At 44.1% G+C, this 248,258-nt stretch overlaps 2 protein-coding genes and 59 non-coding genes across 64 annotated transcripts; 12 read left to right on the top strand and 49 right to left on the bottom strand.

Moving 5' to 3' along the window:
- The first annotated feature begins 186 nt into the window (after positions 1–186).
- trnat-ugu lies at positions 187–260 on the top strand. The gene has a single exon. It is a non-coding gene; the product is annotated as a tRNA-Thr (tRNA).
- A 1,584-nt stretch (positions 261–1,844) lies between these two features.
- trnat-ugu lies at positions 1,845–1,918 on the top strand. The gene has a single exon. It is a non-coding gene; the product is annotated as a tRNA-Thr (tRNA).
- A 1,595-nt stretch (positions 1,919–3,513) lies between these two features.
- On the top strand, positions 3,514–3,587 carry trnat-ugu. Its single transcript has one exon. It is a non-coding gene; the product is annotated as a tRNA-Thr (tRNA).
- Positions 3,588–5,184: 1,597 nt separating this feature from the next.
- trnat-ugu lies at positions 5,185–5,258 on the top strand. The gene has a single exon. It is a non-coding gene; the product is annotated as a tRNA-Thr (tRNA).
- A 1,594-nt stretch (positions 5,259–6,852) lies between these two features.
- trnat-ugu lies at positions 6,853–6,926 on the top strand. Its single transcript has one exon. It is a non-coding gene; the product is annotated as a tRNA-Thr (tRNA).
- A 1,594-nt stretch (positions 6,927–8,520) lies between these two features.
- Positions 8,521–8,594, top strand: trnat-agu. The gene has a single exon. It is a non-coding gene; the product is annotated as a tRNA-Thr (tRNA).
- A 1,596-nt stretch (positions 8,595–10,190) lies between these two features.
- Positions 10,191–10,264, top strand: trnat-ugu. Its single transcript has one exon. It is a non-coding gene; the product is annotated as a tRNA-Thr (tRNA).
- A 1,594-nt stretch (positions 10,265–11,858) lies between these two features.
- trnat-ugu lies at positions 11,859–11,932 on the top strand. The gene has a single exon. It is a non-coding gene; the product is annotated as a tRNA-Thr (tRNA).
- Positions 11,933–20,125: 8,193 nt separating this feature from the next.
- Positions 20,126–20,198, top strand: trnak-uuu. Its single transcript has one exon. It is a non-coding gene; the product is annotated as a tRNA-Lys (tRNA).
- A 1,872-nt stretch (positions 20,199–22,070) lies between these two features.
- trnak-uuu lies at positions 22,071–22,147 on the top strand. Its single transcript has one exon. It is a non-coding gene; the product is annotated as a tRNA-Lys (tRNA).
- A 42,100-nt stretch (positions 22,148–64,247) lies between these two features.
- LOC119967855 (probable G-protein coupled receptor 139) lies at positions 64,248–214,565 on the top strand. Of its 4 annotated transcripts, none has more exons than XR_005461089.1 (2): positions 64,248–64,642; positions 89,401–89,591. XR_005461089.1 is itself a non-coding variant. In XM_038800900.1 (2 exons), the coding sequence occupies exon 2, from the start codon at positions 213,176–213,178 to the stop codon at positions 214,031–214,033; it is 858 nt and encodes a 285-aa protein (XP_038656828.1). In that variant the 5' UTR covers positions 64,248–64,642; positions 213,099–213,175; the 3' UTR covers positions 214,034–214,565. The 4 variants fall into 4 exon arrangements, 1 of the variants encoding a protein (XP_038656828.1); XR_005461090.1 differs by lacking the exon at positions 89,401–89,591 and adding an exon at positions 83,596–83,864; XR_005461091.1 differs by lacking the exon at positions 89,401–89,591 and adding an exon at positions 71,097–71,362.
- trnak-uuu lies at positions 101,657–101,729 on the bottom strand. Its single transcript has one exon. It is a non-coding gene; the product is annotated as a tRNA-Lys (tRNA).
- On the bottom strand, positions 103,306–103,378 carry trnae-uuc. The gene has a single exon. It is a non-coding gene; the product is annotated as a tRNA-Glu (tRNA).
- On the bottom strand, positions 115,473–115,556 carry trnak-uuu. The gene has a single exon. It is a non-coding gene; the product is annotated as a tRNA-Lys (tRNA).
- trnat-agu lies at positions 117,904–117,977 on the bottom strand. The gene has a single exon. It is a non-coding gene; the product is annotated as a tRNA-Thr (tRNA).
- On the bottom strand, positions 118,421–118,493 carry trnak-uuu. Its single transcript has one exon. It is a non-coding gene; the product is annotated as a tRNA-Lys (tRNA).
- Positions 129,243–129,316, bottom strand: trnat-agu. Its single transcript has one exon. It is a non-coding gene; the product is annotated as a tRNA-Thr (tRNA).
- Positions 129,760–129,832, bottom strand: trnak-uuu. Its single transcript has one exon. It is a non-coding gene; the product is annotated as a tRNA-Lys (tRNA).
- Positions 131,402–131,474, bottom strand: trnak-uuu. The gene has a single exon. It is a non-coding gene; the product is annotated as a tRNA-Lys (tRNA).
- trnat-agu lies at positions 132,541–132,614 on the bottom strand. Its single transcript has one exon. It is a non-coding gene; the product is annotated as a tRNA-Thr (tRNA).
- Positions 145,568–149,231, top strand: LOC119968011 (probable G-protein coupled receptor 139). The gene is made up of 2 exons (XM_038801113.1): positions 145,568–145,742; positions 148,300–149,231. The coding sequence occupies exons 1-2, from the start codon at positions 145,568–145,570 to the stop codon at positions 149,229–149,231; spliced, it is 1,107 nt and encodes a 368-aa protein (XP_038657041.1).
- trnak-uuu lies at positions 170,497–170,569 on the bottom strand. Its single transcript has one exon. It is a non-coding gene; the product is annotated as a tRNA-Lys (tRNA).
- Positions 171,636–171,709, bottom strand: trnat-agu. The gene has a single exon. It is a non-coding gene; the product is annotated as a tRNA-Thr (tRNA).
- On the bottom strand, positions 172,153–172,225 carry trnak-uuu. The gene has a single exon. It is a non-coding gene; the product is annotated as a tRNA-Lys (tRNA).
- Positions 173,292–173,365, bottom strand: trnat-agu. The gene has a single exon. It is a non-coding gene; the product is annotated as a tRNA-Thr (tRNA).
- On the bottom strand, positions 173,809–173,881 carry trnak-uuu. Its single transcript has one exon. It is a non-coding gene; the product is annotated as a tRNA-Lys (tRNA).
- Positions 174,947–175,020, bottom strand: trnat-agu. Its single transcript has one exon. It is a non-coding gene; the product is annotated as a tRNA-Thr (tRNA).
- Positions 175,464–175,536, bottom strand: trnak-uuu. The gene has a single exon. It is a non-coding gene; the product is annotated as a tRNA-Lys (tRNA).
- On the bottom strand, positions 176,603–176,676 carry trnat-agu. Its single transcript has one exon. It is a non-coding gene; the product is annotated as a tRNA-Thr (tRNA).
- trnak-uuu lies at positions 177,119–177,191 on the bottom strand. Its single transcript has one exon. It is a non-coding gene; the product is annotated as a tRNA-Lys (tRNA).
- Positions 178,258–178,331, bottom strand: trnat-agu. The gene has a single exon. It is a non-coding gene; the product is annotated as a tRNA-Thr (tRNA).
- Positions 178,775–178,847, bottom strand: trnak-uuu. The gene has a single exon. It is a non-coding gene; the product is annotated as a tRNA-Lys (tRNA).
- Positions 179,914–179,987, bottom strand: trnat-agu. Its single transcript has one exon. It is a non-coding gene; the product is annotated as a tRNA-Thr (tRNA).
- trnak-uuu lies at positions 180,430–180,502 on the bottom strand. Its single transcript has one exon. It is a non-coding gene; the product is annotated as a tRNA-Lys (tRNA).
- Positions 181,569–181,643, bottom strand: trnat-agu. Its single transcript has one exon. It is a non-coding gene; the product is annotated as a tRNA-Thr (tRNA).
- On the bottom strand, positions 182,087–182,159 carry trnak-uuu. Its single transcript has one exon. It is a non-coding gene; the product is annotated as a tRNA-Lys (tRNA).
- trnat-agu lies at positions 183,224–183,297 on the bottom strand. The gene has a single exon. It is a non-coding gene; the product is annotated as a tRNA-Thr (tRNA).
- trnak-uuu lies at positions 183,741–183,813 on the bottom strand. Its single transcript has one exon. It is a non-coding gene; the product is annotated as a tRNA-Lys (tRNA).
- trnak-uuu lies at positions 185,396–185,468 on the bottom strand. Its single transcript has one exon. It is a non-coding gene; the product is annotated as a tRNA-Lys (tRNA).
- On the bottom strand, positions 186,528–186,601 carry trnat-agu. The gene has a single exon. It is a non-coding gene; the product is annotated as a tRNA-Thr (tRNA).
- Positions 187,045–187,118, bottom strand: trnak-uuu. Its single transcript has one exon. It is a non-coding gene; the product is annotated as a tRNA-Lys (tRNA).
- On the bottom strand, positions 190,167–190,239 carry trnak-uuu. Its single transcript has one exon. It is a non-coding gene; the product is annotated as a tRNA-Lys (tRNA).
- On the bottom strand, positions 191,306–191,379 carry trnat-agu. Its single transcript has one exon. It is a non-coding gene; the product is annotated as a tRNA-Thr (tRNA).
- On the bottom strand, positions 191,822–191,894 carry trnak-uuu. Its single transcript has one exon. It is a non-coding gene; the product is annotated as a tRNA-Lys (tRNA).
- Positions 199,274–199,346, bottom strand: trnak-uuu. Its single transcript has one exon. It is a non-coding gene; the product is annotated as a tRNA-Lys (tRNA).
- On the bottom strand, positions 200,413–200,486 carry trnat-agu. Its single transcript has one exon. It is a non-coding gene; the product is annotated as a tRNA-Thr (tRNA).
- On the bottom strand, positions 200,930–201,002 carry trnak-uuu. Its single transcript has one exon. It is a non-coding gene; the product is annotated as a tRNA-Lys (tRNA).
- trnat-ugu lies at positions 202,067–202,140 on the bottom strand. Its single transcript has one exon. It is a non-coding gene; the product is annotated as a tRNA-Thr (tRNA).
- trnak-uuu lies at positions 202,583–202,655 on the bottom strand. The gene has a single exon. It is a non-coding gene; the product is annotated as a tRNA-Lys (tRNA).
- A 21,366-nt stretch (positions 214,566–235,931) lies between the features above and the next one.
- Positions 235,932–236,004, bottom strand: trnak-uuu. Its single transcript has one exon. It is a non-coding gene; the product is annotated as a tRNA-Lys (tRNA).
- Positions 236,005–237,578: 1,574 nt separating this feature from the next.
- trnak-uuu lies at positions 237,579–237,651 on the bottom strand. Its single transcript has one exon. It is a non-coding gene; the product is annotated as a tRNA-Lys (tRNA).
- A 1,068-nt stretch (positions 237,652–238,719) lies between these two features.
- trnat-agu lies at positions 238,720–238,794 on the bottom strand. The gene has a single exon. It is a non-coding gene; the product is annotated as a tRNA-Thr (tRNA).
- A 430-nt stretch (positions 238,795–239,224) lies between these two features.
- Positions 239,225–239,297, bottom strand: trnak-uuu. Its single transcript has one exon. It is a non-coding gene; the product is annotated as a tRNA-Lys (tRNA).
- A 1,585-nt stretch (positions 239,298–240,882) lies between these two features.
- trnak-uuu lies at positions 240,883–240,955 on the bottom strand. Its single transcript has one exon. It is a non-coding gene; the product is annotated as a tRNA-Lys (tRNA).
- A 1,571-nt stretch (positions 240,956–242,526) lies between these two features.
- Positions 242,527–242,599, bottom strand: trnak-uuu. The gene has a single exon. It is a non-coding gene; the product is annotated as a tRNA-Lys (tRNA).
- Positions 242,600–243,665: 1,066 nt separating this feature from the next.
- trnat-agu lies at positions 243,666–243,739 on the bottom strand. Its single transcript has one exon. It is a non-coding gene; the product is annotated as a tRNA-Thr (tRNA).
- A 441-nt stretch (positions 243,740–244,180) lies between these two features.
- trnak-uuu lies at positions 244,181–244,253 on the bottom strand. The gene has a single exon. It is a non-coding gene; the product is annotated as a tRNA-Lys (tRNA).
- Positions 244,254–245,321: 1,068 nt separating this feature from the next.
- trnat-ugu lies at positions 245,322–245,395 on the bottom strand. Its single transcript has one exon. It is a non-coding gene; the product is annotated as a tRNA-Thr (tRNA).
- A 441-nt stretch (positions 245,396–245,836) lies between these two features.
- On the bottom strand, positions 245,837–245,909 carry trnak-uuu. Its single transcript has one exon. It is a non-coding gene; the product is annotated as a tRNA-Lys (tRNA).
- Positions 245,910–246,975: 1,066 nt separating this feature from the next.
- Positions 246,976–247,049, bottom strand: trnat-agu. Its single transcript has one exon. It is a non-coding gene; the product is annotated as a tRNA-Thr (tRNA).
- A 441-nt stretch (positions 247,050–247,490) lies between these two features.
- trnak-uuu lies at positions 247,491–247,563 on the bottom strand. The gene has a single exon. It is a non-coding gene; the product is annotated as a tRNA-Lys (tRNA).
- Between the last annotated feature and the right edge of the window lie 695 nt (positions 247,564–248,258).

Here is a 248,258-nt window from a genome sequence, read left to right as displayed (position 1 = left end):
TCCCTGCAGAACTGCTATAAATTAAGAGCTTCCAGAAATAACTGCAATCTTTACACTTTTAAAAGCCCTGTCATGATGAATATTGTAAATTGCACTCTCAAAGTCAGCATGAAAAAGTCAATAATACCGATGTTTTATCACAATAATTGAAATCTGTGCGAAACTTGCAAAACTAGTTTGCAGGTTGGTGCTGTGGCTTAGATGGTTAAAGCGCCTGTCTTGTAAACAGGAGATCCTGAGTTCAAATCTCAGCAGTGCCTGCATATCTTTAGGTCAAAGCCTGTGAAAAATGCTCACAATTTCATGGTGAATGCACAACACGGTGCAAAATCTCTGTGGCACCCATGTCGAAGTTTGCTAAACCCTCTTTTATGTCAAACTTTATTCAAACCTTCCACAGCTCCCATTTCTCATGGCAACTTCCATTTTCCTCATCTACTCCATTGCATGTAATCCTCGCTTCAGCTCTGAGTCAGGATCACACGGATTTCAAACATCAACCCTGTGTCTGATTTCCCCTTGTTTTCTCAACTTTCATCGAATCCTTTATAGCTTTTCACACAGATTCGCAGCATCCGCAGTATTTTCCTTTGAATGCACGACTGGATTTACCTCAGCAAATCCAGACAGAACATTTTGTCTGTTTGTCAGCGATATCTGTGAGCAACAATTAAAGATTAAATGATTTACTCTGATGAAGAGTGAACCAGCCTCGAAATGTTAGCTCGGTTCTCTCTTCACAGATGCTGCCAGACCCACTGAGATTTTCCATCATTTCCTCTTTTGTTTTCATATTTCACATCAACAGTAATTTGCTTTTGTAGTGAACTGTTTATGTTGCTGCATGTTAGCAAGAACAAGTCGTGCAGGATAAATGCTGTGGCGTTTTCCATGAAGATGTGCTGCTCACAGATCCAAATTACACCCTGAAACTTTGCGATTTGCATCATTTGCTACTTTACTAGATGACCTTAATTTCACTCACACTCTGCCACAACAAACACCAGATGACTCCCTTTATTCCCTCTCTAAAAATACAATCTGTGTCCCTGCAGCTTCCCACATATCTCACCAAATCAAACGTAACCTTCAATGTCTTGATGTCCCTGTGTAGGTCCCTGGGTAATAACAGTTGTCACATCACAGGTTACTGGTAAAAAGCGAGTACAAGCTGAAGAATTGGAGAACGGAAGCCAAAGGGAGGCTGCTGCTCTGCTTGCGAGGGAAATCAGCTGGAGAGGCTGACTTACCAATGAAGGAAATTCTAAAGATACAATATGATACTTTGAGGTGAGCTATGAGAACATTTTCTGAACGTTTCCTGGTAGCTTAGACGGTCGAGCATCAGACTTTTAATCTGAGGGACCAGATTTGAAGTCCTTATCAGGGCTTTGATTTTGGCTCAAGGCGTTTGCTTCCCAATGACCAGGAGGTTAAAAGACTAAAGAATGCAGGATGCTTATGGAAAGTGGAAGAAGCGTGACAACCTCATGTTTGCCAAATTGCAACAGCCGTCAAGAATTTTCAAGAATTTTTGCGAGATTTTCAGCAAATGTAAAAACTCTCTGCTGGTCTTGTCCTGCATGATACCACTATAGTTTTCTGGCCATGTTTCATCACTTCCCAAGTCGCAAAATATTTCCTGTTTGTTTACTTCTTCCCTGCAGAACTGCTATAAATTAATAGCTTCCAGAAATAACTGCAATCTTTACACCTTCAAAAGCCCAGTCATGATGAATATTGTAAATTGCACTCTCAAAGTCAGCATGAAAAAGTCAATAATCCCGATGTTTTATCAAAATAATTGAAATCTGTTCGAAACTTGCAAAACTAGTTTGCAGCTTGGTGCTGTGGCTTAGATGGTTAAAGTGCCTGTCTTGTAAACAGGAGATCCTGAGTTCAAATCTCAGCAGTGCCTGCATATCTTTAGGTCAAAGCCTGTGAAAAATGCTCACAATTTCATGGTGAATGCACAACACGTTGCAAAATCTCTGTGGCACCCATGTCGAAGTTTGCTTTACCCTCTTTTATGTCAAACTTTATTCAAACCTTCCATAGCTCCCATTTCTCATGGCAACTTCCATTTTCCTCATCTACTCCATTGCATGTAATCCTCGCTTCAGCTCTGAGTCAGGATCACACGGATTTCAAACATCAACCCTGTGTCTGGCTCCACACATTTCCTCTGATTTTCTCAGCTTTCATCGAATCCTTTATAGCTTTTCACACAGATTCGCAGCATCCGCAGTATTTTCCTTTGAATGCACGACTGGATTTACCTCAGCAAATCCAGACAGAACATTTTGTCTGTTTGTCAGCGATATCTGTGAGCAACAATTAAAGATTAAATGATTTACTCTGATGAAGAGTGAACCAGCCTCGAAATGTTAGCTCGGTTCTCTCTTCACAGATGCTGCCAGACCCACTGAGATTTTCCATCATTTCCTCTTTTGTTTTCATATTTCACATCCACAGTAATTTGCTTTTGTAGTGAACTGTTTATGTTGCTGCATGTTAGCAAGAACAAGTCGGGCGGGATAAATGCTGGGGCGTTTTCCATGAAGATGTGCTGCTCACAGATCCAAATTACACCCAGAAACTTTGCGATTTGCATCATTTGCTAATTTACTAGATGACCTTAATTGCGCTCACACTCTGCCACAACAAACACCAGGTGACACCCTTTATTCCCTCTCTAAAAATACAATCTGTGTCTCTGCAGCTTCCCACATATCTCACCAAACGAAACGTAATCTTCAATGTCTTGATGTCCCTGTGCAGATCCCTGGGTAATAACAGTTGTCACATCACAGGTCACTGGTAAGAAGCGAGTACAAGCTGAAGAATTTGAGAACGGAAGCCAAAGGGAGGGTGCTGCTCTGCTTGCGAGGGAAATCAGCTGGAGAGGCTGACTTACCAATGAAGGAAATTCTAAAGATACAATATGATACTTTGAGGTGAGCTATGAGAACATTTTCTGAACGTTTCCTGGTAGCTTAGACGGTCGAGCATCAGACTTTTAATCTGAGGGACCAGATTTGAAGTCCTTATCAGGGCTTTGATTTTGGCTCAAGGCGTTTGCTTCCCAATGACCAGGAGGTTAAAAGACGAAAGAATGCAGGATGCTTCATGGAAAGTGGAAGAAGCGTGACAACCTCATGTTTGCCAAATTGCAACAGCCGTCAAGAATTTTCAAGAATTGTTGCGAGATATTCAGCAAATGTAAAAACTCTCTGCTGGTCTTGTCCTGCATGATATCACTATAGTTTTCTGGCCATGTTTCATCACTTCCCAAGTCGCAAAATATTTCCTGTTTATTTACTTCTTCCCTGCAGAACTGCTATAAATTAATAGCTTCCAGAAATAACTGCAATCTTTACACCTTCAAAAGCCCAGTCATGATGAATATTGTAAATTGCACTCTCAAAGTCAGCATGAGAAAAATCAATAATCCCGATGTTTTATCAAAATAATTGAAATCTGTTCGAAACTTGCAAAACTAGTTTGCAGCTTGGTGCTGTGGCTTAGATGGTTAAAGCGCCTGTCTTGTAAACAGGAGATCCTGAGTTCAAATCTCAGCAGTGCCTGCTATATCTTTAGGTCAAAGCCTGTGAAAAATGCTCACAATTTCATGGTGAATGCACAACACGTTGCAAAATCTCTGTGGCACCCATGTCGAAGTTTGCTGTACCCTCTTTTATGTCAAACTTTATTCAAACCTTCCATAGCTCCCATTTCTCATGGCAACTTCCATTTTCCTCATCTACTCCATTGCATGTAATCCTCGCTTCAGCTCTGAGTCAGGATCACACGGATTTCAAACATCAACCCTGTGTCTGATTTCCTCTGATTTCCTCTGGTTTTCTCAGCTTTCATCGAATCCTTTATAGCTTTTCACACAGATTCGCAGCATCCGCAGTATTTTCCTTTGAATGCACGACTGGATTTACCTCAGCAAATCCAGACAGAACATTTTGTCTGTTTGTCAGCGATATCTGTGAGCAACAATTAAAGATTAAATGATTTACTCTGATGAGAAGTGAACCAGCCTCGAAATGTTAGCTCGGTTCTCTCTTCACAGATGCTGCCAGACCCACTGAGATTTTCCATCATTTCCTCTTTTGTTTTCATATTTCACATCCACAGTAATTTGCTTTTGTAGTGAACTGTTTATGTTGCTGCATGTTAGCAAGAACAAGTCGGGCGGGATAAATGCTGTGGCGTTTTCCATGAAGATGTGCTGCTCACAGATCCAAATTACACCCAGAAACTTTGCGATTTGCATCATTTGCTAATTTACTAGATGACCTTAATTGCGCTCACACTCTGCCACAACAAACACCAGATGACACCCTTTATTCCCTCTCTAAAAATACAATCTGTGTCTCTGCAGCTTCCCACATATCTCACCAAACGAAACGTAATCTTCAATGTCTTGATGTCCCTGTGCAGATCCCTGGGTAATAACAGTTGTCACATCACAGCTCACTGGTAAGAAGCGAGTACAAGCTGAAGAATTTGAGAACGGAAGCCAAAGGGAGGCTGCTGCTCTGCTTGCGAGGGAAATCAGCTGGAGAGGCTGACTTACCAATGAAGGAAATTCTAAAGATACAATATGATACTTTGAGGTGAGCTATGAGAACATTTTCTGAACGTTTCCTGGTAGCTTAGACGGTCGAGCATCAGACTTTTAATCTGAGGGACCAGAGTTGAAGTCCTTATCAGGGCTTTGATTTTTGCTCAAGGCGTTTGCTTCCCAATGACCAGGAGGTTAAAAGACTAAAGAATGCAGGATGCTTTATGGAAAGTGGAAGAAGCGTGACAACCTCATGTTTGCCAAATTGCAACAGCCGTCAAGAATTTTCAAGAATTTTTGCGAGATTTTCTGCAAATGTAAAAACTCTCTGCTGGTCTTGTCCTGCATGATATCACTATAGTTTTCTGGCCATGTTTCATCACTTCCCAAGTCGCAAAATATTTCCTGTTTGTTTACTTCTTCCCTGCAGAACTGCTATAAATTAATAGCTTCCAGAAATAACTGCAATCTTTACACCTTCAAAAGCCCAGTCATGATGAATATTGTAAATTGCACTCTCAAAGTCAGCATGAAAAAAATCAATAATCCCGATGTTTAATCAAAATAATTGAAATCTGTTTGAAACTTGCAAAACTAGTTTGCAGCTTGGTGCTGTGGCTTAGATGGTTAAAGTTCCTGTCTTGTAAACAGGAGATCCTGAGTTCAAATCTCAGCAGTGCCTGCATATCTTTAGGTCAAAGCCTGTGAAAAATGCTTACAATTTCATGGTGAATGCACAACACGTTGCAAAATCTCTGTGGCACCCATGTCGAAGTTTGCTTTACCCTCTTTTATGTCAAACGTTATTCAAACCTTCCATAGCTCCCATTTCTCATGGCAACTTCCATTTTCCTCATCTACTCCATTGCATGTAATCCTCGCTTCAGCTCTCAGTCAGGATCACACGGATTTCAAACATCAACCCTGTGTCTGATTTCCTCTGATTTCCTCTGGTTTTCTCAGCTTTCATCGAATCCTTTATAGCTTTTCACACAGATTCGCAGCATCCGCAGTATTTTCCTTTGAATGCACGACTGGATTTCCCTCAGCAAATCCAGACAGAACATTTTGTCTGGTTGTCAGCGATATCTGTGAGCAACAATTAAAGATTAAATGATTTGCTCTGATGAAGAGTGAACCAGCCTTGAAATGTTAGCTCGGTTCTCTCTTCACAGATGCTGCCAGACCCACTGCGATTTTCCATCATTTCCTCTTTTGTTTTCATATTTCACATCCACAGTAATTTGCTTTTGTAGTGAACTGTTTATGTTGCTGCATGTTAGCAAGAACAAGTCGGGCGGGATAAATGCTGGGGCGTTTTCCATGAAGATGTGCTGCTCACAGATCCAAATTACACCCAGAAACTTTGCGATTTGCATCATTTGCTAATTTACTAGATGACCTTAATTGCGCTCACACTCTGCCACAACAAACACCAGATGACACCCTTTATTCCCTCTCTAAAAATACAATCTGTGTCTCTGCAGCTTCCCTCATATCTCGCCAAACGAAAAGTAATCTTCAATGTCTTGATGTCCCTGTGCAGATCCCTGGGTAATAACAGTTGTCACATCACAGGTCACTGGTAAGAAGCGAGTACAAGCTGAAGAATTTGAGAACGGAAGCCAAAGGGAGGCTGCTGCTCTGCTTGCGAGGGAAATCAGCTGGAGAGGCTGACTTACCAATGAAGGAAATTCTAAAGATACAATATGATACTTTGAGGTGAGCTATGAGAACATTTTCTGAACGTTTCCTGGTAGCTTAGACGGTCGAGCATCAGACTTTTAATCTGAGGGACCAGAGTTGAAGTCCTTATCAGGGCTTTGATTTTGGCTCAAGGCGTTTGCTTCCCAATGACCAGGAGGTTAAAAGACTAAAGAATGCAGGATGCTTGATGGAACGTGGAAGAAGCGTGACAACCTCACGTTTGCCAAATTGCAACAGCCGTCAAGAATTTTCAAGAATTTTTGCGAGATTTTCAGCAAATGTAAAAACTCTCTGCTGGTCTTGTCCTGCATGATATCACTATAGTTTTCTGGCCATGTTTCATCACTTCCCAAGTCGCAAAATATTTCCTGTTTGTTTACTTCTTCCCTGCAGAACTGCTATAAATTAATAGCTTCCAGAAATAACTGCAATCTTTACACCTTCAAAAGCCCAGTCATGATGAATATTGTAAATTGCACTCTCAAAGTCAGCATGAAAAAATCAATAATCCCGATGTTTATCAAAATAATTGAAATCTGTTCGAAACTTGCAAAACTAGTTTGCAGCTTGGTGCTGTGGCTTAGATGGTTAAAGCGCCTGTCTTGTAAACAGGAGATCCTGAGTTCAAATCTCAGCAGTGCCTGCATATCTTTAGGTCAAAGCCTGTGAAAAATGCTCACAATTTCATGGTGAATGCACAACACGTTGCAAAATCTTTGTGGCACCCATGTCGAAGTTTGCTTTACCCTCTTTTATGTCAAACTTTATTCAAACCTTCCATAGCTCCCATTTCTCATGGCAACTTCCATTTTCCTCATCTACTCCATTGCATGTAATCCTCGCTTCAGCTCTGAGTCAGGATCACACGGATTTCAAACATCAACCCTGTGTCTGATTTCCTCTGATTTCCTCTGGTTTTCTCAGCTTTCATCGAATCCTTTTAGCTTTTCACACAGATTCGCAGCATCCGCAGTATTTTCCTTTGAATGCACGACTGGATTTACCTCAGCAAATCCAGACAGAACATTTTGTCTGTTTGTCAGCGATATCTGTGAGCAACAATTAAAGATTAAATGATTTACTCTGATCAAGAGTGAACCAGCCTCGAAATGTTAGCTCGGTTCTCTCTTCACAGATGCTGCCAGACCCACTGAGATTTTCCATCATTTCCTCTTTTGTTTTCATATTTCACATCCACAGTAATTTGCTTTTGTAGTGAACTGTTTATGTTGCTGCATGTTAGCAAGAACAAGTCGGGCGGGATAAATGCTGGGGCGTTTTCCATGAAGATGTGCTGCTCACAGATCCAAATTACACCCTGAAACTTTGCGATTTGCATCATTTGCTAATTTACTAGATGACCGTAATTGCGCTCACACTCTGCCACAACAAACACCAGATGACACCCTTTATTCCCTCTCTAAAAATACAATCTGTGTCTCTGCAGCTTCCCACATATCTCACCAAACGAAACGTAATCTTCAATGTCTTGATGTCCCTGTGCAGATCCCTGGGTAATAACAGTTGTCACATCACAGGTCACTGGTAAAAAGCGAGTACAAGCTGAAGAATTTGAGAACGGAAGCCAAAGGGAGGCTGCTGCTCTGCTTGCGAGGGAAATCAGCTGGAGAGGCTGACTTACCAATGAAGGAATATCGAAAGATACAATATGATACTTTGAGGTGAGCTATGAGAACATTTTCTGAACGTTTCCTGGTAGCTTAGACGGTCGAGCATCAGACTTTTAATCTGAGGGACCAGAGTTGAAGTCCTTATCAGGGCTTTGATTTTGGCTCAAGGCGTTTGTTTCCCAATGACCAGGAGGTTAAAAGACTAAAGAATGCAGGATGCTTCATGGAAAGTGGAAGAAGCGTGACAACCTCATGTTTGCCAAATTGCAACAGCCGTCAAGAATTTTCAAGAATTTTTGCGAGATTTTCAGCAAATGTAAAAACTCTCTGCTGGTCTTGTCCTGCATGATATCATTATAGTTTTCTGGCCATGTTTCATCACTTCCCAAGTCGCAAAATATTTCCTGTTTGTTTACTTCTTCCCTGCAGAACTGCTATAAATTAATAGCTTCCAGAAATAACTGCAATCTTTACACCTTCAAAAGCCCAGTCATGATGAATATTGTAAATTGCACTCTCAAAGTCAGCATGAAAAAAATCAATAATCCCGATGTTTATCAAAACAATTGAAATCTGTTCGAAACTTGCAAAACTAGTTTGCAGCTTGGTGCTGTGGCTTAGATGGTTAAAGTGCCTGTCTAGTAAACAGGAGATCCTGAGTTCAAATCTCAGCAGTGCCTGCATATCTTTAGGTCAAAGCCTGTGAAAAATGCTCACAATTTCATGGTGAATGCACAACACAGTGCAAAATCTCTGTGGCACCCATGTCGAAGTTTGCTTTACCCTCTTTTATGTCAAACTTTATTCAAACCTTCCATAGCTCCCATTTCTCATGGCAACTTCCATTTTCCTCATCTACTCCATTGCATGTAATCCTCGCTTCAGCTCTGAGTCAGGATCACACGGATTTCAAACATCAACCCTGTGTCTGATTTCCTCTGATTTCCTCTGGTTTTCTCAGCTTTCATCGAATCCTTTATAGCTTTTCACACAGATTCGCAGCATCCGCAGTATTTTCCTTTGAATGCACGACTGGATTTACCTCAGCAAATCCAGACAGAACATTTTGTCTGTTTGTCAGCGATATCTGTGAGCAACAATTAAAGATTAAATGATTTACTCTGATGAAGAGTGAACCAGCCTCGAAATGTTAGCTCGGTTCTCTCTTCACAGATGCTGCCAGACCCACTGAGATTTTCCATCATTTCCTCTTTTGTTTTCATATTTCACATCCACAGTAATTTGCTTTTGTAGTGAACTGTTTATGTTGCTGCATGTTAGCAAGAACAAGTCGGGCGGGATAAATGCTGGGGCGTTTTCCATGAAGATGTGCTGCTCACAGATCCAAATTACACCCAGAAACTTTGCGATTTGCATCATTTGCTAATTTACTAGATGACCTTAATTGCGCTCACACTCTGCCACAACAAACACCAGATGACACCCTTTATTCCCTCTCTAAAAATACAATCTGTGTCTCTGCAGCTTCCCACATATCTCACCAAACGAAACGTAATCTTCAATGTCTTGATGTCCCTGTGCAGCTCCCTGGGTAATAACAGTTGTCACATCACAGGTCACTGGTAAAAAGCGAGTACAAGCTGAAGAATTTGAGAACGGAAGCAAAAGGGAGGCTGCTGCTCTGCTTGCGAGGGAAATCAGCTGGAGAGGCTGACTTACCAATGAAGGAAATTCTAAAGATACAATATGATACTTTGAGGTGAGCTATGAGAACATTTTCTGAACGTTTCCTGGTAGCTTAGACGGTCGAGCATCAGACTTTTAATCTGAGGATCCAGAGTTGAAGTCCTTATCAGGGCTTTGATTTTGGCTCAAGGCGTTTGCTTCCCAATGACCAGGAGGTTAAAAGACTAAAGAATGCAGGATGCTTTATGGAAAGTGGAAGAAGCGTGACAACCTCATGTTTGCCAAATTGCAACAGCCGTCAAGAATTTTCAAGAATTTTTGCGAGATTTTCAGCAAATGTAAAAACTCTCTGCTGGTCTTGTCCTGCATGATATCACTATAGTTTTCTGGCCATGTTTCATCACTTCCCAAGTCGCAAAATATTTCCTGTTTGTTTACTTCTTCCCTGCAGAACTGCTATAAATTAATAGCTTCCAGAAATAACTGCAATCTTTACACCTTCAAAAGCCCAGTCATGATGAATATTGTAAATTGCACTCTCAAAGTCAGCATGAAAAATATCAATAATCCCGATGTTTAATCAAAATAATTGAAATCTGATCGAAACTTGCAAAACTAGCTTGCAGCTTGGTGCTGTGGCTTAGATGGTTAAAGCGCCTGTCTTGTAAACAGGAGATCCTGAGTTCAAATCTCAGCAGTACCTGCATATCTTTAGGTCAAAGCCTGTGAAAAATGCTCACAGTTTCATGATGAATGTATAACACGTTGTAAAATCTCTGTGGCACCAACGTCGAAGTTTGCTTTCCCCTCTTTTATGTCAAACTTTATTCAAACCTTCCATAGCTCCCATTTCTCATGGCAACTTCCATTTTCCTCATCTACTCCATTGCATGTAATCCTCGCTTCAGCTCTGAGTCAGGATCACACGGATTTCAAACATCAACCCTGTGTCTGATTCCTCTGATTTCCTCTGGTTTTCTCAGCTTTCATCGAATCCTTTATAGCTTTTCACACAGATTCGCAGCATCCGCAGTATTTTCCTTTGAATGCACGACTGGATTTACCTCAGCAAATCCAGACAGAACATTTTGTCTGTTTGTCAGCGATATCTGTGAGCAACAATTAAAGATTAAATGATTTACTCTGATGAAGAGTGAACCAGCCTCGAAATGTTAGCTCGGTTCTCTCTTCACAGATGCTGCCAGACCCACTGAGATTTTCCATCATTTCCTCTTTTGTTTTCATATTTCACATCCACAGTAATTTGCTTTTGTAGTGAACTGTTTATGTTGCTGCATGTTAGCAAGAACAAGTCGGGCGGGATAAATGCTGGGGCGTTTTCCATGAAGATGTGCTGCTCACAGATCCAAATTACACCCTGAAACTTTGCGATTTGCATCATTTGCTAATTTACTAGATGACCTTAATTGCGCTCACACTCTGCCACAACAAACACCAGATGACACCCTTTATTCCCTCTCTAAAAATACAATCTGTGTCTCTGCAGCTTCCCACATATCTCACCAAACGAAACGTAATCTTCAATGTCTTGATGTCCCTGTGCAGATCCCTGGGTAATAACAGTTGTCACATCACAGGTCACTGGTAAAAGCGAGTACAAGCTGAAGAATTTGAGAACGGAAGCCAAAGGGAGGCTGCTGCTCTGCTTGCGAGGGAAATCAGCTGGAGAGGCTGACTTACCAATGAAGGAAATTCTAAAGATACAATATGATACTTTGAGGTGAGCTATGAGAACATTTTCTGAACGTTTCCTGGTCGGTTAGACGGTCGAGCATCAGACTTTTAATCTGAGGGACCAGAGTTGAAGTCCTTATCAGGGCTTTGATTTTGGCTCAAGGCGTTTGTTTCCCAATGACCAGGAGGTTAAAAGACTAAAGAATGCAGGATGCTTTATGGAAAGTGGAAGAAGCGTGACAACCTCATGTTTGCCAAATTGCAACAGCCGTCAAGAATTTTCAAGAATTTTTGCGAGATTTTCAGCAAATGTAAAAACTCTCTGCTGGTCTTGTCCTGCATGATATCACTATAGTTTTCTGGCCATGTTTCATCACTTCCCAAGTCGCAAAATATTTCCTGTTTGTTTACTTCTTCCCTGCAGAACTGCTATAAATTAATAGCTTCCAGAAATAACTGCAATCTTTACACCTTCAAAAGCCCAGTCATGATGAATATTGTAAATTGCACTCTCAAAGTCAGCATGAAAAAAATCAATAATCCCGATGTTTAATCAAAATAATTGAAATCTGTTCGAAACTTGCAAAACTAGTTTGCAGCTTGGTGCTGTGGCTTAGATGGTTAAAGCGCCTGTCTTGTAAACAGGAGATCCTGAGTTCAAATCTCAGCAGTGCCTGCATATCTTTAGGTCAAAGCCTGTGAAAAATGCTCACAATTTCATGGTGAATGCACAACACGTTGCAAAATCTCTGTGGCACCCATGTCGAAGTTTGCTTTTCCCTCTTTTATGTCAAACTTTATTCAAACCTTCCATAGCTCCCATTTCTCATGGCAACTTCCATTTTCCTCATCTACTCCATTGCATGTAATCCTCGCTTCAGCTCTCAGTCAGGATCACACGGATTTCAAACATCAACCCTGTGTCTGATTTCCTCTGATTTCCTCTGGTTTTCTCAGCTTTCATCGAATCCTTTATAGCTTTTCACACAGATTCGCAGCATCCGCAGTATTTTCCTTTGAATGCACGACTGGATTTACCTCAGCAAATCCAGACAGAACATTTTGTCTGTTTGTCAGCGATATCTGTGAGCAACAATTAAAGATTAAATGATTTACTCTGATGAAGAGTGAACCAGCCTCGAAATGTTAGCTCGGTTCTCTCTTCACAGATGCTGCCAGACCCACTGAGATTTTCCATCATTTCCTCTTTTGTTTTCATATTTCACATCCACAGTAATTTGCTTTTGTAGTGAACTGTTTATGTTGCTGCATGTTAGCAAGAACAAGTCGGGCGGGATAAATGCTGGGGCGTTTTCCATGAAGATGTGCTGCTCACAGATCCAAATTACACCCTGAAACTTTGCGATTTGCATCATTTGCTAATTTACTAGATGACCTTAATTGCGCTCACACTCTGCCACAACAAACACCAGATGACACCCTTTATTCCCTCTCTAAAAATACAATCTGTGTCTCTGCAGCTTCCCACTTATATCTCACCGAACTAAACGTAATCTTCAATGTCTCGATGTCCCTGTGCAGGTCCCTGGGTAATAACAGTTGTCACATCACAGGTCACTGGTAAAAAGCGAGTACAAGCTGAAGAATTTGAGAACGGAAGCCAAAGGGAGGCTGCTGCTCTGCTTGCGAGGGAAATCAGCTGGAGAGGCTGACTTACCAATGAAGGAAATTCTAAAGATACAATATGATACTTTGAGGTGAGCTATGAGAACATTTCCTGAATGTTTCCTGGTAGCTCAGTCGGTCGAGCATCAGACTTTTAATCTGAGGGACCAGGGTTGAAGTCCTTATCAGGTAACATTAGCCAGTAACATTAGGAATTATAGTAAAAGTTTCTTTAAATACATTAAAAACAAACGGGAGGCAAAAGTAGACATTGGGCCGCTCCAAAATGAAGCTGGTAATCTAGTGATGGGAGACAAGGAAATAGCTGAGGAACTTAATAAGTACTTTGCGTCAGTCTTCACAGTAAAAGACATGAGTAATATCCCAACAATTCAGGAAAGTCAGGGGGCAGAGTTGAATAAGGTTGCCATCACAAAGGAGAAGGTGCTAGAGAAACTAAAAGGTCTGAAAATTGATAAATCTCCGGGCCCAGATGGGCTACATCCTAGAGTTCTAAAGGAGATAGCTGAAGAAATAGTGGAGGCGTTAGTTATGATCTTTCAAAAGTCACTGGAATCAGGGAAAGTCCCAGAGGATTGGAAAATCGCTGTTGTAACCCCCCTGTTCAAGAAGGGAACAAGAAAAACGATGGAAAATTATAGGCCAATTAGCCTAACCTCGGTTGTTGGCAAAATTCTAGAATCCATCGTTAAGGATGAGATTTCTAAATTCTTGGAAGTGCAGGGTCGGATTAGGACAAGTCAGCATGGATTTAGTAAGGGGAGGTCGTGCCTGACAAACCTGTTAGAGTTCTTTGAAGAGATAACAAATAGGTTAGACCAAGAAGAGCCAATGGATGTTATCTATCTTGACTTCCAAAAGGCCTTTGACAAGGTGCCTCACGGGAGACTGCTGAGTAAAATAACTTAAAAAAACTTGCATGGTATTCGAGACAAGGTACTAATATGGATTGACGATTGGCTGTCAGACAGAAGGCAGAGAGTTGGGATAAAAGGTTCTTTATCGGAATGGCAACCGGTGACAAGTGGTGTCCCGCAGGGATCAGTGTTGGGGCCACAGCTGTTCTCTTTATATATTAACGATCTAGATGACGGAACTGGGGGCATTCTGGCCAAATTTGCCGATGATACAAAGATAGGTGGAGGGGCAGGTAGTATTGAGGAGGTGGGGAGGCTGCAGAAAGATTTAGACAGTTGAGGAGAATGGTCCAAGAAGTGGCTGATGAAATTCAACGTGGGCAAGTGCGAGGTCTTGCACTTTGGAAAAAAGAATAGAGGCATGGACTATTTTCTAAACGGTGACAAAATTCATAATGCTAAAGTGCAAAGGGACTTGGGAGTCCTAGTCCAGGATTCTCTAAAGGTAAACTTGCAGGTTGAGTCCGTAATTAAGAAAGCAAATGTAATGTTGTCATTTATCTCAAGAGGCTTGGAATATAAAAGCAGGGATGTACTTCTGAGGCTTTATAAAGCACTAGTTAGGCCCCATTTAGAATACTGTGAGCAATTTTGGGCCCCACACCTCAGGAAGGACATACTGGCACTGGAGCGGGTCCAGCGGAGATTCACACGGATGATCCCAGGAATGGTAGACCTAACATACGATGAACGTCTGAGGATCGTGGGATTATATTCATTGGAGTTTAGGAGGTTGAGGGGAGATCTAATAGAAACGTACAAGATAATGAATGGCTTGGATAGGATGGACGTAGGGAAGTTGTTTCCATTAGCAGGGGAGACTAGGACGCGGGGGCACAGCCTTAGAATAAAAGGGAGTCACCTTAGAACAGAGATGAGGAGAAATTTCTTCAGCCAGAGAGTGGTAGGTCTGTGGAATTCATTGCCACAGGGGGCGGTGGAGGCCGGGACATTGAGTGTCTTTAAGACAGAAATTGATAAATTCTTGATTTCTCGAGGAATTAAGGGCAATGGGGAGAGAGCGGGTAAATGGAGTTGAAATCAACCATGATTGAATGGTGGAGTGGACTCGATGGGCCGAATGGCCTTACTTCCACTCCTGTGTCTTATGGTCTTAAATTCCTGCCCCTAATTTCCCTTTTCTATTCGAAGGATTAACTTGTACGTCCTTTTGGGCATTTGTAAAGTCTCCTTCCACTTAGTGGATCTGCTTTCCTCCTATGTATAATTTTTTTATAAGTCTCGTCTGTTCCCATTCATCTGCACTTTTACTTGGCACATTAGTTTGAAACCCTACTGTTTTTACTGTGCTATCTGATTCTAGGACTGATTCCTCGTCATTTTCCATTTCTAATGCTTAATTTTTCTGCAGTTGTTTTAGATATTTGTTTGCCACTTCAGAGTTACTTTTGTGTTCACTAGGGATCTGTATTATTTCTTTCATGTTTTCTTCGTCAATGATTTTAACCAGTTTGGAGGACACTTTGCCCACTTGAGCAGCTGCATGCTTCTGTCTGTGTCCGAACAAGATTAGTGATTCAGCTTGCTTTTCAAATGCAAATTTACAAAGTGCTTTAAGAATCCCGACTGGATCTGTATATTACAGGGCTTTAGGCACTCTAACAAAGAAGGAGATATCTCCGTCTGGATACATCTCTCTATTCCAGGATCTTTTTAGCTCTTTTAATTTCTTCCATTCTTGTTTCATTGCTACATCTCTCTTGACTGTATTCCAGGGCAAGAGAATTACCCTAATTGCCATTTTTCGGATTTTTAACTTCTGTTCCTGGTTGTCCCTTTCAGGTGCACTCTGAAATTAAGGATAAGTACCCTTTCTGGGCCCTATCCAAGGCTGACTAAGGCACTATCTTCCTGTTTTAGTTAAGGGTCGATTGGTTATTGGTTTCTGAAGATTCTAAGCGTCCCTATTTTCCAGAAAATGTCTGCACAATCTGCATTACTCTGAGGATGATTTATTCTTTGGCCTCTTTTACCAGTAATGGATGCAAGATTTTAGTGCTATCACCAAAATGTCTTGCAGACTTTTTCTCAGGGTCAGTATCTTCTAGTCTACTGATTTTTCACACCCAACCAGAGCTTCAGTCCCCTCGATCCACAGAATATCCTTACAAAAGCCAATCACAAATGACTTTCCAAACTAAACTAGGCAGGTAAAGTTTGACTCACACAGACTAGAAACTTCAAATATTCTAGCCTTTGTGCCGGTTAGAAACTTCTAATATTCCAACCGTTTCTTGGGAACTAGAAACTTCTAATATTCTAGCCCCTACTCTGCTTAACTAGAAACTTCTAATATTCTAGCCTCGCTTTACCTAGAAACTTCTAATATTCTAGGCCCCACGTTGGGCGCCAAGTATTTGAAAACCCACCACTATTCTTAGAATTCCCCCATACCAAAAAAAGGTCGATATTCTAAATGGTGAACAGGGATTCTCACTCCATGACTCCGATGCAGGCTTCGGTGGGTGCTATTTAGGTCAAACTATATTTTCAAGTTATCCCCCAGTATGACCCATACCTTCACCGAAGAATTTTACCTACTTACCCCTTAGCAGCATCGATGTCCTGGGTCCTGCGTTGTCAAGGAAGTAAAGTAGGCTGATAACCACTTTCTCAGGTTAAGTTAAGTTATTTTATTATTATATTTTTTCTTTTAAAAGCTGCAAACACTTTCTTCACTGAAAGGTAAAAAGATCTTGCTTCTGGATGCTGCTGGTTGGTTGTAGAGACCTTCAGGCCCACCTTGACACTCAATCTTCTTTAAATTCTGGTCTTCTTGAGTTGCATTCACTGGTGAACTCGGTTGCTGTGTCCTGTCCTTCCCATTCACCGAGCTGTGAGAGCTGGCTCTGCTGGCTGTCTCCTTTCTTCAGGTTTATATTCTCTTTCGAAGAGTCACCAAGTTTTAACGACTTTATTGTAAATGTGCTTGTTTCATTTTGATTTTTAAGAAGTACCCTTGATGCAAACATCCAAATTCAACCAACTATTCATTTTGCGCATAACGTCACCTCTCAGATCTGATTAAAAAACGCCCCGGTTTCAATAGGTGTTACTTCCACTTCCTGCTTTTGAATCGGTTAATTTTCCAATTGTCCCCAGCGCATAACTTTGCCTTTGATTTTGACTTCAAATTGTGTCTCCCGTAGACAGGTGGTCTCCAATTTTCTTTTAATTGCCTTGATGTCCATAGAATTTTAAACTTTTGAATTTACACCAAATTCGACTGAGCATCTTCCATCCTTTCCAGCTGTTTACTAAGAGTTTATTTCAATTAAGGTGTGAGACTTTGCTTTTAGCTGTATGCTAAAATTCAACTGAAAGACCTGCCTCTTTTAAACATTCGTCAATTGAAACTCTCATCCATGCCTTTCCAGATACTTCCTGAGATAGTTACATTCCATGAAGGTGTGAGCCATTGTTTTAGCTTACCACATGAAACCTGTGTGTTTGATAATCTGCATTTTACAATCCTGCTCATTGCAGCTGTTATTAACCTTTTGTGGGAACTTTCCCTGTATCCTCTCAGACCAAATATTGCCAGACTTCCATGTTTCAAATGACACATTTTTCTGCATTTTCAAGAACAACGGCTATAAATTAATAACTTTCAGAAATTACAGCAATTTTAACAGTTTCAAAAGCCCATTGCAGAATGAATATTTTAATTTGCACTCTCAAAGTCAGCATAAGAAATCAACAATACTGGTGTTTAATCAAAATAATTGAAGTTTGTTCTAAACTTGCAAACCCAGAATCAAGGTTGGCGCTGTGGCTTGGCTGGAAAAAGTGCCTGTGTTGGAGATGAGGAGTTCAAATCTCAGCAGTGCCTTTGGGTCAAAGTTAGGAACCTGTGAAAGAATGTTCCCAATGCAATGGTGAATGCAGAACATGTTAGCACAATATCTGTGGCACCAAGTTTCTAGTTTGCTTTACCTTGATTTTTGTCAAACTTTATTCAACCTTCCATAGCTCCCATATTTCATGCAAATTCCATTTTCCTCACCTACTCCATTGCATGTACTCCTCGCTTCAGCTCTGAGTAAAGATCACACGGATTTGAAACATTAACACTGTGTCTGGCTCCAATGATATCCTCTTATTTTCTGAGCCTCAATCCTATCATTGTTAGCTTCTCACGCAGAGTCGCAGCTTCCGCAATATTTTCCTTTGAATGCATGACAGGATTTACCAGAGGAATTCCAGAAGGATCATTGTGACTGTTTCTCAGCGATATCTGTGAGCAACGATTGAATGATTAAATCCTTTACTCTGATGAAGAGTGACCCAGCCTCGAAACATTAGCTCGGTTCTCGCTTCACAGAGGCTGCCAGACCCACTGATATTTTCCATCATTTCCTGGTTTTTTTTCAGATTTCACATCCACAGTAATTTGCTTTTATATTGAACGATTTATGTTGCTGAATGTTAGCAAGAACGAATCGGGCGGGATAAATGATGGGGCGTTTTCCATGAAGATGTGGTGCAGACACACTTTTACACCCTGAAACTTTGCAATTAGCATAATTTGCCCCTTCACTAGATGAGTTTACTTGCGTTCACGCTCTGCCACAACAAACATCCGATGACACCTTTTATTCTATCTCTAAAAATAGAATCTGTGTCTCTGTAGCTTCCCACTCATCTCTAACCAAACTAAATGTAATCTTCAATGTCTCGAAGTACCAGTGCAGGTCACTGGGTAGCAACAGTTGTCACATCACAAGTCACTGGTAAAAAGTAAGTACAAGCTGAAGAATTTGAGAAAGGGAGCCAAATGAAGGTTGCCGCCCTGCTTGTGAGGAAAATGAGCAGGAGAGGCTGAATTACCAAATACGAAAATTCTAAAGGTACAATATGAGAGTTTGAAGTGAGCAATGAGGAAGTGTTAAGAATGAGCCCTGGTAGCTCAGTTGGTAGAGTTTTAGACTTTTAATCTGAGGGCCCAGCGTTCAAGTCCGTGTCCAAACTTACATTTTGTCTCAAGGAGCTTGCTCCCCAATGAACAGAAGGAAAAATGAATAACAAATGTAGGATGATTTATGAAAAGTGGAAGAATCGTGACAATGTTGTGTTTGCCAAATTGCAACAGCCATCAAGACGTTTTGCTAGATTTTCGGTTAATGTAAAAACTCGCTCCTGGTCTTCTCCTGCATTATGCCACTGTAGTTTTCTGGTCTTGTCTAATCACTTCAAAATTCGTAAAATATTTCCTGTTAGTTTACTTCTTCCCTGCAGGACTGCTATAAATTAATAACTTTCAGAAATTACTGCAATTTTTACAATTTCAAAAGTCCATTGCAGATTAATATTTTAATTTGCACTCTCAAAGTCAGCATAAGAAATCAACAATCCTGGTGTTTAATCAAAATAATTGAAATCTGTTCTAAACTTGCAAATCTGTTATCAAGCTGTGGCTTAGATGGTTATGATGGTTATGTATATGAAACATTAACACTGTGTCTGGCTCCAAAGATATCCTCTCATTTTCTGAGCCTCAATCCTATCATTTTTAGACTCGCACGCAGAGTCGCAGCTTCCGCAGTATTTTCCTTTGAATGCATGACAGGATTTACCTGAGGAATTCCAGAATGAACATTTTGACTGTTTCTCAGCGATATCTGTGAGCAACGATTGAATGATTAAATCCTTTACTCTGATGAAGAGTGACCCAGCCTCGAAACATTAGCTCGGTTCTCTCTTCACAGATGCTGCCAGACCCACAGATATTTTCCATCATTTCCTGTTTTTTTTTCCAGATTTAGCATCCACAGTAATTTGCTTTTATATTGAACGATTTATGGTGCTGTACGTTAGCAAGAACGAATCGGTCTGGATAAATGATAATTGGCGTTTTCCATGAAGATGTGATGCAGACACACTTTTAAACCCAGAAACTTGCAATTTGCATAATTTGCTCCTTTACTAGATGAGTTTACTTGCATTCACGCTCTGCCACAACAAACATTAGATGACACCCTTTATTCCATCTCTAAAAATAGAATCTGTGTCTCTGTAGCTTCCCACTCATCTCTTACCAAACTAAATGTTATCTTCAATGTCTCGAAGTACCAGTGCTCGTCCCTGGGTAACAACAGTTGTCAACTCACAAGTCACTAGTAAAAAGCAAGTACAAGCTGAAGAATTTGAGAAAGGGAGCCAAAGGAAGGCTGCCGCTCTGCTTGTGAGGAAAATGAGCAGGAGAGGCAGAATTACCAATGAAGAAAATTCAAAAGGTACAATATGAGAGTTTGAATTGAGTAATGAGCGATTATTAAGAATGGGCCCTGGTAGCTCAGTCGATAGAACATCAGACTTTTAATCTGAGGGCCCAGGGTTCAAGTCCCTGTCAGGGCTTTCATTTTGTCTCAAGGAGGTTGCTCCCCAATGAGGTTGCTCGGCAAAAAGAATAAAAAATGCAGGATGATTGATGAAAAGTGGACGAATCGTGACAATGTTGTGTTTGCCAAATTGCAACAGACATCAAGAAGTTTTGCTAGATTTTCGGTTAATGTAAAAACTCGCTCCTGGTCTTGTCCTGCATTATACATAGAACATAGAACAAAGAACAGTACAGCACAGAACAGGCCCTTCGGCCTTCGTTGTTGTGCCGATCAAATGATCACCCTACTCAAACCCACGTATCCACCCTACACCCGTAACCCAACAACCACCCCCCCCCCCCCCCCCCCCCCCCCCCCCTTAACCTTACTTTTTTGGACACTACGGGCAATTTAGCATGACCAATCAACCTAACCCGCACAACTTTGGACTGTGGGAGGAAACCGGAGCACCCGGAGGAAAACCACGCACGCACGGGGAGGACGTGCAGACTCCACTCTAGTTTTCTGGTCATGTTTAATCACTTCAAAATTCGTAAAATATTTCCTGTTTGTTAACTTCTTCCCTGCAGGACTGCTATAAGTTAATAACTTTCAGAAATTACTGCAATTTTTACAGTTTCAAAAGCCCATTGCAGATGAATATTTTAATTTGCACTCTCAAAGTCAGCATAAGAAATCAACAATACCGGTGTTTAATCAAAATAATTGAAATCTCTTCTAAACTTGCAAACCTGCAATCAAGGTTGGCGATGTGGTTTAAATGGTTAAAGCCTGTGTCAAGTAAACTGGCAATACTGAGTTCAAATCTCAGCAGTTCCTTTGGGTCAAATCAGGGAACCTGTGAATAAATGTTCCCAATTCAATGGTGAATGTAGAACACGGAGGCAAAATGTCTGTGGCACTGAGATTCTAGTTTGCTTTAGCTTGATTTTTGTCAAACTTTATTCAACCTTCCACAGCTCCCATATTTCATGCAACTTCCATTTTCCTCACCTACTCCATTGCATGTACTCCTTCTTCAGCTCTGAGTAAAGATGACACGGATTTGAAACAGTAACTCTGTGTCTGGATCCAGAGATATCCTCTCATTTTCTGAGCCTCAATCCTATCATTTTTAGCTTCTCACGCAGAGTCGCAGCTTCCGCAGTATTTTCCTTTGAATGCATGACAGGATTTACCTGAGGAATTCCAGAAAGAACATTTTGACTGTTTCTCAGCGATATCTGTGAGCAACGAATGAATTTTTAAATGCTTTACTCTGATGAAGAGTGACCGAGCCTCGAAACATTAGCTCGGTTCTCTCTTCACAGATGCTGCCAGACCCACTGATATTTTCCATCATTTCCTGTTTTTTTTTTCAGATTTTGCATCCACAGTAATTTGCTTTTATATTGAACGATTCATATTGCTGTATGTTAGCAAGAACTAATCGGGCGGGATAACTGATGGGGCGTTTTCCATGAAGATGTGGTGCAGACACACTTTTACACCCTGAAACTTTGCAATTTGCATAATTTGCTCCTTTACTAGATGGGTTTATTTGCGTTCACGCTCTGCCACAACAAACATCAGATGACACCCTTTATTCTATCTCTCAAAATCGAATCTGTGTCTCTGTAGCTTCCCACTCATCTCTTATCAAACTAAATGTAATCTTCAATGTCTCGAAGTACCAGTGCAGGTCCCGGGGTAACAACAGTTGTCACATCACAAGTCACTGGTAAAAAGCAAGTACAAGCTGAAGAATTTGAGAAAGGGAGCCAAAGGAAGTCTGCCGCTCTGCTTGTGAAGAAAATGAGCAGGAGAGGCTGAATTACCAAATAAGAAAATTCAAAAGGTACAATATGAGAGTTTGAAGTAAGCAATGAGGAACTTTTGAGAATGGGCCTTGGTAGTTCAGTTGGTAAAACATCAGACTTTTAATCTGAGGGCCCAGGGTTCAAGTCCCTGTCAGGGATTTCATTTTGTCCAAAGCCGCTTGCTATCCAATGAACAGTAGGAAAAAAGATTTAAAAATGCAGGATGATTTATGAAAAGTGGAAGAATCGTGACAATGTTGTGTTTGCCAAATTGCAACAGCGATCAAGAAGTTTTGCTAGATTTTCGGTTAATGTAAAAACTCGCTGCTTGTCTTGTCCTGCATTATACCACTATAGTTTTCTGGTCATGTTTAATCACTTCAAAATTCATAAAATATTTCCTGTTTGGTTATTTCTTCCCTGCAGAACTGCTATAAATTAATAGCTTTCAGAAATAACTGCAATTTTTACACTTTCAAAAGCCCATTGCAGATGAATATTTTAATTTGCACTCTCAAAGTCAGCATAAGAAATCAACAACACTGGTGTTTAATCAAAATAATTGAAATCTCTTCTAAACTTGCAAGCCCATAATCGAGGTTGGTGCTCTGGCTTAGATGGTTAAAGCGCTTGTCTAGTAAACAGGCGATCGTGAGTTCAAATCTCAGCAGTCCCTTTGGGTCAATATTAGGAACATGTGAAGAAATGCTCCCAATTCAATTCAGATCGGTGGGGGCTGAAATTGTGCTGCCCACGTCGTTGGGCCCCCTGCGTTGCTCGGCGTGCTCCCCGTGCCCATTTACTGGCCTTGCCCACCAGCCGGAATCAAAACACCTCTGGTGCTGGTATGATAGGTGGCACGGGCGGACTGCAATTCCCTAGGAAGGGCCCTCTGACCCCAGTGGGTTTGCCCGAGGTGGCTGGCTGGCGATTGGGGCCCACTGAATGTGCCTGTGCCATGGGGGCACTCCTTTCCTTCTACCCTGCCGTGGCATTCACTGTGGTGGGGGCAGAGGAGACCTGCTCACTTGCGCATGCGCCGATATGACATCAGCAGTCGTGGATCCACGCGCATGCGTGGATTTCTGCCAGCCGGCGAAAGCCTTTCGGCCCCAGCTGGCGGAGCACCAAAGGCCATTCGTGCCGTTCGGCGGAGCGTCAACCACTCCGGTGCGGGCCTAGCCCCTCAATGTGAGGGCTTGGCCCCGAAAGGTACGGAGAATCCACACGTATGGTGGGGGTGGGGGTGGGGGGCGGCGCCGGAGTGGTTGATGCCACTATTATATGCCGGGTCCCCTCCCCCCTCCCCGCCGGGTACGGGAGAATCCAGGCCCTGTTTGGAAAGACTGGTGAAGTTGGTAGTAGAGGTAATCGAGAAACTATCTTGTCCAGGAATACAGTTTATCTTTGGTTATGATATACCAGCCTTCCCATACCAGCCTCCCCCGAACAGGCGCTGGAATGTGGTGACTAGGTGCGAATCTATAGGGGCTGGTTTAGCTCACTGGGCTAAATTGCTCACTTTTAAAGCAGACCAAGCAGGCCAGCAGCACGGTTTGATTCCCATACGAGCCTCCCCGGACAGGCGCCGGAATGTGGTGACAAGGTGCTTTTCACAGTAACTTCATTGAAGCCTACTCGTGACAATAAGCAATTTTCATTTTTCATTTTCATATTGCTGGATCGCAGGTGGAAGTGATGCCTACAGTGGTGAAAAATCAGAATCGATTTTTAATCAGATGTTCAAATAAGAGCAAGAACAAGTGCAGGATGAGGCGGATGTTTTTTGTTCAGAAAAATTGGCGGAGTAACAACAGAAAGTTTTAGAAATAAAATGGATGTATTCGAATCGTACACGGAAGAGGAATCTGCGTGTATTCAGGAATGTTATTACCGTAACAATAATGTCTTAATGATAAAATAGAAACCTTCAGATATGCAGGTGGATGAAATGTGGGCCGAAGTTCTTCAAGTGCTATTGCTGGTAGGGTAGAGAAAGGAGATGTTGCGAGTAGCACTCGAGGTACCAGTGGGACGTCATTTGGGAGTAAGGAAAACTCAAGCTGAAATCCAAAAACATTTTTATTAGCCTGTACTACATGCAGATGTAGTTAAATTTTGTCGATCAATTCACACATGTCAACTGATAAGGAAACTCAAGCAGTGATAAAACCAGCGCCCCTAATACCCATTCCAGCATTTGAGGAACTTTTTACAAGGGTCTTAATTGATTGCGTAGGACCGCTTCCTAAAACAAAAAGTGGGAATCAATATCTTTTGACTATAATGGGTGTGTCTACTAGGTTTCCAGATGCCATTCCAGTACGTAATAGCACAGCTAAATGGATTGTGGAGGAGTTACTTCAATTCTTTAATAGATATGAACTACCCACAGAAATTCAATCGGATCAAGGATCGGATTTTACTTCAAAGTTATTCAAAGAAGTTATGGATAGCTTAGGAATAAATCAACTTAAATCAACTGTGTACCATCCAGAATCACAGGGCGCATTAGAAAGGTGGCATTAGACACGAAGACAATGTTGAGGGCTTATTGTCAAGATTATTCAGAAGATTGGGATAAAGGAATTCCATTCATACTGTTTGCAATGAGGGATGCACCGAATGAGTCAACCAATTTCAGTCCTTTTGAACTAATTTTTGGTCATGAGTTAAGAGGACCACTTAAATTGATTCAGGGAAAATTGGTGAGTGAGACAACTGAACTTACATTATTGGATAACGTGTCAAATTTTAAGGCACGGGGCAGCACGGTGGCACAGTGGTTAGCACAACCGCCTCACGGCGCCGAGGTCCCAGGTTCGATCCCGGCTCTGGGTCACTGTCCGTGTGGAGTTTGCACATTCTCCCCGTGTCTGCGTGGGTTTCACCCCCACAACCCAAAGATGTGCAGGGTAGGTGGATTGGCCACGCTAAATTGCCCCTTAATTGGAAAAAATAATTGGCTAATCTAAATTAAAAAAAAAAAAATTTTAGGGCACGATTAAGTTGAACAGGTGAATTGGTGAGACAGCATTTAAAAAAATGCACAACATGTGATGAAACGGGTAGTGGACAAGAAATCCAAAGTTTGTAGTTTTTCCAGTGGAGATCAAGTTTTAATAATGTTACCAGTGGTATGTGAACCTTTAAAAGCAAGGTTTTGTGGATCTCATCAAATGGAAAGGAAATTAAATGAGGTAAACCATGTGGTAAAAACGGCAGATAGAAGGACAAATTACCGAGTGTGTCATGTAAATATGTTTAAAAGGTATTTTGAAAGCTAAAGCATGAGATTTTAATGATTCTAACAAACTGACGAACCAAATCCAGATGACTTTGATTTTGACATACCTCAAATTAAATTGGGAAACGAGGATGTTCTTAAAAATTGGGATAAATTGTTGAGGTACCTTCCAGACGAAAAACGGGCTGACCTGAAAGCATTATTGATGTCACATGAACAAGTTCGCAGAGATACGTTGGAAGCACGAAAATGGCTATCCATGATGTCGGTGTGGGAAATGCTGTTCCAATTAAACAACATCCATATGGACTTAACCATTTCAAACTGGGACAGGTTAACAAGGAAATTGAGAGTATGCTTACAATTGGCATAATTGAAGTGGGTTGTAGCCAATGGAGCTCACCCATAGTGATGGTACCTAAACCAGATGGTAACCAACGGTTGTGTGTGGACTATATAAAAGTTAATGCAGTTACAAGAACTGACTCTTATCCAATCCCACGTTTGGAGGATTGTATTGAGAAAGTGGGACAATCAGCTTATATTTCCAAACTGGATTTGCTTAAAGGTTACTGGCAGGTGACTTTATCCGAAAGGGCCAAGGGGATTGCAGCTTTTGTGACTCCAGATGATATATACTAATTCAAAGTTATGCCAGTTTGCTTGAAAAACACCCAGCCACATTTCAACGGTTAAATAACAGAGTTGTTTCAGTATTACCCAATTGTGCGAAATGCATCGACGATCTGGTAATTTTCAGCCAGACATGGAAAGAACATTTAAAATATCTGATGGAGCTATTTGATTGACTTCAGGAGGCGGGTTTGGAGATTAACCTCACCAAAAGTGAATTTGGAAAAGCCCAAGTCACTTTCTTGGGCCTGACAATCTGTCAGGTCAAATGGACCCACGGGATGTGAAAACAAAAGTTATTGGGGAGTTCCCAATACCATTGACACAAAGGAAAATAATGCAATTTCTTGGCATGAGTGGATTCTATTGGAAATTTGTGCCACATTTTAGCAGTGTGGTTGCTCCACTGACCGACTTGCTAAAGAAGGGTATTTAAGTGGACAGCGGAGTGTCAACAGGCATTTGATTGCCTGAAGGCTCTATTAACCACTACTCCTGTGTTAGCCATCCCAAATTATACCAAACCATTCAAACTGGCTGTTGATGTGAGTGACGTGCAGTGCTATTGGTTATTTTTCAAATAAACTGAATTCTGACCAGAAAAAGTTTTCAACGATTGAGAAGGAGACTTTGAGTTTGGTGCTGGCTTTGCAACATTTTCACATTTATGTGACCAGCAATCCGTCTGAAACAACTATATATACTGATCAAAATCCATTGATGTTATTGGAGCGTTTTCGGAAAACAATGCAAGACTGTTTCGATGGAGTTTATTGTAACAGTCATTTCATTCAAAAATAATATGTAGCAGAACGAGAAAACCTGATAGCCAATGCTTTGTCACGAATGTTATGACAAGAAGCAGGTTCGGTGCAGGAAGAAGAACTAAAATCGACAAATTTTAGAAGAACTTAAATGGATTAAATGTTTGCGTGTTTTATCTATTGGAAAAAATGTATATTCACTGTTAATGTTACTTAAAGGATAGTGAAAAGGTGAAAAATGAAACCATCTTGTAGTTGATGGTTTTTCTTTCTGGGGGAGGTGTCATGTGAGAGAACGTTTTAAGGTCTGGGTGCTTATGAAATTGCTGTAGTGGATGTACCTTTAAGAAATGGGTGTTTATCGAATAGCTGCAGTGATGTCAGAGAGTGGGTGGAGCTGGGCTGTCTGTCTGCTTTTCCTTTCGCTTTGGACTGTCTGCTACAGGGTGTGTTTAATTTCGTTTCGAGAGCTGGAGACCTACAGGAAAAGCAAGCAGCTGAATAAGAATCTCTCTGGAATCTGAAGACTGTCTCCAGATCATTTGCGTGATTTTATATCTATCATCGATTAATGTCACAATTAGGCTTCAATGAAGTTACTGTGAAGAGCCGCTAGTCGCCGCATTCCAGCGTCTGCTCAGGGAGGCCGGTATGGTAATTCAAAGTGATAACTGCTCTCAGTAGAGAATTCAACCCTGATCTCTGTGTTCAAAAAGGTATTTTGTCTTATGGATGTTGCAGGAAAAGTTTAAGGGTTACGTTTAGAATATTGTATCTGTGGGGATGATTGGTGTAGATAGTTGTTCAAATATTTTCTGTGGGTTTATAAAGTGTTCACTGATTTCATAAATAAACAGTGTTTTAATTTAAAAGTACTTTAACTGTGTTGCACCACCCCTCTAAAGTAGGCGCGTGTGCTCCCCATAACCACAATCTATTGAGTGTGGTGGGTCAGGTGAACTCCATGATACACTTTGGGGTTCTCTAAACCCTGGCCCATAACAGTATACAATGTCCCCAACAACCACCTCACAGCGGTCCCAGTCCCTTCTTTCCCATGAAGGCCTCTGTCAGTTCTGGCATATCTAGAAACTCATCTTTTAACTCCACCTTACTCTCACTCACGCCGGACACACCGCCCCAGACCGGACTCCTTTGCAGAAAAACACGCCTTCACCTTGTTAAGGGCCGCACGTCTCATTGTCAGTTAATGTACCGGTTCTTCCTATACTTCTGCAGTATTCCTACTATGTCTGGAAACAATGAAAGCGAATAATCACTGTATGTGGCAGCTTAATCAGCTGTGGCTTCTGCCGGAGTTCCCAATGGGTCCTCACCATCTCCGGAAAAGTAAACACCTCATCCCACGCCCCCACCCACGACCCGCCACAACCACCAGCCGAGAGACCATCTCCGAGAAGTATTCAGTTGTCATCGAGCCCTCCACTCTCTCCAGCAGTCCGGCCATCTTGTGGTTCAATCGCCTCGACCTGTCCTTCAGACCTTCCACTGTTGCCCTTAGGCCCTTGTTACTCTCCAGCGCAAACAGCAACTGTTCTTCCAACGAGGCAAACCACCCCTGATGCTACGACACAGGCTCCTCCAGGCCCTTCAACACCTTACCTTGCTCTTTAACAGCCTCCGATTTACCCAGCTGCTCCTTAATTGGGCCCAATTAATCCTTGAAAGCGGCATTAAAAGATACCTTTATCTCTTTACCTTGAAGCTCAAACTGTCTTTCCACCTGATTCCCAAATTCCTCCAGTTCCTGCACCATTACTGCAGCTAGCTCCACTGTAATGTTAAGGAATGCGTTAAGAAGCATTCCAATTAGATGTCTCGTTGATCCTAAGTATCCAATAATTGACACTGCTTATGTAAAGGGGTTGCAGGTGGCGCTTGTGACATGTGATGTGGTGATAGAGTTTTGTATAGAGTGCGTTCAAGGAAAATAAAGGTATTCGTGAAAAGGAGCAGAACTCTTGACTCTTTACTCAACAGCAGCCAGAAGCTAACATGTAATGGCCGCAGATACCTCCAGCACCTTTTCCCAATCAGATACCTTTGCGCGAGTACCAGCCATCGTTTCCTTCCCAGTGAGGTCTTTTGTAGTAATGTTCCCGACTTCAGCCAAGTGGGCGTGGGCACAGAAATCCCGAAAGACGGGCTAAAGGGATCAGGAAAGAAAGACCCTGGCATGTGCAACATTTACATAGAACATACAGTGCAAAAGGAGGCCATTCGGCCCATCGAATCTGCACCAACCCACTTAACGCCTCACTTCCACTCTATCCCCATAACCCACTTAACCCCTCACTTCCTCTCTATCCCCATAAACCACTAACCCCTCCTATCCTTTTTTGGACAATAAGGGCAATTTATCATGGCCAATCCACCTAACCTGCACATCTTTGGACTGTGGGAGGAAACCGGAGAACCCGGAGGAAACACACGCAAACATGGGGAAAACGTGCAGACTCCGCACAGACAGTGACCCAGCGGGGAATTGGACCTGGGACCTTGTGCTGTGAAGCCACAGTGCTAGACACTGTGCTACCGTGCAGCCGTCATGCCTTTCGTGCGACTTGCCTCACATGACGTCACCTGAATTCCAATCTATCCAGATTTGAACAGTTTTATCAAATATTCACTTTAAATTCAAGGTAACAACAACCTCAGATTTTCTATTCCTGCCCAAAGAGAGTAGAAATTCATATATCAGGCAATATTTCATCAAATATTATTCTCTGTTGTGGATGACAAAGAGTTTGAGAAGGATTTACCATAACTTTCTTGATTGTGGGTGTGTTTCCTCACCGTCTTCTCAACTTACCGTTCAATGAACAAAGAACAAAGGAAAGTACATTGCGCCAACATGCCATTCATCCTTCGAAGCCTGCGCCAGCAATGTTACCCTTCTCACCTAGAACCGTCTCCACATCGATGGTCCATATCCCTCTGTTCCCATCTATTCATGTATTTTTCAAGACGGTCCTGAAAGGTCCCTATCAACAACGTCAGGGGTCTTGAGGGGTCATCCCAAGGAGGAGAAAACATGTTCAGGGGAGAACATGGCAACCATGGCAGACAAGAGAAGTCGAGGACAGCATAAAAGCAAAGGGAAAAGCATACAATGTGGCGAGGATTTGTGGTAAACCAGAGAATTGGGATACCTTTAAAAACAAGCAGAGGACAACTAAGAAAGCAATTAGGCGGGGTGGGGGGGGGGGGGGGGGGGGCGGGGGAGAAGATAGAATATGAGTGCAATCTTCCTAGTATTATAAACAAATATTGCAAGAGTTTTTTTTATCAAAGGGTAGAAGGTAAGTGAAAGGAAGGAATGGACCACTGACAAATGAGGCTGGAGAGGTAGGAATAGGGAACAAAGGAACGGCAGAAGAACTGAATAGGCACTCTGAGTCAGTCTTAACAGCTGAAGACACCAGTGGCATATCTGAACTTCAAATGAGACAGTGGAAGAGTTGAGTAAAGCGGCATCACTTCGGAGAAAGTCCTCGGGATACTGAAAGGTGTGAGGTTGCATAAATCACCAGGGCTCTGGAGGCCATGGCTGAGGAGATTACTGAGACATTGCTGGTGGTCTTCTAGGAATCACCGGATGCAGGAAATTATCCAAATGAATATGGCTAATGTAACACCTCATTTAAAAACAGAGGCAGAAGAGAGGAAATTATAGACCATTTAGCCTGACTTCGGTTGTTTTAGGATTTTGAAGTCTATTATTAAAGTTGCGGTTGCGGATTACTTAGAAGTTCATGGTAAAATAGGTCTCAGTTAGCACGACTTCGTCAAAGGAAGGTCATGCCGGGCAATTCTATTAGATTTTTTAAGGAGGCAACGAGGAAGTTGGACAAAGGAGAACCAGTGGATGTTATCTATTTGGACTTCCAGAAGGCCTTTGTCAAGGTGCCATACAAGAGGCTGCTACATAATTTCAATTGCAGCAGCCAGCCATTGGATACCGGCAGGGGCTGAGCCTATCGGGAGGTGAGTGGTAAGTTTAAATTACTTACCTTTGCAGGGGTTGCAGTCAGTTGGATTTCGGCGGGAGCTGGGATACTTCAGCTGGTGAGTAGATTTGTCAATTTCAATTGCAGCAGCCAGCCATTGGATACCGGCAGGGGCTGAGCCTATCGGGAGGTGAGTGGTAAGTTTAAATTACTTACCTTTGCAGGGAACAGGAAGTTTGTCCCGTGGACTTCTGGGAAGGTTTACCCCTCCCTAGTTAATAAATTCTGGTGGAGAGGAAACCCGAGTCACTACACGTGTAGTGTCTCCCACCCGCCCTCCTCCTCTAACCTAATAATAAGACCCATTGGGGTGAGCAGGTGAGTGCCTTATTACATTATTATTTCTCTTTTTCTTATTTGTTAACCAGAACTAGGTTGGAAAAGACTATAGCAGAGGTCTCCAAGTTTTTTTAACTGAAATTTATACAAAGTAATAAATTAATTAACTAATCAGAGATGGCTGGGCAGGTGATGTGCTGTAGCTGTATGATGTGGGAGCTGGCTGTTCCCCTTGTGAATGGCAATGACCACATCTGCAGCAAGTGTTGGTTGCTGGAAGATCTCCGGCTCAGAATTGATGATCTGGAGTCTGAGCTTCAAACACTGCGGCACATCCGGGAGGGGGAGAGTTACCTGGACACTTTGTTTCAGGAGGCAGTCACACCTGGGAGATTAAGTAATTCACATTCAGTAACTGATCAGGGACATCAGAGTGTGACTGTAAGTGAGGCAGGCAGAGGGAACCTGAGTTCAGGAGTGCAGGAGCCTCAGCCCTTGACCTTGTCCAACAGGTATGAGACTCTTGCTCCCTGTATGGATGAGGAAAGGGGCTCTGGACAGGATGAGCCAACTGACCACGGTACCATGGTGCAGAAGGCCATTCAAGAGGGGGGAGTAAAAAGACAAGTAGTTGTTATAGGGGATTCTATAATTAGGGGGACAGATAGTATCCTATGCAAGCCGGATCGGGAGTCTCGCATGGTGTGTTGCCTGCCCGGTGCCAGGGTGCGGGACATCTCTGACCGGCTTGAAAGGATACTGGAGCGGGAGGGGGAGGATCCAGTTGTTGTGGTCCACGTTGGGACTAACAACATAGGTAAAGCTAGGGTGGAGGACCTGTTCGGGGACTATCAAGCACTAGGAAGAAAATTGAAGTACAGGTCCTCAAGGGTCATAATCTCTGGATTACTGCCCGAGCCACGTGCCAATTGGCATAGGGATAGGAAAATTAGGGAAGTAAACACGTGGCTAAGGGATTGGTGTGGGAAAGAGGGATTCCACTTCATGGGACATTGGCATCAGTTTTGGAACCGGGGGGATCTGTACCGTTGGGACGGTCTCCACCTGAACCGATCTGGAACCAGTGTTCTAGCGAAGAGGATAAATAGGGTGGTCAGTAGGACTTTAAACTTCTGAGTTGGGGGGAAGGGAAAGTGAAAGCGACAGGGAGCAGGGAGTTAAATGGCAAGATACGCAGGAGGATAACATGTAGGGAGGTGGATTTAAGCTTGAGGCAGACTAGGAATGCAACAAAAAGGAAGGATAACTTTGGACATCTTAGGACTTCCAATATCTGTACTGATAAGAAAGTTAACATTAAGGCACTTTACCTGAATGCTCGTAGCATTTGTAACAAAGTAGATGAACTAATGGCACAGATCATCGTGAATGATTATGATGTGGTAGGCATCACAGAGACATGGCTGCAGGGGGTTCAGGACTGGCAGTTAAACATCCAAGGATATACAACCTATCGAAAAGACAGGGAGGTGGGCCCAGGGGGTGGGGTTGCCTTGTTAGTTAAGAACAAAATTAAATCTATGGCACTAAACGACATAGGGTCGGATGATGTGGAGTCTGTGTGGGTAGAATTGAGGAACCACAAAGGCAAAAAAACCATAATGGGAGTTATGTACAGACCGCCTAACAGTGGTCAGGACCAGGGGCGCAACATGTACCGGGAAATAGAAAAGGCATGTCAGAAAGGCAAGGTCACAGTGATCATGGGGGACTTCAATATGCAGGTGGATTGGGTAAATAATGTAGCCAGTGGATCCAAAGAAAAGGAATTCATGGAATGCTTACAAGATGGCTTTTTGGAACAGCTTGTCATGGAGCCCACAAGGGAGCAGGCTATTCTGGACCTAGTGCTATGTAATGAACCAGACTTTATTAAAGATCTTAAAGTAAGGGAACACTTAGGAAGCAGCGATCATAATATGGTTGAGTTCAGTCTGCAGTTTGAAAGAGAGAAGGCAAAATCGGATGTAATGGTGTTACAGTTAAATAAAGGTAATTACGAGGGCATGAGAGAGGAACTGGTGAAAATCAACTGGAAGCAGACCCTAGCAGGGAAGACAGTAGAGCAAAAATGGCAGGAGTTTGTATGCATAATTGAGGACACTGTACAGAGGTTCATCCCCAAGAAAAGAAAGATTATCCAGGGAGGGATTAGACAGCCATGGCTGACAAAGGAGGTCAGGAAATGTATCAAAGAAAAAGAGAGATCCTATAAAGTGGCCAAAAGCACCGGGAAATCAGAAGATTGGGAAGGCTACAAAAACAAACAGAGGTTAACAAAGAGACAAATAAGGAAGGAGAGGATCAAATATGAAGGCAGGCTAGCCAGTAATATAAGAAATGATAGTAAAAGTTTCTTTCAATACATAAGAAACAAACGTCAGGCCAAAGTAGACATTGGGCCAATTCAAACTGATTCTGGAAGGCTAGTGATGGGAGATGAGGAAATGGCTGGAGAACTTAATAAGTACTTTGCGTCTGTCTTCACAGTGGAAGACGTTAGTAATATCCCAAAAATTATAAAGGGTCAGGGGGCTGAGTTGAGTATGGTTGCCAGTACAAAAGAGATGGTGCTAAAAAAGCTAAATGGTCTTAAAATTGACAAATCTCCTGGCCCCGATGGGCTACATCCTAGAGTTCTGAGGGAGGTGGCTGAAGAAATAGCGGAAGCGTTGGTTGAGATCTTTCAAAAATCACTGGAGTCAGGGAAAGTCCCGGACGATTGGAAGATCGCTGTTGTAACCCCCTTGTTCAAGAAAGGATCAAGACAAAAGATGGAAAATTATAGGCCAATTAGCCTAACCTCGGTTGTTGGTAAAATTCTAGAATCGATCGTTAAGGATGAGATTTCTAATTTCTTGGAAGAGCAGGGTCGGATTAGAACAAGTCAACATGGATTTAGTAAGGGGAGGTCGTGCCTGACGAACCTGTTAGAATTCTTTGAGGAGGTGACAAGTAGGTTAGACCAGGGAAACCCAGTGGATGTGGTCTATCTGGATTTCCAAAAGGCCTTTGATAAGGTGCCACACAGGAGGCTGCTGAGTAAGGTGAGGGCCCATGGTGTTCGAGGTGAGCTACTGGCATGGGTTGAGGATTGGCTGTCTGACAGAAGGCAGAGAGTTGGGATAAAAGGTTCTTTTTCGGAATGGCAGCCGGTGACCAGCGGTGTCCCACAGGGTTCAGTGTTGGGGCCGCAGCTGTTCACCATATATATTAATGATCTGGATGAAGGGACTGGGGGCATTCTAGCGAAGTTTGCTGATGATACGAAGTTAGGTGGTCAGGCAGGTAGTGCTGAGGAAGTGGGGAGGCTGCAGAAGGATCTAGACAGTTTGGGAGAGTGGTGCAGGAAATGGCTGATGCATTTCAACGTGAGAAAATGTGAGGTCTTGCACTTTGGAAAAAAGAATCCAAGCATAGACTACTTTCTAAACGGTGAGAAAATTCATAATGCCAAAGTACAAAGGGATCTGGGAGTGCTAGTCGAGGATTCCCTAAAGGTAAACATGCAGGTTGAATCCGTGATTAAGAAAGCGAATGCTATGTTGTCATTTATCTCAAGAGGGTTGGAATATAAAAGCAGCGATGTGCTACTGAGCCTTTATAAGGCTCTGGTTAGGCCCCATTTGGAGTACTGTGTCCAGTTTTGGGCCCCACATCTCAGGAAGGACATACTGGCACTGGAGCGTGTCCAGCGGAGATTCACACGGATGATCCCTGGAATGGTGGGTCTAGCATATGAGGAACGGCTGGCGTTCCTGGGATTGTATTCATTGGAGTTCAGAAGGTTAAGGGGAGATCTAATAGAAACTTACAAGATAATACATGGCTTAGAAAGGATGGACGCAAAGAAACTGTTTCCGTTAGGCGAGGAGTCGAGGACCCATGGGCACAGCCTTAGAATTAGAGGGGGTAAATTCAAAACAGAAATGCGGAGACATTTCTTCAGCCAGAGAGTGGTGGGCCTGTGGAATTCATTGCCGCAGAGTGCAGTGGAGGCCGGGACGCTAAATGGCTTCAAGGCAGAGATAGATAAATTCTTGATGTCGCGAGGAATTAAGGGCTATGGGGAGAATGCTGGGAGGTGGAGTTGAAATGCCCATCAGCCATGATTGAATGGCGGAGTGGACTTGATGGGCCGAATGGCCTTACTTCCACTCCTATGTCTTATGGTCTTATGGTCTTATAAGAAAAGAGCCCATGGTGTTAGGTGGAAGGTACGGGCATGGATAACAGATTTGCTGATTGACAGAACACAGAGACTTGGGATGAAGGGGTCCGGTTCAGGATGGCAGCCAGTGAATAGTTGTGTTCCGCAGGGGTCAGTGTTTAGACCACAGATTATCAGGAGATATATGAGTGATCTGGAAGAAGGAACTGAGGGTATTGTTGCAAAGTTTGAAGATGATTCAAAGATACGTAGAGGGACAGGTTGTTGATGAACCAGAGCTTTTGTATTCTTCCGTACAATTGACTACACCCCCCCCCCCCCCCACCCACCCACACACACACACACACACACACACACACCACCGCTATTTAGTTTAAAGCCTTATCTACAGCCCTAGTTATATGATTCGCCAGCAATCTTCAGAAGGACGTGTACAAGTCTGGGGACTGGGCAAAGAAGTGGAAGAGTGAATACAATATAGAAATGTGTGATGTGCACATTGTTCAGAACAATAGAAGCATCGACTGTTTTCTAAATTGCTTCTGCAATCAGAAGCACACTGGGACTTGGGCGTCCTAGTTCAGAATTCTCTTAAGATTGACATGCAGGTTCAGATGGCAGTTAGGAAGGCAAATGCAATGTTAGCCTTCATGCCACACGGGCTAGAATACAAGAGCAGTGATGTTCTATTGAGGCTATTTAGCCCTGGTCAGACCCTAACTGGAGTATTGTGAGCAGTTTCGAACCCGTATCAAAGGCTGTGCTGGCCTTGGAGAGGGTCCGGATGAGGTTCACTAGAATGATCCCCGGAATGAAGGACTTGTTATATGAGGAGCAGTTGTGGATTCCGGGTCTGTACTCGATGCAGTTTGGAAGGATGAGTGGCGATCTCATTGAAACTTACAGAAGACTGGGAGGCCGAGATAGAGTGAGGGTGTTGAGAGTTCACAGCTCTATTAAAAGTCCTCACAGCTTCAGAGACCCCAGTTCAATTCTGGCCTCTGCTGAGTGTCTGCTTTGAGTTTGCTCTTTCGCCCCGTGTCTGCGTGGGCTTCCTCAGGGTGCTCCGGTTTCCTCCCACGGCCCAAAGATGTACAGTTTAGATGGATTGTCAATGACAAATTATCCCTGTGTCCAAAAGAATAGGTGGCTTAAAAGGATAGCGTAGAGGCGTGGGCTTGAGTAGGGTGCTCTAACGAAGGGCCAGTGCAGCCTCGATGGGCCAGTTGGCATCCTTCTGCACTGTATGGATTCTATGGATTTATGACTGGCGGGACAGGCTCGATGGGCTGAATGGCTTAATTCTGCTTGCGTGTCTTTCGGTCTTATGGCCGAAGATAGCGTATTCAGGTGATTTACTATTCCTCGCCTGGACACACTTCAACAGACGGATGGAGGTCAAGGCGGTAAAAGATGACACATCATAATGGAGAAAGAAAGCCTATCCAGACAAAGTAATATAAGCAAGTGTCAACACAGTTGCAATGTTTTTGTAGCTGTCAGAAATTAGGGGGAAATGCCACACAGGTGGCTGAACAGAAAGATTTTGGCTGGTGGAGGATATATTTGGGTGCAATCAGATATCCTCAATGGGGGTCAGCCAACATAATCACACAGATGGATCTGCACAGCAAACATCCTAGCAGTGGGACATATAAGATCAAGGGCAGATTAGGGACTTGCAGATTTCAAAGATGCTGAGGAGATAAAAGGCCAGAGCGCACCAAAAAGCAGGCGGGGACATTTCCACTGCTGCCCCCGCGTAGGAAACAGGACAGGGTTGTGTCTGGCATCTGGGTAGGGGAGGGAAAGGTGTTGGACATATACCAGGAGCTGCAGGAGGCGGAGGAAGCCTCAGTGGAGGAGTTGAAGGGTAAGTGGGAGGAGGAGCTGGATGAGGGCTGATGCCCTGGGCAGGGTAAATTCCTCCTCATCATGTGCCAGGCTCAGCTTAATTCAGTTTAAGGTGGTGCATCGGGATCACATGACGACGGTGAGAATGAGTAAGTTCTTTGGGGTGTAGGACAGGTACGCGAGGTGGGCAGGGAGTCCGGCCTTGTGGTGTATTGCACTCATATGTTTTGGGCTTGCCCAGCGCTTAAAGAATTCTGACAGGGCTTTGCGAGGGCGATGTCTAGGATTTTGGACACTTGGGTGCAGGTGAGTCCAATAATAGCGATATTTGGGGTGGCAGAGGATCCCGGAGTGCAGGAAGCGATGAGGCCGAGGTATTGGCTTTTGCCTCCCTTGTAGCCCGGAGACGGAGCTTGTTAATGTGGAGAGACTCGAAACCCCCGAGTGTGGAATCTGGGTTAGCGATATGGTAGGGTTCCTCAGCCTGGAGCGAATAAAGTTGGCCTTGAGTGGGTCCTTGATGGGGTTCTCCCGGCGATGGCAACCTTTCCTTGACTTTCTAGGGGAGCAGTAAGTGTAGCAGCAGCATCCTGCGGGGAGGGGGCGATAGAAATTGTTGATATAATGTGAACTTCGTTTTGTATAAAAATAACACACACCCTGTTTTGTTTAATAATTCTCCTTTATTTTTGTTATGTAAAAACGTTGGTTGAAAAAACCTATAATAAAAACATTTATTTTTAAAAAATTGGCAAAGGGCGATATTCTGCCCGGTGACAGGTGATGATTGGGTCCTACCTGAGTGGGATTGTTTTCAGATCACCATAGAAAGGATATTCGGAGCCTGGACGCTGAGTTGAGCAGCTGTGAATGTCTTTCTCTTTCACACTCTCTCTCTCTCTCTCTTCCTCCATTAATGCTGCCTCATGCGGATTTCTGTACCTGCAGAGAGGTCCTTGAGACTTGGATGAATCTGTAGTGAAAACCATTATGGACTGAAAACAAAATCCTCGAACTGAAGGCCTAGACTGTAGAAAGGTTTATAAGAAGTCCAACGTATGAAAAAGCTGAACTATAATACAACCATTTGAAACAAAGACCCTTGTCCTTTTACTTCCATCATTATATTTACACCCTTTTCCCCCTCTGTGTTTGTCTGTCTTGCGTTTGTGTGTGCAGAGAGCGGGGCTGAATTAAAGAGGTGGGTTAGTAATTATATAATAGTTAACCACTTTTATCTACCGCATATTTAATTGTAGTTATTGTTATTAATTTTTCAAAATGTGTTTACATTTGCAAACCTGATGACTGTGGTCTTTTGTCAGCGAACGTCCAGAGACCTTGGATATTTTCTGAGAATTAATTATTAATTTAAATTGTGCTGTGATTCAGGGTAAAGTGAGGTTGGAATTGACCGCGCACGAGCCGAGGGTGGCGGAACACAGTGGAACAACCATCGTGGTGAAATGTGAGTTTTCTGCCGAAAGGAACACATGCCCAGAAATCTCAGAACATCTCTTCTCGTCAATGGTATTGTGAAGTGCCCAATCGCTTTAAGTTTCTCATTCCATGCGTTAATCTGACCATGAGCAACAATATGGCTTAATAATGTGGTTTTGTTTTGGAAACCAGACGTTGAGTCAGGTTTACCACCAAATCATCCCACTGTGGACAATAGAGCAAATCCTTTAGATGTTCCAAAAGCTCCTTTTGCAGTGAACTGAACACCACCAAATCTGCAGTGTGCACTGCAGAATTGTGTGGTCCAGTTAGTCTTTGCAATGTTGCTCACACATTATTCATTCCAAATGGCACAACTTTAAACTAATGCAGGCCATTTGGTGACACAAAAGCCAGAATCTCCTTTAGCCTTTCTGTTAAAGGTACTTGTCAGTATACTTTTAGTAAATAAACTTTGGTATTACACATTGCTTGTCCAACACACAATTATTTTGTTTCATCTGGTTTTAGTACTATCACAATAGTTGATCGCCAATCGTTGTAACTGACTTCAATGATATTCTGAGGCGTGCTTGCAATCTCCTTTTGTATCTGCGTGATATTTGTATCTGTAGCCATCTAAAATGGTAACCTGCAAAGGATCATGGGAATTGTGGTCAGCTTGGACACAGACATGTACACAGCTTCTGTGTTTTGTGCAAAGAAGCCAGGCCTGACTGAAACTTGTATCCATTAAGAGTCAATCACCATTTCCCCAGGACAATCAAGTTTGAATCAAGGAGTTACAACATTTGCAGACTAACCGGCGCCATTTCCTGTTATTTGGAAAGGCGTACGTGCCTATGACTATTGTAGCTAGGACCCGCCCAGCAACCGAGGTCCCCTCCCTAATTGGCCAGGATCAATGAGGGTGATCAAAACCCTATCGATCTATTGGATCTGGAGTTAGGACAGCCCCAAGGGCGCGAAAGCCCAGGGGGATAAAAAGAACTGCAAACCGAAAGATGGGCCTCTTTTGGGCCAGCCAGTGTGCGACCAATTGTAACTAGCCAAGTTCAAGGACCCGCGATCGTTACCTGAAGGACGAGCCCAGCTGAGACGAACCTGAAGACTTCCAACCGACCCATGTGGACACAAATAATGGCCGTATCTCTCGCACAGAGCCGGTCACCCCGAAGTTAAGTAAAGGTCATCTTAGTTATTAGGTCTAGTTTAGTGCGTAGTCACATGTATCATTGCATATAGAAATAAGTCTTGTGTTACTAATAAACTGTCTATGAACTAGTACACTAGTCGTGTGGTCATTCGGTCAATATCGGAAACAGCTTGTGGTTCACAGAGAAATAAAGAAGTCAACACACTCAATATGGATGTTGTCTTTAAAGTCTGATTCCACTTTTCAAATGCCACCTTTCTGAAGCTCCTTCTGATGCCGGATGATACACTTTATTCCTCAGCTATTCATAACTTCCCTGAAAAATGTTCCCATAAAATTGGATTCCTCATCCGACTTGATAAGGTTGGTGCTGTGGCTTAGATGGTTAATGTGCCCGTCTAGTAAACAGGAGATTCTGAGTTCAAATCTCAGCAGTGCCTTTGGGTCAAAGCAAGGAGCCTGTGAAGAAATGTTCCCAATTCAATGGTGAATGCAGAACACGTTGGCAAAATATCTGTGGCACCGAGCTTCTAATTTGGGGCAGCACGGTGGTTAGCATAACTGCTTCACAGCTCTAGGGTCCCAGGTTCGATTCCTGGCTGGGTCACTGTCTGTGTGGAGTCTGCACATCCTCCCCGTGTGTGCGTGGGTTTCCTCCGGTTTCCTCCCACAGTCCAAAGATGTGCGGGTTAGGTGGATTGGACATGCTAAATTGCCCTTAGTGTCTTAAAAAATAAGGTTAATGGGGGTTGTTGGGTTACTGGTATAGGGTGGATATATGGGCTTAGGTAGGGTGATCATTGCTTGGCACAACATCGAGGGCCGAAGGGCCTGTTCTGTGCTGTACTGTTCTATGTTTCTACTCAGAAATGACCCCCGACGGGAATTTCATGTGCTACCCACAGAACTTCATTTCTATAAGGCACTGTTAATATCATGTGATCAAGCTCTGACCTTTTATCATCAACCTGAGCATTTAAAGGGCTTATTAATATATCATTTATTGTGTAATAACACAGATTCTATCTCTGTGTATGCTTTCTGATCAACATCTCTGAATTCCTCTGTTGTAATTTTCCTAATTTTCTGGAACTAAAGATATGCGGAATTCTCCGGTCCACCAGCCACGTTTTCCTGCACGACTCACCCCTGTTGGCAGCAGGATTCCCCGTTCCCGTAGCTGGACAATGGAGTACCCGATTGTGGGCCAACCCTCACGTCGGCAAACGTGCGGCTTTGGGTGTGCTACCGGTGGACCGAAGGATCCGCTGACAGAGAATTCCACAGCTGAACTTCACCCTCCACTTGCTCTTGTTCTTTATCAGTCATCTGGTTAAAGGCTGTACCTGATAAATGAACCTCAATCTCACAATCTGTACTCCTTGTTTTCTCCGTCTCATGTCTCAACCTGTGACTTTGTGATTTCATGACCACACAATCTGGAAACACCACTCGGATAGGATTCTTGAAACACCTCAGTCATTTTTTTCCACTGCCTTTCAACCACACTAGGCATCACTCGCTATATAATTACCCACGAAGGACTGAACCTGCCTGTAAAAGATAATTAATCTGCAACCACTTCACCAGTTTTCAATGGATTGCCTAACCTTATTTTACATAATAGAATACGACATACTTCATTGTGATCCTACATTTTACCACGTTTTCGGGCAATTCTTAATCTGAACTACATAACTCCGTCTCTCACCCAATAAAGATTGACTTCCTCCTGTATGCCTGAAAATCTTAATCTCTTCACAGGCACCACCTTATAGACATGTGTAAACCCTACCCCACATCTAAAATATTTAAACAAACCTGACACGTTCCTAACATGCACCCTCTGAGCCGGTGTGCACTACTGTGCACCTCTTGAGTGGTAACCACATTTTCCCCCATTTTAATAAACCCTGTTAGTTTATCATGTTTGTCTTCCTAGTTCTTATCTCAAGACATCAACACTGTGACTATGTGAATCCAACCTTATTACAACGAAAACATTGAACTTTTCTTCAATTTCTTCCACACCCATACAATTCCTTTCTGACCTGAGGTAAAATGTCATCAATATCTCCGACAGGAACTGCTTTGCCTTCACTACCTGCAGTCTTCTCATTTCACCAGCTCCTGCCCTTCACAGTTTAAAATTGATGTTGAAATATAAACCTTGATTTATGAACCAATTCACAATGCTCTGCTGCCAGTCTAGCAGTTTTAACTCTTTGCTCTTTCACACAAGTTCTCACTACTATAGGAAGTGAATCTTCGCATTGGTCAACAAATAACGATGTCCCCATGGGTTTCATGCTGTAGTAATCCACGGGAGGCAGTTCTGTCACCACACAAATATTTATTAACAATAACGATATTACAGGAGCAGCTACAAACAATGCTACTAGCAGTCCAGTCAACTTAAGACTGCTCACAAAGCCTACACAGGTGATTATATGGGCCCCCTCAATGAGCTAACATTGAGGGAGCTCATACTCCAATTGGCCAACCAATAAAGCCAATTGGAGTTCATTACACCCCTCCCCCCACCAAGGTCTGAGGAATTCCTGGCAGCTGGCATTCCTCTGAGCTTCTTCCTGCTCCTCATGTCTGGGTCTGTCACCTCTGTGTCGTCCGCCGGGTCATTCTCCGAAGTGGGCGGGGTGTACCTTATAGGTGCCTGTCTTTTCCTTGACGACATCCTTGGAAGTTGTTCTTCCTCCTCCTCCTCAGGCAGAGGTGTCGCGTCGGTCTCGTCGAGTGTGTCCATCTCCGACTCTGATGACTGGATGACGGGGTCTGGAGAAATTGCTCGGGGCTGGGGTGTGGGTATCCTTTCCGTCTGGGCTATCCCAGCTTGAGGCGGTCCTGCTTCGCCTGCCTCCAGGTGTGGTTCCGCTGCCCTTATTTGGTCTAGGTGTTTCTTCAGCACCTTACCTACTATTGCAACCTCATAGGATATGGGCCCTGGTTGGGACTCTACCGTGCCTTTGACCCACGTTGGTCCATTCCCATAATTCTTGACCGAAACCGGTGCCCCCACCTGGAAATGTCTCTGCTGCCGACTATTATCATGCCCCCTGCATTGGGCCTCCTGTTGTTTCTCCACTTTCCCCGTTAAATTTGGGAAAAGGAGACTCAGCCTCGTTCACAGCCGCCTTCCCATTAAGAGTTCAGCTGGCGGTATGCCCGTTGTGGAATGCGGTGTGGTCCTGTAATTAAACAGCCAGCGGGAGAGCTTTGTGTCTATTGACGCTGCCGGCTGCTTCTTGAGTCCCGTTTTAAGAGTCTGGACCGCTCTCTCTGCCAGGCCGTTGGTCGCTGGATGGTAAGGGGCCGTTTTGATGTGGCAGACTCCGTTTTCCTTCAGGAATTTTCCAAATTCCCCACTTGTGAATGCCGTTCCGTTGTCCGACACCAATACCGACGGAAGTCCATGTGTTGCAAACGAGGCCCTGAGATTTTTAATTGTCAATGCTGTGCTTGCCGCATTTAGCCGGTGGATGTCCAACCATTTGGAGTGGGCGTCCACTCTCACCAAAAACATTGAGCCCATGAAAGGGCCGGCGTGGTCAATATGCAGGCGGGCCCACGGTCTGCCTGGCCATTCCCACGGGTGCAATGGCGCCGCTGGTGGCACTCTTTGCCCCTGTTGGCACTCCTGGCACTGACGTACCAAGGCTGCTATGTCTGTGTCCAAACCTGGCCACCAAACGTAGCTTCGAGCTAGCATCTTCATTTTAGACACCCCTGGGTGTCCGTGATGTAACTCAGTTAAGATTGCCTGATGGCCCTGAGCTGGGACAAATACCCGGGCTCCCCATAATAAGATACCGTCTTCTAGTTACTTTGTCCCTTCTGCTCCAGTATGGGTGCACCTGGGGCTCCACTGGTCTTTCCAGTTCCCCTGTTAGCAGTAAATGCTTCATCTTGGCTAAAATTGGGTCTTTTTGCGTCCACAACCGAATATGTTGTGCGTCTACTGGTAGGGTGCCCAAAAAATTTAGAGTCATTACTGTCTCCTCTACTTTTGGTATTTGCAGCGGAGTGTCCGGGAGGGGAAGTCTGCTCAGAGCATATGCATGTGCTACTCGCGTTCCCGTTCTGTGCTCCAGAACGTATCTATATGCCGCCAGTAGCAACGCCCAGCGTTGGATTCTAGCTGATGCAATCGGGGGTATTGACTTGTCTTCTTTTAATAACCCTAATAATGGCTTATGGTCTGTCACTATGGTGAATTTCCGCCCGTACAGATACTGGTGAAATTTTTTACTGCAAATATCACCGCCAGTCCTTCCTTCTCGATTTGGGCGTACTTCCTCTCAGCCAGCGCCAAGGTCCTCGAAGCATAGGCTATTGGCCGTTCTTCCCCATTCCCTCCTCTATGGGCTGAGACGGCTCCTACCCCGTAGGGGGATGCATCACAAGTGACCACCAACTCCTTCCTTGGGTCATAATGCTCTAGGTCATTTTCGGATGACAGCTGTTCCTTAATGTCTCTAAATGATCGGTTTTGGCCGGTGGACCATTTCCATTCTTGCCCCTTTTTTAGTAGCTGGTGGAGGGGTTCTAGGATGGACGCCCTATTTTCAATCAATTTTGCATAAAAGGTTACCAACCCTAGAAATGATCGTAACTCCTGGACCGTGGTGGGAGCTGGGGCTTCTTTTATTACCCTTACTCTGTCTTCTAATGGATGTAAGCCTGACTTGTCTACTTTATATCCCAGGTACGTCACTTGTGGGGCCAGAAAAACACATTTTTCCCTTTTTAGCCGTATGCCTGCCTTTGCGAAACGCCTGAGCACTTCCTCCAGGTTCCTTAAGTGTTCCCTGTTTGTCCTACCCGTAATTAAGACATCGACCAAATAAATTGCCACCTGCGGTGGCCCCTGCAGAATATTTTCCATTGTACGCTAGAATATAGCGCAGGCTGATGACACTCCAAAAGGTAGCCTAGTATAACGAAAAAGGCCCTTCAGGGTGTTGATCGTAGCGAACTTCAGGGAGCCCTTGTCCAGTTTTAACTGCAGGTAGGCGTGGCTCATGTCTAGTTTCGTGGACAAAAGCCCACCTGCCAATTTGGCGTCTAGGTCGTCTATTTTCGGGATTGGGTATTTGTCCAGCAGTGCGTATTTGTTTACTGTCTGTTTGAAATCTCCACAGAGACGTATCGAGCCATCTGGCTTCAAAATTGGTACCACCGGCGCTGCCCATTCCGAGAATTGTACTGGTCTGATAATACCGTCGCGCCGTAACCTTTCTATTTCGTCATCTACTTTCTTCTTTAATGCAAAATGTACCGGCCTGGCCTTACAAAATTTCGGAAGGGCTTCTGGGTCCACGTGCAAAGTTGCTTTGGCCCCTATGATTTCCCCCAAACTTTCCTGGAAGACCTCCGGGTATTTTTGGAGTACTCCACTCAACTACCCGCTTCCACTCTGGAAAATTTTCATCCAATCTAATTTTAGGTCTTTCAGCCAGTTCCGTCCAATTAAGCTCGGTCCGGAGCCCTCTACTATTGTCAGCGGTAATCTGAGCAATTGTTTCTCATATTCCACAGGTACATGAGTCGTGCCTAGAACTTCCAGGGGTTCCCCCGTGTAGGTTTTAAGTTTCGTCGATGTTTTTGTTGGGGTTAGTGGCTGGAGTTCATCTTTGATTTTTCTAAATGCTGCCACTCCCATTACTGATACGGCCGCACCCGTGTCTATTTCCATTATTGTCGGCCGCCCGTTCACCCGTGTGGAAATCCTAATGGGTTCTTCTTTCTTCGTTGTAATATTATATAATTGTTCCCCTTTGGAGGAGGATGGGGCGTCCAGGTTGTGTACTTCCCTGCGTCCCCACCTGCTAGTCTTCTTTTGCCACCTCCTGCTAGGGTTTCTGTCGTTGTTACCCCACTCTGTCTGGTGCCAGAAACGGTCCTTCTCTGTTGGGGGAAGCCTCAGCCGGTACTTCCCTCTGTCTCCAGTTAGTCCTAGCAGACTTGGGGGCAGTTCTGGGGTTTTCCTTTTCCCTCTATTCCTCAGGTTTTTCCTGAGAGCAGCTATCTGGTAGCAGGACCCATTGTGGTAGTCCCTCTCACAGGTATCTACCTCCATTGGCGTGCCCTGTAGTTCCTGCGCCCCACTTGCTGTATTTTCTAGGGACAGTGCAAGCTGTAACGCCTGCCTGCAGTCTAGCTCCGTTTCCGCCAACAGGCGTTTCTGTCTTGTGAGGTCGTTTAGACCACACACTAACCGGTCCCGAAGCATTTCATTTAGCGTCGGGCCGAACTCACGTTTTTTCCGCCAGCCTTCTCAGGCGGGTCAAGAAATTTGTGACTGACTCCCTGTCTTCCCGCTTCGCTGTGTAGAATCTGTACCTACGCAAAATGAGGGGTGGTTTTGGGTCGTAGTGCTCTTTCACCAATTCCGTTACTTCTTGGAAAGTTTTCATGTCCGGCGCATCGGGATAAGTCAGACTACGTATAATGGCAAAAGCGGAGGGTCCGCACGCCGACAGCAGGATAAGCCGTCTCCTTCTGTCCGTCAGTATATCATTTGCCCGGAAGAAATAACACATTCTCTCCACATACTGGGACCAGTCTTCAATAGCCGGGTCGAATGCCTCTAACCTCCCAAAAAAAAGGCATTTTTAAAATGGCAAGGCTTACCCTCCGAGTGCGGCAGCTGGTCTCCGTAAAATTCGTAGTTTATCTCGTCGCCACTGTAGTAATCCACGGGAGGCAGGAGTTCCGTCACCACACCAATATTTATTTACAATAACGATATTACAGGAGCAGCTACAAACAGTGTTGCTAGCAGTCCAGTCAACTTAAGACTGCTCACAAAGCCTACACAGGTGATTATATGGGCCCCCTCAATGAACTATCATTGAGGGTGCTCATACTCCAATTGGCCAACCAATAAAGCCAATTGGAGTTCATTACACATGCGTTAGGTCTATTTTTAATTCTCTTATCCATATATCAAAATTATTTTGTTTAATTCTTTCAAATTCCATACACGTCTGACATGATTCCTTCCATAGATTTCTAAACTTTCATCCATAGGAATCTGGCACTAGTCCATATGCATTTTAATCGGCTTTTATCACCTCATGATAATCCCCAGATAACTCCTCTGATAACAATGCAAACACTTCACTCGCTGCACCTAACAATTTTGTTTGAACCAACAATACCCACATGGTTTTTGGCTAATTCAATTATTCAGCTATTTTCTCAATGAGAAAAAAGACGTTTTTCAAAATCTTTCCCGTCAACCGTTGGAAGTTCATGAATATATTTAAACATTTTCACTCTAGGCTTTTGATTAAGAGGGGTCCTGCCTTCCTCTGAACTTCCCTCTGTAGTTTCACTAGTAACTAAATTTTAGCTAGTTCTAGTGATTCAAAATTATGCCTTTGGTGAATTTAAATGCTGAGCTATGGCTTTAATTATCTCCAACATCTGCACCCCTTCAGGTAAAGTCAATTGTAGTTTGACCGCCAAATCCAAAAGTTTTGTTTTAACCACTCTTTGGAAAACAACTGGAGTAACCTCTTCCACACCCAGGAAATTGTCCTCACTGAAAGAGTAATTTTACCAGTAAATTCCTACTTAAACTGAGTGATCACTCTGATTAATAAGTATCCTTTATTTCAAACAAACTTTAATTTAAGCACAGAATTACCCATATTTAGATCAATGAAGATAGCTTCACAACTATCAGTTAAAGAGCTCTTAAACAGAAGGGAAATCTTAAACTTCTGCCTTGCACCATCGCCATACATATTCCAACTAAGCAACCCAAGATGGTTCAAATGCCACTTAGAAGTAAAGTTAACACAACGGTTTACCTGCTTATGTGCAGACCATTGGAGAGGGTTCCCTTTCAGGCAGTCTGAAAATCCTTCTGTCTTATCAGACTCTTGTGCCCAGCCAGACTGCATTTGGCAAGCCTGCTATTCAACTAAAACCTTCTGGCAGACTGAAAAACTGCACACAGATCTGGCTCCTCCCATTGTTTATATCATCTGTATCCCACTAGGTTCCATGACCTGCTTAGCAAGGACTGACGACCACTCCTTGTAAAATTATCTGTACTCCAGTCAATCACCAGCAATCAAAACACATTTCCATTGGTTGCTTTATTTTTAAATAATTAAGTGGTTGTCATCAATAACGGCCTCACGTGGGCAGCACGGTGGCGCAATGGGTTAGCACTGTGGCCTCACGGTGCCGAGGTCCCAGGTTCAATTCCGGCTCTGGGTCACCCTCGTGTGGAGTTTGCACATTCTCCCCGTGTTTGCGTGGGTTTCACCCTCACAACCGTAAAATGTGCAAGCTAGGCCTCGATAAATTGCCCCTTAATTGGGAAAAAAAATGAATTGCATATTCTAAATTTATAAAAATAAATAAATAAATAATGGCCAAACCTTTTACACCAAAGCACAGCTCTAGCTGATATAGAGACTGGACACCTTAACATTGATTAGTTAATCACATTACTGCCACAAACATAAAATATATTATGTAACAATTTCTGCATTCAGCACGCAGACCAAAACCAAAAACCAGCTTTTAAGCAGTTTTCCAGGCACGTCATATCTTTCAAACAATTCAGTGCATCTCCTTATGGAAACAGTTCATCATGATCAAACTATTTGCAGTTTCTTTTTCATTAAGTAATTATCCTTTCTTTTAAAATGCTGTGATTCCCAGGAACAGCAACAGCCAGTGTCCTTGAATCAAACAATAATGTTCTTAATCATTAGTGATGAATGATTTTCTGTGACCAAAGCAGCCATGAGAAGGGGAATTCCAGAAACCAGCGCATGTGCAGAATTTCAGAACTTCATTTGTTATAGACCCTTAGCTGGAACACCAATTATAGCAGGTATCAAGTAGTATATTTTCCTGACCCTCTGAATTGGTCGATGCATTTTCTGTGTGGAGTGAATCTCTTCCTTTGAGAAGGAACCAATGTCTCTCAATGAAACTGCATTCATTTTATACTCTCCAGGATCTCTCCAGGGAAGCTGAGGTTAGAAAAGTGTTCAAGTTATTTTTTTGTAATTTTCCACAAACTGGTTACGACAGATGAATGAATTCCCTGTAGATTGAACATAGAAACTCTGTGATGTAATTGTACTCCATCCACCTCCTTACCCCAAGAGTCTACAAATCCCATCACATGTAATAAAAAACAATTGGCAGCTGTATTAACCAGCATTAGAATCGTTCCTGTAAACAGCATGAGTCCCATATTTAGATTTCATATAATTTCACCGAATGGCCTTTGTCTTTAATTTTTTTTAAATTATTTTATTCAAAATTTTTGTCAAAAACATAATCTTTGCATAACCGTGTGCAACCATTCACACACCAAAATGAAATGAAAGTTAACCAACCGTCTCACAAACTGAAAGGGGTTCCTCTCGATGAATGTGCAGCTTGTGTATGACCATGAGATGGGCATGATGCACCTCTTCAACTGAAACCTGGGCATTATGCACGTCTACACCGGAAAACCCGGGTAGTGTGCACGGTGCCTTTATCTTGGCGCACTTGACAGTTCATGAATTCTTGGAGGTGCCCAGACCAAAGTCGCAATGCTCGCGACCATGGAGGGCAGGGAGTGGAACACATCCCTCTAGGACTGCGCCATTTCACCCAGGGACTGGGCCACCACACTCCGGGTCTGTGGCACGGCGGCCAGTGACTGTGCCACCTCCCTCTGGGTCTGTGGCACGGCGGCCAGCACCTGGGCAATGCTGCCGAGGCCCTGAGTCATGGTCCGCTGTGACTGGGCCATACCCAGGATTGCTGCTGAAAAATCCAGGTGGCCCTGGCACATGGCTGCCTGGGAGAGGGTAGCCCTGTCCTGGGCCTTGGCCACTGCCAGCACGAGTGGCCCTGGCCTTGGACATCTTGACCCATGGCCGAAACCTTCACCCTCAAGGCCTCCGTTGCAAATACTGCACGTAAGGTGTTGACCTTAGTCGTACGCATGGTCGGCACCAACTCCTGCACCTACAGGTGGTTCACCAGCTCTAACTGCACCTTCAGGTGGTGGATGGTTGCCCACCCCCCTCATGTAGTCCGTGGCTCTGAGACTGCATCTCCACAATAGATGGGACCGCCCTTTCCTGAAGCACGAAACTTTCCCAGACGGCAGCTAGTCCCTGGGAAAGGGCCACCGTCCCCCGCTTCGGGGGATCCTAACTCCACCTGCTGTACTGCTCCACGTGTGTGATGTGCACCACATACTGCCACAAGAGCCTCTTCACTGAATTGCCCAACCGAGGTGAGTGTCTCTGGGATGGTGGAGGGTGTTGGAGACAGCTGTGATGGGAAGTCAATTTCATCCCAAGACTGGTGCTCTGGGGTACCTCTGGCTGCGGGTCGAAGGCTCCCATCCGTGCCCATGCCCGTGTCTTCATCCTCCTTGCTGCTCTCCTGGAATTGGGGTTGGGGACACCAGAAGGGCCCGCATCATCGCCAGGTGATCCTGCAAGACACAACTCATAACCCATGATTAGAGGGTGATGGTGAGGGGATGGTGTTGGGGTGGTGGGAGAGTGGTGTGGGGGTGTGGTGTGGGGCTCAGTGGCACAGTGGTTAGCACTGCTGCATCACAGTGCCAGGGATCTGGATTCAATTCGGGCCTTGGGTGGCTGTATGTGGGTAGTTGTCTGTGTGGAGTTTGCACTTTCTCCCTGTTTTCCCATGGGTTGCTTCCGAGTGCTCCAGTTTCCTCTCACAGTCCAAAGATGTGCAGTTTAGGTGGAGTGGCCATGCGAAATTGCCCCTTCATTTCCAAAAGGTTAGATTGGTTTACTGGGATAAGGTCAGAGCCTAGGTAGGGTGCTCTTTCCAGGGGTCGGTGCAGACTTGATGGGCCGAATGGTCTCCTTCTGCACTGATGGGATTTTATGATTCTATGATTCATTCTATGAACTGCACCGGGCATATGATGCCTGAATTCTCCATCTGGTCCAATTTAGCATCCACCTTGGATGTAAGGCATACAGGACAACCGGGTGCGAAAGTAGCACAGTTGAGCCATTGGGTCCATGCTTATTCATGTTAAGTAATCAGTTAAGAGACATTGCAATTAGTTGTCTCATTTATGTTAAGTGTTCAATGATTGTCTCATTTATGTTAAGTGTTCAATGATTGACACTGATATGTAAAGGGGCTTCAGGTAAACTCTGAAGCTTGTGATGATCTGTAGAGTTCTGTGCAGAGTGAGTTTGAACGATTAATGGTGTGTTGGTGGAAATGGAGCTGAACCCTTGCCTCTTCATACCACAGCATCTAGTAAATTTAACAATTCAGGCCACAGTCCCTTTAATGATGCCCAAGCCATCCTGGAATATCGATGGAAACGTTTTCAAAACTCCTTCAGTGCCATGTGGGTACATGCGAGACACCTGGTGCCAATCCAATCGCCAATGGCTTAACCAGTCATGCCCCAACAACTCTGGCAGCTCCCATGGATCATCACCAGAGGAAGGTTTGCAGATTTTAGACCGTACGCAACTGGAACTGTTGAAGTGCCAATGGTTCCCAATATAAGTGGCCAGCCTCGGGTCGGTGTCTGACAGGGACAGTTGGTCTTTCCCCATGTTCTAATTCCTAAAAAGATTACTAATTGTGGGAATAATAATTTTGTGCACTGGATGGGCACTTTCCACTGAGCCCAATCATATGGCTGCAAAGAAAGGTGGATATAAACAGTGGCCTGAATATTTTGCATGGACGAGGTTTCCCTTCCCACAAATCCCCTTGGACTCTGTCCACGCCGCAGGCATTTAAAGTTTGAGTGATGTTTCGCTGCCTCGCCCCTCATTCAGGAGGAAGTCCACCGTAGCTAGCTGCAAGTTACTCTGATTGGCCAACAGCTCACTCGCCTTTACAGTGGCAGGGAAGACTTGGGGGTGGGTATGAGGGAAATCCAGTGGCTACCGGTCCTTAAAAGAGGGAGGCAAATTCAGACGGAGGGGTACTGTCAGGGTGCCCGGCATTAAGTGCCGCGGTGCCCAAGTGGCATCGGGGTGTCAGGGTACCACCCTGCCCAGAGCACATCCACCCAGGGGGTCCCGATTGCCTGGGAGACACCGCCCAAGTGCTGTTATGCCTGGTCTATGTTTGTGGAAACCAGTGCTGAATGGCGCACGCTGAACAGCCGGTGTTGTTCTTCCAGTTTGCATTGGCATCACTGGAGTCATGTCGCAGGCAGGATTGAAATGTGGGCATGTAAGCAAGATGCTGACTTAAAATGACAAGCAACTGGAATGTTGGAGTCATGCCTGCAGACAGAGCGAAGGTTTCCCGCAAAATAGTCAGCAGTCTGCATTTAGTCTCCCCTATTGAAGAGACTGCATTGGGAGCAGTGAATACAGGAGACCAAATTGAAGGTGGTGAAAGTGAAAGGGGCACGTGTTGCACTTTTTATCGTTGAATGGGAAGACGGCAAGGGAAGGGGGCGGATGGTTGGGCTGATGGCGTGGCACCATGGAGTTTGCAACGGAGTGGCCCCTGTGGAATGATGCTCGGGGGTGAGGGAAAGATATGTTTAGTGGTGGCATCATGCTATAGTTGGAGGCAGAATTATAGAATAGTATTCATACAGTGCAGGAGTCCATTCGGCCCATTGAGTCTGCACCGGCCCTTGGAAAGAGCACCCGATTTAAGTCCACACCCCCACCCTATCTCCACCTAATGTTTTGGACACTTAAGGAGCAATTTAGCATGACCAATCCACCTAACCTGTGGACTATGGGAGGAAACCGGAGGAAACCCACAAAGACAGAGGCAAAAAGTACAAACTCCACAGTCACCCGAGGCTGGAATAGGACCTGGATTCCTGGCGCTGAGGCAGCAGTGCTAACCACTGTGCCACCGTGCAGAGAGGTCAAGGAAGGGAAGTGTCAGAGATAGGCCATGTGAAGGTAAAACAGTGGAGGAAATTGGTAGCAAAAATCGATATATTTTTCCAGCTCCAGGCGAGAGCACGAAGCAGCACTGACAGTCATTGATGTAAGGGAGAAAGAATTATACCATGTTCCTGAGTAAGACTGGAACAAGAACACACACCATTAAAAAACATACATAACTAGGGTCCATGGGGTTTTTATTTTATTGCAGGAATTGAGATAAGTTGAAGGGAAAATTGCTGAGTGGGAGAACAAGTTCAGATAGGCAGAGAAGATTAGTCAGAGAGGATTTCAAGGGGCAGGTGTTGCGCCTTCTGCCATTACATGGGAAGGTGCTGTGGGAAGGAAGTGAATAGCTGGGAGGGATGGAGTAGCACCATAGCATCAGCAATGGAGTGGTCCCTGTGGAATGGTGCTGGGGCGTCAGTGCATTATTTGGGCTTCCACTCAAGAAAGAAAAAAAGAGCCCCAAGATCCTCCTGGTGGGAGGAGGAGGTGTAGGTTTGGACGTCCATGGTGAAGAAGCAGTTCGGCCAGAAAGCTGGAAATCGTTGATATGACGTAGGGATCAGGGGAAATTGGTGGCAAAATCGATACATTTTCGCAGATGGGAAAGCACTGGACAAGAGAGTAAGAATGGAGTCATGGAGGAAGAAATGTGTTCATTGGGACAGGAACAGGCTGATAATGGGTCAGCCATGGCAGTCCTGTTTGTTGGCTTTGGGAAGGACGTAGAAGAGGGCATTGCAGTGTTGGCTATGCTGTGATAGTTGGAAGTCTTCAGAACTCTTTTTTTAAGTAAGCTTTTTTGTCAAAGATTGGAAATTTTTCATTTAATGAATCTGTGGAAGGAGTCACTTCACCTGCACCAGTTACAGTGGTCTGATCATCTTCCCTTTTACTGTGATCTTGAGTGAAGCTTTGTTCACTGGTACCAGTTCCTGTTCTGGCCATTAACTGTGGTTTTAATCCCGAATCATCCCTGTTACGCTGCAAACTTCCTCCCTGTTGTCTCTTTAATATTGGGGCTGACCAGTTGCTCTGTCCATAATAGAGCCGAGTTCACTCAGTAACGGAACCCCGCCCCTGTAACCAGGGTAACCAGACTCTTTATTGCATCACACACAGACAAGTCTGTTACTAGCAGGAAAACTGACCAATGGCTGGGACTCCTCAGCAGTGAGCCTCTGCGGGAGAGGCCGACTGCTCAGCCTTTCCTCATCTATCTCACTGGGGAACAGGATCGAGGGGATGAATGGGCTCCATTTGTTCCCATCTGTCTATGGCCATGTGCTATTTCGATCACGTGTAAATGATCGACAACCAATATTAACAGTAATTTACATAAAGTTTCACAACTGTTTTTAACTGCAGAACATGTTTTATTTGAACAGCTCGAGCAGATCCTCTGCCATCAGTAACAACAGCGAAAAGTTTCATTAGAAATGTGATATCTATGTGTAACAGGAAGTGAATGCCACAAGTTGTCGCAACAGCGAGTGTGAAAGTTAGAAATGTACATTTTAAATACGACTCTCAATCCATTGCAAGTCAACCTCGATCTTCTTGTGAATTTAAGACAGATAAACTGCGATGTTTCAAACTGTTTTTTGAGGAAGTGGCCAGACTAGCAGATGGAGAATTGGAAATGTTCACCGCAGTTCTGGCAGTTTTCGGAGGGATGAATAACCTGTGGAATCATATTGTCTCTAAAACAACTATTAAAATAGGGATCATTAATCAAAGAACAATTCCTGAAACAATTCCAGCTTGACATCATAGACCTTCCCCGGAAATCAGCAAAGGCCGATGGATGGAATAAGCAGGTTTGAGCCTGCCGACAGCAAGGGCAGATTTTACTGCCGTATCGTGCAGCACTTGGTGTCAGATATGTTCAGCCACGGGTTCCACGCTGTATCACTGGCAGACGGGCTCTGATTCACCCACCCTACCATCACCTCAGCATCACAATCTTCAGGGAGCCACATTTAAATGCTGCCCCGACACACACTCGCCACACTTCACAGATCGCCGGGAAGGGATGGCCGGCTGCCAAGCAATCTGCCCCCAAATTTTCCGATACACCCCTGGAAAGACTTCTGGATTTTGAGGTTCGTCGTGACATAATCTTCCCGTGCGCAGGACAGAAACCCAGCAGCAAGGTCACAAATCCAGCACGGGAGGCAGTGGCAACTGCCACGAGTGGCAATACTCTGCAGAAGAGGACAGCCATCCAGTGCCACAAAAGGATGAATGATGATCTCGGTTTTGCCAGGCTAAGTCACTTATTTCATTACTCTCCACTCACACACCCATTACACATCCAGAAGAATCGCACTCACTGCCAGCTCAAGGAACACCACCATTCACTGTGCACACGCATCTTCATTTGCCCCGTGGTTTGAGTCCTCATCACTTGGCTGGTCCCACCCAACATTCTCACATGCCAGGCATCCTTATCTGCCTGGTATGCATCCTGTTTACCCCTCCCCATTTGTTTTCTTGCAGGAGAGGCTGGCACACAAAAGGGCGAGATCCCAAGCAGGCACAGAGATGCCAAAACTCAATCTTCTCATGGGCTTTGTGACGGGTTTAAGTACTCTGGATCCGAAAGCGCTATCTTACTAACCTATTGTTAGGTTAAGCCACCAAAAGAAGGAAATCTGTTTTCCTCTTAAGACTCAGAATAGCTCTCACGAGGGGAGGTTGCCTTTCTGTGTCTCAAACATTCAAACAAGATTTCAGTTACTTTCTTGTGGAAGAAGTTCAGATACGTCACTCATAATTTAAAAACTCCGACCTCTGCCAGTCGTGGATCCTTCTCATTCAAGACCTCCTAAATGAGTGTCTAGGAACTAAAACTTCTTGAGTGTAAGACTGCACAGTTTAATTTCTAATAGTATTTTATTATAAAATACTCTCAGTTGATACATACAGAATTGCAGCAGTAAAAATATAAATCGGTTAACAGTCCTTTGTTATCTGTTAAGAAACTAACTTCACTCAGAGAAGGATACATCTAAACATGAAAAATCCTAAAGTATCTCTTATCAATTTCTAACACATTTCTAAGACGTTTTGTAGCAACATACTTACAAAAACCACTTGGTCTTTGTTGGACGAGGTAAGCTGAAGAACAGAACTTTGATCCACTCTGGCTGGAGCAAGTGTGAGATACCAGTTTGCAAAAATGCCCCTCTTTTTATACATAATTTCTCCTATTCAGTGAAGGGCTTTCCTGTTATCTTATCTCTTGATGCTGGTTAATTTCCTATAGCCAAATGGTCGTGTTTGTTGTTTTATCAACAGTATACGCTTTAATGATCTCATTAAATGTCTTGACTGTCAGGTGTCTAAGATATATGGTTGGACAGGGAGTTGTTTGAGACATCTTTCTATTTCTATTTTCAATGTGTCAAGTTTCTTCGATATATAGTTGTTCAGATAGACACTATTCCGAATGGTGTTATCTCAAGTGTCGAAGGTGATCCTGCTGAGGAAGAAATCTGTTAATTTATTTTTCTTGGCTATCTCAAAATATGCTTCCCGTGGTCTGGCTTTTGGTTATAATTGTAGGAATATAATTTAAAGAATTTACGGGCTGTAAATTCAAGGATCTTCCTCATTCCGCATTTGTCTGGAATGGCTTAATAATCCTTAGGGCCAGCTAAAGTTTCTTGCAGCAAATGGTGAATTTTGAAAGACCTTTCGCTGACGTGATTTCATTCCACTTTGAATTAAAATACTTGATGTATAAATTTTTGCTGCTTATACTCGTCCTTATTCTGAACAGAATTCTGTGGAGAGTGTGATCTCCATTACAGCTTCAGGTACAGAGCCATCCAGCTGGCTGGGGAGTAGGTTGCCTGCTCCTGTGCTGACAGCGAGGTCAGCAGTGATAAACCAAAAGAGGATCCAGCACTGCATCATCCATCAAACAACAATGCTGTGAATCATGTATTCTGTGTCTGCCCCTGCCATGTCCCAATTACCTCTCCAGTATTTCGGTGACAGAGAGAAAGCAGCCACATGTGCACCATCCAGGATCCCGACTCTAGCCTCAACAGTAGCACGGGATTCAATAAAGAAGGTCCATCACAGCATTCAACTACACCTTCCACCACTGTACAGACACACACCTTGGTTGGGCCTACATTTTAGACTAGCCCTCGGGACTTCAATTCGGTGAACAGATAACATTCTCAGAGTCACGGACATGCCAGATGCCAGCACTCGGAGGATTGCTGGAGACCAGGAATCTGCTCAGCTCCAGTCAGAAGATGTGCCTCTGGACTAAGTGATGCTTCAGACCATAGAGCCCCAACATCAAACTCAGGAAAATCAGGAAGAGATGTCTGGTTCACTCCTTCTGTCCTGCATTGCCGCAGGATATAGAATAGATTAAAATCCCCACAGTACAGTAGGAGGCCATTCGGCCAACAAGTCTGCACTCTGTAGTCCGAGCCCCCTCGTCCTGTCCCCGTAACGTCCACATTGATGATGGCCAATCCAACTCACCCCGCACATCTTTGGACATGCATTCCATGGTGTAGGCACATAGTGGGCTCAATCAATGCTAGAGGACAGCAGGGTTCTCAAACTCAATCTAGCTGCATTTCATTCCTGAGAAGGAGGCCAGGGACCCTCGGACAGCCATAGGGAGGTCAGTCAGCAGGTGCACACTATGGGGAAATTCACTCAGGTGACTCAGGCTGTTCCGTCCATCCAAATCCGCACTTCCTATAACCGCCTCAGTCCAACTCCACAGGCCGAGGAGGGTGGCACTGCCACACAGCAGGACCCCAAAAGCAGGTCCTCCAGGTCTCAGCCATCCAGAGGACCCCTGGCAAGGTCATCACATACAACGGCCTGGCAGACAGCAGGCTTCCCAAATGCTTCCTGCGGATGTTGGGGATATCATAAGAAATAACGGTGGGGTTATAATGGTTAAGAAGTTCTAGTTGTACAGTGTGGGAACAGGTGTTAAGCATTCGGAAATAATGTGTCACCAATTGCACCCTTTCTTTGTCTCTTTGTTCTGATGAGCAATGTTCCTCTCGCGCTGATGGTAAAACTGAACTCCACGCCAGAGAAAGACAGGATGCGGAGTCCAGGCCTTCCTTCATGTGCTTTGTGCAAGGCTGCCAGCATATTGCTGATCTCTCTTCGCATTGACTGAACACATCAGTCATGTCTGCATCTCATAGGGAATGAGGGGTGTCTCCCACATTGAATAGCGCTAGTGTCACTCATTCCAGTTATTGTTCATGTGTGCTCTGTACCTTTCAGGTGCAGCTGGCTCCCCATCCCATCAGCTTCTGTCTTCAGTGACAGCGAACCTCAAGGGTACAGCTCACGAAGGATGCCAGGTCAGGAGAGGTGATGCGTCTCTGTTGCTTTGCATGTCTTTCAGAAATTGTGGGAGGAAACCCAAGCAGGCACAGGGAGAACGTGACATTCTGAATTCTCCCCTGAACAGGCGCTGGAATGCAGTGACTCAGGGCTTTTTACAGTAACTTCATTGCAGTGTTAATGCAAACCTACTTGCGACAATAAAAATTATCCGGCGCTAGTATAAGGATCATCCTATTTCAACCCAATTCCCTATATTTGTTGTGTTATCTTGGCTGTTAGAAGTTTTGTATCTGGAATTTACTGAAACCACCCCCCTGGAAGATGTGCTGTTTGGAGACCTCTCGTACCAGTGCTATTTGATCTGGCCGAGTGATGATATTGCTAACAGCTAACTGGCTACTTTGATTTCCCAGGACTTAACTAGCTCTCGATGACGATTGTTGATGATGTTCCTGAATGTTCTGCTTAAGTCATTTTGTCGAGTTAAGCACACATTTGATTCAGACGCTTTAAGAGCCATAGGTCTCATTTTGTTCTCTCCTGAGGACTTCTCCAAGGACGAAGAAAAAGCCTTTCCCTCTCTCTCCACAGCTAGTTGAATCTGCAGGAGGTTCGAGACGAGCACCAGGCAGGCTGGGTATTTGAAAGCCTCCATTTAAATTCTGAAAATTAGAGAACTCTAATTTTACCTCAGTGAGGCTGAAAATGACTGAATTCTGACTGCATGCACATACCAGGTCCAATCCAACTGGTGCTTTTCAATACTCTGCATCCTGAGAAGATAGCAGACTGCAAAGACTTGAACATCAGCAATAAGAACACATCTCTCTGACTCCCATATTTTAATACCCATTTTACCCCTTTCCCTTACTCTGTGTGTGCCTGTCTTGTCTATGTTTCAGGTAGAGGGTGGAACAGTCAAACTGTAAACTAATAGTTCAGCAGGCAGTTATTCTATTTTAATTTATTGCATGCTTTAACTCTTTTCCTGTTGTAAATAAGCAGTTATTGTATTTTTTTACCTACAAATCTGATACTTGTAAATCACTGGAGCAATCGATGGCCACAGATCTCTAACATTTCTGAGAATTATTGGTTAATTTGCTAATGCTGCGACTCAGTGACACGGGAGGCTGGAATTGACCGCACGATAAGCCATGGTGCTGAAACACTCGTCATTGAGAGCTGCCATCAGCCACACAGGAGTCAGGCATTCAAAGAAGCTCTGGAAGGATCTATGCACTGTCCCACTGCAAGTCGCCATCGTCCCCCTGGAATGTCGGGACTAAGGGCAAACACTCCACATGTATCGTTTCACAGAGAATGTGCGCTGTCATCAGTCAAACATGAGCGTCATGCTCAGAGAAGCCATGTGAAAATAATGGGATGTCCACATCACTCTCCGTGAATCTAGCGGCAATGATTGGGCTAATATATTATGACGTTCCTGATGCTGAATGGTGGGAAACATGACCCACAACTGATGGGGTGAGGATGATCATCACAAGCTTTCAGGCCGACGTAAAATCCAACTGGAGAGATTTTCCGTTCCCATCTCCAAACCTGCCCAAAGCTGACAGAAACTCCCCGCCATATCCATTGTATTCATCCGAATAATCCGCTCTTCTGGGAAAAAAACAGCAAACTACCCTTCTTTGAACCATCTAGTTCTAACCCCGTTTCACAGGTATGGAAATTCCAGATGATGGTCCCACTCCCAGACCAGTTAATAGATAGACAGGAGTTTACACTGAATGTTTCACTGTCTTTCACGTATAAATTAAAACAACCTACTCTTGGACTAAGATCTCACAGGTTGTTCCCCTGGCAATGAAGGAAATTACAGGATAAATAACTGCAAATGGAAATAGTCAACTCCCACCATTCACGGGAATTCCACTCCCACTAGATCTCAAGGTGAAATTGCAAATGGTGAACACAGTTTATAATGGGACGGAATTGAAAAGGCTCAAGTCAAGTAAGCACAGGGTGGAGAAGCACGCAGTCAAGGGTAAGAGCAAATACCTTCAGATGGGAGGGGGATGGGAAGAGAGATGTGAAAGAGAGAATAAACAGGACTTCTTTCCTCAGTGAACTGGGTCGTGCACAAATCCAAGAGACAACCAACGTGCTTTGAATTTGCACAAAACCATTCCATTTAATTGTTCCCTGTTGCATTCTCCATGTCAAGTCACATTCTCACAATCCTGTTGCTCTTCGGTCTATAATTCCTGTTTACGAACCACCATGTGATTCCTCCGCACTCCATCATTCACTGATCTGATCATCGTAGCAGGGAAAAGGAGACAAATATTGACAGGATAAATTAGGTCACTTTCCTCTACTTCATGCCTGCAACTGCCTGACTCCAGGAAATATCCACAGTACACATCAAAATGTTATTATTACTGCATACTTTCGGCACATTTAATGTGAGTTACACATTATCTGACCTCACTGGCTCCATCCTCCCCGGGTTACACACTGTCTGATCTCACTGACTCCATCCTCCCCGGGTTACACACTGTCTGATCTCACTGGCTCCATCCTCCCCGGGTTACACACTGTCTGATCTCACTGGCTCCATCCTCCCCGGGTTACACGCTGTCTGATCTCACTGGCTCCATCTTCTTGATTGGATTGGATTTGTTTATTGTCACTTGTACCGAGGTACAGTTAAAAGTATTTATCTGCAAGAAGCTCAAACAGATAATTTAGTACGTGGATAGGAAAGAAAATACATAATCGGCAACACAAGGTTCACAATGTAGAATCATAGTGGGGTAGCTGTTTCTGAATCTGTTCTTGCATGTTCTCAGACCTTTCTATCTCCTGCCGGATGGAAGAAGTTGGATGAATGAGTAAGCCCGGTGGGAAGGTTATTTTCCAAGGCAGCGGGAGGTGTAGTCAATGGATGGGAGGCAGGTTTGTGTGATGGACTGGCCGGTGTTCACGACTCTCTGAAGTTTCTTGCCATCTTGGGCTGAGCAGTTGCCATACCAGGCTGTGATGCAGCCAGACAGGATGCTTTTTATGGTACATCTTAAAAGTTGATTTGAGTCAGTGTGGACATGGTGAATTTCCCTAGTTTCCTGACGAAATATAGGCGCTGTTGTGCCTTCTTGGTGTTAGCGTCGAAGTTGGTGGACCAGGAGAGATATTTGGTGATGTGCACACCGAGGAATTTGAAGCTGTCAACCATCTCCACCTCGGCCCCGTTGATACTGACAGGGGTGTGAACGGTACTTTGCTTCCTTAAGTCAATGACCAGCTCTTTAGTTTTGCTGGCATTGAGGGATAAACTGTTGTCGTCACACCACTCCACTAGATTCTCGAGCACCCTCCTGCATCCTGACTCGTCATTCGAGATCCGACCCACTATAGTTGTGTCGCCAGCAAACTTGTGGATGGAGTTGGAACCAAATTTTGTCACGCGTCGTGTGTGTATAAGGAGTATAGTAGGGGGCAAAGTCTGCAGCCATGCGAGGGCCTGGTGTTGAGGACTATCTTGGAGGAGGTGTTGTTATTTATTCTTACAGATTGTGATCTATGGGTCAGAAAGTCGAGGATCCAGTTGCAGAGCTTTGATATGAGCTAGCTTGGTATTATCGTGTTGAAGGTGGAGCTGTGGTCAATAAAGAGTCAGATGCAGAGATGTTGTCGAGATGCTCCAGGGAAGGGCCAGGGAGATGGCGTTTGCTGTGGACTGGTTGCGGGCGTCTGCTGTGGACTGGTTGCGGTGGTATGCGAATTGCAGTGGATCTAGGCATCCTGGGAGTATGGAGTTGATGTGCTTCATGACCAACCTCTCGAAGCACTTCATTACAACTGATGTCAGGGCCACCGGACAGTAGTCATTGAGGCACTGATATCAGTTGTCTCGATTCTAATTTATCCCCCCCCCATATGCGAAATACAAACATACAAAGTAGTGATGGAAGTGAGCCACCTGACTCCTGCATTTTGCTGTTCTATTGACAAGATCAAGGCTGACAAGCCCAAACTTTATTTGACTTTTTATCTCCACCTTCTCAGAAACCTTCAATCTTGTTTTCAGTCAAGAATCTCACCCAGCCTGGTCTTCTGGTGACGACGGGCAGGAGGTTGCCACATACTGGAGGGCTCCCGCTCGGAATAGAAATTGTGGGGTTCTAATGCCCAGTCCTGGGGGCAACCAAGGCTGAAAAAGCTGTAAGAAGGCGCAGAGAGGAGAAATGTCCAAGTTTGGAAAATAAAACGGTCGTGAAAAATGGGGTTAATGAATGTCCGCCGGTTAGTGGAAAAGTCAGCGCAGGAACTGAAATGAAAGCAGAGGCTGGGGCATCAAGGGAGGCCGCATTGCTCACAGCAGAAGCAATGACCAAGGTGATGGCTGTGGAACGTGAAAAACAGCTCACGAAGCACATGGAAGCGATGAACAAGGAGATGGGGCGGTATTTAAAGTGCTGGTGGAGGAGGCGATTGCCCCGGTGACGGCAGCAGTATCAAGCGCAGCGGCGGAGATGTGGGAGCAAGGTGAGACACTGAAGGAAGTGGAAGAGGCATTATCGCAACACAACACACATCAACACACCTCGATGGGGAAGGAGTTGCGGAAGTTGGCAGAGACCAACAAGGGTCTGAGGCAGAAAGACCTGGGAAACAGATCCAGGCGGCAGAATGTAATGATTGTGGGTCTGCCCGAATAGGTGGATGGCCCGAGGCCGACGGAGTATTTTTCCACGATGTTGGCGAAGCTATTGGGGGAGGGGGACAATCCCTCTCGATATGAACTGGATCGGGTTCGTCGGTCGTGGGGGCCTATACCAAAGGTGAGTGAACCGCCAAGAATAGTAACTTGTGTCTTTCCGTGGGTATAACGTGAAGGAGAAGGTCACCTTGCTCCCACATCTCTGCCGCTGAGATTGATACCGCTGCTGTCACCGGGGCAATCACCTCCTCCACCAGCACTTTAAATACCGCCTCATCTCCTTCTTCATCGCTTCCATTTGCTTTTTGAACTATTTTTCACATTCCATAGCCATCACCGTGGTCATTCCTTCTGCTGTGAGCAAGTGCTGGGCAAAGCAGAAGCAGGTGATGCAGTGGGTTGGAGATAGTATACGCATACACCAGGACTTTACTGTGGAGCTGGTGAGGAGGCAGGCTGCCTTCAGCCAGGTGAAAAAGGCACTGTACATCAGCAAGGTGCAGTGCAGCATAGAAAATTCAGCTAAGTTGAGGGTGATCTACAAATCTAAGGACTTATATTTTGGGACTGTGGAAGTGGCAGAGGAGTTTGCGAAGGCAGAAGGATTTTGGCAGAATTGAGAAATGGGACTGAGAGCAGGTTGTGTACCGATGTAGCCTCATGTAACTTTATTTTTGCACTGCATTTTGGTGTATGTACAAAATGAGTTGATGCTGTATATTTGGACAAGGGAAGAGTTGGGACTTTCATTTGTAATGGGTTCTTTGGGGCTTGGGTGTGTATGTGCGATAGTGTGCTCAAGGGGATTTCTTGGTTTTCCTGGGACCGGGCAAGGGGGAAGGAGACCCGGGCGGGGGCCTTCACACTGGCCAGTTTAAGCCGGCCAGTGAACAGGAGTGAGGTGGGGGAGTGGGGAAAGAGGGGCTGCGGCTCCCCCCTCCCAGGGAGAGTTTGGCTTATTTGATGCTTATATTGTTAGGCGGGCTGTTGTTTTGGGGGTTGGTGGGAGGATGGGATCTGTGTTGTTAATAATGGGATTGACATTGTATTCGTTACTGTTTGTTGGTGGGGTGTAAATTCTGCAGAAAAATGTGAAAATGGAGAATAAAAATATATTTCAAAAGAGAATCTCATTCAGCCTTAAAAATGATTGAGTTTCCACTGCTCTGGGGAAAGATTAACTTCTCTCCCTCTCTGCTCAGTGTTTTTATTTGGAAAGCGCGCCTTGAATTTCCTGGACCCAATCCCACTTTTGGGTTTGATTTCCGCATTTGAACAAACATTCCCCATTTTCCCTCATCTAGAGAACCCGATTATTATCGCCATGAAACTATTGAAAGGCAGTGTATGAATTGTATAAAATGCTGCAGAATATACTGTCCCAATCTGTGTGAATACTCTATTAGACTCCAGCTGTCATTGCTTCCTTACCGCTTTTACACAGCAGCTCGCTCCATCCACAATCCCCGGATTGGCGGCCGGCTGCAGCTACTGCGCCGGCGCAGTAACCGCTGCCGGCACAAGATGGCCGGCCAAAGCAGTTTGCGCATGCTCACTATCCCGTGGCCGCGCGCGGGAGCCGTTACCGTTGTTTGAAACTGAAATGCGGGAGGGCGGTTAGGATCGCGCGCCTCTGTGTTTATTGGTTCATTCAGTCCGTCAGCGCTGGGGGCGGGGCTCCAACCGCCAACCCCGCTGTCCTCGTGCCAGCCCCGGACGGTGTTAGACGCTCAGCCCCGCCCCCTCCCACCCATCCAAATTCAGACCTTGGCTGCTTTCATGCGCCCCACAGCACAAGGCTGTCCAGGTTGACAGGGCTGTGAGGCATCAAGGGGAAGGTGCTGCCAACCCCCAGACGCAGCACTGATCCAGCTCAGTGACTCAGGAGGGTCCATGGATCCAGAAGCACGGTGCTGCCCATGAAGACCAGCTTGGCACGGAGATTGAGGCATGAACCTGTCTGCACCATCAGGATGGCCAACAGCAAAGCACTATGGCAGCAAATGATGCTATCACCCCGAAACCTCTGGTGAACTGAGGACTGCCTTGTGCACACCGCCCATCAGCAAACAGGTTTGACACCAATGTAAATTCCCAGATAATTGGTCTGATATGGTGCCGGTGGGCAGCTGTTTGAATGGTAATTCATGAAATGCAAATGGCCTTTGCTCCACCCGTCAGCATGAAGAGTGACCCATAATTAACTCGAGAATTGCAATGGGATTTTACGCTGGCAGGTTTCTGGCTTTTTACTCCAGATTCACTGAGCCCCCTGGCACAAATACACCGCAGGCTGGTTTGGAGAATTCCGTCTTTTGTCTCTCTCTCTGTTCCCCAATTCCTCTCTCTGTCTCTGTCTCCATCAGTGTCTCCCATATCCATATCTCTCTCACCTCAGTCATATCTATCTCCCACACATCTGTCTCTATCACTATATCCATTCTCCATCTGTCCCTAATATCTGTGCCTCACTCTCCCCACATCTGCTCCCTCTTTCTCTAACTCTGCACTTCTCTCTGCCCTTTCCTCATTTCTGTATCCCTCTGAGATGGTACAGTGGCTAGCACTACTGCCTCACGGTCCCATGTTCAATCCCGGCCCTGGGTCACAGTCTGTGTTGAGTTTGCACATGCTCCCAGTGTCAACGGCTGTTTAGCCCCCACAAGCCAATGATGTGCAGCATAGATGGATTGGCCATGCTAAATTGTCCCTTAAATGGAAAAAAAAGAATTGGGTACTCTAAATTTATTATTTTTTTAAAATTTCTATAACCCTCTCATCACATTCATTCCTCACTCTGTACTTTCCTTTTCCATTTCTCTTTCAACTATACCCCCATCTTGCCTGGTTCTGTATATCCTCCATTTGTCTCCCCATCAAATGCTCTCCACCTCCATCCCCACTTTTCCGTTCATCCATCTCCCCCCCCCCCCCCCCCACCCCCTCTCATGCTAACCTCTTTGATTCCATCCATCCCTTTCACTTGATCCGATCCCACCATCTCCTCCCTCTCAGTATATCACACATGTCAGTCTCTCTCTCCTCTCTATCCCTCATCATAGCGAGAGGATTTGAGTTCAGGATTATGGATGTTTTTCTGCAATTGGAAAGGACATTGGTGAGACCACACCTGGAGTATGTGTACAGTTTTGGTATCCTTATCTAAGTAAGGATGCTCTTGCTATGGAGGGAATGCAGAGAAGGTTTACCAGGGACAGGACTGTCATGAGGAGAGACTAAGTTGGCTAGGATTTTATTCATTGGAGTTCAGTAGAGTGGGGGAGAGGGCGATCTCATAGAAAATTGTTAAATTCTAATAGGATTAGACAAGGTAGATTCGGAAAAAATGTTCCCAATGATAGGGGGTCCAGAACTTGCGGCCATAGTTTGAGGATAAGGGGTAAATCTTTTAGGACTGATGTGAGGATAAATTTCTTCACCCAGAGAGTGGTGAATCTGTAGAATTCGCTACCAAAGAAAATAGTTGAGGCCAAAATGTTGTGTAATTTCAAGAAGGAATTAGATATAGCTCTTGGGGCTAAATGAATCAAGGGATATTGACGGGTGAGAGAAGGCGGATCAGAGACTTGAATTTGATGATAAGCCATGATCATAATGAATGGCTTAGCATGCTTGAAGGGCCGAATGGCCTCCTCCTGCTTCAGTTTTCTATGTATGTTTCTATGTATCACTTCCAATTGCTGATAAATCACCTAATTCACTGAAAAAAACGTGAGAGCCGTATTCCCTGTACTCCTGCTTTAATTTTTAAAAATTAAAAGCATAATTCATAACAGACCATAAGACCATAAGACATAGGAGCAGAATTAGCCCACTTGGTTCATCTAGTCTGCTCCGCCATTCAATCATGGTTGATATTTTCTCATCCCCATTCTCCTGCCTTCTCCCCATAACCCCTGATCCCCATATTAATCAAGAACCTATCTATCTTGGTCTTAAAGACACTCAGTGAATTGGCATCAACAGACTTCTGCAGCAAAGAGTTCCACAGATTCACCACCCTCTGACTGAAAAAGTTCCTCCTCATCTCTGTTTTAAAGGATCATCCCTTTTTTTATATAAATTTAGAATACCCAATTTTTTCAAATTGGGGGCAATTTAGCGTGGCCAATTCACTACCCTGCACATCTTTGGGTTGTGGGGGCGAAACCCACTCAAACAGAGGGAGAATGTGCAAACTCCACACGGACAGTGACCTAGAGCCGGGATTGAACCTGGGACCTCGGCGCCGTGAGTCTCCCATGCGCTCATTAACCTGAAGAAAATCATGAACAAAAACTCCCAAGAACCTTTGTGCTTCCGCTTTCCGAAGCATTTCCCCATTTAGAAAATAGTCTATGCCTCGATTCCTCCTTCCAAAGTGCATAACCTCACACTTCCACATTGTATTTCATTTGCCACTTCATTGCCCACTCTCCTAGCTTGTCCAAGTCCTTCTGCAACCCTCTTGCTTCCCCAATACTACTATCCCTCTATAGATCTTTGTACAGTCTGCAAACTTAGCAACAGTGCCTTCAGTACCGTCTTCCAGATCATTAATGTGCATTGTAAAAATTCCCAGCACAGACCCCAGAGGCACACCACTAGTCACCTGCTGCCATCCTGAAAAAGACCCCTTTATCCCCACTCTTTCCCTTCTGCCAGTCAGCCAATCCTCTATCCATGCCTGGATCTTACCCTGCACACCATGGGCTTTTAACTTATTTTACAGTCTCCTCTGCGGCACCTTGTCCACTGATTCTCCTTTGTCTAACTTGCTTGTTACCTTCTCAAAGAACTCGAACAGATTTGTTAGACACAACCTCTCTTTGACAAAGTCGTGCTGACTCAGTCCTATTTTACCATGCACTTCCAAGTGCTTCGCGATCTCATCTTTAATAACAGACTCTAAAATCTTACCAATAATCAAAGTCAGGCTCACCGGCCTATAATTTCCCGTCTTGTGCCTCCTTCCCTTCTTAAAACGTGGTGTTACATTAGCCACCTTCCAGTCCTCTGGGATCCTTCCTGCCTCCAGTGATTCCTGAAATATCATTACTAATGCCTCCACAATTTCCTCAGCTATCTATTTAAGGGCCCTGGGGTGCAGTCCATCCGGTCCAGGTGACTTATCCATCTTCACACTTTTCAGTTTCTCCATAACCTTCTCCTTCGTAATGCTCACTGCACTCACCTCTGCCCCCTGGTTCTCCTGGAGCTCTGGCATACCACTGGTGTCTTCCACCGTGAAGAATGATGCAAAGTAAATATTCAGTTCGTCTGCCACTTCTTTGTTTCCTAGTATTACTCCTCTAGCCACGTTTTCTCGTGGTCCAATATGTATTTTTGCCTCTTCTTACCTGTTATATATTGAAAAAATCTCTTCCTATGTTCATTAATATTGCTAGCTAGCTTGCACTCGTACTTTATCTTCTCCCCCCTTATTGCTTTTTTAGTTGTCCTCTGCTCGCTTTTCAAGGATTCCTAATCCTCTGGTTTCCCACTAATCCTCACCACTTTGCATGTTTTTTCCTTAGCCTTTATGCTGTCCTTGACATCCCTCGTCAGCCATGGATGCCTTGTCCTCCCCTTAGCATGTTTCCTCCTCCTTGGGATGAATTCCTGCCATTGCTGTTCCACTGTCTTCCCTGCTAGGCTCCTTCTCCAATCAACTCTGGCCAGCTCCTCCCTCATGTCTTTGTAGTTACCCTTATTTAATTGTAATTCTGTTACATCTGATTGCAGCTTCTCCCTCTCAAACTGCAGGGTAAATTCTATCATATTGTGGTCACTGCTCCATCGGGGTTTCTTCACCTTAAGTTCCCTAATCAAGTCTGCCTCATCACCCATTACCAAATCCAGAATTGCTTGTTCCCTTGTGGGCACTGTCACAAGCGGCTCCAAAAAAACATCTCTTAGACGTTCCACAAATTCCCTTTCTTGGAATCCACTACCAACCTGATTTTCCCAGTCCACCTGCATATTGAAGTCCCCCATGATTATTGTAATATTGCTTTTTTTACATGCCTTTTCTATCTCCTGATTTATTTTCTGTCCCACATCCTGACTACTGCACGGGGGCCTGTCCATAACTCCCATCAGGGTCTTTTTACCTTTGCGATTCCTCAACTCGATCCACAGAGATTCTATGCCTTTTGATCCTACATCGGTCCGTGCTATTGACGTAACTTCATTCCTTACTCACAATGCAACCTCGCCCTCTTTGCCTGTCTGCCTGTCCTTTCGATAGGACATATATCATTGGATATTTAGATCCCAGCCCTGATCCCCTTGCAGCCAGGTCTCTGTGATGCCCACAACATCGTACCAACAAATTTCAATGTATGCAACAAGCTCATTTACCTTGTTCCGTATACTGCACGCATTTAGGTACAACACCCTCAATCCTGCATTGACCACCTCCCTTTTCACACTCTCCTCAGTTACTGTACCCTGTACTGTGATAGTTTTTTATTTTTGACTGTGGCTTCTCTGCCTTACACTCTCCCCTTTTTGTTTCTAGCCCCGTTTTACTTCCCTCCGACTTCCTATATTGGATCCCATCCCCTTGCCTCATCCTGTTTTCTACCTGTACCGTTTGTGCCTATGTGCACCATGACTGCTGGATGTTTACCACCCCCACCCCCCCCAGAATGTCCTGCAGCCACTCCGAGACATCCTTGACCCTTGCACCACGGACGCAACATACCACCCTGGAGACTCGATTGCGTACGCATTACAGCCTGTCTATTCCCCTTACAATTGAGTCACCTATCACTATCGCCCTGCCATTCTTCTTCCTGCCCTGCTGTGCAGCAGAGCCAGCCATGGTGCCATGAGCCTGGCTGGCGCTGCCTTCCCCTAGTGAGCCATCTCCCTCAACAGTATCCAAAGAGGATATCTGTTTCATAGATAGATGACCGCAGGGGACATCTGCACTGCCTTCCTACTCTTGCTCTGTCTTTTGGTCACCCATTTTCTATCTCACTCAGTAACGTTCACCTGTGGCGTGACCAACTCGCTAAGCGTGGTATCCATGATCTCCTCAGCATCGCGGATGCTCCAAAGTGAGTCCATCCGCATTTCCAGAGCCGTCAAGCGGTCTAACAGGAGCTACAACTGGACACACGTCTTGCACGTGAAGGAGCCAGGGACAGTGGCCAACCAGTTATGTGGGTGGGTGGGGCATCCCCTTGTTAACCTTCACTGCACAATTCTAGATTGATTTAAATTCCTGAAATTTGAAAAGGAACAGTCTTACCGATTTAATTCCCACCGAGCTTCAAATTCCCAAACTCACTCTTTGCTGTGTCTCACTCTGGCTGTGTCTTCTCTGGCTCACTGGGAGAACTCACTCTCCCCCACAGCCCATCTCCTGGCCACCCCTGCCCCCCTCCCCCGCCCTGGTAGTAGCCCCGCCCAGCCAACAGCACAACTGTCAACAAACTATGGCAATGTTCGGCACTTTCCGTACCCCCTCCCTTAACAGCCACAATACTGCTTTGATGATTTTCAAAAGCTCAAGTGAACTGTGACATTGGGAACTCGGCCCATTGGAGGCGGAGGCCCTGGAGAATACCGGGTTAGGCCTGCTGATGACATGCTAACGGTGTTTACTGTACATCTGTCGTGATGGAGAATTATGATTTCCCGTGAAATCGGCGCCCACCTCAAATTTAGTGTCGGACCCTCTTCTCCGCCCAATCGCTTTTCATGATTTCCCCGTCAGCCATCCTTTTCTGTGCCTGGGGTGCTGTGACCTCGTGGGCTATAGATCAGGAGCTGGATGGTGAAATCAGCCAGAGTAATTCTGAAAACATATGAACAAGGAGCAGGAGTAGGCAATTTAGCCTCTCGAGTCTGCTCCACCATTTAATACGATAATAGCCTCAACTCCACCATCCTGCCTGTTCTCCATAACCCTTCAACCCATTACCAATTAAAAATCTATCTAATTCCTTAAATTTACTCACTGACCCTGCATCCACCGCACTCTCGGAGCAAATTCCACAGATTCCTAACCCTTTGGGTGAAGTAGTTTCTCCTCATCTCTGTTTTACATTTGCTACCCCTAATTTGAGACTATGGCCTGTTGTTCTAGAATGTCCCACAAGAGGAAGCATTGGCTCCATGTGTACTTTATCAATACCGTTTATCATCTTGATCTGCCCTCATTCTTCTAAATGCTGGAGAGATATAGGCCTAAACTGTTCAATCTGTCTTCATACGATAAACCCCTCATCTCTAGAATTAATCTAGTTAACCTCCTCTGAACTGTCTCCAGTGCCGCCACATCTTTCCTCAAATAATTGGACCAAAACTGTGCACAAATCTATAACATATCATGTTACATATTTCAGTTTGAATGTTGAGTTACCAGTGCCATACCCGCGTGTAGTATTTTACAAAGGCAATCAAAGTGCGGTTGTATTTATACAATCAAAAGAAAAATTAAAAAGCCAGAAGTTGTACATACAAAAGAGGCTTGCTGTACATATTTACATTTGCCTGTTTTGTCTCCCTTCAGTGGCTGTTGGCTCAGTTGCCCTGCCTGTTGCCGGCCCTTATCTAACGGACATACGAATTCGAAGCAGGGATCGGACCCTCGAGCCTGCTCTGCCATTCAACAAGATCACAGCTGATCTTTTTGTGTTGAGTTACACATTCTCCATCTGACCCCGATTACCTTTAATCCTCTTGTTTTACAAAAATGTATCTAATTCTGTCTCGCAAATATTCAATGTGACCACTTCCATCACCTTCACAGAACCCCTTCAGTGAGAAGGAGGAGGCCATTCGGCCCATCAAATCTGCACTGATATTCTGAAAGCCCACACCCCCACCCATCCCCATAACCCAATAATCCCACCTAATCTTTTGGGCACGAAGGAGGAATTTAGCATGGCCAATCCACTTACCCTGCACATCTTTAGATTGTGGGAGGAAACCGGAGCACCGGGAGGAAACCAACTGAGACACGGAGAATGTGAAAACACCACATAGTCACCCAAGGCTGGAATGGAACTCGGGTCCCTCGTGATGTGATGCAGCAGTGCCAACCACTGTGCCACCGCGCCACCCATATGACCAGTCCATAATTATCCTCCTGGATTCGCCGAGTTCGCACCTCAATGGTAACCACCCCACCAAGTTCCAAGTCATCCACAAACTTCTTGATCATATGCCGAATATTTAAGTCCAGATCAGTAATGAACCTCAAACAGCAACTGTTCCAGCATGGAGCATGGTGGAACCCGCTCGACATCCAGTCACAGAAACAGCCTCTACCATTACACCTTTCTTACTGCACGTTAGCAAGAACGAGTCGGGCGGGATAAATGATTTTCTTCGTAGAGTCACAGCTCCGTAGTATTTTCCTTTGAATGCACAACAGGATTTACCTCGGGAAATCCAGAAGGAACATTTTGAATGTTTGTCGGCGATATCTGTGAGCAACGATTCAATGATTAAATGATTTACTCTGATGAAGAGTGACCCAGACTCAAAATGTTTGCTGGGTTCTCTCTTCACAGATGCTGCCAAACCCACTGAGATTTTCCATCATTTCCTGTTTTTTTTTTTCAGATTTCACATGCGCAGCAATTTGCTTTTATATTGAACGATTTACATGGCTGCACATTAGCAAGAACAAATCGGGCGGGATAAATGATGGGGCGTTTTCCATGAAGCTGTTGTGCTGCCAGATCTATTTACACCCTGAAACTTTTCAATTTGCATAATTTGCTACTTTACCAGATGAGTTTTCTTGAGTTCACACTCTACCAGAATAAACATCAGATGACACCTTTTATTCCCTCTCCCAAAATATTTATCTGTGTCACTGTAGCTTCCCACTCATATCTCACCGAACTAAAAGTAATCTTCAGAGTCTCGAAGTCCCAGTGCAAGTCCCTGGGTAATAACAGTTGTCACATCACAGGTCACTGGTAAGAAGCGAGTACAAGCTGAAGAATTTGAGAAAGGAAGCCAAAGGGAGGCTGCCGCTCTGCTTGGAAATGAGCTGGAGAGGCTGAATTACGAATGAAGGAAATTCAAAAGATACAATATGAGACTTTGAAGTGAGGTGTAAGAATGCTTTCTAAATGGACCCTAGTAGCTCAATCAGGAGAGGGTCAAACTTTTATTCTGAGGGTCTAGGGTTCATGACCCTGTCAGGGCTTTGATTTTGGCTCAAGGCGTTTACTTCCCAATGAACGATAGCAAAAATGAATAATGAATGCAGGATGCGTCAGGGAAAGTGGAACAACCATGACCACTCCTGTGTCCACTTGGGCCATTGTCTGCTCTGTCGTACCAGACACACTTTCCGTTCATGATCATGGTCCCCCTAATATTGTGCTCATTCACTCGGAGACACAACCAAATGACACGGGAGCTTCCTGTGTGTGGCTCTGGAGACATCACTTATCGATAGGCCGCGTCCCACCGATGCATAATCTGTCTTCAGCTATCCCTTGACTACCCGGCTCAGCGTTCCCTACTCCGTAAATTCCAACACTGTCTTTCCCCGACTCTTGTTGAAGCAGTTCATTTCCAGATCGTTTGTATCCATCAATAGCCTGATCGTGGAAAAAGACCCACTTTTAAGTCAGGCACACCCAACGGCGCCAATGTTGACCGAGACACCTGCTCCAGTGAATTGATAGACACGTTATCTTTCAATAAAATCACGTCTTTATTAAGAAAATTTTTAAAAACCCACCTGCGAATGTCACAACACTGATTCTCTTACATTGTTCTCTTCATGACCAAGACATGAAGATGACAGGATGTCACTGAGCAGCTTCAGGACCATGCTGAAGAGGGAGGGTAAAACAGCCAGATAGTGTGGCACACATTGTCACCAAAGATATAGGTAAAAAAAGTGAATGCAGAATTTAGGGGTCTAGGATGCAGCTTAAGAAAGGACCCAGAATCTCTGGATTACTTCCAGTGCCACGTGCTGGTGAGAATAGAAATAGGAGGTTATTCCAAATGAATGCGTAGCTGGAGAAATATTGCAGGAGGGAGGCCGTTAGATTTCTGGCACATTGGGACTGTTTTGGCAACAGTGGGACCAGTAAAGGCAGACAGTTTGCGCCTGAACTGAAATGAGTGTTCTTGCAGGGAGGTTTGCTCGTGCTGTTGGGAAGGTTTAAACTAACTTGAGAGAAGGTGCAGCAGGAATAGATGCACAAACAAAATTAGAGGATAAATCAGATGAGTCAGGAATGCATAGAATATCTAGACCAGTTAATTCACAAGGGAGTTTGGCAAGATTGGATGGTATTTATTTTAATGCAAGGAGTCTGACGAACAAGACAGAATTGAGGGTACAAACTGAAACATTCGGATATGATGTCATTGCTGTAACTGAGATGTGGTTAAGAGAGGTTCAGGATTGGCAGTTCAATATTCCAGGATAAAGGATCTTCAGGCAAAGATAGGGAAGGAGATAGGAGAGGAGGGGGTGTCACAATTATAATTAGGGAATCAATTACAGCAGTAAGGAGTGATGGCATACTTGAAAACTCTTCAACTGAAGGGATATGGATTGAATTTAAAAGCCATAAATGAACAATCACATTACTGGGAGTGTTCTGTAGGCCCCCAACAGTTGCAGGGAAATAAAAGAGCACATATGTGGATACATTTCAGAGGAATGTAAAAGTAAAAGGGTAGTGATAGTGGGGGATTTCAACTTGCCTAATATTAACTGGAGTATCCAAGCATTTAGAAGGAGCGGAATTCTTAAAATTCACACACACAACATTTTAAGTTGGTACAAAGAAGGACCGACAAGAGAGGAGGCGGTTATTTTCAGTAACAAAGCTGGGTAAGTGGTTAAATTATCAGTGGAGGAGCATTTTGCAGACAGTGATCATAGCTCCGTTAGATTCAAAGTTGTCAAGGATGGCCTGAGATCAAAGTTCTAAACTGAGGGAGAGCTGATTTTAATAAGATTATATATGTTTTGTCCAGAGTGGACTGAGTGCGGACACTTTTAGGTAAACCTGTGACAGAACAGTGGGTTGAATGCACAAACAAAAAGCAATGCAGCACAGGAACAGGTCCTTCGGCCCTCCAAGCCTGTACCAATCATGATACCAACCTTGGCCAAAACCCTCAGCAGTTCCTTGGCTGTATCCCTCTATACACATCCTATCTGTCAAGATGCCTTTTGAATGCCGTTAATGTATCTACTTCCACAACCTCCCCAGGCATTCACCACCCTCTGCATTAAAAAGCTGCTTCGCTCATCCCCTCTAAACTTTGCCCCTTGGACCTGAAACCTATGTACCCCTGGTGAGAGACCCCTCCACCCTGGGAAAGAGTGCCTGCCCATCCATTCTATCGATGACCCTCATAATCTTGTTGACCTCTATACGGTTGGTATAGCTAAGACCCTCCAGACCAGGCAATATCTTGGTAAACCTCCTCTGCACCCTCTCCAAAGCCTCCACATCCTTCTGGTAATGTGGCGAGCAGAATTATGCGCAATATTCCAAGTGCGGCCTTACTGAAGTTCTATTCAACTGTAGCATGACTTGCCAGTTTTTATACTCTGTGCCCCGTGCAATGAAGGCAAGCATTCCGTATGCTTTCTTGACTTCCTTGCCACTTTCAAAGATCTGTGAACCTGTACACCCAGATCTCTCTGACATGGTATATTCCTCAGAGTCTTGCCATTTACAGTATATTTCCCCTCTATGTTAGACCTACTAAAATGCATTACCCCACATTTGTCTATTGGAGGGACGTTATTGTTTGAGGTGTTCTATTGGGTCAAAGTGCTGTATGAATTTTAGCTGTTGCATTAGATTGAGATGTGGAATTGTTTCCTGGTGTCAAATTCATTCTAGATGTGTTAGAATTTGAATTCTGCAATTAAGTCATGATTTTCGCTCTTTCTTGACTCAACCGAATGTCCACAGTTGAAGAGGGGAGGTATCTTCCAGGGCGCAGGAGAACAGTGCTGAATGAGACATCTTCCAAAGAGGTGACCAAGTAAATAGATGAGGGAAATACATTTGGCGGAGTGTACTTGGACTTCAGCAAGGCTTTTGACAAGATCTGACATGGGAGACAGACAGCAAATGTAAGAGCCCAACAGATCCAAAGAAATTTGCCAAACTGGATCCAAAATTGGATGAGTGGCAGGAAGCAGAGGGTGATGGTCGAGGCGTGTTTTCCTGACTGGAAGCCTGTGTCCAGAGGGGTCCCGCAGGGATCAGTGTTGGGGCCCTTGCTGTTTGTTATTTATATAAATGATTTAGATATGAATGTGGGAGGGTTTAGATATGAATTGAGGGAAGGGAAGGAGGTTTAGAGGGGATGTCAGGAAATAATTTGTTACCCAGTGAGTATTGGCAGTTTGGAACTCGCTGCCTGAAAGGTTCGTGGAGGCAGAGACCCTGATAAAATTTCAGAAGTATTTAGATGTGCACTTGCGATGGCAGTGTTTACAAGGCTATGGGCAACGTGCTGGAAAATGGGATTAGAATAGGTAAGTAGCTGTTTTTGTCCGTCACAGATGCGATGGGTCGAAGGGCCTTTTCTGTACTCGATGACTCTATGTAACAATTTGAAGGTGCTTGTTACATGACAGAAAGAGAGAGGGATTAAGTGCCATACGGATGAAATTCCAGGGTTTTTCTCTTAAACAGTTGAAATGTACAGCTATTGAGTGATTGGAAAGGGAGAACTGCGATGGACCAGAATGGAACAAAGAACAAAGATTAGTGCAGCATATCGGCCCTCCAAGCCTGCGCGGATTATGATGCCTATCCATACGGGCAGCACGGTAGCATTGTGGATAGCACAATTGCTTCACAGCTCCAGGGTCCCAGGTTCGATTCCGGCTTGGGTCACTGTCTGTGCGGAGTCTGCACATCCTCCCCGTGTGTGCATGGGTTTCCTCCGGGAGCCCCGGTTTCCTCCCACACTCCAAAGATGTGCAGGTTAGATGGATTGGCCATGATAAATTGCCCTTGGTGTCCAAAAGTGCCCTTAGTGTGTTGGGTGGAGTTACTGGGTTATGGGGATAGGGTGGAGGTGTTGACCTTGGGTAGGGTGCTCTTTCCAAGAGCCGGTGCATATTCGATGGGCCGAATGGCCTCCTTCTGCACTGTAAATTCTACGATACTAAAACAATCTGCACTTCAGGGTCCGTATCCCTTTATTCCCATCCTATTGATGGATTTGTCAAGATGCCTCTTGAGTCACTACCATATCTAATTCCACCATCTCCTCCAGCAGTGTGTTCCAGACACTCACCACCCTCTGTATAAAACACTTGCCTCGCACATCTCCTCTAAATTTTACCACTCCCACCTTAAACCTATGTCCCCTAATAATTGACTTTTCTACCCGGGGAAAAGCGTCTAATAATCAACTTTGCCCATGCCACTGATAATTTTGTAAACCTCCATCAGATCGCTCCTCGACCTATCGTTCCAACCTCTCCCCATAGCTAATACCCTCCAGACCAGGCGACATCCTGGCAATCCTCTTCTCTGCCTTCTCCAAAACCTCCACATCCTTCTGGCAATGTGGCCACCAGAATTGAACACGATATTCCAAATTTGGCCTAACTACTGGTTCAGTCCAGCTGGAGGGAGAACAGATATCCTGGGGTGTTTGGGAAGTGAGGAAGATTATAAAGATAATGAGTGTCCCAGTTGTTTGAGGTGGTTGAAGAGACAGGGACCGTCTTGATGGGTCACGGAGCTGAAGGAGATAGGGAGCATTGTCCAGCTGAAGCAGTTTGCAGAGGTGGGCAGAATTTTTGGGCATGCAGTGGGCCAGAGTACTGGGAAGTACTGTTCTACCTCGAGGGGGTTACAGCTGGAAGTGGGAGTATAGATTCTGCGATAGATTTCAGAGATGGAGAAGGGCTGTGGGACTGGAGAACTTTAAAGAGATGGGGAGGGGTGAGGGCATGGAAGATTTTGAAAACAAGTATAAGGATTTTAAAATCGATATGCTGCTGGACGGGGAAACAATACAGCTCAGAAATTACAGGGAATATGTGATGAATGGGACTTTGTGTGCTTTTAAACACAGTGTTTGATGATGTTGAGGTTATGGGTGGAAGAGAGACGAGGCTGGGCAGAATTGTTTTGGGGTAGTCGAGTCTGCATTAAACACCGGAATGAATGCGAGCGAGAGCAGCGAATACTCAGAGACAGGGAGGCAGTCAGGCGACTGAATAGAGATGAGGAAAGATGACAGTGAGATTATGTTGTCAGACAGTCATCCCGGGGTCAAATCCCGGCAGCCTGCCGGCCAGTTAATCAGAAACAGTTTTTAGGGGCAGCACGTTAGCACGGTGGTTAGCACAGTTGTTTCACAGTGCCAGGGCACAGGTTCAATACTGGCTTGGGTCACTGTCTGTGCGGAGTCTGTACATTCTCCCTGTGTCTGCGTGGGTTTCCTCCGGTTGCTCCGGTTTCCTCCCACAGTACAAAGTTGTGCAGGTTAGGTGGATTGGACATTCCAAAATGGTTTCTGGAGTTACTGGGTTGCGGGGATAAGGTGGAGGGGTGGGCTTAAGTGAAGGGTTCTTTCTAAGGGCCGGTGCGGATTTGATCGGCAGGATGGCCCCCTTCTACACTAAATTCTAATGAATTAGGAAGAGGGGTGGAATTGACGAGCATCCAGCCCCCAAAGAGCTCCTCCCACCCAAACGCAAACTCCGCACCAGCTCTCAGCTGCCAAACCTATGGCCCTCAACTGGGCTTGTCCAGCCTCCTCACAAAGTCACCCAAACACGGCCTGCTTCTGGAGTGAGGGGGATGAGAAAGAGAGAGATTCCACTGATCAGGTGGGACAAACACAGAGGACACTGATCCACTAAATTGTTGCTATTAGTTATTAAATTGATTCACAAACATATATTAACAAACCATGATGTCCAGCATCTTCGACATTTTGCTTGTGTAAGAAGTTGTTTTACTTTATTTTTCAGAAGATTTGAGGAGATGGGAATAGAGAGGAGGTGTAAGAGAGGAAGTTTCTGCAGCTTCACTTCCCGTTCTTCTGGGGTTGTTCTGTCTCTGCTCCTGACTCCTTTAAATCCGCTCCTCCAGATGTCAGCTCTTGTCTTTTTTTCACTACTTTCCTGCCCGCATGGCTCATCCTGGGAATTTCCAGCTCATTCCACCTCTCGCCATTGTCCTGTTGCCTTTTGGCTCTATGACTCCGCCTGCATAGTTACTACAGCTCATCAGATACTGTCATCTATTCTTGTCCCACACCTTATTGTTCTGTCTGTTTGTTGCTGCTCATTTTTCCAGCTGCGCCGATGTCTGCCCCTTTTCCTGGCTCACTTCTCTTCTCGGTATAAGATATCTGCTGCTAATTTTCTCCCCATCCTCTCTCTTTCTCTCTCTGTTCCTTCCTACTCGTTGGTAACAGCTCTTCATTGTTTCCTACATCTCCATGCCTTTTCTTTCCCCTCCTCATGTTCTCCCCTCTTGTCCTGAACACGGGATATTTGAGCTGCGCCCAGTTCTTTTCGTTATTAATTTAATAATTGCTGTAAGCGGATATTTCACCGTGCACTTTAACTGCTCTCTGAACTTGGACTGAGTCGCCACATAAATCAGTGTGTTTGTGCAGCAGCTTAAATTCCGCAGCATGTATGCAACTTTTTCAAAGGTGTATTTAGCACTGTCATCCCAGTAATCATCAACATTAAAATAATACAAAATATACACAAACCACAGGAGTATGAAGCTGCCAGATATGGTGAAGAGTAAAATGACAGACTTCCTTCTGCTCTGAATTTCTGAGTCACTCTGACTCTCCCCCCTTCTCTGACCCCTTAATCCCTCACGGACACGACTGGCCACTAAAATGTGTCTGACTGTCAGAGCGTTGAGCAACAGAATTAATCCGAATGGTACCAATGGGGTTAAAATCTTTTCAAAATGTCTGAATCCAATCCATCTGGGGTCCCTAAAATAGCTCTGTTTATTACTACATCGCCAGGGTACATTGTCAATAATCCTTCTAGGTTCAAATCTAAAGTAAATGGGGATGTTTTTCAAACAGAGCAAAGTGCCGGTTGTTCCTAGGACCACGGACGCGGTTCTCTTGGTGCAATATTTAGATTTTAGCTTCTGACAACAAATGGCGACAAATCGATCAAAAGTGAAAGTGACGGTGAACCAGACAGAGCAGTCTGTGGCTATACGGAGCAGGACATAGCGGACACTGCACACAGGGGTGATTCTCAGGAAAGTTAATGGCAAATAATAATCCTCGATTCGGTTTAGTATAACCTCAGTAATAATTACCAGGAGATCTGCCGATGCCATAGCCACCAGGTAGTGAGTGGTGCAGATGGAGAGGTCACACTTTCCCCGAGACAGGATCGCAATGGCCACTACATTAACTGTAATAGACAGAAGGGGAAAAGAAACTGGACATTACTGATGGAAATCTCTTCATTAACCCAACAGTAAGGAAAACAGCATCACAAAAGTCTGAGTTGGGATCGGGTCACAGCATAAACCACCTCAACTACGCTCTCAACCTGCCTCCAGCTGGCTTAGGTGAGAGGGGGCAACTAGACCTTTCCTAGCAGGCAGATGGTAATGTAAAATATTTTCCCTGGAACTCAAAAAAGGGATAGTTTAGAGACTTATCCCTACTCCCTGACTAGTCCTTTGGTAGGAACCCATCGTGGACTTGCATTACATTCTGCAATAGGAGATCCTTCTCCCGCCACCGAGCCACTACATAGAAGAATTGGATTCAGTTCAGATCACTCCCTGTGGTTGTGTACCATGCTGCAGATGCACAAATGACGTTTCAGATGACAATGCAACAGTGACCAATATTGGGGCATTTTTACTCGAAGATCACTAAATGATGAGTGGCTCTTTTAACCTACAGTGAAAGCTAGGTCAAAGCTCACTGTGTTCAGCTCTGGTCTTCACATCACCAAAACAGCCTTTGTTGTGAGCATATTGACTGTAAAATAATTCTGAGTAACTCCAGTTAGTGACCATACTCAGCATTATTGTACATGGACAGATTATCCTTGTAAAACAGCAGCATGGTAGCATTGTTGATAGCACAATGGCTTCACAGCTCCAGGGTCCCAGGTTTGATTCCGGCTTGGGTCACTGTCTGTGCGGAGTCTGCACATCCTCCCCGTGTGTGCGTGGGTTTCCTCCGGGTGCTCCGGTTTCCTCCCATAGTCCAAAGATGTGCAGGTTAGGTGGATTGGCCATGATAAATTGCCCTTAGTGTACAAAATTGCTCTTAGTGTTGGGTGGGGTTACTGGGTTATTGGGATAAGGGGAGGTGTTGACCTTGGGTAGTGTGCTCTTTCCAAGAGCCGGTGCTGACTCGATGGGCCGAACGGCCTCCTTCTGCACTGTAAATTCTCTGAATTTAAAACCTTCCTCTCAGAGTGTTTCTTGCTTTAAGCTTTTTACTCAACAGGACAGATAATCAATGCAACACCTTTATATTACTGAGTGCTTCAGAAACAGTTGGAACAACAAAGTAGATAGTTCACCAAAAACTCAGGAAATGTAATATTAACATCATTATATTATTGAATAGGTGTCTGAACAACTGTGACCAATCTATCAAATGTAACGTTATCTTTCATAGTGTAAGCGCAGAAACCAAATCATACCGAGATTAACACAACCACATTGGCTTCAGATGCTTACCAGGAACACCAAGAACGGCAAGGATCATATAGAATATTTTCCTGACCCATTGAATTGGTCGATGCATTTTCTGTGTGAAGTGAATTTGTCCCGTTTGCAGAAGATGTCTCTGAATTATATCTGGCAGTTATATATTCCCCCTGCATTAATTTATACCCTCCTGGATTTGCACACGGATTAGAGATTGCAAAATTGTTCAAACTGTTTATCTCAATATTTGATAAACTACATTACAGCAGCTGTGTTAATTGCCTGTTGAGGGATTGTACGAAGCTCTAAGATTTACTTTGATGCACATTCCCTCCCACATGACATGAAAATTTTGATTCCATAGAATAACAAGTCAGAATTACAATCTGTGTTAAACAGCAATGAACATGTTCCTTCAAACATCGTGAGTCCGACCTCCAGATCTCACACCGTTTCAGTGATTGACTTCAACCTTCAGAACCATTCAGTAATTACATTTCTAACCTCAGAGTGCCCTCTCAAGCTTCTTCCCCTGAGATCTGGCTGCTCTCTTTATCTGGGACAATCCAGTCCAAGAATTCACAGAATTAAAGCTGCAGTTGTCCATTTGGACTGCTCTGTCAGTCTCTGTTCCTTGCCAGCTAATGGCACGCACCAATTTCCTCATCATTTCCCTCCAACACCTCTCCTCAGTTGCTCAGTCAGTTGACGGCTGAGTGAATCGGACCTACATGAGGTGCATTTGAGACCCGGACCACAGACTATGTAAAGTAAGTTTCCTCTCATCTCACGGTTGACCGGATTGCCAATCAGCTTTTACTTGTGTCCTTTAAGTTTCGATCTGCCTGGCAATGGGAACAATTTCTCTCCATCCTCTTTCTTTCATAAAATCACCCCAGGATTTTGATCACCTCCATCATATTTCCTATCAAACCTCTGTAAGGAGAGTAACCCCAGCTTCTCAATCTATCTGCGCAAGAGAAGACCTGTATCAATGGACCAATGAAAATCCTCTTCCCCCTTATCTGCATCCCAAAGTGCTCACCTCGTTCTGCGAGGATGGTGCCAAGACAAGTACACAATATGATTTGAAATCTCTGCCTCGCCCTCACAGGCTCTGAGCTATTCTGTTTCCCTGCTTCCTTTCTTTGTCCTATACATAGAGAATAGTCATTGTGCCAATTGCTTCTTCCTTTACAAACGTCACCATTTCATCAGTTTTGAATCAAATTCCTGCTCCTTCCCCTGCACACAATCCATAAGTAACTCTTCCCTTTGTTCCCAAGAATCATCTTCCAAACAAATTAACTTGTTCACATTCAGAAGTAAAAGCACATCCTTTCCTCAGAGGTAATCATATGGAATATATTGGGATGAGGGAAGCTCCAATGATACAAGCTGGGTGTCATTCTGGAACAGAAAGCTTCTTGGCATCACTTCCATCATCACAATAAACATTCACTCCACACCATCGACACACATTGACAGCAGTGTGGACCATGTACAAGGTGACAGCAACAACCCACCAAAGCGCCTTCAACAATCCCTTCAGAACCCCGATCTCTACGATCTAGAAGGAGAAGGGAAGCAATTGTATGTGGAAACCGCCACCTGTAAGTCCCTTCCGAGACACACATCATCCTGACTTGGAACTGTAAGACCAGTCCTTCCTGTTGCTCCTCTAAACAGCTAAACCACTTTTTTAACACTCTCTTTTCTCTTTTTCGTTTCCAATTAAGGCTGTGAGTTTTATCAGTTCCATTGTTATTTTTATCCCTGTATTCTCCTCTGTGTTTTTCTGTCTTGTGTGAGCAGAGGGTGGGGAAGGGGCAAGTTAAAGTGGGGGATTAGGAATGAATTAATAGTTAACCAGTTGTATATGCTGCATACTTAATAATAGTTCTTGTTATAAATGAAAGGTAATTATTTATATTTACAAACCTAGTGACGAAGTGCTAAAGACTTTGGGTATTTTTCTGTGAATTCAATTGTGTTGTGATTCTGGGTCAAAGGGCGGGTGGGGGGGGGGGGGGGAAGCTCGAATTGATGATGCTGTAGTCCAGAGTGTCACAACATTATTTTGGGTGTTGGTTCTGGGTTCTTTGTAACTGTAGATGACCAAGTTTGGTTTACAGTATGAATTAAGAAGAGACACCACGTTGATACCAATATAACAGAATGGCTCCGGGTGGAGGCTGCTGACATTTTTCTTCAAGTGGATGAATTGTCTTTGGTTTAATTGAAAGGGGCTTCGGAAAGACAAGCTGGTTGAATTGGCAGATGAACTTAAAATAGCGGTACCAGCTAAAGTTAGGAAGATAGAGATAACTGAAGTAATTGTTCAATATTTAAATTTCAAAGAAATACCAGAAACACAGCCTGGGCCATGGCAACCATCAGGATAATTAGCTAAAATCCAGTTACAAATGAAACAATTCGAAATGCAGCAAAAAGAGAAAGAGATTCAGCAAAAAGGAAAATAAATGGAGATGGAAATCAAGAGGTTGTAATTACAGAGAGAGAAAAAAGCAAGAGCGGGAGAGGAAAAATCACAAGAGAGGGAGTTCCAGGTAAGGCACTGGAAATTAGAGGAGAGCAGCTAGAAACTAGAGGGGAGCATAATCTTAGAACGGAATCCAGTGACGATATATTTGAATTCATACAGGTCGTCCGAAATTTCGAAAAGAAAGAAGTAGCAATCTTGTTGGCAGTGTCCAAAGAAAAGTGAACATTACCCATGCAAAGTAATTTAACGAAGCAGGCATAGGAAGGTTATGTTTCCCTGTTGGAGGAGGCATCTAACAGTTATGACGAGGTTCAAACAATTACTTTCTTAAATTGATTACTTATTCTGCGTGCCAGAACTCAGCGGCCAACCTAAGTGTGCCACCACCGTCACAGACTTCAACTGCAAGTGTGGAGAAAATTGCATGCCAAAGAATATAGTTGGTGTGTTCCCCAATTGGAAAGCATGGTTTAACTGGGAGATTCACTCCCTACTGAAGGCCAGGTCTGAGGCATTCAAGACAGGCGACCCTGACCTATACAAGAAATCTAGATACGACCTCCACAAACCATCAGTCATGCCAAGAGACAAGACAGACAAAGTTGGTGTCACAGACTAATTACATGGACTCTTGTCAGTTGTGGCAAGGCTTAAAAAGACATAACGGGCTACCAAGCAAAGACAAGTTAAATCTCCAACAACAACGCACCCCTCCCCATGAACTCAATGCATTCTATGCTCGTTTCGAGCAGGACATAAACAAACCGTTGTCAACTGCCCCAGCAGCCACGGGCATGCCCATACCTAACGCCACAGCCTCCGAACTCGGATTAGCCTCCTTGAAAGCAGGGGGTTCTGACGGACTCTCTGGTCATTCACTCAGATCCTGCATGGACCAACTGGTGGGTTTGTTTGTAGACATCTTTAACCTCTCCCTACTGCGTTCCAACATTCCCACTTGCATCATACCCGTGCCAAACAGGCAACGTGCCTCAACAACTAACATCCAGTGGCCTTGACATCGATCATTATGAATTGCCTTGAGAGGTTGGCCATGAGACAAATCAACTCAATACTCCCAGAATGCCTTGATCCACTGCAATTCGCAGACTACCACAACTGGTCCACAAAAGACACTATCTCCCGGGGCGCTCACTCATCCCTGGATTACCTCGAAAACAAGGACCTATTCATTGACTGCAACTCTATCTCCAACACCATAATCCCAACAAATTTAGATCAAAACTCCAAAACCTAGGACTTGGCTTCTCCCTCTCTAATTGGATCCTCAACGTCCTGATCCATAGACCACAATCATTAAGGATAAACAACAACACCTCCTGCGCGATAGTCCTCAATACTGAGGCCCCAAAAGGCTGTGTACTTAGCCCCCTACTATACCCCAAAACACACACGACTCTGGCTCCAACTCCATCGACAATTTTTCTGATGACACGACCGTAGTGGGTTGGACCTCGAACAATGATGAGTCAGAGTACAGGAGGGAGATAGAGAACCTAGTGGCAGGGTGTAACCATAACATTTTGAATATTTGTCAGCGATATCTGTGAGCAACGATTGAATGATTTACTCTGATGAAGAGTGACCCAGACTCGAAATGTTAACTCGGTTCTCTCTTCATAGATGCTGCCAGACCCACTGAGATTTTCCATAATTTCCTGTTTTTCTTTCAGATTTCACATCCGCAGTAATTTAGAAGTTACAATATGAGAGTTTGAAGTGAGCTTTGAGAATGTTTTCTGAATGGACCCTGGTAGCTCTGTTGGTAGAACTTCAGACTTTTAATCGGGGAGTCCTGGGTCCAAGTCCTTGTTAGGGTGTCAATTTTAGCTTAAGGTGTTTGCTTCCCACTGTTAGACAAGAATAAAGAATGTAGGATGCTTCAGGGAAAATGGAAGAACTGTAACAATGTTGTGTTTGCCAAATTGCAACAGCTGTCGAGACTTTTCAAGAATTTGTGCCAAAGTTTCAGTTAATGCAAATACTGTCTCCTGGTCTTGTCCTGCATTATCCCACAAAAGTTTTCTGGTCATGTTTAATCACTTACCAATTCGCATAATATTTGTTTACTTGTTTGTTTACTTCTTCCCTGCAGAACTGCTAGAAATGAATAACTTTCAGAAATAACTGCAATTTTTACAGTTTCTAAACCCCAGTGATGATGAATATTTTAATTTGCACTCTCAAAGTCAATATGAGAAATCAACAATATTGATATTCCCTGCTGGGTCACTGCCTGTGCGGAGCCTGCACATTCTCCCCGTGTCTGTGTGGGTTTCCTCTGGGTGCTCCGGTTTCTTCCTACAGTCCAAAGACGTGCAGGTTAGGTGGATTGGCCATGCCAAATTGCCCTTAGTGTCCAAAAAGGTTTGGGGGGCGGGGGGTTATTGGGTTACAGGGATAGGGTAGAAGTGAGGGCTTAATGTGGGCTGGTGCAGACTCGATGGGCCGAATGGCCTCCTTCTGCATTGTATGTTCTATGTTTAATCAAAATAATAGAAATCTGCTCTACACTTGCCAAGCTAGTATGCGGATAGGTGCTGTGGCTTAGATGGTTAACGCGCCTGTCTGGTGAACAGGGTGTCCTGAGTTCAAATCTTAGCAGTGCTTTAGTAATTTAGGTCAAAGCGAGTAACCTATGAAGAAATGGTGAATGCAGAAAACGTTGGCAAAATTTCTGTGGCACCGACCTTGAAGTTTGCTTTCCCTTGATTTATGTCAAACTTTATTCAAACCTTCCATAGCTCCCATTTTTCACGCAGCTTCCATTTTCCTCATCTACACCATTGCATTTACACCTCACTTCAGCTCTGAGTCAGGATCACACGGATTTGGAATGTTAACTGTCTGTCTGGGTCCATAGATATCCACTGATTTTCTGAGCTTTAATCCAATCATTTTTAGCTTTTCACGCAGATTCGCAGCATCCACATTATTTTTCTTTGAATGCACAACAGGATTTACCTCAGGAAATCCAGACGGAACATTTTGATTGTTTATCAGTGATATCCGGAGCAAAGATTGAATGATTAAATAATTGATTTTGATGAATAGTGACCCAGCCTCGAAACTATAGTACTGTTCTCTCTTCGCAGATGCTGCGAGACCCACTGAGATTTTCTATCATTTCCTGTTTAATTTCTATATTTCACATCCACAGTAATTTGCTTTTATATTGAACGATTTATGTTGCTGCATGTTAGCATGAACGATCCGGTGGGATAAATGATGGGGCGTTTTCCATGAAGATGTGGTGCTGACAGATCTATTTACACCCTGAAACTTTGCAATTTGCATAATTTGCTCCTTTACTAGATGAGCTTACTTGTGTTCACACTCTGCCACAACAAACACCAGATGACACCCTTTATTCTATCTCTAAAAATAAAATCTGTGTCTCTGTTGCTTCCCACTCATCTCTCACCATACAAAATGTAATCTTCAATGTCTCGAAGTACCAGTGCACAATCCTGGGTAACAACAGCTGTCACATCACAAGTCACTGGTAATAAGCAAGTACAAGCTGAATAATTTGAGAAAGGAAGCCAAAGGAAGGCTGCCGCTCTGCTTGTGAGGATAATGAGCAGGAGAGGCTGAATTCCCAAATAAGAAAATTCAAAAGGTACAATATGAGAGTTTGAAGTGAGCAATGAGGGATTTTTAAGAACGGGCCCTGGTAGCTCAGTCGGTACAGCATTAGAGTTTAAATCTAAAGGCCCAGGGTTCAAGTCCCTGTAAGGGCTTTCATTTCGTCTCAAGGAGCTTGCTCCCCAATGAACAGTAGGAAAAAAGAATAGAAAATGCAGGATGATTTATGAAAAGTGGAAGAATCGTGACAATGTTGTGTTTGCCAAATTGCAACAGCCATCAAGAAGTTTTGCTAGATTTTCTTTTAATGTAAAAACTCGCTCCTGGTCTTGTCCTGCATTATACCACTATAGTTTTCTGGTCATGTTTAATCACTTCAGGGTGTAAAAGTGTGTCTGCACCACATCTTCATGGAAAACGCCCCATCATTTATCCCGCCCGATTTTTTCTTGCTAACATACAGCAACATAAATCGTTCAATATAAAAGCAAATTACTGTGTATGTCAAATCTGAAAAAAAAACAGGAAATGAGGAAAATAGCAGTGGGTCTGGCAGTGAAGAAGTGTATCTCGCTAGGATTTGATCCAGTTTTATTTAATTTACGGTTGCCGGTTGTTGGTGAGACATTGCTGAAACTCAGTAGAAATTCAAGTTAAAAACTTGTCAGGTGCAAATAAGAATTGTTTTATTCAAGGTTCATTGGTTACAACTTGGAAATGTATTAAAAGGTAGTTTGTAGACAATTTGATTTTCTTCAAAGAATCACAGGAATTATCTTCTGAGACAATAGCCTGAACACAACTTTAAAAGTCAGAGGCTGAAGTCAAAGTATGAAAATGAAATAGGAATACAGAACTCTTTTCTAATTCTCTCTCTCTCTCTCTCTCTTTCTGTCTTTCTCTCTTTGTCTCTCTGACTTGTCTGTCTTCTTGCCTTTCTGACTTGTCTTTCTGTCGTCTCTCGTCTCTTCACTTCACCCCGTTTCTCTCGTCTCTTCACCTCACTTCACTTCACTTCACTTCACTTCCCTTCACTTCACTTCACTTCACTAAAAATGGTGGTCAAATCATCCATGGATATACTCTTTGATATCTGTATTAAGCGATCCGATCACACCCCAATATAATCCTAATTGGTTTAAGCTATATTCAAAACACATTTGATTTGATAAAAAGCCGTCCATCATGACAATGTAACGCCACTTCTAATTGTTGCTTATTGGTATGTTTCTCATGGGATATTGTGCTTTATCAAAACCAGCAAAAACTGGTCTAATGCTGACCTACCTATTGCCACCATGGAGACCTCATGTTATCTCATCTTGCTAGGCTAGGCATATTTCAGAACATACAACTCAAACTGTCTTTTATAAGATTGTTTCACTGAGAATGTTGGAATCAAATATATACATATATATATTATATTTGAGTCGATGTTTTAACTGTCCATTTATTAAAAACAAGGCAATATAGTTCAAGATATTTTTTTAGCTTGTATAATTTATGGGATATGATTCAACCTAATCTCGAGCGGCGTGAGAACCGTACAATACTTCATCCTTATCCCGCGTTGCTATGGATTCCGCCCTTGCCCTTGGAAAAATGTGATGTTTTTATCAGTGGTTCTGTGTTTTGCAAACTCATGACTGAGTTTGGAAATTGTATGGTTCTTTCATTTTAAAACTGGGAACTGATATTTCTGTCTTAAACAGTCTTCTTACCTATATTAAGTGTATTTAAAATACCTGACTTCTGCAGGCAGCATCTGTGAAGAGAGAACCGAGCTAATGTTTCGAGGCTGGGTCACTCTTCATCAGAGTAAAGCATTTAATCATTCAATCGTTGCTCACAGATATCGCAGAGAAACAGCCAAAATGTTCCTTCTGGAATTCCTCAGGTAAATCCTGTCATACATTCAAAGGAAAATACTGCGGAAGCTGCGACTCTGCGTAAGAAGCTAAAAATGATAGGATTGAGGCTCAGAAAATGAGAGGATATCTTTGGAGCCAGACACAGTGTTAATGTTTCAAATCCGTGTGATCTTTACTCAGAGCTGAACGAGCAGTACATGCAATGGAGTAGGTGAGGAAAATGGAAGTTGCATGAAATATGGGAGCTGTGGAAGGTTGAATAAAGTTTGACAAAAACCAAGGTAAAGCAAACTAGAAGCTCGGTGCCACAAATACTTTGCCAACTTGTTCAGCATTCACCATTGAATTGGGAACATTTCTTCTGTAGCCACCTAAAATGGACGCTGAGCTACAAAGTAAGCCAAGCGCTAAGACTGCAGGGAAACAGGCAGTTTAGCCAAAACAGCAGTCTGCAAAGAGAGCATTTTGCATTCTGCAAGTAGCAGAAACCAGTTTGGGCTCAGGTGAGAAGACCTTAGTTAGGTGCAAATGGCAAAACGCTTTGCATACTAATGAGGCAATCAGACCTGAACACCCACACAATGGAAACATTTGACTCTGAATGGACACATTCGAACCAAGGCCCAGACATCGAGGCACCAGAAACCTCCAAACAAAAGGGCATAAGAAACGCCCCCCCATCACGGAGACCCCCTCGCATTGGACAAACGGCACTGAGGACCCGCCCTGTCTGAGAACCAACCTTGGTCAGCCAAGCTCGGGTATGGCACAGCACGCCCTACCCGGGGATCCCATCCAACTCGTACCCGTCGCGGCCCATACGCAACTCATTCGGACGTTTCTTTCAAAATTTTGTTTTCATTTCAGTTAGGTAGCCCTTCGGCCGCCATCCCACATGCTATTCACATCCGGTAACATTCGGATGGTAAACTAGCAACGCCTGCGAGACGGCTCGCAGAAGGAAGGATTGTTAGGTGTATTCTGGTCTTCAAATTCGCTTTTGAAAAAAAAAAAATGAGGGAAGTCACAGGGTGTGACTTGGCCAGTCATTTTTAATGGGTCAATTGGAATTGAAAGACAGATACACTAACAAGTACTAATATTAAGCTGTATTGACAGATACTGTGCTTGATCCCATAGCTTTTGAAGGACGAGACAGGGATCGAAGCAAGGATTGTCCATACAGGAGGAAGAAAGAAGGAAGAACAAGTTGAAGATGATGGAAGCTCACCTATTGCTTTTAAATGTTGTATTTGCATGTGTGGAAGCAAGACACGTTTCCCCCACAACCCCCACAGTAAATGTTTCCCTTACAGCCACTCCCCAGTGCTCAGCTCTGATCAGTGAGGTTCAGACCTGGTGCACAAAATTTATGACATGGTACTCCATGTCATACGTAATCGAATCACTACTGGTGATTGCGATCCTCATTATACTGGTACAGACCCTCAGGTTGAGGAAGTGGAAGAGGAGAGCCTCCCGTTCCTGCCCCTCAACCGTCTATGGAGTTCAATCTCCCATCTTCGGATTTCACCAAGCCCCTCAGCCCCTCACTGATTAAAGCACTCTGTAAATAAAGTTCGACCCTGTATTATATTGTCCTATACTCGACTGCCGAGTTAGGAAGTGTGATGTTGTGGTGTGAATGGTTAAGGTTTTAGAGTGTGAGGAAATGTTTAAGTTAAGTTAAGGCTAATTGTGATAGGTAGAGGTTCCCAGTTTGGTAATGCATGTCCCCTTTGACATAGCGCCAAGTAGAGATGTAAGGTAAAAAAATTTTTTTCTTCCCATAGTTTAAGATAGAGTAGCCCAGGAACTGGCAAGAGGTCAGGGGACACAAAGAAGGCAACCCAGATGCACTCAAGGCGACGTACATAGGTGATCCTTCGCAATATTTGGATTGTGAGGATCACAAGGAGGGAATGTAGCCACCTAAAATGGACGCTGAGCTACAAAGTAAGCCAAGCGCTAAGACTGCAGGGAAACAGGCAGTTTAGCCAAAACAGCAGTCTGCAAAGAGAGCATTTTGCATTCTGCAAGTAGCAGAAACCAGTTTGGGCTCAGGTGAGAAGACCTTAGTTAGGTGCAAATGGCAAAACGCTTTGCATACTAATGAGGCAATCAGACCTGAACACCCACACAATGGAAACATTTGACTCTGAATGGACACATTCGAACCAAGGCCCAGACATCGAGGCACCAGAAACCTCCAAACAAAAGGGCATAAGAAACGCCCCCCCATCACGGAGACCCCCTCGCATTGGGGAATTCAAACAGTATCGATGAGGAATTGACCCAATAGATAACCAAAGGTTAAAGCCCGCCCAAGAAGAGGGAAGGACATTGGGATCCCTATAAAAGACAGGGACCTCGTGTTGTCCGGTCTGTTTTTTGCTCCGGCTTAACTTCGACCCAGGTCTGCCCCGGCTCCGCACTGTTGTTTCGTGCTCCGGCGCTGACCAAGACCTTGAAGCTACATCCTGACTCCAGCCGTTGAGCACCAGCCGCCGAACCGTAAGTGCCAGTACGACGCTCGCTACGCGAACTAAGCCCGCTAGAACCCCCAGTGACCAGAACGCTTGCTGAAGGTTGCAGCCCAAGACCAGGACGAAGGCCTCGCTCCCTGACCTTGCCTGTTCCTGTTAGATAAGTATTCTGATTACTTTAGTTTAGTCATAGCTTAGTCTCTTAGTGTGTGCATGAGTATTTATTATAACTGTATAATAAATATTGATCGTTTGGACCTTACTAATCGGTGTATCGTCTTTATTACTTTGAACTTGACCTTGGAATACTCGTGACGGTGTCTATACGGCACCTGGCGACTCCTAAGCTGAATAAATACATAGAACAGAGCCTAGTAGTGTTAAGCACACGACCTTACGGAGGCGTGTTAATACACTCCAATAAACGCGTTTTACACCCAAAGTAAAACGTGCAACATTTAGTGGCGACTTCCTGACGGGACACGGTTGTAAGTGGAAACCCCACACCGTCCAGGACCCTGAAATTTGAATTAGAACTCCAAATTACAGAGAAAGTAAGAAAGTAAAGAAAATCACAAGTATTCAAGGTGTTCAAACTAATAAGCGTAATTCGGAAGTGTGTTTAATGCATGCGTACTAACAGGGCTGTAAGGTAAAACTGAAAGCATTTTTGTTGCGACAAACTTTCGGTAGTTTTGTGAACGGAACATAGCGTAAGCCGTACCCGTTTCTTGAAACACAACCCCAGCAACCCCCTGTTCCAAATTAACTAAAAGAGAGTCAGAGGAAATGGCCATGCAGGCAATGGAACGTCTGATGGATCCAGAAAGGTTCGTGGTCGCAGCGACCAGCAGCAGTAGCAGAGTAGGTCAGTGTCCCACGTGGGAGCTGGAACTCCGCAAATATCTGCAAGGAAAGGGATGGCCCCTTTGGAAAGAGTTTTGTTTGAATGAGGAGACAGGTCCCGGAAGTATAGGACATACTTGGTGGGAGAACCTCTCTCAAATTCACAAAAAGAACCTTAGTAAAGCACGTAAGCCGATGGCGATTGTGTCCTGTTTGGCACAGTTGCGCGGCACAGAGGAGGTCGTCAGGACGCTCCGGGCAGATTTAGAAGAAAGGAACCGAATGAGTAAGGTCGATGTCAGGGACATTGAAAGGGAGAATATGGATCTTAGAGGGAAGTTGGCAGAGAAAGGTAGAGAGGTGGATGATGCCAAGAGGGCACACCAGTCTTGTCTAGCCCATCTCAGCAGTTCCCAGACCCAGTACGAAAAGGCCTATCAGGACGTGCAACGTGCCGTCCTGATAAGAGAAGAATCTGACAAGCAGGTAGAGGCTTTGCAGAGGCAATGCTCTGACCTTAAAGCAGCTTTGAGAGCACTCCATGCTGCAACCACAGAACAAAGGCAAAGTACAGTAGATCACGCGAAATGCAGGAAACAGATTGCAGAGCTGCAATCGCTGCTTTCGGTGCAAAATGGGTTTCAAAGCACCTTTGGAACCCAGTTAGATGGAGAAAATGCCCCAGATTGGCAAGAATTAAGTGAGACAGCGCAGCGTTACGTTCAGGGAACATGTGCGCCAGCAGCGCAACAGAAAAGGCAAGCACCCCAACCCCCTACAGATCAGATCATAACCGCACCCATGAATCCCGTAACCACGCAGAGAAAAGCTACAACAGAAGGCGCACCAGATATAACCTACACCACCCCCTTAACTGTAACCCAGCTCAGGGACGCATGTGAGATGATCACTCCGTTCCTCCCCACCGCAAACCCCAACCAGTTTTTCGCTAAAGTGAAACAGCAGGCGACCATGTACGGCCTGGATGAGAGAGAGCAGGTTAAGCTCACCGTGCTGAGCTTAGACCAGTCCGTGGTAGCAGCCCTCCCCGACCCACAGAACGTTGCCGGAGGCACCCTAGAGGAGATGCACACCTCCATTTTAGATGCCATAGGGTATAATCGAGGTGACCCCGTAGAAGGACTTAATAAGTGCCGGCAGAAAAGATCCGAACACCCCACAGCATTCGCAGGAAGGCTGTGGATTCATTTCAACGCAGTTTTCGGCGATTTAAATAGAGCGCATTTGAACCGGGAAAATATGGCTAAATGGACGCGCACCATAATCTCACACGCGACAGAGGCAGGACAGAGCGCTTGCAACAGTTATGACCCCTCAGAAGAGGCCCATAATGAGAAATGGGTCCTGAAAAGGTTGTCCCGCGCTTGGGAGCAATCAATTCAGGGAAAGAGTAAGGTTAAATCCCCAGAAGAGGCTCAGGCTGCAGCAGATATTCAGGCAGTGAGAGAGCACCAGAAACCCGCATGGGTAAATGAAGGGAAGAGCAGCCCTCAGCAGAAAGGACAGGAATGCTATAACTGTGGACAGTTAGGGCATTGGGCAAAGGAATGCAATGCACCCCAGCGATCTCAGAGAGGCCAGCAGACAGGCACTCTGAACCGCAGTAAGGCAAAACCCATCCACAATATAGCAATACAGTCAGGACCCACCAAGGTGGACGAGACGAACTGACGGTGTTCGGGCTCCCCCACTTGGGTCTGTGACACACTATGGGATCCATCAGGGAGACCCGTAGTCACAGCGAGAGTAAAAGGGAAGCCCATAGAGTTACTTTGGGACACAGGAGGGTCCCGCACCACAATAAACTCTACGACCACGGCACACGCAGACACGTGGCCGACCACCTCCACCATCACACTTAGCGGGTTCACAGGACACTCGCAGCAGGGACATATCACAGCACCCGTAGCGATCCAGCTAGGGAACATTTCCACAAAACACCCCGTTGTACTAGTAAATCTTCCCCGGACAGCAGAACACATCCTGGGGATAGATTTTATGAATGCCCATAGCCTGTCGTTCGACCCAGTGAACCAGTGTGTCTGGCGAATGGCTAGATCAGACAGAGCACCCGCCACCCTCACAGTTGGAGACTACGCTAATCGGATTAGCGCAGTGGGAGAGTACTCATTTGACCTGACTACACTCCACACCGACAGACAAATAAAAGCCCTACTGAACAAACACAGGACAGCATTTGCCAGTCACCGTCATGACTGCGGCAGAATGACTGGACCAGTTCACGTTACCGGACAGGACCCCCGACCACAGAAACAGTATAGATTTCCCCTGGAAGCAGAGGTGGAAATAGAAAAGGTGATAGGAAGCTTATTGGAGCAAGGTGTGCTCAGAACGGTAGCCTCGACCAATAATGCCCCTATTTGGCCAGTGAGGAAGCCCGATGGATCATGGCGTCTGACCATCGATTATCGGGAACTCAACAAAGTAACCCCCGCAGTAGCCCCAACGGTAGCTACTAGTCCCGAGACCATGCTCAAGCAGGGACTCAACTCCAAATATTTCACGGTATTGGACATCAGTAATGGATTCTGGTCAATACCATTGGCAAAAGCGTGCCAGTACAAATTTGCCTTCACCTTCAAATCACAGCAGTATACGTGGACATGCCTCCCACAAGGATTCCACAATTCCCCCTCCATTTTCCACCGACAGCTGGCAAGTGGTTTAGAGAAATTCTCCCGCCCCGAATGCCTGGTACAGTATGTAGACGACCTACTACTGCAGACAGACACAAAGGCAGAGCACATTACGCTTCTGGCCGAACTCCTGGAACTGTTGACTTCAATTGGATGTAAAGTTAACCCAAGAAAGGCCCAGATTTTGGAAAATAAAGTGATGTATTTGGGAACAGTCATCACACACGGCAAACGCGAGATCGAATTCAAAAGAATTGATTCGATCGTCAAATTGCCCCTTCCCCAAAATGTTTCGGCCCTCCGGTCGTTTATAGGACTGGTTGGCTATTGTCGGAACCACATCGACGGATTCGTGACAAAAGCCGCCCCACTCTCAGACCTCCTTAAGAAAGGAGCCCCCTGGGAATGGCTTCCACAGCACACGGAGGCTGTGGAGGAGTTAAAAAGAGCCCTTAGCGCAGCACCCGCGCTGCTAGTCCCAGACCCACTTTCCCCTTTCGCAATCGAGGTAGCGAGCACCGATCTGACCCTCTCGGCCGTGTTGCTTCAGGAACGGCACGAGCAGTTAAGACCAGTGGCTTATGCCTCCCGACTGTTAGACCCGGTAGAACAAGGATTCTCTGCCTGTGAGAGGCACCTCCTTGCTGTCTTCTGGGCACTACAATACTTCTCATACATTACCGGACTCAACCCCATTACTATTCTGACCGAACACACATCCACACAGCTACTCCTAGACGGTCGACTGAAGGACGGTTCAGTTAGCCAGATTAGGGCAGCTAGATGGACACTACTCTTACAAGGACGGGACATTACAGTTAAACGGACCCGCACACACACATATTTAGCAGACAACCTTCAATACCCAGGACAGCCACATGACTGTGAAATTGTAGCTCCCCTGCATAACACAGGACCCTTTATCGCAAAAACACCCCCCAGGAAGCTAGGGAACCCAACCCAAAGCACCCCACACACAGACACGTGTGGACCCCTGAAGATTTACGTGGACGGTTCATCCACAGTTTTAAATGGTGAGCGTATCACAGGATGCGGCATCTATGTCGAGGACGCGCAGGGTCGCGCACTCGAAGAAATAGCACTCAAATTGCCAGGTCACTTAGGCGCGCAGGCAGCAGAGCCCGCGGCCATAGCGTATATAGTGGACCACCCCGATTCTTTCCCCAGCCCAGCAGACATATATTCAGACAGCTTATATGTCTGTAATAGTTTAACCAATTTTCTGCCTCTGTGGAGGACACGAGGTTTTGTCTCCGCAGATGGGAAACCCCTTCCATCAGCCCCTCTACTCCAGCATATTTTAGAAAAAGCGAAGGACAGGACCTTCGGAATAATAAAAGTACGAAGTCACCATAGGTCATCCCCCCCTGGGAATGTAAAAGCCGACGCATTGGCTAAGGTAGGTTCCAGGCGAGGACACTTATGGACCCCCCCAGCTAGCGCACCAGCTAGCGCCCCTGTGAGCGCAGTCCAAATCTCACAGACAGATATTAAAGATCTTGTAGCAGCACAGAAGCAGGATGAGAATCTCAGGGAGGTTTTCAAAGGCAACTTTGTGCCAGAGTACGAGAGATTTAAACACGCACTGACCACACATGAGGGTGTGATCATAAAGGAACAACTTTATGTGGTCCCGCAGCAGGACAGGAATGCAATTATTGCTTTATTTCATGATAACCACGGGCACCAGGGAATTGATGCAACAACGAGGCACCTCAGACAACTCTGTTGGTGGCCTAATCTCAGGACTGATGTAACGCATTATATCGAGAATTGCCTTATTTGCGCTCAGAATAACCCGGAGAGGTATTCTAAAAAAGCCCAACTTCGGCATACTTGACCAGTTAACGGCCCCTGGACGAACCTCCAGATCGACTTTATAGGACCATTGCCCCCTTGTAGGAATGGCTATAAATACGTTCTGGTGGTGATCGACACTTTTACCAAGTGGGTAGAGGCATTTCCCTCTCGTACGAACACAGCTAAGACAGCTGCTAAAATTCTGACGCACCACATCTTCACAAGATGGGGTTTACCGCGTAGCATTGATTCGGACCAGGGATCTCATTTTACAGGACGTGTCATGAAGAGCGTCCTGACAATATTTGGCATCAAACAAAATTTCCACATTGCGTATCATCCACAGTCCAGCGGGATTGTGGAGCGCATGAATCGGACCCTAAAAACTACCCTTAGGAAAATGGTTCAAGAGAACAACTCCACATGGGATTCAGTGCTCCCATTTGCACTCATGTTCATAAGGAACACTGTCTCCACTTCCACAGATTACACACCACACGAACTCATGACCGGACGCCCTATGAAAGGTACAGAATTCCTTTTAGGACTGGACATGACTAGCCCCGAAGTAACGGCCCTCACCCATGAAAGAGCAGTTAAAGACCTAGTTGAGACTGTGAGGTCTGCACAGCTCGCAGCCGCAGTTCGACTAGGCAAACGACGTCAGCAAAGCACTGCGTGCTTTGACAAGACTGTTCACCCCACAGAATTCCAGGTTGGGCAACAGGTAATGTTATCTGTTTACAACCCCAGCAGTTTTTTGGCTCCAAAATATTCCGGTCCATACTCAATTTCGGATAAAATTAGCCCCTCAGTTTACAGGATAAAATATCCTAATGGGAAGACTGCGTGGTTTCACATCAACCAGCTTAAAGCATATGGAACACAGTCTAACCATGCTCATCATGTCCTGCTAGATGCAGCAGAACACTTCACCCCACCCACCAGAGACACCTTTCCACCATCCCCCTCACAGACCAGTTCATCAACGGACTCGCCTACGACTCCGCCCACTGACCACGACAGACCACGCCCCGAAACGCCCACAAGCTGCCACAGCAGAGACAGCAGGACAGACACTGACTCTGAGGACAGCGACAGCACACAGCCATACAGTCCACACTGCACCAACTACGACCCCGACTCCAGTGACCCCATGGAAGTCACTTACCTTAAAAACCCAGAACCACCACCCGACCCCGACAACACACTTGACACAACACTATGGCACAGGGACAATTCATACAGACTTGTCCGCAACGATGAAAGTGACCCCCGGTCACACAATTCAAAAATATCATGCCTGATCCACACAAGGGTGTGGGATCCGGGAGAGCAGGACGACACGGTGTCTGAATCCCGATACGGCAACCCCTTTGTGACCCTGTTCACAGAGACAGAGGAAAAGTGAGGTGTCCAGATGATGTAAAATAGGAATCGTTTGAGGGAAGCGATGTCCTTTCTGATGGAACCTGCACGTATGTTTGTTTGTCTTTCAGGAATGTAAATGGTTCAGTTGGAGGATGGACATCTTCTTTTCAGCTGAAAAGATTGTGACCACCTCACACACACGTTAGTTTGTCCACCGATACCTTTGAGAACTTCGGTTCCAAAAAAAAACCAGTTTGATTGGAGATCTTTTCAAAGTTGTAAGGCTTATGACCGCCTTACACACCCAATAGTTTGTCCGCAGATATCTCTGAGAACTTCAGTTCAGTCCTCAGTGGGAGCATCTTGGCTCCCTTGTTTTTATGTGCCCCTCTATTCGGTGAATAGAGGCTGCAAGTCACGGTTAACACATTCGTACCCGTTTTAATCCAGGTTACTCAGGCAGTGGACAAACGGCACTGAGGACCCGCCCTGTCTGAGAACCAACCTTGGTCAGCCAAGCTCGGGTATGGCACAGCACGCCCTACCCGGGGATCCCATCCAACTCGTACCCGTCGCAGCCCATACGCAACTCATTCGGACGTTTCTTTCAAAATTTTGTTTTCATTTCAGTTAGGTAGCCCTTCGGCCGCCATCCCACATGCTATTTACATCCGGTAACATTCGGATGGTAAACTAGCAACGCCTGCGAGACGGCTCGCAGAAGGAAGGATTGTTAGGTGTATTCTGGTCTTCAAATTCGCTTTTGAAAAAAAAAAAATGAGGGGAGTCACAGGGTGTGACTTGGCCAGTCATTTTTAATGGGTCAATTGGAATTGAAAGACAGATACACTAACAAGTACGGAAATTAAGCTGTATTGACAGATACTGTGCTTGATCCCATAGCTTTCGAAGGACGAGACAGGGATCGAAGCAAGGATTGTCCATACAGGAGGAAGAAAGAAGGAAGAACAAGTTGAAGATGATGGAAGCTCACCTATTGCTTTTAAATGTTGTATTTGCATGTGTGGAAACAAGACACGTTTCCCCCACAACCCCCACAGTAAATGTTTCCCTTACAGCCACTCCCCAGTGCTCAGCTCTGATCAGTGAGGTTCAGACCTGGTGCACAAAATTTATGACATGGTACTCCATGTCATACGTAATCGAATCACTACTGGTGATTGCGATCCTCATTATACTGGTACAGACCCTCAGGTTGAGGAAGTGGAAGAGGAGAGCCTCCCGTTCCTGCCCCTCAACCGTCTATGGAGTTCAATCTCCCATCTTCGGATTTCACCAAGCCCCTCAGCCCCTCACTGATTAAAGCACTCTGTAAATAAAGTTCGACCCTGTATTATATTGTCCTATACTCGACTGCCGAGTTAGGAAGTGTGATGTTGTGGTGTGAATGGTTAAGGTTTTAGAGTGTGAGGAAATGTTTAAGTTAAGTTAAGGCTAATTGTGATAGGTAGAGGTTCCCAGTTTGGTAATGCATGTCCCCTGTGACATAGCGCCAAGTAGAGATGTAAGGTAAAAAAAAAATTTTCTTCCCATAGTTTAAGATAGAGTAGCCCAGGAACTGGCAAGAGGTCAGGGGACACAAAGAAGGCAACCCAGATGCACTCAAGGCGACGTACATAGGTGATCCTTCGCAATATTTGGATTGTGAGGATCACAAGGAGGGAATGTAGCCACCTAAAATGGACGCTGAGCTACAAAGTAAGCCAAGCGCTAAGACTGCAGAGAAACAGGCAGTTTAGCCAAAACAGCAGTCTGCAAAGAGAGCATTTTGCATTCTGCAAGTAGCAGAAACCAGTTTGGGCTCAGGTGAGAAGACCTTAGTTAGGTGCAAATGGCAAAACGCTTTGCATACTAATGAGGCAATCAGACCTGAACACCCACACAATGGAAACATTTGACTCTGAATGGACACATTCGAACCAAGGCCCAGACATCGAGGCACCAGAAACCTCCAAACAAAAGGGCATAAGAAACGCCCCCCCATCACGGAGACCCCCTCGCATTGGGGAATTCAAACAGTATCGATGAGGAATTGACCCAATAGATAACCAAAGGTTAAAGCCCGCCCAAGAAGAGGGAAGGACATTGGGATCCCTATAAAAGACAGGGACCTCGTGTTGTCCGGTCTGTTTTTTGCTCCGGCTTAACTTCGACCCAGGTCTGCCCCGGCTCCGCACTGTTGTTTCGTGCTCCGGCCCTGACCAAGACCTTGAAGCTACATCCTGACTCCAGCCGCCGAACCGTAAGTGCCAGTACGACGCTCGCTACGCGAACTAAGCCCGCTAGAACCCCCAGTGACCAGAACGCTTGCTGAAGGTTGCAGCCCAAGACCAGGACGAAGGCCTCGCTCCCTGACCTTGCCTGTTCCTGTTAGATAAGTATTCTGATTACTTTAGTTTAGTCATAGCTTAGTCTCTTAGTGTGTGCATGAGTATTTATTATAACTGTATAATAAATATTGATCGTTTGGACCTTACTAATCGGTGTATCGTCTTTATTACTTTGAACTTGACCTTGGAATACTCGTGACGGTGTCTATACGGCACCTGGCGACTCCTAAGCTGAATAAATACATAGAACAGAGCCTAGTAGTGTTAAGCACACGACCTTACGGAGGCGTGTTAATACACTCCAATAAACGCGTTTTACACCCAAAGTAAAACGTGCAACACTTCACAGGCTCATAGCTTTGACCCAAAGGAACTACTGAGATTTGAACTCAGGATCACCTGTTTGCAAGACGGGCACTTTAACCATCTAAGCCAAAGCGCCAAAATTGAAAGCAGGTTTGCAAGTTTAGAACAGATTTCAATTATTTTGATTAAACACCAGTATTGTTGATTTCTTATGCTGACTTTGAGTGTTAATTAAAATATTCATCTGCAATGGGCTTTTGAAACTGTAAAAATTGCAGTAATTTTTGAAAGTTATTATTTTATAGCAGTTCTGCAGGGAAGAAGTAAACAAACAGGAAATATTTTACGAATTTTGAAATGATTAAACATGACCAGAAAACTATAGAGGTACAATGCACGACAAGACCAGGAGCAAGTATTTACATTAACTGAAAATCTAGCAAAACTTCTTGATGGCTGTTGCAATTTGGCAAACACAACATTGTCACGATTCTTCCACTGTTCATAAATCATCCTGCATTTTTTATTCTTTTTTCCGACTGTTCATTGGGGAGCAAGCGCCTTGAGACAAAATGAAAGCCTTGACAGGGACTTGAACCCTGGGCCTTCAGATTAAAAGTCTGATGCTCTGCCGACTGAGCTACCAGGGCCCATTCTTAAAATTCCTCATTGCTCACTTCAAACTCTCATATTGTACCTTTTGAATTTTCTTATTTGGTAATTCAGCCTCTCCTGCTCATTTTCCTCACAAGCAGATCGGCAGACTTCCTTTGGGTTCGTTTCGCAAATTCTTCAGCTTGTACTTGCTCTTTACCAGTGACTTGTGATGTGACACCTGTTGTTACCCAGGGACCTGCACTGGTACTTTGAGACATTGAAGATTACATTTAGTTTGGTAAGAGATGAGTGGGAAGCTACAGAGACACAGATTCTATTTTTAGAGATAGAATAAAGGGTGTCATCTGATGTTTGTTGTGGCAGAGCATGAACGCAAGTAAAAGAATCAAGTAAAGGAGCAAATTATGCAAATTGCAAAGTTTCAGGGAGTAAAAGTGTGTCTGCACCACATCTTCATGGAAAACGCCCCATCATTTATCCCGCCCGATTCGTTCTTGCTAACATGCAGCAACATAAATCGTTCAATATAAAAGCAAATTACTGTGGATGTGAAATCTGAAAAAAAAACAGGAAATGATGGAAAATATCAGTGGGTCTGGCAGCATCTGTGAAGAGAGAACCGAGCTAATGTTTCGAGGCTGGGTCACTCTTCATCAGAGTAAAGCATTTAATCATTCAATCGTTGCTCACAGATATCGCTGAGAAACAGTCAAAATGTTCCTTCTGGAATTCCTCAGGTAAATCCTGTCATGCATTCAAAGGAAAATACTGCGGAAGCTGCGACTCTGCGTGAGAAGCTAAAAAAGATAGGATTGAGGCTCAGAAAATGAGAGGATATCTTTGGAGCCAGACATAGTGTTAATGTTTCAAATCTGTGTGATCTTTACTCAGAGCTGAAGCGAAGAGTACATGCAATGGAGTAGGTGAGGAAAATGGACGTTGCATGAAATATGGGAGCTATGGAAGGTTGAATTAAGTTTGACAAAAATCAAGGTAAAGCAAACTAGAAGCTCGGTGCCACAGATATTTTGCCGACGTGTTCAGCATTCACCATTGAATTGGGAACATCTCTTCACAGGCTCCTAGCTTTGACCCAAAGGCACCTGCTGCAATTTGAACTCATGATCACCTGCTTACAAGACAGGCGCTTTAACCATCTAAGCCACAGCACCAACCTTGAAAGTGAGTTTGCAAGTTTAGAGCAGATATCAATTATTTTGATTAAACACCAGTATTGTTGATTTCTTATGCTGACTTTGAGAGTGCAAATTTATATATTCATCTGCAATGGGCTTTTGAAACTGTAAAAACTGCAGTAATTTCTGAAAGATATTAATTTATAGCAGTCCTGCAGGGATTAAGTAAACAAACAGAAAATATTTTACGAATTTTGAAGTGATTAAACATGACCAGAAAACGATAGTGGTATAATGCAGGACAAGACCAGGAGCGAGTTTTTACATTAACCGAAAATCTAGCAAAACTTCTTGATGGCTGTTGCAATTTGGTAAACCCAACATTGCCACGATTCTTCCACTTTTCATAAATCATCCTGTATTTTTTATTCCTACTGTTCATTGGGGAGCAAGCACCTTGAGACAAACTGAAAGCCCTGACAGGGACTTGAACCCTGGGCCCTCAGATTGAAAGTCTGATGCTCTACCGACTGAACTACCAGTGTGTTGTATTTTCAGATTTGTGAAGTTTTGTTCAGTTTACGGTTGCCGGTTGTTGTTGAGACATTGTTGAAACTAAGCAGAAATTCAAGTTAAAAACTTGTCAGGTGCAAATACGAATTGTTTTATTTGAAGTTCATTGGTTAGAACTTGAAAATGATTTAAAAGGTAGTTTGTAGACAATTTGATTTTCTTCAAAGAATCACAGGAATTATCTTCTGAGATAATAGCCTGAACACAACTTTAAGAGTCAAAGGCTGAAGTCAAAGTATGAAAATGAAATAGGAATACAGAACTCTTTTCTAATTCTCTTCCTTTACTTTCTCTCTCTCTCTCTCTTTCTGTCTTGTTCTCTTTGTCTCTTTCCTGTCTCTTTCTCTCTGTCTCTTTCTTTCTGTCTCTTTCTTTCTGTCCTTCTGTCCTTCTGTCTTTCTGTCTTTCTTTTTAAAATGGTGGCCAAATCATCCATGGATACGCTATTTCATATCTGTCTTAAGCGATCCGATCACACCCCAATATAATCCTAATTGGTTTAAGCTATATTCAAACACATTTGATTTGATAACAAGCCGTCCATCCTCACGATGCAACGCCACTTCCAATTGTTGCTTATCTGCAACAATTAAAGACGTTATGCCATCTCATCATAAACTGTTTTTTTGACACAGTCTAAAATGTTTCGGCTTGCATACGTTATGGAATGTGGTTCAGGCTGTTATCACAAGTGGCCTGAAATCAGAACAATGGAGCCTTTAATTATTCCACCTTACAGCCCATGGGATTTAGCCCCTGTCCTTGATAGAATGTGATGTTTTCATCAGTGGTTCTGTTTTTCCCAAACTCATGTCTGAGTTTGGAAGTTGTATGTTTCTTTCATTTTAAAACTGGGATTTAACTTACCTATATTAAGTGTATTTAAAATACCTGACTTCTACAGTCGCCCCTTTGATAAATCGAATGATCAAGTGAGATATATCAGAATAAGATAAAAGATATCATTAAAGCGATAGGATAGGTAAAAAGCGCAAAGAATAATTCATTCATATTGTCATTGCAGAAATTAAACAATAGAATGGAAACTTAGCATTGCAACAAGTATTTCAACAATAATCATTAAAATTCTTAAAGAATCATTATTACAAAATAACAATTAATGAATTAGTCAAATTTGATGCTACAGATTCAGTATTAATAGATTATACAAATAATTGATTGATAATATTACGGTTAACATTTCAACAAAAGTATTTCACCTCAAATTCATCAATTGGGGGTGCAGTAGGGTTAGTGTGAATCATTCTGACAGTTGGCCCCCTGCGCTTAGCGAATAGTTCTTTGATGCACGGAGCACATTGGTATGTCATATAAATGATGAATCCAGCTGCACAGGAGAATAGGATTATTCTCATTATGGACATTCCTGTGTGTCCAAACCACCCGCAAATTCTATCCCAGAGAGAGAGAACTTGGGATGGATCAAGTTTTTTGATTCCTTTTTGGATATGTAATACCAAATCTTTAACTTCTTCAGAGTTATCAGGAATGAAAGTGCAACATTCTGCACCAATCAGGGCGCACGTGCCACCGGTTTTGGCTAGCACATAGTCAAGTGCCATTCGATTTTGCAATACCACGGTTCGAATTGTTCGCATTTCGTCAGAGATTTTGTCTAGGGCAGTGGCAGTGTATTCTGCCACATTTTGTATGATGGTTGTTATTTTATTTAACTCATTCTCCATCCTTACTTCCCAATAGAAAGGAATGATTCTAGCAAAAATTGCATCTCTAAAGGTGATAGAACGTTTTTTTCTTTGAACAGTCATTTCTGAAATATGCAGGAGATTAGTCACATGACGAATGGCAGGTACCATGGATCCTAAATAGCAAGATCCTGACCAGGATCTTGGGAGCCAGGGATATGCTTTATCATCACAAATAAAATAAGTTCCATTATAAGCAGAATATGACTAAATATATTCTAAGAGCCATTGGTCTTCGAATGTTTTATTATTTCTGAGGTTAGGTATGCCTGTTATCCTTGAGGACCGCATAACTCTTTCTAAGCGGTCGTTAGTACATTTAAAAGCTGTGTTAACATCTACATAGTTAGTACAATTACTAATACCCATTGGTATCCCTTTAGGGTCCTTACTGATGAGGCAAATTGATCCTTTTTGTTTAATATTAGTTGGGAGGTTAAGATGTTGAGGTTTTTTGTCAGGGTTAAATTGAAGTTGGTGCCATCCTGAAAAGGTGTTTAGTGGATAGCCTGCAGATTTCCATAAGTTAATAGATTTTTGGATGTCAACCTGGTACCTCCCATTTTCACATGTATATGCTCCAGAACGGGTCACCACAGAGCGAGTGACACTTTGATAGATGTACCATTCTGCTGTTTCTGAAGCATTAAAGGGAATAGTTAGAAAGGGAATACCCTCCCCTGAGTTAGTAGGGGTTGCAATGCATACCCAACAATTAGAAATGTTAAAGTTTTCAGCATATATCTTAGCTGTGTAAAGGAATGTGTTCTTATTCATTTCTGATACAACATTCACAAAGTCAATCAAATAACTGAAAATTAAAATTGCGGCAAACATTTTACTTGGACGCGCGCTTCACGTGCGATGCGTGAATCCAACTTTTCTTTCCTTTTAACTTAACAGCGGATTGGGTGGTGAGAAGGATTACGAAAGGACCTTCCCACTTTGATCCCAAAGGTTCCTTTTGCAGCTTTTTGACGTACACTTCTTCACCGGGCACCAGGTCGTGTCCACCCTCCGGAGGATCGCCCCACGCAGCTAACACCTGTTGAGAAGCAAAGCTAACAGCATTTTTGTTAGATTTTGACAGTAAGACAGCAAAGCATCACTCATTAAATGACAGTCTGCTTTCCTCAAGTCAATAGTTCCTGGCAGAGACATTGGTCTGCCTGTGATGATTTCAAAAGGGCTCAGGCCTGTTGTTCTATTTGGTGTTGCTCTAATGCTGCATAATAATATTGGCAAAGCTTGGACCCAATTCATGCCTTCCTGGCTGTATTTAGGCAGTCTTTCTTTCAAAGTTCGATTCATACGTTCCACTTGTCCTGATGATTGTGGATGATAAGGACAGTGTAAATTCCAGTTAATGTTTAGTAGTTTACAGACTTCCCTACAAACAGCTCCTGTAAAGTGGGTTCCATTGTCTGAGTCAATGCTAGCTGGTACTCCCCATCCAGGAATAAAGTCTTTGCATAGCACTTTGGCTGTATGGGCAGCTGTCCCTCTTCTAGCTGGAGCAGCTTCCACCCATCTGGAGAATTTATCCACTATTACAAGGACGTCATTGTACTGTTGACATTTAGGAAGAGTGATGTAATCTACTTGTAAGTCCTGGAATGGACCTGCAGGAGCAGGAGCTCTTAATTGAGGCATTGATGTTATAGGACCCAAGTTATTCTTTTGGCAGGTTACACATCAGTTTGCTACCAATTGTGCATGTTTTTTGAATCCTTTACCACACCAACTTCTATGGAATCGATCCATCATTTGTTGAGGTGATATGTGTCCCCATGAATGAATTTGTTGAGCTAAGAAGGGCATTAGTGATTGCGGTGCGACTGGTTTACAAGTTTGAACTTCTCTCCAAATTTCATCATCATACGGTTGAATACCTGATTCTAACCATTTCCATTTTTCTTCCTTTGTACAATCATTCTGCATTTCACGTAAATCATGTAATAAGGTGGTTACTCCCAATTTGTAAATGTGACTGAATTCCTGATGCCAATGAGAGGCACAAAGTGTAGCCACCTAAAATGGACGCTGAGCTACAAAATAAGCCAAGCGCTAAGTCTGCAGGGAAACAGACAGTTTTGCCAGAACAGCAGTCTGCAAAGAGAGCATTTTGCATTCTGCAAGCAGCAGAAATCAGTTTGGGCTCAGGTGAGAAGACCTTAGCTAGGTGCAAATGGCAAAACGCTTTGCATGCTAATGAGGCAATCAGACCTGAACACCCACACAATAGATACATTTGATTCTGAATGGACACATTTGAATCAAGGCCCAGACATCGAGGCACCAGAAACCTCCAAACAAAAGGGCATAAGAAACGCCCCCCCCCCCATCACGGAGACCCCCTCGCATTGGGGAATTAAAACAGTATCGATGAGGAATTGACCCAATAGGTAAAGCCCGCCCAAGAAGAGGGAAGGACAATGGGATCCCTATAAAAGACAGGGACCTCGTGTTGTCCGGTCTGCTTTTCCGTGCTCCGGCTCTGACCAAGACCTTGAAGATCCAATCTGACTCCAGCCGTCGAGCACCAGCCGCCGAACCGTAAGTGCCAGTACGACGCTCGCTACGCGAACTAAGCCCGCTAGAACCCCCAGTGACCAGAACGCTTGCTGAAGGTTGCAGCCCAAGACCAGGACGAAGGCCTCGCTCCCTGACCTTGCCTGTTCCTGTTAGATAAGTATTCTGATTACTTTAGTTTAGTCATAGCTTAGTCTCTTAGTGTGTGCATGAATATTTATTATTACTGTATAATAAATATTATCGTTTGGACCTTACTAATCGGTGTATCGTCTTTATTACTTTGAACTTGACCTTGGAATACTCGTGACGTTGTCTATACGGCAACTGGCGACTCCTAAAGCTGAATAAATACATAAGACAGAGCCTAGTGGTGTTAAGCACTTGGAAGTTAATACCCCCCAATAAACGCGTTTTACGCCCATAGCAAAACGTGCAACAAAAGGGAGGCAGCTTCCCTTGCTGCTTGGTCCGCAAGAGCATTTCCTCTTGCTTCCATAGTGTCCTCATGAGTATGGGCTTTACATTTTAGAACTGATACTTCTTTGGGCAAGGTCATAGCTTCTAGAAGATCTCGTACTTCCTTTCCATTTCGGATAGGTGTACCTGCTGTTGTGAGAAATCCTCTTTTTCTCCACAGTTGGCCAACATCATGTGCTACTCCAAAACCATATCTGGAGTCAGTATAGATGTTAGCAGTTTTATCTCTTGCCACATGACATGCTTCTGTAAGTGCCTTTAATTCGGCCTGCTGAGCTGATGTAGCTGGGGGCAAACCTCCTTCAGCTAATACTTCGTATGGGCTTGTGACTGCCCACCCAGCTTTCCTGATACCCTTGTCAATAAAAGAGGAACCATCTGTGAATACGATTAAATCTGGGTTCTGTAGTGGCTCTTCTTCTACTAAGCGTACTTCTCCCATTTCCTCTATTATTTTCACACAGTCATGTACTTCTCTCTCTCCCTTCCCTTGTTCCTCGGGAAGCGGGAGCAAGGACGATGGGTTTACAGGACTGGCTTTGTGAAAATATAGGTTGGGAGCTTCCAAAACTGCTGTCCATCTAGTCCATCTAGCTGATGTAACTTGTGACACTCTGTTCATGGATAGTAGAGAATGGACTGAATGTGGACATTTAATGATTAACTTTTGGTCTAGAACAAGTCCAGATGTAATCATTACAGCTCGACATGTAGCTTCCATGGCTCGTAAGCAACTGCCAAATGCTAGTGCCACATTGTCAAGTTTAAGGGAATAGTACCCAACTGGTCTTAACTGATCACCATGTTCTTGAGCTAGTACTGCAGTCATGTAACCATCTCTTTCATGAACAAACATGGTAAAAGGTTTTCCGTTGTTTGGAATACCTAAGGCTGGCGCTGAACACAGGACCTTTTTCAAATTCAGAAATGATTGTTTTGTTCAGAATTGAGTTTAACTCAATCTTTTGATTTTCTGTTTCCTTTTAGAAGATCATTCAATGGCTGGCATAACTGAGTATAAGAATCAATCAAATTTCTGTTAAAATTACAGAGTCCCAAGAAAGATCAGACTTCCTGTACAGTTGAGGGTTCTTTAGCTGCTTTGATGGCAGCTGTTCTGTTCTGAGTAAGTTCCCTTTTGCCTTTGGAAATTTTCTGTCCCAAGTAAACAACTTCTTCCTGGGTAATTTGTGCTTTTGCAAAGCTAGCTTTGTGACCATTTGCACTGAGGTGGTTCAAGACCACCCGTAAGTCCTTTTCATGGCCATCTTTATTGATGGAGGCTAACAGAACATCATCTACATACTGAATAATGGTTGAAGGCAGATCAGGCAGTTGCCTGATGTGATTCTGCAGAGCCATGTGGTAAACAGTTGGGCTATTGTGAAAACCTTGCGGTAGTCTAGTCCATGTGTACTGTTGTTGATTGACTGTAAAAGCAAACCATGGTTGTACTTGATTAGCTAATGGTACTGACCAGAAGCCATTTGCCATATCAATGACTGAAAACCACTGAAGGTCAGGAGTTAAAGAGTTAAAAATTGTAGACGGATCTGCCACTAAAGGAGCTTTTCTGACAATGAATTGATTTGCCTTTCTGTAGTCAATAGTAAGGCGCCATGTACCATTAGCCTTTTTCACAGGCCATACAGGGCTGTTTGATGAACTGTGAATACGCACTAAAATATCCCTTTCTTCAAGTTGTTTTATTATAGGTAGAATACCTTGAATTGACGTTTTGCTAATGGGGTATTGTTTGGTACAAGGTGGAGCTGATCCCATGAAAGTAACTGGGTCCATTTTCAAAAGACCACAATCATTTTTGTCAATTGCCCAAATTGGATGATGTTGTATTTCATCTTTTTTTATGTGTCTAATGGACCAGGTAATTTTCCCATTATTGAAATTGAGTGAAGAATTTAGTTGTGATAAGATGTCCATACCTAGAAGTGCTTGTGTTACCGGACCTACCCATATTGACGCTATCAGTTGATGTGGTCCAAATTCTAAGAGCAGTGGTATAGTCTTCCGAAGAGGGACAGAGTCTCCTCCTGCAGCCAAAGCTTCAATTTTCTCTGAAGTCAGGGGAAAGAAAGCAGCATTCTGTTCAGTAACACAGGTAAGTTCAGCTCCAGTATCAAATAGAAAATCGATATCAATACCTTCCACTCTTAATGAAATATATAATCCATCATTTTTCTGCTGCAAAAGTGCATGTAGAGAGAAATGGAGAGAATCATCAAGAGTGGGGTCTAGTAGTTTTTTGAATTATCACACAGAGAACGTCTTTGAGCTGGAGGACAGCTGTTTAACATTTAATTCATAGCATTGTTATCATCGTGTAGACTCCTACGTGGGTACGGTTCGTCCCCATGTGGGTAAGATTTCTCCCTACATGGGTAAGATTCCTCCCTACGTGGGTAAGGTTCCTCCCTACGTGGGTAAGGTTCCTCCCTACGTGGGTAAGGTTCCTCCCTACGTGGATAAGGTTGGGAGGTTTTAGAATCCCTGTACGTAAGTCTGTGTCTGTCTTGTTGGAACGTTACCCTAGGTGCATCTTGTTTGTGTGCATTACGTGGTTGACCACAAGGTGGAAATGTATTGTAGTGAAAATTGTCTACCTCATTATCATCACTCGAATCCATCCGTGGTTTAAGATAGCATTTTGCCATCCAGTGTCCTACTTTACCGCAGTAAAGACATTGTGGTATATTTTCCTTACGTGATTTTAATGGAGCCAGGGTACATGTTTGCCCTGAATCTTGTGGTGGTGTTTTAGTCACTGCTAATGAGCTTGTCCGATTGCGTAAACCACGATCTATCTGAATGCACCGGTCAACTATGTCTCGGTATGTGCCAGTTTTGGCCCAAGATGGTAAAACCAAATTCAAGGCATCAGAAACTTCAGGTTTAATACCGGCTACAAAACCCGTTTTTAATGGATTTAAATTGCTTGCATCCCGTGTGTCAGTTTCGTCTGTAAGTGTCATTCCCGAATATTCCATCCAAGTCTGTAAAAATCGGTCCTCAAAATCCTGAATATCTTCATTACTTTTTTGAATGCAAGATGTGATCTTAGACCAATCGGTCCTCGGGGGGCGATATGTTAATAGCCAATCCCTGATTGCTAGCCAACCAGCGTCTAAATTTTGCAAATCGTCTCCAAGGGCATATTCCACCTCAGTTCTAAGGGTTGAAATTACGCGAGTACCAAGCATGATAGTTAGAACATGTACTCCATCAAATGGGTGGAGACTGTAAATGGATTTTAATCTGTTAATTCCATTCCATGTGGACATACCACCCTTTTTAGGATGTGGGAGATTTTTGGACCATTCGTCAATTTGTGCAGGCTCTGCTGGTTCCTGAGTCCATTGATGATCAAATATGTTTCTAGAGATAGTTTCACCTTCTTCCTCTATTTTTTTGCTTCCAACTCTAACCCGTTTGCGTTTTAAAGGGGCTAGTTGAATTAATTTAGTATTACGCTTTGTAGGAACACTATCTTCGTCTGATTCATTTGGCAGAGGAATTAATTTATTCATGACACTTGATCTCGGCTGTGCATTTGCCAATTGTGCCACTAGGTGGGCTGCTTGTTGAGTTTGTGTTACTTCAGCTGCTATTTGAATCCAGTCTTTTAGGACCTTGCCGCTTTAGTGGCAGTGTTTAAATCATTTTTAAAAACATATCTTTTTTCGATTAACTTGCAATTATCATATTCAATTCGCTCAGTTTTTGATTGCAACCTTTGATATCTTGACTCTACTTCAAAAATTTGATCTTGTAATTCTGCTGTTTGAATAGATAACTTCTGGAGTTTAGAGGTTTTGTTTTGCAATTCAGTTCCAATTTCATCATAATGTTCAAGTTTAGATTCTGCAGCTTGCAAGTCTCTTTCTAAAACACATTTTTGTTCCATTACCTTGTACTTTTCAAGTTCAATTCTCTCAGTTTTTGATTGCAACTTTTGGTATTTTGACTCCACTTCAAAAATTTGATTTTGTAATTCTGCTATTTGAGAAGATAACTGCTGGAGTTTAGAAGTTTTGTTTTGCAATTCTGTTCCAATTTCATCATAATGTTCAAGTTTTGCTGTTGTATCTTGCAATTCTTTTTCTAAAACACATTTTTCTTCAATTAACTTGGAATTTTCAAGTTCAGTTTGATCAGTTTTTGATTGCAACTGTTTGTATTTTGACTCTACTTCAAAAATTTGATCTTGGAACTCTATTTGAACAGATAACTGCTGGAGTTTAGAAGTTTTGTTTTGCAATTCTGTTCTAAGTTCATCGTCCTGTTCAAATTTGGATTTTACATCTCGCAATTCTCTTTCTAAAACACAGTTTTCTTCAATTAACTTGGACTTTTCAAGTTCAATTTGCTCAGTTTTTGCTTGCAGCTTTTGGTTTTTTGATTCCACTTCAAAAATTTGATTTTGTAATTCTGCTAATAGAACAGATAACTGTTGGAATTTGGCATCATCCTGTTCAAAACTGAATTCTGCATCTCGCAATTCTTTTTCTAAAACACATTTTTCTTCAATTAACTTGTACTTTTCAAGTTCAATTTGCTCAGTTTTTGATTGCAGCTGTTGGTTTTTTGATTCCACTTCAAAAATTTGATTTTGTACTTCTGCTATTTGAACAGGCAACTGCTGGAGTTCAGAGATTTTGTTTTCCAAATCAGTTCTAATTTCATCGTCAGATTCAAGTTTTGCTTTTGCATCTTGCAATTCTTCAACAACTGCAATTAGTTGGACTTTAGTGGTCCTATATTCATGATCAGTTTTATTTTTACTAATTATCTCTTGCTGTCTGCGTAATTGTCCCATAATTGCCAGGGACCATTTAACACGTTCTGCACTGTGCAATCGTGTGCTTTTTCCCCATGCTCTCTTGATATTATCAAAGGACCACTGTCCTCTGCGGATATTATACTTTGATTCAATTTTTCTTGAGGGTTCACATAGGTCAAATTGTTTACGAAAGAAAGACCCAAAATCCCCCAACATATCTTCAATGGAAACATCTGGTATCCCAGTTCCTCCTTTTACCGTCGTAGGGAGTAAATTTCTGCCTTCCAAAGGGTCTAAATCTATACTTTCAACTGGATCAGCCATAAATTCAACCTTTCACTTAACTTTTTGTGTGTAGGCTGCGTTAGTCTCAACAACCATTGATTTAATACAGTCTATAAAAATGTCCTTTTCAGGGGTCGAAGCACTGATTGATGCGGCCTTAAGACTTTGAATGGGTGAAAAAGATATTTCTTACCCCAGTCTAGCCGTGGATTCCGACAGTCTTCCGATCTCTTCCGATTATTCCCGAAGCTTCCGTTATCGCCTGGTCCTCCTCCGATTTCTCACGAAGCTTTCCGAACTCTCCGAAGGTCGTATCAGAACTCCTCCCCCGCTGCCTGACTACGCCAAGTGTTGAATCTTCGGATTTGTGAAGTTTTGTTCAGTTTACGGTTGCCGGTTGTTGTTGAGACATTGTTGAAACTCAGTAGAAATTCAAGTTAAAAACTTGTCAGGTGCAAATAAGAATTGTTTTATTTGAAGTTCATTGGTTACAACTTGAAAATGATTTAAAAGGAAGTTTGTCGACAATTTGATTTTCTTCAAAGAATCACAGGAATTATCTTCTGAGATAATAGCCTGAACACAACTTTAAAAGTCAAAGGCTGAAGTCAAAGTATGAAAATTAAATAGGAATACAGAACTCTTTTCTAATTCTCTTCCTTTACTTTCTCTCTCTCTCTCTTTCTGTCTTGTTCTCTCTGTCTCTTTCTTTCTGTCTCTTTCTTTCTGTCCTTCTGTCTTTCTGTCTTTCTGACTTTCTTTTTAAAATGGTGGCCAAATCATCCATGGATATGCTATTTCATATCTGTCTTAAGCGATCCGATCACACCCCAATATGATCCTAATTGGTTTAAGCTATATTCAAACACATTTGATTTGATAACAAGCCGTCCATCCTCACGATGCAACGCCACTTCCAATTGTTGCTTATCTGCAACAATTAAAGACGTTATGTCATCTCATCATAAACTGTTTTTTTGACACAGTCTAAAATGTTTCGGCTTGCATACGTTATGGAATGTGGTTCAGGCTGTTATCACAAGTGGACTGAAATCAGAACAATGGAGCCTTTAATTATTCCACCTTACAGCCCATGGGATTTAGCCCCTGTCCTTGAAAGAATGTGATGTTTTTATCAGTGGTTCTGTTTTTCCCAAACTCATGTCTGAGTTTGGAAGTTGTATGTTTCTTTCATTTTAAAACTGGGATTTAACTTACCTATATTAAGTGTATTTAAAATACCTGACTTCTACACAGGGCCCATTCTTAAAAGTTCCTCATTGCTCACTTCAAACTCTCATATTGTACCTTTTGAATTTTCTTCATTGGTAATTCAGCCTCTCCTGCTCATTTTCCTCACAAGCAGAGCGGCAGCCTTCCTTTGGCTCCCTTTCTCAAATTCTTCAGCTTGTACTTGCTTTTTACCAGTGACTTGTGATGTGACAACTGTTGTTACCCAGGGACCTGCACTGGTACATCGAGACATTGAAGATGACATTTTGATTGGTGAGAGATGAGTGGGAAGCAACAGAGACACAGATTTTATTTTTAGAGATAGAATAAAGGGTGTCATCTGATGTTTGTTGTGGCAGAGCGTGAACGCAAGTAAACCCATCTAGTAAAGGAGCAAATTATGCAAATTGCAAAGTTACAGGTTGCAAAAGTGTGTCTGCACCACATCTTCATGGAAAACGCCCTATCATTTATCCCACCCGATTCGTTCTTGCTAACATGCAGCAACATAAATCGTTCAATATAAAATCAAATTACTGTGGATGTGAAATCTGAAAAAAAAACAGGAAATGATGGAAAATATCAGTGGGTCTGGCAGCATCTGTGAAGAGAGAACCGAGCTAATATTTCGAAGCTGGGTCACTCTTCATCAGAGTAAAGCATTTAATTATTCAATCGTTGCTCACAGATATCGCTGAGAAACAGCCAAAATGTTCCTTCTGGACTTCCTCAGGTAAATCCTGTCATGCATTCAAAGGAAAATACTGCGGAAGCTGCGACTCTGCGTGCGAGTCTAAAAATGATAGGATTGTGGGTCAGAAAATGAGAGGATATCTTTGGAGCCAGACACAGTGTTAATGTTTCAAATACGTGTGATCTTTACTCAGAGCTGAAGCGAGGAGTACATGCAATGGAGTAGGTGAGGAAAATGGAAGTTGCATGAAATATGGGAGCTATGGAAGGTTGAATAAAGTTTGACAAAAATCAAGGTAAAGCAAACTAGAAGTTCGATGCCACAGATATTGTTACCCAGGGACTTGAACCCTGGGCCCTCAGATTAAAAGTCTTATGCTCTACCGACTGAGCTACCAGGGCCCATTCTTAAAAGATCCTCATTGCTCACTTCAAACTCTCATATTGTACCTTTTGAATTTTCATTCTTGGTAATTCAGCCTCTCCTGCTCATTTTCCTCACAAGCAGAGCGGCAGCCTTCCTTTGGCTCCCTTTCTCAAATTCTTCAGCTTGTACTTGCTTTTTACCAGTGACTTGTGATGTGAACTGTTGTTACCCAGGGACCTGCACTGGTACTTCGAGACATTGAAGATTACATTTTGATTGGTGAGAGATGAGTGGGAAGCAACAGAGACACAGATTTTATTTTTAGAGATAGAATAAAGGGTGTCATCTGATGTTTGTTGTGGCAGAGCGTGAACGCAAGTAAACCCATCTAGTAAAGGAGCAAATTATGCAAATTGCAAAGTTTCAGGGTGTAAAAGTGTGTCTGCACCACATCTTCATGGAAAACGCTGAAAACTCAGAGCTGAATCGAGGAGTACATGCAATGGAGTAGGTGAGGAAAATGGAAGTTGCATGAAATATGGAAGCTATGGAAGGTTGAATAAAGTTTGACAAAAATCAAGGTAAAGCAAACTAGAAGTTCGATGCCACAGATATTCTGCCAACGTGTTCTGCATTCGCCATTGAATTATGAACATTTCTTCACAGGCTCCAAGCTTTGACCCAAAAGTACTGCAGAGATTTGAACTCACAGTCTCCTGTTCACTAGACAGGCACTTTAACCATCTCAGCCACAGCACCAACCTTGATTGTAGGCTTGCAAGTTTAGAACAGATTTCAATTATTTTGATTAAACACCAGTATTGTTGATTTCTTATGCTGACTTTGAGAGTGCAAATTATAATATTCATCTGCAATGGGCTTTTGAAAGTGTAAAAATTGCAGTAATTTCTGAAAGTTATTAATTTATAGCAGTCCTGCAGGGAAGAAGTAAACAAACAGGAAATATTTTACGAATTTTGAAGTGATTAAACATGACCAGAAAACTATAGTGGCATAATGCAGGACAAGACCAGGAGCGAGTTTTTACATTAACCGAAAATGTAGCAAAACTACTTGATGGCTGTTACAATTTGGCAAACCCAACATTGTCACGATTCTTCCACTTTTCATAAATCATCCTGCATTTTCTATTCTTTTTTCCTACTGTTCATTGGGGAGCAAGCGCCTTGAGACAAACTGAAAGCCCTGACAAGGACTTGAACCCTGGGCTCTCAGATTAAAAGTCTGATGCTCTACCGACTGAGCTACCTTTTGAATTTTCTTTATTGGTAATTCAGCCTCTCCTGCTCATTTTCCTCACAAGCAGAGCGGCAGCCTTCCTTTGGATCCCTTTCTCAAATTCTTCAGCTCGTACTTGCTTTTTACCAGTGACTTGTGATGTGACAACTGTTGTTACCCAGGGACCTGCACTGGTACTTCGAGACATTGAAGGTTACATTTTGATTGGTGAGAGATGAGTGGGAAGCAACAGAGACACAGATTTTATTTTTAGAGATAGAAGAAAGGGTGTCATCTGATGTTTGTTGTGGCAGAGCGTGAACGCAAGTAAGCCCATCTAGTAAAGGAGAAAATTATGCAAATTGCAAAGTTTCAGGGTGTAAAAGTGTGTCTGCACCACATCTTCATGGAAAACGCCCCATCATTTATCCCGCCCGATTCCTTCTTGCTAACATGCAGCAACATAAATCGTTCAATATAAAAGCAAATTACTGTGGATGTGAAATCTGAAAAAAACCCAGTAAATGATGGAAAATGTCAGTGGGTCTGGCAGCATCTGTGAAGAGAGAACCGAGCTAATATTTCGAGGCTGGGTCACTCTTCATCAGAGTAAAGCATTTAATCATTCAATCGTTGCTCACAGATATCGCTGAGAAACAGCCAAAATGTTCCTTCTGGAATTCCTCAGGTAAATCCTGTCATGCATCCAAAGGAAAATACTGCGCAAGTTGCGACTCTGCGTGCGAGTCTAAAAATGATAGGATTGAGGCTCAGAAAATGAGAGGATATCTTTGGAGCCAGACACAGTGTTAATGTTTAAAATCCGTGTGATCCCCGTACCAGCCTCCCCGGACAGGCGCCGTAATGTGGCGACTAGGGGCTTTTCACAGTAACTTCATTGAAGCCTACTCGTGACAATAAGCGATTTTCATTTTCATTTCTTTACTCAGAGCTGAAGCGAGGAGTACATGCAATGGAGTAGGTGAGGAAAATGGAAGTTGCATGAAATATGGGAGCTATGGAAGGTTGAATAAAGTTTGACAAAAATCAAGGTAAAGCAAACTAGAAGTTCGGTGCCACAGATATTCTGCATTCACCATTGAATTGGGAACATTTCTTCACAGGCTCCAAGCTTTGACCCAAAGGCACTGCTGAGATTTGAACTCAGGACCTCCTGTTTACTAGACAGGTGCTTTCACCATCTAAGCCACAGCACCAACCTTGATTGTGGGCTTGCAAGTTTAGAACAGATTTCAATTATTTTGATTAAATACCAGTATTGTTGATTTCTTATGCTGACTTTGAGAGTGCAAATTAAAATATACATCTGCAATGGGCTTTTGAAAGTGTAACAATTGCAGTAATTTCTGAAAGTTATTAATTTATAGCAGTCCTGCAGGGAAGAAGTAAACAAACAGGAAATATTTTACGAATTTTGAAGTGATTAAACATGACCAGAAAACTATAGTGGGATAATGCAGGACAAGACCAGGAGCGAGTTTTTACATTAACCGAAAATCTAGCAAAACTACTTGATGGCTGTTGCAATTTGGCAAACCTAACATTGTCACGATTCTTCCACTTTTCATAAATCATCCTGCATTTTTTATTCTTTTTTCCTACTGTTCATTAGGGAGCAAGCGCCTTGTGACAAACTGAAAGCCCTGACAGGGTCTTGAACCCTGGGCCCTCAGATTAAAAGGCTGATGCTCTACCGACTGAGCTACCAGGGCCCATTCTTAAAAATTCCTCATTGCTCACTTCAAACTCTCATATTGTACCTTTTGAATTTTCTTCATTGGTAACACAGCCTCTCCTGCTCATTTTCCCCACAAGCAGAGCGACAGCCTTCCTTTGGCTCCCTTTCTCAAATTCTTCAGCTTGTACTTGCTTTTTACCAGTGGCTTGTGATGTGACAACTGTTGTTACCCAGGGACGTGCACTGGTACTTCGAGACATTGAAGATTACATTTTGATTGGTGAGAGATGAGTGGGAAGCAATAGAGACACAGATTTTATTTTTAGCGATAGAATAAAGGGTGTCATCTGATGTTTGTTGTGGCAGAGCGTGAACGCATGTAAACTCATCTAGTAAAGGAGCAAATTATGCAAATTGCAAAGTTTTGTTGCTCATTCTACTGTTAGTGTGATTAACACGCCTCCATTTAAAGGACATGTGCTTGACACTGGTTTGGCTCTGTACCTGAATCTATGCTCAGGCATTACCAGGTGCCGTCAGAGACACCGTCACAAGTTAACAAGGTCAAGTTCAAAGCAATAAGTCTTAACACCGATCAATAAGTCTAAACAATTAGTGTTTATTATAACAGATATAATAAATACTCATTCACACGCTAAAGGACTAGTACTTATTTCTACTATTAAACGACTAAATACTTATCTAAGTAGGAACCAGCAAGGTCAGGGGACAAGGCCTTTGTTCCTTTCAGGACTGCACCTTCTGTTCACTAATAGTCGGCAAGAGTATAAGCAATGCCTGGGTCACATAGCGATCGCTGTTTGGCACTTACTGAAAGATCGCTGATGCTCAACGGCCGGTGATGAAAGACAGGATCTGGAGGCTGGGGTCGGAGTCAGAATGCAATTGATCTGGGCCGGAGTCTGGAAGCAACAGACCGAATCATGTGCTTGACCTTCTTTTTATAGGTCCTAGAGGTCCGTGCCCCTTGGGGCCGGCTCTTTCACTTGCTAGGTATCGATTGGATCTTTCCCAATCGATATCATTCGAATTCCCCTATCCTGGAGTCGTTTCTCGATGGCGGGGGCGGTTCCTAGGGGTCATTGACCTGGGTTCTCTGGCGCCATTCTGGCTGGGTAGCTTATAGAAAGTATCAATCGATACTTAAAATGTTTCTATTGTATCTGGGACTGGGCCGGTATCATCTCATTAGTATGCAGATCGCTTTCCTATTTGCACCTTTGGCTGGGTTTCTGCAACTGCCTTGAAACCGGTTTTGTACGTGCAAAATGCTACTGCAAGCTGTGTGTCTTTGCTATGGCTGTTTTTCCCTGCAGTCTTAGCAGTTCTCCATTTTGTAGACTGGTGTCCATTTTAGAGGGCTACATTCCCTCCTTGTGATCCTCACGAGAAATTGTGAAGGCTCACCTATGTATGGTTCTTCTATGTTACTTCGATTTCCTTTGGGTTCCTTTTTGGGTTCCCTGACCTTAGCAAGTTCCTGGGCGTCTATTCTGTCCTTAACTATGGCAAGAAAATTTTAACTCCCATTTTCAACTTGGCGCTATGTCAAAGGGGACATGCATTACCAATATTCGGGAACCTCGACCTATCACAATTCCTATTCTCATCTTACTTTAAACATTTCATCACATTCTAAAGTCTTATCCATTCACACCACATTACATGTCGCTTTCTGACTCGGCAATCGAGTTCAGAACCATATAATACATCAGTGTCTCATTTTTATTTACATATCGCTATCAATACATTTCCTATGCATCAAGGGGTTGGGGGGATTGGTGAAAACCGAAAATAGGGGATTGAACTCCGTAAATGGTTGAGGGGCAGGAATGGGAGGCTCTCCTTTTCCATTTCCTCTACCTGAGGGTCTGTACTATGATGCAGAGAATTGCAATCACCAGCAGTGATTCAATCACATACGACATTGAGTACCAGGTCATGAATTTCGTGCACCAGGTCTGAACCTCACTGATCAGTGCTGAGCACGGAGAAGTCGGTGTGTGGGAAACATTAATGGCGGGGGTCGTGGGGGAAACATGATTTGCTTCTACATGCAAAAATACAACATTTAATAGTAATAGGTAGGCTTCCATCATGGTCTTCTTTGTTCTCTTCCTTCTCTTCCTTTGTATGGCCGATCCTTGCCGTGAACCCTGCTTCGACTTTTTGAAAGCTATGGGATCAAGCACAGTATCTGTCAATACACAGTTTAATATCTGTACTGTTAGTGTATATGTCCTCTCATTCCAATTGACCCTTAAATGACTGGCCAAGTCAAACCCTGTGACTCCCCTCATTTTTATTTCAAATGCGAATTTAGGAGCAGATGTACACCTAACAACTTTACCTCTGCGAGCCGTCTCGCAGGCTTTGCAATTTACCATCCGAATGTTCCTGGATGTAAATAGCATGTGGGATGGCTGCCGAAGGGCTACCTAAAGAAAAATGAAACAATGTTTGGAACAAAAAGGTCGAATGAGTTGCGTATGGGCCGCTACGGGTAAGATTTGAATGGGGTCCCCGGGTAAGGCGTGCCGTGCCGTACCCGAGCTTGGCTGACCAAAGGGGGGTTCTCAGACAGGGCGGGTCCTCAATGCCGTTTCTCCACTGCCTGAGCAACCTGTTATGAACGGGTAGGAATGTATTCATCGTGGGATTGCAGCCTCTATTCACAGAATAGAGGGGCACCTGAAAAACAAGGGAGGAGCCAAGATGCTCCAACATCTGAAAACAGGGGACAAGTCGTGAACTTTGTCGGTTCACCAGAGGATACCTAACAGAAGTTCTCAGAAGTTTCTGCAGACAAGCTAACGTGCATGCGAGGCGGTCACAAGCTTTTCAGCTGAAAACAAGATGGCCAACCTCCAATCAAACCTTTAGCAAACAACAAAGTGATCTGCTCTCCAATCAAACCCTTAATATGATCAAAAACAAACAAACACAAATAAACAAACATACGTGCAGGTTCCATCAGAAAGGATATCGCTTCCCTCAAGCGGTTCCTCTTTTACATCATCTGGACACCTCACTTCTCCTCTCTCTATGCGAACAGGGTCACAAAGGGGTTGCCGTATCGGGAGTCAGACATCACATCTTCCTCTTCTCCCGGATCCCACACTCTTGTGTGGATCAGGCATGCGATCTGTGCGTTATGTGACCGGGGGTCACTCTCATTATTGCGGACAAGTCTCCATGAATTGTCCCTGTGCCAAAGTGTGGTATCTGAGTTTGAAGGGGTATTGTCGGTGTCGTCGGGGTCGGGTGGTGGGTCTGGGTATTTAACGTAGGTGACCTCCATGGGGTCACTGGAGTCGGGGTCGTAGTCGCTAAAGTGGGGGATGTAGGGTTGAGTACTGTGGCTGTCTTCATTGTCAGAGTCAGTGTCACTGTCACTGCTGTGGCAGCTTGTGGGCGTTTCGGGACGTGGTCTGAAGTCAGTGGGCGGAGTCGTGGGCGAGTCCGATGAGGAACTGGTCTGTGAGGAGGATGGTGGAAATGTGTCTCTTGTGGGCGGAGTGAGATGTTCTGCTGCCTCTAGCAGGACATGGTGTGCGTGGTTAGACTGTGTTCCATAAGCCTTTAGCTGGTTAATATGGAACCACGCAGTCTTACCGTTGGGGTATTTTATTCTGTAAACGGAGGGGCTAATTTTGTACGAAATTGAATACGGGCCGGAAAATTTAGGTGCCAAAAAGCTGCTGGGGTTATAAACAGATAACATTACCTGTTGTCCAACCTGAAACTCTGTGGGGTGTACATTCTTATTAAAGCAAGCTGTGCTTTGTTTTCGTCTTTTTCCTAATTTTACTGCGGCTGCTAACTGTGCAGACCTCACAGTCTCAACTAGGTCTTTGACTGCCTTTTCATGTGTGAGGGCCGTCACTTCGGGGCTAGTCATGTCCAGTCCTAAAAGGAATTCTGTACCTTTCATAGGGTGTCCGGTCATGAGTGTGTGTGGGTGAATCCTGTGGATGATGAAACCGTGTTGCAGATGAACATGAGTGCAAATGGGAGTACTGAATCCCATGTTGAATTGTTCTCCTGAACCATTTTTCTAAGGGTCGATTTTAGGGTCCGATTCATGCGTTCAACTATCCCGCTTGACTGGGGGTGATACGCAATGTGGAAATTTTGTTTAATGCCAAATATTGTCAGGACGTTCTTCATGACCCATCCTGTAAAGTGAGATCCCTGATCTGACTCAATACTTCTCGGTAGACCCCATCTCGTGAAGATGTGGTGGGTCAGGATCTTTGCAGCTGTCTTAGCTGTATTCGTTCGTGAGGGGAATGCCTCTACCCATTTGGTAAAGGTGTCTATAACGACCAGAACATAATTATAGCCATTCCTACAAGGGGGCAATGGTCCTATAAAATCGATCTGGAGGTTAGTCCAGGGGCCATTAACTGGTCGAGTATGTCTAAGTTGTGCCTTTTTCAAGTACCTCTCTGGTTTATTTTGTGCACAAATTAGGCAATTCACGATGTAATGGGTCACATCGTTTCTTAAATTTGGCCACCAACAGAGTTGCCTGAGGTGCCTTGTGGTCGGGTCGATCCCTTGGTGTCCATGACTGTCATGGAACAAGGCAATCATCTGATTCCTATCCTGTTCCGGAAAGTTTATCCTTAATGATCACACCCTCATGTGTGGCCAGAGCGTGTCTGAACTTATCGTATTGGTGCACAAAATTTCCTTTAAAAATCTCCCTGAGATCTCTATCCTGTTTCTGTGCCTCAACTAAATCTTTAATTTCCGTCTTTGAGACCTGAACTGCACTCACAGGGGCGCTAGGTGGTGCGCTAGCTGGGGGTGTCCAAGAGTGTCCTCGCCTGGAACCTGCTTTTGCCAATGCGTCGGCTTTTACATTTCCAAGGGGGGATGATCTATGGTGACTTCTAACTTTGATAATGCCATACGTCCTATCCTTTGCCTTGTCTAAGATATGGTGGAGTAATGGGGCTGATGGAAGGGGCTTCCCATCTGCGGAGACAAAACCTCGTGTCCTCCACAGGGGTAGAAAATCTGTTAAACTGTTACAGACATACAAACTGTCCGAATATATGTCTGCCGGGCTGGGAAAACAATCTGGGTGGTCCACTATGTATGCGATGGCCGCGAGCTCAGCTGCCTGCGCGCCTAAGTGACCTGGTAATTTTAAAGAGATTTATTCTAATGCGCGACCCTGCGCATCCTCAACATAGGTCCCGCACCCAGTGATGCGTTCTCCATCTAAAACTGTGGATGAACCGTCCACATATATTTTCAGTGGGGCACACGTGTCGGTGTGCTGGGGGCTCTGGCTTGAATTCCCTATCTTTCTGGGGGGTGTCTTCGCTATGAAGGGTCCTGTGTTGTGTAGGGGTGCTACAATCTCGCATTCATGGGGTTGTCCTGGATATTGGAGGTTGTCCGCTAAAACTGTGTGTGTCCTGGTCCGTTTAACTGTGATGTCCCGTCCTTGTAAAAGTAACGTCAATCTAGCTGCTCTAATCTGGCTAACTGAACCGTCCTTCAGTCGACCGTCTAGAAGTAACTGTGTGGGAGTGTGCTCGGTCAAAATGGTGATGGGATTGAGTCCGGTAATGTACGCGAAGTACTGTACTGCCCAAAAAACTGCTAGGAGGTGCCTCTCGCAGGCTGAAAATCCTTGCTCTACAGGGTCTAAAAGTCTGGAGGCATAAGCCACGGGTCGTAGCTGCTCGTGCCGTTCCTGGAGTAACACGGCCGAGAGGGTCAGATCTGTGCTCGCTACCTCTATTGCATAGGGGGAGAGTTGGTCTGGGACTTGTAGCGCGGGTGCTGCGCTAAGGGCTTTCTTTAAATCTTCCACAGTCTCTGTATGCTGCGGAAGCCATTCCCATGGGGCTCCTTTCTTAAGGAGGTCTGAGAGTGGGGCTGCCTTTGTCGCAAAGCCATCGATATGGTTCCGCCAGTAACCAACCAGCCCTAAAAACGAGCAGAGAGCTGAAACATTCTAGGGAAGGGGCAATTTGACAATCGAATCAATCCTTTTGAATTCAATCTCGCTTTTGCCGTGCGTGATGACTGTACCCAAATACATCACTTTGCTTTCTAATATCTTGGCCTTTCTGGGGTTAACTTTACATCCAATCGAGGTTAAAAGTTCCAGGAGCTTGGCCAGAAGCGGAATGTGCTCTGCCTTTGTGTCTGTCTGCAGTAATAGGTCGTCCACATACTGTACCAGACATTCGGGGCGGGAAAATTTTACTAAACCATTTGCCAGCTGTCGGTGGAAAATGGAGGGGGAATTGTGGAATCCTTGTGGGAGGCATGTCCACGTATACTGCTGTCCTTTGAATGTGAAGGCAAATTTGTACTGGTACGCCTTTGCCAATGGGATTGACCAGAAGCCATTGCTAATGTCCAATACCGTGAAATATTTGGAGTGGAGTCCCTGTTTGAGCATGGTTTCGGGACTTGTTGCTACCGTGGGGGCTACTGCTGGGGTTACTTTGTTGAGCTCCCGATAATCAATGGTCAGACGCCATGATCCGTCGGGCTTTCTCACTGGCCAAATAGGAGCATTATTGGTCGAGGCTACTGTCCTAAGTACACCTTGCTCCAATAAGCTATCTATTACTTTTCCTATTTCTCCCTCTGCTTCTGGGGGAAATCGGTATTGTCTCTGTGGTCGGGAGTCAGGTCCGGTAACGTGAACGTGTCCAGTCATTCTGCCGCAGTCATGCCGTTGACTGGCAAATGCTGTCCTGTGTTTATTTAAAACGACTCTCACTTGTCTGTCCGTACTAAGCGTGGTCGGGTCGAAACAAAAGTCGCCTACTGCGCTAATCCTATTCGCATACTCTCCTACTGTGAGAGTAGCGGGTGCTCTGTCTGATTTTGCCATTCGCCAGACACACTGGTTTACTGGATCGAACGACAGGCTATGGGCATTCATGAAATCTATACCCAGTATGTGTTCTGCTGTACGGGGTAGATTAACTAATACAACGGGGTGTCTGGTGGAGATGTTCCCTAGCTGAATTGCTACGGGGGCTGTGATGTGTCCCTGCCGTGAGTGTCCTGTAAAACCGCTGAGTGTAATGGTGGATGTGGTTGGCCACGTGTCTGCCTGTGCCGTGGTGGTGGAATTAATTGTGGTGCGGGACCCTCCTGTGTCCCAAAGTAACTCTATGGGCTTCCCTCGAACCTTTGCTGTGACTACCGGTCTCCCGGATTGGTCCCAGAGGGTGTCACAGACCCAAGTGGGGGAGCCCGAACACCGTCAGTCCGTTCCGTCCACATTGGTCTGTCCTGACTGTATTCCTATACTGTGAATAGGCTTCGCTCTATTTCTGTTCAGAGTGCCTGTCTGCTGGCCTCACTGTGATCTTTGGGGTGCATTGCATTCCTTTGCAAAATGTCCTAACTGGCCACAGTTGTAGCATTCCTGCGACTTCTGTGGAGGGCTGGTCTTCCCTTCATTTACCCATGTGGGGTTTTGGTGAGCTCTCACTGCCTGAATGTCCGCTGCAGCCTGAGCTTCATCTGGGGTCTTTATTTTAAATTTTGCCCTGAACCGATTGTTCCCAAGCGCGGGACAATCTTTTCAGAACCCATTTCTCGTTATGGGCCTCCTCTGAGGGATCGTAACTATTGCAAGCACTCTGTCCTGCATCTGTGGCATGGGAGATTATGGTGCGGGTCCATTTAACCATGTTGTCACGGTTCAAATGCGCTCGGTTTAATTCGCCGAAAACTGCCGTGAAATGGATCCACAGCCTTCCTGCAAATGCTGTGGGGTGCTCTGTTCTCTTTTGTCTGCATTTATTTAGTCCTTCAACTGGGTCTCCTCTGTTATAACCAATTGCATCTAAAATGGAGGTGTGCATTTCCTCTAGTGTCCCTCCTCCAAAGTTCTGTGGGTCGGGGAGGGCTGCTACTACGGAGGGGTCTAAGCTCAGAACCGTGAGCTTAACCTGCTCTCTATCGTCCAGGCCGTACATGGTAGCCTGCTGTTTAACATTTGCGAAAAATTGGTGGGGGTCTGCGGTGGGGAGAAACGGAGTGATTTTCTCACACGCGTCCCTGTGTTGCGTTACAGTTAAGGGGGTGGTGTAGGTGATATCGGGTGCGCCGTCTGTGGTTGCCTTTCTTTGGGTGGTGACTGGATTCATGGGTGCGGGTGCTATCTGATCTGTGGGGGGTTGGGGTGCTTTCCTTTTCTGCTGCGCTGCTGGCGCACATGTTCCTTGAACATAGCGCTGCGCTGTCTCACTCAGTTCCTGCCAGTCTGGGGCATTCTCCTCATCTAACTGCGTTCCAAAGGTGCTTTGGAACCCATTCTGCACTGAAAGCAGCGATTGCAGCTCCGCAATCTGCTTCCTGCATTTTGCATGGTCTACTGTACTCTGTCTTTGCTCAGTAGTGGCATCGTGGAGTGCTCTTAAAGCTGCCTATAGGTCAGAGCATTGCCTCTGCAATGCCTCTACCTGCTTTTCTGACTTCTCTTATCAGGACTGCACGCTGCATATCTTGATAGGCTGTTTCATATTGTGTCTGGGAACTGCTCAGATGGGCTAGACAGGACTGATGTGCCCTCTTGGCATCATCCACCTCTCTACCCTTCTCTGCCAGCTTCCCTCTTAGTTCTAAATTTTCATTCTCGATGTCCCTGACATCCACTTTGCTCATTCTATTGCGTTCTTCCAATTCTGCTCGGAGCGTCCGAACGACCTCCTCAGTGCCTCGCAACTGTGCCAAACAGGGCACGATTGCCATCGGCTTGCGTGCTTTACTCGGATTTTTCTTATGAATTTGAGAGAGGTTCTCCCACCAAGTATGTCCTATACTCCCGGGACCTGTCTCCTTATTCATACAGAAATAATTCCAAAGGGGCCATCACTTTCCTTTCAGATACTTGCGGAGTTCCAGCGCCCACACGGGACACTGACCTACTCTGCTACTGCTGGTCGCTGCGACCAAGAACTGCTCTGGGTTCATGAGGCGTTCCATTGCCTACATGGCCATTTTCTCTTTCTTACTTAAATTTGGAACAGGGAGTGTTGAGGTAATGTTTCAAAAAGACGGGTAAGGCTTTCGCTATGTTCCGCTTACAAAACTCCCGACACTTCGTCGCAACAAAAAGCTCTCAGGTTAACTTTACAACCCTGTTAGTACACATGCACAAAACACACTTCCGAATTATTATTATTGGTTTGAACACCTCGATCACTTGTGATATTTCCTTTTTTACAATCTGATTTCTAATTCAAATTTCTGGGGTTCTCACGGAGTGGGGGTGCCACTTCTAATCGCGTCCCGTCAGGAGGTCACCACTAAATGTTGCTCGTTCTACTGTTAGTGTGATTAACACGCCTCCATTTAAAGGACATGTGCATAACACTGGTTTGGCTCTGTATCTGTATCTATGCTCTTGAGTCGCCAGGTGCTGTTATAGACACCGTCACAAGTTATCAAGGTCAAGTTCAAAGCAATAAGTCTTAACACCGATCAGTAAGTCTAAACAATTAGTGTTTATTATAACAGATATAATAAATACTCATGCACACGCTAAAAGACTAATACTTATTTCTACTATTAAACGACTAAATACTTATCTAAGTAGGAATCAGCAATGTCAGGGGACAAGGCCTTTGTTCCTTTCAGGACTGCACCTTCTGTTCACTAATAGTCGGCAAGAGTATAAGCAATGCCTGGGTCACGTAGCAATCGTTGTTTGGCACTTACTGAAAGATGGCTCATGCTCAACGGCCGGTGATGAAAGAAAGGATCTGGAGGCTGGGGTCGGAGTCAGGATGCAACAGATCTGGGCCGGATTCTGGAAGCAACAGACCGAATCATGTGCTTGACCTTCTCTATATAGGTCCTGGAGGTCCGTGCCCCTTGGGGCGGGCTCTTTCACCTGCTAGGTATCGATTGGGTCTTTCCCAATCGACATCATTCGAATTCCCCTATCCTGGAGTCGTTCCTTGATGGCGGGGGGCGGTTCCTAGGGATCAATGACCTGGGTTCTCTGGCGCAATTCTGGCTGGGTAGCTATAGAAAATATCAATCGATACTTAAAATGTTTCTATTGTATCTGGGACTGGGCCGGTATCATCTCATTAATATGCAGATCGCTTTCCTATTTGCACCTTTGGCTGGGTTTCTACACCTGTCTTGAAACTGGTTTTGTACGTGCAAAATGCTAACTGCTTCTGCAAGCTGTGTGTCCGTACTATGGCTGTTTTTCCCTGCAGTCTTAGCAGTTCTCCATTTTGTAGACTAGTGTCCATTGTAGAGGGCAACAGAAGAGAGAACCGAGCTAATGTTTCGAGGCTGGGTCACTCTTCATCAGAGAAAAGCATTTAATCGTTCAATCGTTGCTCACAGATATCGCTGAGAAACAGTCAAAATGTTCCTTCTGGAATTCCTCAGGTAAATCCTGTCATGCATTCAAAGGAAAATACTGCTGAAGCTGCGACTCTGCGTGAGAAGCTAAAAATGATAGGATTGAGGGTCAGAAAATAAGAGGATATCTTTGGAGCCAAACACAGGGTTAATCTTTCAAATCCGTGTGATCTTTACTCAGAGCTGAAGCGAGGAGTACATGCAATGGAGGAGGTGAGGAAAATGGAAGTTGCATGATGGGAGCTATGGAAGGTTGAATAAATTTGACAAAAATCAATGTACAGCAAACGAGAATCTCAGTACCACACGCATTTTGCCAACATGTTCTGCATTCACCATTGAATTGGGAACATTTCTTCACAGGCTCCAAGCTTTGGCCCAAAGGCACTGCTGAGATTTGAACTCAGAATCTCCTGCTTACTAGACAGGTGCTTTAACCATCTAAGCCACAGCACCAACCTTGATTGTGGGCTTGCAAGTTTAGAACAGATTTCAATTATTTTGATTAAACACCAGTATTGTTGATTTCTTATGCTGACTTTGAGAGTGCAAATTAAAATATTCATCTGCAATGGGCTTTTGAAAGTGTAAAAATTGCAGTAATTTCTGAAAGTTATTAATTTATAGCAGTCCTGCAGGGGAGAAGTAAACAAACAGGAAATATTTTACGAATTTTGAAGTGATTAAACATGACCAGAAAACTATAGTGGCATAATGCAGGACAAGACCAGGAGCGAGTTTTTACATTAACCGAAAATCTAGCAAAACTTCTTGATGGCTGTTGAAATTTGGCAAACCCAACATTGCCACAATTCTTCCACTTTTCAGATAATCAACCTGCATTTTCTATTTTTTTTCCTACTGTTCATTGGGGAGCAAGCGCCTTGAGACAAACTGAAAGCCCTGACAGGGACTTGAACCCTGGGCCCTCAGATTAAAAGTCTGATGCTCTACCGACTGAGCTACCAGGGCCCATTCTTAAACATTCCTCATTGCTCACTTCAAACTCTCATATTGTACCTTTTGAATTTTCTTCATTGGTAATTCAGCCTCTCCTGCTCATTTTCCTCACAAGCAGAGCGGCAGCCTTCCTTTGGCTCCCTTTCTCAAATTCTTCAGCTTGTACTTGCTTTTACCAGTGACTTGTGATGTGACAACTGTTGTTACCCTGGGACCTATACTGGTACTTCGAGACATTGAAGATTACATTTTGATTGGTGAGATATGAGTGGGAAGCAACAGAGACACAGATTTTATTTTTAGAGATAGAATAAAGGGTGTCATCTGATGTTTGTTGTGGCAGAACGTGAACGCAAGTAAACCCATCTAGTAAAGGAGCAAATTATGCAAATTGCAAAGTTTCAGGGTGTAAAAGTGTGTCTGCACCACATCTTCATGGAAAACGCCCCATCATTTATCCCGCCCGATTCGTTCTTGCTAACATGCAGCAACATAAATCGTTCAATATAAAAGCAAATTAATGTGGATGTGAAATCTGAAAAAAAAATAGGAAATGATGGAAAATATCAGTGGGTCTGGCAGCATCTGTGAAGAGAGAACCGAGCTAATATTTCGAGGCTGGGTCACTCTTCATCAGAGTAAAGCATTTAATCATTCAATCGTTGCTCACAGATATCGCTGAGAAACAGCCAAAATGTTCCTTCTGGAATTCCTCAGGTAAATCCTGTCATACATCCAAAGGAAAATACTGCGGAAGCTGCGACTCTGCGTGCGAGTCTAAAAATGATAGGATTGAGGCTCAGAAAATGAGAGGATATCTTTGGAGCCAGACACAGTGTTAATGTTTAAAATCCGTGTGATCTTTACTCAGAGCTGAAGCGAGGAGTACATGCAATGGAGTAGGTGAGGAAAATGGAATTTGCATGAAATATGGGAGCTATGGAAGGTTGAATAAAGTTTGACAAAAATCAAGGTAAAGCAAACTAGAAGTTCGGTGCCACAGATATTCTGCATTCACCATTGAATTGGGAACATTTCTTCACAGGCTCCAAGCTTTGACCCAAAGGCACTGCTGAGATTTGAATTCAGGATCTCTTGTTTACTAGACAGGGACTTTAACCATCTAAGCCACAGCACCAACCATGATTGTGGTCTTGCAAGTTTAGAACAGATTTCAATTATTTTGATTAAACACCAGTATTGTTGATTTCTTATGCTGACTTTGAGAGTGCAAATTAAAATATTCATCTGCAATGGGCTTTTGAAAGTGTAAAAATTGCAGTAATTTCTGAAAGTTATTAATTTATTGCAGTCCTGCAAGGAAGAAGTAAACAAACAGGAAATATTTTACGAATTTTGAAGTGATTAAACATGACCAGAAAACTATAGTGGCATAATGCAGGACAAGACCAGGAGCGAGTTTTTACATTAACCGAAAATCTAGCAAAACTTCTTGATGGCTGTTGCAATTTGGAAAACCCAACATTGCCACGATTCTTCCACTTTTCATAAATCATCCTGCATTTTATATTCTTTTTTCCTACTGTTCATTGGGGAGCAAGCGCCTTGAGACCAACTGAAAGCCCTGACAGGGACTTGAACCCTGGACCCTCAGATAAAAAGTCGGATGCTCGACCGACTGAGCTACCAGGGCCCATTCTTAAACATTCCTCAATGCTCACTTCAAACTCTCATATTGTACCTTTTGAATTTTCTTCATTGGTAATTCAGCCTCTCCTGCTCATTTTCCTCACAAGCAGAGCGGCAGCCTTCCTTTGGCTCCCTTTCTCAAATTCTTCAGCTTGTACATGCTTTTTACCAGTGACTTGTGATGTGACAACTGTTGTTACCCAGGGACGTGCACTGGTACTTCGAGACATTGAAGATTACATTTTGATTGGTGAGAGATGAGTGGGAAGCAACAGAGACACAGATTTTATTTTTAGAGAAAGAATAAAGGGTGTCATCTGATGTTTGTTGTGGCAGAGCGTGAACGCAAGTAAACCCATCTAGTAAAGGAGCAAATTATGCAAATTGCAAAGTTTCAGGGTGTAAAAGTGTGTCTGCACCACATCTTCATGGAAAACGCCCCATCATTTATCCCGCCCGATTCGTTCTTGCTAACATGCAGCAACATAAATCGTTCAATATAAAAGCAAATTACTGTGGATGTGAAATCTGAAAAAAAAATCGGAAATGATGGAAAATATCAGTGGGTCTGGCAGCATCTGTGAAGAGAGAACCGAGCTAATATTTCGAGGCTGGGTCACTCTTCATCAGAGTAAAGCATTTAATCATTCAATCGTTGCTCACAGATATCGCTGAGAAACAGCCAAAATGTTCCTTCTGGAATTCCTCAGGTAAATCCTGTCATGTATCCAAAGGAAAATACTGCGGAAGCTGCGACTCTGCGTGCGAGTCTAAAAATGATAGGATTGAGGCTCAGAAAATGAGAGGAAATCTTTTGAGCCAGACACAGTGTTAATGTTTAAAATCTGTGTGATCTTTACTCAGAGCTGAAGCGAGGAGTACATGCAATGGAGTAGGTGAGGAAAATGGAATTTGCATGAAATATGGGAGCTATGGAAGGTTGAATAAAGTTTGACAAAAATCAAGGTAAAGCAAACTAGAAGTTCAGTGCCACAGATATTCTGCCAACGTGTTCTGCATTCACCATTGAATTGGGAACATTTCTTCACAGGCTCTAAGCTTTGACTCAAAGGCACTGCTGAGATTTGAACTCCAGATCTCCTGTTTACTAGACAGGCGCTTTAACCATCTAAGCCACAGCACCAACCTTGGATGTGGGCTTGCAAGTTTAGAACTGATTTCAAGTATTTTGATTAAGCACCAGTATTGTTGATTTCTTATGCTAACTTTGAGAGTGCAAATTAAAATATTCATCTGCAATGGGCTTTTGAAAGTGGAAAAATTGCAGTAATTTCTGAAAGTTATTAATTTATTGCAGTCCTGCAGGGAAGAAGTAAACAAACAGAAAATATTTTACGAATTTTGAAGTGATTAAACATGACCAGAAAACTATCGTGGTATAATGCAGGACAAGACCAGGAGCGAGTTTATACATTAACCGAAAATCTAGCAAAACTTCTTGATGGCTGTTGCAATTTGGCAAACCCAACATTGCCACGATTCTTGCACTTTTCATAAATCATCTTCCATTTTCTATAATGCAAATTGCAAAGTTTCAGAGTGTAAAAGTGTGTCTGCACCACATCTTCATGGAAAACGCCCCATCATTTATCCCGCCCGATTCATTCTTGCTAACATTCAGCAACATAAATCGTTCAATATAAATGCAAATTACGGTGGATGCGAAATCTGAAAAAAAAAACAGGAAATGTTGGAAAATATCAGTGGGTCTGGCAGCATCTGTGAAGAGAGAACCGAGCTAATGTTTCGAGGCTGGGTCACTCTTCATCAGAGTAAAGCATTTAATCATTCAGTCGTTGCTCACAGATATCGCTGCGAAACAGTCAAAATGTTCCTCCTGGAATTCCTCAGGTAAATCCTGTCATGCATTCAAAGGAAAATACTGCAGAAGCTGCGACTGCGTGAGAAGCTAAAAATGATGGGATTGAGGCTCAGAAAAGGAGAGGATATCTTTGGAGCCAGACACAGTGTTAATGTTTCAAATCCGTGTGATCTTTACTCAGAGCTGAAGCGAGGAGTACATGCAATGGAGTAGGTGAGAAAAATGGTAGTTGCATGAAATATGGGAGCTATGGAAGGTTGAATAAAGTTTGAAAAAAATCAAGGTAAAGCAAACTAGAATCTCAGTGCCACAGATATTTTGCCAACATGTTCTGTATTCACTATTGAATTGGGAACATTTCTGCACAGGCTCCTAGCTTTGACCCAAAAGCACTGCTGAGATTTGAACTCAGGATCCTCTGTTTACTACACAGGTGCTTTAACCATCTAAGCCACAGCACCAACCAAGAAATTGTGAAGGATCACCTATGCACGTTTCTTCGAGTGCCTTTGGGTGCCCTCTTTGTGTTCCCTGACCTTAGCAAGTTCCTGGGCGTCTACTCTGTCTTTAACTATGGGAAAAAAAATTATCTGACATTCTACTTGGCGCTATGTCAAAGGGGACATGCATTACCAAAACCGGGAACCTCTACCTATCACAACTATTATCCTTATCTGTAAACATTTTATTACAATCTAAAAACCTTATCCATTCACACCACATTACATATCACTTTCTGACTCGGCAGTCGAGTTCAGAACAATATAATACATTGGTATCCTTTATTAACATAGTGCTTTATTCATTAAGGGGCTGGGGGGATTGGTGAAAACCGAAAATAGGGGATTGAACTCCGTAAATGGTTGAGGGGCAGGAACGGGAAGCTCTCCTTTTCCATTTCCTCAACTTGAGGGTCTGAACAATTACGCAGAGGATTGCAATCACCAACAGTGATTCAATCACGTACGACATTGAATACCATGTCATAACCTTTGTGCACCAGGTCTGAACTTCGCTGATCAGAGCTGAGCACGGGGGAGTTGGTGTGAGGGAAACATTGACGGCGGGGGTTGTGGGGGAAACGTGACTTGCTTCCACATATACAAATACAACATTTAACAGTAATAGGTAGGCTTCCATCATGGTCTTCTCTTCGTTCTCTTTGTTCTCTTCCTCCTGTATGGCCGATCCTTGCCGTGAACCGTCTTTCGTCCTTCGAAAGCTATGGGATCAAGCACAGTATCTGTCAATACACAGTTTAATATCCGTACTTGTTAGTGTATCTGTCCTCTCATTCCAATTGACCCATTAAATGACTGGCCAAGTCACACCCTGTGACTCCCCTCATTTTATTTTTTAAAAGCGAATTTTAGGAACAGAATACACCTAACAACTTTCCTCCTGCGAGCCGTCTCGCAGGCTTTGCAAATTTACCATCCGTATGTTCCTGGATGTAAATAGCATGTGGGATGGCGGCCGAAGGGCTACCTAACGAAAAATGAAAACAAATTTTGAAACAAAAGGTCGAAAGGGTTGCGTATGGGCCGCTACTGGTAAGATTTGGATGGGATCACCGGGTAAGGCGTGCTGTGCCGTACCCGAGCTTGGCTGACCAAAGTGGGTTCTCAGACAGGGCGGGTCCTCAGTTCCGTTTGTCCACTGCCTGAGTAACCTGGAATGAACGGGCAAGAATGTGTTTACCGTGGGTTTGCAGCCTCTATTCACCGAATAGAGGGGCACCTAAAACAAGGGAGGAGCCAAGATGCTCCAACATCTAAAAACAGGGAACAAGTCGTGAACCGTGTCGGTTCACCAGAGGACACAACTGAAGTTCTCAGAGGTATCTGCAGATAAACTAGTGTGCGTGTGAGGTAGTCACAATCAAACCATTGGATTGGGAACTGAAGTTCTCAAAGGTTTCAGCGGAGAAACTTAAAGTGCGTGCGAGGTGGTCACAATCTTTTCAGCTGAGAAGAAGGTGGCGAACCTCCAACTGAACCATTAACATTACAAACAAACAAACATAAACTTACAAACAAAACATCCGTGCAGGTTCCATCAGAAAGGATATTGCTTCCCTCAAGCGGTTCCTATTTTACATAATCTGGACACCTCACTTTTCCTCTGCCTCTGTGAACAGGGTCACAAAGGGGTTGCCGTATCGGGAGTCAAACACCGTGTCGTCCTGCTCTCCCGGATCCCACACCTTTGTGTGGATAAGGCATGCAATTTTTGAATTATGTGACCGGGGGTCACTTTCATCGTTACGGAGAAGTCTGTATGAATTGTCCCTGTGCCAAAGTGTTGGGTTTAAACCTGAAGGGGTATTGTCCGGGTAGTCGGGGTCGGGTGGTGGGCCTGGATATTTAATGTAGGAGACTTCCATGGGGTCACTGGAGTTGTGGTCGTAGTCGCTACATTGTGGGCTGTGGGGTTGTGTGCTGTGGCTGTCCTCAAAGTCAGTGTCAGTATCGCTGTCTCTGCTGTGGCAGCTTGTGGGCGTTTCGGGGCGTGGTCTGTTGTGGTCAGTGGGCGGAGTCGTGGGCGAGTCCGATGATGAACTGGTCTGTGAGGGGGATGGTGGAAATGTGTCTCTCGTGGGCGGGGCGAGATGTTCTGCTGCGTCCAGTGAGATATGGTGTGCATTGTTAGACTGTGTTCCATATGCCTTCAGTTGGTTAATATGGAACCATGCAGTCTTTCCACTGGGGGTATTTTATCCTGTAAACTGAGGGGCTAATTTTGTCCGAAATTGAACATGGGCCTGAAAATTTTGGTGCCAAAAAACTGCTGGGGTTATAAACAGATAGCATTACCTGGTGCCCAACCTGAAATTCTGTGGGGTGTACGTTCTTATTAAAGCGGGCTGTGCTTTGTTTGCGTCGTTTTCCTAGTTGAACTGCGGCTGCGATCTGTGCAGACCTCACAGTCTCAACTAGGTCTTTAACTGCCTTTTCATGTGTGAGGGCCGTCACTTCGGGGCTAGTCATGTCCAGTCCTAAAAGGAATTCTGTACCTTTCATAGGGCGTCCGGTCATGAGTGTGTCTGGGGTAAATCCTGTTGATGTGGAAACCGTATTTCGGATAAACTTTAGTGCAAATGGGAGTACCGAATCCCATGTTGAGTTGTTTTCCTGAACCATTTTTCTAAGGGTAGATTTTAGGGTCCGATTCATGCGCTCTACAATCCCGCTGGACTGTGGGTGATACGCAATGTGAAAATTTTGTTTAATGCCGAATATGGTCAGGACGTTCTTCATGACACGTCCTGTGAAGTGAGATCCCTGGTCCGAATCTATACTTCTGGGTAAACCCCATCTCGTGAAGATGTGGTGGGTCAGGATTTTTGCAGCTGTCTTAGCTGTATTAGTTCGTGAGGGGAATGCCTCTACCCATTTGGTAAAGGTATCAATTACAACCAGCACGTATTTATAGCCATTCCTACAAGGGGGCAATGGTCCTATAAAGTCGATCTGGAGGTTTGTCCAGGGGCCATTAACTGGTCGAGTATGCCGAAGCTGTGCCTTTTTGGAATACCTCTCCGGGTTATTCTGGGCGCAAATAAGGCAATTCTCAATGTAATGGGTTACATCGGTCCTTAAGTTAGGCCACCAACAGAATTGCCTGAGGTGCCTCGTGGTTGGGTCGATCCCTTGATGTCCGTGTCCGTCATGGAACAAAGCAATCATTTGGGTTCTGTACTGCTGCGGGACCACATAAAGCTGGTCCTTGATGATCACACCCTCATGTGTGGTCAGAGCGTGTCTAAACTTATCATACTGAGGCACAAAGTTGCCTTTAAAAATCTCCCTGAGATCTTCATCCTGCTTCTGTGCCTCGGCTAAATCCTTAATGTCTGTCTGTGAGACTTGAACTGCACTCACAGGGGCGCTAGCTGGTGCGCTAGCTGGGGGTGTCCAAAGGTGTCCTCGCCTGGAACCTGCTTTTGCCAGTGCGTCGGCTTTTACATTCCCAGGGGGGGATGACCTATGGTGGCTTCTAACTTTTATAATGCCTAAGGTCCTATCCTTCGCTTTGTCTAGAATGTGGCGGAGTAAAGGGGCTGATGGAAAGGGTTTCCCGTCTGCGGAGACAAAACCTTGTGTCCTCCACAGGGGTAGAAAATCCGTTAAGCTGTTGCAGACATATAGACTGTCCGAATATATGTCCGTTGGGCTGGGGAAAGAATCTGGGTGGTCCACTATGTAAGCTATGGCCGTGCGCTCTGCTGCCTGCGCGCCTAAGTGACCTGGCAATTTTAGTGCTATTTCTTCGAGTGCGTGACCCTGCGCGTCCTCGACATAGATGCCGCATCCAGTGATACGCTCACCTTCTAAAACCGTGGATGAACCGTCCACGTACATCCTCAGTGGGCCACACGTGTCTGTGTGTTGTGGGCTTTGTCTTGGGTTCCCTATCTTCCTGGGGGGTGTCTTGGCTATGATGGGTCCTGTGTTGTGTAGGGGTGCTACAATTTCACATTCATGGGGCTGTCCTGGATATTGGAGGTTGTCGGCTAAAAATGTGTGTGTGCGGGTCCATTTTACCGTAATGTCGCGTCCTTGTAAAAGTAGTGTCCACCTAGCTGCCCTAATCTGGCTAACTGAACCGTCCTTCATGCGACCGTCGAGGAGTAACTGTGTGGGGGTGTGCTCGGTCAAAATGGTGATGGGGTTGAGTCCGGTAATGTAGGAAAAGTATTGCACTGCCCAGAAAACTGCAAGGAGGTGCCTCTCGCAGGCTGAGAATCCTTGTTCTACTGGGTCTAAAAGTCGGGAGGCATAAGCCACTGGTCTTAGCTGCTCGTGCCGTTCCAGAAGTAACACGGCCGAGAGGGTATAGGCACTCATAAAATCTATCCCCAATATGTGTTCTGCTGAACGGGGAAGATTTACTAAAACAACTGGGTGTCTGGTGGAAATGTTCCCTCGCTGGATTGCTACGGGTGCTGTAATGTGTCCCTGCTGCGAGTGTCCTGTGAAACCGCTAAGTGTGATGGTGGAGGTGGTCGGCCACGTGTCTGCCTGTGCCGTGGTGGTGGAATTAATTGTGGTGCGGGACCCTCCTGTGTCCCAAAGTAACTCTATGGGCTTCCCTCTAACCTTAACTGTGACTACCGGTCTTCCGGATTGATCCCAACGAGTGTCACAGACCCAAGTGGGGGAGCCCGAACACCGTCAGTCCATCCCGTCCACATTGGTCTGTCCTGACTGTATCCCTATACTATGAATCGGCTTTCCTCGATTTCTATTCAGAGCGACTGTCTGCTGGCCTCTCTGTGATCTTTGGGGTGCATTGCATTCCTTAGCCCAATGTCCTAACTGGCCACAGTTGTAGCATTCGAGCGACTTCCGTGGAGGGCTGTTCTTTCCTTCATTTACCCATGCGGGGCTTTGGTGTGCTCTCACTGCCTGAATGTCCGCTGCAGCCTGAGCTTCCTCTGGGGACTTTACTTTGCCTTTGCCCTGAAGTGATTGCTCCCAAGCGCGGGACAATCCTTTCAGGACCCATTTCTCATTGTGGGCCTCTTCTGAGGGGTCATAACTGTTGCAAGCACTCTGTCCTGCATCTGTGGCATGGGCAATTATGGTGCGCGTCCATTTAACCATGTTTTCACGGTTCAAATGGGCTCTATTTAAATCGCCGAAAACTGCGTTAAAATGGATCCACAGCCTTCCTGCAAATGCTGTGGGATGCTCTGTTTTCTTTTGTCGGCACTTGTTTAGTCCTTCGACTGGGTCACCTCGGTTATACCCTATGGCATCTAAAATGGAGGTGTGCATTTCCTCTAGGGTGCCTCCGCCAACGTTCTGTGGGTCGGGGAGGGCTGCTATAACAGACTGGTCTAAGCTCAGAACCGTGAGCTTAACCTGCTCTCTCTCATCCAGGCCGTACATGGTTGCCTGCTGTTAAACTTTCGCGAAAAATTGGTGGGGGTCTGCGGTGGGGAGAAACGGAGTGATCTTCTCACACGCGTCCCTGAGTTGGGTTACAGTTAAGGGGGTGGTGTAGGTAATATCGGGTGCACCTTCTGTGGTCGCTTTCCTTTGGGTGGTGACTGGATTCATGGGTGCGGTAGCTATTTGATCTGTGGGGGGTTGGGGTGCTTGTCTTTTCTGCTGCGCTGCTGGTGCACATGTTCCTTGAACATAGCGCTGCGCTGTCTCACTTAATTCCTGCCAGTCTGGGGCATTCTCCTCATCTAGCTGTGTTCCAAAAGTACTTTGGAACCCATTTTCTGCACTGAAAGCAGCGTTTGTAGCTCCGCAATCTGCTTTCTACACTTCGCATGATCCACTGTACTTTGCCTTTGTTCTGTGGTGGCAGCATGGAGTGCTCTTAAAGCTGCCTTAAGGTCAGAGCATTGCCTCTGCAATACCTCTACCTGCTTCTCTGATTCTTCTCTTATCAGGACGGCACGTTGCACGTCCTGATAGGCCTTTTCGTACTGGGTCTGGGAACTGCTCAGATGGGCTAGACAAGACTGATGTGCCCTCTTGGCATCATCCACCTCTCTACCCTTCTCTGCCAGCTTCCCGCTAAGTTCCATGTTTTCTTTCTCGATGTCCCTGACATCAACTTTGCTCATCCTATTTCTCTCTTCTAATTCTGCCCGGAGCGTCTGAACGACCTCCTCTGTGCCTCGCAACTGTGCCAAACAGGACACGATTGCCATCGGCTTGCGTGCTTTACTGAGGTTTATCTTATGAATTTGAGAGAGGTTCTCCCACCACGTATGTCCTATACTTCCGGGACCTGTCTCCTCATTCATACAGAACTCTTTCCAAAGGGGCCATCCCTTTCCTTGCAGATACTTGCGGAGTTCCAGCTCCCACACGGGACACTGACCTACTCGGCTACTGCTGGTCGCTGCGACCACAAACCGTTCTGGGTTCATGAGGCGTTCCATTGCCTGCATGGCCATTTTCTCTTACTCACTTAAATTTGGAACAGGGGGTGTTGAGGTTATGTTTTACGAGACAGGTAAGGCTTACGCTATGTTCCGTTCACAAAACTCCCGATAGTTCGTCGCAACAAAAGCTCTCAGGTTTTCCTTACAACCCTGTTAGTACGCATGCACAAAACACACTTCCGAATTATCTTTATTCGTTTGAACACCTTGATTACTTGTGACTTTTCTTTTTCTTTACTCAGATTTCTAATTCAAATTTCTGGGTCCTCGACGGAGTGGGGGTGCCACTTGTAACCGCATCCCATCAGGATGTCGCCACTAAATGTTGCTCGTTTTACTGGAGTGTATTAACACGCCTCCGTTTAAAGGCCATGTGCTTAACACTACTATGGCCCTGTGTATGTGATTATGCTCAGGAGTCGCAAGGTGCCGTATTTAGATGCCTCACAAGTACATCAAGGTCAGGTTCAAAGTAATAAATCTGTACACCGATTAGTAAGTCCAAACGATTGTGTTTATTATAACAAATATAATAAATACACATGCATACGCTAAAAAGACTAACTTACTTCTAATACTAAACAACTAAAATACTTATCTAGACAGGAACAGGCAAGGTCAGGGAGCAAGGCCTTCGTCCCGTTCTTGGTCTGCAACTCTCAGGTATTTAAAGTCGTCAGGGTCTAGCAAAGTCTGGATCACGTAGCGATCGTTGTGGTGGCACTTACAGTTCGATGGCTGATGCTCAACGGCCGGTGCTGAAACTGGAGTCAGGATGCGATGTAACAAGTCTGGGCCGGAGTCTGGAAGCAACAGACCGAACCATGTGCGGGGTCTACTTTTATAGATCCCCCAAAGTCCGTGCCCCTTCGGGGCGGTCTTTTACCTGCCATGTATCAATTGGGCCTTTTCCCAATCGATATCTTCCAAACCCCCCCCCCCAATCTGAGGGTCGCTTCTCGATGGGTGGGGCGGTACCTATGGTTCTTTGTGTTGGATACTATGGTGCCATTCTGTCTGGGCGTCTACTCAAAAGTATCAATTCATACTTAAATGTTTCTATTGTGTGGGGTCTGGATCTGGATCACCTCATTACTACGTAGATCTTGTTGCCATTTACACCTTTGGCTGATACTCTGCACCTGGCCACAAACTGGTTTCTGTACGTGCAGAATGCTAATTAGTCTTCTGCAAACTGCTTGTCCTTGCTAAGACTGTTTTTCCCTGTAGCCTTAGCAGTTAGAACATAGAACAGTACAGCACAGAACAGGCCCTTCGGCCCTCAATGTTGTGCCGAGCCATGATCACCCTACTCAAACCCACGTATCCACACTATACCCGTAACCCAACAACCCCCCCTTAACCTTACTTTTTATTAGGACACTACGGGCAATTTAGCATGGCCAATCCACCTAACCCGCACATCTTTGGACTGTGGGAGGAAACCGGAGCACCCGGAGGAAACCCACGCACACAGGGGGAGGACGTGCAGACTCCACACAGACAGTGACCCAGCCGGGAATCGAACCTGGGACCCTGGAGCTGTGAAGCATTTATGCTAACCACCATGCTACCCTGCTGCCCCTCCATTTTGTAGCCCAGTGTCCATTTTAGATGGCTACCAGTGAGATCAGACAGTGTGTAACCCGGGGAGGAGGGAGCCACTGAGATCAGACAGTGTGTAACCCAGGGAAGATGGAGTCAGTGAGATCAGACTGTGTGTAACCCGGGGTAGGATGGAGCCAGTGAGATCAGACAGTGTGTAACCCGGGGAGGATGGAGTCAGTGAGATCAGACAGTGTGTAACCCGGGGAGGATGGAGCCAGTGAGATCAGACAGTGTGTAACCCGGGGAGGATGGAGCCAGTGAGATCAGACAGTGTGTAACCCGGGGAGGTTGGAGCCAGTGAGATCAGACAGTGTGTAACCCGGGGAGGATGGAGTCAGTGAGATCAGACAGTGTGTAACCAGGGGAGGATGGAGCCAGTGAGATCGGACAGTGTGTAACCCGGGAAGGATGTAGCCAGTGAGATCAGACAGTGTGTAACCCGGGAGGATGGAGTCAGTGAGACCAGACAGTGTGTAACCCGGGAAGAATGGAGCCAGTGAGATCAGACAGTGTGTAACCCGGGGAGGATGGAGTCAGTGAGATCAGACAGTGTGTAACCCAGGGAAGATGGAGTCAGTGAGATCAGACTGTGTGTAACCCGGGGTAGGATGGAGCCAGTGAGATCAGACAGTGTGTAACCCGGGGTGGATGGAGCCAGTGAGATCAGACAGTGTGTAACCAGGGGAGGATGGAGCCAGTGAGATCGGACAGTGTGTAACCCGGGAAGGATGGAGCCAGTGAGTTCAGACAGTGTGTAACCCGGGAGGATGGAGTCAGTGTGATCAGACAGTGTGTAACCCGGGAAGAATGGAGCCAGTGTGATCAGACAGTGTGTAACCCGGGGAGGATGGAGCCAGTGTGATCAGACAGTGTGTAACCCGGGAAGAATGGAGCCAGTGTGATCAGACAGTGTGTAACCCGGGGAGGATGGAGCCAGTGTGATCAGACAGTGTGTAACCCGGGGAGGATGGAGTCAGTGAAATCAGACAGTGTGTAACCCGGGGAGGATGGAGCCAGTGAGATCAGACAGTGTGTAACCCGGTGAGGATGGAGTCAGTGAGATCAGACAGTGTGTAACCCAGGGAGGATGGAGCCAGTGAGATCAGACAGTGTGTAACCCGGGGAGGATGGAGTCAGTGAGATCAGACAGTGTGTAACCCAGGGAGGATGGAGCCAGTGAGATCAGACAGTGTGTAACCCGGGGAGGATGGAGCCAGTGTGATCAGACAGTGTGTAACCCGGGGAGGATGGAGTCAGTGAGATCAGACAGTGTGTAACCCGGGGAGGATGGAGCCAGTGAGATCAGACAGTGTGTAACCCGGGGAGGATGGAGCCAGTGAGATCAGACAGTGTGTAACCCGGGGAGGATGGAGCCATTGAGATCAGACAGTGTGTAACCCGGGGAGGATAGAGCCAGTGATATCAGACAGTGTGTAACCCAGGGAAGATGGAGTCAGTGAGATCAGACTGTGTGTAACCCGGGGTAGGATGGAGCCAGTGAGATCAGACAGTGTGTAACCCGGGGTGGATGGAGCCAGTGTGATCAGACAGTGTGTAACCCGGGGAGGATGGAGCCAGTGTGATCAGACAGTGTGTAACCCGGGGAGGATGGAGTCAGTGAGATCAGACTGTGTGTAACCCGGGGAGGATGGAGCCAGTGAGATCAGACAGTGTGTAACCCGGGGAGGATGGAGTCAGTGAGATCAGACAGTGTGTAACCCGGGGAGGATGGAGTCAGTGAGATCAGACAGTGTGTAACCCGGGGAGGATGGAGCCAGTGAGATCAGACAGTGTGTAACCCGGGAAGGATGGAGCCAGTGAGATCAGACAGTGTGTAACCCGGGGAGGATGGAGTCAGTGAGATCAGACAGTGTGTAACCCGGGGAGGATGGAGTCAGTGAGATCAGACAGTGTGTAACCCGGGGAGGATGGAGCCAGTGAGATCAGACAGTGTGTAACCCGGGGAGGATGGAGTCAGTGAGATCAGACAGTGTGTAACCCGGGAGGATGGAGTCAGTGAGATCAAACAGTGTGTACCCCGGGGAGGATGGAGTCAGTGAGATCAGATAGTGTGTAACCCGGGGAGGATGGAGCCAGTGAGATCAGACAGTGTGTAACCCGGGGAGCATGGAACCAGTGATATTGGACAGTGTGCAAACTGCCAAAGGTGGACCCATAGAAATTGGATAGTGTGTCTCCCATGGAGCAACGGCGGACCTTCAATTAAACACACAGCGGTGGCGGCACTGTGGAGCAGGATTAGCTGTGCTGCCTCACAACGCTATGGATTCGGGTTCAACCCGGGCCTCGGGTCACTCTCCGTGTGGAGTTTGCACATTCTTCCCGTACCCCGCGTCTGCATGGGTCTCATCACCACAAAGCCAAAGGGTGGGTAGATTGGCCACACTCAATTGCCCATTCTTTGCAAAAAAAATAATTGGGTACCCTAATTTTAGAGGGAAAAAAGAAGCACAGAGCCTTGCAGCGTGGGGCCCAGGCCATTATGTGTATGTTGGAAGGGTGGGGGCTGGAGAGAGAGAGAGATGCGGGGCACACTGAGAAGCTAATGTGTGGGAAGACCATGAGAATACCCTAACGTTATTGTCAGTCTGAAATGTATGAATGTTTACGTTATCCATACTCAGTTAGTGATCTCCCACAGCCCTCTGGGGTGGGGGGGGGGGGGGGGGGGGGGGGAGACAATTTCAAAGATTAACAGTCTTCTATCTGAAGAAATTCCGACTCACCTTGTTCCAATGTGCCATTCATTATATTGTGAAATTGTGCCCCTCGACTCAACAAACTTGGGAAACGTCGTACCTGCATCTCCCCTGTCCTTTGATCTAAGGACTCTTTTGGTTTCAATGTTGTTACCTCCGATTCTTCGAAACTCGAGAGAATAGAAGCCGAGGTTGCCCAACCTGTCTCCCTAAAACAGTGATCTCCGGAATAAGTTTGCTGAACCATTATTACACGCCTTCTCTGGTGGCTTTACAAGGTGCATAGTTAGAATTTAAAATGAACGGCCTGAGAATGTGGCGAAGCCATATTCAATCAGAATTAAATTGAAAAAGCAACAATTCACAAAACAGCGATGAGGAGGTTGGAAAGTGAGTTGAGCTGAGTTGGTTTTGCAGGGAGCCGACGTTGACAAATGGACAGAATGGCCAACAGCAGAGTTACAAACATGATGCCATTTGTTTCCATTCAAATAATAATTGAAATGAATTGGGCCAGGTAAATAGAACAGCCACATTTCCGAATACAGAGTGTCTGAAAAGAGACTCTGATGTTAGGGATTTAATTACAGAATGGTCAATCAGAATGAATGCCACCTCTGAAACAGTATACGTTCTCCAGGTATCGGCGTGGATCTCACCCTCAAAACACAAAGGTGCAGGGATAGGCCAGGCTACATTTCCCCTTAATTGAAAACAATTTGGGAGCATTAACTTTATATTTATATGAATTTTAAATTTATATGAAAAATCTCTGAGACAGTATGAGATCAAGCGATGGAAGTCATGATGTTTACTGGAAATTCCCATCGCTGTTTAACACACCTTCCAATTATTAGAATGTGTCTAGTCAATGAGGAATAATGTGGTTCAATTAAATCCCGATGCCTCAACGTACATTACCTCAACAGAGAATTGTCACAGATGTCGTAATCTGTGTGTTAAACGTTTCAGAAAAAAAACAATTTGAATAATTTTGCAATGTCAGTATCTCCATGGAGATCCTGGAGTGTATAAAGTTAGAGCAAAGGGAATATATCACCCAGACTTTAATACAAAACACAGTCGACTGCTCAAAGGGACAGATTCAATTGGCGCAAAAAATGCATCGACCAATTCAATGGGTCAGAAAAATATTTTATACGATTCTTGCAATTGTTGGTGTGCCTGGTAAGTACCACATACACACTTTGTTAAGTAAGCCCGTGTATGCGGTGTTTGTGCTATTATTCTGCGGATGAATTCTTATTATGGTAACTTTGGTCGAATTATTACAGTTATACACTCACACTTCAATAATATGAATACAATACATTTTGGGAATTCTCCGTGTGGTTATATTCTGCTGCATCTACTGCTCCAGGTTACAATTGCTGCATTCAGTTTAATGTTATGTCCCGTTGAATCAAATAGCGAAGCAGGAAACCAATGAGAAGAACATCGTAGCTATGTGAAGAAGGCATTAGTAGGTTTCCTGTCGCTGTAGAATTCTACTGAATGAGGTGACTAAATGTAGCGGATCACCTAACCACAGTGCCTATGTCTTATTTTGTATCAGTGTTTGTCAATCTAAAATTTCACCCAGATTACTAACTTGGACTCAGCACATGAAAACAATGATATGCGTTTCATTGGATATCTGACATTGTACAATTGTATTCAGTGTTTGACACCGTCTTGCACTTACTCCAAGTAGAGTTAATTACAGCACTTTCTGGTCCTGATCAATATCGTTCCGAAAGGTAGTGTTGAGCGCATTGGGTTATGTGCAGTCTTTTTATAAATAATCAATCAGAATATCACAAACATACACTGATAACTATAATTAATTAAAACTCAAGTTACAGGTTTCACAGTAGGGAAATACGTCCGGAAATGGTTTCAATGTGTCTTCAGGATCGATCCGAGCTCCTCTGACCTCCATTCCATTCTCACACAAGTAAAAACTTTGCTTCTTATAGAACATAGAACAGTACAGCACAGAACAGGCCCTTCAGCCCTCAGTGTTGTGCCGAGCCATGATCACCCTACTCAAACCCACGTATCCACCCTATACCCGTAACCCAACAACCCCCCCCCCCCCCCTTAACCTTACTTTAATTATGATGTGGAGATGCCGGCGTTGGACTGGGGTGAGCACAGTAAGAAGTCTTACAACACCAGGTTAAAGTCCAACAGGTTTGTTTCAAACACGAGCTTTCGGAGCACGGCTCCTTCTTCAGGTGAATGGAAAGGCTTGTTCCAGAAATGTTTATATAGACACAGTCAGAGATGCCCCGGAATGCGAGCACCTGCAGGCAATCAAATCATCAAAGATGCAGAGAGAGAGGTAACTCCAGGTTAAAGAGGTGTGAATTGTCCCAAGCCAGTTCAGTCGGTAGGCCTCTGCAAGTCCAGGCTTGTTGGTGGGGGCCGAATGTAATGCGACATGAATCCCAGATCCCGGTTGAGTCCGCATTCATGCGTGCGGAACTTAGCTATAAGTTTTTGCTCAGCAATTTTGCGTTGTCGCGTCTCCTGAAGGCCTCCTTGTAGAATGCTGACCCGGAGATCAGAGGCTGAATGTCCTTGACTGCTGAAGTGTTCCCCAACTGGAAGGGAACAGTCCTGCCTGTTGATAGTCGCACGATGCCCGTTTATTCGTTGTCGCATTGACACCGCAAACTGCCGGCTCAAAGTGGAGAGGATCTCCAGGAAGATCGCGCATATAGACACTGACATTCAGTTTCTACAAAGATGAAAAAAAGCAGACTTTAATTAGTACACTATGGGCAATTTTGCATGGCCAATCCACCTAACCCGCACATCTTTGGACTGTGGGAGGAAACCGGAGCACCCGGAGAAAACCCACGCACACAGGGGGAGGACGTGCAGACTCCACACAGACAGTGACCCAGCCTGGGACCTTGGAGCTGTGAAGCATTTATGCTAACCACCATGCTACCCTGCTGCCCCTAATGTTTTTCTGAGATGTTTTTCATTCCCAACTACCCCAATCAGTAGCATATCCACATTCTCACCACTTTCGGAATAAAACATTCTCTCTTGATCTATTTTGTGGATTTATGTGGATTTTAGCCTCATATTTCTGTAATTCAGAATTGGACACATGCGCACAGTCTCAGGTAACCTCTCCATATTTCCATTCTCAAACCTCTTTGGAATTGTAAAGACCACCATTAGCTCTCACATCAGCCTTCTCTATGCAAGGCGCATATTTCCCGTTAATTCTCGCCTCATCGTTCTGTTATTTTGTTCAGACAGACGATGTGTACGTGTGTCACATTCTCAACAATTTGTATTGTGATGGGGAGCACGTTGAGTGGCTTTAATTGCAGGTCCGTAAAAATAATTCAGTCTGTCTTCTTGTGAACCAGCAGCAATGAACTCCGGTGCTTTGAAAACATTTACATTTACAGCGATAAGTTTGCAGGCGTAGTTCTTTCGAAGTGTAATAACTAATGCATCTGTTACCACGTACCACTGTCACTCTCAATGATCCGAGATGAATGTAATCTCTCTGTCTAATGAACTGCCACTGATCTGGGGGTTGGTGTCCGAGTCGAGGGAGGGATTTAAAGGTGAATTTGAATGCCAACTGAAATCATTGTTGAAATTTGTTAACCTCTGACATTTATAACTCACCATTATTGAATACCAAATTCCACGCTGTGTATACTCAGAAAATGATTTTTTTCTCATGAAATTTGCTTGCCTTTCCATACAGTTAACGGAGTCGCAATCGTGACCCTGTTCCATGGAAATATTGGCCTCTCCACCTGCACCACTCGATACTTGGTGGCAATGGCGATGGCGGATCTACTGGTCATTATCACTCAGGTTATTTTCAACCGAATCATTATTTATTATTTTCCAATAAGTCTCCTCAGCATCACCCCTGTGTGCAGTGTTATCTCTGTCCTGAGCCGTGGGGCCATAGACTGTTCTGTTTGGTTTACCGTCGCATTCACTTTTGATCGATTTGTGGCCATTTGCTGGCTGAAACTGAAATCGAAATATTGCACCAAGAGAACAGCGGCGGTGATACTGGCAACAACCGGCATTTTGCTCTGTTTAAAAAATATTCCCATCTATTTCAGATTTAAGCACACGTTTATCGTCTACAATGTACCATTCTACTGTTCTAACAAACCAAGCTATTTTACTGACCCGAGATGGATTGGTTTTCGCAAGTTTGAGAAGATACTAACCCCATTGATACCATTCGGGTTAATTCTGTTGCTTAATGCTTTGACAATCAATCACATTTTAGTGACCAGTCGAGTCCGTAAAACACTGAGGAGTCAGAGCAAGGCAGAGAATCACCGTGACCCAGAGATGGAGAGCAGAAAGAAGTCTATTGTTTTACTCTTCAGCATATCCGGCAGCTTCATACTCCTGTGGTTGGTGTACATTTTATATATTTTTGATGCAGCAAGCGGATTAGACGATGATTTTTATACCTTTGAGAACATCGCTTATATGCTGCGGGATTTAAATTGCTGCACAAACACATTTATTTATGTGACAACTCAGTCCAAATTCAGAGAGTATTTGAAGAAGGCGGTGAAATATCCGTTTGCATCAATTATTAAATTAATTAATAGAGGCAAAAATGGAAAGCAGCTCAAAGATCCAGAGTTGTGGAGCAAGAGGTGACTGCTGAAGGACTAAAAGAAACGGTCAGTAGGATTAAAAACATCAAAGTGTGTTCAGGGGAAGAGGAACAGAGTGACAGAGGATCAGTAAAAGATTAGCAGCAGGTATGTCAAACACCGAGCAGCAGTGAGTCCGGAGGAAGTCAGACACTCAGGGGACCTGAAATAAAGGAGCCAAAGTGATCTGACACAGTGTTGAGCAGTGGTCCAAACACAAAGGAAGATTTCAGATCACCTGCAGTGACCCTGCAGCGGAGTCACAGACAGCAGAGGGCAGAGGGACGATGCCGACAGATGACATGTGGATTCCCGGTTATACGTTAACAGGAGTATCCAGGGGGGCGAGGAAGCAGGAACAAAGGATGAGAGATGATCTTTGGGATAGTGTACATAATGGGGCCAGGAGGATAATCAGAAAACTCCCCAAACGGACAGGAGGTAAAACAGCGAACACGGTCTCCCCAACTCCTCCTCTGGCTCCATTCCATCTCCTGATACCTTCGCAACATAAAAGAAAAATCGTTCGTACAAAGACAAAAGTGTGAAACTGAATGAAGCTTGCTTGGGCAAAATATTACTTTCATTTTTTGTCTCCGTCCTTCTGCCCACCCGTCTGTCCGTCCATCTCTTCATCCTTCCGCCCCTCCCTCTTTCTGCCCATTCCACCCTCCGTCCATTTCTCCCACCCCCCTCTCTCCCTCCCTCTGCGTGTCCCTCCCAGTCATGCAGGACATCGATGAGACCACCTCTGGGCTGGATGGCATTGGTCTCATTATCTAAGGAACCATGCAAATGTATCAGAAACAGTTTGGAGACATTTCACTGTCAGAATAACAGGATTGGGCGAATTGTCTGATGAGGAAAACTGGGCGAAGTTAGGTTTGCATCCAGTAGAGTTTAAAAGACTGAAGGACGAATGATGGAATATTTTAAGATCCTGAGGGGTATTTACAGGGTGGATTTGGAAAGGATGTTTCCTCTTGTGGGAGAATCTGGAACTAGAGGCCAATGTTTAAAATAAGTGAGTCGGACTGTTCTATCCTTCCAGTGAATCATGGATCAACTGGTTTGAACCTGACCCTACATTCTTGCCATTCCCCTTGAAAATCAAGATGTATCCAGCTCAGCCTTAAAAACACTCAAAGACCACCTTTATTGCCTTTCGAGGATGAGAGTTGAAAGACTCAAATCCAAATGAGCTACACCTTAGATTTAAACAGTAACCCGAGATCCACATTCTCTGACAAGAGGAAACATCCATTCTCTATATCCACACTGTCAACAAACCTCTGGATCTTAAAAATATTTGATCAAGGCGGCTCTTACTCTTCTGAACTCTAATCGGTAGAAACCTAACAACTCAAAGCTTTCCTCATCAGACACCCACTCATTCCTGTTATGTCCAGTAAAGCTTCCCTGAACTGCAGCTAATGAATTTTCATTTTTCCTGAAATACGGAGCCATATACCGTGCACTCCAAAGTCAGTCTCACCGATGCCTTCCGCAAGTGGAGTATTACATCCTGGCTTTTGGAAATAACTGCCTCCCAACAGGCAATCGCATTCTGTTACAGTCCTCATAACTTCCTGCATACATATACTAATCTTTTGTGATTCATGCACTAGGACACCCAGCTCCCTCCGCATCTCAGTGTTCTGCAATCTCTGACCAATTAGATGATTAGCTTAATTTTTATTTGTCTTCAAAAATGGAACACTGATTTTCTACCACATTGCACCCATCTGCCAGATCTTTGCCCACTCACTTTAACCAACCATGACTGTCTGCAGCCTCCTTATGTCCTCTTCTGAAATTACTTCCTTACCTACATTTCTGTGGTTAGCTAACTTCACAAAAGTACCTTCAGTCCCTTCATTGGATTGGATTGGATTGGATTTGTTTATTGTCACGTGTACCGAGGTACAGTGAAGTCCGTTAAAAGAAATTCTAAAAATTATCAGCACTGATCCCTGTGCACATTGCCCGTCACATTTTGCCAACCAGAAAATGATCCATTTATGTAAAATCTCTATTTCCTGTTGGGCAATCAATCTTCTATCCACGATGAAAGGTTACTTCGTCATGAGTTTCTATTTTCCACAATAACCTTTGAAGAACACCTCATCAAATTTCTCCCAAGAATCTCAGTGCAGTACAGTTCCTCCCTATCCACAGCACATTGTTCCATAAAAGAAGCAATAAGCTGTTTAAATGCGATTTCTCTTTCACAAAACCGTACTGATGGTGCCTGACTGTCTCGATTATTTCTAGGTGCCATGCGATAACATATCAAACAATAGTTTAGAGTCTGTTCCCTCTGATTTCTTTTGAGTTACCTGATCTGCAGTTTCCTGTCTTCTGTCTCCCGACATTTCTGAATAGAGGCGTTATATTTTTTATCTTCCAATCTGATGGAAACTTTCCCTAATTTAAGGGATTTTGTAAAATTAAAAGCAATGCATCAACTATCTCACTGGTCACTTTTCTCTAACATTTCGTATGTGGTGCATTTGGGTCCCAGGATGTGTCTGCCCGCAGACACAACAATGTTCTCAATTCCACTTCCCTGGTGAGAGTTCTTTTTCTGGGTCCCCAATCTATGGACTGAATTAGTCAATTGATTTGTTAGTGTTGGGGCAGATTTTAGAACAGTACAGGCCCTTCGGCCCTCGATGTTGTGCCGAGCAATGATCACTGACTCAAACTCACATATCCACCCTATACCCGTAACCCAACAACTCCCCCTTAACCTACTTTTTTGGACACTACGGGCAATTTATCATGGCCAATTCACCTAACCCGCACATTTTTGGACTGTGGGAGGAAACCAGAGCACCCAGAGAAATCCCACGCACACACGGGGAGGGTGTGCAAACTCCGCACAAACAGTGACCCAGCCGGGAACCGAACCTGAGACCCTGGAGCTGTAAAACATTGATGCTAACCACTATGCTACCGTGCTGCCCTGGAGTATTACAAAACAAGATCTGGTGTATTACTAAACAAATAAAGACAGCGGAAGGTTTTTGTCATCAGGACCTTTCACAACAATACCTGTAAGGACAAAACAACAATTTGTACAGAAAAAGATAATACTGATTGGTTGCGCAGTTTTCTTATGGCACTCCGTCACCAATGCTCAAGAAACTAGAATCAAAGCTTTGCCCCTCCTAAATCTCGAATCTCTTTGCTGCCCACCTCCTAACGCAGCCCCCCTCCCCCCTGGACTACAGTTCCAATTACGCTGTGCGTAAATCCTCCCTATCTCTTTCACGTTCCGGAAACCTACAGAAATGAATAGCGTTGGAGGGTCTTCCCGACCACATAATTCTAACAAGTTGTATTAACTCCTCTAGGCCCCACTGCCCTGCCTACCTCCGCAACACCGTCCAGCACCTATAACCCTACATTTATTTGCAATCTCCTCCTGATGCTATCACACTCCATTCCTTTGTAACCTACTGCATTCCCGACAATTTCCTCGTCTCTGCAAACTGCTGGATCCCTAAAGATCCGATCTTATTTTTAGCGTCGTCCCAACCACTTCTATCTCTGTGATATCTTCCAACTCCTCCAACTCTCCCTGTATCTGTAAAGTCGTCAAGGCCCTACCACTCTCCCTGAATCTGCATAACCTCCTGCAACCCCTTCAAATCTTCCTTTATCTGTAGGCCCTCCTCTAGCCTCTCCACTCTTTCTGTATCTTTCTAACCTCCGCTGCTCACCACAACTCTCACACTCTCTGTACCCTTCCGAGTCCTGACAACCATCCAGGATATATGTGCATCGCCATTATGCCTCCCCATATCTCCATCACTAATCGCTCCACCATTGGAGGACATTCCTGCAGCAGTTTGACAGACAAGCCCTGGGATTCCATCTGCAACAACCTCAACCCCTTCCTTGCTGTCATATAGTGAGCATCATAACATCATTCTCTCCACCATAACACGTCCTTACAATCGGTATAAAGATTATACTGTTTATAATTTTCCTGAGGAGTCTTAAAATGTTTTACTGCAAGAAATTAGTCCAATCAATATTCGCTGTTTTCAACTGAAACCGTCTGGACCTCTTATCTCTCTCTCTCTCTTCCTGTCTCCCATTATCTCTGACACTTGTGTATCTCTCTGACGCGTTCATTCTCCCGCTATCATTCACTTCCCATCTCTTTCTCACCTGTCCATTTTGTGTCTCACATTCCACACGATTCTTTCCATCTGTTTTCCATGCAGCCACATTTCCACTCGTCTTGCCTTCAGGTTTCACTGCCTGCTTTTTAAAACACATTTTCTCTCTTTCTCTTTCTCGTATATCTTTCTTTTCTCTGATTCTTCACCTCTGTCCGTCTGCCCATATCTCGATTCTCTTTCTCTACTTCTCTGTTCTGTTTTCTCTCCCTTCATTTCTCTCCTCCCCCTCCCTGTTTACTCCCTCTCTTTCTCTCCTCTGACTCCTCTCTCAATCTGTCTCGATCACACATTTCCTTTCAGTTTGTATCCGTCCCTCTTCAGTTCTACCTTTGCTATTGACTGTATTTCTCGTTTACTCATTGCTGACAACTTCCCACCTCTTCCATCCCCCCCCCCCCCCCCACCCCTCCATCATCCTGCACTGCTCCCTATCCTTTCCAAATTCACTCAGCTTTCTCCTCTGCCCTGCGGGCGCTCTTTTGTCTCTGTCTCGCAACTCTCTCTTCTCACATTTCTTCCCCTTCTCCCAATAACGTCTATAGCTATATTTATCACTCCACACCTCTCAGTCACTCACCGCTACATCGCTCCCTTATATTTATCTCTTTCCTCTTGCTATTTTATCCCTTTCTCTTGTTTTCTCTCTCTCCACCTTAGTCTGTGTTCGGATCCTAATGATAATAATGTTTTGGAGGGCATGTCTCCGTGCCGTGGGTTCCATGAATCTATTAAAAGGCATTTGGCCAGATACGTGGATAGGAAAGGTTAAGAGGTCTCCGGGCCAAATGTAGGGACATAGGGTTAGCTTAGATGGACGTTTTGATTGTCATGGACCAGTTTCGGCCGAAGGGCCTGGATCCATGTCGTAGATTCTATGATTCGGACTCGCCAGTCCACTCAAGAGGAAGCTGTCAATACTCATCACAAATATGCCTAAGACTTTATGGCACTGCTGGGAAAAAAGCAGAAACTACTTTCAGCTGGAGAAACCTCAGCATTCACAAATTGCTCGAAATAAATCATACTCTGGACACACCGTCGAATCAATGGGTACATTTACTATCTTCCAAGGCGTTCATTCCTCTTTCAAAGGTTTGAGAACCTCTTCCCTCTTGGAGGTGATCGTCCTTCAGTAATGCAGTGCCTATGTCTACTTACTTTCACTCCCAAGAAAACAAGAAAATATTCAACATTACTACTCATACTGTGGGCATTTGCGCTCTGGCCTTTTATCTCCTCAGCATCTTTGAAATCTGCAAGTCCCTAATCTGCCCTTGACTTATATGTCCCACTGCTAGGATGTTTGCTGTGCAGATCCATCTGTGTGATGATGTTGGCTGACCCCCATTGGGGGTATCTGACTACACCCAAAAATATCCTCCACCAGCCAAAATCTTTCTGTTTAGCCACCTGTGTGGCATTTCCCCCTAATTTCTGATAGCTACAAAAACATTGCAACTGTGTTGACTCTTGCTTATATTACTTTGTCAGGATAGGCTTTCTTTCTCCATTATGATGTGTCGTCTTTTACCGCCTTGACCTCCATCCGTTTGTTGAAGTGTGTCCAGGCGAGGAATAGTAAATCACCTGAATACGCTATCTTAGGCCATAAGACCGAAAGACACGCAAGCAGAATTAAGCCATTCAGCCCATCGAGCCTGTCCCGCCAGTTATAAATCCATAGAATCCATACAGTGCAGAAGGATGCCAACTGGCAAATCGAGGCTGCACTGGCCCTTCGTTAGAGCACCCTACTCAAGCCCACGCCTCTACGCTATCCTTTTAAGCCACCTATTCTTTTGGACACAGGTATAATTTGTCATTGCCAATCCATCTAACCTGCACATCTTTGGGCCGTGGGAGGAAACCGGAGCACCCTGAGGAAGCCCACGCAGACACGGGGCGAAAGAGCAAACTCAAAGCAGACACTCAGCAGAGGCCAGAATTGAACTGGGGTCTCTGAAGCTGTGAGGCCTTTTAATAGAGTTGTGAACTCTCAACACCTTCACTCTATCTCGGCCTCCCAGTCTTCTGTAAGTTTCAATGAGATCGCCCCTCATCCTTCCAAACTGCATCGAGTACAGACCCGGAATCCACAACTGCTCCTCATATAACAAGTCCTTCATTCCGGGGATCATTCTTGTGAACCTCATCCGGACCCTCTCCAAGGCCAGCACAGCCTTAGATACGGGTCCGAAACTGCTGACAATATGGAACATAGAACACTACAGCGCAGTACGGGCCCTTCGGCCCTCGATGTTGCGCCGACCTGTGAAACCATCTGAAGCCTATCTGACCTACACTATTCCATTTTCATCCATATGTCTATCCAGTGACCACTTAAATGCCCTTAAAGTTGGCGAGTCTACTACTGTTGCAGGCAGGGCGTTCCACACCCCTACTACTCTCTGAGTAAAGAAACTGCCTCTGATATCTGTCCTATATCTATCACCCCTCAATTTAAAGCTATGTCCCCTCGTGTTGGTCATCACCATCCGAGGAAAAAGACTCTCACTGTCCACCCTATCTAACCCTCTGACTATCTTATATGTCTCTATTAAGTCACCTCTCAGCCTTCTCCTCTCTATCGAAAACAACCTCAATTCCCTGAGCCTTTCCTCATAAGACCTTCCCTCCATACCAGGCAACATCCCAGTAAATCTCCTCTGAACCCTTTCCAAAGCTTCCACATCCTTCCTATAATGTGGTGACCAGAACTGCACGCAGTACTCCAGGTGCGGCCGCACCAGAGTTATGTACAGCTGCAGCATGACCGTGTGGTTCCGAAACTCAATCCCCCTGCTTATAAAGGCTAGCACACCATATGCCTTCTTAACAGCCCTATTAACCTGGGTGGTAACTTTCAGGGATTTATGTACCTGGATGCCGAGATCTCTCTGTTCATCTACACTACCAAGAATCTTGCCATTAGCCCAGTACTCTGCATTCCTGTTACTCCTTCCAAAGTGAACCACCTCACACTTTTCCGCATTAAACTCCATCTGCCACCTCTCAGCACAGCTCTGCAGCTTATCTATGTCCCTCTGTATCCTATAACATTTTTCAGCACTATCCACAACTCCACCGACCTTCGTGTCATCTGCAAATTTACTAACCCATCCTTCTACACCCTTTTCCAGGTCATTTATAAAAATGACAAACAGCAGTGCCCCAAAACAGATCCTTGCGGTACACCACTAGTAACTGAACTCCAGGATGAACATTTGCCATCAACCACCACCCTCTGTCTTCTTTCAGCTAGCCAATTACTGATCCAAACCGCTAAATCACCTTCAATTCCACACTTCCTTATTTTCTGCAATAGCCTACCGTGGGGAACCTTATCAAACGCCTTACTGAAATCCATATACACCACATCAACAGCTTTACCCTCATCCACCTGTTTGGTCACCTTCTCAAAAAACTCAATAAGGTTTGTGAGGCATGACCTACCCTTCACAAAACCGTGTTGACTATCGCTAATCAACTTGTTCTTTTCAAGATGATTATAAACCCTATCTCTTATAACCTTTTCCAACATTTTACCCACAACCGAAGTAAGGCTCACAGGTCTATAATTACCAGGGTTGTCTCTGAACAAGGGGACAACATTTGCTATCCTCCAGTCTTCCGGCACTATTCCTGTCGACAAAGATGACATAAAGATCAAGGACAAAGGCTCTGCAATCTCCTCCCTGGCTTCCCAGAGAATCCTAGGATAAATCCCATCTGGCCCAGGGGACTTATCTATTTTGACATTTTCCAAAATTGCTAACACCTCCTCCTTTTGAACCTCAATTCCATCTAGCCTGGTCGACTGAACCTGAGTGTTCTCCTCGACAACATTGTCTTTCTCCAGTGTAAACACTGATGAAAAATATCCATTTAACGCTTCCCCTATCTAGAACATAGAACGATACAGCGCAGTACAGGCCCTTCGGCCCTCGATGTTGCACCGACATGGAAAAAAAACTAAAGGCCATCTAACCTACACTATGCCCTCATCATCCATATGCTGATCCAATAAACTTTTAAATGCCCTCAATGTTGGCGAGTTCACTACTGTTGCAGGTAGGGCATTCCACGGCCTCACCACTCTTTGCGTAAAAAACCCACCTCTGACCTCTGTCCTATATCTATTACCCCTCAATTTAAGGCTATGTCCCCTCGTGCTAGCCACCTCCATCCGCGGGAGTAGGCTCTCGCTGTCCACCCTATCTAACCCTCTGATCATTTTGTATGCCTCTATTAAGTCACCTCTTAACCTTCTTCTCTCTAATGAAAACAACCTCAAGTCCATCAGCCTTTCCTCATAAGATTTTCCCTCCATACCAGGCAACATCCTGTTAAATCTCCTCTGCACCCGTTCCAAGGCTTCCACGTCCTTCCTATAATGAGGCGACCAGAACTGTACGCAATACTCCAAATGCGGCCGTACTAGAGTTTTGTACAAATGCAACATGACCTCATGGCTCCGGAACTCAATCCCTCTACCAATAAAGGCCAACACACCATAGGCCTTCTTCACAACCCTATCAACCTGGGTGGCAACTTTCAGGGATCTATGTACATGGACACCGAGATCCCTCTGCTCATCCACACTACCAAGAATTTTACCATTAGCCAAATATTCCGCATTCCTGTTATTCTTTCCAAAGTGAATCACCTCACACTTCTCCACATTAAACTCCATTTGCCACCTCTCAGCCCAGCTCTGCAGCTTATCTATGTCACTCTGTAACCTGCAACATCCTTCTACACTGTCTACAACTCCACCGACTTTAGTGTCGTCTGCAAATTTACTCACCCATCCTTCTGCGCCCTCCTCTAGGTCATTTATAAAAATGACAAACAGCAACGGCCCCAGAACAGATCCTTGTGGTACGCCACTCGTATCTCCTCTGATTCCACACACAACTTTCCACTACTATCCTTGATTGGCCCTAATCTTACTCGAGTCATTCTTTTGTTCCTGATATACCTATAGAAAGCCTTAGGGTTTTCCTTGATCCTCTCCGCCAACGACTTTTCGTGTCCTCTCCTCGCTCTTCTTAACTCTCCCTTTAGGTCCTTCCTGGCTAACTTGTAACTCTCAAGTGCCCTAACTGAGCCTTCATGTCTCATCCAAAAATAAGCCTTCTTCTTCCTCTTGACAAGTGCTTCAACTTCCTTAGTAAACCACGGTTCCCTTGCTCGACAACTTCCTCCCTGCCTGACAGGTACATACTTATCAAGGACACGCAGTAGCTGTTCCTTGAAAAAGCTCCACATTTCGATTGTACCCATCCCCTGCAGTTTCCTTCCCCATCCTATACATCCTAAATCTTGCCGAATAGCATCATAATTGCCTTTCCCCCAGCTATAATTCTTGCCTTGCGGGATATACCCATCCCTGCCCATTGCTAAAGTAAACATAACCGAGTTGTGATCACTATCACCAAAGTGCTCACCTACATCTAAATCTAACACCTGGCCGGGTTCATTACCCAGTACCAAATCCCATGTGGCCTCGCCCCTTGTTGGCCTGTCTACATACTGTGTCAGAAAACCCTCCTGCACACACTGCACAAAAACTGACCCATCTATAGTACTCGAACTATAGTATTTCCAGTCAATATTTGGAAAGTTAAAGTCCCCCATAACAACTACCCTGTTACTCTCGCTCCTGTCGAGAATCATCTTTGCAATCCTTTCCTCTACATCTCTGGAACTATTCGGAGGTCTATAGACAACTCCCAACAGGGTGACCTCTCCTCTACTGTTCCTAACCTCGGCCCATACTACCTCAGTAGATGAGTCCTCAAGCGTCCTTTCTACCACCGTAATACTTTCCTTGATTAACAATGCCACACCGCCCCCTCTTTTACCATCTTCTCTGTTCTTACAGAAACATCTAAATCCTGGAACCTGCAACAACCATTCCTGACCCTGCTCTACCCATGACTCCAAAATCGCCACAACATCGAGATCCCAGGTACCAACCCATGCTGCAAGCTCACCCACCTTATTCCAGATGCTCCTGTCGTTGAAGTAGACACACTTCAAACCAGCGTCCTGCTTGCTGGTGCCCTCTTTCGAACTTTTAACCCTATCCTTGACCTCACTACTCTCAACATCCTGTACACTGGGACTACAATTTAGGTTCCCATCCCCCTGCTGAATTAGTTTAAACCCCCCCCCCCCCCCCCGAAGAGCACTAGCAAATCTCCCCCCCAGGATATTGGTACCCCTCTGGTTCAGGTGAAGACCATCCTGTTTGTAGAGGTCCCACCTACCCCAGAATGAGCCCCAATTATCCAGGAAACCAAAACCCTCCCTCCTACACCATCCCTGTAGCCACGTGTTCAAATCCTTTCTCCCCTTATTTCTCACTTCACTAGCACGAGGCACGGGTAACAACCCAGAGATAAAAACTCTGTTTGTTCTAGCTCTCAGCTTCCACCCTAGCTCCCTGAATTTCTGTCTCAAATCCCCATCTCTCTTCCTACCTATGTCGTTGGTACCGATGTGGACCAGGACTTGGGGCTGCTCCCCCTCCCCCTTAAGGATCCAAAAAACACGATCAGAGACATCACGAACCCTGGCACCTGGGAGGCAACACACCAACCGTGAGTCTCTTTCGTTCCCACAGAACCTCCTGTCTGTTCCTCTAACAATGGAGTCCCCAATGACAAGTGCTCTGTTCCTCTTCTCCCTTCCCTTCTGAGCAACAGGGACAGACTCTGTCCCAGAGACCTGTGCCCTATTGCTTACCCCTGGTAAGTCGTCCCCCGCAACAGTATCCAAAACGGTATACTTGTTATAGAGGAGAACGACCACAGGGGACCCCTGCACTGCCTGCCGGTTCCCTCTCCCTCCCCTGACGGTAACCCATCTACCTTCTTCTTTTACCTGAGCTGTGACTACCTCCCTATAACTCCTCTCAATAACCTCCTCCCCCTCCCGAATGATCCGAAGTTCATCCAGCTCCAGGTCCCTAACGCGGCTCTCGAGGAGCTGGAGTTGGGTGCACTTCCCGCAGATGTAGTCAGAAGGGACACTAGAGGTGACCCTTTCCTCTCACATTCTGCAGTACGAACATTCAACTGCCTTAGCCTCCATTCCCACTGAACTAACTTCCCAACTACTGAAAAATAAAAATAAAAAACTTGTTACTTTAGTAATCCAACTGACAGAACTTTTTTTTTGGTTAGAGAGTAGAATGGGTGGGAGACACTACGTAAGTACTGTTTCAGGTAAAACTGTCACTCGAGAACAGCCCCTTCACAAACCACCTTCAACATACGCTGACCGCACTGCACGTATGCAAATCTCCCCGGAAGAGCCAATCAGAACCTCTGCTCTGCTGCCCCCTGCTGGATGCTTGACTTCCGTCGAACTCCTCGGGTCACTGATGCAGGTGCACCTTCAACTTACGCTGACCGCAATGCATGTATGCAAATCTCCCTGGAACAGCCAATCAGAAGCTCTGCTCTACTGCCCCCTGCTGGATGCTTGACTTCCGTCGAACTCCTCGAGTCACTGATGCAGGTGCACCTTCAACTTACGCTGACCGCACTGCACGTATGCAAATCGCCCCGGAACAACCAATCAGAAGCTGTACTCTGCTGCCCCCTGCTGGATGCTTGACTTCCGTCGAACTCCTCGGGTCACTGATGCAGGTGCACCTTCAACTTACGCTGACCGCACTGCACGTATGCAAATCTCCCCGGAACAGCCAATCACAAGCTCTGCTCTGCTACCCCCTTCTGGATGCTTGACTTCCGTCGAACTCCTCGGGTCACTGATGCAGGTGCACCTTCAACTTACGCTGACCGCACTGCATGTATGCAAATCTTCCCGGAACAGCCAATCAGAAGCTCTGCTCTGCTGCCCCCTGCTGGATGCGTGACTTCCGTCGAACTCCTCGGGTCACTGATGCAGGTGCACCCTCAATTTACGCTGACCGCACTGCACGTATGCAAATCTCCCCGGAACAGCCAATCAGAAGCTCTGCTCTGCTGCCCCCTGCTGGATCTAATACTCCAGTTGGGGTCTGATCAGGGCTAAATAGCTTCAATAGAACATCACTGCTCGTGTATTCTAGCCCGAGTGGCATGAAGGCTAACATTGCATTTGCCTTCCTAACTGCCATCTGAACCTGCATGTCAATCTTAAGAGAATTCTGAACTAGGACGCCCAAGTCCCAGTGCGCTTCTGATTGCAGAAGCCATTTAGAAAACAGTTGATGCTTCTATTGTTCTGAACAATGTGCACATCACACATTTCTATATTGTATTCACTCTTCCACTTCTTTGCCCAGTCCCGAGACTTGTACACGTTGTTCTGAAGATTCCTGGCGAATCATATAACTCGGGCTGTCGATAAGGCTTCAAACTAAATAGCGGTGGTGTGTGTGTGTGTGTGTGTGTGGGTGGGTGTGGGGGAGTGGGGGGGGGGAGGGGGTAGTCAATTGAACGGAAGAATACAAAAGCTCTGCTTCATCAACAACCTGTCCCTCTATGTATCTTTGAATCATCTTCAAACTTTGCAAGAATACCCTCAGTTCCTTCTTCCAGATCATTCAAATATCTCCTGATAATCTGTGGTCTCAACACTGACCCCTGCGGAACACAACTATTCACTGGCTGCCATCCTGAAACGGACCCCTTCATCCCAAGTCTCTGTGTTTTGTCAATCAGCCAATCTGTTATCCATGCCCGTACCTTCCACCTAACACCATGGGCTCTTTTCTTATGTAGCAGCCTCTTGTATGGCACCTTGTCAAAGGCCTTCTGGAAGTCCAAATAGATAACATCCACTGGTTCTCCTTTGTCCAACTTCCTCGTTGCCTCCTTAAAAAATCTAATAGAATTGTCAGGCATGACCTTCCTTTGACGAAGCCGTGCTGACTGAGTCCTATTTTACCATGAACTTCTAAGTAATCCGCAACCGCAACTTTAATAATAGACTTCAAAATCCTAAAAAAACTGAAGTCAGGCTAAATGGTCTATAATTTCCTCTCTTCTGCCTGTGTTTAAATGAGGTGTTGCATTAGCCATATTCATTTGGATACCTTCCTGCATCCGGTGATTCCTAGAAGACCACCAGCAATGTCTCAGTAATCTCCTCAGCCGTGGCCGCCAGAGCCCTGCGGTGATTTATGCAACCTCACACCTTTCAGTATCCCGAGGACTTTCTCCGAAGTTATGCCGCTTTACTCAACTCTTCCACTGACTCATTTGAAGTTCAGATATGCCACTGGTGTCTTCAGCTGTTAAGACTGACTCAGAGTGCCTATTCAGTTCTTCTGCAGTTCCTTTGTTCCCTATTCCTACCTCTCCAGCCTCATTTGTCAGTGGTCCATACTTTCCTTTCTCTTACCTTCTACCCTTTGATAAAAAAAACTCTTGCAATATTTGTTTATAACACTAGGAAGATTACACTCATATTCTATCTTCTCCCCCCGCCCCCCCCCCCACCCCGCCTTATTGCTTTCTTAGTTGTCCTCTGCTTGTTTTTAAAGGTATCCCAATTCTCTGGTTTACCACAAATCCTCGCCACATTGTATGCTTTTTCCTTTGCTTTTATGCTGTCCTCGACTTCTCTTGTCTGCCATGGTTGCCATGTTCTCCCCTGAACATGTTTTCTCCTCCTTGGGATGACCCCTCAAGACCCTGACGTTGTTGATAGGGACCTTTCAGGACCATCTTGAAAAATACATGAATAGATGGGAACAGAGGGATATGGACCATAGATGTGGAGACGGTTCTAGGTTAGAAGTGTAACATTGCTGGTGCAGGCTTCGAAGGATGAATGGCATGTTGGCGCAATGTACTTTCCTTTGTTCTTTGTTCATTGAACGGTAAGTTGAGAAGACGGTGAGGAAACACACCCACAATCAAGAAAGTTATGGTAAATCCTTCTCAAACTCTTTGTCATCCACAACAGAGAATAATATTTGATGAAATATTGCCTGATATATGAATTTCTACTCTCTTTGGGCAGGAATAGAAAATCTGAGGTTGTTGTTACCTTGAATTTAAAGTGAATATTTGATAAAACTGTTCAAATCTGGATAGATTGGACTTCAGGTGACGTCATGTGAGGCAAGTCGCACGAAAGGCACGACGGCTGCATGGTAGCACAGTGTCTAGCACTGTGGCTTCACAGCACAAGGTCCCAGGTCCAATTCCCCGCTGGGTCACTGTCTGTGCGGAGTCTGCACGTTCTCCCCATGTTTGCGTGGGTTTCCTCCGGGTTCTCCGGTTTCCTCCCACAGTCCAAAGATGTGCAGGTTAGGTGGATTGGCCATGATAAATTGCCCTTATTGTCCAAAAAAGGATAGGAGGGGTTAGTGGATTATGGGGATAGAGTGGAACTGAGGGGTTAAGTGGGTTATGGGGATAGAGTGGAAGTGAGGGGTTAAGTGGGTTGGTGCAGATTCGATGGGCCGAATGGCCTCCTTTTGCACTGTATGTTCTATGTAAATGTTGCACCTGCCAGGGTCTTTCTTTCCTGATCCCTTTTGCCCATCTTTCGGGATTTCTGTGCCCACGCCCACTTGGCTGAAGTCGGGAACATTACTACGAAAGACCTCACTGGGAAGGAAACGATGGCTGGTACTCGAGCAAAGGTATCTGATTGGGAAAAGGTGCTGGAGGTATCTGCGGCCATTACATGTTAGCTTCTGGCTGCTGTTGAGTAAAGAGTCAAGAGTTCTGCTCCTTTTCACGAATACCTTTATTTTCCTTGAACGCACTCAAACAAAACTCTATCACCACATCACATGTCACAAGCGCCACCTGCAACCCCTTTACATAATCAGTGTCAATTATTGGATACTTAGCATCAACGAGACATCTAATTGGAATGCTTCTTAACGCATTCCATAACATTGTAGTGGAGCTAGCTGCAGTAATGGTGCAGGAACTGGAGGAATTTGGGAATCAGGTGGACAGACAGTTTGAGCTTCAAGGTAAAGAGATAAAGGTATCTTTTAATGCTGCTTTCAAGGAGTAATTGGGCCCAATTGAGGAGCAGCTGGGTAAGACATCGGAGGCTGTTAAAGAGCAAGGTAAGGTGTTGAAGGGCCTGGAGGAGCCTGTGTCGTAGCATCATGGGTGGTTTGCCTCGTTGGAAGAACAGTGGCTGTTTGCGCTGGAGAGTAACAAGGGCCTAAGGGCAACAGTGGAAGATCTGAAGAACAGGTCGAGGCGATTGAACCACAGGATGGCCGGACTGCTGGAGAGAGTGGAGGGCTCGATGACAACCGAATACTTCTCGGAGATGGTCTCTCGGCTGGTGGTTGTAGCGGGTCGGGGGTGGGGGCGTGGGATGAGGTGTTTACTTTTCCGGAGATGGTGAGAACCCATTGGGAACTCCGGCAGAAGCCACAGCTGATTAAGCTGCCACATACAGTGATTATCCGCTTTCATTGTTTCCAGACATAGGAGGAATACTGCAGAAGGATAGGAAGAACCGGTACATTAACTGACAAAGAGACGTGCGGCCCTTAACAAGGTGAAGGCATGTTTTTCTGCAAAGGAGTCCGGTCTGGGGTGGTGTGTCCGGCGTGAGTGAGAGTAAGGTGGAGTTAAAAGATCAGTTTCTAGATATGCCAGAACTGATAGAGGCCTTCATGGGAAAGAAGGGACTGGGACCGCTGTGAGGGGGTTGTTGGGGGACATTGTATACTGTTATGGGCCAGGGTTTAGAGAACCCCAAAGTGTATCATGGTGTTCACCTGACCCACCACATTCAATAGATTGTGGTTATGGGGAGCACACGCACCTACTTTATAGATGTGGTGCAACAGAGTTAAAGTACTTTCAAATTAAAACACTGTTTATTTATGAAATCAGTGAACACTTTATAAACCCACAGAAAACATTTGAACAACTATCTACACCAATCATCCCCACAGATACAATATTCTAAACATAACCCGTAAACTTTTCCTGCAACATCCATAAGACAAAATACCTTTTTTAACACAGAGATCAGGGTTGAATTCTCTACTGAGAGCAGTTATCACTTTGAATTACCATACCGGCCTCCCTGAGCAGACGCTGGAATGTGGCGACTAGCGGCTCTTCACAGTAACTTCATTGAAGCCTAATTGTGACATTAATCGATGATAGATATAAAATCACGCAAATGATCTGGAGACAGTCTTTAGATTCCAGAGAGATTCTTGTGCAGCTGCTTGCATTTCCTGTAGGTCTCCAGCTCTCGAAACGAAATTAAACACACCCTGTAGCAGACAGTACAAAGCGAAAGGAAAAGCAGACAGACAGCCCAGCTCCACCCACTCTCTGACATCACTGCAGCTATTCGATAAACACCCATTTCTTAAAGGTACATCCACTACAGCAATTTCATAAGCACCCAGACCTTAAAACGTTCTCTCACATGACACCTCCCCCTAGAAAGAAAAACCATCAACTACAAGATGGTTTCATTTTTCACCTTTTCACTATCCTTTAAGTAACATTAACAGTGAATATACATTTTTTTCAAAAGATAAAACACGCAAACATTTAATCCATTTAATCCATTTAAGTTCTTCTAAAATTTGTCGATTTTAGTTCTTCTTCCTGCACCGAACCTGCTTCTTGTCATAACATTCGTGACAAAGCATTGGCTATCACGTTTTCTCGTTCTGCTACATATTATTTTTGAATGAAATGACTGTTACAATAAACTCCATCGAAACAGTCTTGCATTGTTTTCCGAAATCGCTCCAAAAACATCAATGGATTTTGATCAGTATATATAGTTGTGTCAGACGGATTGCTGGTCACATAAATGTGAAAATGTTGCAAAGCCAGCACCAAACTCAAAGTCTCCTTCTCAATCGTTGAAAACTTTTTCTGGTCAGAATTCAATTTATTTGAAAAATAACCAATAGCACTGCACGTCCGCCCACATCACTCACATCAACAGCCACTTTGAATGGTTTGGTATAATTTGGGATGGCTAACACAGGAGTAGTGGTTAATAGAGCCTTCAGGCAATCAAATGCCTGTTGACACTCCGCTGTCCACTTAAATATGCTACCCTTCTTTAGCAAGTCGGTCAGTGGAGCAACCACACTGCTAAAATGTGGCACAAATTTCCAATAGAATCCACTCATGCCAAGAAATCGCATTATTTCCCTTTGTGTCAATGGTATTGGGAACTCCCCAATAACTTTTGTTTTCACATCCCGTGGGTCCATTTGACCTGACAGATTGTAAGGACCAAGAAAGTGACTTGGGCTTTTCCAAATTCACTTTTGGTGAGGTTAATCTCCAAACCCGCCTCCTGAAGTCAATCAAATAGCTCCATCAGATATTTTAAATGTTCTTTCCATGTCTGGCTAAAAATTACCAGATCGTCGATGTATTTCGCACAATTGGGTAATACTGAAACAAATCTGTTATTTAACCGTTGAAATGTGGCTGGGCGTTTTTCAAGCAAACTGGCATAACTTTGAATTGGTATATATCATCTGGAGTCACAAAAGCTGCAATCCCCTTGGCCCTTTCGGATAAAGGCACCTGCCAGTAATCTTTAAGCAAATCCAGTTTGGAAATATAAGCTGATTGTCCCACTTTCTCAATGCAATCCTCCAAAAGTGGGATTGGATAAGAGTCCGTTCTTGTAACTGCATTAACTTTTATATAGTCCACACACAACCGTTGGTTACCATCTGGTTTAGGTACCATCACTATGGGTGAGCTCCATTGGCTACAACCCACTTCAATTATGCCAATTGTAAGCATACTCACAATTTCCTTGTTAACCTGTCCCAGTTTGAAATGGTTAAGTCCATATGGATGTTGTTTAATTGGAACAGCATTTCCCACACCTACATCATGGATAGCCATTTTCGTGCTTCCAACGTATCTCCGCGAACTTGTTCATGTGACATCATTAATGCTTTCAGGTCAGCCCGTTTTTCATCTGGAAGGTACCTCAACAATTTATCCCAATTTTTAAGAACATCCTCGTTTCCCAATTTAATTTGAGGTATGTCAAAATCAAAGTCATCTGGATTTGGTTCGTCAGTTTGTTAGAATCATTAAAATCTCATGCTTTAGCTTTCAAAGTACCTTTTAAACATATTTACATGACACACTCGGTAATTTTCCCTTCTGTCTGCCGTTTTTACCACATGGTTCACCTCATTTAATTTCCTTTCCATTTCATGAGATCCACAAAACCTTGCTTTTAAAGGTTCACATACCACTGGTAACATTATTAAAACTTGATCTCCACTGGAAAAACTACAAACTTTGGATTTCTTGTCCACTACCCGTTTCATCACATGTTGTGCATTTTTTAAAATGCTGTCTCACCAATTCACCTGTTCAACTTAATCGTGCCCTAAAATTTGACACGTAATCCAATAATGTAAGTTCAGTTGTCTCACTCACCAATTTTCCCTGAATCAATTTAAGTGGTCCTCTTACCTCATGACCAAAAATTAGTTCAAAAGGACTGAAATTGGTTGACTCATTCGGTGCATCCCTCATTGCAAACAGTATGAATGGAATTCCTTTATCCCAATCCTCTGAATAATCTTGACAATAAGCCCTCAACATTGTCTTCGTGTCTGATGCCACCTTTGTAATGCGCCCTGTGATTCTGGATGGTACACAGTTGATTTAAGTTGATTTATTCCTAAGCTATCCATAACTTCTTTGAATAACTTTGAAGTAAAATCCGATCCTTGATCCGATTGAATTTCTGTGGGTAGTTCCTATCTATTAAAGAATTGAAGTAACTCCTCCACAATCCATTTAGCTGTGCTATTTCGTACTGGAATGGCATCTGGAAACCTAGTAGACACACCCATTATAGTCAAAAGATATTGATTCCCACTTTTTGTTTTAGGAAGCGGTCCTACGCAATCAATTAAGACCCTTGTAAAAAGTTCCTCAAATGCTGGAATGGGTATTAGGGGCGCTGGTTTTATCACTGCTTGAGTTTCCCTATCAGTTGACATGTGTGAATTGATTGACAAAATTTAACTACATCTGTATGTAGTCCAGGCTAATAAAAATGTTTTTGGATTTCAGCTTGAGTTTTCCTGACTCCCAAATGACGTCCCACTGGTACCTCAAGTACTACTCGCAACATCTCCTTTCTCTACCCTACCGGCAATAGCACTTGAAGAACTTCGGCCCACATTTCATCCACCTGCATATCTGAAGGTTTCTATTTTATCATTAAGACATGATTGTTACGGTAATAACATTCCTGTATACACGCAGATTCCTCTTCCGTGTACGATTCGAATACATCCATTTTATTTCTAAAACTTTCTGTTGTTACTCCGCCAATTTTTCTGAACAAAAAACATCCGCCTCATCCTGCACTTGTTCTTGCTCTTATTTGAACATCTGATTAAAAATCGATTCTGATAATGGCACTTCAACTTTACCTTCATTCTCTGATTTCTCCTCTTGTCTGAAACTGTGACTTTGCAACCTTGTTACTATACAATCCGGAAAAATCCCAGGATACTCGTTCTTCAACACTTCAGTTGTTTGATTTTCCACTGGCTTATATACCACAGTAGGCATCACTTCCACCTGCGATCCAGCAATATGAAAATGAAAAATGAAAATTGCTTATTGTCACGAGTAGGCTTCAATGAAGTTACTGTGAAAAGCACCTAGTCACCACATTTCGGCGCCTGTCCGGGGAGGCTCGTACGGGAATCGAACCGTGCTGCTGGCCTGCTTGGTCTGCTTTAAAAGCGAGCAATTTAGCCCAGTGAGCTAAACCAGCCCCTATAGATTCACACCTAGTCACCACATTCCAGCGCCTGTTCGGGGAGTCTGGTATGGGAAGGCTGGTATATCATAACCCAAGATAAACTGTATTCCTGGACAAGATAGTTTCTCGATTACCACTACTACCAACTTCACCAGTCTTCACTGGACTTTCCTAACAGGGCCTGGATTCTCCCCTACACGGCGGTGGGGGGGGGGGGGGGGGTCCCGGCGTATAGGAGTGGCATCAACCACTCCGGCGTCGGTCCGCCATACGTGTGGATTCTCCGTACCTTTAGGGGCCAAGCCCTCACATTGAGGGGCTAGGCCCGCACCGGAGTGGTTGACGCTCCGCCGAACGGCACGAATGGCCTTTGGTGCCCCGCCAGCTGGGGCCGAAAGGCCTTTGCCAGCTGGCAGAAATCCGCGCATGCGCCGGTGCGTCAGAGACTGCTGATGTCATACCCATGCGCAAGTGAGTGGGTCTCTTCTGCCCCCACCACGGTGAATGCCACGGCAGGGCAGAAGAAAAAGAGTTCCCCCACGGCACAGGCCCGTTGGCCGATCAATGGGCCCCAATCGCGGGCCAGGCCACCGCGGGGGAACCCCCTGGGGTTAAGCAGCCCCACGCCCCCCCGCGCCGCCAATCCCGCCAGCACCAGATGTGTTTTGATTCCTGCCAGCGGGAGAGGCCTGTCAGCGACTGGACTTCGGCCCATCACAGGCCGGAAAATCGCCGCGGGGAGCCCGCCAACCGGGGCGGCGCAATTCCAGCACCCCTTAAATCCATTGAATTGAATTGGGAGCATTTCTTCACAGGCTCCTAATTTTGAACTCAGGATCTCCTGTTTACTCGACAGGCACTTTAACCATTTAACAGCACCAACCTTGATTGTCGGCTTGCAAGTTTAGAACAGATTTCAATTATTTTGATTAAACACCAGTATTGTTGATTTCTTATGCTGACTTTGAGAGTGCAAATTAAAATATTCATCTGCAATGGGCTTTTGAAAGTGTAAAAACTGCAGTAATTTCTGAATGTTATTAATTTATACCAGTTCTGCAGGGAAGAAGTAAACAAACAGGAAATATTTTACGAATTTTGAAGTGATTAAACATGACCAGAAAACTATAGTGGTATAATGCAGGACAAGACTAGGAGCGAGTTTTTACATTAACCGAAAATCTAGCAAAACTTCTTGATGGCTGTTGCAATTTGGCAAACCCAACATTGTCACGATTCTTCCACTTTTCATAAATCATCCTGCATTTTCTATTCTTTTTTCCTACTGTTCATTGGGGAGCAAGCGCCTTGAGACAAACTGAAAGCCCTGACAGGGACTTGAACCCTGGGCCCTCAGATTAAAAGTCTGATGCTCTACCGACTGAGCTACCAGGGCCCATTCTTAAACAGTCCTCATTGCTCACTTCAAACTCTCATATTGTACCTTTTGAATTTTCTTCATTGGTAATTCAGCCTCTCCTGCTCATTTTCCTCACAAGCAGAGCGGCAGCCTTCCTTTGGCTCCCTTTCTCAAATTCTTCAGCTTGTACTTGCTTTTTACCAGTGACTTGTGATGTGACAACTGTTGTTACCCAGGGACCTGCACTGGTACTTCGAGACATTGAAGATTACATTTTGATTGGTGAGAGATGAGTGGGAAGCAACAGAGACACAGATTTTATTTTTAGAGATAGAATAAAGGGTGTCATCTGATGTTTGTTGTGGCAGAGCGTGAACGCAAGTAAACCCATCTAGTAAAGGAGCAAATTATGCAAATTGCAAAGTTTCAGGGTGTAAAAGTGTGTCTGCACCACATCTTCATGGAAAACGCCCCATCATTTATCCCGCCCGATTCGTTCTTGCTAACATGCAGCAACATAAATCGTTCAATATAAAAGCAAATTAATGTGGATGTGAAATCTGAAAAAAAAACAGGAAATGATGGAAAATATCAGTGGGTCTGGCAGCATCTGTGAAGAGAGAACCGAGCTAATATTTCGAGGCTGGGTCACTCTTCATCAGAGTAAAGCATTTAATCATTCAATCGTTGCTTACAGATATCGCTGAGAAACAGCCAAAATGTTCCTTCTGGAATTCCTCAGGTAAATCCTGTCATGCATCCAAAGGAAAATACTGCGGAAGCTGCGACTCTGCGTGCGAGTCTAAAAATGATAGGATTGAGGCTCAGAAAATGAGAGGATATCTTTGGAGCCAGACACAGTGTTAATGTTTAAAATCCGTGTGATCTTTACTCAGAGCTGAAGCGAGGAGTACATGCAATGGAGTAGGTGAGGAAAATGGAATTTGCATGAAATATGGGAGCTATGGAAGGTTGAATAAAGTTTGACAAAAATCAAGGTAAAGCAAACTAGAAGTTCGGTGCCACAGATATTCTGCCAACGTGTTCTGCATTCACCATTGAATTGGGAACATTTCTTCACAGGCTCCAAGCTTTGACCCAAAGGCACTGCTGAGATTTGAACTCAGGATCTCCTGTTTACTAGACAGGCGCTTTAACCATCTAAGCCACAGCACCAACCTTGATTTTGGGCTTGCAAGTTTAGAACAGATTTCAATTATTTTGATTAAACACCAGTATTGTTGATTTCTTATGCTGACTTTGAGAGTGCAAATTAAAATATTCATCTGCAATGGGCTTTTGAAAGTGTAAAAATTGCAGTAATTTCTGAAAGTTATTAATTTATAGCAGTCCTGCAGGGAAGAAGTAAACAAACAGGAAATATTTTACGAATTTTGAAGTGATTAAACATGACCAGAAAACTATAGTGGTATAATGCAGGACAAGACCAGGAGCGAGTTTTTACATTAACCGAAAATCTAGCAAAACTTCTTGATGGCTGTTGCAATTTGGCAAACCCAACATTGTCACGATTCTTCCACTTTTCATAAATCATCCTGCATTTTCTATTCTTTTTTCCTACTGTTCATTGGGGAGCAAGCGCCTTGAGACAAACTGAAAGCCCTGACAGGGACTTGAACCCTGGACCCTCAGATTAAAAGTCTGATGCTCTACCGACTGAGCTACCAGGGCCCATTCTTAAACATTCCTCATTGCTCACTTCAAACTCTCATATTGTACCTTTTGAATTTTCTTCATTGGTAATTCAGCCTCTCCTGCTCATTTTCCTCACAAGCAGAGCGGCAGCCTTCCTTTGGCTCCCTTTCTCAAATTCTTCAGCTTGTACTTGCTTTTTACCAGTGACTTGTGATGTGACAACTGTTGTTACCCAGGGACGTGCACTGGTACTTCGAGACATTGAAGATTACATTTTGATTGGTGAGAGATGAGTGGGAAGCAACAGAGACACAGATTTTATTTTTAGAGAAAGAATAAAGGGTGTCATCTGATGTTTGTTGTGGCAGAGCGTGAACGCAAGTAAACCCATCTAGTAAAGGAGTAAATTATGCAAATTGCAAAGTTTCAGGGTGTAAAAGTGTGTCTGCACCACATCTTCATGGAAAACGCCCCATCATTTATCCCGCCCGATTCGTTCTTGCTAACATGCAGCAACATAAATCGTTCAATATAAAAGCAAATTACTGTGGATGTGAAATCTGAAAAAAAAACAGGAAATGATGGAAAATATCAGTGGGTCTGGCAGCATCTGTGAAGAGAGAACCGAGCTAATATTTCGAGGCTGGGTCACTCTTCATCAGAGTAAAGCATTTAATCATTCAATCGTTGCTCACAGATATCGCTGAGAAACAGCCAAAATGTTCCTTCTGGAATTCCTCAGGTAAATCCTGTCATGCATCCAAAGGAAAATACTGCGGAAGCTGCGACTCTGCGTGCGAGTCTAAAAATGATAGGATTGAGGCTCAGAAAATGAGAGGATATCTTTGGAGCCAGACACAGTGTTAATGTTTAAAATCCGTGTGATCTTTACTCAGAGCTGAAGCGAGGAGTACATGCAATGGAGTAGGTGAGGAAAATGGAATTTGCATGAAATATGGGAGCTATGGAAGGTTGAATAAAGTTTGACAAAAATCAAGGTAAAGCAAACTAGAAGTTCGGTGCCACAGATATTCTGCCAACGTGTTCTGCATTCACCATTGAATTGGGAACATTTCTTCACAGGCTCCAAGCTTTGACCCAAAGGCACTGCTGAGATTTGAACTCAGGATCTCCTGTTTACTAGACAGGCGCTTTAACCATCTAAGCCACAGCACCAACCTTGATTGTGGGCTTGCAAGTTTAGAACAGATTTCAATTATTTTGATTAAACACCAGTATTGTTGATTTCTTATGCTGACTTTGAGAGTGCAAATTAAAATATTCATCTGCAATGGGCTTTTGAAAGTGTAAAAATTGCAGTAATTTCTGAAAGTTATTAATTTATAGCAGTCCTGCAGGGAAGAAGTAAACAAACAGGAAATATTTTACGAATTTTGAAGTGATTAAACATGACGAGAAAACTATAGTGGTAAAATGCAGGACAAGACCAGGAGCGAGTTTTTACATTAACCGAAAATCTAGCAAAACTTCTTGATGTCTGTTGCAATTTGGCAAACCCAACATTGTCACGATTCTTCCACTTTTCATAAATCATCCTGCATTTTCTATTCTTTTTTCCTACTGTTCATTGGGGAGCAAGCGCCTTGAGACAAACTGAAAGCCCTGACAGGGACTTGAACCCTGGGCCCTCAGATTAAAAGTCTGATGCTCTACCGACTGAGCTACCAGGGCCCATTCTTAAACATTCCTCATTGCTCACTTCAAACTCTCATATTGTACCTTTTGAATTTTCTTCATTGGTAATTCAGCCTCTCCTGCTCATTTTCCTCACAAGCAGAGCGGCAGCCTTCCTTTGGCTCCCTTTCTCAAATTCTTCAGCTTGTACTTGCTTTTTACCAGTGACTTGTGATGTGACAACTGTTGTTACCCAGGGACCTGCACTGGTACTTCGAGACATTGAAGATTACATTTTGATTGGTGAGAGATGAGTGGGAAGCAACAGAGACACAGATTTTATTTTTAGAGATAGAATAAAGGGTGTCATCTGATGTTTGTTGTGGCAGAGCGTGAACGCAAGTAAACCCATCTAGTAAAGGAGCAAATTATGCAAATTGCAAAGTTTCAGGGTGTAAAAGTGTGTCTGCACCACATCTTCATGGAAAACGCCCCATCATTTATCCCGCCCGATTCGTTCTTGCTAACATGCAGCAACATAAATCGTTCAATATAAAAGCAAATTACTGTGGATGTGAAATCTGAAAAAAAAACAGGAAATGATGGAAATATCAGTGGGTCTGGCAGCATCTGTGAAGAGAGAACCGAGCTAATATTTCGAGGCTGGGTCACTCTTCATCAGAGTAAAGCATTTAATCATTCAATCGTTGCTCACAGATATCGCTGAGAAACAGCCAAAATGTTCCTTCTGGAATTCCTCAGGTAAATCCTGTCATGCATCCAAAGGAAAATACTGCGGAAGCTGCGACTCTGCGTGCGAGTCTAAAAATGATAGGATTGAGGCTCAGAAAATGAGAGGATATCTTTGGAGCCAGACACAGTGTTAATGTTTAAAATCCGTGTGATCTTTACTCAGAGCTGAAGCGAGGAGTACATGCAATGGAGTAGGTGAGGAAAATGGAATTTGCATGAAATATGGGAGCTATGGAAGGTTGAATAAAGTTTGACAAAAATCAAGGTAAAGCAAACTAGAAGTTCGGTGCCACAGATATTCTGCCAACGTGTTCTGCATTCACCATTGAATTGGGAACATTTCTTCACAGGCTCCAAGCTTTGACCCAAAGGCACTGCTGAGATTTGAACTCAGGATCTCCTGTTTACTAGACAGGCGCTTTAACCATCTAAGCCACAGCACCAACCTTGATTGTGGGCTTGCAAGTTTAGAACAGATTTCAATTATTTTGATTAAACACCAGTATTGTTGATTTCTTCTGCTGACTTTGAGAGTGCAAATTAAAATATTCATCTGCAATGGGCTTTTGAAAGTGTAAAAATTGCAGTAATTTCTGAAAGTTATTAATTTATAGCAGTCCTGCAGGGAAGAAGTAAACAAACAGGAAATATTTTACGAATTTTGAAGTGATTAAACATGACCAGAAAACTATAGTGGTATAATGCAGGACAAGACCAGGAGCGAGTTTTTACATTAACCGAAAATCTAGCAAAACTTCTTGATGGCTGTTGCAATTTGGCAAACCCAACATTGTCACGATTCTTCCACTTTTCATAAATCATCCTGCATTTTCTATTCTTTTTTCCTACTGTTCATTGGGGAGCAAGCGCCTTGAGACAAACTGAAAGCCCTGACAGGGACTTGAACCCTGGGCCCTCAGATTAAAAGTCTGATGCTCTACCGACTGAGCTACCAGGGCCCATTCTTAAACATTCCTCATTGCTCACTTCAAACTCTCATATTGTACCTTTTGAATTTTCTTCATTGGTAATTCAGCCTCTCCTGCTCATTTTCCTCACAAGCAGAGCGGCAGCCTTCCTTTGGCTCCCTTTCTCAAATTCTTCAGCTTGTACTTGCTTTTTACCAGTGACTTGTGATGTGACAACTGTTGTTACCCAGGGACCTGCACTGGTACTTCGAGACATTGAAGATTACATTTTGATTGGTGAGAGATGAGTGGGAAGCAACAGAGACACAGATTTTATTTTTAGAGATAGAATAAAGGGTGTCATCTGATGTTTGATGTGGCAGTGCGTGAACGCAAGTAAACCCATCTAGTAAAGGAGCAAATTATGCAAATTGCAAAGTTTCAGGGTGTAAAAGTGTGTCTGCACCACATCTTCATGGAAAACGCCCCATCATTTATCCCGCCCGATTCGTTCTTGCTAACATGCAGCAACATAAATCGTTCAATATAAAAGCAAATTACTGTGGATGTGAAATCTGAAAAAAAAACAGGAAATGATGGAAAGTATCAGTGGGCCTGGCAGCATCTGTGAAGAGAGAACCGAGCTAATATTTCGAGGCTGGGTCACTCTTCATCAGAGTAAAGCATTTAATCATTCAATCGTTGCTCACAGATATCGCTGAGAAACAGCCAAAATGTTCCTTCTGGAATTCCTCAGGTAAATCCTGTCATGCATCCAAAGGAAAATACTGCGGAAGCTGCGACTCTGCGTGCGAGTCTAAAAATGATAGGATTGAGGCTCAGAAAATGAGAGGATATCTTTGGAGCCAGACACAGTGTTAATGTTTAAAATCCGTGTGATCTTTACTCAGAGCTGAAGCGAGGAGTACATGCAATGGAGTAGGTGAGGAAAATGGAATTTGCATGAAATATGGGAGCTATGGAAGGTTGAATAAAGTTTGACAAAAATCAAGGTAAAGCAAACTAGAAGTTGGGTGCCACAGATATTCTGCCAACGTGTTCTGCATTCACCATTGAATTGGGAACATTTCTTCACAGGCTCCAAGCTTTGACCCAAAGGCACTGCTGAGATTTGAACTCAGGATCTCCTGTTTACTAGACAGGCGCTTTAACCATCTAAGCCACAGCACCAACCTTGATTGTGGGCTTGCAAGTTTAGAACAAATTTCAATTATTTTGATTAAACACCAGTATTGTTGATTTCTTATGCTGCCTTTGAGAGTGCAAATTTAAATATTCATCTGCAATGGGCTTTTGAAAGTGTAAAAATTGCAGTAATTCTGAAAGTTATTAATTTATAGCAGTCCTGCAGGGAAGAAGTAAACAAACAGGAAATATTTTACGAATTTTGAAGTGATTAAACATGACCAGAAAACTATAGTGGTATAATGCAGGACAAGACCAGGAGCGAGTTTTTACATTAACCGAAAATCTAGCAAAACTTCTTGATGGCTGTTGCAATTTGGCAAACCCAACATTGTCACGATTCTTCCACTTTTCATAAATCATCCTGCATTTTCTATTCTTTTTTCCTACTGTTCATTGGGGAGCAAGCGCCTTGAGACAAACTGAAAGCCCTGACAGGGACTTGAACCCTGGGCCCTCAGATTAAAAGTCTGATGCTCTACCGACTGAGCTACCAGGGCCCATTCTTAAACATTCCTCATTGCTCACTTCAAACTCTCATATTGTACCTTTTGAATTTTCTTCATTGGTAATTCAGCCTCTCCTGCTCATTTTCCTCACAAGCAGAGCGGCAGCCTTCCTTTGGCTCCCTTTCTCAAATTCTTCAGCTTGTACTTGCTTTTTACCAGTGACTTGTGATGTGACAACTGTTGTTACCCAGGGACGTGCACTGGTACTTCGAGACATTGAAGATTACATTTTGATTGGTGAGAGATGAGTGGGAAGCAACAGAGACACAGATTTTATTTTTAGAGATAGAATAAAGGGTGTCATCTGATGTTTGTTGTGGCAGAGCGTGAACGCAAGTAAACCCATCTAGTAAAGGAGCAAATTATGCAAATTGCAAAGTTTCAGGGTGTAAAAGTGTGTCTGCACCACATCTTCATGGAAAACGCCCCATCATTTATCCCGCCCGATTCGTTCTTGCTAACATGCAGCAACATAAATCGTTCAATATAAAAGCAAATTACTGTGGATGTGAAATCTGAAAAAAAAACAGGAAATGATGGAAAGTATCAGTGGGTCTGGCAGCATCTGTGAAGAGAGAACCGAGCTAATATTTCGAGGCTGGGTCACTCTTCATCAGAGTAAAGCATTTAATCATTCAATCGTTGCTCACAGATATCGCTGAGAAACAGCCAAAATGTTCCTTCTGGAATTCCTCAGGTAAATCCTGTCATGCATCCAAAGGAAAATACTGCGGAAGCTGCGACTCTGCGTGCGAGTCTAAAAATGATAGGATTGAGGCTCAGAAAATGAGAGGATATCTTTGGAGCCAGACACAGTGTTAATGTTTAAAATCCGTGTGATCTTTACTCAGAGCTGAAGCGAGGAGTACATGCAATGGAGTAGGTGAGGAAAATGGAATTTGCATGAAATATGGGAGCTATGGAAGGTTGAATAAAGTTTGACAAAAATCAAGGTAAAGCAAACTAGAAGTTCAGTGCCACAGATATTCTGCCAACGTGTTCTGCATTCACCATTGAATTGGGAACATTTCTTCACAGGCTCCAAGCTTTGACCCAAAGGCACTGCTGAGATTTGAACTCAGGATCTCCTGTTTACTAGACAGGCGCTTTAACCATCTAAGCCACAGCACCAACCTTGATTGTGGGCTTGCAAGTTTAGAACAGATTTCAATTATTTTGATTAAACACCAGTATTGTTGATTTCTTATGCTGACTTTGAGAGTGCAAATTAAAATATTCATCTGCAATGGGCTTTTGAAAGTGTAAAAATTGCAGTAATTTCTGAAAGTTATTAATTTATAGCAGTCCTGCAGGGAAGAAGTAAACAAACAGGAAATATTTTATGAATTTTGAAGTGATTAAACATGACCAGAAAACTATAGTGGTATAATGCAGGACAAGACCAGGAGCGAGTTTTTACATTAACCGAAAATCTAGCAAAACTTCTTGATGGCTGTTGCAATTTGGCAAACCCAACATTGTCACGATTCTTCCACTTTTCATAAATCATCCTGCATTTTCTATTCTTTTTTCCTACTGTTCATTGGGGAGCAAGCACCTTGAGACAAACTGAAAGCCCTGACAGGGACTTGAACCCTGGGCCCTCAGATTAAAAGTCTGATGCTCTACCGACTGAGCTACCAGGGCCCATTCTTAAACATTCCTCATTGCTCACTTCAAACTCTCATATTGTACCTTTTGAATTTTCTTCATTGGTAATTCAGCCTCTCCTGCTCATTTTCCTCACAAGCAGAGCGGCAGCCTTCCTTTGGCTCCCTTTCTCAAATTCTTCAGCTTGTACTTGCTTTTTACCAGTGACTTGTGATGTGACAACTGTTGTTACCCAGGGACGTGCACTGGTACTTCGAGACATTGAAGATTACATTTTGATTGGTGAGAGATGAGTGGGAAGCAACAGAGACACAGATTTTATTTTTAGAGAAAGAATAAAGGGTGTCATCTGATGTTTGTTGTGGCAGAGCGTGAAGGCAAGTAAACCCATCTAGTAAAGGAGCAAATTATGCAAATTGCAAAGTTTCAGGGTGTAAAAGTGTGTCTGCACCACATCTTCATGGAAAACGCCCCATCATTTATCCCGCCCGATTGGTTCTTGCTAACATGCAGCAACATAAATCGTTCAATATAAAAGCAAATTACTGTGGATGTGAAATCTGAAAAAAAAACAGGAAATGATGGAAAGTATCAGTGGGCCTGGCAGCATCTGTGAAGAGAGAACCGAGCTAATATTTCGAGGCTGGGTCACTCTTCATCAGAGTAAAGCATTTAATCATTCAATCGTTGCTCACAGATATCGCTGAGAAACAGCCAAAATGTTCCTTCTGGAATTCCTCAGGTAAATCCTATCATGCATCCAAAGGAAAATACTGCGGAAGCTGCGACTCTGCGTGCGAGTCTAAAAATGATAGGATTGAGGCTCAGAAAATGAGAGGATATCTTTGGAGCCAGACACAGTGTTAATGTTTAAAATCCGTGTGATCTTTACTCAGAGCTGAAGCGAGGAGTACATGCAATGGAGTAGGTGAGGAAAATGGAATTTGCATGAAATATGGGAGCTATGGAAGGTTGAATAAAGTTTGACAAAAATCAAGGTAAAGCAAACTAGAAGTTCGGTGCCACAGATATTCTGCCAACGTGTTCTGCATTCACCATTGAATTGGGAACATTTCTTCACAGGCTCCAAGCTTTGACCCAAAGGCACTGCTGAGATTTGAACTCAGGATCTCCTGTTTACTAGACAGGCGCTTTAACCATCTAAGCCACAGCACCAACCTTGATTGTGGGCTTGCAAGTTTAGAACAGATTTCAATTATTTTGATTAAACACCAGTATTGTTGATTTCTTATGCTGACTTTGAGAGTGCAAATTAAAATATTCATCTGCAATGGGCTTTTGAAAATGTAAAAATTGCAGTAATTTCTGAAAGTTATTAATTTATAGCAGTCCTGCAGGAAGAAGTAAACAAACAGGAAATATTTTACGAATTTTGAAGTGATTAAACATGACCAGAAAACTATAGTGGTATAATGCAGGACAAGACCAGGAGCGAGTTTTTACATTAACCGAAAATCTAGCAAAACTTCTTGATGGCTGTTGCAATTTGGCAAACCCAACATTGTCACGATTCTTCCACTTTTCATAAATCATCCTGCATTTTCTATTCTTTTTTCCTACTGTTCATTGGGGAGCAAGCGCCTTGAGACAAACTGAAAGCCCTGACAGGGACTTGAACCCTGGGCCCTCAGATTAAAAGTCTGATGCTCTACCGACTGAGCTACCAGGGCCCATTCTTAAACATTCCTCATTGCTCACTTCAAACTCTCATATTGTACCTTTTGAATTTTCTTCATTGGTAATTCAGCCTCTCCTGCTCATTTTCCTCACAAGCAGAGCGGCAGCCTTCCTTTGGCTCCCTTTCTCAAATTCTTCAGCTTGTACTTGCTTTTTACCAGTGACTTGTGATGTGACAACTGTTGTTACCCAGGGACGTGCACTGGTACTTCGAGACATTGAAGATTACATTTTGATTGGTGAGAGATGAGTGGGAAGCAACAGAGACACAGATTTTATTTTTAGAGAAAGAATAAAGGGTGTCATCTGATGTTTGTTGTGGCAGAGCGTGAACGCAAGTAAACCCATCTAGTAAAGGAGCAAATTATGCAAATTGCAAAGTTTCAGGGTGTAAAAGTGTGTCTGCACCACATCTTCATGGAAAACGCCCCATCATTTATCCCGCCCGATTGGTTCTTGCTAACATGCAGCAACATAAATCGTTCAATATAAAAGCAAATTACTGTGGATGTGAAATCTGAAAAAAAAACAGGAAATGATGGAAAATATCAGTGGGTCTGGCAGCATCTGTGAAGAGAGAACCGAGCTAATATTTCGAGGCTGGGTCACTCTTCATCAGAGTAAAGCATTTAATCATTCAATCGTTGCTCACAGATATCGCTGAGAAACAGCCAAAATGTTCCTTCTGGAATTCCTCAGGTAAATCCTGTCATGCATCCAAAGGAAAATACTGCGGAAGCTGCGACTCTGCGTGCGAGTCTAAAAATGATAGGATTGAGGCTCAGAAAATGAGAGGATATCTTTGGAGCCAGACACAGTGTTAATGTTTAAAATCCGTGTGATCTTTACTCAGAGCTGAAGCGAGGAGTACATGCAATGGAGTAGGTGAGGAAAATGGAATTTGCATGAAATATGGGAGCTATGGAAGGTTGAATAAAGTTTGACAAAAATCAAGGTAAAGCAAACTAGAAGTTCGGTGCCACAGATATTCTGCCGACATGTTCTGCATTCACCATTGAATTGGGAACATTCCTCTACAGGCTCCAAGCTTCGACCCAAAGGCACTGCTGAGATTTGAACTCAGGATCTCCTGTTTACTAGACAGGCAGCTTTAACCATCTAAGCCACAGCACCAACCTTGATTGTGGGCTTGCAAGTTTAGAACAGATTTCAATTATTTTGATTAAACACCAGTATTGTTGATTTCTTATGCTGACTTTGAGAGTGCAAATTAAAATATTCATCTGCAATGGGCTTTTGAAAGTGTAAAAATTGCAGTAATTTCTGAAAGTTATTAATTTATAGCAGTCCTGCAGGGAAGAAGTAAACAAACAGGAAATATTTTACGAATTTTGAAGTGATTAAACATGACCAGAAAACTATAGTGGCATAATGCAGGACAAGACCAGGAGCGAGTTTTTACATTAACCGAAAATCTAGCAAAACTTCTTGATGGCTGTTGCAATTTGGCAAACCCAACATTGTCACGATTCTTCCACTTTTCATAAATCATCCTGCATTTTCTATTCTTTTTTCCTACTGTTCATTGGGGAGCAAGCGCCTTGAGACAAACTGAAAGCCCTGACAGGGACTTGAACCCTGGGCCCTCAGATTAAAAGTCTGATGCTCTACCGACTGAGCTACCAGGGCCCATTCTTAAACATTCCTCATTGCTCACTTCAAACTTTCATATTGTACCTTTTGAATTTTCTTCATTGGTAATTCAGCCTCTCCTGCTCATTTTCCTCACAAGCAGAGCGGCAGCCTTCCTTTGGCTCCCTTTCTCAAATTCTTCAGCTTGTACTTGCTTTTTACCAGTGACTTGTGATGTGACAACTGTTGTTACCCAGGGACCTGCACTGGTACTTCGAGACATTGAAGATTACATTTTGATTGGTGAGAGATGAGTGGGAAGCAACAGAGACACAGATTTTATTTTAGAGATAGAATAAAGGGTGTCATCTGATGTTTGTTGTGGCAGAGCGTGAACGCAAGTAAACCCATCTAGTAAAGGAGCAAATTATGCAAATTGCAAAGTTTCAGGGTGTAAAAGTGTGTCTGCACCACATCTTCATGGAAAACGCCCCATCATTTATCCCGCCCGATTCGTTCTTGCTAACATGCAGCAACATAAATCGTTCAATATAAAAGCAAATTACTGTGGATGTGAAATCTGAAAAAAAAACAGGAAATGATGGAAAATATCAGTGGGTCTGGCAGCATCTGTGAAGAGAGAACCGAGCTAATATTTCGAGGCTGGGTCACTCTTCATCAGAGTAAAGCATTTAATCATTCAATCGTTGCTCACAGATATCGCTGAGAAACAGTCAAAATGTTCCTTCTGGAATTCCTCAGGTAAATCCTGTCATGCATCCAAAGGAAAATACTGCGGAAGCTGCGACTCTGCGTGCGAGTCTAAAAATGATAGGATTGAGGGTCAGAAAATGAGAGGATATCTTTGGAGCCAGACACAGTGTTAATGTTTAAAATCCGTGTGATCTTTACTCAGAGCTGAAGCGAGGAGTACATGCAATGGAGTAGGTGAGGAAAATGGAATTTGCATGAAATATGGGAGCTATGGAAGGTTGAATAAAGTTTGACAAAAATCAAGGTAAAGCAAACTAGAAGTTCGGTGCCACAGATATTCTGCCAACGTGTTCTGCATTCACCATTGAATTGGGAACATTCTTCACAGGCTCCAAGCTTTGACCCAAAGGCACTGCTGAGATTTGAACTCAGGATCTCCTGTTTACTAGACAGGCACTTTAACCATCTAAGCCACAGCACCAACCTTGGTTGCAGGCTTGCAAGTTTAGAACAGATTTCAATTATTTTGATTAAACACCAGTATTGTTGATTTCTTATGCTGACTTTGAGAGTGCAAATTAAAATATTCATCTGCAATGGGCCTTTGAAAGTGTAAAAATTGCAGTAATTTCTGAAAGTTATTAATTTATAGCAGTCCTGCAAGGAAGAAGTAAACAAACAGGAAATATTTTACGAATTTTGAAGTGATTAAACATGACCAGAAAACTATAGTGGCATAATGCAGGACAAGACCAGGAGCGAGTTTTTACATTAACCGAAAATCTAGCAAAACTTCTTGATGGCTGTTGCAATTTGGCAAACCCAACATTGTCACGATTCTTCCACTTTTCATAAATCATCCTGCATTTTCTATTCTTTTTTCCTACTGTTCATTGGGGAGCAAGCACCTTGAGACAAACTGAAAGCCCTGACAGGGACTTGAACCCTGGGCCCTCAGATTAAAAGTCTGATGCTCTACCGACTGAGCTACCAGGGCTCATTCTTAAAAATTCCTCATTGCTCACTTCAAACTCTCATATTGTACCTTTTGAATTTTCTTCATTGGTAATTCAGCCTCTCCTGCTCATTTTCCTCACAAGCAGAGCGGCAGCCTTCCTTTGGCTCCCTTTCTCAAATTCTTCAGCTTGTACTTGCTTTTTACCAGTGACTTGTGATGTGACAACTGTTGTTACCCAGGGACCTGCACTGGTACTTCGAGACATTGAAGATTACATTTTGATTGGTGAGAGATGAGTGGGAAGCAACAGAGACACAGATTTTATTTTTAGAGATAGAATAAGGGTGTCATCTGATGTTTGTTGTGGCAGAGCGTGAACGCAAGTAAGCCCATCTAGTAAAGGAGCAAATTATGCAAATTGCAAAGTTTCAGGGTGTAAAAGTGTGTCTGCACCACATCTTCATGGAAAATGCCCCATCATTTATCCCGCCCGATTCGTTCTTGCTAACATGCAGCAACATAAATCGTTCAATATAAAAGCAAATTACTGTGGATGTGAAATCTGGAAAAAAAACAGGAAATGATGGAAAATATCAGTGGGTCTGGCAGCATCTGTGAAGAGAGAACCGAGCTAATATTTCGAGGCTGGGTCACTCTTCATCAGAGTAAAGCATTTAATCATTCAATCGTTGCTCACAGATATCGCTGAGAAACAGCCAAAATGTTCCTTCTGGAATTCCTCAGGTAAATCCTATCATGCATCCAAAGGAAAATACTGCGGAAGCTGCGACTCTGCGTGCGAGTCTAAAAATGATAGGATTGAGGCTCAGAAAATGAGAGGATATCTTTGGAGCCAGACACAGAGTTAATGTTTAAAATCCGTGTGATCTTTACTCAGAGCTGAAGCGAGGAGTACATGCAATGGAGTAGGTGAGGAAAATGGAATTTGCATGACATATGGGAGCTATGGAAGGTTGAATAAAGTTTGACAAAAATCAAGGTAAAGCAAACTAGAAGTTCGGTGCCACACATATTCTGCCAATGTGTTCTGCATTCACCATTGAATTGGGAACATTTCTTCACAGGCTCCAAGCTTTGACCCAAATGCACTGCTGAGATTTGAACTCAGGATCTGCTGTTTACTATGTAGGCACTTTAACCATCTAAGCCACAGCACCAACCTTTATTGTGGGCTTGCAAGTTTAGAACAGATTTCAATTATTTTGATTAAACACCAGTCTTGTTGATTTCTTATGCTGACTTTGAGAGTGCAAATTAAAATATTCATCTGCAATGGGCTTTTGAAAGTGTAAAAATTGCAGTAATTTCTGAAAGTTATTAATTTATAGCAGTCCTGCAGGGAAGAAGTAAACAAACAGGAAATATTTTACGAATTTTGAAGTGATTAAACATGACCAGAAAACTATAGTGGCAGAATGCAGGACAATACCAGGAGCGAGTTTTTACATGAACCGAAAATCTAGCAAAACTTATTGATGGGTGTTGCAATTTGGCTAACCCAACATTGTCACGATTCTTCCACTTTTCATAAATCATCCTGCATTTTCTATTCTTTTTTCCTACTGTTCATTGGGGAGCAAGTGCCTTGAGACAAACTGGAAGCCCTGACAGGGACTTGAACCCTGGGCCCTCAGATTAAAAGTCTGAAGCTCTACCGACTGAGCTACCAGGGCTCATTCTTAAAAATTCCTCATTGCTCACTTCAAACTCTCATATTGTACCTTTTGAATTTTCTTCATTGGTAATTCAGCCTCTCCTGCTCATTTTCCTCACAAGCAGAGCGGCAGCCTTCCTTTGGCTCCCTTTCTCAAATTCTTCAGCTTGTACTTGCTTTTTACCAGTGACTTGTGATGTGACAACTGTTGTTATCCAGGGACCTGCACTGGTACTTCGAGACATTGAAGATTACAGTTTTGTTGGTGAGAGATGAGTGGGAAGCAACAGAGACACATATTTTATTTTAAGAGATAGAATAAGGGTGTCATCTGATGTTTGTTGTGGCAGAGCGTGAACGCAAGTAAACCCATCTAGTAAAGGAGCAAATTATGCAAATTGCAAAGTTTCAGGGTGTAAAAGTGTGTCTGCACCACATCTTCATGGAAAATGCCCCATCATTTATCCCGCCCGATTCGTTCTTGCTAACATGCTGCAACATAAATCGTTCAATATAAAAGCAAATTACTGTGGATGTGAAATCTGGAAAAAAAACAGGAAATGATGGAAAATATCAGTGGGTCTGGCAGCATCTGTGAAGAGAGAACCGAGCTAATATTTCGAGGCTGGGTCACTCTTCATCAGAGTAAAGCATTTAATCATTCAATCGTTGCTCACAGATATCGCTGAGAAACAGCCAAACTGTTCCTTCTGGAATTCCTCAGGTAAATCCTGTCATGCATCCAAAGGAAAATACTGCGGAAGCTGCGACTCTGCGTGCGAGTCTAAAAATGATAGGATTGAGGCTCAGAAAATGAGAGGATATCTTTGGAGCCAGACACAGAGTTAATGTTTAAAATCCGTGTGATCTTTACTCAGAGCTGAAGCGAGGAGTACATGCAATGGAGTAGGTGAGAAAAATGGAATTTGCATGACATATGGGAGTTACGGAAGGTTGAATAAAGTTTGACAAAAATCAAGGTAAAGCAAACTAGAAGTTCGGTGCCACAGATATTTTGCCAACGTGTTCTGCAATTAAATTGGGAACATTCCCTCAGAGGCTCCAAGCTTTGACCCAAAGGCACTGCTGAGATTTGAAATCAGGATCTCCTGTTTACTAGACAGGCACTTTAACCATCTAAGCCACAGCACCAACCTTGATTGTGGGCTTGCAAGTTTAGAACAGATTTCAATTATTTTGATTAAACACCAGTATTGATGATTTCTTATGCTGACTTTGAGAGTGCAAATTAAAATATTCATCTGCAATGGGCTTTTGAAAGTGTAAAAATTGCAGTAATTTCTGAAAGTTATTAATTTATAGCAGTCCTGTAGGGAAGAAGTCAACAAACCTGAAATATTTTACGAATTTTGAAGTGATTAAACATGACCAGAAAACTATAGTGGCATAATGAAGGACAAGACCAGGAGCGAGTTTTTACATTAACCAAAAATCTAGCAAAACTTCTTGATGGCTGTTGCAATTTGGCAAACCCAACATTGTCACGATTCTTCCACTTTTCATAAATCATCCTGCATTTTCTATTCTTTTTTCCTACTGTTCATTGGGGAGCAAGTACCTTGAGACAAACTGAAAGGTCTGACAGGGACTTAAACCCTGGGCCCTCAGATTAAAAGTCTGATGCTCTACCGACTGAGCTACCAGGGCCCATTCTTAAAAAATCCTCATTGCTCACTTCAAACTCTCAAATTGTACCTTTTGAATTTTCTTATTTGGTAATTCAGCCTCTCCTGCTCATTTTCCTCACAAGCAGAGCGGCAGCCTTCCTTTGGCTCCCTTTCTCAAATTCTTCAGCTTGTACTTGCTTTTTACCAGTGACTTGTGATGTGACAACTGTTGTTACCCAGGGACCTGCACTGGTACTTCGAGACATTGAAGATTACATTTTGATTGGTGAGAGATGAGTGGGAAGCAACAGAGACACAGATTTTATACTTAGAGATAGAATAAAGGGTGTCATCTGATGTTTGTTGTGGCAGAGCGTGAACGCAAGTAAACCCATCTAATAAAGGAGAAAATTATGCAAATTGCAAAGTTTCAGGGTATAAAAGTGTGTCTGCACCACATCTTCATGGAAAACGCCCCATCATTTATCCCGCACGATTCGTTCTTGCTAACATGCAGCAACATAAATCGTTCAATATAAAAGAAAATTACTGTGGATGTGAAATCTAAAATAAAAACAGGAAATGATGGAAAATATCAGTGGGTCTGGCAGCATCTGTGAAGAGAGAACCGAGCAAATATTTCGAGGTTGGGTCACTCTTCATCAGAGTAAAGCATTTAATCATTCAATCGTTGCTCACAGATATCGCTGAGAAACAGTCAAAATGATCCTTCAGGAATTCCTCAGGTAAATCCTGTCATGCATCCAAAGGAAAATACTGCGGAAGCTGCGACTCTGCGTGAGAAGCTAAAAATGATAGGATTGAGGGTCAGAAAATGAGGGGATATCTTTGGAGCCAGACACAGTGTTAATGTTTCAAATCCATGTGATCTTTACTCAGAGCTGAAGCGAGGAGTACATGCAATGGAGTAGGTGAGGAAAATGGAGGTTGCATGAAATATGGGAGCTATAGAAGGTTGAATAAAGTTTGACAAAAATTAAGTTAAAGCAAACTAGAAGTTCGGTGCCACAGATATTCTGCCAATGTGTTCTGCATTCACCATTGAATTGGGAACATTTCTTCACAGACTCCAAGCTTTGACCCAAATGCACTGCTGAGAATTGAACTCAGAATCTCCTGTTTACTAGACAGGCACTTTAACCATCTAAGCCACAGCACCAACCTTGATTGCGGGCTTGCAAGTTTAGAACAGATTTCAATTATTTTGATTAAACACCAGTATTGTTGATTTCTTGTGCTGACTTTGAGAGTGCAAATTAAAATATTCATCTGCAATGGGCTTTTGAAAGTGTAAAAATTGCAGTAATTTCTGAAAGTTATTAATTTATAGCAGTCCTGCAAGGAAGAAGTAAACAAACAGGAAATATTTTACGAATTTTGAAGTGATTAAACATGACCAGAAAACTATAGTGGCATAATCATTGGCTACAGGAATAGTGCCAGAGGACTGGAGGATAGCAAATGTGGTCCCTTTGTTCAAGAAGGGGAGTAGAGATAACCCCGGTAACTATAGGCCGGTGAGCCTAACGTCTGTGGTGGGTAAAGTCTTGGAGAGGATTATAAAAGATACAATTTATAATCATCTAGAGAGGAATAATATCATTAGGGACAGTCAGCATGGTTTTGTGAAGGGTAGGTCATGCCTCACAAACCTTATCGAGTTCTTTGAGAAGGTGACTGAACAGGTAGACGAGGGTAGAGCAGTTGATGTGGTGTATATGGATTTCAGTAAAGCGTTTGATAAGGTTCCCCACGGTCGTCTATTGCAGAAAATACGGAGGCTGGGGATTGAGGGTGATTTAGAGATGTGGATCAGAAATTGGCTAGTTGAAAGAAGACAGAGAGTGGTAGTTGATGGGAAATGTTCAGAATGGAGTTCAGTTACGAGTGGCGTACCACAAGGATCTGTTCTGGGGCCGTTGCTGTTTGTCATTTTTATAAATGACCTAGAGGAGGGCGCAGAAGGATGGGTGAGTAAATTTGCAGACGACACTAAAGTCGGTGGAGTTGTAGACAGTGCAGAAGGATGTTGCAGGTTACAGAGGGACATAGATAAGCGGCAGAGCTGGGCTGAGAGGTGGCAAATGGAGTTTAATGTGGAGAAGTGTGAGGTGATTCACTTTGGAAAGAATAACAGAAATGCGGAATATTTGGCTAATGGTAAAATTCTTGGTAGTGTGGATGAGCAGAGGGATCTCGGTGTCCATGTACATAGATCCCTGAAAGTTGCCACCCAGGTTGATAGGGTTGTGAAGAAGGCCTATGGTGTGTTGGCCTTTATTGGTAGAGGGATTGAGTTCCGGAGCCATGAGGTCATGTTGCAGTTGTACAAAACTCTAGTACGGCCGCATTTGGAGTATTGCGTACAGTTCTGGTCGCCTCATTATAGGAAGGACGTGGAAGCTTTGGAACGGGTGCAGAGGAGATTTACCAGGATGTTGCCTGGTATGGAGGGAAAATCTTATGAGGAAAGGCTGATGGACTTGAGGTTGTTTTCGTTAGAGAGAAGAAGGTTAAGAGGTGACTTAATAGAGGCATACAAAATGATCAGAGGGTTAGATAGGGTGGACAGCGAGAGCCTTCTCCCGCGGATGGAGGTGGCTAGCACGAGGGGACATAGCCTTAAATTGAGGGGTAATAGATATAGGACAGAGGTCAGAGGTGGGTTTTTTACGCAAAGAGTGGTGAGGCCGTGGAATGCCCTACCTGCAACAGTAGTGAACTCGCCAACATTGAGGGCATTTAAAAATTTATTGGATAAGCATATGGATGATAAGGGCATAGTGTAGGTTAGATGGCCTTTAGATTTTTTCCATGTCGGTGCAACATCGAGGGCCGAAGGGCCTGTACTGCGCTGTATCGTTCTATGTTCTATGTTCTATAATGCAGGACAAGACCAGGAGCGAGTTTTTACATTAACCGAAAATCTAGCAAAACTTCTTGATGGCTGTTGCAATTTGGCAAACCCAACATTGTCACGATTCTTCCACTTTTCATAAATCATCCTGCATTTTCTAATCTTTTTTCCTACTGTTCTTTGGGGAGCAAGCACCTTGAGACAAACTGAAAGCCCTGACAAGGACTTGAACCCTGGGCCCTCAGATTAAAAGTCTGAAGCTCTACCGACTGAGTTACCAGGGCTCATTCTTAAAAATTCCTCATTGCTCACTTCAAACTCTCATATTGTACCTTTTGAATTTTCTTCATTGGTAATTCAGCCTCTCCTGCTCATTTTCCTCACAAGCAGAGCGGCAGCCTTCCTTTGGCTCCCTTTCTCAAATTCTTCAGCTTGTACTTGCTTTTTACCAGTGACTTGTGATGGGACAACTGTTGTTACCCAGGGACGTGCACTGGTACTTCGAGACATTGAAGATTACATTTTGTTTGGTGAGAGATGAGTGGGAAGCAACAAAGACACATATTTTATTTTTAGAGATAGAATAAGGGGTGTCATCTGATGTTTGTTGTGGCAGAGCGTGAACGCAAGTAAACCCATCTAGTAAAGGAGCAAATTATGCAAATTGCAAAGTTTCAGGGTGTAAAAGTGTGTCTGCACCACATCTTCATGGAAAATGCCCCATCATTTATCCCGCCCGATTCGTTCTTGCTAACATGCTGCAACATAAATCGTTCAATATAAAAGCAAATTACTGTGGATGTGAAATCTGAAAAAAAAACGGAAAATGATGGAAAATATCAGTGGGTCTGGCAGCATCTGTGAAGAGAGAACCGAGCTAATATTTCGAGGCTGGGTCACTCTTCATCAGAGTAAAGCATTTAATCATTCAATCGTTGCTCACAGATATCGCTGAGAAACAGCCAAACTGTTCCTTCTGGAATTCCTCAGGTAAATCCTGTCATGCATCCAAAGGAAAATACTGCGGAAGCTGCGACTCTGCGTGCGAGTCTAAAAATGATAGGATTGAGGCTCAGAAAATGAGAGGATATCTTTGGAGCCAGACACAGAGTTAATGTTTAAAATCCGTGTGATCTTTACTCAGAGCTGAAGCGAGGAGTACATGCAATGGAGTAGGTGAGAAAAATGGAATTTGCATGACATATGGGAGCTATGGAAGGTTGAATAAAGTTTGACAAAAATCAAGGTAAAGCAAACTAGAAGTTCGGTGCCACAGATATTCTGCCAATGTGTTCTGCATTCACCATTGAATTGGGAACATTTCTTCACAGGCTCCAAGCTTTGACCCAAAGGCACTGCTGAGATTTGAACTCAGCATCTCCTGTTTACTAGACAGGCACTTTAACCATCTAAGCCACAGCACCAACCTTTATTGTGGGCTTGCAAGTTTAGAACAGATTTCAATTATTTTGATTAAACACCAGTCTTGTTGATTTCTTATGCTGACTTTGAGAGTGCAAATTAAAATATTCATCTGCAATGGGCTTTTGAAAGTGTAAAAATTGCAGTAATTTCTGAAAGTTATTAATTATAGCAGTCCTGCAGGGAAGAAGTAAACAAACAGGAAATATTTTACGAATTTTGAAGTGATTAAACGTGACCAGAAAACTATAGTGGCAGAATGCAGGACAAGACCAGGAGCGAGTTTTTACATTAACCGAAAATCTAGCAAAACTTCTTGATGGGTGTTGCAATTTGGCAAACCCAACATTGTCACGATTCTTCCACTTTTCATAAATCATCCTGCATTTTCTATTCTTTTTTCCTACTGTTCATTGGGGAGCAAGCGCCTTGAGACAAACTGAAAGCCTTGACAGGGACTTGAACCCTGGGCCCTCAGATTAAAAGTCTGAAGCTCTACCGACTGAGCTACCAGGGCTCATTCTTAAAAATTCCTCATTGCTCACTTCAAACTCTCATATTGTACCTTTTGAATTTTCTTCATTGGTAATTCAGCCTCTCCTGCTCATTTTCCACACAAGCAGAGCGGCAGCCTTCCTTTGGCTCCCTTTCTCAAATTCTTCAGCTTGTACTTGCTTTTTACCAGTGACTTGTGATGGGACAACTGTTGTTACCCACGGGACCTGCACTGGTACTTCGAGACATTGAAGATTACATTTTGTTTGGAGAGATGAGTGGGAAGCAACAAAGAAACATATTTTATTTTTAGAGATAGAATAAGGGGTGTCATCTGATGTTTGTTGTGGCAGAGCGTGAACGCAAGTAAACCCATCTAGTAAAGGAGCAAATTATGCAAATTGCAAAGTTTCAGGGTGTAAAAGTGTGTCTGCACCACATCTTCATGGAAAACGCCCCATCATTTATCCCGCCCGATTCGTTCTTGCTAACATGCAGCAACATAAATCGTTCAATATAAAAGCAAATTACTGTGGATGTGAAATCTGAAAAAAAAAACAGGAAATGATGGAAAATAACAGTGGGTCTGGCAGCATCTGTGAAGAGAGAACCGAGCTAATATTTCGAGGCTGGGTCACTCTTCATCACAGATATCGCTGGGAAACAGCCAAAATGTTCCTTCTGGAATTCCTCAGGTAAATCCTGTCATGCATCCAAAGGAAAATACTGCGGAAGCTGCGACTCTGCGTGCGAGTCTAAAAATGATAGGATTGAGGCTCAGAAAATGAGAGGATATCTTTGGAGCCAGACACAGAGTTAATGTTTAAAATCCGTGTGATCGGGGCTTCCGGTGGCGGCGATGTCCGGGTGAGCCGCACATTCGGTGGGCTCTCACTCCGGCCGGCTGGAACAGCTGTTTCCCCGCGATAGCGGGACTACGGAGGCGGCAGAAAGGCTGCCTGGAACAGAGGAGGAGAGCGGGCTGCAGATGATGTAAGTGTGGGAGGCCAGCAGGTGAGGAAGAAGGAGAGAGAGAGAGAAGGAGGAAGCTGACCTGGAGGGTAAGATGGCGGACCCACGGACCTTCCTTCCTCCAGGACAAAGGGAAAAAAAGTTTGGAGTTGCTGAGGAGGGACAGCTTGGACCCACTTCAGATGCCCAGGAGGTAAAATTGAAGGAGCTGGGCGAAGGAAAGCGGCAGCGGAGGCGCTGAGGAGCGGGCTGCGGCACATGGAACAGCGGGATTCCAGAAGGCAGAAGAAGAAGGAGAAAAAGGGACAGAGACAAGGACCGGAAGAAAATTACCTGGGACCTAAGATGGCGGACACACGGACCCCGGACTCAGCAATCCAGTTGGCGCTGGATAACATGCTCCAGGTAATGAAGTCCAGTTTTGAAGCGCTGAAGCGGGACAGCTTGGACCCAATCCAGAAAGCGGTGGATCAGCTGAACCAGAGGCTGGACGCCCAGGATGTTAAAGTTAAGGAGCTGGGAGAGGCGGTGGAGGAGCAGGCGGATGCGCAAACGGTTGCAGCGCTAGAAGTGGACGGCCTGAAAGAGCGGCAGAGAAGACTGCTGGACAGAGTGGAGGAGCTGGAGAATAGAGTCCGCAGGAACAATCTGAGGATGGTCGGCCTCCCGGAGGGGGCGGAGGGAGCTGATGCTGCAGCGTTTGTAGCAGACCTGCTGAAGCAGCTGATGGGGGCCAAAGCCTTTCCGCGACCGCTGGAGCTGGAGGGGGCACACAGGGTGCAGGCAAGGCAGGGGCGGCTGGGCGGACCCCCCCGCCCAATGGTGATTAGGTTCCACAGGTTCGTGGACAAGGAGCGGGTGCTACAGTGGGCAAAGAGCGCCAGGAGCAGCACGTGGAATAACAGTGTTCTCCGCATCTATCAGGACCTAAGCCAGGAGGTGGCTCGGCGGCGAGCAGCCTTTAAGAATGTCAAGGAGGTGCTGTTCAAGAAGCACGTGAAGTTTGGTCTGCTGTTCCCAGCTCGGCTATGGGTCACGCACCAGGGTCAACACCACTACTTTTCCAAGCCCAAAGAAGCGATGGATTTTGTGAGGGACCTGGGGCTGGTCCCGAAAGGAGGCCCCAAGGAAGCGAGTTAGGGCCCGAGGATTTCTGTGGGGAGGAACGCCGAATGTGCCTGGACTGCTGCTCAACGGTTTGCTGGGCCAATGGGGCCAAGCGGAACATTTGAGACTCTTTCCTTTGTTCATGGACATTTATGTGCTTTTTCTCTTTTTTCTATGTTTTTTCCCTTTTTTTTTTCTGTTTGGGCTTTTTGTGCAGCTCGCGGAAGACACTGGAGCCGGCTTGCCCCAGTGGGTGGGGAGGAGGGCGGGGAAACAAGGGGAATGGGACAGGAAGGCGCCGGAGTGTTGAGTCACCGGGCTAGCAGATTGGCTAGTCAAGGAAGTCAGATGGGGGGGGGAAGCTACAGCCAGTAGATGGCAGGGGTGGGGGTATCGGGGGATGGGGTTAGGGGAGGGGGGGTTGTTCTGCTGACGGGAGAGGGGCTTGAAATAGGCACTGGAAAGGAGGTCGAGGGTGGAGGCAGCTATAGGGCGGGCCAGGAAGGGCGCGACGCACGGGTCAGGGGCTGGCCCGAGAAAGGCTATGGCTGACCGGCGGGGTGGGGGGGGTGGGATGTGCCCCCCGACCAGGCTGATCACCTGGAACGTCAAGGGACTGAATGGGCCGGTTAAGAGGGCGCGGGTGTTCGCGCACTTGCGGGCCCTGAGGGCGGACGTAATTATGTTGCAGGAGACACATCTGAAAGTGTCAGACCAGACCAGGCTAAGGAAGGGCTGGATTAGCCAGGTCTTCCACTCGGACTTGGACTCGAAGTCCAGAGGGATGGCAATCATGATCAACAAGCGCGTGCAATTTGAGGCAGAGGGCATATCCGCAGACAGGGGGGGCAGATACCTGATGGTACGGGGGAGGCTGGAGGGGAGAAGAGTGGTGCTGGTGAATATATATGCCCCGAACTGGGATGACGTGGACTTCATTAAAAGAGTGCTGGGGAAGATCCCGGACTTGGATTCTCGCAGGCTAATAATGGGAGGGGACTTTAACATGGTCCTTGACCCGACTTTGGATCGGTCGTGTCCCAGAACGCGTAGACTCTCAGCAATGGCAAGGGAGCTGAAAGGGTTTATGGAGCAAATGGGGGCAGTGGACCCCTGGAGAGAGGGACAGCCAACAGGAAGGGGCTACTCGTTTTACTCGCACGTCCACAAAGTATATTCCAGGATAGATTTCTTTGTGCTAAGCAGGGACTGTAGGGGGGAGGTAAAGAACACGGAATACTCAGCAATTACCATTTCAGACCATGCCCCGCATTGGGTGGACCTGCAGTTCGGGGGAGCGAGCTATCAAAGCCCGCAATGGAGGCTAGATGTGGGACTGCTGTCGGAGGAGGGGATCTGAGAGAGGCTTCGGAAATGTATAAAAAATTACCTGCAGGTGAATGACACTGGGGAGGTCTCAGCGGCGACCATGTGGGAGGCGCTAAAGGCAGTAGTGCGGGGGGAGCTGATTTCAATTGGGGCCCATAGAGCCAAGGCAGACCGGGCAGAGATGGATAGATTGGTCAGGGAAATGGGCCGGATAGATGAAGAGCACGCGGAGTCCCCGGGGGAGGTTTTACTCAGGGAGAGGCAGAGGCTACAGGCGGAACTGGGGGCACTATCCACGAGCAGGGCAGTGGAACAGCTTAGGAAGGCGAGGGGAGTGGTGTACGAGTATGGGGAAAAGGCTAGCAGACTGTTAGCGCAGCAACTTAGGAGGAGGGAGGCGGCCAGGGAAATAGGTAGAGTGAGGGACGAGGGGGGGCACAAAGTGGAGGATCCGGCAGAATTGAATAGGGTATTCCGGGACTTCTATCGTAAGCTGTATACTTCGGAGCCGCCAGAAGAACCGGAGGGGATGAAAAGGTTTCTGGATGGGTTAACATTCCCAACAGTTGGGGGGGGGGGGGCGAGTGGAAGAGCTGGGGGCCCCGATTAGAGTAGAGGAGGTATTGGGTGGCCTAAAGGCCATGCAGTCGGGGAAGTCCCCGGGGCCGGATGGATACCCAGTAGAGTTTTATAGGAAGTTCTCGGAGCTGGTGGGCCCAGTCTTGGCGAGGGTTTTCAATGAGGCAAGGGACAGAGGGACCCTGCCGCCGACGATGTCACAAGCCACCATATCTTTGATATTAAAGCGGGGTAAAGACCCGGAGGTGTGCGGGTCCTACAGGCCAATCTCCCTGATTAATGTAGATGCCAAGCTCCTGGCAAAGGTACTGGCGGGTAGAATGGAGGACTGTGTACCGGAGGTGATTGGGGAGGATCAAACGGGGTTTGTGAAAGGTAGGCAGCTGGCGGCCAATCTGAGGAGATTGCTCAATGTGATAATGATGCCCCCGGCGGGTAGAGAGGTGGAGGTAGTGGTGGCTATGGACGCCGAGAAGGCCTTTGACCGGGTGGAGTGGGAATATCTATGGGAGGTGCTCGGACGGTTTGGGTTCGGGGAGGGATTGGTGGATTGGATCAAATTATTATATCAGGCCCCGAGGGCCAGCGTCAGGACCAACAGAGAAGTGTCGGAGTACTTTAGGTTGTACCGAGGGACCAGGCAGGGCTGCCCGCTCTCCCCGCTGCTGTTTGCGCTGGCCATAGAGCCGCTGGCGATTGCGCTGAGAGCCGCAGAGGGTTGGAAGGGGATGGTGAGGGGCGGGGTTGAACACAGGGTTTCTCTTTATGCAGACGACCTGCTCCTGTACGTGTCGGACCCAGTGGCCGGGATGGGAACTATACTGGGAATGCTGAGGGAGTTCGGCCAGTTCTCCGGATACAAATTAAATACGGTCAAGAGTGAAATGTTTGTGGTACAGGCAAGGGGCCAGGAGAACAGATTGAGAGGGCTACCGTTTAGGTTAGTTGAGGAAAATTTCCGGTATTTAGGAATCCAGGTGGCACGAGACTGGGGCAGGCTGCATAAGTTAAATTTGGCCAGGGTGGTGGAGCAAATGAAGGGAGAGTTTCGGAGATGGGATGCACTCCCGCTGTCGCTGGCAGGGAGGGTGCAGACTGTAAAGATGACAATCCTCCCTCGATTTTTGTTTATTTTTCAGTGCCTCCCGATCTTTATCCCACAGTCCTTCTTCAAAAGAGTTAACGGGCTGATCATGAGCTTTGTCTGGGCGGGAAAGTCTCCGCGGGTGAAGAAGGCGATGTTGGAGAGGAACCGCAGCGAGTGGGGGCTGGCGTTGCCGAGTCTGGTCAATTATTACTGGGCGGCCAACATCGCTATGATAAGGAAGTGGATGGTGGGTACGGGGTCTATTTGGGAGCGGGTGGAGGCGGCTTCGTGCAGGGGCTCCAGTTTGGAAGCCCTGGTCACGGCTCCTCTACCACTGCCGCCGGCCAAGTACACCACCAGCCTAGTAGTGGTGGCGACCCTGCGGATATGGGGCCAGTGGAGGAGGCATGTGGGGGAGATGGGGGCGTCTGTCTGGGTGCCAATCTGCGACAACCATCGGTTTGCCCCCGGCAGTATGGATGGGGGGTTCCGAGTATGGCGGCGAGCAGGGGCGGGAAGGGTGGGTGATATGTTCCTGGAAGGGAGCTTCGCGAGTTTGAGGAGCTTGGAGGAGAAATTTGGGTTGGTAAGGGGAAATGATTTTAGATACCTACAGTTGCGGGACTTTGTTTGTAGACAGGTCCCATCTTTCCCGCGCCTCCCGCCAATGGGGATCCTAGACAGAATAGTCTCTGGGAGGGACGAAGGGGAGGGTAGAATCTCGGGTATTTATCAGGTGCTCATGAGGGAGGAAAGGTCCCAGACAGAGGAACTGAAACTTAAATGGGAGGAGGAGCTAGGCGGGGAAATGGAGGATGGGCTGTGGGCAGAGGCCCTGAGTAGGGTAAACTCGACCGCGACATGTGCTAGGCTCGGGCTGATCCAATTTAAGGTCGTTCACCGGGCCCATATGACGGTGGCTCGGATGAGCAAATTTTTCGGGATAGAGGACAAATGCGCTAGGTGCGCGGGAGGACCAGCGAACCATGTGCACATGTTTTGGGCATGCCCTGAGCTGAGGGGGTACTGGGAGGGATTTGCGGGGGTCATGTCCCAGGTGCTAAAAACAAGGGTGGTGATGAGTCCAGGGGTGGCAATTTTTGGGGTTTCGGAAGACCCGGGCGTCCAGGGGGAGAAAGCGGCCGATGTGCTGGCCTTTGCTTCCCTGATAGCCCGGCGACGAATATTATTGGCGTGGAGGGACTCAAAGCCCCCGAAGACTGAGTGGTGGCTTGCGGACATGTCAAGTTTCCTGGGGATGGAAAAAATTAAGTTCGCCTTGAGGGGATCTGTGCAGGGGTTCACCCGAAGGTGGCAACCATTTATTGACTTCTTTGCGGGAGAGTGAGCGTCAGCCGGGGGGGTGGGGGGGGGGGGGGGGGGTAGAGTAGAGTAGGCGGGAAAATATGGCGGGTAGTACGGGTGGGAGGGGAGCGGGCTTGTGCAATACGGTACGATGGAAGTATTGAAAGTACGTGGATGTTTGCACATTTTTGCCTTTTTTGCTTCCTTTCTGATGATGTCTGTAACTGTTTATAAAGCCAAAAACTACCTCAATAAAATTGTTTATTTAAAAAAAAAAAATCCGTGTGATCTTTACTCAGAGCTGAAGCGAGGAGTACATGCAATGGAGTAGGTGAGGAAAATGGAATTTGCATGAAATATGGGAGCTATGGAAGGTTGAATAAAGTTTGACAAAAATCAAGGTAAAGCAAACTAGAAGTTCGGTGCCACAGATATTCTGCCAATGTGTTCTGCATTCACCATTGAATTGGGAACATTTCTTCACAGGCTCCAAGCTTTGATCCAAAGGCACTGCTGAGATTTGAACTCAGGATCTCCTGTTTACTCGACAGGCACTTTAACCATCTAAGCAACAGCACCAACCTTGATTGTGAGCTTGCAAGTTTAGAACAGATTTCAATTATTTTGATTAAACACCAGTATTGTTGATTTCTTATGCTGACTTTGAGAGTGCAAATTAAAATATTCATCTGCAATGGGCTTTTGAAAGTGTAAAAATTGCAGTAATTTCTGAAAGTTATTAATTTATAGCAGTCCTGCAGGGAAGAAGTAAACAAACAGGAAATATTTTACGAATTTTGAAGTGATTAAACATGACCAGAAAACTATAGTGGTATAATGCAGGACAAGACCAGGAGCGAGTTTTTACATTAACCGAAAATCTAGCAAAACTTCTTGATGGCTGTTGCAATTTGGCAAACCCAACATTGTCACGATTCTTCCACTTTACATAAATCATCCTGCATTTTCTATTCTTTTTTCCTACTGTTCATTGGGGAGCAAGCGCCTTGAGACAAACTGAAAGCCCTGACAGGGACTTGAACCCTGGGCCCTCAGATTAAAAGTCTGATGCTCTACCGACTGAGCTACCAGGGCCCATTCTTAAACATTCCTCATTGCTCACTTCAAACTCTCATATTGTACCTTTTGAATTTTCTTCATTGGTAATTCAGCCTCTCCTGCTCATTTTCCTCACAAGCAGAGCGGCAGCCTTCCTTTGGCTCCCTTTCTCAAATTCTTCAGCTTGTACTTGCTTTTTACCAGTGACTTGTGATGTGACAACTGTTGTTACCCAGGGACCTGCACTGGTACTTCGAGACATTGAAGATTACATTTTGATTGGTGAGAGATGAGTGGGAAGCAACAGAGACACAGATTTTATTTTTAGAGATAGAATAAAGGGTGTCATCTGATGTTTGTTGTGGCAGAGCGTGAACGCAAGTAAACCCATCTAGTAAAGGAGCAAATTATGCAAATTGCAAAGTTTCAGGGTGTAAAAGTGTGTCTGCACCACATCTTCATGGAAAACGCCCCATCATTTATCCCGCCCGATTCGTTCTTGCTAACATGCAGCAACATAAATCGTTCAATATAAAAGCAAATTACTGTGGATGTGAAATCTGAAAAAAAAACAGGAAATGATGGAAAATATCAGTGGGTCTGGCAGCATCTGTGAAGAGAGAACCGAGCTAATATTTCGAGGCTGGGTCACTCTTCATCAGAGTAAAGCATTTAATCATTCAATCGTTGCTCACAGATATCGCTGAGAAACAGCCAAAATGTTCCTTCTGGAATTCCTCAGGTAAATCCTGTCATGCATCCAAAGGAAAATACTGCGGAAGCTGCGACTCTGCGTGCGAGTCTAAAAATGATAGGATTGAGGGTCAGAAAATGAGAGGATATCTTTGGAGCCAGACACAGTGTTAATGTTTAAAATCCGTGTGATCTTTACTCAGAGCTGAAGCGAGGAGTACATGCAATGGAGTAGGTGAGGAAAATGGAATTTGCATGAAATATGGGAGCTATGGAAGGTTGAATAAAGTTTGACAAAAATCAAGGTAAAGCAAACTAGAAGTTCGGTGCCACAGATATTCTGCCAACGTGTTCTGCATTCACCATTGAATTGGGAACATTTCTTCACAGGCTCCAAGCTTTGACCCAAAGGCACTGCTGAGATTTGAACTCAGGATCTCCTGTTTACTAGACAGGCACTTTAACCATCTAAGCCACAGCACCAACCTTGATTGTGGGCTTGCAAGTTTAGAACAGATTTCAATTATTTTGATTAAACACCAGTATTGTTGATTTCTTATGCTGACTTTGAGAGTGCAAATTAAAATATTCATCTGCAATGGGCTTTTGAAAGTGTAAAAATTGCAGTAATTTCTGAAAGTTATTAATTTATAGCAGTCCTGCAGGGAAGAAGTAAACAAACAGGAAATATTTTACGAATTTTGAAGTGATTAAACATGACCAGAAAACTATAGTGGTATAATGCAGGACAAGACCAGGAGCGAGTTTTTACATTAACCGAAAATCTGGCAAAACTTCTTGATGGCTGTTGCAATTTGGCAAACCCAACATTGTCACGATTCTTCCACTTTACATAAATCATCCTGCATTTTCTATTCTTTTTTCCTACTGTTCATTGGGGAGCAAGCACCTTGAGACAAACTGAAAGCCCTGACAGGGACTTGAACCCTGGGCCCTCAGATTAAAAGTCTGATGCTCTACCGACTGAGCTACCAGAGCCCATTCTTAAACAGTCCTCATTGCTCACTTCAAACTCTCATATTGTACCTTTTGAATTTTCTTCATTGGTAATTCAGCCTCTCCTGCTCATTTTCCTCACAAGCAGAGCGGCAGCCTTCCTTTGGCTCCCTTCTCAAATTCTTCAGCTTGTACTTGCTTTTTACCAGTGACTTGTGATGTGACAACTGTTGTTACCCAGGGACCTGCACTGGTACTTCGAGACATTGAAGATTACATTTTGATTGGTGAGAGATGAGTGGGAAGCAACAGAGACACAGATTTTATTTTAGAGAAAGAATAAAGGGTGTCATCTGATGTTTGTTGTGGCAGAGCGTGAACGCAAGTAAACCCATCTAGTAAAGGAGCAAATTATGCAAATTGCAAAGTTTCAGGGTGTAAAAGTGTGTCTGCACCACATCTTCATGGAAAACGCCCCATCATTTATCCCGCCCGATTCGTTCTTGCTAACATGCAGCAACATAAATCGTTCAATATAAAAGCAAATTACTGTGGATGTGAAATCTGAAAAAAAAAACAGGAAATGATGGAAAATATCAGTGGGTCTGGCAGCATCTGTGATGAGAGAACCGAGCTAATATTTCGAGGCTGGGTCACTCTTCATCAGAGTAAAGCATTTAATCATTCAATCGTTGCTCACAGATATTGCTGAGAAACAGTCAAAATGTTCCTTCTGGAATTCCTCAGGTAAATCCTGTCATGCATCCAAAGGAAAATACTGTGGAAGCTGCGACTCTGCGTGCGAGTCTTAAAATGATAGGATTGAGGGTCAGAAAATGAGAGGATATCTTTGGAGCCAGACACAGTGTTAATGTTTAAAATCCGTGTGATCTTTACTCAGAGCTGAAGCGAGGAGTACATGCAATGGAGTAGGTGAGGAAAATGGAATTGCATGAAATATGGGAGCTATGGAAGGTTGAATAAAGTTTGACAAAAATCAAGGTAAAGCAAACTAGAAGTTCGGTGCCACAGATATTCTGCCAACGTGTTCTGCATTCACCATTGAATTGGGAACAATTCTTCACAGGCTCCAAGCTTTGACCCAAAGGCACTGCTGAGATTTGAACTCAGGATCTCCTGTTTACAAGACAGGCACTTTAACCATCTAAGCCACAGCACCAACCTTGATTGTGGGCTTGCAAGTTTAGAACAGATTTCAATTATTTTGATTAAACACCAGTATTGTTGATTTCTTATGCTGACTTTGAGAGTGCAAATTAAAATATTCATCTGCAATGGGCTTTTGAAAGTGTAAAAATTGCAGTAATATCTGAAAGTTATTAATTTATAGCAGTCCTGCAAGGAAAGAAGTAAACAAACAGGAAATATTTATGAATTTTGAAGTGATTAAACATGACCAGAAAACTATAGTGATATAATGCAGGACAAGACCAGGATCGAGTTTTTACATTAACTGAGAATCTAGCAAAACTTCTTGATGGCTGTTGCAATTTGGCAAACACAACATTGTCACGATTCTTCCACTTTTCATAAATCATCCTGCATTTTCTATTCTTTTTTCCTACTGTTCATTGGGGGACAGCGCCTTGAGACAAACTGAAAGCCCTGACAAGGACTTGAACCCTGGGCCCTCAGATTAAAAGTCTGATGCTCTATCGACTGAGCTACCAGGACCCATTCTTAAAAATTTCTCATTGCTCACTTCAAACTCTCATATTGTACCTTTTGAATTTCCTTATTTGGTAATTCAGCCTCTCCTGCACATTTTCCTCACAAGCAGAACGGCAGCCTTCCTTTCTCAAATTCTTCAGCTTGTACTTGCTTTTTACCAACATTGTCACGATTCTTCCACTTTTCATCAATCATCCTGCATTTTTAATTCTTTTTTCCTCCTGTTCATTGGGGAGCAAACGCCTTGAGACAAAATGAAAGCTGTGATAGGGACCTAAACCCTGGGCCCTCAGATTAAAAGTTTAATGTTCTACCGACTGAGCTACGAGGGCCCATTTGGAAACGTACCTCATTGCTCACTTCAAACTCTCATATTGCATCTTTTGATTTTTCTTATATGGTAATTCAGCCTCTCCTGCTCATTTTCCTCACAAGCAGAGCGGCAGCCTTCCTTTGGCTTCCTTTCTCAAATTCTTCAGCTTGTACTTGCGTTGCACCAGTGACTTGTGATGTGACAACTGTTGTTACCCAGGGACCTGCACTGGTACTTCGAGACATTGAAGATTACATTTAGTTTGGTAAGAAATGAGTGGGAAGCTACAGAGACACAGATTCTATTTTTAGAGATAGAATAAGGGGTGTCATCTGATGTTTGTTGTGGCAGAGCATGAACGCAAGTAAACCCATCTAGTAAAGGAGCAAATTATGCAAATTGCAAAGTTTCAGGGTGTAAAAGTGTGTCTGCACCACATCTTCATGGAAAACGCCCCATCATTTATCCCGCCCGATTCGTTCTTGCTAACATGCAGCAACATAAATCGTTCAATATAAAAGCAAATTACTGTGGATGTGAAATCTGAAAAAAAAACAGGAAATGATGGAAAATATCAGTGGGTCTGGCAGCATCTGTGAAGAGAGAACCGAGCTAATATTTCGAGGCTGGGTCACTCTTCATCAGAGTAAAGCATTTAATCATTCAATCGTTGCTCACAGATATCGCTGAGAAACAGCCAAAATGTTCCTTCTGGAATTCCTCAGGTAAATCCTGTCATGCATCCAAAGGAAAATACTGCGGAAGCTGCGACTCTGCGTGCGAGTCTAAAAATGATAGGATTGAGGCTCAGAAAATGAGAGGATATCTTTGGAGCCAGACACAGTGTTAATGTTTAAAATCCGTGTGATCTTTACTCAGAGCTGAAGCGAGGAGTACAAGCAATGGAGTAGGTGAGGAAAATGGAAGTTGCATGAAATATGGGAGCTGTGGAATGTTGAATAAAGTTTGACAAAAATCAAGGTAAAGCAAACTACAAGGTCGGTCCCATAGATATTTTACCAATGTGTCCTGCATTCACCATTGAATTGTGAGCATTTCTTCACAGGCTTCTTGCTTTGACCCAAAGGCACTGCTGAACTCAGGATCTCCTGTTTACTCGACAGGCGCTATAACCATCTAAGCCACAGCACCAACCTTGAAAGTGGGTTGACAAGTTTAGAACAGATTTCAATTATTTTGATTAAACATCAGTGTTGTTGATTTCTCATGCTGACTTTGAGCGTTCAAACTAAAATATTCATCTGCAATGGGCTTTTGAAACTGTAAAAAGTGCAGTTATTTCTGAAAGTTATTAATTTATAGCAGTTCTGCAGGAAGAAGTAAACAAACAGGAAATATTTTACGAATTTTGAAGTGATTAAACATGACCAGAAAACTATAGTGGCATAATGCAGGACATGACCAGGAGCGAGTTTTTACATTAACCGAAAATCTAGCAAAACTTCTTGATGGCTGTTGCAATTGGGCAAACACAACATTGTCACGATTCTTCCACTTTACATAAATAATCCTGCATTTTAAATGTTTTTTCCGACTGAGCTACCAGGGCCCATTCATAAAAATACCTGATTGCTCACTTCAAACTCTCATATTGTATCTTTTGAATTTTCTTCATTGGAAATTCGTCCTCTCCAGCTCATTTTCCTCACAAGCAGAGATCAGACAGTGTGTAACCCGGGAGGATGGAACCAGTGAGATCAGACCGTGTGTAACCCGGGGATGATGCAGGCAGTGAGATCAGACAGTGTGTAACCCGGGGAGAATGCAGGCAGTGAGATCAGACAGTGTGGAACCCGGGGAGGATGGAGCCAGTGAGATCAGACAGTGTGTAACCCGGGGAGGATGGAGCCAGTGAGATCAGACAGTGTGTAACCCGGGGAGGATGGAGTCAGTGAGATCAGACAGTGTGTAACCCGGGGAGGATCGGGCCAGTGAGATCAGACAGTGTGTAACTCAGGGAGGATGGAGCCAGTGAGATCAGACAGTGTGTAACCCGGGGAGGATCGGGCCAGTGAGATCAGACAGTGTGCAACCCGCGGAGGCTGGAGCCAGTGAGATCAGACATTGTGTAACCCGGCGAGGATGGAGTCAGTGAGATTAGACAGTGTGTTACCCAGGGAGGATGGAGCCAGTGAGATCAGACAGTGTGTAACCAGGGGAGGATGGAGACAGTGAGATCAGACAGTGTGTAACCCGGGGAGGATGGTGCCAGTGAGATCAGACAGTGTGTAACCCGGGGAGGATGGAGCCAGTGAGATCAGACAGTGTGTAACCCGGGGAGGAAGGAGCCAGTGAGATCAGTCAGTGTGCAACCCAGGGAGGATGGGGCCAGTGAGTTCAGACAGTGTGTAACCCGGGGAGGATGGAGCCAGTGGGATCGGACCTTGTGTAACCCGGGGAGGATGGAGTCAGTGAGATCAGACAGTGTGTAACCCGGGGAGGATGGAGTCAGTGAGATCAGACAGTATGTAACCCGGGGAGGATGGAGCCAGTGAGATCAGACAGTGTGTAACCCGGGGAGGATGGAGTCAGTGAGATCAGACAGTGTGTAACCCGGGGAGGATGGAGCCAGTGAGATCAGACAGTGTGTAACCCAGGGTGGATGGAGCCAGTGAGATCAGACGGTGTGTAACCCGGGGAGGATGGAGCCAGTGAGATCAGACAGTGTGTAACCCAGGGTGGATGGAGCCAGTGAGATCAGACAGTGTGTAACCCGGGGAGGATGGAGCCAGTGAGATCAGACAGTGTGTAACCCAGGGTGGATGGAGCCAGTGAGATCAGACAGTGTGTAACCCGGGGAGGATGGAGTCAGTGAGATCAGACGGTGTGTAACCCGGGGAGGATGGAGCCAGTGATATCGGACAGTGTGCAAACTGCCAAAGATGAAGCCAGAGAAATTGGATAGTGTGTCTCCCATGGAGCAACGGCGCACCTTCAATAAAACACACAGCGGTGGCGGCACTGTGGAGCAGGATTAGCTGTGCTGCCTCACAACGCTATTGACTTGGGTTCAACCCGGGCCTCGGGTCACTGGCCGCGTGGAGTTTGCACATTCTCCCCGTACCCCGCGTCTGCATGGGTCTCATCACCACAAAGCCAAACGGTGGGTAGATTGGCCACACTCAATTGCCCCTTATTTGCAAAAAAAAAAATTGGGTACCCTAATTTTAGAGGGAAAAAAAGAAGCACAGAGCCTTGCAGCGTGGGGCCCAGGCCATTATGTGTATGTTGGAAGGGTGGGGGCTGGAGAGAGAGAGAGATGCGGGGCACACTGCGAAGCTAATGTGTGGAAAGCCCATGAGAATACCCTAACGTTATTGTCAGTCTGAAATGTATGAATGTCTACGTTATCCATACTCAGTTAGTAATCTTCCACAGCCCTCTGGGGTGGGGGGGGGGGGGGGGGGGGGGGGGGGGGGTAGACAATTTCAAAGATTAACAGTCTTTTATGTGAAGAAATTCCGACTCACCTTGTTCCAAAGTGCCATTCATTATATTGTGAAATTGTGCCCCTCGACTCAACAAACTTGGGGAACATCTTATCTGCATCTACCCTGTCCTTTGATCTAAGGACTCTTTTGGTTTCAATGCGGTTACCTCCGATTCTTCGAACCTCGAGAGAATAGAGGCCGAGGTTGCCCAACCTGTCTCCCTAAAACAGTGATCTCCAGAATAAGTTTGCTGAACCGTTGTTACACTCCTTCTCTGGTGGCTTTACAAGGTACATGGTTAGCCACACCAAAGGTACTGGACAAGAGTAGCTGGGTTACAGTCAGGGGAAAGAAAACTGACAGGCAGACAGTGCAGGGATCCCTCGTGGCCGTTCCCCTTCAAAACAAGTATACCGTTTTGGATGCTGTTGGGGGGGATGAATTACCGGGGGAAGGCCCCAGCGGCCAGGTCTCTGGCACTGAGTCTGGCTCTGGGGAGAGAAGGGAAGGGGTTAGCATAGAAAAGCAATAACAATAGGAGATTCAATGGTTAGGGGAATAGATAGGAGGTTCTGTGGTCGCGAGCGAGACTCCCGAAAGGTATGTTGCCTCCCGGGTGCCAGGGCCAGGGATGTCTCTGATCGTGTCTTCAGGATCCTGAAGGGGGAGGGTGAGCAGCCAGAAGTCGTGGTGCACATTGGTACCAACGATGTAGGTAGGAAAAAGGGTGTGGAGGTAATAAACAAGTTTAGGGAGTTAGGCTGGAAGTTAAAGGCCAGGACAGACAGAGTTGTCATCTCTGGTTTGTTGCCGGTGCCACGTGATAGCGAGGCTAGGAATAGGGAGAGTGCAGTTGAACACGTGGCTGCAGGAATGGTGTAGGAGGGAGGGCTTCAGGTATTTGGATAATTGGAGCGCATTCTGGGGAAGGTGGGACCTGTACAAGCAGGACGGGTTGCATCTGAACCAGAGGGGCACCAATATCCTGGGGGGGAGGTTTTCTAGTACTCTTCGGGAGGGTTTAAACTAATTTGGCAGGGGAATGGGAACCGGATCTATAGTCCAGCAACTAAGGTAGACAATAGTCAGGACGCCAAAGCACGGAGTGATGAAGTGGGGAAGGTAACAATGACAAAGGAGAGTACTTGTAGGCAAGGAGATGGGTTGAAGTGTGTACACTTTAATGCAAGAAGCATCAGGAATAAGGTGGGTGAACTTAACGCATGGATCTGTACTTGGGACTACGATGTGGTGGCCATCACGGAAACTTGGATAGAAGAGGGGCAGAAATGGTTGTTGGAGGTCCCTGGTTATAGATGTTTCAACAAGATTAGGGAGGATGGTAAAAGAGGTGGGGGGGGGGGGGGGTGGCATTGTTAATTAGAGATAGTATAACAGCTGCAGAAAGGCAGTTCAAGGGGGATCTGCCTACTGAGGTAATATGGGTTGAAGTTAGAAATAGGAAAGGAGCAGTCACCTTGTTGGGAGTTTTCTATAGGCCCCCCAATAGCAGCAGAGATGTGGAGGAACAGATTGGGAAACAGATTTTGGAAAGGTGCAGAAGTCACAGGGTAGTAGTCATGGGCGACTTCAACTTCCCAAACATTGAGTGGAAACTCTTTAGATCGAATAGTTTGGATGGGGTAGTGTTTGTGCAGTGTGTCCAGGAAGCTTTTCTAACACAGTATGTAGATTGTCCGACCAGAGGGGAGGCCATATTGGATTTAGTGCTTGGTAACGAACCAGGGCAGGTGATAGATTTGTTAGTGGGGGAGCATTTTGGAGGTAGTGACCACAATTCTGTGACTTTCACTTTAGTAATGGAGAGGGATAGGTGCGAGCAACAGGGCAAGGTTTATAATTGGGGGAAGGGTAAATACAATGCTGCCAGACAAGAATTGAAGTGCAGAAGTTGGGAACATAGGCTGTCAGGGAAGGACACAAGTGAAATGTGGAACTTGTTCAAGGAACAGGTACTGTGTGTCTTTGATATGTATGGCAGGCAGGGAAGAGATGGTCGAGTGAGGGAACCATGGTTGACAAGAGAGGTTGAATGTCTTGTTAAGAGGAAGAAGGAGACTTATGTAAGGCTGAAGAAACAAGGTTCAGACAGGGCGCTGGAGGGATACAAGATAGCCAGGAGGGAACTGAAGAAAGGGATTAGGAGAGCTAGGAGAGGGCATGAAAAATCTTTGGCGGGTAGGATCAAGGAAAACCCCAAGGCCTTTTACACATATGTGAGAAATATGAGAATGACTAGAGCGAGGGTAGGTCCGATTAAGGACAGTAGCGGGAGATTGTATATTGAGTCTGAAGAGATAGGAGAGGTCTTGAAGAAGTATTTTTCTTCAGTATTTACAAACGAGAGGGGCCATATTGTTGGAGAGGACAGCGTGAAGCAGACTGATAAGCTTGAGGAGATACTTGTCAGGAAGGAAGATGTGTTGCGCGTTTTGAAAAACTTGAGGATAGACAAGTCCCCCGGGCCTGACGGGATATATCCAAGGATTCTATGGGAAGCAAGAAATGAAATTGCAGAGCCGTTGGCAATGATCTTTTCGTCCTCGCTGTCAACAGGGGTGGTGCCAGAGGATTGGAGAGTGGCGAATGTCGTGCCCCTGTTCAAAAAAAGGAATAGGGATAACCCTGGGAATTACAGGCCAGTTAGTCTTACTTCGGTGGTAGGCAAAGTAATGGAAAGGGTACTGAGGGATAGGATTTCTGAGCATCTGGAAAGGCATTGCTTGATTAGGGATAGTCAGCACGGATTTGTGAGGGGTAGGTCTTGCCTTACAAGTCTTATTGAATTCTCTGAGGAGGTGACCAAGCATGTGGATGAAGGTAAAGCAGTGGATGTAGTGTACATGGATTTTAGTAAGGCATTTGATAAGGTTCCCCATGGTAGGCTTATGCAGAAAGTAAGGAGGCATGGGATAGTGGGAAATTTGGCCAGTTAGATAACAAACTGGCTAACCGATAGAAGACAGAGAGTGGTGGTGGATGGTAAATATTCAGCCTGGATCCCAGTTATCAGTGGCGTACCGCAGGGATCAGTTCTGGGTCCTCTGCTGTTTGTGATTTTCATTAACGACTTGGATGAGGGAGTTGAAGGGTGGGTCAGTAAATTTGCAGATGATACGAAGATTGGTGGAGTTGTGGATAGTGAGGAGGGCTGTTGTCGGCTTCAAAGAGACATAGATAGAATGCAGAGCTGGGCTGAGAAGTGGCAGATGGTGTTTAACCCTGACAAGTGTGAGGTTGTCCATTTTGGAAGGACAAATCTGAATGCGGAATACAGGGTTAACGGTAGGGTTCTAGGCAATGTGGAGGAGCAGAGAGATCTTGGGGTCTATGTTCATAGTTCTTTGAAAGTTGCCACTCAAGTGGATAGAGCTGTGAAGAAGGCCTATGGTGTGCTAGCGTTCATTAGCAGAGGGATTGAATTTAAGAGCCGTGAGGTGATGATGCAGCTGTACAAAACCTTGGTCAGGCCACATTTGAAGTACTGCGTGCAGTTCTGGTCACCTCATTTTAGGAAGGATGTGGAAGCTTTGGAAAAGGTGCAAAGGAGATTTACCAGGATGTTGCCTGGAATGGAGAGTAGGTCATACGAGGAAAGGTTGAGGGTGCTAGGCCTTTTCTCATTCGAACGGAGAAGGATGAGGGGCAAATTGATAGAGGTTTATAAGATGATCAGGGGAATAGATAGAGTAGACAGTCAGAGACTTTTTCCCCGGGTGGAACACACCATTACAAGGGGACATAAATTTAAGATAAATGGTGGAAGATATAGAGGGGATGTCAGAGGTAGGTTCTTTACCCAGAGAGTAGTGGGGGCATGGAATGCACTGCCTGTGGTAGTAGTTGAGTCGGAAAAGTTAGGGACCTTCAAGCGGCTATTGGATAGGTACTTGGATTAGGGTAGAATAATGGAGTGTAGGTTAACTTCTTAAGGGCAGCACGGTAGCATTGTGGATAGCACAATTGCTTCACAGCTCCAGGGTCCCAAGTTCGATTTCGACTTGGGTCACTGTCTGTGTGGAGTCTGCACATCATCCCCGTGACTGCGTGGGTTTCCTCCGGGTGCTCCGGTTTCCTCCCACAGTCCAAAGATGTGCAGGTTGGGTGGATTGGCCATGAAAAATTGTCCAAAATTCTATGATTAACCTAGGACAAAAGTTCGGCGCAACATCGTGGGCCGAAGGGCCTGTTCTGTGCTGTATTTCTCTATCTCTATCTCTAATCTAAAATGAACGGCCTGAGAATGTGGCGAAGCCATATTCAATCAGAATTAAATTGAAAAAGCAACAATTCACAAAACAGCGATGAGGAGGTTGGAAAGTGAGTTGAGCTGAGTTGGTTTTGCAGGGAGCCGACATTGACAAATGGACAGAATGGCCAACAGCAGAGTTACAAACATGATGTCATTTGTTTCCACTCAAATAATAATTGAAATGAATTGGGCCAGGTAAATAGAACAGCCACATTTCCGAATACAGAGTGTCTGAAAAGAGACTCTGATGTTAGGGATTTAATGACAGAATGGTCAATCAGAATGAATGCCACCTCTGAAACAGTATACATTCTCCAGGGGACTGCGTGGATCTCACCCTCAAAACACAAAGATGTAGGGATAGGCCAGGCTACATTTCTCCTTAATTGAAAACAATTTGGGTACAGTAACTTTATATTTATATGAATTTTAAAGTTATATGAAAAATCTCTGAGACAGTATGAGATCAAGCGATAGGAGTCATGATGTTTACTGGAAAATTCCCATCGCTGTTTAACACACCTTCCAATTATTAGAATGTGTCCAGTCAATGAGGAATAATGTGGTTCAATTAAATCCCGATGCCTCAACGCACATTACCTCAACAGAGAATTGTCACAGATGTCGTAATCTGTGTGTTAAACGTTTCAGAAAAAAAACAATCTGAATAATTTTGCAATGTCAGTATCTCCATGGAGATCCTGGAGTGTATAAAGTTAGAGCAAAAGGAATATATCACCCAGACTTTAATACAAAACACAGTCGACTGCTCAAAGGGACAGATTGAATTGGCGCAAAAATGCATCGACCAATTCAATGGGTCAGAAAAATATTTTATACGATTCTTGCAATTGTTGGTGTGCCAGGTAAGTACCACAGATAAATTTTGTTAATTAAGCCCGTATATGCGGTGTTTGTGCTATTATTCTGTGGATGAATTCTTATTATGGTAACTTTGGTCGAATTATTACAGTTATACACTCACACTTCAATTATATGAATACAATAAATTTTGGGAATTCTCCGTGTGGTTATATTCTGCTGCATCTACTGCTCCAGGTTACAATTGTTGCATTCAGTGTAATGTTATGTCCCGTTGAATCAAATAGCGAAGCGGAAACCAATTAGAAGAACATCGTAGCTTTGTGAAGAAGGCATTTAAGGTTCCCTGTCGCTGCAGAATTCTACTGAAGCAGGTGACTAAATGTCGCGGATCACCTAACCACAGTGCCTATGTCTTATTCTGTATCAGTGTTTATCAATCTAAAATTTCACCCAGATTACTAACTTGGACTCAGCACATGAAAACAATGATATGCGTTTCACTGGATATCTGACATTGTACAATTGTATTCAGAGTTTGACACCGTCTTGCACTTACTCCAAGTAGAGTTAATTACAGCACTTTCTGGTCCTGATCGATGTCGTTCCGAAAGGTAGTGTTGAGCGCATTGGGTTATGTGCAGTCTTTTTATAAATAATCAATCAGAATATCACAAACATACACTGATAACTATAATTAATTAAAACTCAAGTTACAGGTTTCACAGCAGGGAAATACGTCCGGAAATGGTTTCAATGTGTCTTCAGGATCGATCCGAGCTCCTCTGACCTCCATTCCATTCTCACACAAGTAAAAACTTTGCTTCTTCTGAAATGTTTTTCATCCCAACTACCCTAATCAGTAGCATATCCACATTCTCACCACTTTCGGAGTAAAACATTCTCTCTTGATCAATTTTGTGGATTTATGTGGATTTTAGCCTCATATTTCTGTAATTCAGAATTGGACACATGCGCACAGTCTCAGGTAACCTCTCCATATTTCCATTCTCAAACCTCTTTGGAATTGTAAAGACCACCATTAGCTCTCACATCAGTCTTCTCTCTGCAAGGCGCATATTTCCCGTTAATTCTCGCCTCATCGTTCTGTTATTTTGTTCAGACAGATGATGTGTACGTGTGTCACATTCTCAACAATTTGTATTGTGATGGGGAGCACGTTGAGTGGCTTCAATTGCAGGTCCGTAAAAATAATTCAGTCTGTCTTCTTGTGAACCAGCAGCAATGAACTCCAGTGCTTTGAAAACATTTACATTTACAGCGATAGGTTTGCAGGCGTACTTCTTACGAAGTGTAATAACTAATGCATCTGTTACCACGTACCACTATCACTCTCAATGATCCGAGATGAATGTCATCTCTCTGATGAACTGCCACTGATCTGGGGGTTGGTGTCCGATTCGAGGGAGGGATTTAAAGGTGAATTTGAATGCCAGCTGAAATCATGGTTGAAATTTGTTAACCTCTGATATTTATAACTCACCATTATTGAATATCAAATTCCACGCTGTGTATACTCAGAAAATGATTTTTTTGTCATGAAATTTGCTTGCCTTTCCATACAGTTAACGGAGTCGCAATCGTGATCCTGTCCCATGGAAATATTGGCCTCTCCACCTGCACCACTCGATACTTGGTGGCAATGGCGATGGCGGATCTACTGGTCATTATCACTGATGTTATTTTCAACCGAATCAATAGTTATTATTTTCCAATAAGTCTCCTCAGAATCACCCCTGTGTGCAGTGTTATCCATGTCCTGAACCGTGCGACCATAGACTGTTCTGTTTGGTTTACCGTCGCATTCACTTTTGATCGATTTGTCGCCATTTGCTGGCTGAAGCTGAAATCGAAATATTGCAGCAAGAGAACAGCGGCGGTGATACTGGCAACAACCGGCATTTTGCTCTGTTTAAAAAATATTCCCATCTATTTCAGATTTAAGCCCACGTTTATCGTCTACAATGTACCATTCTACTGTTCTAACAAACCAAGCTATTTTACTGACCCGAGATGGATTGGTTTCCGCAAGTTTGAGAAGATACTAACCCCATTGATACCATTCGGGTTAATTCTGTTGCTTAATGCTTTGACAGTCAATCACATTTTGGTGGCCAGTCGAGTCCGTAAAACACTGAGGGGTCAGAGCAAGACAGAGAATCACCATGACCCAGAGATGGAGAGCAGAAAGAAGTCTATTGTTTTAATCTTCAGCATATCCGGCAGCTTCATACTCCTGTGGTTGGTGTACATTTTATATATTTTTAATGCAGCAAGCGGATTAGATGACGATGATTTTTATACCTTTGAGAACATCGCTTATATGCTGCGGAATTTAAGTTGCTGCACAAACACATTTATTTATGTGACAACTCAGTCCAAATTCAGAGAGTATTTGAAGAAGGCGGTGAAATATCCGTTTGCATCAATTATTAAATTAATTAATAAAGACAAAAATGGAAAGCAGCTCAAAGATCCAGAGTTGTGGAGCAAGAGGTGACTGCAGAAGGACTAAAAGAAAAGGTCAGTAGGTTTAAAAACATCAAAGTGTGTTCAGGGGAAGAGGAACAGAGTGACAGAGGATCAGAAAAAGATTAGCAGCAGGTATGTCAAACACCGAGCAGCAGTGAGTCCGGAGGAAGTCAGACACTCAGGGGACCTGAAATAAAGGAGCCAAAGTGATCTGACACAGTGTTGAGCAGTGGTCCAAACACAAAGGAAGATTTCAGATCACCTGCGGTAACCCTGCAGCGGAGTCACAGACAGCAGAGGGCAGAGGGACGATGGCGACAGATGATATGTGGATTCGCGGTTATAAGGTAACAGGAGTATCCAGGGGGGCGAGGAAGCAGAAACAAAGGATGAGAGATGATCGTTGGGATAGTGTACATAATGGGGCCAGGAGGATAATCAGAAAACTCCCCAAACGGACAGGAGGTAAAACAGTGAACACGGTCTTCCCAACTCCTCCTCTGGCTCCATTCCCATCTCCTGATACCTTCTCAACATACAAGAAAAATCGTTCGTACAAAGACAAAAGTGTGAAACTGAATAAAGCTTGCTTGGGCAAAATACTACTTTAATATTTTGTCTCCGTCCTTCTGCCCACCCGTCTGTCCGTCCATCTATTCATCCTTCCGCCCCTCCCTCTTTCTGCCCATTCCACCCTCCGTCTGTCCCTCCGTCCATTTCTCCCTCCCTCTCTCCCTCCCTCTGCCTGTCCCTCCCAGTCATGCAGGACATCGATGAGACCACCTCTGGGCTGGATGGCATTGGTCTCATTATCTGAGGAACGATGCAAATGCATCAGAAACAGTTTGGAGACATTTCACTGGCAGAATAACAGGACTGGGCGAATTGTTTGATGAGGAAAACTGGGCGAAGTTAGGTTTGCATCCAGTAGAGTTTAAAAGACTGAAGGACGACTTGATGGAATATTTTAAGATCCTGAGGGGTATTTACTGGGTGGATTTGGAAAGGATGTTTCCTCTTGTGGGAGAATCTGGAACTAGAGGCCAATTATAAAATAAGTGAGTCGGACTGTTCTATCCTTCCAGTGAATCATGGATCAACTGATTTGAACCTGACCCTACATAAGAACATAAGAACTAGGAGCAGGAGTAGGCCATCTGGCCCCTCGAGCCTGCTCCGCCATTCAATTAGATCATGGCTGATCTTTTGTGGACTCAGCTCCACTTTCCGGCCCGAACACCATAACCCTTAATCCCTTTATTCTTCAAAAAACTACCTATCTTTACCTTAAAAACATGTCATGAAGGAGCCTCAACTGCTTCACTGGGCAAGGAATTCCATAGATTCACAACCCTTTGGGTGAAGAAGTTCCTCCTAAACTCAGTCCTAAATCTACTTCCCCTTATTTTGAGGCTATGTCCCCTAGTTCTGCTGTCACTCGCCAGTGGAAACAACCTGCCCGCATCTATCCTATCTATTCCCTTCATAATTTTAAATGTTTCTATAAGATCCCCCCTCATCCTTCTAAATTCCAACGAGTACAGTCCCAGTCTACTCAACCTCTCCTCATAATCCAATCCCTTCAGCTCTGGGATTAACCTAGTGAATCTCCTCTGCACACCCTCCAGCGCCAGTACGTCCTTTCTCAAGTAAGGAGACCAAAACTGAACACAATACTCCAGGTGTGGCCGCACTAACACCTTATACAATTGCAACATAACCTCCCTAGTCTAAAACTCCATCCCTCTAGCAATGAAGGACAAAATTCCATTTGCCTTCTTAATCACCTGTTGCACTTGTAAACCAACCTTCTGTGACTCATGCACTAGCACACCCAAGTCTCTCTGAACAGCGGCATGCTTTAATATTTTATTGTTTAAATAATAATCCCGTTTGCTGTTATTCCTACCAAAATGGATAACCTCACATTTGTCAACATTGTATTCCATCTTCCAGACCCGAGCCCATTCACTTAACCTATCCAAATCCCTCTGCAGACTTCCAGTATCCTCTGCACTTTTCGCTTTACCACTCATCTTAGTGTCATCTGCAAACTTGGACACATTGCCCTTGGTCCCCAACTCCAAATCATCTATGTAAATTGTGAACAATTGTGGGCCCAACACGGATCCCTGAGGGACACCACTAGCTACTGATTGCCAACCAGAGAAACACCCATTTATCCCAACTCTTTGCTTTCTATTAATTAACCAATCCTCTATCCATGCAACTACTTTACCCTTAATGCCATGCATCTTTATCTTATGCAGCAACCTTTTGTGTGGCACCTTGTCAAAGGCTTTCTGGAAATCCAGATATACCACATCCATCGGCTCCCCGTTATCTACTGCACTGGTAATGTCCTCAAAAAATTCCACTAAATTAGTTAGGCATGACCTGCCTTTTACGAACCCATGCTGCGTCTGCCCAATGGGACAATTTCTATCCAGATGCCTCGCTATTTCTTCCTTGACATTCTTGACATTCCCCTTGAAAATCAAGGATGTATCCAGCTCAGCCTTAAAAACACTCAAAGACCACCTCTATTGCCTTTAGAGGATGAGAGTTGAAAGACTCAAATCCAAATGAGCTCCACCTTAGATTTAAACAGTAACCCGAGATCCAAATTCTCTGACAAGAGGAAACGTCCTCTGTATATCTACACGGTCAACAACCCTCTGGATCTTAAAAAGATTTGATCAAGGCGGCTCTTACTCTTCTAAACTCTAATGGGTAGAAACCTAACAACTCAAAGCTTTCCTCATCAGACACCCACTCATTCCTGTTATTAGTCCAGTAAAGCTTCCCTGAACTGCATCTAATGAATTTTCATTTTTCCTGAAATACGGAGCCATATACCGTGCACTCCAAAGTCAGTCTCACCGATGCTTTCCGCAAGTGGAGTATTACATCCTGGCTTTTGGAAACAGCTGCCTCCCAACAGGCAATCGCATTTTGTTACATTCCTCATAACTTCCTGTACACATATACTAACCTTTTGTGATTCATGCACTAGGACACCCAGCTCCCTCTGCATCTCAGTGTTCTGCAATCTCTGACCAATTAGATGATTAGCTTAATTTTTATTTGTCTTCAAAAATGGAAAACTGTTTTTCTTCCACATTGCACCCATCTGCCAGATCTTTGCCCACTCACTTTACCCAACCATGACTGTCTGCAGCCTCCTTATGTCCTCTTCTGAAATTACTTCCTTACCTACATTTCTGTGGTTAGCTAACTTCACAAAAGTACCTTCAGTCCGTTCATCCAAGTCCGTTAAAAGAAACTCTAAAAATTACCAGCACTGATCCCTGTGCACATTACCCGTCACATTCTGCCAACCAGAAAATGATCCATTTATGTAAAATCTCTATTTCCTGTTGGGGAATCAATCTTCTATCCACGATGAAAGGTTACTTCGTCATGAGTTTCTATTTTCCACAATAACCTTTAAAGAACACCTCATCAAATTCCTTCCAAGAATCTCAGTGCAGTACAGTTCCTCTCTATCCACAGCACATTGTTCCATGAAAGAAGCAATAAGCTGTTTAAATGCGATTTCTCTTTCACAAAACCGTACTGATGGTGCCTGACTGTCTCGATTATTTCTAGGTGCCATGCGATAACATATTAAACAATAGTTTATAATCTGTTCCCTCTGATTTCTTTTGAGTTACCTGATCTGCAGTTTCCTGTCTTCTGTCTCCCGACATTTCTGAATAGAGGCGTTATATTTGTTATCTTCCAATCTAATGGAAACTTTCCCTAATTTAAGGGATTTTGTAAAATTAACAGCAATGCATCAACTATCTCACTGGTCACTTCTCTCCATCATTTCGTATGTGGTGCATTTGGGTCCCAGGATGTGTCTGCCCGCAGACACAACAATGTTCTCAATTCCACTTCCCTGGTGAGAGTTATTTTTCTGAGTCCCCGATCTATGGACTGAATTAGTCAATTGATTTGTTAGTGCTGGGGTAGATCTGGAGTATTACTAAACAAATCAAGACAGCGGAAGTTTTTTGTCATCAGCACCTTTCACAAGAATACCTGTAAGGACACAACAACAATTTGTACAGAAAGAGAAGATAATACTGATTGGTTGCGCAGTTTTCTCATGGCACTCCGTCACCAATGCTCAAGAAACTAGAATCAAAGCTTTGCCCCCTGTAAATCTCGAAACTCTTTGCTGCCCACCTTCTAACGCCGCCTCCCTCCCTTTATCAGCGGCAGAACCTGGCTGCGTGGTAAGGTCCGCAGTCCAAGTGGGAGGTGAGAGATCCGGGGCTGCGAGTGATGGGCAATGAGAGGTAATGGTTTCCCTCAGCCTTTGTTGTTGGCTGCGCACCGTCCCCATGCCTCCCCCCTGGAATACAGTTCCAAATACGCTGTGCGTAAATCCTCCCTATCTCTTTCACGTTCCGGAGTCCTACAGAAATGAATGGCGTTGGAAGGTCTTCCAGACCATATAATACTAACAAGTTGTATTAGCTCCTCTAGTCCACACAGCCCTGCCTACCTCCGCAACACCGTCCAGCACCTATAATCCTACATTTATTTGCCATCTCCTCCTGATGCTATAACACTCCATTCCTTTGTAACCGACTGCATTCCCGACAATTTCCTCGTCTCAGCAAACTGCTGGATCCCTAAATATCCTATCTTATTTTTAGCGTCGTCCCAACCACTTCTATCTCTGTGATATCTTCCAACTCATCCAACTCTCCCTGTATCTGTAAACTCGTCAAGGCCCTACCACTCTCCCTGAATCTGCATAACCTCCTGCAACCCCTTCAAATCTTCCTTTATCTGTAGGCCTCCTCTAGCCTCTCCACTCTTTCTGTATCTTTCTAACCTCCGCTGCTCACCACAACTCTCACACTCTCTGTACCCTTCCGAGTCCTGACAACCATCCAGGATATCTGTGCATCGCCATTATGCCTCCCCATATCTTCATCACTAATCGCTCCACCATTGGAGGGCATTCCTGCAGCAGTTTGACAAACAAGCCCTGGGATTCCATCTGCAACAACCTCAACCTCTTCCTTGCTGTCATATAGTGAGCATCATAACATCCTTCTCTCCACCATAACACGTCCTTACAATCGGTATAAAGATTATACTGTTTATAAATTTCCTGAGGAGTCTTAAAATGTTTTACTGCAAGAAATTAGTCCAATCAATATTCGCTGTTTTCAACTGAAACCGTCTGTACCTCTTATCTCTCTCTCTCTTCCTGTCTCCCATTATCTCTGACACTTGTGTATCTCTCTGACGCGTTCATTCTCCCGCTATCATTATCCCACTATCTCTTTCTCACCTGTCCATTTTGTGTCTCACATTCCACATGATTCTTTCCATCTGTTTTCCATGCAGCCACATTTCCACTCGTCTTACCTTCAGGTTTCACCGCCTGCTTTTTAAAACACATTTTCTCTCTTTCTCTTTCTCGTATATCTTTCTTTTCTCTGATTCTTCACCTCTGTCCGTCTGCCCATATCTCGATTCTCTTTCTCTAGTTCTCTGTTCTGTTTTCTCCCCCTTCATTTCTCTCCTCCCCTCCCTGTTTACTCCCTCTCTTTCTCTCCTCTGACTCCTCTCTCAATCTGCCTCGATCACATTTTTCCTTTCAATTTGTATCCGTCCCTGTTCAGTTCTACCTTTTCTATTGACTGTATTTCTCGTTTACTCATTGCTGACGAATTCCCACCTCTTCCATCCCCCCCGCACCCCCCCCCCCCCCCCCCCCCACTCCATCATCCTGCACTGCTCCCTATCCTTTCCAAATTCACTCAGCTTTATCCTCTGCCCTGCGGGCGCTCTTTTGTCTCTGTCTCGCAACTCTCTCTTCTCACATTTCTTCCCCTTCTCCCAATAACGTCTATAGCTATATTTATCACTCCACACCTCTCAGTCACTCACCGCTACATCGCTCCCTTATATTTATCTCTCTCCTCTTGCTATTTTATCCCTTTCTCTTGTTTTCTCTCTCTCCACCTTAGTCTGTGTTCGGATCCTAATGATAATAATGTTTTGGAGGGCATGTCTCCGTGCCGTAGGTTCTATGAATCTATTAAAAGGCATTTGGTCAGATACGTGGATAGGAAAGGTTAAGAGGGCTCCGGGCCAAATGTCGCTTAGATGGACGTTTTGATTGTCATGGACCAGTTTCGGCCGAAGGGCCTGGATCCATGTCGTAGATTCTATGATTCGAACTCGCCAGTACACTCAAGAGGAAGCTGCCAACACTCATCACAAATATGCCCAAGACTTTATGGCACTGCTGGGAAAAAAGCAGAAACTACTTTCAGCTGGAGAAACCTCAGCATTCACAAATTGCTCGAAATAAATCATACTTTGGACACACCGTTGAAACAATGGGTACGTTTACTAACTTCCAAGGCATTCATTCCTCTTTCAAAGGTTTGAGAACCACTTCCCGCTGGGAGGTGATCGTCCTTCAGTAATGCAGTGCCTATGTCTATTTACTTTCACTCCCAAGAAAACAACAAAATATTCAACATTACTTCTCATACTGTGGGCATTTGCGCTTTGGCCTTTTATCTCCTCAGCATCTTTGAAATCTGCAAGTCCCTAATCTGCCCTTGACTTATATGTCCCACTGCTAGGATGTTTGCTGTGCAGATCCATCTGTGTGATTATGTTGGCTGACCCCCATTGGGGATATCTGACTACACCCAAAAATATCCTCCACCAGCCAAAACCTTCCTATTTAGCCACCTGTGTGGCATTTCCCCCTGATTTCTGACAGCTACAAAAACATTGCAACTGTGTTAACTCTTGCTTATATTACTTTGTCTGGATAGGCTTTCTTTCTCCATTATGATGTGTCGGCTTTTACCGCCTTGACCTCCATCCGTCTGTTGAAGTGTGTCCAGGCGAGGAATACTAAATCACCTGAATATGCTATCTTAGGCCATAAGACCAAAAGACGTGCAAGCAGAATTAAGCCATTCAGCCCATCGAGCCTGTCCCGCCAGTCATAAATCCATAGAATCCATACAGTGCAGAAGGATGCCAACTGGCCCATCGAGGCTGCACTGGCCCTTCGTTAGAGCACCCTACTCAAGCCCACGCCTCTACGCTATCCTTTTAAGCCACCTATTCTTTTGGACACGGTGATAATTTGTCATTGCCAATCCATCTAACCTGCACATCTTTGGGCCGTGGGAGGAAACCGGAGCACCCTGAGGAAGCCCACGCAGACACGAGGCGAAAGAGCAAACTCAAAGCAGGCACTCAGCAGAGGCCAGAATTGAACTGGGGTCTCTGAAGCTGTGAGGCCTTTTAATAGAGTTGTGAACTCTCAATACCTTCACTCTATCTCGGCCTCCCAGTCTTCTGTAAGTTTCAATGAGATCGCCCCTCATCCTTCCAAACTGCATCGAGTACTGACCCGGAATCCACAACTGCTCCTCATATAACAAGTCCTTCATTCCGGGGATCATTCTTGTGAACCTCATCCGGACCCTCTCCAAGGCCAGCACAGCCTTAGATACGGGTCAGAAACTGTTGACAGTACTCCAGTTAGGGTCTGACCAGGGCTAAATAGCCTCAATAGAACATCACTGCTCTTGTATTCTAGCCCGAGTGGCATGAAGGCTAACATTGCATTTGCCTTCCTAACTGCCATCTGAACCTGCATGTCAATCTTAAGAGAATTCTGAACTAGGACGCCCAAGTCCCAGTGTGCTTCTGATTGCAGAAGCCATTTAGAAAACAGTCAATGCTTCTATTGTTCTGAACAATGTGCACATCACACATTTCTATATTGTATTCACTCTTCCACTCATTGCCCAGTCCCCAGACTTGTACACGTCCTTCTGAAGATTCCTGGCAAATCATATAACTCGGGTTGTACATAAGGCTTTAAACTAAATAGCGGTGGTGTGTGTGTGTGTGGGTGGGTGTGGGGGGGTGGGGGGGGGGGGGGGTAGTCAATTGTACGGAAGAATACAAAAGCTCTGCTTCATCAACAACCTGTCCCTCGACATATCTTTGAATCATCTTCAAACTTTCCAACAATACCCTCAGTTCCTTCTTCCAGATCATTCATATATCTCCTGATAACCTGTGGTCTCAACACTGACCCCTGCGGAACACAACTATTCACTGGCTGCCATCCTGAAACGGACCCCTTCATCCCAAGTCTCTGTGTTCTGTCAATCAGCAAATCTGTTATCCATGCCCGTACCTTCCACCTAACACCATGGGCTCTTTTCTTATGTAGCAGCCTCTTGTATGGCCCCTTGTCAAAGGCCTTCTGGAAGTCCAAATAGATAACATCCACTGGTTCTCCTTTGTCCAACTTCCTCGTTGCCTCCTTAAAAAATCTAATAGAATTGTCAGGCATGACCTTCCTTTGACGAAGCCATGCTGACTGAGTCCTATTTTACCATGAACTTCTAAGTAATCCGCAACCGCAACTTTAATAATAGACTTCAAAATCCTAAAACAACCGAAGTCAGGCTAAATGGTCTATAATTACCTCTCTACTGCCTCTGTTTTTAAATGGGGTGTTACATTAGCCATATTCATTTGGATGCCTTCCTGCATCCGGTGATTCCTAGAAGACCACCAGCAATGTCTCAGTAATCTCCTCAGCCATGGCCTCCAGAGCCCTGCGGTGATTTATGCAACCTCACACCTTTCAGTATCCCGAGGACTTTCTCCGAAGTGATGCCGCTTTACTCAACTCTTCCACTGACTCATTTGAAGTTCAGATATGCCACTGGTGTCTTCAGCTGTTAAGACTGACTCAGAGTGCCTATTCAGTTCTTCTGCTGTTCCTTTGTTCCCTATTCCTACCTCTCCAGCCTCATTTGTCAGTGGTCCAGACTTTCCTTTCACTTACCTTCTACTCTTCGATAAAAAAAACTCTTGCAATCTTTGTTTATAATACTAGGAAGATTACACTCATATTCTATCTTCTCTCCCCCACCCCGCCTTATTGCTTTCTGAGTTGTCCTCTGCTTGTTTTTAAAGGTATCCCAATTCTCTGGTTTACCACAAAGCCTCGCCACATTGTATGCTTTTTCCTTTGCTTTTATGCTGTCCTCGACTTCTCTTGTCTGCCATGGTTGCCATGTTCTCCCCTGAACATGTTTTCTCCTCCTTGGGATGACCCCTCAAGACCCCTGACGTTGTTGATAGGGACCTTTCAGGACCGTCTTGAAAAATACATGAATAGATGGGAACAGAGTGATATGGACCATAGATGTTGAGACGGTTCTAGGTTAGAAGGGTAACATTGCTGGCACAGGCTTCGAAGGATGAATGGCATGTTGGCGCAATGTACTTTCCTTCGTTCTTTGTTCATTGAATGGTAAGTTGAGAAGATGGTGAGGAAACACAACCACAATCAAGAAAGTTATGGTAAATCCTTCTCAAACTCTTTGTCATCCACAACAGAGAATAATATTTGATGAAATATTGCCTGATATATGAATTTCTATTCTCTTTGGGCGGGAATAGAAAATCTGAGGTAGTTGTTAACTTGAATTTAAAATGAATATTTGATAAAACTGCTCAAATCTGGATAGATTGGACTTCAGGTGACGTCATGTGAGAGCAAGTCGCATGAAAGGCACGACGGCTGCACGGTAGCACAGTGTCTAGCACTGTGGCTTCACAGCACCAGTTCCCATGTTCGATTCCCCGCTGGGTCACTGTCTGTGCGGAGTCTGCACGTTCTCCCCATGTTTGCGTGGGTTTCCTCCGGGATCTCCGGTTTCCTCCCACAGTCCAAAGATGTGCAGGTTAGGTGGATTGGCCATGATAAATTGCCCTTATTGTCCAAAACGGTTAGGAGGGGTATTGGGTTATGGGGATAGAGTGGAAGTGAGGGGTTAAGTGGGTTATGGGGATAGAGTGGAAGTGAGGGGTTAAGTGGGTTGGTGCAGATTCGATGGGCCGAATGGCCTCCTTTTGCACTGTATGTTCTACGTAAAGGTTGCACCTGCCAGGGTCTTTCTTTCCTGATCCCTTTTGCCCGTCTTTCGGGACTTCTGTGCCCACGCCCACTTGGCTGATGTCGGGAACATTACTACGAAAGACCCCACTGGGAAGGAAACGATGGCTGGTACTCGAACAAAGGTATCTGATTGGGAAAAGGTGCTGGAGGTATCTGCGGCCATTACATGTTAGCTTCTGGTTGCTGTTGAGTAAAGAGTCAAGAGTTCTGCTCCTTTTCACGAATACCTTTATTTTCCTTGAAAGCACTCTATACAAAACTCTATCACCACATCACATGTCACAAGCGCCACCAGCAACCCCTTTACATAATCAGTGTCAATTATTGGATACTTAGCATCAACGAGACATCTAATTGGAATGCTTCTTAACGCATTCCATAACATTGCAGTGGAGCTAGCTGCAGTAATGGTACAGGAACTGGAGGAATTTGGGAATCAGGTGGACAGACAGTTTGAGCTTCAAGGTAAAGAGATGAAGGTATCTTTTAAAGCCGCTTTCAAGGAGAAATTGGGCCCAATTGAGGAGCAGCTGGGTAAGACATCGGAGGCTGTTAAAGAGCAAGGTAAGGTGTTGAAGGGCCTGGAGGAGCCTGTGTCGTAGCATGAGGGGTGGTTTGCCTCGTTGGAAGAACAGTTGCTGTTTGTGCTGGAGAGTAACAAGGGCCTGAGGGCAACAGTGGAAGATCAGAACAACAGGTCGAGGCGATAGAACCTCAGGATGGCCGGACTGCTGGAGAGAGTGGAGGGCTCGATGCCAACCGAATACTTCTCGGAGATGGTCTCTCGGCTGGTGGTTGTGGCGGGTCGGGGGTGGGGGCGTGGGATGATGTGTTTACTTCTTCGGAGATGGTGAGGACCCACCTGACCCACCACATTCAATAGATTGTGGTTATGGGGAGCACACGGGCCTACTTCAGAGGGGTGGTGCAACAGAGTTAAAGAACTTTTAAATTAAAACACTGTTTATTTATGAAATCAGTGAACACTTTATAAACCCACAGTAAACATTTGAACAACTATCAACACCAATCATCCCACAGATATAAAATTCTATAAGTAACCCTTAACCTTTCCCTGCAACATCCAGAAGACAAAATACCTTTTTAACACAGAGATCAGGGTGGAATTCTCTACTGACAGCAGTTATCACATTGAATTACCATACCGGCCTCTCTGAGCAGACGCCGGACTGTGGCAACTAGGGGCTTTTCATAGTAACTTCATTTGAAGCCTACTTGTGACAATAATCGATGCTAGATATAAAATCACACATATGATCTGGAGAAAGTCTTTAGATTCCAGAGAGAGTCTTGCGCAGCTGCTTGCTTTTCCTGTAGCTATCCAGCTCTCGAAACCAAATTAAACACACCCTGTAGCAGACAGTCCAAAGCGAAAGGACAAGCAGACAGACAGCCGAGCTCCACACATTCTATGACATCACTGCAGCTATTCGATAAACACCCATTTCTTAAAGGTACATCCACTACAGCAATTTCATAAGCACCCAGACCTTAAAGGTTCTCTCACATGACACCTCCCCCTAGAAAGAAAATAAACCATCAACTTCAAGATGGTTTCTTTTTTCACCTTTTCACTATCCTTTAAGTAACATTGACAATGAATATACGTTTTTTTTCAAAAAATAAAACACGCAAACATTTAATAATAACCTTGTCCATTTTAGTTCTTCTTCCTGCACCGAACCTGCTTCTTGTCATAACATTCGTGGCAAAGCATTGGCTATCACGTTTTCTCGTTCTGCTACATATTATTTTTGAATGAAATGACTGTTACAATAAACTCCATCGAAACAGTCTTGCATTGTTTTCCGAAAACTCTCCAAAAACATCAATGGATTTTGATCAGTGTATATAGTTGTGTCAGACGGATTGCTGGTCACATAAATGTGAAAATGTTGCAAAGCCAGCACCAAACTCAAAGTCTCCTTCTCAATCGTTGAAAACTTTTTCTGGTCAGAATTCAATTTATTTGAAAAATAACCAATACAACTGCACGTCCGCCCACATCACTCGCATCAACAGCCACTTTGAATGGGTTGGTATAATTTGGGATGGCTAACACAGGAGTAGTGGTTAATAGAGCCTTCAGGCAATCAAATGCCTGTTGACACTCCGCTGTCCACTTAAATATGCTACCCTTCTTTAGCAAGTCGGTCAGTGGAGCAACCACACTGCTAAAATTTGGCACAAATTTCCAATAGAATCCACTCATGCCAAGAAATCGCATTATTTCCCTTTGTGTCGATGGTATTGAGAACTCCCCAATAACTTTTGTTTTCACATCCAGTGGGTCCATTCGACCCGGCCGATTGTATGGCCCAAGAAAGTGACTTGGGCTTTTCCAAATTGACTTTCGGCGAGGTTTATCTCCAAACCCGCCTCCTGAAGTCGATCAAATAGCTCCATCAGATATTTTAAATGTTCTTTCCATGTCTGGCTGAAAATTACCAGATCGTCGCTTTACACCACACAATTGGGTAATACTGAAACAACTCTGTTATTTAACCGTTGAAATGTGGCTGGGCATTTTTCAAGCAAAATGGCATAACTTTGAATTGGTATATATCATCTGGAGTCACAAAAGCTGCAATCCCCTTGGCCCTTTCGGATAAAGGCACCTGCCAGTAACCTTTAAGCAAATCCAGTTTGGAAATATAAGCTGATTGTCCCACTTTCTCAATGCAATCCTCAAAACGTGGGATTGGATAAGAGTCCGTTCTTGAAACTGCATTAACTTTTATATAGTCCACACACAACCGTTGGTTACCATCTAGTTTAGGTACCATCACTATGGGTGAGCTCCATTGGCTACAACCCACTTCAATTATGCCAATTGTAAGCATACTCTCAATTTCCTTGTTAACCTGTCCCAGTTTGAAATGGTTAAGTCCATATGGATGTTGTTTAATTGGAACAGCATTTCCCACATCTACATCATGGATAGCCATTTTAGTGCTTCCAACGTATTTCCGCAAACTTGTTCATGTGACATCAATAACGCTTTCAGGTCAGCCCGTTTTTCATCTGGAAGGTACCTGAGGTATCTTAGGATTTGAATCCAGTTTTGTTTAATTTACGGTTGCCGGTTGTTGGTGAGACATTGCTGAAACTCAGTAGAAATTCAAGTTAAAAACTTGTCAGGTGCAAATAAGAATTGTTTTATTGAAGTTCATTGGTTACAACTTGAAAATGATTTAAAAGGTAGTTTGTAGACAATTTGATTTTCTTCAAAGAATCACAGGAATTATCTTCTGAGACAATAGCCTGAACACAACTTTAAAAGTCAGAGGCTGAAGTCAAAGTATGAAAATGAAATAGGAATACAGAACTCTTTTCTAATTCTCTCTCTCTCTCTCTCTCTTTCTGTCTTGTTCTCTTTGTCTCTCTGACTTGTCTGTCTTCTTGCCTTTCTGACTTGTCTGTCTTCTTGCCTCTAGTCTTCTGTCTCTAGTCTTAAAATGGTGGCCAAATTATCCATGGATATACTCTTTGATATCTGTCTTAAGCGATCCGATCACACCCCAATATAATCCTAATTGGTTTAAGCTATATTCAAAACACATTTGATTTGATAAAAAGCCGTCCATCATGACAATGTAACGCCACTTCTAATTGTTGCTTATTGGTATGTTTCTCATGGGATATTGTGCTTTATCAAAACCAGCAAAAACTGGTCTAATGCTGACCTACCTATTGCCACCATGGAGACCTCATGTTATCTCATCATGCTAGGCTAGGCATAATTCAGAACATACAACTCAAACTGTCTTTTATAAGATTGTTTCACTGAGAATGTTGGAATCAAATATATACATATATATTATATTTGAGTCGATGTTTTAACTGTCCATTTATTAAAAACAAGGCAATATAGTTCAAGATATTTTTTTTAGCTTGTATAATTTATGGGATATGATTCAACCTAATCTCGAGCGGCGTGAGAACCGTACAATCCTTCATCCTTATCCCTCGTTGCTATGGATTCCGCCCTTGCCCTTGGAAAAATGTGATGTTTTTATCAGTGGTTCTGTTTTTCCCAAACACATGTCTGAGTTTGGAAGTTGTATATTTCTTTCATTTTAAAACTGGGATTTAATATTTCTGTCTTAAACAGTCTTCTTACCTATATTAAGTGTATTTAAAATACCTGACTTCTACAGTCGCCCCTTTGATAAATCGAAAGATCAAGTGAGATATATCAGAATAAGATAAAAGATATCATTAAAGCGATAGGATAGGTAAAAGCGCAAAGAATAATTCATTCATATTGTCATTGCAGATTTAAACAATAGAATGGAAAATTAGTATTGCAACAAGTATTTCAACAATAATCATTAAAATTCTTAAAGAATCATTATTACAAAATAACAATTAATGAATTAGTCAAATTTGATGCTACAGATTCAGTATTAATAGATTATACAAATAATTGATTGATATTACGGTTAACATTTTAACAAAAGTATTTCACCTCAAATTCATCAATTGGGGGTGCAGTAGGGTTAGTGTGAATCATTCTGACAGTTGGCCCCCTGCGTTTAGCGAATAGTTCTTTGGTGCACGTAGCACACTGGTATGTCATATAAATGATGAATCCAGCTGCACAGGAGAATAGGATTATTCTCATTATGGACATTCCTGTGTATCCAAACCACCCGCAAATTCTATCCCAGAGAGAGACAACTTGGGATGGATCAAGTTTTTTGATTTCTTTTTGGATATGTAATACCAAATCTTTAACTTCTTCAGAGTTATCAGGAATGAAAGTGCAACATTCTGCACCAATCAGGGCGCACGTGCCACCGGTTTTGGCTAGCACATAGTCAAGTGCCATTCGATTTTGCAATACCACGGTTCGAATTGTTCGCATTTCGTCAGAGATTTTGTCTAAGGCCGTGGCAGTGTATTCTGCCACATTTTGTATGATGGTTGTTATTTTATTTAACTCATTCTCCATCCTTACTTCCCAATAGAAAGGAATGAATCTAGCAAAAATTGCATCTCTAAAGGTGATAGAACGTTTTTTTCTTTGAACAGTCATTTCTGAAATATGCAGGAGATTAGTCACATGACGAATGGCAGGTACCATGTATCCTAAATAGCAAGATCCTGACCAGGATCTTGGGAGCCAGGGATATGCTTTATCATCACAAATAAAATAAGTTCCATTATAAGCAGAATATGAGTAAATATATTCTAAGAGCCATTGGTCTTCGAATGTTTTATTATTTCTAAGGTTAGGTATGCCTGTTATCCTTGAGGACCGCATAACTCTTTCTAAGCGGTCGTTAGTACATTTAAAAGCTGTGTTAACATCTACATAGTTAGTACAATTACTATTACCCATTGGTATCCCTTTAGGGTCCTTACTGATGAGGCAAATTGATCCTTTTTGTTTAATATTAGTTGGGAGGTTAAGATGTTGAGGTTTTTTGTCAGGGTTAAATTGAAGTTGGTGCCATCCTGAAAAGGTGTTTAGTGGATAGCCTGCAGATTTCCATAAGTTAATAGATTTTTGGATGTCAACCTGGTACCTCCCATTTTCACATGTATATGCTCCAGAACGGGTCACCACAGAGCGAGGGACGCTTTGATAGATGTACCATTCTGCTGTTTCTGAAGCATTAAAGGGAATAGTTAGAAAGGGAATACCCTCCCCTGAGTTAGTAGGGGTTGCAATGCATACCCAACAATTAGAAATGTTAAAGTTTTCAGAATATATCTTAGATGTGTAAAGGAATGTGTTCTTATTCATTTCTGATACAACATTCACGAAGTCAATCAAATAACTGAAAATTAAAATTGCGGCAAACATTTTACTTGTACGCGCGCTTCACGTGCGATGCGTGAATCCAACTTTTCTTTCCTTTTAACTTAACAGCGGATTGGGTGGTAAGAAGGATTACGAAAGGACCTTCCCACTTTGATCCCAAAGGTTCCTTTTGCAGCTTTTTGACGTACACTTCTTCACCGGGCACCAGGTCGTGTCCACCCTCCGGAGGATCACCCCACGCAGCTAACACCTGTTGAGAAGCAGAGCTAACAGCATTTGTTAGATTTTGACAGTAAGACAGCAAAGCATCACTCATTAAATGACAGTCTGCTTTCCTCAAGTCAATAGTTCCTGGCAGAGACATTGGTCTGCCTGTGATGATTTCAAAAGGGCTCAGGCCTGTTGTTCTATTTGGTGTTGCTCTAATGCTGCATAATACTATTGGCAAAGCTTGGACCCAATTCATGCCTTCCTGGCTGTATTTAGACAGTCTTTCTTTCAAAGTTCGATTCATACGTTCCACTTGTCCTGATGATTGTGGATGATAAGGACAGTGTAAATTCCAGTTAATGTTTAGTAGTTTACAGACTTCCCTACAAACAGCTCCTGTAAAGTGGGTTCCATTGTCTGAGTCAATGCTAGCTGGTACTCCCCATCTGGGAATAAAGTCTTGGCATAGCACTTTGGCTGTATGGGCAGCTGTCCCTCTTCTAGCTGGAGCAGCTTCCACCCATCTGGAGAATTTATCCACTATTACAAGGACGTCATTGTACTGTTGACATTTAGGAAGAGTGATGTAATCTACTTGTAAGTCCTGGAATGGACCTGCAGGAGCAGGAGCTCTTAATTGAGGCATTGATGTTATAGGACCCAAGTTATTCTTTTGACAGGTTACACATCGGTTTACTATCAATTGTGCATGTTTTTTGAATCCTTTACCACACCAACTTCTATGGAATCGATCCATCATTTGTTGAGGTGATATGTGTCCCCATGAATGAATTTGTTGAGCTAAGAAGGGCATTAGTGATTGCGGTGCGGCTGGTTTACAAGTTTGAACTTCTCTCCAAATTTCATCATCATACGGTTGAATACCTGATTCTAACCATTTCCATTTTTCTTCCTTTGTACAATCATTCTGCATTTCACGTAAATCATGTAATAAGGTGGTTACTCCCAATTTGTAAATGTGACTTGATTCCTGATGCCAATGAGAGACACAAAGGGAGGCAGCTTCCCTTGCTGCTTGGTCTGCAAGAGCATTTCCTCTTGCTTCCATAGTGTCCTCATGAGTATGGGCTTTACATTTTAGAACTGATACTTCTTTGGGCAAGGTCATAGCTTCTAGAAGATCTCGTACTTCCTTTCCATTTCGGATAGGTGTACCTGCTGTTGTGAGAAATCCTCTTTTTCTCCACAGTTGGCCAACATCATGTGCTACTCCAAAACCATATCTGGAGTCAGTATAGATGTTAGCAGTTTTATCTGTTGCCACATGACATGCTTCTGTAAGTGCCTTTAATTCGGCCTGCTGTGCTGATGTAGCTGGGGGCAAACTTCCTTCAGCTAATACTTCGTATGGGCTTGTGACTGCCCACCCAGCTTTCCTGATACCCTTGTCAATAAAAGAGGAACCATCTGTGAATAGGATTAAATCTGGGTTGTGTAGTGGCTCTTCTTCTACTAAGCATACTTCTTCCATTTCCTCTATTATTTTCACACAGTCATGCACTTCTCTCTCTCCCTCCCCTTGTTCCTCGGGAAGCGGGAGCAAGGACGATGGGTTTACAGGACTGGCTTTGTGAAAATATAGGTTGGGAGCTTCCAAAACTGCTGTCCATCTAGTCCATCTAGCTGATGCAACTTGTGACACTCTGTTCATGGATAGTAGAGAATGGACTGAATGTGGACATTTAATGATTAACTTTTGGTCTAGAACAAGTCCAGATGTAATCATTACTGCTCGACATGTGGCTTCCATGGCTCGTAAGCAACTGCCAAATGCTAGTGCCACATTGTCAAGTTTAAGGGAATAGTACCCAACTGGTCTTAACTGATCACCATGTTCTTGAGCTAGTACTGCAGTCATGTAACCATCTCTTTCATGAACAAACATGGTAAAAGGTTTTCCGTTGTTTGGAATACCTAAGGCTGGCGCTGAACACAGGACCTTTTTCAAATTCAGAAATGATTGTTTTTGTTCAGAATTGAGTTTAACTTGATCTTTTGATTTTCTGTTTCCTTTTAGAAGATCATTCAATGGCTGGCATAACTGAGTATAAGAATCAATCCAATTTCTGTTAAAATTACAGAGTCCCAAGAAAGATCTGACTTCCTGTACAGTTGAGGGTTCTTTAGCTGCTTTGATGGCAGCTGTTCTGTCCTGAGTAAGTTCCCTTTTGCCTTTGGAAATTTTCTGTCCCAAGTAAACAACTTCTTCCTGGGTAATTTGTGCTTTTGCAAAGCTAGCTTTGTGACCATTTGCACTGAGGTGGTTCAAGACCACCCGTAAGTCCTTTTCATGGTCATCTTTATTGATGGAGGCTAACAGAACATCATCTACATACTGAATAATGGTTGAAGGCAGATCAGGCAGTTGCCTGATGTGATTCTGCAGAGCCATATGGTAAACAGTTGGGCTATTGTGAAAACCTTGCGGCAGTCTAGTCCATGTGTACTGTTGTTGATTGACTGTAAAAGCAAACCATGGTTGTACTTGTTTAGCTAATGGTACTGACCAGAAGCCATTTGCCATATCAATGACTGAAAACCATTGAAGGTCAGGAGTTAAAGAGTTAAAAATTGTAGACGCATCTGCCACTAAAGGAGCTTTTCTGACAATGAATTGATTTGCCTTTCTGTAGTCAATAGTAAGGCGCCATGTACCATTAGCCTTTTTCACAGGCCATACAGGGCTGTTTGATGAACTGTGAATACGCACTAAAATATCCCTTTCTTCAAGTTGTTTTATTATAGGTAGAATACCTTGAATTGACGTTTTGCTAATGGGGTATTGTTTGGTACAAGGTGGAGCTGATCCCATGAAAGTATCAACAATTTATCCCAATTTTTAAGAACATCCTCGTTTCCCAATTTAATTTGAGGTATGTCAAAATCAAAGACATCTGGATTTGGTTCGTCAGTTTGTTAGAATCATTAAAATCTCACGCTTTAGCTCTCCTTCCCTTTCAAAGTACCTTTTAAACATATTTACATGACACACTCGGTAATTTGTCCTTCTATCTGCCGTTTTTACCACATGGTTCACCTCATTTAATTTCCTTTCCATTTGATGAGATCCACAAAACCTTGCTTTTAAAGGTTCACCTACCACTGGTAACAATATTAAAACTTGACCTCCACTGGAAAAACTACGAACTTTGGATTTCTTGTCCACTACCCGTTTCATCACATGTTGTGCATTTTTTAAAATGCTGTCTCACCAATTCACCTGTTCAACTTAATCGTGCCCTAAAATTTGACACGTAATCCAATAATGTAAGTTCAGTTGTCTCACTCACCAATTTTCCCTGAATCAATTTAAGTGGTCCACTTACCTCATGACCAAAAATTAGTTCAAAAGGACTGAAATTGGTTGACTCATTCGGTGCATCCCTCATGGCAAACAGTATGAATGGAATTCCTTGATCCCAATCCTCTGGATAATCTTGACAATAAGCCCTCAACATTGTCTTCGTGTCTGATGCCACCTTTCTAATGCGCACTGTGATTCTGGACGGTACACAGTTGATTTAAGTTGATTTATTCCTAAGCTATCCATAACTTCTTTGAATAACTTTGAAGTAAAATCCGATCCTTGATCCGATTGTATTTCTGTGGGTAGTCCATATCTATGAAAGAAATGAAGTAACTCCTCTGCAATCCATTTCGCTGTGCTATTATGTACTGGAATGGCATCTGGAAACCTAGTAGACACACCCATTATAGTCAAAAGATATTGATTCCCACTTTTTGTATTAGGAAGCGGTCCTATGCAATCAATTAAGACCCTTGTAAAAAGTTCCTCAAATGCTGGAATGGGTATTAGGGGCGCTGGTTTTATCACTGCTTGAGGTTTCCCTATCAGTTGACATGTGTGACTTGATCGACAATATTTAACTACATCTGTATGTAGTCCAGGCCAATAAAAATGTTTTTGGATTTCAGCTTGAGTTTTCCTTACTCCCAAATGACGTCCCACTGGTACCTCAAGTGCTACTCGCAACATCTCCTTTCTCTACCCTACCGGCAATAGCACTTGAAGAACTTCGGCCCGCATTTCATCCACCTGCATATCTGAAGATTTCTATTTTATCATTAAGACATTATTTTTACGTTAATAACATTCCGGTATGCACGCAGATTCCTCTTCCGTATACGATTCGAATACATCCGTTTTATTTCTAAAACTTTCTGTTGTTACTCGGCCAATTTTTCTGAACAAAAAACATCCGCCCCATCCTGCACTTGTTCTTGCTCTTATTTGAACATCTGATCAAAAATCGATTCTGATAATGGCACTTCAACTTTACCTTCATCCTCTGATTTCTCCTCTTGTCCTAAACTGTGACTTTGCAACCTTGTTACTATACAATCCGGAAAAATCCCAGGATACTCGTTCTTCAACACTTCAGTTGTTTGATTTTCCACTGGCTTATATACCACAGTAGGCATCACTTCCACCTGCGATCCAGCAATATGAAAATGAAAAATGAAAATTGCTTATTGTCACGAGTAGGCTTCAATGAAGTTACTGTGAAAAGCACCTAGTCACCACATTCCGGCGCCTGTCCGGGGAGGCTCATACGGGAATCGAACCGTCCTGCTGGCATGCTTGGTCTGCTTTAAAAGCGAGCAATTTAGCCCAGTGAGCTAAACCAGCCCCTATAGATTCACACCTAGTCGCCACATTCCAGCGCCTGTTCGGGGAGGCTGGTATGGGAAGGCTGGTATATCATAACCCAAGATAAACTGAATTCCTGGACAAGATAGTTTCTCGATTACCTCTACTACCAACTTCACCAGTCTTCACTGGACTTTCCTAACAGGGCCTGGATTCTCCCCTACACGGCGGGGGGGGGGGGGGGGGTCCCGGCGTATAGGAGTGGCATCAACCACTCCGGCGTCGGGCCCCCCCATACGTGTGGATTCTCCGTACCTTTAGGGGCCAAGCCCACACATTGAGGGGCTAGGCCCGCACCGGAGTGGTTGACGCTCCGCCGAACGGCACGAATGGCCTTTGGTGCCCCGCCAGCAGGGGCCGAAAGGCCTTCGCCGGCTGGCAGAAATCTGCGCATGCGCCGGTGCGTCAGAGACTGCTGATGTAATACCGGCGCATGCGCAAGTGAGCGGGTCTCTTCTGCCCCCACCACGGTGAATGCCACGGCGGGGCAGAAGAAAAAGAGTGCCCCCACGGCACAGGCTCTTTGGGCGATCAGTGGGCCCCAATCGCGGGCCAGGCCACCGCGGGGGAACCCCCTGGGGTTAAGCAGCCCCACGCCCCCCCGCGCCGCCAAACCCGCCAGCACCAGAGGTGTTTTGATTCCTGCCAGCGGGAGAGGCCTGTCAGCGACTGGACTTCGGCCCATCACAGGCCGGAAAATCGCCGCGGGGAGCACGCCAACCGGGGCGGCGCAATTCCAGCACCCCTTAAATCCATTGAATTGAATTGGGAGCATTTCTTCACAGGCTCCTAATTTTGAACTCAGGATCTCCTGTTTACTCGACAGGCACTTTAACAATCTAAGCCACAGCACCAATGCAGAAAGCAGGTTTGCAAGTTTAGAAAAGATTTCAATTATTTTGATTAAACACCAGTATTGTTGATTTCTTCTGCTGACATTGAGAGTGCAAATTAAAATATTCATCTGCAATGGGCTTTTGAAACTGTAAAAATTGCAGTAATTTCTGAAAGTTATTAATTTATAGCACTCCTGCAGGGAAGAAGTAAACAAACAGGAAATATTTTACAATTTTGAAGTGATTAAACATGAAAATGGAGCAAAACTTCTTGATGGCTGCTACAATTGGGCAAACACAATGTTGTCACAATTCTTCCACTGTTCATAAATCATCCTGCATTTTTTATTCTTTTTTCCTACTGTTCATTGGGGAGCAAGCGCCTTGAGACAAAATGAAAACCCTGACAGGGATTTGAACCCTGGGCCCTCAGATTAAAAGTCTGATGCTCTACCGACTGAGCTAAGAGGGCCCATTCTTAAAAATTCCTCATTGCTCACTTCAAACTCTCATATTTTACCTTTTGAATTTTCTTATTTGGTAATTCAGCCTCTCCTGCTCATTTTCCTCACAAGCAGAGCAGCAGCCTTCCTTTGGCTTTGCTTCACAAATTCTTCAGCTTGTACTTGCTTTTTACCAGTGACTTGTGATGTGACAACTGTTGTTACCCAGGGACCTGCACTGGTACTTCGAGACATTGAAGATAACATTTAGTTTCGTAAGTGATGAGTGGGAAGCAACAGAGACACAGATTCTATTTTTAGCGATAGAATAAAGGGTGTCATCTGATGTTTGTTGTGGCAGAGCGTGAACGCATGTTAACCCATCTAGTAAAGGAGCAAATTATGCAAATTGCAAAGTTTCAGGGTGTAAAAGTGTGTCTGCACCACATCTTCATGGAAAACGCCCCATCATTTATCCCGCCCGATTCGTTCTTGCTAACGTACAGCAACATAAATCGTTCAATATAAAAGCAAATTACTGTGGATGCGAAATCTGGAAAACAAAAACAGGAAATGATGGAAAATATCAGTGGGGCTGGCAGCATCTGTTAAGAGAGAACTGAGCTAATTTTTCGAGGCTGGGTCACTCTTCATCAGAGTAAAGCATTTAATCATTCAATCGTTGCTCTCAGATATCGCTGAGAAACAGTCAAAATGTTCCTTCTGGAATTCTTCAGGTAAATCCTGTCATGCATTCAAAGGAAAATACTGCGGAAGCTGCGACTCTGCGTGAGAAGCTAAAAATGATAGGATTGAGGCTCAGAAAATGAGAGATATCTTTGGAGCCAGACACAGTGTTAATGTTTCAAATCCGTGTGATCTTTACTCAGAGCTGAAGCGAGGAGTACATGCAATGGAGTAGGTGAGGAAAATGGAAGTTGCATGAAATATGGGAGCTATGGAAGGTTGAATAAAATTTGACAAAAATCAAGGTGAAGCAAAGTGCCACAGATATTTTGCCAACGTGCTCCGCATTCGCCATTGAATTGGGAACATTTCTTCACAGGCTCCTAGCTTTGACCCAAAGGCACTGCTGAGATTTGAACTCAGGATCTCCTGTTTACTAAGACAGGCGCTTTAACCATCTAAGCTACAGCACCAACCTTGATTGCGGATCTGCAAGTTTACAACAGATTTCAATTATTTTAATTAAACACCAGTATTGTTGATTTCTTCTGCTGACTTTGAGAGTGCAAATTAAAATATTCATCTGCAATGGGCTTTTGAAACTGTAAAAATTGCAGTAATTTCTGAAAGTTATTAATTTATAGCAGTCCTGCAGGGAAGAAGTAAACAAACAGGAAATATTTTACAAATTTTGAAGTGATTAAACATGACCAGAAAACTATAGTGGCATAATGCAGGACAAGACCAGGAGCGAGTTTTTACATGAACCGAAAATCTAGCAAAACTTCTTGATGGCTGTTGCAATTTGGCAAACACAACATTGTCACGATCCTTCCACTTTTCATAAATCATCCTGCATTTATTATTCTTTTTTCCTACTGTTCATTGGGGAGCAAGCGCCTTGAGACAAAAAGAAAGCCATGACAGGAACTTGAACCCTGGGCCTTCAGATTAAAAGTCTGATGCTCTACCGACTGAGCTACCAGGGCACAGTCCGAAAAAAACCTCATTGCTCACTTCAAACTCTCATATGTTACCTTTTGAATTTTCTTATTTGGTAATTCAGCCTCTCCTGCTCATTTCCCTCAGAAGCAGAGCGGCAGCCTTCCTTTGGCTTCCTTTCTCAAATTCTTCAGCTTGTACTTGCTTTTTACCAGTGACTTGTGATGTGACAACTGTTGTTACCCAGGGACCTGCACTGGTACTTCGAGACATTGAAGATTACATTTTGTTTGATAAGAGAGGAGTGGGAAGCTACAGAGAAACAGATTCTATTTATAGAGATAGAATAAAGGGTGTCATCTGATGTTTGTTGTGGCAGAGCGTGAACGCAAGTAAACCCATCTAGTAAAGGAGCAAATTATGCAAATTGCAAAGTTTCAGCGTGTAAAAGTGTGTCTGCACCACATCTTCATGGAAAACGCCCCATCATTTATCCCGCCCGATTCGTTCTTGCTAACATACAGCAACATAAATCGTTCAATATAAAAGCAAATTACTGTGGATGCGAAATCTGAAAAAAAAAAACAAGAAATGATGGAAAATATCAGTGGGTCTGGCAGCATCTGTGAAGAGAGAACTGAGCTAATATTTCGAGGCTGGGTCACTCTTCATCAGAGTAAAGCATTTAATCATTCAATCGTTGCTCACAGATATCGCTGAGAAACAGCCAAAATGTTCCTTCTGGAATTCCTCAGGTAAATCCTGTCATGTATCCAATGGAAAATACTGCGGAAGCTGCGACTCTGCGTGAGAAGCTAAAAATGATAGGATTGAGGGTCAGAAAATGAGAGGATATCTTTGGAGCCAGACACAGTGTTAATGTTTCAAATCCATGTGTTCTTTACTCAGAGCTGAAGCGAGGAGTACATGCAATGGATTAGGTGAGGAAAATGGAAGTTGCATGAAATATGGGAGCTATGGAAGGTTGAATAAAGTTTGACAAAAATCAAGGTAAAGCAAACTAGAAGCTCAGTGCCACAGATATTCTGCCAATGTGTTCTGCATTCACCATTGAATTGGGAACATTTCTTCACAGGCTCCAAGCTTTGGCCCAAAGGCACTGCTGAGATTTAGAACTCAGGATCTCCTGTTTACTAGACAGGCGCTTTAACCATCTAAGCCACAGCACCAACCTTGATTGTGGGTTTGCAAGTTTAGAACAGATTTCAATTATTTTGATTAAACACCAGTATTGTTGATTTCTTATGCTGACTTTGAGAGTGCAAATTAAAATATTCATCTGCAATGGGCTTTTGAAAGTGTAACAATTGCAGTAATTTCTGGAAGTTATTAATTTATAGCACGAAATTTATAACAGGAAATATTTTACAAATTTTGAAGTGATTAAACATGACCAGAAAATTATAGTGGCATAATGCAGGACAAGACCAGGAGCGAGTTTTTACATTAACCGAAAATCTAGCAAAACTTCTTGATGGCTGTTGCAATTTGGCAAACCCACCATTGTCACGATTCTTCCACTTTTCATAAATCATCCTGCATTTTCTATTCTTTTTTCCGACTGTTCATTGGGGAGCAAGCGCCTTGAGACAAACTGAAAGCCCTGACAGGGACTTGAACCCTGGGCCCTCAGATTAAAAGTCTGATGCTCTACCGACTGAGCTACCAGGGCCCATTCTTAATCATTCCTCATTGCTCACTTCAAACTTTCATATTGTACCTTTTGAATTTTCTTCATTGGTAATTCAGCCTCTCCTGCTCATTTTCCTCACAATAGGGGGGCAGCCTTCCTTTGGCTCCCTTTCTCAAATTCTTCAGCTTGTACTTGCTTTTTACCAGTGATTTGTGATGTGACAACTGTTGTTACCCAGGGACGTGCACTGGTACTTCGAGACATTGAAGATTACATTTTGATTGGTGAGAGATGAGCGGGAAGCAACAGAGACACATATTTTATTTTTAGAGAAAGAATAAAGGGTGTCATCTGATGTTTGTTGTGGCAGAGCGTGAACGCAAGTAAACCCATCTAGTAAAGGAGTAAATTATGCAAATTGCAAAGTTTCAGGGTGTAAAAGTGTGTCTGCACCACATCTTCATGGAAAACGCCCCATCATTTATCCCGCCCGATTCGTTCTTGCTAACATGCAGCAACATAAATCGTTCAATATAAAAGCAAATTACTGTGGATGTGAAATCTGAAAAAAAAAACAGGAAATGATGGAAAATATCAGTGGGTCTGGCAGCATCTGTGAAGAGAGAACCTAGCTAATATTTCGAGGCTGGGTCACTCTTCATCAGAGTAAAGCATTTAATCATTCAATCGTTGCTCACAGATATCGCTGAGAAACAGCCAAAATGTTCCTTCCGGAATTCCTCAGGTAAATCCTGTCATGCATCCAAAGGAAAATACTGCGGAAGCTGCGACTCTGCGTGCGAGTCTAAAAATGATAGGATTGAGGCTCAGAAAATGAGAGGATATCTTTGGAGCCAGACACAGTGTTAATGTTTAAAATCCGTGTGATCTTTACTCAGAGCTGAAGCGAGGAGTACATGCAATGGAGTAGGTGAGGAAAATGGAATTTGCATGAAATATGGGAGCTATGGAAGGTTGAATAAAGTTTGACAAAAATCAAGGTAAAGCAAACTAGAAGTTCGGTGCCACAGATATTCTGCCAACGTGCTCTGCATTCACCATTGAATTGGGAACATTTCTTCACAGGCTCCAAGCTTTGACCCAAAGGCACTGGTGCTGAGATTTGAACTCAGGATCTCCTGTTTACTAGACAGGCGCATTAACCATCTAAGCCACAGCACCAACCTTGATTGTGGGCTTGCAAGTTTAGAACAGATTTCAATTATTTTGATTAAACACCAGTGTTGTTGATTTCTTATGCTGACTTTGAGAGTGCAAATTAAAATATTCATCTGCAATGGGCTTTTGAAAGTGTAAAAATTGCAGTAATTTCTGAAAGTTATTAATTATAGCAGTCCTGCAGGGAAGAAGTAAACAAACAGGAAATATTTTACGAATTTTGAAGTGATTAAACATGACCAGAAAACTATAGTGGCATAATGCAGGACAAGACCAGGAGCGAGTTTTTACATTAACCGAAAATCTAGCAAAACTTCTTGATGGCTGTTGCAATTTGGCAAACACAACATTGTCACGATCCTTCCACTTTTCATAAATCATCCTGCATTTTCTATTCTTTTTTCCTACTGTTCATTGGGGAGCAAGCGCCTTGAGACAAAATGAAAGCCCTGACAGGGACTTGAACCCTGGGCCCTCAGATTAAAAGTCTGATGCTCTACCGACTGAGCTACCATGACCCATTCTTAAAACATTCCTCATTGCTCACTTCAAACTCTCATATTGTACCTTTTGAATTTTCTTCATTGGTAATTCAGCCTCTCCTGCTCATTTTCCTCACAAGCAGAGCGGCAGCCTTCCTTTGGCTCCTTTCTCAAATTCTTCAGCTTGTACTTGCTTTTTACCAGTGACTTGTGATGTGACAACTGTTGTTACCCAGGGACCTGCACTGGTACTTCGAGACATTGAAGATTACATTTAGTTTGGTAAGAGATGAGTGGGAAGTTACCAGAGACACAGATTCTATTATTAGAGATAGAATAAAGGGTGTCATCTGATGTTTGTTGTGGCAGAGCGTGAACGCAAGTAAACCCATCTAGTAAAGGAGCAAATTATGCAAATTGCAAAGTTTCAGGGTGTAAAAGTGTGTCTGCACCACATCTTCATGGAAAACGCCCCATCATTTATCCCGCCCGATTCGTTCTTGCTAACATGCAGCAACATAAATCGTTCAATATAAAAGCAAATTACTGTGGATGTGAAATCTGAAAAAAAAAACAGGAAATGATGGAAAGTATCAGTGGGTCTGGCAGCATCTGTGAAGAGAGAACCTGAGCTAATATTTCGAGGCTGGGTCACTCTTCATCAGAGTAAAGCATTTAATCATTCAATCGTTGCTCACAGATATCGCTGAGAAACAGCCAAAATGTTCCTTCTGGAATTCCTCAGGTAAATCCTGTCATGCATCCAAGGAAAATACTGCGGAAGCTGCGACTCTGCGTGCGAGTCTAAAAATGATAGGATTGAGGCTCAGAAAATGAGAGGATATCTTTGGAGCCAGACACAGTGTTAATGTTTCAAATCCGTGTGATCTTTACTCAGAGCTGAAGCGAGGAGTACATGCAATGGAGTAGGTGAGGAAAATGGAAGTTGCATGAAATATGGGAGCTATGGAAGGTTGAATAAAGTTTGACAAAAATCAAGGTAAAGCAAACTAGAAGCTCAGTGCCACAGATATTCTGCCAACGTGTTCTGCATTCACCATTGAATTGGGAACATTTCTTCACAGGCTCCAAGCTTTGGCCCAAAGGCACTGCTGAGATTTATACTCAGGATCTCCTGTTTACTAGACAGGCGCTTTAACCATCTAAGCCACAGCACCAACCTTGATTGTGGGCTTGCAAGTTTAGAACAGATTTCAATTATTTTGATTAAACACCAGTATTGTTGATTTCTTATGCTGACTTTGAGAGTGCAAATTAAAATATTCATCTGCAATGGGCTTTTGAAAGTGTAAAAATTGCAGTAATTTCTGAAGTTATTAATTTATAGCAGGAAATTTATAACAGGAAATATTTTACGAATTTTGAAGTGATTAAACATGACCAGAAAACTATAGTGGCATAATGCAGGACAAGACCAGGAGCGAGTTTTTACATTAACCGAAAATCTAGCAAAACTTCTTGATGGCTGTTGCAATTTGGCAAACCCACCATTGTCACGATTCTTCCACTTTTCATAAATCATCCTGCATTTTCTATTCTTTTTTCCTACTGTTCATTGGGGAGCAAGCGCCTTGAGACAAACTGAAAGCCCTGACAGGGACTTGAACCCTGGGCCCTCAGATTAAAAGTCTGATGCTCTACCGACTGAGCTACCAGGGCCCATTCTTAAACATTCCTCATTGCTCACTTCAAACTTTCATATTGTACCTTTTGAATTTTCTTCATTGGTAATTCAGCCTCTCCTGCTCATTTTCCTCACAATAGGGGGGCAGCCTTCCTTTGGCTCCCTTTCTCAAATTCTTCAGCTTGTACTTGCTTTTTACCAGTGATTTGTGATGTGACAACTGTTGTTACCCAGGGACGTGCACTGGTACTTCGAGACATTGAAGATTACATTTTGATTGGTGAGAGATGAGCGGGAAGCAACAGAGACACATATTTTATTTTTAGAGAAAGAATAAAGGGTGTCATCTGATGTTTGTTGTGGCAGAGCGTGAACGCAAGTAAACCCATCTAGTAAAGGAGTAAATTATGCAAATTGCAAAGTTTCAGGGTGTAAAAGTGTGTCTGCACCACATCTTCATGGAAAACGCCCCATCATTTATCCCGCCCGATTGGTTCTTGCTAACATGCAGCAACATAAATCGTTCAATATAAAAGCAAATTACTGTGGATGTGAAATCTGAAAAAAAAAACAGGAAATGATGGAAAATATCAGTGGGTCTGGCAGCATCTGTGAAGAGAGAACCTAGCTAATATTTCGAGGCTGGGTCACTCTTCATCAGAGTAAAGCATTTAATCATTCAATCGTTGCTCACAGATATCGCTGAGAAACAGCCAAAATGTTCCTTCTGGAATTCCTCAGGTAAATCCTGTCATGCATCCAAAGGAAAATACTGCGGAAGCTGCGACTCTGCGTGCGAGTCTAAAAATGATAGGATTGAGGCTCAGAAAATGAGAGGATATCTTTGGAGCCAGACACAGTGTTAATGTTTAAAATCCGTGTGATCTTTACTCAGAGCTGAAGCGAGGAGTACATGCAATGGAGTAGGTGAGGAAAATGGAATTTGCATGAAATATGGGAGCTATGGAAGGTTGAATAAAGTTTGACAAAAATCAAGGTAAAGCAAACTAGAAGTTCGGTGCCACAGATATTCTGCCAACGTGTTCTGCATTCACCATTGAATTGGGAACATTTCTTCACAGGGTCCAAGCTTTGACCCAAAGGCACTGCTGAGATTTGAACTCAGGATCTCCTGTTTACTAGACAGGCGCTTTAACCATCTAAGCCACAGCACCAACCTTGATTGTGGGCTTGCAAGTTTAGAACAGATTTCAATTATTTTGATTAAACACCAGTATTGTTGATTTCTTATGCTGACTTTGAGAGTGCAAATTAAAATATTCATCTGCAATGGGCTTTTGAATGTAAAAATTGCAGTAATTTCTGAAAGTTATTAATTTATAGCAGTCCTGCAGGGAAGAAGTAAACAAACAGGAAATATTTTACGAATTTTGAAGTGATTAAACATGACCAGAAAACTATAGTGGTATAATGCAGGACAAGACCAGGAGCGAGTTTTTACATTAACCGAAAATCTAGCAAAACTTCTTGATGGCTGTTGCAATTTGGCAAACCCAACATTGTCACGATTCTTCCACTTTTCATAAATCATCCTGCATTTTCTATTCTTTTTTCCTACTGTTCATTGGGGAGCAAGCGCCTTGAGACAAACTGAAAGCCCTGACAGGGACTTGAACCCTGGGCCCTCAGATTAAAAGTCTGATGCTCTACCGACTGAGCTACCAGGGCCCATTCTTAAACATTCCTCATTGCTCACTTCAAACTCTCATATTGTACCTTTTGAATTTTCTTCATTGGTAATTCAGCCTCTCCTGCTCATTTTCCTCACAAGCAGAGCGGCAGCCTTCCTTTGGCTTCCCTTTCTCAAATTCTTCAGCTTGTACTTGCTTTTTACCAGTGACTTGTGATGTGACAACTGTTGTTACCCAGGGACGTGCACTGGTACTTCGAGACATTGAAGATTACATTTTGATTGGTGAGAGATGAGTGGGAAGCAACAGAGACACAGATTTTATTTTTAGAGAAAGAATAAAGGGTGTCATCTGATGTTTGTTGTGGCAGAGCGTGAACGCAAGTAAACCCATCTAGTAAAGGAGCAAATTATGCAAATTGCAAAGTTTCAGGGTGTAAAAGTGTGTCTGCACCACATCTTCATGGAAAATGCCCCATCATTTATCCCGCCCGATTCGTTCTTGCTAACATGCAGCAACATAAATCGTTCAATATAAAAGCAAATTACTGTGGATGTGAAATCTGGAAAAAAAAACAGGAAATGATGGAAAATATCAGTGGGTCTGGCAGCATCTGTGAAGAGAGAACCGAGCTAATATTTCGAGGCTGGGTCACTCTTCATCAGAGTAAAGCATTTAATCATTCAATCGTTGCTCACAGATATCGCTGAGAAACAGCCAAAATGTTCCTTCTAGAATTCCTCAGGTAAATCCTATCATGCATCCAAAGGAAAATACTGCGGAAGCTGCGACTCTGCGTGCGAGTCTAAAAATGATAGGATTGAGGCTCAGAAAATGAGAGGATATCTTTGGAGCCAGACACAGTGTTAATGTTTAAAATCCGTGTGATCTTTACTCAGAGCTGAAGCGAGGAGTACATGCAATGGAGTAGGTGAGGAAAATGGAATTTGCATGAAATATGGGAGCTATGGAAGGTTGAATAAAGTTTGACAAAAATCAAGGTAAAGCAAACTAGAAGTTCAGTGCCACAGATATTCTGCCAACGTGTTCTGCATTCACCATTGAATTGGGAACATTTCTTCACAGGCTCCAAGCTTTGACCCAAAGGCACTGCTGAGATTTGAACTCAGGATCTCCTGTTTACAAGACAGGCGCTTTAACCATCTAAGCCACAGCACCAACCTTGATTGTGGGCTTGCAAGTTTAGAACAGATTTCAATTATTTTGATTAAACACCAGTATTGTTGATTTCTTATGCTGATTTTGAGAGTGCAAATTAAAATATTCATCTGCAATGGGCTTTTGAATGTAAAAATTGCAGTAATTCCTGAAAGTTATTAATTTATTGCAGTCCTGCAGGGAAGAAGTAAACAAACAGGAAATATTTTATGAATTTTGAAGTGATTAAACATGACCAGAAAACTATAGTGGTATAATGCAGGACAAGACCAGGAGCGAGTTTTTACATTAACCGAAAATCTAGCAAAACTTCTTGATGTCTGTTGCAATTTGGCAAACCCAACATTGTCACGATTCTTCCACTTTTCATAAATCATCCTGCATTTTCTATTCTTTTTTCCTACTGTTCATTGGGGAGCAAGCGCCTTGAGACAAACTGAAAGCCCTGACAGGGACTTGAACCCTGGGCCCTCAGATTAAAAGTCTGATGCTCTACCGACTGAGCTACCAGGGCCCATTCTTAAATAGTCCTCATTGCTCACTTCAAACTCTCATATTGTACCTTTTGAATTTTCTTCATTGGTAATTCAGCCTCTCCTGCTCATTTTCCTCACAAGCAGAGCGGCAGCCTTCCTTTGGCTCTCTTTCTCAAATTCTTCAGCTTGTACTTGCTTTTTACCAGTGACTTGTGATGTGACAACTGTTGTTACCCAGGGACGTGCACTGGCACTTCGAGACATTGAAGATTACATTTTGATTGGTGAGAGATGAGTGGGAAGCAACAGAGACACAGATTTTATTTTTAGAGAAAGAATAAAGGGTGTCATCTGATGTTTGTTGTGGCAGAGCGTGAACGCAAGTAAACCCATCTAGTAAAGGAGCAAATTATGCAAATTGCAAAGTTTCAGGGTGTAAAAGTGTGTCTGCACCACATCTTCATGGAAAATGCCCCATCATTTATCCCGCCCGATTCGTTCTTGCTAACATGCAGCAACATAAATCGTTCAATATAAAAGCAAATTACTGTGGATGTGAAATCTGAAAGAAAAACAGGAAATGATGGAAAGTATCAGTGGGCCTGGCAGCATCTGTGAAGAGAGAACCGAGCTAATATTTCGAGGCTGGGTCACTCTTCATCAGAGTAAAGCATTTAATCATTCAATCGTTGCTCACAGATATCGCTGAGAAACAGCCAAAATGTTCCTTCTGGAATTCCTCAGGTAAATCCTATCATGCATCCAAAGGAAAATACTGCGGAAGCTGCGACTCTGCGTGCGAGTCTAAAAATGATAGGATTGAGGCTCAGAAAGTTAGAGGATATCTTTGGAGCCAGACACAGTGTTAATGTTTCAAATCCGTGTGATCTTTACTCAGAGCTGAAGCGAGGAGTACATGCAATGGAGTAGGTGAGGAAAATGGAATTTGCATGAAATATGGGAGCTATGGAAGGTTGAATAAAGTTTGACAAAAATCAAGGTAAAGCAAACTAGACATTCGGTGCCACAGATATTCTGCCAACGTGTTCTGCATTCACCATTGAATTGGGAACATTTCTTCACAGGGTCCAAGCTTTGACCCAAAGGCACTGCTGAGATTTGAACTCAGGATCTCCTGTTTACTAGACAGGCGCTTTAACCATCTAAGCCACAGCACCAACCTTGATTGTGGGCTTGCAAGTTTAGAACAGATTTCAATTATTTTGATTAAACACCAGTATTGTTGATTTCTTATGCTGACTTTGAGAGTGCAAATTAAAATATTCATCTGCAATGGGCTTTTGAATGTAAAAATTGCAGTAATTCCTGAAAGTTATTAATTTATAGCAGTCCTGCAGGGAAGAAGTAAACAAACAGGAAATATTTTATGAATTTTGAAGTGATTAAACATGACCAGAAAACTATAGTGGTATAATGCAGGACAAGACTCGGAGCGAGTTTTTACATTAACCGAAAATCTAGCAAAACTTCTTGATGTCTGTTGCAATTTGGCAAACCCAACATTGTCACGATTCTTCCACTTTTCATAAATCATCCTGCATTTTCTATTCTTTTTTCCTACTGTTCATTGGGGAGCAAGCGCCTTGAGACAAATTGAAAGCCCTGACAGGGACTTGAACCCTGGGCCCTCAGATTAAAAGTCTGATGCTCTACCGACTGAGCTACCAGGGCCCATTCTTAAACAGTCCTCACTGCTCACTTCAAACTCTCATATTGTACCTTTTGAATTTTCTTCATTGGTAATTCAGCCTCTCCTGCTCATTTTCCTCACAAGCAGAGCGGCAGCCTTCCTTTGGCTCCCTTTCTCAAATTCTTCAGCTTGTACTTGCTTTTTACCAGTGACTTGTGATGTGACAACTGTTGTTATCCAGGGACCTGCACTGGTACTTCGAGACATTGAAGATTACATTTTGATTGGTGAGAGATGAGTGGGAAGCAACAGAGACACAGATTTTATTTTTAGAGATAGAATAAAGGGTGTCATCTGATGTTTGTTGTGGCAGAGCGTGAACGCAAGTAAACCCATCTAGTAAAGGAGCAAATTATGCAAATTGCAAAGTTTCAGGGTGTAAAAGTGTGTCTGCACCACATCTTCATGGAAAACTGCCCCATCATTTATCCCGCCCGATTCGTTCTTGCTAACATGCAGCAACATAAATCGTTCAATATAAAAGCAAATTACTGTGGATGTGAAATCTGAAAAAAAACAGGAAATGATGGAAAATATCAGTGGGTCTGGCAGCATCTGTGAAGAGAGAACCGAGCTAATATTTCGAGGCTGGGTCACTCTTCATCAGAGTAAAGCATTTAATCATTCAATCGTTGCTCACAGATATCGCTGAGAAACAGCCAAAATGTTCCTTCTG

This window comes from Scyliorhinus canicula, chromosome 6 (assembly GCF_902713615.1).
Source record: "Scyliorhinus canicula chromosome 6, sScyCan1.1, whole genome shotgun sequence".
In the NCBI taxonomy this organism is placed as follows: domain Eukaryota; kingdom Metazoa; phylum Chordata; class Chondrichthyes; order Carcharhiniformes; family Scyliorhinidae; genus Scyliorhinus; species Scyliorhinus canicula.
The sequence above is the reverse complement of the archived record's forward strand: the minus strand, read 5'-3'. Positions and strand labels throughout refer to the sequence as shown.

Coding starts and splice junctions, on each gene's coding strand:
- LOC119968011 (XM_038801113.1), top strand. CDS start 145,568: ATGGAGATCCTGGAGTGTATAAAGTTAGAGCAAAGGGAATATATCACC. Junction 145,743..148,299: donor TGCAATTGTTGGTGTGCCTG/GTAAGTACCACA, acceptor CTTTCCATACAG/TTAACGGAGTCGCAATCGTG.
- LOC119967855 (XM_038800900.1), top strand. CDS start 213,176: ATGGCGATGGCGGATCTACTGGTCATTATCACTGATGTTATTTTCAAC.